We start from the raw sequence: 243,793 nt of genomic DNA, 5'->3' as shown, positions 1-243,793 counted from the left end.
GCAATTTTCTTAGCATGGAAGGGAATATGTGCACAATGTTCACTTCAGCTGCCTGAGTTAGCTCTAATCCTTCGTACACAGAGCAGCATAACCCCAACCTGCTGTCCCAGGCAGATTGGTTTGGGTTTCTGTGGCTCCTCTGCTGCCAGTCTCTGCCTGCTGTGGTGGTGGCTGGTGTCTCACAGTGTCATTTGCCTGTGCCTGTGTCCCTGCAGTGTTGGGTGGGCTCAAGCCAGGCCCGTGTCCCACAGGGTGGGGTGCCACCGAGCACGCACGCCGCTTCCTCGCTCCAGACGCTTCCTCGTGCCTGTGCTCCTCCACACGGCACGGCACGCAGTGCAGTGCTTTTAGCTCATGATTTGAATTCTCACGTGTAGGCTATGCGTTTCTGTGGGCAGAGTACTTGGCTGTAAGGCGTGCGGTGTTTTGACCGGACGATTGCAGAGAGGTGCCCCTGAAATCCCTTCCGTTCGTGCTGTGCGCTCCTTAGGCAGAACCAGACTTTTCCTGGTCATGCCATATAATCCGAGCCCAGCAAACCCCCAAGCAGCGTCCTTTCTTAACCGTGGGGACTTGCAAGAGACTTGCAGCACCAGTTTTTGTGGTGTTTTGTATGAAACTATATAAGAGCGACTTTAATCACAGCCTCGGGCAGTCAGTGATTTCCTTCTAGTGTTTTCCAAGAGAAATCTGCTTCTGGTCTTTGTTGTTGGGATCATAAGCAGGAGTGGGAGTGGGTTGATCCAGAGCTGGGGAGGTCAAGTAGCATCAAAGGAAGGGAATGTCTCTTTCCATGTCTTAATGGTAAACACATTGGCACTTGAGCACATTTGTCTGCAGATCACTCTTGCAGTAATTAAAGACACCCTGTCATGAAAACGGTTCTTAAAAGTTCAAAGGAATGAAGGAGGACAGTGTGTAAAAGAGCACCTTGTAGGGCTCATCAGTTATTAGCATTTTTTCCAAAGGTTCTGTCCTCTCACATTGACTGTCTCCTGTTAAGCAGAAATATTTTCGTGAATGTGGAAACTGAGATTTTTTTCTTAACCAAAAAAACCAACAACCCAAGTGAATCTGTATATTCTAGATTCTAGTCCCGTGCTGCTAGTGCTTCAGCAGTAAACAAGTCACATCATAGTTTCAATCCTGAGATGCCAATTAAGCCTTCCTTAAGAATATTAAACAAGAGAAATCTGAGATGAATAGTACTCCAGAATATCATGTGGACTCTAGCCCCTCAGAGAAAATATCTTTTAGGTTGTTGTTTTTGGGATGAAAAATAATTGTGCTTTTAAACTAACCTGTAACATTCATTTACATTTTTGTGCCATCGTGTCAAGGGTTGGAATAAGTCCATGGCAAATTAAGGGATAGGAAAAAAAAGACAAATCATTTGCTAAGAAGCAGTCATTTCTTCCAAAGTGTTTGTGACATCTGTGCTGTTGAGAATGGTTATTTGTAATTTTCCAGAAGCAAATTTGAACTCATCCAGAATGGGATTTAAGTGGGAAGAAATACATAGCATTATTTTGGGATGAACAAAGATGCAGGTCAGTACTCTGAAGGTTCATTTTATTTTTTAGGAGACTTTTGTCATGGGTAAAAACAGTGTGAGGAAACATTTTACTGTTCTGCTCATTGATTAATTTTTTCCCTGTAGATTTGAATTTAGGCAAAGTAATGCTGCACATAATTTATAAAATTCTTCTGAAGTATTTATAGTGTGCTTTAGGGAACAACACAAGATTGATGGCAACACAAGATGGGAAGAAGATGCTCAAGCTGACATAACACTTTCTGTATTCTTCAAACATGGGCTTCAGCTTTGTTTTATTTGTATGGAATTTGAGGGTCAGTTTTATGGGTACCATTGGTCCCTCAAACCTTTTAGTGAGATTTATAGCTGTTTGTGCATATATTCTTAATCTCTTGACAATGTGTATAAGATTTTTGTGGAAGCTTTACATAGATCATAATTTATTCTATTGTCCTAGTCTTTTCACTTCTTAAAATTACTGTTACTATTTTATATTTTGAAGGTCTGAAATATTGTTTTCTGTTTTTTCCCCTGCTGTATGGAGATTAAGTGGACTGTCATAGCTTCAGGTCAGATACCATGTCACTGGGACAGTAAAATGACTATAAGCATTTATCCCCCATGGATGAAATCCCAACCTGCAGCATTTCTGTCCCTCACCTTGGAAAGATGATTACTGAGATCTTTGTAGATGGGCTTTAAAGCTGGGCATAATCCAGTGGTGAGTGAAATGCAGAGCCATACAAATCAGTGACATTTAACCCCACCACACGTCAGTCCAGGTGGCAAGAGAAATTGGTAAGAATTGTTTCCAGCCCATTTTCCAGGTTAGCACTCCTAATCACACACCTCATGTGTGCTATCTGTGCAGGTGCACACAATTGTGCAAAGACTCCTTATTCTTATAAGGAGTCTTTGCTTGTGCAAAGATTCCTTATTCTGTATTCAAATTTTCTAGTTCAGGTAAACTTTTAAAGCACTTGAATTTCTTTTCACGCTTCTCTTAGAAACAGTTGTTATTTCTGGAGAGAGAGTAGTCACCTTTCCCTTTGCCTTTCATCCTTTCTCCTCTTATTTGTGTGAAGAAATTCTGTCACTCAGTTGTGACATTTCAGTAGTGGATGCTACACCCTTTTTAACCGAAAGCATATTCTTCTGAAATAAAACCTAGATATATTTACTTGTCAACAGATACGCTCTATAACTTCCATAAAGAGGACTGAATTATAAAAATAGTAAAATATGTGAAGCGTTTTAGGCCTTTCTGAAATCTACCCTTAAAAAGAGCAAGAGCCAGCAATCCCCTGTGCCAACCTCTTTTATCTCTTGCAAAGCTATTTCTCATTTACTGTTATGCTTAACAATTCTATTTCACAGTGTGCTTTAGATTCCCAACAACAGAAGAAAAAACAACTTGCAAATCCACGACCAGGCGTCTGTTTCTGCACAGTTCTAAACGAAGCCTTACCATTTCTTAACTAATGAGAATCTTTTCCATGTGGAATAAATCCTTCGTTCTTAGCAGCATTAGTAATGCTTTTTAAAAAAAAAAGTCTTTAAAATGGTTCAGTTGCTAACTGCCTTTGACTGTCTCAATGAGACATTGAAACAGACCTTCTGCTCTAAATTAATAAAGCCAGTCACAGCCACACAAAGCCCAGAATGACCGATCATTCTTCTGGTGTCCTCACTATCTTTACTGAGGTCAGATAAATCACTTTCGAGCTGTTAAATCAATGATCATAAATTAGGGCTCTGTTTTTACAGCACCTTGTGGGAAATTCTCATGGTTAAATTAATCTAACAGCTGCAGCAATGAGCACCTCCCACAAGATCATGTCAAAAGTTCTCCCCCCGTACACCACCTTTTTCTAAAAAGGGGAAAAAGGACTGAATTATTTGTTTTTACCTAGAACACAAAATGGAATCCCTCCATCTATCCCTGCTAATTCGTGTTTCAATTGTACCCAGCTGTTTAAATTGCACTGTGCAGAGATTGCCTTGATCCCCAGGTGCTGGTACTCCATCTGTGCTGTTCTGAGAGACTATTTACAGCCGAGGTTAGGCCAGTGATTGCTGGGATGGAAAACTCATTTCTCAGCCTGGCTTTTATTTACACTCTTATTAAAGATCCTTTCAGTCATGTTGGAATGGCAGCTAGTGGCTGCAGTAAGCGTTTGGCATTGAGCCAAGCAGCAAAATTACCATGTCGATGAAAGATAGCCTGCTTCCATTTTAACCTTTCTCTGTTCCCCCTTTCCATCTATATTTGCATGAAGAAGAATGATTATTGAAAGAGATAGGGGGACAAAGGGATGAGAGAATCCTTGTCAACTAAGCTTTTCAAAGGATAAACCAATGGTTTGTGACCAATTTTGAAAAATCTTTACTGCCTTATTAATTTCCTACTCCTTTCTCTTAATTGCTATTAGAGTTTATTTTCACATGAAGCAACAGAGCTGCTCATGCTCTGCTCATATCCTTCCCCCACTGCTACCCCTGTGAACATGACCCTGGGTATGTCTGCAATGTTGAGGTTTCTACTTCATCCACAATGCAGGTCACACAGAGCCACAGCAACACCCTCAAAGCATTTTTCTCCTACAAATATGCCTCCTGGAAATGAATCACCTCCTTGGGAGCAAGCAGCTCATTGCACACAGCATGTTATGTTACTGGGGAGGGCAAGGGGAGAGTGTCTTGGGAAAGCTGGCAGGCAGGCATCACACTATGGCCCTAGATGCATTTAAAAAAACCAAGAAAACAATAACTATTTCTCCAGATATCTCAGCACATTTGTTTTTAAGAGCAACACCGAATTGGTGAAAAGCAACACAATCCACCTCAGCTGTTGCAAGACAGCAAGCAATATTGTTAAGTGCCAACTATAGCCCAGTACAACAAGGAGGAGACCCCCAAAACCTTGAGTCTCTCTACCAAGCTCTATTTGTGAGGCAGCCCATGACCTGAAGTGCAGAAGCTGTGCTAGTTCTTGACTGCAGGTAAAACCAGGCTTTGTGTCTTTGCCTTTTTCCAGAGCAGAAAGAGAGACAAGTCCTTCTATTTTCAATTTTCCTGAATGGAAGAGCAGTGAATCTGCTGAGAGGTTTACAAGGATTGGTGTTCATGCTCTTGAGCCTTGTTTTGGGTGGTGTGCAAATAGAAGCATTCATCTCCTAGCAGAAAAGGAAAAGGAAAAGGAAAAGGAAAAGGAAAAGGAAAAGGAAAAGGAAAAGGAAAAGGAAAAGGAAAAGGAAAAGGAAAAGGAAAAGGAAAAGGAAAAGGAAAAGGAAAAGGAAAGAAAGGAGGCTATATCCTGAGGGATTTATCCCTTTACTTAGGTGTTCAAGTCATCTGTTGTTTAGCCGTTGCTTAAGCTTGTAGATCCTCATGAGCTGTAGGCTCAACTCATCACCAGGTTAGGCTCACTCTACCAGGATACATTAAGAAGACAAAATTTCATGCCTTGGTTTTACAAAAACTGTACAAAATACAATAAATTACCAGGAGCCTGCTGCTTGTCTGGTGCAGGTGCTTCACTGGCCCAAGCTGTCTGACTGCCATTGTCTGCTGCATTCCCAGTAGGTGTGAGGAGATGCAGCTTTTCAGTACAAGGTAGCTGTGGAATCCTCCAAAAAACGAACAAAATTGAGTTGTTCAATTTTTAAAGCTCAATTTTGTCTCCATTGAGTATGAGATGCCTGGAGAGATGGATGTCTCATTAGCTGCTGCTTAAAGTTAGTTATTAATTTTTCCTATATTTCCATATACATATATGTACATATGTGTGTGTGTGTATGTGTATAACTATATATATATAATTATGTATGTTCAATTTTTATATTCTAGAAAAGCTTATTTATTAGAACATAGTCTGTGGCATATAGCTCAGGACTCCAGGTTTGTTGGGTGTTTTTTTTCCCATTTTCTAATTGACTGAATCTAAGTCCCCAGCTACCAGCTTTCTTAATGAAGCCAGCACCAGGGAAACCTTGCAGGAGCAGTAGCAGAAAAGAATGACTGGGACATTTTATATAACATTAATTTTTTTTTTATCCTTCTTTTTTGTTTTTTTTTTTTTTTTTTTTGGCACTAAACAAACATTCCCTAAAACACCCTTCTTAAAAAATGTAACCACAGTAGGATTTACCGTCTCAGCATTGTGTTTTATATTTTTCACAGAATACTTATATGTCTGGACATGAAACTGAGTTTGAAAGTTGTGTTTTGATTCTTGTCTAGTTCATTTAAACTGCTTCTATGCCGGTGCTCAAGCAGAGAAGGAGTAAGAATGATGCTCCAGAGCTTTTAACATATTCTAAATTCCCAGATGTAAAATTCAATTGCATGAGTCCTGGCAAAAAACAAGCTCTAAAAGGGGGCGCAAAGATCAAAAAAGTAAATTTATTTCTTTAATTGGGAGCATAGTGAACACAATCCTCAGAAAATACAGCATAAGAATTTTGTATTAGGAGCTTGTTCGTGGAGTACCTTGATCTCAGCGAGATGAGATGCAGTTGACATTTGGCAGACAAAGCTCTAGGGAAAGCTGGCGGATGTTAAGAAATAAGACATTTGGTGCAATTAGCTGTGGTACCAACCCAGGAATTAAAGTAAACAGGCACAACATGGGGGCAAGAAGATATTTCCTAATTAAGGCCTAAACAGCTCATGGCTTCAGGAATCCCCTTCTCTTTGTACATTCCTTGGCAATTCCCACTTTAAATAACTGGTTTGTCTGCTTCCAGGTCCTGGATAACTGCAACTGGCTTTGGCTTCTCCCTGTCTCCTCTTGCCTGCCCCAGAATGTGCTGTGATACTGCACTGTGAGCAGCTGCCTCAGCCAACATCTGCCACAAAGGGCTGCAGGATTAAAAATTAAACTAATACACATTTAAGAGATCTAGATGGGCAGGGTCAGTCTAAATTCTAAACAGACTGAAATGACTGCAGGGCTGTCAGCTGCTTTTACATCCTTGAGCTTTATTGAATATTATACTGGGCAGAGAAATGGTCTGTGTTTAGGAACAATTTGTGCTGTTTCATAAGGTGACTGCCTAGTCATTTGTCTTCCACAGTAACTCTCATGGAAAAGCAGGATCTTTCCTTGTAGTTTTACTCATGGATATCTTGCAGACTTTCCACATTCTTAAGTCTTACCCTTTTAAAGCAAAAATAGCAGAATTTCAGGTTTCTTTGCTTAGTCCCCAGAAAGTTGTAGCAATTACAGAAATGCACAATGACTATCATATGAGAAGCTAAATGCTCTATCTGAGCTTGTGTGACAGCCTTTGGATTTTCCAGACAGCCCTTAATTTGCCAAGGATGAGTAGTTTTGCTGGAGAATAACTGAGCCAAAGAACTGGGGTAACAAGGGTCAAAAAGTTGAGCCTTCTAAAACCAATTTAAAGACCATTAAAGTTTCCCCTTTCAAACTGGAGAATTAAAATGTTACAGGCATGTAAGTTTTATTTTGAAGGTAAAGAGCAATGTTAGAATAATGAAGAAACCATTTCCCCTTCTATGACTCTTCCCTTTAGGTACCAGCATTCCTGCATTGCTGGTGATGCTCTCGCTCTCAGCACCTGCAGGAAGCAAGGGGTGGGAGCAGGTGGATGGCCAGCCAGGGACTCAGTGGCTCATCTCAAACAGCAGTCAACTACTCCAAAATGTGTTAAATCTGAGAGGAGCACAGTAAGGAGAGGAAAGGAAGGAAAAATACCACCCTATAGCATGAACAAACCCAGAAGATGCTCTGTTGAAGTCCAGTCTGTTGGGAAAGTCCTTGAATTACCACAGACGAGCAGAACCAACAGACTTGTAAATCCAGGGATGACTGAGAAGCTCACAGAAAACACCAAACCATTACAGCTGGTTGTGTGCCATCTTGACAGAGGAACACTGTGAGGGATTGATTCCTGTTGCTTAAGGGAATAAATGCTTGTGGTCAAGATGAGGGATACTTTGACTCTTTAGAGGCTGAGAAATTATGCACTAAAACACATAAGAACTTAATTCTAGTATTGGGTGGCCTCAAATTCATGAATGTTCAGAGATCTATCTACACATCTAAATAATCAGTCTTAAATTAGCTACAGTAAAGATCTAATTATTTCTTCTGCTGCAGCTACCTCCCTCTCCCCTTAACATTTTGTGACAGAGTGTCGTGGACTATTGCTACAGCTTCAGATTTATGATTAACTATTCTTAAATTATTAAGAGTCTCCAACTAATATGTCTTTATCTACCTGAAGACACATTTTGTCTACCTTCATCAAACTCCTTTATAACAATCTCACCCTCAAAGCACCATTTCCCCTGAAATTATTTTAACATCCCAAAAAAGTTATGGCATCCTTTGTTTTGCAACCTTTTTAAAGCAACCTTCTTCCTTCCTCTTAACAAGAACAGGATGTGAAAAAACCTTGATTGATATAATCAAAGTTATAGGAAACCAGGAAAAGCATGAGAGAAACTTCCAGGAAAGCAGAAGAGAAACTCTGGAATCAGTAAAAGCCAGTGTAAAAGTATAAAGAAGTAAACTTTCTCTGAAAGTACATTGCTCTACCAGGATGCATTAAGAAGAAACTGGTTTTACAGAAACTGTACATAATACAATAAATTACTGGAATTGTTCCCTTATGTCACTTTAGTTACCTGGGCACATTCAATAGAATACGTGAATGGATTATTTGGCAAAGCACTGACTTATTGCCTACATGAATTACAGAAACTGATGTCCAAATTTTAAGAGTTGTGTGAATCACCTAAAAAAAAATTAAAATAAGAAGCCTTACTTAATCTACAAGCTTATAGAATTTATGGCATAGGAAATGCAAAGGGATGATGTGGAATAGGGTCCTTTAGGTTCAGTTGGTGTGCAACAGTTCCCTGTCACTGCATGCTACCAGCATTTATTATTCAGCTGACACCAGCAAGCCAGGCAAAGCTGTGCTGAAGTTTTATTTGCACAGCAATTTTAAACTTGACACTGAGGTCGGACTGCAGTAATAAACTGCAGGATTTAAGGGAAGAGTAGTGAAGCAAGAGTGAAAGAAAGTAACACATTGCCTCTCTCTGCACTCTCCACTGTGCTCAGTGGATACAACGGGCACCTGCAGCACTTTAAAAACCACAGTAGCACTAGAACAGATGTTTGCAGTGCTCTTCTACTGAGCACGAGGTGAAATAGGAAGCAGGAGAAACACTTGTGCTACAATGCAATATTTCAAAATATAACAGGTAGGTACATGCCCAGCTCCCATTCTCTTGCTGGCAACCCACTGCAAAGGCTGTGCTGGCACGGGCAAGGCCGGTGTCAGTTCCTGCATCTCCAGCACCTGCAAAAGCACCTTTGGTTACTAAATAACTGTGGGAGCTTGCTTCAGTGTAATCTATGAATTCACCCTTACTGGAACATAAACTCAGAGTCAAGTTTAAGACGGTGATTCCTAAGGAACTGAGGATGAGGGAAAACTTACTCCAACTATGTTGTCATTTCCAAAATTACATCCAATGCCTCAGAGAGCTGGTACTGGATCACTTTGCACAGCTCTTCACTGAGTCAGAACATGGCAACTGGCAGTCTGAGTGATGAATCGTGATCTGATGGCAGCACAAAGCTCTCACAGCGACCCTACAGCCGAACTCTTCCAGATCAACCCATCCACTAATCCACCTCAAAGGAATTTACTTCACTAACTCAAGAGTCAGACCTTTTGTCAGTGAGTCATCAACTCCCTTGTAAAGCAGTGTGCTACTTGTCCTCATTGCACAATTAGTAATACACACAGAGAGACTCAGGGAATGTTCATGACAAAGGCAGAATAAAAATGACTACACATCTAGGTGGATTATATAATATATAATTTAAAATTTTATTTTAAAACTTTGCACATACACTTCTTCAGTATCCTCCTCTTTTGTTCATTGCACTGAAAAGTTTCAAAAAACACAAAATATATCCCTTTACTAAACATTTTTTGTTCTTAGGTTACAAAAAGATTAACATTTCACAGTCACAAAGCAGAAGTACATTGGTCCAAAACATCTTCCTCCAGCAGGTATTCCTTTCTTCAGGACATATAAACCCTAGACAGTTGTACAGATCTCAAGATATTAAGATGAAGTGCCCATTGAAGGAAAGATAAATGTGGCAGGTATTAAAAAAAATCAAAATTAGACACCTATGAAAGAACATCAACAGCAATGGATTAAAAAAAAAGAAGAAAACAAAATGAGCATGGAGGTGGAGAAGGGCATCCTCCTTCAAGTACATCACAGGTAGAAATAAAGCAGCACAGTCAAAGAATCATTTAGTCACTCTCTCTATGACAGCCACATCACTGAGTCTTCATCCAGGACACATGGAGGAAAACTACTTACATACCTAAAATGTCTTAGAGGAATAACAGTTTTACACAGTTTGCCACTCATGTTTAATAGAAAAATGCTGAAAGTATTAGTACATAAAATGTAAAATGAAAGGAAAACACCAAGGCTGGAAAAAACACAGCAGATTTGCTCGAAGCATGTAGTGTTCTTTAAAAACCTAGCAGAAGCTCAGAGCCAAAATCTGCCCAAACATCAAGAGCAGTTCTTCAGAAACATCCTGGAGGGACAGAGATGACAGTACCTCACAAAACTTCTTGTCATATTTCTACACAGAAGTAACTGCAAATGGAAATCCACTATTAACAGCAGATTCTGACCACTTTTCATTTAGTCTCTTAGCCCTGTTGTTTCTTAGAATTTATAAAAAAAAATCTCCAGTGTGAGGCCACTAAACAACAGCCCTCTCGGACAATACGCTTTCATGTTCATGAAGGAAGAATTATTGTCTTAATGCACCAAAAGATGGTTGTGTGTTACATAATCTGGTGTAAATTAAATTTCTAACCACCTTCTTAATAAAATTAAAGAAAGAAAATTTTATCCTGTAGTGCAAGAGAAAAACATCTGAAATGGCTGTTCTACTTTCTGCAACAGTATTTCTGGGAGAATGGTAAAAGCTTCTTGGTTTTGAGTTTCTACAACTAGGACTGGACTCGGCAGCAGAAGACAGTGCTACACTGCAGCTAACTGGAACTCCTTTACTGGCACCTTTCCTTGCCATTATCCAAGGAAGGACAAGAATTTGCCCAACTTCCTAAGCAGTGCCTATGCACAGGCAAGGCAGAGCACTGTGTGCAATAGCAATATGAATGCAGAATAACTCAGACTGAGGTTCCTTGCTGCTGAGCAGTTTTGGATACTGAGGGAACTTGACTGGCAAAAAGCCAGAGCACTGCTGGCATCAGGTAGTAACTAAGGCGACATGTCAGGGGTCTAAAATTTGGACTTGGTGCCTAATTTGCTCCAGTTTGAGGACACAAGCTGTCTGCTCCTAGCTTAGGAGCTTCACTGAGCCCTAGAGCAGATGCAAGTCTGAACATGGCAGTACCCATCCTGCATCTGAAAAGTGGCATTGTGCACCAGGAATCCTCCCTGCCATCAGTCTTTTCTAATGCTATGTAATGCAAAGTAATTCAGCCTTTAAAAGGAATTGGAAGTGCTTTTAATTATTCTTGCTTCTCACATAATACCTCCCCAATAAGTGACTTCTGCCTGCTGTTTCTGTGAGCCTTAGGTGCTTATATGTATTAATACCATGCCTTGAAGCAGAGCACCAGACCCCAGCTCAGGTATGCAAGAACCTCCTATTGAAAGCAGGTAAAAGTGAAAGCCCAAGTACTAATGCACGGATCAGAGATGTGCCAGACACTCCAGGGAGGCAACACCTAAATGTATAACAGGTACTTTCCAAGAAAGCAAAACAAAAAGCGCCACAGCATTGTTTCAGTCATATACATCTGAGTATAAAACCTTTTACTAAAGTTCTCAGAATCATAATTGATACTAATTTTGATACTGTATTTTTGCCCTTTCTGGGAGAGGGGCTGACAATGAGTGTAACTCAACCTGGGCCCAGCTGCTGCAGAGAAGCTCCTGACTGATGGCAATGCGTGAGATGAACAACACTGCTCGGGCTGATTCCCCAGCCCAACAGATCATGCTCTGAGAAGTCACCTGCCAGTTTGCTCCCACCAAGACATGCAGTCTGTTAACCCATTTCTCCAGGGCTACGTTTAAAAACACCCCTGAATGAGAAGGTGCCTTTTCCATTGCCATTGAAATTTCACTTTCAAATTTTGGCAAATGCAACACTGGAAATCTATTTCCACCACACTAGTGGAACTCAGTGGTTTTATAGCAACTGGTATGTGTGTTGACACCATGTTACCAAACGAAGACCAACAGTGCATCAGCACTGAAATATTTCACCTGGGCTTGTAGCTGGTACCAGCAAGCACCAGTGTCTGCTGTTTGCTTTGTCAGCACTAATTTCTTTGTCAAAGAGGATCTGAATTGCTAGAGGACTACACAACTGCATTTGTGAGGAGAAAACAGGAGTTACACAGAGCATGAAAAGCACGTTTATAAGTTTATTAGGCCAAAAAAAAGGTGCAAGATCTCTTGCTTAAACTTTAAAACATATGAGGGGCCATATGAAAAATATTCTAGACTCCAAGCCTCTCTTTTCACTCAGATTCACACAGAAAAAGAGGTAAAGCGAAAAAAAATCAGAAAAAAAAGCATGAAAACACATAATCAGATATGCCATTGATTTGTACTGAAGCTCTAGAATGTAAAACATCCAAGTTCTGTACAGCTTTGTCACATGAGGCACTGGGGAACTCAGGTAACTCATAGAACAGTTTTCAGGCCAGAAGCATGCAGCTCGCAGCAATGTTTGAGCTGTTCCACTCTCCACATTGCCTGCTTTCATCCTGAAACTCTTCTGGGTCTAGAGATTTGGAGCAAGAGTAGTTTAAATCCACCAAACTGTACTTCCAGATGCAGTCAAATAGAGCATCTGGGCAGCCGCAGCGCACTCGGGCTGCGCCGTGTTTACACAGCACATCATAAACTGCAGGACTGGCGGCTCGGGGCCACGCCTGCTCAGGAGAAAGCCTGCCCAGGGCACAGCAGCTCTTTCTCTTTTGGAAAGGACACAACCTTTGTGAGCTCCCTAGTCAGTGCTCTACAATGATGTCAGCTCCCTGTCTTTTTTCTTATCAAAGAAGTACAAACCAGACAAACAGCTCCACACCAATGTGGCCTGGGCACAAATCAGGTGGAAGCTGGCTCCCCAGCCAATATACCTACCTGTATGCTAGAACTTTCTGATTTTGTTTTCTCTTAAATTCCTGCCAATGAAGTAAGAGAGCTGCCTGCGTGGACTAGGCAGCCAGGTTACACTGCAAACTTGCTCACTTGTTTCTCTCCCGGACTTCTGCTTTCATGTCAAAAATGTTTTACACGTATTTTCTTTATTTAAATTATCACTGCTAAGAAAAGAGCTGAGGCAAGCCAAGGGCTTGTATCAGTCACAGTCATCTTGTGATCCTTGAGTACAATTCTCAATGCCAAGAGAACAGAAAGTTTTAAGCTGTCCCTTTCTGATCACTGCAGTCAAGCAGGTGAAGGTATACTGAATAATAAATGAGGCAGGAAGAACTGAAACACCTTTGAAATAGATCACTATCTGTGTATCCAGACTGCTCATGAGAACAATACCACTACTTCAAGTACAAGTCCAACTGAAAACACCCTCAGGAGCCCAAACAAATTTACTAAATCTCAACTGATGGAAAAATTTTATGGTCAGGGATCCTTTCAACAGGATAAAGCAGGCAGAACCATTCAATGAATGTAAATCTCTGATCCCAAAGAAACCACAGCCTCCAGGTAAACATCACATAAAGCTGAGTTTGCATGCTCTGTATAATCATGGTGTACACACAACAATAAATCTTGACAAGTAACTCCTCACTCCAGAACAAATTCTGCCATACAGGACTGTGACCGATTTCTCCTGGAAAACTTTGCAGGTGACTGTTTTTAGCTGCAGTAAACAGGCATAGTTACACTGAAACCAATTTCAGTTTTCCTACTAAAATACAGGAGGTATAGTCTACTGAAGAAGAGACAGGAGAGGAAAATGGGGGCTCAAAAGATTACACAAGTTTGAAGTTGCCCATAGATAAGTCATGAATACAACTTTCTGAAAGAAAACTCTTGAGTCTCATATATGTATATCTATATTCTTAAATGAGATGTGACCCAAGCCCCCTTCTGAATATTTGGGGGTATATTTCAGGAGCCTCCTTGGCTTCTGATACCCACTTCTACTTTCACAACTGAAATGGCTCTTCCAAGCTACATCGTAAACTGAGAAAAAAAATTAATTCCCCACCCCACCTAGAGGGATGACAGAATTCATAATACGCTAGCAGCATTTAAATCCCATTCCTGTTAAGCACCAAAACCACTTCTGTAGGGAAATTGGAATCTTAAGGGTTATCTTTAATCATATACAGTATATGTGCAGAACCCTACCTTTTGGGCACAAAAATACCCCTCCAGCATTAGTTTTGACTAGATTACATCAACTGGAAGTGTCCTGGTCAGACCACCAAAAACCTATTGTCTCTTACAGGCCCTTCCCAAAAAGATCCCCATCCAATAACCACTCTTGGTGCTCCTTTCACGACTGCTTGTTGCCGTGGATCAAAGGGATGACGTAGACGGAGATGTCGTCTCCGGAGCCCAGCCTGTCGTTGGAGATCCGCCAGCCCCGGTCCTTCAGCACTCCCCGGGCTCGCATCACCAGGTCCTGCGCCGCCAGCGTGTACCTGTGGAAAAGGCACAGTGCAGCCAGGGAGGGTGGTCTCCATCAGCACAGCGGGTTTGCACTGCCTGCTCCCTGCCAGATTTAATGTTGTGACCTACCAAGACATGCTTCCCAGTGTTTTAGAAGCAGGCAGGAGAAGCACCAACCATGGCATATGCACAAAGCAACTCCTTCCAGTTCAGTGACAGTTCCTGAATAAGAATGTAAAGCTATTTGACAGGCACCACTTGATCAGAAGTCAGTGCCTGTTCTAAGTGCCTGGCTTCACCAATCTTCAGAAAAATATTAAACGTGCTTGCCTTAACAAATTGGCTTTCTAGTAGTAGTCTGAAAAATTGAAGGCCCCAATAACACTACTTGTTGAAAACTACACACTTGTTCACTCACACACCTGAAGGTAAACACGGCTCAACTATTTCAGAAATGAGCTATAACAAAGAAAGTAATTTGACAGCAAGTAAGAGAGCATAAAAATAAAAATCCAAATTTCACTTTAAGACTAACTTGTCTGTTTTCTTGACCATAGGTATAACTTTTAAATCTATTTTATTCTGAAACTGGAAAAGGAAACTTACAGTTAATATGATCAGATTAACAGAGTCCCACTGTTCTTTCACATTTATGAGTTCAGTGAAAACTGCATGAATGTGAGTGGTCAAGTGCTTAATTTAGTGAAATACTAAGTTTCACACTGCTTCAAAACTTCCAGCCTGTGCTGGGCTGAGTGGCATTGGAGTTATGGGAGTTATTTTTCTGTCCTGAAAAACTACCACATGCTGCTTGGGGGCAGAAGGGTGCCAGAGTCTAAAAGGTGCATAGACAGTGCTCTGTCATGTTCTCCCTTACTGCCTTCCTGCTGTTACTACATCAACACATCTGGGTACTCACTTAGAAGTTTCCTCTGAAAGAAATCTCATTATGGGTGAACAGCTACTGTCATGTGTTTTACTTCATCAGCCCAACACCTGGCCAAGAGGTTTTGAATTTGATTGGGTGGAGGCAAGCTTTTCTCTGATTTGATAATTAAAATTAACTGAATAGTTTAAAGAGTGACAAGATAAAAACCCCCAGTCTGTAGTGTTTTTATTAAATTGTAAGTATCAACCTCCAGGATGATGCAGGGCTCTATGAAGCCAGACACACAGCCCTCCAGAATGCAAGCACACCTCTGTGCTTCCAAAACCAGAAAGGACAAGAAGGGTTTGCATTTCAATCCTCTCTTTTCTAGGGAGGATCCTTGACCAGAAATTATCTGCCCAGATCTCACGTGTAGAAAGAACAATATCTCTGTTGATCAGAAGCACTGTGTGTGTATTTAGGTTTATCAATTACCCAGGACTCTTCTAACCTTAGAACGCTTCACCACAGAATTCCTTATTAAGTTGTAATTTCTATCATAGAGACTCTACTCAGTCTCTGGGGATAAAGAAGAAAAAAAAAACCCAGTTATGTTTTGTGCCTAGAGTTTTGATGCCTTGAACTCAGAGGACTCCTTTGAATCAAGAGTAGATCTATTTGCTCTACTAGAGAGATTTCTTCAATGCAAATGAACCAATGCTTGATTACTCAAAAGGTTTGATGCCAAGTTCAAGTAATGTTGTACAGCTGCAATGCACCCACTGTTCCTAATGGTGCTGAGGGATATAATTTCCAGGCTTCACTAGTTTTGACAAATTATTTACTTTAGCAGTAAAAGAAGGGCCCAAAGATATGAAATCTGACACACATGCTTGCATACACACATGCACTGCCCACATGTTCTGAGATCAGTCTGTGTCACAACCTCGAGCTAGAACATCAGGATGTAACAAGAAGCACTGCCCTTACTGTCCTAATGCAACATGAAATTGTGTTTTCTAAGGGAAAAAAACCAACCATACATACTTGCACTCCTCAGTTCTCAAATCAGATGCAGGGCTAAGGAACAAAAGGACTCCACGTGGCAAGCAAGAAACTGAAATATTTATTCACAGCGTGTCTGATGCTGAGTGAATTTTGGCAAGAACATATTTCCCAAAGATTTCTCTGCTATTGTCAGAATTTAAGAAACGCCCATCATTCTGCAAGAAAACTTTGCCTTCCTGCTTTTTCTAATTAACAAGGACTCTCCACATCTAAGGAGTACAAAGGAATGAGTATTGCTTTTGATTGTATTTGGCTTTTGCTGCTGAATGTTTGGAGAGTGGAAGACAGAAATAAGGAATTTTAATAAACACAAAATTCTCTTGTAGACAAACTGTGAAATACTCAAGAAAACCAGCACAATGAAGTAAAGAAAAAGGAATAGGTGAAGGCAGTAGTGAAGTATTCCTCTCCTGTGCAGAGCTGAATTGAAGCAAAGCTGTTCAACTTGGCACTAGAAGAGAAAGGGTGAGTCTCTTGTACCTGGAGATGAATAGAAGCTGCAGTCCATTACTGGATGTTTTATTCTCCAGTGCTATGAAATTGGGATTCAGCTGTCGAGACAGCATTAGAGAACTGCTGAAGTAGTTTTAAAGTATCCACTTCCTCCTAATGAATAGCCTTGCTGGAATACAACTTTTGTGTTTTAAGAATAAATATATGGTGGTTTTTTTTCCTTATGCCAAAGCTTTCTATATTGATCAGTGAAAGTACTGAAGGAGAAATGGTGACAGTGGGGGAATCGTGCTGCTGTCTGAGCAGCTTCTTATCTCCTCAAACCCAGCAGAGGTGGAGGAGCTCCTCAGCATCCTCATAAATCCCTAGTGAGTGTGAGAGGGAAAATGAGGGGACAAAAAATGACAAAAGGAAGGATGAGAACTAAAAGCTTCCCAAGGTCAGGGGTAAATGTGCATACATGCAGCTGAAGGACGTTGGCAAAGAGTCACAATTCTCCATCTTCAGACCTCTCTAGAGAACTGATGTATGGAGAGCAGCAGTGGCACTGCCACCTGTCCTTTGCTAGGAGCCCTGTAATGCTTATCTGCCACAAGACCCAGAAGAAATGAGCTGGCTAAGAAATCCAGCTCCACCCCAGCCTCTTCACTCCACCACAGCCCTTACACAGGAACTGTTCTTGAAACAAATGTGTGCCCAAATCCCCTGAGGCTGTGTCTGCATGGCTGGATGAAGAGAGACCTGAGGACTTTGCTCTTGCTGCACTTGGAGACGTCCAGGCACGTGCTATGTTTGACAGAATTCAGAAATGTTTTTTATGTGGGCAACAAATACTCACAGTAAGTACCACCAGGAGAGAGTCCCAAGAGCATTTCTGAGGGCTGTAAGCTCTTACCCATCAGGCTATAAAGTGACTTCTAATTCAAATGGGAGGGATATTGGTCCCACAAGGAGCTAATTATGTAACAGATAAGTACTCTGCAGCTCTAAAATCCTTTCTAGGCTTTTTTTTTTCTCTTTCCTTTTCTAATATGCTGCTGTCAGGAAATAAGTAGGCTATTGGGTCAGGTGGATCCAGAGGCTGCTCCACAGGCTGCTTCTCCTGAAGACTAGAGCATTGCCAAAACCAGGGTGCAAGTCTCTTACATTCTGACAAGTTGTCTACATCCCTAGAGATATTACATTTTTGGCTGATCACCTCACCACAGATTATGTCACCACACCCATGACAGAACCTGACATTTTCTGGGATAACATTTCCTTTAAACATAACGTTTGTAATAAGGCAAAGGAGATTTTTCTGTCACTGATTAGTGAGAGGAATGAATGCAGCTCCACAGCTTTAACTGGAATGCTACAGTAAATTCATTAGTTATACCTCATTTAGACCACTGTGAAATAATTACATAGAACCTCTCACACAGTACTTTAAAACCTTTAAATATTCTTTACAACCAAGCAGCCAGAGCAATTCCACAAAGGTAATTTTCATAAATATAATTGTAAACTATATGAGGGACTGCTCTAATTACCTTTTGCATGCTGCCATGAGAAATGTCTTGCCATCACTATCTGTAAGCCTCTAAACGATCTGGCACAAAGCTGCCTAAAAGAACAAATTTATTTACAATTCAGATGTCCATTCAAAGACCAGTAGGTCAAACACCAATAAATGTGTTTGTTCTAAGTTATAAACAGCAGGCTTAGCTCTGGAATGTGTGGTACGCTGGCACAAACAGTGACTAATCCCCCAAAATTACTAAACCAGTAGGAGAAAATCTAAATCAAAACAAAGAAAATACAATTTTCCTTTAGTGTCTCTCATTGTTCTGAGTGTTCTATAATAGATGAAATAACTCACCTAACAAGTCAAAAAGGTTGAAGAATCCTGCTTCCCACTGCAGCAATCATGATGGTCATCACCATCAGCTTAAAGACCAAAAAGTAAAGACCAAAAGGAACAAGAGAGACACAACACACCCTATATTCTCAACAGATGGGACTGGTGAGGATGGAGGGCAGGGCCAACCTTTCCCAAATACTAGATAAGAATGGAGACAGAGCAGGACAGAGGTATTGCATGTTACAGGTGCCTTTGCAAGAATCTCAAGGGTGCAGGAACGAGAACAAAAGCACTGCAGTATTTCTGAATGGTGTTAGGGAATAACTGAAAGGCGATTGGATAGGCCATCTCCTCCTACCTTAAATTAATGGCACATCTGCATAGCACTCTGCCAGATGTCCTAGAAGTGCCCTTAGCTGATCCTGTCTGATCTCCTCCCAGAGAGGGCAGACACAGCTCCATGTCTTGCTGAAGTGGAGATGGGCTGTTATTCATACCACACCTTATCTTTGGCATAAGGAGATGGGCAAAGTCAAATTATTGTAGTTGCAGCTTCATGATAATCATCAATCATCCATTCTCCTGATGATTGAAGCAAAACGTCTTTTTGCTTTCCATATTTTTAAGTGTTAGAGCAAGAAAATACTGCTGGTTGAGTTATTTTGAAGGTGTTGTCCGTTTAAAACCCAACTCACTGTCAAGGTGTCCATACCCAGTTATCTTGTTTGTTGATGAACAGGGGTGACCCTGTGAAGATGATCACATAGAAATCTGAGAGCATTTTGAGATGGGTCTTAGCTATTTCTGAAACTCCACTTTCCACAGACCAGCTGGGGATGTGTAAAATCCCCCTTCCCCGCTCTCACCCTCGGCTGACACTTTCCTTCCTGAACAGTCCCTAAGAACAAATAAAGCTCTTTCCACTTTCACAGTCCCATTTACAAGCAAGAGACTTCTGATCATCTGATTTCTGGCATAATGTTTTAATTCACAGTGACACTGAACTCAGTAGCAGACAAACCTATGGGCAAACTCAAGGCAGAAAGCTCTAGATGGTTGTTTGGGAACTTGTTTGTTTGCATGATGGTATGTTTTGAGGACAGAAACTGATAATCTGGGATGTGATAAAGATAGAAAAATGAAGAGCATGAGGTAGATTAAAATGACAAAATGAAGCAGGATCTAATGAAATGAAATATAAGTCAGACTTCCCACCTGTTTTATTACCACACCTGTCCTGCAAAATGTGGAAAGCTGGTAGCACTGAGTATCCTCTATGGAAGGTGGGTTTAAAGGTCACACCATGACTAGGAATGAGTGGGAACCACACTGTGCAGTATTTATATACATACACAGTGAGAGAGAGGGAGATGCTGAGGATGTCCTTCTGAGAAATAATCTTTAGTGTTAGGGGATTGTCAGATGAGAGACTTGTTGCCATGTTCTTCCAAGACCCCAGCCTCCTACAGTTTTCACAGGACCCCATACAGCAAACAGAATGGATCCCATGCCATGATACTGTGATCCCACACCTACTCCTTTGAAGGCAGGTATTTCTGAGTTATAATAGAGCCCCTGCTTCAACTGCTCACATTTGCTGTAGAGGCTTCGTCCAACCTATAAAAATGTCTTCTTATAAGTGTTGCATATTTCCCAAATGTTATTTATATCATACTTTCTACAAAAATATGTTACCAGAAAGTGCTCTTCTATGGAGAAGCTAGAAAATGGGGGATGAGCACGAACCTGTGGGGATCATCAGGGTCACAGTTTGGTAGAAAGTTAGTGACAGCTTCTGCCACTTCTTCATTTAACAGCACATCCCAGAGTCCATCAGTAGCTAGGATCAGGACATCATCTGGCCCATGCTCGTACTTCAGGAGGTCATAGACTCGCACCTAAAAGAAAAAAACCCAAGGCACATTCATGAAGGAGGCGACTGTCAGACCTGTTTGTGAAGCACTGCTGAGTTTGGCTGTGAGTTTATCAGGTTCAGCCAGGGCACTGACATAACCTCCCATGGCACTGGTGGAGTCTCCAATTCAGCCCTCCACACAGCAGCCCTTCCAGCTGCAGCTCAGCACGGCTCAGGTGCTAACCCCAGGTGGGATGGATGCAAGTGTTCCAAAACCAGGCTCTAAGGCACTCTGCTGCCTGATGCCAGAAGCACTTGAAGCCTCCCCCCCCCGGCAGCCTGGCTTCAGTACATGAGGCTCTTGCCTATCATTGGCAGGACTAGTCATATGGAAGCTGAATAATTTATTTGATGAATTTTTGATATTTTCTAATAAAATATTCACAAATAATTGTTTCCACTATTTGTCCAGATCCATTTAAGCCTGCCAGATTGCATGTTTGGAAATGCCTGTGTGACAGCCAGCATTGCATTCACTTTTCTAAACCTGTGGCAGCTGCTGCACTTGAGTTTTGCCTGAGCAAGTGAGCAGTTCCATGAAATGCAGAAAAACTGCCCAGTCACACGTATCTGAAAGGATTTCAGTAGCTACAGACCAATTCAGGATCTGCACAAAAGTGAAGCTTATTTGCACTATTAAAATACCCACTGACTTCAATTTGTCTGTCTGCAGCCCTAGTCAGGCTGATCACTGCTGGCACCTCCTCACAGCCTGCCTTTTAAAACAACTTCCACCATCCTCTTCCCAGAGAGGCTGAGAGTGGTGGAGGCAGTCACAATGGGGGTTGCTGTGGGGCCATCAGCTGAGCCAGAATGCAAGCAAAGGCCATGGAAAGTGTTTTAAAACAAGCCTTTAGCTTGGTGTAACTCCCCTTCCAGCACATGCTGTACTCCAGCTGAGAAATGCCTGCAATTCCCAGGTTGTGATGGGGAGCCATTAGGAAGCACCCACAGAGCACTTTAATTACCACAGCAACAACCACAATTTGAAAGAACTGTAACAACCACAGCAAGGCAGACAGGAGGGAAGGATCACCTATACTGAAATTCAGAAACTGCACCTCATCATGCACCCTGCTCCAGCCCTGGATTCCACTAACAGCAGTTAGTCAGGACAAGCACTGGGCATAACAAGAAAATATGAGCTGTTTTATTCTCCCTCGTGGTGCACTCTCCCCTTAGGATCCATGGAGCAGGCAATGCATATAAAATGCCTGGACCTTTTAATGTAATTACGCTTTTATGGGACTTCAACCAGTACCACAGGAAAAAAAAAAAAAATCACCTAGATCTGACTGCTAATCCTTACCAGTTCGCCTTTCACTCAAAAGCACAAGCAGGTCATTTGTAAAATGTAACCTTCACTTCATTATCTAAGGTAGCAGCTGAATAAGGACTTTGGAGAGGATTAAGTTCAAGGCAAGATACTCTCTTCATTAGAGCATATCTGCTTATTCAGACTTGAGTGGGAATACAGAAAAGACCCCTATATGCAGCACAGCTCTCATCTCAAGCTTACTGTACAGAAACCAGTAGCTGTCATAGTCCCTCTCTCCCAGAATTTATTTCAGCCTTAACAGCCCACAGTTGCAACTCAGAAATCACTGGGGTGTGGAGGCTGAGTTGGCCAACACAACCATCAATATACAGCACATGTTCTGGTCAGATCTCTTGGGGACCAGCAAATACTTGAGAAAGCATCACAGTTAATGCTCAGGGATGCACTCAGCACCAAGCCTCTGGTAGGGCTAACCAAGCTTCAAACATCTGTGCTGGGAAAAGCACATCCCAGCTGAGGCAAAAGACACATTACATCACAGGAGCCATTTCTGTGGCTTAGGTGGGGAAGAAGGTGGAAAGCAAAGCCATGCATCACTGATTGGAATCCTCCTGAAATCAACCATTTTGTCTGACTGAGGAGTGGCACTGGGATGGATGAGAAACTTTTCAAAGCTACCTGCAGCCAGTCCATGAGCAACATCAAGAAGAGATCATTTTACCAAGAATATGTTTTGGTTTACAGGAACAAGAAAAAAAAAAGCATTCACTGGTTTATTGTGTAATCTAGGAATAAGGTACCGTACTTCCTAAAAGGACAAGCTTTGTGAACTGGGCACCTCCAGCAGAAAGGCATATGTTGAGAAGAAACTAAATTTCAGAAGAGATGCAGAGGACAGGGAGGTGTTAGGCTCACCCCTCAACCCAGGCTAAGGAAAAGAGAGTGCCAAGGTTACAGGAGCCAAGCTTGGGGCAATTGATGTAAAATTGCTGCATATAAGGACCAGTCAGGCATGCAACAAAACATTCAATGAAATGCATTTTGTCTGCCTTCCAGTTACCTTAAGTCCTTTCTTTGTGTCTTGCCTTGGATTTCTTAAATTAGGTGCCCCTAATATGTGGCTGACAAAAGAGTTAGAGCTGTCCAGTCTATTGGAGGGTCAGGTTATGTTCACAGACTGCCTTGTCCAGGTGCAGAAAGTAACCAGCTCCCAACCCTTCATTCTTCTGCCAGCACCTTTGTTCTAGTTCTTTCTTGGGCCAATGAGGGTCTCTTGCAGCAGTGCCCAGCACCTTCAGCTGGCTTGGAGCAGTGTGACAGCAGAGCTCCTGGAGGGACACAGGCTGGGCAGCACCACCAGCACATGTGGAATGGAAGCTCAGCCCAGCAGGGCTCACTGAACACCCACTCCACACACATCCCACGCTGTGCAGCACCCACAGCACACTGCACAAAAAAGGTGAGAGTATGATATGCCACAGTTTTGAAGTATGAGGAGATATCCAGGGAACTACCTAAGTGCCTGAAACAGCAATGAACCCACAGTCCTTTAAATCTTACGTGAACAAAGGTGGTTCAATGATTGCAATGAAAATGACTATTTAATTTTTTAGATTCCAGAGTAAACATTCCCAATGACTGCCTCCTTCCTGTAGCTGTATTTCAGGGAAGTAAAGAGTGAGGTTTAAGGAAAGCTCTGTCTGTGACACAAGTTAGCGCAAAGCTGCTCACACTTTGCAGAAAGCAGCATTGCAGAACCCTGCTCCTTCAGGTCACAGCTGGCTGGACAATTGACTGGCAGTGCAGACATTTCCTTAACTGGTGCAGCACTCTTGACAAATTTCCTAACAATGCCATCTTGAATCTTCAGTCTCTTCCTTGTGAATCGCTGCTTCTGCAGCCAGACATCACTCCTGAAAGTGCCCCATAGAATTTGTGTCCTTGGCCTCCCATGATGTCCTGAGAGCCCTCTCAGCAACTCCCTCCAGCCTACCAATCCCTTCAGTGTGAAGAATGAGTTTCTCACTCATTTAAATTAATCTCTCTGGAATATCAGGGGAGCCCTGGAAGGAGACAAGTTTGGTCACCATACTTCTCCCACCTGCTGATGTCTTATTGATGTCAAGTAGCTGACCTGTTAACTAGCTGAACTTGACATCAGCAACCAGAAAATGTAAAAACTATAAGGAACAAGCAGAAGAACCTCAGCAGCACAGCCAGCCACAGCAATGAGTACTGGGTTACCCTTATATCCTACAGATAGAATAATACTACTTAACCTGAGTAGTACTTAAAGATCTGCTGACAGGTAACAACGGATACACACCACTAGAGCCCATAGTCATACACATCTTTCTGAACGTGCATCATGCAGTTTGTCAAATAACATCCTTCTTCAATCCAGGTATTTGTTTCTCATATTACATATTACCTACATGCAGTCAAGAGCACTGAGAAAACTGCTCTGGGCAAGCAATGAACAAACAGGTGGGCTGGTTTTTATTTACATTTCAAACAGATCTACCCAGCAGACAAACCCTGCCTTTGGCTGCTGCAAAGGAGCATGGCAGCCCTGTGAAGGCGCTGTGCCTCACTGGCCAGGTTTGTTTTTAAGAGGCAGCCAACGCGAGTCCCTGCGGCTGGAAAACCACTCACAATGGAGTGACATGTGAGCCTGCAGCCATCTGAGGTGCTCCTCAGCAGCCAGCCTCCAGGGAATTCCAGCTACACAGCAGCCTGCATTCACTCGCCTGCACTATTGATCAACCCAGCAACTTCAATAAATTAAGTCTTTTCTTAATTGTATTGTCCCTTTTATGCGCAGTGTTATCCAGTGCAGCTTTCCTGGCAAATGATGAGATCTTTCAATACCACTCTCCATGTAATTTATATGTAAATAATAAAAAGTGGGTCCCAACACTGTTCCCTGCAGCATTCACCAATTAATCTCCTTTTAGCTTTTTACTGCCACCCTTTGTTTCCTGCCTGTTAGCCAATTTCCAGTAGACTGTGCCAACTTTCCACTTTGTCTGTAGCTTCATATCTTTTATATTAATAACCTGTGATGCACAACAGTTTCTCAAATGTTCTGAGGAATCAAAGTGCTCATGCAAGAGCATCAACTGCATTTATTATTATTATTATTTTAATTCTCCTGTCAACATAACCTCAAGGACCTGAAGCCATTGAAGTGTGATGTGTGCTTCCGGAAGCCACTTTGACTCCCTTTGATCATACTGTGCTTCTCTGTGTATTTGCCTTACTTGTTCCTTTGGACAGCGTAATTCCTGAGGATTTCTCCAGAAGGTAGATATGAAACTAAAATGGTCTCCTTGGACATATTTGTGGAGTCGTCAGAAAGATTTTACGAACACTGGAATAACAAAAATTTTTCTTCATTACCTTCTTATTATTTACTCTGATGGCTGGCTTTGGGTTCCTCGCTGGCAAGGACCAAATGCTGCCATCAGAGCTATATCTTTCCCCACCAAATAGCTGAGCTGCCATTCAAAACATTTTGGGATGAAATTCTGCCTTTCAGCTGCAACAAGGTTGCTCTAAGTTTTGAAAAGCAGAATTTCCTGCTGAAAGCTTTCAAATTAATTGTTCCATTACGAAAAATAAATATTTAATTCCATGCCAGAGAGCCTCAGCCATGGCTTGCCTGCTTTGTGCTACTCTAGTTCATTATAAAAGGTTCAAATCTCTAGAGCTCACCAACCTGCAGAAGTCCTCCAAATCTGGTCTCATAACAGCTGAGCCAGTGAATACTGATTACATTTGTCAGTCTTGGCTGCATGACTTTTCCTCCCATAGCCTGGCACTCTGTCAAAGTACCATTTCACACCACCCTCAAATTACTATTATATGCCTATTTCTGGATATAGTCTCAGGGATGTTTACCTTTCCTTGAGCTAAATTTTGGTGGATACGGCATACCAGAACTTTGTTACACTGGAAGTAAAGTGTTCAGAAAACTCACCACACTGCCCCTTACTCAAGAAAGAACACTGCAATTATGGCACAGAAACAAAAGCCAGAGGACTTGGATCCTCCCTCTGTCACGACTCACTCTGTGTCCTAATTTCCTGTGCCTCCCCTTTTCCAGGTCTGGAAATCACACATTACTCTTCCCTACCTCTGTATAAACAATTTAAAATCCAGAGCTGCACAGGGACCAAATATGACTGCTGCCTGACACCACTGCCTTTGCTTCCAAGTGCCAAGCCTCCCAGATGGCAGAATAAAGATGTTGTTTCTTAATGCTGGTTTCTGTGCAAGGTGTGCTGCCCATGTTTGGACAGAACAAGTCAGGGAAAAACATGAGGAGTTAAAGCACTGTGGCTCTCTCCGGGAAGAGAGGCAAGAGATGATTAAGAGGAGGAGATGCAATAGAAAGCAAGTTGGAGCATATGCTACTTCCTAATAATACTCGGGGGTTTTTTTGCCAGTATCTCTAAATTAAGGTGGCTGGTGCTCTGTCTTTCCTCCTCCTGCTCTCATACATTTCTGCTGAATTTAGCTGTGAAGAGGATGTGGAAACAAAGCCAATTTTGCTTCCCTTTTGCAAAGCAGTTAAGAGATCCTGAAACGTGGCTAGCATACGAACTGGATGCCACATTCCAGAATTTGAACATGTATAGACACATTCCCCACAAATCAGAAAAGCCCATGAGAAGCTTTGGTTTACAGACACACACAAACACTGCGGCAGCAATTGGCAGAGATGACATTGCTGGGATGCTGTGCTGCAGCCATTACATACCCTAGAAACACTGGATCTCAGCAAGCCAGAAAGAGAAATAAATAGGTGGAATTGCATCATTTTTCTGGCATTAAATCCATCACAGTGATGAGGGCAGAGCTCCTGCCTGCCTGGCTGAGGAGAACAGGAGCAGGTCTCAAGTGAGAGACATCACACATTAAAAGGGGGAAAGTACACAATTGATAGCAAGGAAACATGAAGAAGGGGCTGTCTGTACGTCTCCCTCTTTTCTTCAGGGCTGGGTTCTCCAAGCACTTTTAAAATTTTTATTTTTATAATTGGAATTTTACTATATAATTTAGATATAATAAATTTAAATACATAAAAATTTTATATCGCTGTTTATAGGCACAGAGGCGAGAGGGGACCACACCACCACCCTGTGGAGTAAGCCAGATCGCCTTTAGTTGTGGGGTGGATTGTGGTGGTGCATCCTTCATCCCTGCCTCTCCTCAGGCCAGACTATGATCTCAGAAATGCTGTCAGGCCTTGGCCTTGATGAACAGCACCTGGGCTGAGTGTCTCTCAAGCTTATTAGAAACACTGTCTGCTACCAGGAACTTGTGCTGTCTAACGAGCTCCTGGTTTTTTCCAACAGCCTTGGAAACTTATTCTTCCCTGAATAACAACCCAAATGGAACCACATCATAACAAAGTTATCAAACTTTCAGAGAAAGTTACCAACCAAATAGCAGCCAGAATGGAAAATAATATCGCTAAAGCCAACTTTCATGCAAGCCTATAAACAGTGGGTAAGACCCTTTGAGCTCTCCTGGACCACAGCAGGCTGTGTACATACTCTTTTAGGTCTGTGTACCTATGAATGTGAATACGCTATAGCAAAGGTACTAGGAATGTTGCTCTGTTAGATTCTTAAATAGGTTAGATTTGTAAGTTAAGCCTATAAGTAATTTACTGTTGTGCTTACAGTAAATTCTATAGAATCTTCTGCTAAATTGTTTAAATTCAACTATTGATTAAGGGTTGTTAAAACCTTTAGGCCTAAATTGGTGGTCAAGTCCGGGGAAAAGTTTGGCAAGGGGGTCTACTCTGAACCTTGTGACTCAAAAGGAGGGTCTCCCTTATTCCTTTTTATCCTTAACCTTTTCTTTATCTTTCTTCCTTACCTTTAAGCTTTTTTGTCCACAGCTCCCACATAGATAATTTTTGGCTAACTTTAGTTTTAAATTCATTGATTTTAGATTTCAGTCCAATTTTTTCTCTGTGTGCTCCAACAATCTAGTAAGTAGTAGAGTGAACCCTGCCAACAAACTTTGTCATGCTTTCATTTTAATATTGAACCTGCTTTTGTTGATACTTTTGTTGGTGATTCTTTGAGCAGCCTGAAACATTCACGACAAATTTGCCTTGGAGATGTTATAAGCGAGGGTTATTTAATAATTTGGTTCCTTCCTACCAGTATGATGCTATTTGTGTGATTTCATTCTCTCATACAGATATAGGAAGCAACAAATTCAAGGTCAAATACTAGATGTGGTTAAAACTTTGGCGATCCAGTTGACAATGGACAGTTTTCAGCATGTGGGCCATGGAAGCAAAGCTGCCTCTTTTTGTGCTGTCATCAGATGGTTTGCCCTTGCTTAATATTTTAAGAAAAATATATGACATCTGTTCCTTGATGTAGGAACAGGAGGAATGCAGTAACAATGGCAGAAAAAAAAGCAAGGCTTGCATGTTCCGTGTTAACAAATACATTTAAATCCCTTTGGAAGGCTTGATATCCTTCACTGCCAAGGTCTCCCGTGGTCAAAAAGTGGGTGGAATTGCTTGTGATGAGGCCATTCAAAATGAAGGAGGCATTTAAAACTACCCCTAACCTAAATACCACATAGTCTCCTCCCAATGCCATCATTTGGGAATGCAGAGTATCATTATTTGATGTTAGCACAAAACTACCAAAAGAACTGAAGGTTAAGAGGCAGACGGATGGAAGCATAAAATACCCTTCCTATGACTCTTGGTATTTTCCTGCTTAAGAGTTGATCTGGTATCTGTGTAAACCAGGATACTACACTGCTGGTGTAGTATCCCTTCTGCAGTACACAGACTTACATCTTCTGTGAAGGCAGCATGATCTAGGGGTTTATGGGACCTGGAGCACATGAAGGTGGAAGGAGAGATGGGTGTCTGTCACACTGAATGGCAAGGCTTTGGGATAACCATAAGACAGGGAGTGAGAAGGAATCATCAGTGCTCTGCAGGGATGTGGAGCAATCAGCACACAGCTGGGGGACTTGAATTCTACTATGTGGATGTTACTATCATGCTGCATCTTCGGAAAGGGCAGCATGTTACCTGGACTGGATCACAGTCAGAATGGATGATTTGAGAAGAGCAAATAAACACACTAAGCAAATTTATTTCCCTCTCACAAATCAGACAGTTGAACTTTGGCTGTTTTACCTCAGGAGATGAGGACAGGAAAGGTTTGATGTATATGTTGGAGTCGTGCACTTTCAGGTCATGGTCTCCCAGTCCTCGGGTCACTCCAATTGTTGCCATAACCCGAGCCTGGAAATAAAGAAAAGCAGTAAGATATAATCTTGTTACATGGACTGTGTCAATAAGGAATAAGATAACATTCCTACTCTGAAACTGCTACAGTTAGGGATGAATTCCCTTTTCTCTCTCAGAAACTCTAAATTTAACACAGCCAATCAACATCAAAGCTTTTCACACTCATCCCATCTCAATTTTTCTTCTTATTCCAAGCTTTGTTTTCATCCACATCCCACTCACCATCTCTAAAGTACTGGGTCTATAGAAACCTAACCCAGTCACCTCACTGTCCACACCAGTCTATGAGAGCATTCCTTCAGCAAATTATACTGTTAGTATAGGTTTTATAAAGAGGACAAGGAGCTTAACTACTCGTATAACGAATCTGTGGTATCTTCCTATTGACATATTGTTGTATATTCCGTTTACCACGGAAAAGTGCCAAAGGCCACCCTAAATTGCTGAATACACACGTGACAGCAGCACTGACCACAGTACTCTCTTCTAGGGAGAGTCACTCTATAGCAGGTCTGCAGTTCCTGCACATCTACCATTTCCTTCTGCCAGCACCTTCCTCTGTGACATGAGTGGTGTCCCAAGAGGTTCTGGGCTCTCCTTCATTAAAGCTGCTCCAAAGACTGACCAGCCATTCAGCCTCCCAGGGAACTCTGCTCTCTGTGCTCTGCAGGTCACATCCCCCAAACTCAAGCTTAGCCACAGCAGCTTCTGAGCAAGGGAGCTCAGCATCACTAATAGGGAGCAACTGACTCAGAATCATTTCCCCTCAGTGACTCCTGGCTCCACAGGGCCATAAGAAAGTAAATTAAAAAGATGTGCATGAAACATTTTGCAAATAATTATAAACCTAACGAAATTCAGAGATAAGCTGCAGGTCTGAACCTTCAAAACACGAACAAATATTGAAGAGTGTCTATTTTTGCATTGAGATAAGAACCTAATGCAGCAGAGGAGCACTATTTAGAAATGCAGCAAGCATACCAATATCAGCAAACTGACACCACTGCATCCTTATATTGATCCTACTGCTGGATCCAGCTAAGCTTGCTGGGACCAACACTAGTGATCTCACTGCTCTTAATCACAGAGCTGAAAACAAAGCATAACAAACAGAACTGTGTTTCTCCCTTTCAACTATCAGCCTTCACACATCAGGAAAATTCAGCAGTGAGTTCACATAACCTTATCCTCTCCAGCTAGTGTCACAGGTGTTATACTTTACAAATCCTGCCCTGATCCCTCCTCTTCCTAAATTAGAGTTTTGCATCTCAGAGCACTATTAAATATCTTCCTGCTTTGTTCTAGTTATATTTTACAATGAAACAGGAACATTTAAAGTCAATTACTTACGACAGTCTCATTGTAGCCTATTTTCAATGAAAGAAAAACAAAAGCAAACTAAACAACAAATGACTGCTGTAAAATGCTTATTACTATGTTGAGCTCTCCCCACCACCCCCCAGACATGAGGTTGATTTATGACAGAACCAAGATATTCTTTCAAGCTGTCAAAACGATAAAATAAAGAGATACTGAGTGGAAAACACTGGGCTGCCATGGGCTAAACTGAATGGTAAACAGCACAGAATTCCTTCTTCCTTTGGTCTGAGGAAAGCAAATGTGCCCACCTTCTTGCCTTCTCCATATATAAGGGGAAACTTCAAGTCATCTTCCTCAATGGTTTTGTATGCCCTGTGGGGGGAGGACAAACAACATTTATGAAGCTTGTAGTCAATTAGTGACCCAGTGCCCTGAAACAAGCAGCTGTGATTTCAAAAATGGGGGGAGAAAAAAAATATTATTTTTCCTAGGGACTCTGAAGCAAGATGTAAAATTCTTTTTCTGCAGGAAGGTTATCTGTAAATAGTTATCCATTTCATCAAAAGGAAAAGTGAAGATGGGAATATATCTAACATGCTAGGCTTCTGCTATTGATTGCAGAGAAAGAGGTGAACTGGAATAACATCCTAATCAGGTAAGATATTGTCAGATGTGGTACCTGCTATACCATAATACAGTGTCATAAAAACCCCCAAATCCAACCAAATAAAAAACCCAAACAAGACAACTCCCAACCCAAGAAACTAACCAATGCTCGATTGACACTGTTAATGTGAAACGTGAGCAATGACAGGACATGTACACACAGCGTGAAACAGCTGTCTGATCCTGTTCTCACCCTCCAGGACCACAGAAACCAGACAAGCTTCACGTGCTGAAGTCTTAGGATATTTAGTGCTCATTTGACCTTGACTGCAACAGTCAAGGTTGTCAGAGGTTTCACATTTCACAGCAGCTTTCCCATGGACAAGAGACAAGAGAAGTAAACGCTCATGCTCTGATTCTCAGCCTTTCCCTGCATGTTGTGCTTCCCTCCTGGCCAATCCATGCCCAAAGCCCTGAGGGTGACACCAAAAGCACCCTGAGTGCACAAACCAGAGGGGGAAGGAAGGTGCTGGGCAGATCCCCTGCCAGCCTCTGCCAACTCCTGCTGTGCAGCTCTCCAGGATGGCTGCCTGAGCTCCAGGGAGTCACATGGCATCGCATTTATGCAATGCTCAGGCTGTCACGTAAACCAGCAGGAAATTAAAAATTAAGGGTGAAATCCTATATTGTAATCAAACTGCCCCCTGCTTCACCAAATATGGCACAGGCCTGGGATCAATAAATGGTGCTGTACATGCTGCATCACCCAGGCGAGACTCAGACTTACTGAGAATTGTATAGAGACTTAAGCCCCACCTTTAAATTTCCCAGTAGTCAGGAAGGGATCATATTAGAGTTCTGGAGGTGAGGAAGGACCAAGAAGAAAAATAAAAGCAATTAAATTTCATAGAAGAAACAGTAGTGGAGGGCTCCCCTCACATTCTAAAAAATATTACTATATGTAAAATCCCAAAATGAATCTAGGTGAGGTTTGCAAAATACAGTGGTGGTTCCTTCATGAAGTCAAGAAAATGTTAGAATATACAACCATAATATCTGGCCATCTCTCTAAGACACAATACAGTGAAGACATTCAAATGGAATTCTGCGCTGGGGAGGGCAAATAAATTATCTGTTAAACCAAACAAAGAGGCACAAATTATTACATGTAGCCAACATGATAATACTTCCCTGATGTTTAAAACCTGGAACAACATTTAGTTGGGAAGGAGAAGTTGGTCATGGATTTTGCTCTTGTTCCTTCCTTTATTCCCAACAAATATCTCTGCCTCACTCACTAAGTTGGATATCCTGGTTTGAATATAAAGCAAAAAATGTACTATTTCTGACTACTCATGAACATGTTTCGAAGCTTCCAACTAAACCTACAGTACTGGAAGACCAGGGAAAACATCACTGAGGAATCTGAACTATGCCTTGCATAGAGCCAGTAATGCTCTGCCACCAAGAAAATGGGTATCAGCTGAGTCCATTGCGGGCATCAGTCAAATGACTAATCAAGCCACAAGCCTGAGAAGACAACCATTCCTACTGGTGTTCACATTGTTGTACATATTTGTTAAAACAGCAAACAAAACTAAGATGATGTGGCTTAACTACTTGCAGCCCCCTTTTTTAAAAGAAAAAACAAGCTCATTCTTTACACACAGACTATATTATCTGCAAGGTAACCACAACTATTTAAGACCAAAGCCCTCACACTTCACACCGCCCTGTAAGTTGACAAAAGCAGAGACCAAGCTTTTTTCCCCCCCTCTCTCCTCTTTCTCCTTATATTCTCCTGCACAACACCTCCCACTGACTGTGCTTTAGGAAGAAGGGAAAAAAGTGTCATTTAGGCCAGTGTCCTCCAAAAGAATGCTCTCCACTGCTGAGTGCAGCTTCTTTCAGGGAACCATTAAAAAACCACTGTCCCTCAGGCCTTGCACTGTGACACCTTGGTGTAAGGATGCTGGGGGAGGCTGTGTTCCAAGGGCTGCAGCTAACTTGCTCCATCAGCAGATCAGGGAGAGCAGCTGGCTAGTCTGTGACCTCCTGAAGCTGTGCAACTAAGTGAGGGAGGCCCAGAGAGCTACAGTGATTTATTTTGTGGTTACTCATAGCCTGTCACCTCTTGGGCTTAGAACTTGGGTGTCAAACTCATCTCAAATGCACTTTTTCTGTTGATGTTGCTATTGCCTGAAAAATTACCATCACTTAAAAAACAATGCTCAGAACAGCAACCACAGCAGTGGAGGTAGCACAGACACACTGAAAAGCAACCCGGGACACTCTAGAGAAGTACCTATGTCCTGCTTTACCAGCGAAACAGAATTAATGATATACTAATGTGTGGTTTGCTGCAAGAGAAGCATGAAGCACAGCTTTTCAGCTAACAATTCAGCAACTGCACTGGGGAGACGGAAAGAAGATAAAAAGTTAATTTTCATTTATGCCCTGTGAAATCTCCTGTATTTTGTATGTGGGTTTATTTCACAGAGGCTACAGGCTACTATTTCTCTTGATTTTATGTAATAAAGTTGCATTTATACTGTTGTTTACTGTATTTGAAGACATAATATAGCAGTAGGTATATCAAACACAGACACACAGAGAACCTGAGGGGGAGGTTTGGCTCTTTTAGTGCCAGCACGGCCTAATTCAGCCCTCTGTGTAATTCAGCCCAGCACGCTGCTTTAACAACACAGTGTTGCAACCCTCCCCTCTCCTTCTCTCTGTCTTCCTTGTCCACATCCCAGGAGGTTTTGGTGGCCACCAGGGCACGACAAGAAAGGTTATAAAGACAAGGCAATGCTATTGCTTCCAGCTCTGAATGAGCCTAAAACTTGCTAAAGTGCTTCTGCCACGTAAGCCTCTATTTTTCCAAATGGAAAAACAGGAGGAGCAGTGGGGAGTAGAAAAGGCAAGCTTGTGCCCGGCTAGATCTAGCTGCATTTTTTTCAGTTAACTTTGTTTCTTCTTTTCATTTCAAAAGAATTATGAAATGCTACTGCTGTCCAAAAATACTGAACTAGGCCTTGACATATGTACCACCCACAAAGTTACATTTGGACTCAGGATCAACATTTTGGAAAACCGGGCCAAATCGCACCAGGAGCCAAAAGAGATGTCAGAACAAAAGAACTAGGACTGACATGATGTTACTCATATGCTAACTGGAATCTGCTCTAAATGCACGGTGAAAAAATAACCAGGAGCTACTAAATGCACAACACAATCTACAGAAGTTTCTTAGAGTGCTGGGGTCATTCGTGCTTTTACACTCTTGAAATAAAAGATTAGCAAAGTTACCTGCATATTTCTGGGTCAGAACTTGAAAAACCAGTCATCTGTCATATGCAAATTTCAGAGCCGGAATCCAAAATAACATCTTACATGTGTTATGAGTTCTCCTGCCATATAAGCTGTTCTTAAAATTTGCCTTCTTAAAGCACATACAAATTCATGTAAGAGTAGAAGTTGATGACTAAAACCAAAATCCACATTACATTTTCTTTCGTGGCAAACTGTGTAAGGTTAACTGGTCACAAAAAGTACTGCATTGGCATCCCCAGGCACAACAGATGGTGTTGAAAACACAACCCACCCTGACCTGGAAGGTTCAGTTCTGTGCACGACAGGGGAATCCAGACTCTGTGCTCTGCTTTTTCATGGCACTTGGCTTTAGAAAGTTAGTCTGTGTTTCACATCTCTGCTTGTGATACCTAACAGCAAACTGAGAATTAAACCTAAGGAAGAGCAAAGAAAATCACCATCAAAGGGCTTTAGCTTGAAGCATAGAATACACCTACTTGTGGCAAGCAACCAAGAGAAAGTACTACTGCTTCATAAAAGTCCTAGTTCACACTGAGTACACGTCAAAAGGCACCTCTGAGACAGGTCTGTAGATTTTGTGTATTTCTAGCACTGATTTGCTACCATTCTAAAAACCACCAAACCTAGGGCCATCCATACACCTTTCCACCTGCCCCAACTCTCCTCCTCACCCAAAATAACCCAACTCACAACAAAACTACTCCAGCTATCCAAACAACTTCCTTCTCAAGCTCAAATTTCTTTGGTCATACCAACAGAAAATCACGTTTAATCTTTAAGCAACACAAAACTTGATAGAAACTCTTTCTTTCTTTTCCCCTCCCACACAAGTAATCGGTGGAATGGAGCTCACCCTTTGGGCAACAGAGCTTAAACCACCAGTCCAAAAGGAACTGTTCCTCTAAACTGTTGAACTACAGGCATCTAACTGGTGTAAGTGCATGCTTACTATCAAGAAGAAAAGATGTGTAGTGCAGGTTAGGCACAGAGCCACAGAAAATTGTACCATTTATGTCTCAACTCAGCCATAATCTTAAAAAATGTCCTTACACTTGTGCTTCTGCAGAGTCAGGATCTCTAAGTCCAGACAGCACTGTCTGATACTAAGTACCCTCTAGATAGGTTAGCTCTAATGATCAGTATCTCAGTATTTTTCCCCTATTGCTTGCCTGACACATAGTTTAATGAAAAAAATTACAATAAACAAAGATAATTAAGGCACACAAACTATAGCAATATTTGTTAAGAGAGAAGATGATGGCAAAGCCAAATGAAAGACCAATGCACATGGGCACAAAACAGTTTTTAGGGGAAGATCTACTTTAACCAAGATACTCTCATAGGCCTTCTTTCAAGTAAAGAGGAAAACATACAAGTTTTAAAACACTCATTATTCACAGAAAATTCAGAAGCACCTTCTTATGAACATGAAAGTTTATAATGCTTCATTTTGCAAATCCCAGTTCTGTCTACCAATCTACAAATTTAAAAAAAAAAAAAGTCTCAGCATGACTTGTACACATCTATGATCTCTGGCTTGGTCAAATCAGACTAATTCATGAGCCTTGAATCTTGAGGGAGCCTTCACTGCTGTGTACAGTCCTAAGAGTCTGCACTTTGGAGAGCACCAGCACCACATATTCCTGTGGAAGTAATTCCTAAGCAAAACAAACTATCCATTTTGGCTAAGCCCAGTTTAAAGACATGCACCAGAAAATTTTCAGGCACTTCTTGGAATGTGGCTGACTTTTTAGTCCATTCACCTCTATTGGAGCATTAAAAGAAAATGGTAGAAGAAAAGTCAGGGACAGGACTGTTAAGCATCTCAAGCATTTAGAGAGGTCCTTGCCCAAAAAAAGATAAATCAGGAAAAAAATGTAATGCAGGTATTTAAAAGGAGAGGCTGGGAGGGACAGAGCAAGAGTGTTACAATCGCTTTCATTCACTACTTGTGACCTGTTGAGCTTTCACTACTGAGTGACAAAACCTGTGTGCAGATACTGCAGCTGCACATCAAGCAGGTTCACCTTCTGCAACAGCCTCAGCAGGCCAAGCCTTTCTTTTTTGCCCTCAGTGAACTTGCTGCCTTGAGCACTTATTAAAATTTATTTCATTTCTTCTACTCTTAAAAGACAAACAGGAAGGTTTGTCAGCAATTTACTCTGGAGACAGAGGGGTAAGGGAAGTGGTCTGTTAACACTCTATGGGCCAAGTGCACTGCAGCACACTGTGATGGACAGAAAAACTATTTGTAAAATAGTATTTTCCTGTATTTCTTGTTAAAAGGTTGTGAGGCAGATGGGAGAAAGGCTACATGTTAAACTCACAGTGCCTGCTCCACACTTGCTAGCTGGGATCCTCTGAAAGCAAAGGAGATTGAGGTTGAGGAAGAATCACAAAGTAAATTCCTCTGGGAAAGATCTCTGCAGTGCAGGATGGATGAGATAGTGAGACACAGCAAGCAGAGACCTCACCATTCCACAGCAGTGTTGGAAACTCCTCCAAGGAGCAAGGGGCTTCCTCTCAGCCAGAAGCAGAGCCATAAATCAATCTTTGGTTACAAGGGAAAGAAAGATAACTTCTATGGACCCAGCTGAGGTTACATCAAATTTGTGCAGATGGGGAAGCCAGAGAAAGCATGAGTGTGGAAAGAGACTTCACTTTATCAAGAAGAAGGGGTGCTTTTGCTTGGATTTTCAGATTAAAGATTATGTCATTCCAGTTTAGTTTCCTTCTGACAAAATAGACTGGGATTCTTTTGTTTGCCCTTGCATATGCAGCACCTGATTCCACAGCAAGGCAAAGGCCAAGTAGAGATGCACTGCCATGCCGGGACAGGTCTTAGGTGCACGGCTTCCAGAAGGAGGTGCTCTTGCAGGACATGACTCACACCAACCTCATTCTTATCACTCTCAATGGGCCCCAGAGAAGTCATTTACACAGAGCTTTACCCCAGATTTAAGCTTTCTCTCTTGTTGCAGCAGTATTACTTTCCTTTTTCTGCTTTCTTCTGCCCCAAAGACTCTGGCTCAGCTCCTGTGGCATGTGCACACTTGGGGGAAAGAGCCATTCATCACCGTCAGGAGACGTGCTGTACACAGCAGGTCAGCTCTCACCTCCTGCTGCTCCTGCAGTGAGGGCTGCAAATCCTGAAAAGATGCATAACATGCACATTGCAAACAGCCATTCATCATCACAGAGCTGTGCCCCAGACACCCAGGCACAACCCAGCAAGCTGCTCTAGCTGTGTGCACCAAGGAGACACATGCCCCTCCACTCTCCACCACCTTGCAGCGAGAGACAAAGCACAGAAAGCTAGGCAGGTGACTGCAGATGATGGTTTCTGCTGCAAAAATGATGTCCTCTCTCTCCCCTCCAGAATGGCCCAGTGCTGCAAAGTGCCCCATAATCATTAAATTATGAAAATGTAAGTTGCTGGAAGGAAATTAATACCAGGCATGACTGGGGAAAAGGTTCTTGTGAAGTAATTATGAAATTAAAATTTGATCTCTCCCTGGCGACTGTACAAAGGATACAGCTGAGGTCTCAAACACAACAATACAGCCAGGTTTTCAGCAGAAGAAACGTAGAATGTTTCACTAGACAAAAAAGCTAAATTAAAAAAAAATGGGGGAAAGGATGACTTTTTGTAAATTACATGATTTTGGCTAAAAGGCGCAATCAAGCAGGTTAGAGCAGGGGGTTTGCAGACATCCAATTACTTCTTACAAGTTGGAATCAAGCTGTTAGGAAATGCAGCTTATCTGAATAAGACTAATAATGCTAAGCTAATTAGACCCACAGGCATTAGCCAGCAGATAAATTCAGGCCAAAAAGAGGGACACTGTCACTTTAAATACTGCCTTGGGATCGGCAGAAAAGCTAATGAGCAGTGTCAGTTGGGGCTGTTTTATTAGGTGGTTCTCTAGAGACTATAGCCTGAGGTTTCTGTAGCAGGGCTTCTGTGCTTGATTCAATAAATCAATTTATATTAAAGGAGGGTGCAGCACAGGTGCCAACTCCATAAAGCATTTTTGTGGCATTTCTCAATCTGCTCAAGCACTCCTTGGGCAGGCTACCTGAATGTGCTGTCAAAGGACATTGAGCCCAGCAATAAAGAGTAAGATAGCGGCCACATTGGCAATATTTGTTCAAATCAGCTCACACATTACCAAGCAAAACATGTACATTGGCTCTCACCAGGGTATTCTGGATCCCCAATAAGTGATTAATGACAGCCTGCTTTTTGTGAGCTGGAGTCTGAACCGCAGACGGCAAGGCGGGCTGCACAATGAAAGCGAAAGGCATCCATCCCAAACAAAATAAAACGGCATGAAAAGTGAAGTTGCTTTTTTAATCATGCTTAGAGGCTGAAAGACATTCCCTGTTGGAAAGAAAAGGGCGAGCGCAGGCAGGGCAGGCTGGCAGCTTTCCAGGCAGTGGACAATATTGACTCTAGAATAAAATAGGTTTTGCTTAGTGCTTGCCTCAGGGCACCAGCCTCCCTGCTTTGGAATAAATCATGCGGGCAGGCGATTCCCCAGCACGGTCTGACCCTCGGGCACTGACCCCATGTGCCACTGCAGCCCCTCACCAGACACATGGACACGGAGCTGGCAAGGGCTCCACTGCTGCTGCAAAGATGGCGCGCTCAGAGACTGTGCCCAATTCCCCTGCTCGCTGTCACCTTGAGCTTCAGCCCATGGTGTGTGGTGGGCACTATACTGTCTCAAACCATTTCTGACAGGGTGCAGCTCAGCCCTGCTGCTCAGCTCTGCCTCTCCTGGAGGGCAAAGGAAGCAACCAACAAATAGGTCAAAAACCATACTTGCTACCTAGGTCTCTTTTGCCATGCTATAATCAAGTCAAAAAGCTGAAGTTGTGATCTGGATACAAGCCTTTAAAGAACTGCGCTTCAATGCAAGCAGCAGTAAAGCCACTGTTTTTGTTCCAAGGAGGAGCAAAAAATCAATTTTGAAACCACTGAAGTTGATGCCAACTGGTAGTGCTTTCTGGATGCCTTTGGTTAAGCACAGTGCTGTATGGGTCCTCCAGCCCCACAGAAGGCTGGGAGGGGAACTTTGGAAGGAGCCACAGCGAAGGACACAGCCATTCAGAAATCCAAGTTTCAGAAGGTTCTAGGATATAGTCAAAGCAAAATTCCTCAAAATTGTTCACACTGGATGTACACGTGAAGGAAATCTGACCAACTGTGTCTTAGCTTTAAACAAAAGCCAGAGACAAAGAGCATTTATTCTGTGCAGTCCTTTAAAGGAGCAGCTGTCACCAGGCCTGCTGTTTTCCCCTCCCCATATTTCCACTTCAGGTTATTCACCCCACTTTTTAGCACTGGCCAGTCTCTGCTTACATGGCCTCTGAGTTTTTCCTGATGCTTCTATTGTCAAGACTTGTGAAAGCCACCAGGACACCTCTCTTCAATAAAAGTCTAACCTCTGCAAGGCATGGGCTTGGAAATTCCAGCCCAGAGACCCAGCTGTGAAAGACTCTCAGTAACACAGATATCTGCCCACAAATTACAGCTCGAGACAGCTCAAAAGCTTGTTCAGCAGGACACACTGCTCTTAAGATGCCTTGCCAGCTACACTACACGTTTTGCAATCGTTGTTCAACCACAACGCACGTGGGGCAAGGGTGCAGGAAGGGCAGCTCATGGTCAGCTCCCAGCAGTGCAGGATTTATTTTAGGTATATTTAATACAGCATGATTTCTCATTGCAATTGCCACTGCAAAGAAAGGAGCAAGGGTAGGCAAGCTGGAGCAAGAAGGGAAGGGCTGGTCTCAAAGCAGTTAGAGGCAGCTTGGGCTAGTGATGCGGTACACATTGCTGGATCAGTGGTTGTCCTAATGCTGTGGGGAAACTTGGCAGCTGTGCTCCCACTGTGGGCTGTAGGGACAAAGCCAGTGTGGAAACTTCACATGAAAAAAAAAAAAAGAAAGAAAAAATAAAGGGCCAAATACATTATAACAGACCCAAAGACAATAATCTTTTGTAATCCAAACAAGCTGGGCAAGCCAAGCCATTGTTGAGAATCTGAAAAGCTCTGGAGCAAAGGAGGAGGATAAAAATGAAGAAAAAAAAGTCATACAGCTTCTAATAGAAAACACAAAAAGTATACTGAATTGTAAAATAAAACAGTTTAGTTTCCTGAGGAAACACCAAAGGAGAGGGTGTTCTACATTCTCTCACTAAAGGATTACGTAATTAAATGTAAGAGTGGCTGTTTCTTCCTTATATCACTTGCACCTCTCTACATGTATGTGCAAATGTCAGGACACAGTGAGGTTAGTGACCAAAAAAAATTCAGACAATTGATCATCTGCATTGTATGAGATAAAAGTTCAGCAGCATTTTAGTGTATCAAGCTCTGGCTGGCCAAAGCACCATCTGACATTTTCTAGAAAAGGAATATATATGCTAATTTATTCTCCATGATAGATAGTGTCCTTAGAAACAAATGCAAAACAGACATGTCCTCGGCCCCTGTGTCCTGATGCATCAGTTGAATCCAGGAATAAGAAAGGGAAGAAAATAGAAGCAAAATCGTTGAAGTGGAAAACAGCCGCTAAGAAACCTCTGCCACCTCAAACTGTCACCTCTGACGGTCCACCAAACTGGAAATCTAATGTCTTGTCCACAATCACAACCATTAAAATTGACCCAGACTTTTACATAAACAGAAAAGGATTGCTTCTCCTCTGCCTAGGGGATCACTGCACACAATCCAATGGATACCAAACACCTTGGGCGAAACCTTGCAAAAAGAAATGGATCCTTTTTTAGAAGGGCTCTGTTTTACACAAATGTATGGCAATAGAGCAATTTCCTCATCATTTTATTATCCCGAGGCAACCAAACAAAGAGGTAATTGATGCACTAGTTGTGCAATATGGAGCAGTTGAACGATTCCAATTCTTTTATTAGGACAAAAATGTAGGCCCCATTTTTCACTTCCATCCAGAAGTCAAAAGGAACAGCAGGGAGAGGTAGCCTCACCACAGTCTCCACATGCTTCTGCTTGGCACAGGCCACCTTTTTCTGGGACAATACTGTGGTGAATTCAGACTTGAATTTTCAAGTCACAGTTCAAGCATTTATTCCAGAATAACTGCTTACAGCTAAGCATATTTGTACTGAACTGGTGACAATTTTTGCATTGACCATATTAGAATCTCTAACTGGATCAACGTGTGTCCTAGATTTCAGGAAATTCAGAAAAATCAAACGGAAAATAACTTTCTTGTCCTCCCTGCTATATGCTAAAGCTAAGAGAGTTCACAAACCAGTACTGAAAAGCAACGCATTGGATCAAATCTGCCAGTTTGACTTACCAAAGCTCTTCTACCTTATTCATTATTCTACATTTAGAATTTCTGTTCCTTTTTCTAATGCCAAACAGTATTAACTATACAATGACCATTTTGGATAAGATAAAGTGCTATGCATACATTCACAAGCGAGGTAGCAATATACAGAATTATCTCTTCACTTAACTTTTAAACTGTCTATTGCTGTACAAATCTCAACATTCTGCTGGTGATTTGGACTGGAAAAACTACTGTAGTAAGCAAAGCTTGAACTGAGTTTTTTTGAATTTTCAACTTGGAACCTCTAGTGTGCATAAATAGCTATATTTTCCTCTTCATGCTTTACTTTGTATTTATCAATACCGAATTTGATCACTGTAATGCCCATCTGCGTTAATCACTTAATTCTTTGTAGTACCTCATGGTCATTCTTGTTTAATAGGAAAAGAGCTGTGGTGCCACCTGCCAGTGCTGCAACTTCAACCATTCCAACCTCATTTCCTTTCCAGACCACTAATCAATCAGGGAAATGCAAAACAACTCCCATGAACCTGAAGAAACCCTCTTTGCTTTCCAGCCATGATGACAGAAATCTGTTCTTGCCCTCTTCTCAGGAAGTTCCTGGCCTATGATACTTCTGTAGCTCTCCCCCACATGTTTTTCCTCCCAACTGGCATGTCACATCTTGAAAAAGAGCTTTTGGAAGTCTACATGAAACCATTCTTTATTGGTGTCTCCAGAGACATCTGGGAGCTTAACAAAAAACCCCCTCCTTCTGCAGAAATTGGGAGACTGTCTCATGATCTTCCAAATGTTTTGCTAAGTCCTCAGTTGATCCAATGTTCTCATTCTGTTCCTATTCTTTTGCTCATGCCTGTAGCCTTTTTAAAATGTGAAGTCATCATTCTCAGGGTGAAACTGCATATTCTGCTAGCAGCTGTTCAAGATGACAGACAATGATGGTTATTCTCGGATTTACATGTTCTGCACAAACACTTCAGATTATATTAAACTTAGATCATTATTCTGCCATTAAAACATAATTATATTCCATAACATATTATGGTCCATAAATCATGGAACAAAGCAAAAGTTATGTAGAGCTGTACTTGTATGTGAGCATCCAGGCTTCCAAACCTAAAACAGGCTTTCTTTTTAACCCCTCCGTCCTTTTTCTTCCTGAAAGGACATTTACTACAAACACTAAAACACAAATGTCACAGAAATGAAGACCATTTGCATATCTTGGGCTTTTACCTTTATAGGTCATGCACAGAACTCACAACAGCAAAGATTAGGGCTTCTCCAAGGAGCCTCTTGAACCAAGAAAAAACAATGAAGACATTTAGCCAGGAACAAAAAAACGCACATAATTCTTTCTGTCTTCATTTCTTTAAATCCATGCTGTTCATTCAAGCCTTTTCATTTTAGGCTGGTTGTATTCAGATAGGCCCATGTCTAAAACAAATCCTCAAGGGATATCCAAACCAAGGGCCAGCTGCAGCGGAGTAGGGGAGGCAGCTCCTCCCTTCTGCAAACTTTCCTCGGCATGTAAGGCATGATGGCCCAACGTCTTAGCTTAAAAGATGAATGTCTGACCCACTCATCCAGAATTTATAAAAATCTATGTCCAAGATAGGAAAATTGTTTTGCTTTCAGAAAGATTCCCCTAGCAGACCTTTGCCTTTATATGCTTTCTCTGCTTTGAGCGCTCCCGCACTACAATGAACTCTCTGGAGGGAGGTCCACTTATTTACAACATTATCTTCTGGAAGATACACCTGAAAGAAGGAAATGCCTTTTCTTTTAGTACACAGGCGTACACCTCCATGTTTGATGCAGTTTACACTAATCAAAGATAGGTACAAAGCAGGCATTGGCTGGGGGAGAAGGCTGACCCCATGCTGAGAGGGACACATTCTTACCAGCCAGTCATGTTGAAGTCACGGTACAGCATCCTCTTTCCAACTTCCTTGCGCTGCACCCTCCGTGGAAACTCTAGATGTGTGAATTCATTTCCCAGCAAGTGAGGCTGCATGTAAGCCTGTGGGCAGAAATCAAACCACAGATACCACATAAAACAAGACATCATCTATTTTTAATGAGCTAGTATTACAATCCCTTCCTGGTCCCTTCCTACACAAATTCCACCCACTCATCTACCCTTCTTTTAAAATCAGGATGATGATGTGGTCCATTTCAGCAAACAATGCACATACACAATTTCTGCCCTAGCCTGATATCCAGCAGCAAACTTATGCAGCCATAGAAGTTCTCTTGCCCTCAAAATCCTTTATTTCTTCTCCCTGCTTCTCAAGATTTGGGATTTCTAAACTAAACTTCATCCATTGACTCTGAAGGAGTCTGCAGAGCTTTGTAAAACAGAACACATGCCCTTTTGTAAGTCAGCGAGAGAGAAAGGAATGATCAAATACGAAGCCATGGAGAGACCTGACGGGGTGACTGTGCAGTGAAGCTCAAGCTTTTTGACTCCCAGTTCAGCTATGCCAACAACACAGAAAACCTAACATTGCTACCACATTTTAATTGTCACCACCTTGAGAAAAATGCACCCCATCATACGACACTGCAAATAAACACAAGCTACAAAGCAGTTTATTTTCTTGTTTTTGAAAAACTACATCCTTCATACAAAACAGACTTTAAGAAAAGCAGCAGCAGTTTTGTGTCACAACTGCAACTAAGGCCTTTGATGGTTTTAATGCTCAAATGCTGCTCATGTCCTTTGTGTTGCACTGCTCTGCAGATGTTGGGAGGCCTCTCTGCCAGAGTTGTGCCTTTGACTCATGCTCTCCAAAGCTGACCATAGCCGAGAGCATCACGAGGCTCTTTGTCCACAGTGTAAATTTTTTGATTGAATTTATACACAGATCACTTGACATGATAGGTTAATCCTAAACATACTCTATTTCTTCTTTCTGACATAAATCTCACCCCTTTTTCTTTAGTACTCAAATAAACAAGCCTTTCTCTCTTCCTCCGCAAAGCTGCATTGTGAGCAAGCTCTTATGAAAGACACAGTCAAATTGGCTAGGGAACTGAAAAAAAGTTGCATTTCTTAACCTTTTTGCAGATAACTCTTTCTCCTTATCCAGCCAGTTAAGGCAATAAAGCCTGTCTTATCTTCAGCAGCAGCTGCCATCAAGGGAGATGAAACGAGCTGGGGTTTAGTTTGTGTATATGTCATAAATCTAGTGCTCATCAAAGGTAAGCAGCAGGAAGCACTGGAAGCCCTTATTGATCTACCTGGCATCTGTCATGCAGATAGTTCACAATAAAATATTTCCTGCATTTAAGAGTTGAGCCTGCTCCCACTCAATTTAATAGGAGCTCTATCAGGCTCAGCACATCACAGCACTACCCTTCTATCAGCTTGTCCCTGTTCCCATCACCAGACATCCTTCCATCCTTGGCTGGAACAGGACTGAGAAAGGTTGCTGTGTGTAGCCAACAAGATTGGATTCTGCTTTCAAGAGGTGGCTTTCAAGCACACAAGCGATCTTGCCATCACAATCCCTTCCTGGAACAGGAACTCCAAATTCTCTCTGTGTACAGTTAAGGGAATGACATTTTTTTTCCTTCAGTCTACAGTCAGTCAAGGTCCCCTTCTCCACCCAAACACTGTTGTCAAGAGCCCTCTAATTGGATCCGTCTCCTCATTACAGAAATAGTTGAGAAGCACTAGTGACTTTTGAGAGGTTCAGCAGTATTAGTCCACATGAGACCTTTCATACTTCCAGAACTCTGGAAGTATGAAAATGAACTTTTTTATTTAAAAGTACATGTAAGCTTTTTATTTCATTTATTTTCATTCCAGTTGCAAAAAAATTGGAAAAATCCTAATGGTTTGATGCATCGCATATGAACAATATTTTTTCTTTGTATGATAACAAAGAGCTGGATTGGTTTTGGTATTTTTAAAGTTTCTTCTGGTCTATGACATTGTAAACAATGAAGTCAGTCTGCATTCAAAGTTAAATTAGGTTCACTTTTAAAAATGCACAGCCTATCTTGATTAAAACATTACAAACCACTACCAGCTAAATACTGTCACCTGCCTACAAAACAAGGTCATACTTAAAAAACCATCACACCTGATATCAAAATGAAGTTATCTAACCTTCAGAGTGTGAGATTACTAGTCTGAATAAGAGGTTCAAAAGAAAAACATTACAGGCTTTTAGCTTTTTTTTCACTTAAAACCAAGAATTTTCCTTAATGAAAAGGTAAAGCAACCAGGAGAGACTGCATTGCATAAAGATTTACTCAGATGGAAAGTCTGAGGTCATAACTGAAATAAGATTAATAAAGCTGGCACAGTTACCAGTGGACTGCTAATGTTCAAATAAGACTTCTCTTCTGCAGCCAAGCCTCAATGCTTGATTTACAATCCAGGGATCTTAACTTGATTCTAATATTTTTGGCATCAGTGAAACAGAGGGAAAAGAGCAATTTGGAAGCTTCTGGTGTCTGTGATCTGAATTCTTATGTGAAGAAATGGGGATTTTTGTTGTGCTTTGCTTTATTTATTTAATTTTCCATATTTTTTACCATTTTTAAACTGTTAATTTTGATGCTTCACTGCTAATTCTACAGAGAGAAGAATGTTCTACTACCAAACTCAGTTGCAACTTCTGGTTTGGTTTATTGAGAACTGTTCTCCATGAACAAGGCAGGACTCTTCTCCCCACCTCAACAAAACCATGCTGGGCAGCAGAACAAGAAAATAAACAAAAAGCAACACTTTAAAAATCTACAGATCTTTCAAACAGATATACAAGCAGAACCATTAAATCCCCTCAAGGATCAAACAACAAAAAGAAAAAGATAACTGAACAAACTACCAGAATTTCACCTGTGATGACACAACATACTATTTTTCAATTTGTTTAGTCTCAATTTGCAAGAACCTCAGATCAGAAACACCACTCAGAGAACCTGAAATTTAACAAACAGTGTGGCTATCAAACACTTCCTATATCCTTATGACGTATTTTCAGACAACATTGTTATTCTGTGTTATGGAACTGGAACATTTGTCATATTTTCTCTTTCAGAAGCTGTTAGAGCTTTTTGGCATAAATCTGGCATAGTCTGCATTGTGTGTTTTTGGTACTCTGCCATTTTATGGTGTGTTTTGTGGCTGGATGTATTGCATTCAAAATTAGTTGTTTAAAATGAAGTTCAGTCAAAGAAGTATTAGTCATGGTTGTTTAAAAAGAGCATTTATTTCCTGCTGTGTTTCCTGGTGATTAGAAAAGCAAACATGAAATTACGATAAACCTAGACTTACACACTAGCATGCCAGTTAATTAGGTGGCAGGAAACACTGCATGTATCTTATCTGCAACTCAGTAAGGCCTGCCACTGCCTTTTCCACTCCTTCAGCAGGCACTGCCCTGCAAAGTCATTGGCACTAGTGGTTTCACTGCATTCTGTGCTATTTTCAGATTTGCTGCTTTCCCCTACACCAGCTATTATCTTACAACTTTATACTTTTATTATATCATGCCCTTTTCTCCAAAGGAATATTCTATATATGGGACTACTGCTCACAACAGCATGCACAGCCCAATGCACCCAGAAGTTTTGCAAACAACTCAGCCATTGATTGGCCTCTCATCTTGTGAAAGGCCAGGAGCCCTCCCATGGGACACACCTCTTTCACCACAGCATCATCCACTGTGTCAGACAGCTGAAGTAATCCTATGCTGGGTGATACAGGGAGCCAAAAACTGTAAGAGAATTACATCTTGACTGACTTGCAATTGAAGTGCTGACTGGACATTTAGGAGATCTAGGTTCATTTCCTCTTCAGGCTCAGGTTCTGCAGGCATCCTTCAGGAGGTGAATATTAGTGTCACTTTTATCCTCACCTGAGCAACAAAATAAGAATAGATCCCCTCTGAGCCCATGACTACCTGGGCTCATGAACTTTTGCTTGAATGGCGGCAAACACGAAGAGCACCCATAGTCACTGTCACTGGTGGCCTCCCAGTCTCTACTAGCAGTGACACCTGCACTGGTAGAAGTGGTGTACCATTTCTGGTGAACTTCAGAGGGGCTGTTTGGCTGCACACATGAAGATGCTACAAACACCACACTGACCTCACATGACATACTGAAAGTGTAAACTTCAGTAACTAATAGAAATACACCCATCTGCAGTACACTCAATTCACCATTTATTTTAAACACATTTTCCAAGGGAATAAGTAACAAAATCTCTCCTATTTACTGCTGCAATTTAGACTATCATGACTGAAATTAATAGTCTCAGAAGATGAAAGAAAACTTGCTTCTGGCTGTCACTGCCTCCACAACTCCTGAATGTACCAGAGTAGTTCCCAGTAAATACTGGATTTTTTTTTCCTTCACGATACACTGATACAGGAAGTCAGGACATTTCCCAAGTAATGCGTGGAGGTCTCCTGCTACAGTGCTAAAAACAAAAAAGACACAAATTCAGAAGAAAAGGAGGCTTTTGAATGGCCATGAGTGGAAGGGAAGCAACATGGTGCACTGAACATCTACAGAAACAGAAGGATCAAGGGAATACTGGTGCAAAGCTTTCACACTTTACATTTTAAGAAGTGCTCTCTGACTGAACGATTGCCTTCTGCAATACTCTCACAAGCTGCCTGACAGAGAAGTCTGTCTCTGTCATATAGCCAGCCTGAAGTCTGCAGCTGGATGCTGCCCCACCACTGCCCTCCTATGGAGTGATGACCCGGCTCAGAGCTGCTTCAAAGTCAGAACGAATGGATAGTCAACTTGTTCTTTTCAGGTATCCATGGCAGAGGCCTACTGCCAAGGTAATTCTTGGATGCATGGCCATAAACTTGCCAGGACAGGGAAAACATTTGCTTCCCTCCCCTCTTAGTTACTCAATCAGTATTAGCTGAAGCACAGTTTGGTCTGAGACTCAATTGGAGGACTTCATAAAAGATACTCACATGACCCAAACAACTCATTCTCCCATGGAATATCTTTCCACACAGAAATTAAGGCTCAGAAAAGAGGGCCTAAAAGAACTTCCTGTGTGACTGAAGGAATCAACAGGCACTAAATTTAGGCAGATGGAAGCTCCTTCATTCTGACAGCACCAAAAGTGTCTGCTGCACAGGGAACAGCCTGCAGGCTGTAAATCTATACCCTCCCTTTGCTTGTACAGTAATTTCCTCATAATGAACAGGATCTCTGCATTTACCAAGTAAAATATTAATGCTAAAGTGATTAAGGGATTTTCTTCCTATCATGCAGGAAGAATATATTTGAAGCACAACATATTTGAAACAAAGAAACTCAGCTTTAACTGCAATAAGAAAATAGACTCAAAGTAAGTAACTTTCAGACAGAACAAGAGACGAGAGATGTTGATGGTAGAATAACAGAACCTGGGGACAGACAAGTGATAAGAGGAATTATTTGGGATCCAATTAGCAAGAGAGATGCAAACTTGGGAGTGTAATGCTTCTACCAACTTCGCAAGAAGTTTGGACTAATCTTTTTATTTTTCTTTTTTTTAAACACAAGAGTAAAAATCTTACTTAGGGAATGTTGTGTCTGAAATTCTCTGTAATTTTGTTTCACGCTCTTGCTGTCTTGCATGTATTCTCTTTGAACATGATACCCATAGACCTGGCATATTTGTTACATACAGAATTAAAATAGACAAACAAAGGTAAAGGAATTTTCCACAGGAAACAGCAGAAACGCTCTTCAGATCAGCTACTGGTTTCAAATTTAAGCCAGAAAGGACATCAAAAGAGAAAACAAAAACCCTTGTAGGCAATGTTTTATCTCATATTTCCTACAGAAGTAGCAGACTCCCTAGATGCTAAAGATACCTTTTATTTTAGAGGCAAACAAATTATTTGAAATGTAACTGAACTGTAAATATTTATTAGGCCTCTTTTCCATTTGGTTCTCTGAATATGAATAGTCCCAAAGCAGTATTTCCTCTGAAATTTTCAGCTTCAAGCCAATGAATCTGACTGAAAAAAAATTAAATGTGACAATTGAGGAAACATAATTTTTTCTTTAATACCACCTTTCAAACACTAGTGGCATTTCATCTAGTGACAAACCACAGTGAAAAATTAGGCTGAAAACAGAAAACACCTTAAGACCTGGGAACATCACTAACCTTGGCCTGTCCACTTGAGTCAGGCAAGGCTGAGAGTGACCCTGCCTTGGCTGAAGCTTAAATTTCTAAAAGAAACAGAAGAAGCACAAAGGAAATCTCTCAGCCACATTAGAAATTACATTCTGACAAACAACTAATTGACTTCAACCAACTGATCTGTCCATCGAAGAAAACCTTAAGAAGTAACAGGATGGTTTGTATGAAAAATAACACCATACATTTTGACTTATATTCCTCAGCCAACACAGCTTGGTCTATAAAGCATCCCATGTGTCCCCAACTAGTCACCCTGTCCCAACTTTATGGGTGCTGCTACAGTAAATAAAATTAGTCTTTGATCACCCATCCTATCCTGCAGCTACTAATGTTCACTGAGATCACCTCTAAGTTGGATATATTTCTCCTGATGGAGATACTACTGGCATACTGTTAGAGTAAATGTATCGAACTCTGCAATATCACTCACATACAAAGAGCAGTCTGTGCTATTTTATACTGACACAGCAAGCACTGGGATGGACTGAAATACATCTGTGGCTCATTAACTCTGTGTCTGAGCTCTCAAAATCCAACACCAGTGTGCTGTTGAAGGGTGTGCAGCTGAAATATGTACACAAGCACAGGCAACACTAATCGATGGCCTTTGCCAAAGAGGTAATACTCCTTTCAATGAGATTTGCACCACCAGGATTTTCTCCACATTTGCTGATGGCTTAAAGACATACATGATCAGTCACTGATGTTCAGTGGACACATCATCCATCACTGAGCCACAGCAACTGAGCACCATTTCTCTAAGCCTTTGATATTATTGGGCAATGCTTGTCATCAGCAGCACCTGATTTGGTCCTCAGGTCTCTTACCAGATACTGAAGTCGCTGGCGTTCAGTCTCTGGAGTGAATTCTGAAGACATTGGAATGACTTCACCATTTCGGATTATTATAGCTCTGTAAAAGTAATAAAACATTACATCAGGACAGAAAAAAATAAAAAAGCAAAAAACCCCCAGAAAACCACAGGGTACAGTCACACTTTTATTCTCTTCAGAATTAGTCATATGAAGCCATTTCTTTTCTACTGAGGTTGTCAGCAGAACAGGATAATTCCTGCCCTGCATCCTTTAGGCTGGGTAACAAAGTATACTTGTATAAGCTGAGTTCATTTTAGAGCTCACAAAAACATCCAAGCAACAAAGGCAAGAGTTATTTCAATTGATGTCTACAGGGTATCTTTATTAAGTGAAATGCAGACACCCAGAGGAGATGCTGCAGAATCACTGATTGTCTAACAACTCTTTGCAGGTTTTAATACCAGTTGTGGCTGACACTGTCTAAACTACTGGCTTCAAATGACTCATCCAAGCACTTTCCAATCATTAATTGGTCATATGTCATGTCAGAACATTTCTACTCCAACATTAAATGGAAATAGCAAAGCAAATCCTATTTAGCACAAATTTAACTAGTTAGCTGCTGAAAGATGGCAGGTAATGGTATGACTCTAGATTAGACAGGAGATTTCATACAGAGTTCTGCAAATCACAGAGAGAAACTTTTCTCAAAGACCTGCCTGTTGCCTCTTAACAATCTGATATGCTGCACACAAAATCTGGTCCAGTCTTTCCTTGGTTTAATGCCACTGGCTGGAAGACAAGTCACAGGAGGGAAGACTTTACCCATATTTTTACTACATTCTGCATTCATGTGTTCATTCACAAAACTATGTTCCTTTATCTTTCCATTATTTAGGCAGCTCTGTAATTAGAGCAATGCCTGGCACTTTTGATAAACTATATATCATCCCAAAGACTTTAATGCCTGTTGTGGAACTGTTCTCAGATTAATTCAGTGTTTGGATAACAGCTCTCCTCTTGAATTTAGACGGAATTTGGTGTAGTGAAAAGAAGTATTTGCCATTTGGATTCCAGTTTCTCTATGTTTTAAATGTTCCCATTTCTGTTATATTTTCACCCCACTGATGTCCTATATATGAGCTAGCTTACCTCCCTTGATCATCTGATTGATTTGCTGTCACTGCCTCTATGCCAGGTGTTCTGATGCCACTGGAGTGCAACCAACAAATATGGTAGGCACACAAAGACTGAAAACTTAAACTTCTAAATTCAAAACACAGGCATCTTGAGAAAACCAACTCAGGTACAAACCTGAATTTCTAAAATTAGTGGCACTGGACAGATTTCCAAGTCTTGTGGATTGGTCACTGGACTAAAATTGTCTCCAAATTGTCACCTACTACTGCTAATATGCAAAAGGCAGCAGCATTATCTATGAGTAAATGAACTGTTCACATTCCTGAGATTCATGTGAGAAAGAGCAGACAGGTTCAGGATGGTATGACAATGGCAGATGTGTGAAGAAGCTCTGGCAATGACAGGAAAACGGCTTTGCTTTGAAAGGTAACAAATTTACTGCTCTTGAACTTCACTTCTTACTGCTCTTCACTTCCCTGCAAATAATCCTGTGTAGAAATTAGAGGTGGGAAGAGTGCAGCCTACATACTGAAGGTTCCCACTGGCCCTTAATTAAAACCAATATTGTGTACTTGGGACAGACACAGTAGTTGCAACTCTTTAATTTCCTAAAAATATTTGTGCATAATTTTTGACAGATTTTTTTCCCCTCCTTTAGGGAATCTGACTACAGACTTACAAAAATGCCTATCCAATCAAAAATAATAAAAGTTTGCTGAAAATTTTTATTTTGCATTTCTGAGACAGTCATTTAAATATAAATTAAGAACTCTAACACCTCTCTCCTGCAACAACACTTTTGCTTTTATTTTTGCAGTTCCTAAGGTATTCAGCTTTGAACGAGATTAATTTACTCAGACAGTGAACATTTTATATAACTTTTTAATATGTTATTTGATTCACTTGAGTAGGCCTCCACTTAAGGGGTCTGTAGGTTTAGTACAGAGTATGTACTCTGGCAATAGTCTAGACTAGACTGATGAAAGAAGCTGATCAGACTCTAAACCAAATTTTACACACTGGTATAAGCAAGTCATAAGGGATTTTCTGATCTTTTGCTTGTCTGAAAGGGCTAATATAAAACCACACATTGATATAACTCCTAGTACATCAGGCTAATTTTCTAATTATTCTTTGCTTCCCCTTTAATCACCATTTCACAGGAAATCCATATTTTAAAGACCACTCAGACCAGTCTGGGGTTCACCTTTTTCTTTGTGCACATTGACATGCTTCGTATATATTTTGATAGCTGTCATTCTCACTTCTATGGGTAGAATTGGGCCCTGAGGGACTCACATCATATAAAAAGCAATTCAGAGGCGAGTGGGTCAACCTTTCATAGCTCAACTTATTTTCACCAGAATTGGCAGCCACCTGGGATGAAAAGCACAACCCAGCACACACACACAAAAAAAATCTTCAGAGGGGGAGGAATTAAAGCAATACTGTTGATACACTGTAAAAGAGAGTTTTATGATTTTCATTAATGTTTTCAGCAGTTGGACTTTATTCAACTTGCAAGTTACAGCTGTTCAAAAGAGTCAAATGATTTGATCTGAGGAACGAGACAGCTCTAGATATGAGTAAAGGGAGGGACACAGACATATACGTGCAAGGCACTGGTCCAAATTCAACTAAGGTGAGCTTATAAGCCCATACTGGGCTCTTCACCTTTCTGCACTAACTGCTTAGCTGTTTCATGACAGCAAAGTGTTTTTCTGATGGCTCAAGTGACAAAAAGGGACACATTTGTTGGCTGTCTCACTGAGGAGACTGGGTGCAAAAGCCTGGCCTGGGAGCCACCCTGCTCAGTGGGATTTTCCCCTGTGATTGAAAAGGTGCCAAATAAGGCCCTAATTGGGTTTGGAGACTGACATGCCCTTTCCATGACCTTGCAGTGACAGAGCTGCCAAGCAGCAACTGAAGGCTTTTTCCACCGAGCAACCTCCAGAGCCCTGAATTCAATAGCCCAGAGTCAATAACTGCTCACGAGGAAGGAGCCTGGCTGATGCAGCAGCTGCAAACAGCTCCAGCAACTGCTTTTAGAGACCCACTCTATATGGTCCTGCAGGACAATTAATTTTGACTTTACACTTCCTAATGGCCTAAGCAGCAACATAGTGTTACATGAGCATTACTGCTTCTGCCATGCATGAAACACTCATGTATGTAAGGAAATAGGGTTCTGAAAGCATTTAACTCCCCATGCATTGAGGATATATGAATGTATTGTTTTATGACAGAATACAGCTGTCCTATTAAACTGTCAGAAATAACTACATAGGAAGCAAGAACTCCTTGAATAGATGCCGTGCCCAGACAGCATCTGATTTTGCCATGTTTAACAGTGACATTTTAATTTCCACCACACTGGTGAAACACATTATAGCAGAGCCACAGGGCGAGCCTGCCACAGGCAGATGGATGATTCATGTTTGCAGAGAAACAAGTACGTATGTCAACACTAACTGAACATTCTCTGATGACAAGGTTGCTTCAGACCCACACCAATCATTAATTTATATCACCAATGAAATAGTAATTAAAAAAACAAAAGCTTTTTTTGGCAGGATTGGCAATCAGGAGTCACAGATCTGCAGCCTCCTCAGTGCATTGCCCGAAATGCTCTGATGCCCTCTCCACACAGCATCATCTACAGTAAGAAACTGCTCTGAAGTCTTGAGGCCACAGAGGCCAGAAAGTCACTTATTCTGATCTCTTCTAAAAACACACTAGATTTCCCTGAGTCCTTTCCTCTCTTTTGAACCCTAACTCCCCACCCTTAGGAACTATAGGATTGTACCTGCCATTGCATTTCACGTGCTCTGCATGACAATGAAAGTATGTTCACTACTCCAGAGCTGGGATATTCACAGTAAACAGGAATATTCTGGAGAAAAATCTCCCCCAAACACAGCTGAAGTAACCTAAAATGGAAGAAACAACAATCTGATTTTGCATCTCTTCTGGCCTCTTGAGTTCTTCTGCTCCAGAGAGAAGCCACACCGTGAATAGGTAAATGGAGAGCAAGAGATGTGCCAGTGGCTCAATGCACAAGGCAGGACCAGCAGTCATGGCAAATCCTACAGCTGTCTATGTCTGCTCAGTCACAGGCAAATGATAAGAAACACCGGGAGCTTAAAAGGCTGCATGTGCATCTGCAGAAAACAGTGTATTTATCTTTTGGATTAACATGACTCTGTAGTCCATAATGATCACCTAAATTCACATAGAACATTAAGTATATGGTTATTTTCTATATTCAGATTCAATACTTAGAAATCGTATTTGATGCCTTAGTACACATTTGATTTAAAATACATGGAGAATGAAGTAAGAACAGGATAAAAATTTGCCACTGTGCTGTACTGCTGCTGTGATGCTCAGGATGTAGTAACAACACTGGTGTAAGAAAAATATTGATATATCAATTGCTTTTGCATTTTTAATATGGCCAACAACCACCACCTCCCCTTGAATCAAGCAGGACTTTGGGTTTGCTTGTTTTTTCTTTTGTGGAAAACACAATCAGCTGAAAATTGCACAGCATCCTTTCTATGTTTCTTATGAGAAACAAATAGAGGAAACACAAACATTTTAGAGGAAGCTCTGTTGAGTTACTCTCATTTCATCATACAGAGAAAGCAACACTTTAGTGAACAAGGTCAAGAGTGTAATTCCACTGCTGTCACAGGTCTATTGGGATTCCGCTTTTCAAAACAAAAAGACATCTCCAACTGTTAGGAGTATTTAGGGGACACCCTGATTCCATTACACACTTTTCCAGGCAAAAATTATTTGAAACGCAACATTAAACTGCACATTTCTGCAACACAGGATAAAAATCTGGTAAAGGTGACAGACAAAGACCATTCAGAAAACCCTTTTTGACAGTGTATATCAATTCCCAGCCACAGGGAGGCCACATCCATTTTGTCAAAAGGTGTTAAGCATGTGGATTCAGTACAGATGAAGCAAAAGTGTCTGGCCTGTCTGCAAAGGTATTAGAAATGTGTCAGTGAAAAAGAAAGAGGGATTAAACTGAGTGAAAGAATAAGGCAGGGTTTTATTATATTCAAAGGGGAACTAAGCAGTAGATTTTAATTAGGTGTGTCACAAGATAGCTGTGGAAAAAAGAAAGTAAATCCTAGAACTGTGAAATCAGTCTATGTGGGTACTTGTTTATTTTGGTAACTAAATGCATATACTTAAATAATCCAGAGAAGATCAATGCTAATGGTTGCTAAGCTTCAAAGCAGCTGTGCTTTAAAAAATTTCTTTACCTTTTCTTATTTGCTAAGAAGTGAAAGACAATGGCTAAAAAACAATTGAGAAATGTTTTTTTTCTTCTTCAAATGAAGTACTGGAACTTACTGCCATTATGATTACTGATGACTTTTAATACATTCAGCACTGGCACCTTGGTTTTACTTCTTCAAACTGAATTACTCTCACTTAGTCCCACTGAGACCCATTTCTCAATGTTTCTTTGGAAACCAGGTGTACAAACACCTCACTGCACTGGCAATAAGTACGGAACTGATCTCATATTCCATCCCATGTATTCACTAACAGCGTGGAAGTATAGTGCAAAGCCTTTAAACTATTTCCTTAATTTTATGAATTAAGGCAGGCTGGGGATAGTGGAACAAACTATTATGTAACATTTAGCTGGCAATAGAAGAGGTTCCAATGATGACATATCCATCACTATAAAACTCAGGTGGAAGCAGCAACCCTCAGCAATACCAATGGAAAAAACACCCTCCCTGCCTCCCACCCGTAATACTTAAGATAATGCCCCAACTCTTACTTGGCACCACTATCAAGAAGAAAACAAGCAACAAACCAGGGAAGGAGTAGAGCCAGTGAACATAGTCTCTGTCCTCATTTTCTATTTACTGCCACTCAACAGTCGTGCCACCCTGATTTCTTCAAATTTTTCAGCACAAACATGAGCCTGTTCACAGAAAGGTTGTGACAGGATAGGAACCCTGGATCATTTTTCTTTCAGCCAAACAAAGCTGTTAAGCGGGAGTAGACTCTCCCTGCTTGTGGCTCTTCCCGTGACAATGTAGTTTCATGTTACACTGTGGGTTATAGCAGGCTGCTCAGACACTTTCATTCATCACTTGGGGGAACTTCAGCTCCCTCAAGCCAATAAAAGGTGTGAGAACTTGCCTTGGTGAAGTGTTGCAAAAGTAATTTCCTACAGGAGCGTGCTCTGGCATTTCCTGCTAGAACAATGAAGATCACTCCCAAACTTCTGCTAAGGCTTTTTGCAGACTGCCAGCCACCCCAGCTGCTCCAAGGATTAGTATCTCAGCAGCACAACTGCCAAGCACAGCCCTTGCTCCACCAGGACTCTCTCTAGTCATTCCCAAGAATTTCACTCAAGGTCCTTTCTTCACGTCTTTGCCACAGCATGGAGCCAAGCATGCCATACCTCTCCTGTGGCAAGATGAGAACCTCCTCCTGCCTTTGAAAACAAGCAGAAAAAGAAATTATGTAATCCAGTCCCTGCAAACACCCCCTGAAAGTAGGCTTTCAGAGGCACCTGCAAGCACATGAGCTGCTCCTGTGCACACACATCTAGAGCTTTACGCTGTTTCCAATTACTTGACTCATTCATATTCATATTTCTAGTGCTTACCTAATGATTCCTTTGGAGAAGGCCTCTGGGCACAATGAGGCTGCTGAAATACTCTAAAGCCACTGTTCTGGTGGTCTGATCTTACTGAATTATTCGTATTATTTTTAATACAGCACCACAAATAGTCAAATAGAAACTGCTTCTGTAAGCAGAATAACATAGATTTCCATGGAAGGGCTTACTTCTCATGTTCAATAGCACCTGAGCCAGTCAGGATTTTCCTTACTGCCACCAAAAATAACAGAAATTAGAATTTTTAGAACTGATCTGGTATTCCATCTCATGTACTCACAACAACTTAGTAAGCAGCAGTTAAAAGGATTTTTCTATTGCTGGCAATCTGTCCTATATATTGCATTTAACAATGAGAAGCACCTGGCTGTCACCAGCAATGGAACTAAATGACTTCAGTTGTTTCTGCATCACTACTCTACAGTTTAAAATGAAATGTAATGCTGAGCTTGCAGGCTGTCCACAGAGGAGACAGCTTGGAGAAGACACGTTGCCCCATCATTTTTGACCCCTGGAGTGGTATGCTTCTAGTTGTCAGTGCCTCTTCAGTGGGCTGCAGCTCCACTCCCATAAGACTCTACTGTGAGTGAATTCCCTGCTCTTGTTTAGGTTCTCAAGTGTGTTGCTTGGCTGATGAAATCTAAGCATGGAGCTATTATTAGCAGCCTGCTTTATTAACTGTGTTTTATTTTAGGGCTAAGTATATATTTTTTTGTTATCCCCACCCTCCCATTAATGCGATGGCACTGGCTGTCTGTATGCAATGTTCTTGTTTCATTAATCAGGAAAGTAAATTTTGCTATTGAACAACTAGTGACTTTGTAAGTTTACCTATACACTCCTAGTAATGTCTACTCCAGCTCCAGTAGTACTAACCCAAATGTGAATGAACTCAACTAAAATGCTGTGTAATTAATTACTTTCCTGATGGTTTAAATCTCAACACATCAATCTTTCAGAAAGGGCTTCAGCTGGCAGCTAGAAAGCTATTACAAACCAGTTTATAGTGACACTACTAGCACACCAAACCTGCCCACCGCTGGCTCCAATACCCTTAGGCTGGAGATTTACTGCTCTCTTAGGATTCATTTTGCCCCAATGATTACAGTGTATTCTTCATCTGAACACAGCTAAGTCCAAGGTTGCACTGATGACAGACCACCACATTTCTGTATCATGGCTGAACAACATGCCACCAATTACTCAGGCCATGCCAGGGAAATGAACAAAGAAATGCAGTCACAACTCTGTGGCCAGCTCTGAGCTGGGACCAGTATTTGTGGAATCAAAGTCTTTTTCCCTGCTGTCCAGGATATCACATTCATCTCCAAGACAAGTTACTATGGCAACTAAACCTGGGCTTAGTGGATGAAGGCATTGCTGTGCAAGTCAGTGTTTATTTTGCCAGTAATATGGCTGGGATATGGCTGTCCATGTAAGATGGAAGTAACAAGGATTTTTTATCTCTCTGCTCTTCACTGTCTTACCATTGTCAAAAAGAATGACTTTAGCACCTAAAGTCATATCTATTTTGATCTCAGTTCTTCTGCTTAACTCGGTACCAGTTGCAGGATATTAGAACAAGCTGGACTGAGATGTAAAAGCAAAAGATTGCAAATCACACTTTCTGCTCACTCTTCATGGGTGAATTTTTACCCAATTCACCCACACAGAAGTGACCAGAGCCATCACTAAAAGTCCCAGGAGCAGGGCTCAAGCATCACTGCATAGCTGCTGCTGAGACGGAACAGCCTGGGCTTCCTTCAGTTTGTTGAATTCAGGTGACTTGAAAAGCTTGTCAACATAGAAAAGACCACAGCAGACTTCAAAATGTACACCAAGCAAGCCTCGGGTGCTCCCTCTGCTCCTCCTCCCATAGTACAGATGGGAGCTAGAGTACCAAGGTACCCAGTCTGCTTTCCATGCCTTGGCCCTGGCCCTGCAACACTGCAGTGAAGAACTTGCATGTCTCTGTGGCCAGCTACAAAGTTGTTTGGAGTCTGTTGGAGATTTTTTATTTTTTTTTTTAAAGCTGAAAACCCATGAGAATTAAAGTTAATAAAATTCTTTATTCCTGGAAACCAATACCAATGAACTGTGGCTTTACAGTTTACTGGTATTACTCAAATAGCCAAAAATCTTCTCCTTCCTCATTATCTGAAACATAAGATAATGCCTGTGTGATAAGGACCAAAGACTTAACTGAATGTACCCCTCTCTGAAAATGTTTACAATGGCTTCAATACCTGCTAATTGCCATAGGTATTGCTAAGGCATACACTCTCCCAGTAAAAACAAAAGCTTGGAAAAGAAGTTGGACATTTGTTTTGTCTTCAAAGCCTGCAAACATTTACTACCAAATTAATAAATTTCTGCCAAGTCAGTGCTGGATATGACACACCAGTAACCTGGAACTTGCCATTCACTGGATAACTAGAAAATGCTCTTCCATAGCATTGCCCTTTGAGTGAAATGACTTCTTTCTGATCTAACACCTTCTCTTCACACCTCACCTTAAATGTTTCTTGAAGTGCCTTCAAAAGCTTTACCCAGCACAAAATCCTGCAGTATCTGAGGTTGCTGTTAATTCAATGAATCTTGTGCTCCCACTTCTCCCTGGAAGGAGACCAGGCAGGAAAAGGGGAGAAGGGCTTCCTGCAGGCCTGCAGATCATGCTTCTAATGAAAAGAGACAGGAGGAACAGAGGGAAAGGACATGGCCATGTCTTCTGAACATGGTTAATCTTTTCCAGCATTTTGGGATAGTCAGGATCAGACCTCTCCACCTATCAAACTACAGGGAAGGAGAATATACATGGCAGAGACTCACCTTGCTTTGAATTCAGTCTCTCCTCACTACACAGACCTAGGTTAGGGTCTAACCAGACTTAGGTTTTCTGTTGCCCTGAAATGATCAAACATTTTTCATTTTCAAGCGATTCTGTCAGAGAATTGATAATGACCTATAGGGGGGTGTACCACAGATTGGCCAAACTACAATCCATACGTGTTGCTCTTGCCTCTGGGAGGGCATCTTCTGAGAATTTGGAGGAATGAGAACTTCAGAGAATGAAGAGAAGGCCCTACCGATTGCATGGCCCCAGTGTGTTGTTCAGTTTTGCAACTTTCTTTGCCCCTTCTTTAGGAGAAGACAGGAAAAAGAATGCTTTTCCAAATATTGCAGACTGGAGAAGCTTAGTCACTAAGTCAGCCTTGCCTCTAGAGACCTCTAAGTCTCTAGTATGAAATACAGTTATCGTTAATGCAGACACAGATATAAGGAGACAGAGAAGGCTTAGGCCTGGGACTACTCACAGAAAACAGGGAAAATACACACCATTTAGATTAGAAGGTGAGTAGTTACGAAAAACAGAAAATTAAAGCTTCCTAGACAGCAAACCAAAGACTAAACTAATTTTACAATAGCAGTATATTAGAACACTTTTTAGTTTCCATCCTTACACAGTGTTAGCACTTCATTCAAAAATGACCCTGCTGGACTGCCTCAAAGAAGAGGTCAGATACCATGAACCACAAAAATGGCTCAGAATCATCAATTTTGACTTCTCAGAAATTCTATTTAAGCTACACTGCCAGTCAGCAGATACGTGGCTGTTTCCATGCCACTCTCATTTACTTCATAAAAGCAAATTAAACCCCAAATCTGACTTCCTATAATGAGAACTAACCATAAGAGAAGCAGCTGACAAACACCATGACAAAGAAGAGGAAGTATAAATGTAGTAAGCTTCAACACAATCAGCAAATCCAAAAAGAATTGAAATGGTAAACAAATTCAATTTTCAATTCACTATTTTATTACACTGGGAGAAGACTCTTATGAACACACTCTCCCACACCTGGTCTCTTGAAGTACCAATGAAGTTACTTCACCTGCGCCCACACTAAACCATCACAAAAATATTCACTCAATGAGCTCCTACCATTTAATAAGCCAAAATGCCTTAGCAGTAATTTTACACTAGCAAAAAAGAGGAGAAAATCTATTCTGGATGTGAGGAGGTATGTTCAAGTAGAGTCTGAATGTGCCCTGAAAACCTAAGTACTGGGGAGAAAAGGCAAGGAGGCAAAAAGATGATAAAAAAGAGCTGATGAAGCAAAGCAAAAAATTCAGTGACCCTGCAAGTCTGTGAAGCCTTTGAAACATCAGGCTCTTTGCTTTCACGCCATGTTCTGCCAATAAATCAGAAAAAGCCCAAGAACCCATTTGCAGATTTAGTGAGGGTTTCAGGGTATATGGAAAAGTCAAATCAACTTGCAATGTTCTGCTTCTTGTATAACGATAAAGGCACAGCTTCCCTACGTGGCTCCAAGCACAGCACAAAATGGAAGTGCCTGCAGTCTCCGAGCAGCTCCAGACAACACAAAAGCCAGAACAATGCCTGTGCCAAACATGGTTAATATGATCATATTGCATTACAGTCACTGTAGTGATATTGGACAAATGTTATGTTGCATGAGGCTATACAATAATTGGGCGGTAATCAGTAAAAACATTAAGTCCCTGTTTTACAACTGCTTCATCAGTAGCTATAAAACAATATCCTAATAAAGAGCATAAAACTAAAAAGAACTGAGATTAACAAGGTGTGTCATTGCAGTTTAGACGTAAAAGTCACTTTAGCAATATAGAATTGAACAACACTATTTAAAACAATGACCAGAGAAGATTTACTATTCCATATTTTAAAAAGAAAACAGATCAAAAGCAGCTATTCCATTGGCCTAGTTTTCATAGCAAAGATGTCATGCTGGTAAGCAAACCACAGCGCCTTGATGCTCACCAAAAAAAAGCACCATATACTGGATAGCTGACTATAGTACTATCAGTCCCTAATCAGATAACCCTGCATGGACAATGCTAATCACTGAAAAGATGAAAGAGAGAAAGAAACACTAGAGAAAGCTTTGGCCAATATTCAGATATGAATTTTGACTGTACAAGTAGGTATATTTATGGCAGAGTCCAAGAATGATCAGACAAGCCATTAGAGAATGAAAGCAGTTCCTTCCAAGTTGTTTTTATCAGGCTCTGAATATATCACCTCATTTTTAGCAGGGTTCTGGTATCATGTGCAGTTAACATATAATTATTACAGAACTGTGATTGCATCATTAGCAGAAGTTTAATTATATCATTGACATTAGTGATGCCATAACATCAAGCTCAATAATAGTTCATAACAAAACCTACAATTAGCACAATTTTTCCTCCCTTTTACACCAACCAAAAGTGTTCAGCTTGGAGAAGCCTAATAGTCCATACAGAAGTGAGCTAGGGCTGAACCTGAAAGGATTGCTGGCTGGTAATTTAGTAATATGGTAATTAAAGTCTTTTCATGATGTAATTACACATCAACTACAAAAGGACAGCTGCTATACAACACTGCCAGGGTACGTGGCATGAAATGATTAGATTTGAGAAGCTTTGGTGGATAAACTGAATACCACAGACATAAGTCTGAGGTATAGCTGGGACCACACAGTACATTATTATTCAAGTCTCACGCTTAACGTTTCCTTCGTCTCATTGTGATAGTAACAGTTTGTTGCACATACCTTGGTCCTCTGACAGCAGAAGCTGTTCAAAACCCCACTTTAATAGCTTCTGCTGTTTTGAAGTTCCCTAAAATTGTAAAGCCTAACCTTTGGTTAGGTTTGCATGAACTCAAAATGTTTATTTCCCACAAAAAACCTTTTCTCTCAGGGATTCCTATCTGTGGGAAACTTGATTTATTTGCAGGCTTTTTCCAGTGGGGTAGCAGAGAGGGAAGAAGGAGAATGAGGAGATGGGAAAGGCACAAATGAGTAGGTGAACTCAAAGAAACTAAGAACTAAGGGTTCCGTCATCTAGTTCCAACAGCAACAAGATGAAGTCCCCTGTTTGGAGAAAAAACAAACCCACCCTTCTTCTCGAGAGCAGATAACCATTTCTTGAAGTAGTTTCCTTATTGTGTTTCTCACTGCCCTCCCTTTTATTGGTAGAAACCACAAAGTTGACTACACAAGGCATGAGACATCAAAAAGCAGCTTATTTTTCCCAACTAACACAAGTAAAATTTCTTGACTGCATAACTGGGCTCTTCAAAATATAGGAATGCACTGTGCACTCTGGCAGGGGGCAGACAACCTCAGAGTGGCTTGTTTAATCCTAAAATGTCCTTTTTGTCATGACAACAACCCAGATGTTTTGCAACAGCTGGTTTTTTCCCTGTAAATGGGAAAGACGGAATTTGGTGGGAGAGAGACCCAAACCAGCTGATGTACACTTTAAAGCTTTAAAATTTATTTTGAGCTAGGAAAGTCTAGGAATGGACTTAGCTGAAAATGAAAGATTTTGGAACAATTCTCCTCAGCATATGAGAGACTTTCTGTGAGGTCCATTTGGGAAGTGCAAAACCAAACTATTTTGAATCTGGAGGGACTTTACTACCAACAAGATGTTAGGAATGAGAATTTGAATCCTGGTTCAAAAAACACCCAGTCTTGCTGATGGTTTCCATTTTATTTCCTGCCCTCCCTCTTTTTCTGAACAGATGTTCTGGGTGGACTTAATGAACATGCAAAACTTCTTGAAGACTTAGTATGTTTAACTACAGTTACACCAATACTCTGGCACCAGCTCCAGATCACTGCCAACAGCAGTGTCTTGCCTTGGGTATCAGAGGCTGCAGTGGAACTAAGGCTGCTCTCAGGGAGCACAGAAGGAATCCTGAGGGAACTGGAAGCAGCCAGTTCCAGTCATTTAAGGACAAAGATCTTGGCTACTGAGACGTAAGTTCTGCCTGCTCAGTTTTACAAAGTACACTTTTAAGAGACAATAAAGCAAATTAGCCAACTCAAAGAAAGAGGCTCAACTGTACTTCAATGCAACAAGAAAACATGATTATTGCTAATTTAATGGCAGAAGAGATAGAAGGTAGTTCAGCTAGTAGCTCTGTTGACCAAATAGGTGATCACCTCAAACATGTGTGCTACTACCATGTGAGGACTCACTTGATATTTGATACAAAAAGGAGATTCAAATATGTCACTTGTCAAGAGAAACTGGGTGAACAACTTGCAACACATACAGCAAATTTAGCATCTTAAAACCAATCACCAGCATGAAAAGAACAGGAATTTTATACACAAAAGATTTATCTGACTTCCTACACAGTGTAAAGCAGCAAGAGGCAATAAAAATCTTAGGTTTAAACTACAAAACCCTTGAGTGTTGTCTCTGTAAGTATGTGGGTGTACACACTACAAACATGAACTGTGTATGCACAAACCTTAAACACAAACATAGCAGTCTTCACCTAAAGACTGATGCCTTTAGTTTTAGCTTTCATATTTTTCAGATTCTGTACTGCATTAGTATGTAACTTTGAGTTTCCTATATAGTGTTAGCAAGTTCTCTTCACAGTTTAGTTAGACAAAACAATCCTTTTCCAGCCTGAGAACCAACTGGGAGCATGGGACTTCATAATCTGAAGTTGTAATTGGACAATTAACCCAAATATGTAAATGGACCAAAACTTATAAAAGTGTAAAAACTCATGACCGGTCATTCATCTTGGGTGGAGCCACAGCAGGGCTCTTGTACTGCCCAAGGTGTATCCTTTAAAGGCCTTTTAATAAATACCTACTTCACTCCTTTAACACTGTCTACCCTCTGTTCCAGGTAGTCTCTTTAGGCATCAAGACAACATGGTTCAATACCCTTGCAAATGTTCATTAGTCAGCTAATAATGAACAGAATACATGAGCAGTTAGTATTGCATGTGAAGTCTTCTCCCTGCCCTGTTTATGCAGTGCACTGCCAAAAGAAACATGCGAAGTCTGAAGTCTTGCAAGAAGAGTCTCACTATCTCTCTCCAATGGTGGTAAGGGCAGAGAGGGGAAAAGAATGCAAGTGAGAGATTTCCAGGATGCTCCTGTCTTTAGCAACATCAGAAGACAAAGAAAATGCTTCTAATCATGAGTCTTCAAGAATCCAACTCCAAAATAAAACAAAGCAACAGCTCCTAAGCAGCAGCATTCAGTTCTGAGAACTGGACAAGTACTTGAGCTAGAATAGGACAAGGGAAAAACCTATACTGTGATAGCCTGTCTCCCTCTCCTCCTCCTCCTCCGCCTCCAAGGCAAGAGTAGCAGCTATTTGCATACTGATCACTACCTTCAATTACATTAAAATCTGGAAGCCAAATGGCCAATCAAGACTTCCTAGCAACAGGAGCCACAGGACTTCCTATGGAACAAATGTAGCCTTACCAGCTGTTCCAGATACAGTCTTACCAGATACAGTCACCTTGCCAGTGTTCAACAGACAATTCTACTACACACCCAACACCTCTTCTGTTTCAATGGCTTTTTAGCACCTTTCCACTTCTCTGCAAACATCAAGTCATTCAGAAACTGCTATAAGACCAGAAGTGCTATCAGTTTCCCTGACTGCAAGCATTGCTCAAAATCCTGGAACGCTATCCCTGGCACTTGCACTCATTTCTGTGAGAAGTGCTAAGCATCCCGCCAAGAAACACATTCTTGAGATGCTGTCTGCTTTAAGGGACTCGGTAACACCAGGCCTGGGCAGTTTGGGGTTAAGGATTAGATGGGCAGACAACACACAACACACTTACCTGCTATCCCCAGCGTTTGCCACATAAAGCTTCCCCAATAAATACACCACCACCAGGGCTGTGCAGCCGCCAGAAATGTTATACACGGTCCTCTCTCGCTCTATCTGCAAATCCTGGGGGAGAAGAGAACAAGGTTTATAAAGATAGCATTGCAATTAATGCCTGAGAAAATGAAGTCTCCTGTAGAAACCAAAAATACAATAGAGTCTTTATTAAACTGTATGTCCCACTGTCTGCCTTCTCTTGCAGCTATGAGAACAGAAAGTTGAGGAGTACCTATTACTTATACAAAGATGTTTGGGAAAAATCAGGTCAGGAGACTATAAAACATCAGGTATTAAGGAATAAATAGCAACTCTCGTGGATGCAAGAGAATTTGCTATGGCAAAATCACAATGAAGGCAAAGATAAATGAAGCTTAACTACAGGTACCTGATGGCATAATTGGAGAGTGTTTTACATAGACAGCAGACAACTAATGAGACTCAGCTACAACATGAATAACTACCTACTTCCAAAGAGGACTGTGGGGTATACACCTTAAGAACAATAGCAAGATGCAGTAGTGCCACAAGGCTACCCTTCAGAAACACAGGGAATGAGTGGATGCTAAAGTGATTCTGAGTGCAAGAAACATTATATATTAAAAGAATCCTTCTGCTTAACAGAAGTGGAGAATGCAAATTATACTTTTCACCAACGGTCAATAAAGTCCTGGAAAGAAAAAAAACCAAACACATACACACAGACGTATGTTTAAAAATACAAATACAATGCCCCAAGAAAGCTTGCAGAACACACAGCAAGTAAGTAAATGAGCTATTTTCATTCATACATTTTAAACAAACAGATGTGTATGCAAACGAATTAATTATGCTGTCTGTAGTATAGCTTCAGGTAATAACACACTACAAATTAACCCTTCTCTCCTGTGTCCATTTCAAAATGATCTGTCCTTATAATATTGGATTCAAACAGGGAGCATAATTTAACATCACTATTGCAACTACTGGCAGATCTTTTCCAGCTAAACCCTGCCTACTCTTATGTGGTTTTTATTATGAATATATGTTGGCCTGATCTATACTTCAGCCATTTTCATATCTGCACCAAGAAACAAACAACTCAAATTGTTCATGGCTTGGAGTATGAAATTTGGAGCTTTATTTTAGAGCTAAATTTATCTGAAAAAAACCCACTACAATAAATACAAACCGTGACAAGTGCAATTTGATTGAAAATCTGCAGAGGTGGGAGGAGGTCCCTGTTCCACGCTTTATCTCATATAAATTTCAGGGGAGGGAGGAGACCTGGTGCAACAGCAGGGATAGCACTTGGGCACTGTCCAGAGCCAGTGGGCAGAGGTGTCTGTCAGAAACAACTTGCTGACTCCTCACTGGCCAATGCACATACATCCCATTTGTGCTGTGAACACAGTGCTGAAGTACTGTCCCAGCAGGCCATCCTCAGCTGTGTGTGCAAATTGCATGTGGCTGCCACAGGAACACGGGTTCTACTGCACTCACCAACTTTCTGGGGGGGATGGGTGGTGAGGACCAGGAGGAAAACACCTCCAAGCTATAAATCATATCTTGCAGAACCTTTGGTCACAGACATGGGCCTGTTATAAATGCCTCTTTATCTAATCTTGCCATAGAAAAGCTGATTTTCCTCCCCATGGCTTCTGTATATTTTTAAATTAAGCTGAAAAGAAAGTTCAAAGGAATCTGGCAATTCTAACCATCAAAATAATTTAAACTTACAAAAACTACAGATTTTCCAAGCACTGCAAGGAATTTTAAGAAACCTTCATTTCCACCATTCAGAATATCCTCCAAGACCTTCAAACAATGTGCAATTCCTCACCTGGTTTCAGCTCTGTCATACATATACTTTGCAAGAGCTGGAATGCCTACATTAAAATGTATTTCTTCCAATAAGCAGATTTCAGAAGCATCTTTTACAGGAGAGAACATGGATAATCCTTAGGGCCTCTTTTTCAGAACATCCTTGACTTAAACTACATCTGTGTACAGAGTTTTCTCAAATCATTGCTGTTGTTGGGCTCTTCCATCTAGAACTTCAGTTCCCTACCACGACTTGTCATAGTACATTGAGCATCATGTACATTTCCATATTACATACTTTGCTTGACATTTTCTTTTTCAACAGCAAGGAAAGAAGGCAAGGCTTTCCAACAGCTCAACAAGATTCGAGGGAGAAAAATAAAACAAAATAAAACTAAGCTCACCAATGCCACCAATTCCTTCCGATGCAGAAGCATTGGCTTTTAAAGGAATACTTTGTAACAGTGGTGCTGGGAAAGTAGTACAAACATGGGCACTAGCCCCAGAATGCCTCTAAAGCCTTTATGAGTGTAAAGGGGCTCATTCTAGACGGAGTGTATACAAAGCTTTCGTCATTTTCCAGCAGGAGAATGATTTCTGAGCTACCGTATTTTTTAGCTGTTGTTGTTGGTTTTGGTTTGGGTGGGGTTTGTTTGTTTGTTGGTTTTTCCCCCGCAGGAGTAGTTAATTTATCCGGAGCTCCGCAGTCTCTCTCGGCGGCACACGTGCTGCAGCGGGCGGCAGCTGCTCCCAAGGGCTGCCCCAGGCCTGGTCCCCTTTCCCTGATGCGGGATGCGGGAGGGCGGAGCGCAGCCTGCAGAGGCCACCGCGAAGTACCGAGCAGGTGAGGGCGAGCAGGGCGGCTTTCCACACGGAGCCCAGCAGCGGCGAGGCGGCGGGAGCGCCGCGGGCCGGGCCGGGGCGAGGCCGGGGCCGGGCTCCCCACAGGCAGGGACCGCCTCCGCGACCACCGGCGCGGGCCGCTCCTGCCACCTGGCGGAGGCTGCGCGCAGCGGCACCTCCGCCGATCGTCCGCCCGCCCGAGCCCCAGGCCAAGGCGGGGTCGGCTGCGGGAAGCAGGCGGGTTTGGAATGTCTGCAGAGACGGAGACCCCATGGCCTCCTGGGCAGCCTGTTCCAGTGCTCTGCCTCCCTCAGTGTGAAGAAGTGCTTCCTCAGGTTCAGTGAAACCGTGGTTTAGTTTATGGCCATTTCTTCTCATCCTGTAGCTGGGCAGCACTGAAAAGAGTCGGGCACCATCCTCTTGACACCCACCTTTCAGATATTTGTGCACATGAATGCGATCCTTTCTCAGTCTTCTCCAAACTAAGCAGCCCAGCTGCCTCCACCTCTCCTCATACGAGAGATGTCCCAGTCCCTCAATGATCTGTGCTGCCCTGTGCTGGACCCTCTCCAGTCTGAGGAGGCCAGAACTGGACACAGCACTTTAGGTGGGCCATGTAAAGGGGGAGGATCACCTTCCTCAATCTGCTGGCCACACTCTTCCCACCCTATCTTCACCTATATTTATCCTCAGAGCAGCAGCCCTTCCTCCAGGATCTCAACCTTGCTGTGACAGAAAGCAGCTTTACACATACAGTATGAGGTATCTGGTTAAAAAAAAATCAGAAGGCGCAAATATAAAATTAACTCCTTAGCATGCTTTACATCAAATGCCTGTAATTCTATTTAAACTCTCAATTCTACTGGCTGTATAATGAGAGGAAGCTTTCAAAAAAGTGACCTGTACAACACATGCCATTCTCTCAAGACTGTTCAATTAATTAAAATGGCACCAATCTAGAAAAAGCACCTGTCTAGATTTCATCTAAGTGAAAAAAAAACCAACCTCAATAAAGAAGAAAATCATGATACAATGGCTGCAGATGTTTACCTCCCAATAAATCATACAGACTAATTCTCTGCCATTTCTTCCCATCTAAAATTAAATGGGGTTTAGAGTAGAAAAGGCGTTCTCTCCTCTTAACCTTTCTTGCAAATGTGTACAAGATCACACATGTATACAAGGTTAAATACAGGGAAAGGACAATAATTTGATGTTTCTATCCAATATGGAACTGCATTTGGAAATATTCCTCCTTGCTCCTTTGAACTGAATCTATAAATATACATCTTAAAACTCAACAGTTGAAAATTAGAGGATTTGACTTATGACACCTTCAGAACTTGAGCTTATTAATTTCCTTTTTACTGGAACAATTGTGATACTGACAATTACTGACATTTGCTGTTTTTCAGATAGGGCATTAAATCACCTGAAAACACAGCACAAACTTCCTAATCCCAGTTTCAACACAGAAAACATCATTTAGATGTACTTCAATATGGAGACAATTTAATTGCTAAATGTCTAAGTTAGGCAATGATGATCTGTGTCAGCTTTCCACAGTGTTTTACTGCACGTAGCTGTTAGACAAGAGCTGTCCAAAAAATCCCACATCAAATAAAGGAAAAATAATTTTAAAAAGCCTTTTGAAAGCCATGAATTGCATTTAATTGAGACTTGAGGCAAAAACAGGGAGACCTTAACTAGAATTCAAAAGCAAGTTGGGGAAAAAAAATAATGGAAATGGGGGAAAAAATGCTCCCAGGAAAAGGGGACAAAGTCATCATTAGATAAACCTGTCAGGTCAGACTCTTTAAAAAATGGTATCTTTATCTACTCATTACTTTCACTCAAAGGTTCGCAAAAATCCTTTGCAGCAATTGGTGTTTCAGGAAAAACCACCAAGAAGTCTGCCAACGTGTCCAGAAACTTGAGCTTTCCCCAAGTGCCAGGTAAACTGATACACTCTGCTGGCACAAAACCCTTGTACACACTGCACATCTTGACTGCCCTGACCTAACTCAGCAACATCCGTGACGTTCCAGTACAAACAAGGGCTGATTAAACAATGTGCTGTGGAAGAGGTCCAAAGTCTTCATGCAAAGACTAAAAGGAATATAAGCTAGCAGGAAGTTAAACAGAGGCAGGGGGAAGATCAAGCACTGCAAGCACAGATGAGACACAGAAATGTTGATTTTATGAACTGCTCCCTTACACAGATGAAAGAAAACACTCTTTTGCCTAAACCAAGTATAAGTGCAAAATTCCCCTCAGAGCTTAAAGTAGATACAATTTAATTATCTACTGCTTTCCTTAAGCTGACCATTTTTATAAGATTTCCTGTAAAACTTAGTGCTGAAATTACATTGCATTGGAGTAGTCGTTTGTTTATCAAAGACAATGATGAACTTCAGCCCTCTAATACGAAGCACGTGGGAATTAAGATACTTGATATGTAGCATATGATCAAAGATGCAGTGAGGAAAATGTTCTGTTTAGAAACAGAGAGAACAGATTAGCATGAGCTATACAAGGAATATCTGAACACCATAACTGGAGTTATCCAGTGTGTCCATATCTGTCATACTCTACCCACAAAAGCCCTCACAACCAGACCTCTGAACATAAACTGAGATGGTCTTCTGTGTGAACACCTACCAGAGATGTGAAGTCAAAATAAAGCAGTGCAATAACAGCCCTGTTCACTCAGACACATTCAGGAAGGCAGCGATGGGCAATGCACAGGCTGCTCTCCTAAGAGAGGTAGAGAAACAGCCCTTCTACACTGTTACTTTCATTGCCCAGTCCCACAAAACTCCACTTCTCATCTTGCCTGCACTTTGAGACAGTTTCAACAGGAAAGAATCAGGTCATGCTCTCAGAGCCTGGCACTCTTCTGGCCTCAAAATTACACCAACTGAAGCATGAAACTGGTGCTCCTCTTAAGCATGCTCTGAACCTACTAGGATGCAGTGGATGGGCATGGTCATCTTCTCCCTCATTTCTCAACAAAGAAGGGAGCAATCTTGTCCTCCCTTTCTGAAAAGGTGTGCTAAACTGACAGATTTCCATGCATCCTCCACTTTCTTTTCATCTAGCAGAAACTGAGCCCACTACCACAAGTGCATAACCTGCCTGCACAACCCCCACTGAAGTATGTCTAAGCCATGGCTGTGAATGGTGCTCCTGGACAAACCCACCTGCAAGTCCAAACCCAGCTGGTGGGTCTGCTTGCCTGCACTTCCTTGGGAAGAAAAAACAATCCAGCAAAAGATAATTGTTAGTCAGAACTCAAAGTTAAGTACTACTTGTAACAGCAATTGTGGTCTCTAATTAAATGCATGTACTGGACAGAATTCACATACATCAAGAAAAACAATGATCAGATATTTCTTTTCAGACAACAAATAAAACCACTGGGAAACACTGAATAGGTCACAGTCCTTCTTTTCAAATAAGAGGCTTTTCTGAAAACTACAGCAACAAAATTAAAAAAAACCACAACAGTATCAGCCCTCCCAAAACCTGATCCACATGTACTTGCTAGCAGGCCAAACCTTTGCTCTGCCTGACAAGAATGACTTTCAGTAATGTGGAGAAATGAAGGGGGAATTTGTGGAGGAAGCACATCAACTACAGAAGAGGAAAAACCAGCTTCCATAGGGAAATAGATGGATATTCTGTTCCCATAGGGTCATGATTTCCTGTTGTTCAGGCTGTTCAGTTGTTCAGGCTGTACACAAGTCAGGAAGGTGGTAGGAATGAACTTCATGCCCCACACACCCACAAAATCTGCCTCAGTGAAGAGCTGCAGACACTCTACAGACGCTACTCCAACACCAATGTGAACTATGGGTCATTGGACCAAGCAGCCTTTGCTGATGCTCTGGTAGGGCAATGAGGCTTTATCAAGTGCATGCCCACATACTCAGCCTGGTAACAGCTGCCAGTGCTGAAATCTGCACTGAAAGGCAATATTGATCTTTATCTGACAAAAGGAGGGGTAGAAGAAAATTTAAAAGAAGCGTTTTATACATTGAAAATTCAAACTCATTGTCACAGTGCTACCTGGGAGTTAAGATGCAGCTCCAGCCTCACAGAGGTGTACCTGGTAAGCTGTTGAGGCTCTTAAACAGTTCTGTTCATGCTCAGATGTTGTTAAAGCAATGGAAAAAAATAAAAAATCTGTATCTTCATCATCTCCAGGTCATGTGACTCAATGTAAACAACAAGGACTTCAGAGCCTTGAGACATACATACCATTTCTTTGAATGCACTTTCTATGGCCCCAATAACCAGGCACTCATGTGGGATCTTCTTCTCCGTGAAGAAGCGTGTTGGAGGCGTGCTGGGCGAGCCAGGGGCTCCCACACCACCGCGCAGGGAGGCTGCCCGTGTCAGTGTCCTGCTGTTGGTGGATGGGTTGTCAGGCTCCTCTCCCAGGCAGGTGGGTGGGAGGACAGCTGTGTTCCTCAGGATGTCCACGATCTCCTGCAGCTGTTCCAGGATGTGGTGCTGCAGCAGTTTGGAAGCAACCACAGCTGCCCCTGACCCAGCGTGTCCATCAAACAGGGACCAGTAGTACAGGTTGATCCCATCTGTGTCCTGGAGAAGCAAGAGGGGGAGAAAGGAAAGGAAAAGGGATGGTCAGTGTTATGCAGTTGTGAGCGAGGTGACTGGTGGCACAGAGGCAGCAGGTGAAACACAGATAGAATGTTACCTCTGGGAAAGCTTCCTGAAATGGAAATACGTACAGTGTCAGAGATGCTTATTTTTACCACACATCCCCAGTATGTTTTTTCTTTTCCTTAACCTCTTAAAAAAAAAGCCCAAGAAAAAAATGGAATAAGAAAGGCTGAACTTACAATCTTTCTCACCTTACAGCCATCATAGGTTGTAGAAGAATAGCATTTGAATATATGATAGACCTACCACTGTGAAAGATCAAAATTCTACACAAAACAGCACCTGATACTTTGTAACAGACTTTTTTTTTTTTTTTTTTTTTTTTTTTTTTTTTTTTTGGCTAGGAATGAGACAAAGGACCTCAGTTTGACATCCAGTAACAAATGTGAACCCCACTTCCACAGCTGGTAGATAAGGTCCATCCATGCTGGCAGATGGGACAACTCAGGCTTTCCCTGCCTGTGCCAGCCCAGGAACCAGCACCAGCACAGAGGTCCTTGAGGATGACAGATGCAAGTGGGATCAGCTGTACTTCATCTGGTCTAGCCTCTATGTTCACTGCCTGGTTTTTCACAGTCCTCTAAAAAGTTTCCTGCATAGTACTGGAAATGGGGGGGGTACCCTATCACTTAAGGCATTCACCCAGGGCTGCAGGCAGACTAGCTCTGGGCATCACAAGCTCCAAAATGCCTGGAAAATACCAAGGAGCCATACTCTTGATAAGCTCAACTTTTTGTGTGGAGAGAAATTCACCTGGCAATCCTCAGGTAATCACTTAAGATTGCCTTAAATGATGCCTTAAATGACACCCACCTTTGCATGACAGCATATTTGGCAGCAGCATGGGGAAAGAGTCTTTCCTATCTTTCCCTCCCCTCCATTTATTTTAATCCTGCACCTTCTCCCAGCTATGCAGAAACAGCTGTTAGTGGGGCTGCCTTGCAAATTGGATGTGGGTGGACTAATACAGATTTAGAAAGAAACAATTTTGCAAGGGACAGGAATGAGGCTATACTGTTGTAAAATACCTCATAATAAGAAAGCATAACCAAGATCTCACTGCAATCAAAGAGCCTCAGAATTACATGTGGTCTAATTTAGGATGACAGATGTGATTTGTTTTGTTCACCTGAACACTGCTCCCTTACACTACAGATCAGCATTAAGTCTAGGCACCACCTGCATACCAGCACTTTGTGTGCAAAGCACTGCCTATTTCAAATTTATGGACAGGGCTATGAACTGAAGCTCCTTTTAGTTTCTGCTGTTTCAGCCGCTCCACTAAGGTGCCATGATAATAAAAATCACATAAAAGTCGAGGTGGGTTTTTTTTGTTTTTTTTTTTTTTGCATACAGTATTGCCGATGTGGTAAAGTTCAAATATATTCTTAACCAAAGCATCAACATCATAGTCATCTACACAGCAGAGAGCTCCTCCAAAAGTGGGAATTCATCAGTCCCTCATGCACACTTCATTACTGAAATGCTGTGATAAGGGGTATTGTCCTCAAGAACTGTTTACTTACCACAGTAAGGATAACACAGGATACTTCCTAGAAGGGTGGAAAAACCAACATGTGTTCACATTTCTGAACATGGTTCCTTAGCCAAACACCACTCCCCTCTCCCTCCACACTTACCCAGCCTGGTAAATCCATCAAAAAGGCAGTTGTGAAACTTCCCACCTGAAAGCAGGACTGGCAGTTGTACTGCCTTCCTCTGGGCTCAGAATCCTTCCAAGTTCACAACACTTGGCTGTAAAATTCTGCATAAGTAATTTTTAACGGCTAACAGGATTAGCAATTTAAAAAATGTGCTTGTAAAAATAGACTGCTGTTCATGTAAAATGTAAAGTAGTTTGCCAACAGAAACAAGTTTTCCAAAGTGAAAGTATTTCAGCTGAAAACTGAAACTATTTATTCAAAATGACAACACTGTGCCTCCTGGGATTTGTATATCAAACCACTTCTGCTTCCATTCTTCTCTTAAGAGTTTGTCTCCCTGGCCAAAGTCCATCTTATGATGCACCATGGATAATGCTTCCACAGTTTTTGTCCTCATGTCCTTTAAAGGTGCTACTCCTTTGGAAATGTGTTCTCTGGGGGCAGGGGGAGAAATATTCCAAAGGCATTTCAACTCCGATTGAAACTGAAATATTTTATCTTCCAACAAAAGGAAGCAGATATTTTGCCAATGTTCTCCCCCTGTCCCCAAACTGGAACAGAAACTTACCATTAAGTACAAGTTTGATCTGCACTCCATTTTCATGAGTTGTCCAAAGCAAACCCCCCAGCAAAGTCTGTGTTACAGCTTTTCAGAAGATAAAGAGAACAGTTATTAACACAATTTATTCTCATTACTATGATCTCAACTCTGGATATGTCCGACACCAATCAAGCCTCATATGAGTTTGGGAGTTAAAGATGAGACTGGGACGCTTTAAAACAGATTAAAATAGCCCCTGACAAAAAGGGAAAATGAAATGTTACCATTTATTTCCCTCTAAGCCAATGGGCAGCCCAAATTTGGACAGAGAAGCTCACATGGACTTGAGCTGTATTCTCAGATCCTCACTGGCACATGTCACCGTGGCATATCCACATCAACTATGGTGATCCACTGATCTTGTCCTTTTTGGAGTAGTAATTCTTGAACAAAGAGGATGTTGCTACCAGTTCAGCTAAGCTCAGACATCTACACTGCACACCCCCAAGACAGCTCTCTAATTGCCCTTATGTTGGGCAGACAGAAAAACCCCTACATTTTCAGACGATGCTCATCTCATTCCAAAGCAGATTTACTTCTCCCTAGCAACAGCAGAAGCACCCTAGATAACCATAAAGTCTGTATTCTAAGCACTCAGGGGAGATGACTAGCATAATGCTGCTCTCACACAGCTCTAGGGCCTTAACTTCAGCTGGGATCTGCAGGCATTACTGTAACCTAAATATTAGTCTTGAAAAACTTCTGTGTATTCCTACAAAGCTTCATTTACTTTTGAACTAGCAAAGAGGAAAACCACAGATAACAAATTAGCTGTCTAAAAAAGGAAGAAAAAACAAACTCTTTTTCCCCACTCTGAGAATAAAAACAGCTCCTCTATTTGAAAGAAATTAATTCCCCAAAACCACACCAATTCAATGAGAATTAAAAATATGATGCAATTAAGGCCGTGACTCAGTGAACAAACAAGGGCCACTAGTCAGGGCATGTAGACGAGGCAAAACGCACAGAAAGGTCCTTGCTTTTCCTCACACAGCTGAGCTGACCTTTGCAGCCACCAAGCAATTACCTGTTTTGGTGTGCATATGCACTGCTGTTTGCTCTCTTTTACATCTGGGAGCTTGCACTTCTTCCCCAAAAGAACTGACATTCTGCAGACTCAGAGAACAAGACATCTTTTTTTACTAGCACTGGCAATATTCTGCTAGAAGTAGTCTTTCAAACAGCAGTCTTCATTTCTTCTTTTATCTGGATAGAATCCTCAAATAAGAGTGTGGTCAGTCACCACAGTGATTTATTTTAGATTTTCATTCAAAAGATTCTGACCTAACAAACAGGCTGAATAACTACCAGAAACACGAAGAAAAACAAATCCTTCACTGCACCGACCTTACAATTAATTTCCTAGTACAGAATGTACTAGGAAATTTAATAAGCTTCAGGCTCCTCAACTGCTGACCTAGCTTTCAGGAAGGTTCAGCAGTCTCCTGGGTTTTGCAATTGTAAAATATAATTAAGACATGCAAAGTTTTGGGTCAAGTAATGGATGAGAAATCATGAGAGAAATTGCATATATATACATAGATAATTTGAGTTCAATGATATGAAGGAAAAAAAAAAAAAGGGAAAAACCTTAGCAATAGCTAGTGATCATTTTGGGACATGCTTTTCAGGTAAGCTAGACAGCAGTCTTACATTGCAAACCTTCAGATTGTTGTTATGGAGCTAATTCCAAACAGGCAAATAAATCATGTGGCCATTAAAGATTTATTCTGGGAACTAAAATCTACCCTGACTATTATTCCACATATGAACTACAGTCACAAAACACTTGAGAGAGCAACTTGAGTTCTCATAAAATCTGAACTGGGCCAGCAATTGCCACCCCAATCCTCAGAGAAAAGCCTCCTCATGTTACCAATATGTTCAGCTGCCTGTGGTAGGCTACAAGCCTTCTGCCACACAAAACATACAACATCCCAGATTTGTGGCAAAGACTACTACAGAATTAGTAATTATGTATCCTTACATTACAGTGACAATTAATAATGCATCACATTAAGTCCTGCAGCCTAATTGTCACTATGACAATATCCAGGCACATGATTTCCACTTTGCCTGCTGATGGTTTTCAGCATTCATCATGAAGGTACTCTGTAGTTCAAGGCATTTAAAATAGTACAAATGAAAAAGATGTGTAATTTAACAGGAATGTTCTTGAATGGGGACAGACAGGAGATACAATTAATCAAGCAGCAATGGAGTGGGATGGGGGGAAGGGGAGAGAATTAACTTAGGATTGAATTTAAAGAGTCTTTCCTTTCACTGCTCTGCTCATTTCATTACCCACCCTTTCAAGAAGAAAACCATGTTTATGCTATTTAATAGAGTTCCCAGAATTTGTTTGTATGTTTGGGTTAAAGAAATGTTTACTTCTCCACTTCTGCATTTCTGGCCTATCACCTCCTCCTTTCCACCCCTGGAAATCTGTGTGGAGAGTCAAGACCATGGTAGTGGCATTCAACTTGTGTGGACATCACGTGGATCTCCAATTCCCTTATGCTGCTTTGTCAAAGCACAGGGCTGGATCGATGGGGTCAGCATTAAACAACAATCACACAGTCTCAGATGTAGCTGATGTTTCACAAACTTCCCAAAAAGCAGAAAACAAAGATGGCATGTGCCATTCTCAGAGAGTCTGTGGAAAAAAAAACCTGAGGATGATGAAAAGCACTCTGTTACATAAAGTTTACATTTCAGTGCCTATTTGACTTGTGCTCCACACTTTAAAAAAATCCTTTCAATGAACTTCTTCCCTCATTCCTTTTTCCATCAGTATTTCTGCAAGGTGCTTCACAAGATAGAGACAATTTCAGATGGTGTGTTACAGCAGGATTTCCCTATGAGGCATTTATACTCTTTAGCCTCTGGCTTTCTCAAAAAGTATTTCCTGGGATGATATTCTAAAATTCACTATACTGTCTTAAGCCAGTATTTTTAAATCTTATTCATACAAATTAAGTTGTATGCTCCTCACATTTAACATCAACCTCATATACTCCTTAAAAAACATTTGGCAACAGTGCTATATGAGGGGTATTATACCTCACAGTATAAAAATATGAAAAAAAAAAAGACACAACATAGAAATGTGCTTTTTTCCTTCCCCTTTTTAGATATATTCAACCAACAAAAGATGTAGCAAGGAAAAAATCCTACCAAGTGCTAGTGTAAGACTGCCCTCTAGTAGAAAACTTTCTCCAGGAATATGCTGCCTGTTTTGGGAAGATATATTTCAAATTTAAATACATAAGCTGTGGTCTAATAACACGGTAGAATAGGTTTTCCACAACTAAAAAATGAGTGTGACAGCACCTATATCAGTGCCATGTAGTAAACAGAAGTAAATCCGTAGATAAGAAGAGAACATATAAAGAATAAGATAAGAAGTAACTAGAAAACAGTAAAATCTATTATATGGATCAGCTGGCTCCTGAATTTAGATGTTATGTTCCTTCCTTGTCAAAATATCTCAGAAACAGAATCAAGAACAGAAGATTTGAAATAAAAATGTTTCTCTCAAGAAACTTGAAAGGGAGTGGCTTTTTCTTCCAAAATCCAGATGAAAGATACAGAATCAAAGTAGGAAACAGCAAAAAGAGAAAGAAAAATCAGAACATTCTGTAAGATACTTCTCATAAACTCTGTGCAAGTAGATATTTACTGAGGAGATATTTACCGACGATCATGAAATATCAAATGGATAAAAAGAACAGCTTTTAAAAACATGAAGTTTATTGACCCTACCATTACGTTACCACAACAGTACGTCAACTGTAACAATGGATAACATCAAGGTTTGTTAAGGTGCCTTTCCAATAACAAAACTGTTTTAGATCCCTGTATTTTTAATGCAATCTTATCTTATTAACTATGTAATGTTTGGAAAAAAAGTTCCTTCTGAAGAAGGTGATTAGCCATGGCTTTTGCTCTTGAGAAGCTTTTGATACTGGAAGCTAAACGGGCTTTGTGAAACAATGCTACAAAGATTTTTATGTCCCATGCAAGCCCCTAAAATATGCAAAACCAGGCAAACTCAGCACAGTTCCATTCACCCAAATACCAGATGCAGAGGCCCCTGACCACATATCTCACATGGTAGGTCTGGAACTTTAATGTGGTATGACACCAAACCTCGTATCTCTGCACAGCATCAAGATGTGTGTACCCAGGCTGGTGTGCACCCAGGGCTCTTTGCAGTGTGCCTGTGTGCAGTGACACCCTCAGTGTCAAACAAACCCATCACCTGGACCAGGGACACTGGAGGCTGTCTTGTTGTGTCTTCTATACACAACAAGTACTGTGGTGAAATGCTTGCTTCATTAAACATAATTAATGCAAGCAGAAGTTAAATACACTCCTGAAACCAAGCACCTTCCTGAACCAACAGCAGGCAGTTGCATGGACTTTCTAGGAAAGACTTTTAAATACACAGCTAATTAAAACAAATTCTGTTTTGCTTTGCATTGACTGTATGTTGAACTCCAAGTCCTAGCAGGTTCTGGGCACAATTCTTTATCCAGAAGTTTGCAAAAATGTACTTGAAAAGAGAAATCATAACTGTCTGAATACAATGAGGAATATCAGCACACAGGAATTGAAACTCTGTTTAAAGAAAGATTTTTAAAGAGGAAAGAACAGGGCAATTTGCAAACCCTCAGGATCTGTCAGTTTGAAAATGTTGCAGCAATAATGAAGCATGAAACAGAACTGGAGAAGCAAGAGGTTGGGAGGGACACAGTACAAGAGGAATGCTTGTTTCTCAGGACCCCAATGAAACCTGCAGCCATCAGGCGTGCCAAGCCATGGAATACTGAGAGAGAGACTAAAGCAGACTGCTAATCACCCCCTGATTTAAAACAGACACACACACACACCAACTAACAAAAAACCCAAACCAAACAAAAACCAAAACATATAAACAAACCAAGCCCCAAAACCTAAACAAAAAACCTCCAAACTACCAAAAAAAAGGCTACTTACAGTGCATTGAAAAACTAATTATCACTTAGGGACAACGTATCCCTGCGTTCTCCAGCAGCAGGAATACAGCATATCCACATTGTCTGACTAAAACATTCATACAGGGCATTTAGTATTACACGGTGAAATGTTGGAATTGAACACACATTATCAATCTCTGCTGGAGGCTGAGCTCATGCTTAAAGAGCAGGTGAAGTAATTAGCCAGTCAGGAAACAAGACAGATGAAAAATAGTAGACAAATGCCAGTAGACAAGTGTATGACATACACCACACTTCACACAAATGAGGGAAGCTATAGTCTGCAAAAATCACTGAATTTCATGTGCTGGATGACCTTACCCCACCTGCATAAACCAGAAGAGTATCCTGTTTTAGTAGTTGATTAGAGAATGCAGTATCTTTGCAATATTGGCTGAAGATGTGGTTTAGTGGCTTAGATGTAAGACACATTTTAACAGCCCATATGGTTCATATAGTTCTTTACCTGACCCCTGTGTAGGCACAGTGAAAAAAGCTGCCAATGCAGTGTCTACAGAGCTCCATGTAGGGCAAATGTGCCTACACAACAGTACAGAAACTTAGAAAGAGCAGATGGAGTTTGACTTGTGTTTTTGTGGCACCATGGGCATCTGTGTAAATTACAGAACCATAGGTTTAGGATGAAAGAGACCTTAAAGATGATCTGGTTCCAACCCCTCTGCCATGGGCAGGAACACCTTCCACTAGACCAAACTGCTCAAAGTCTCATCCGACCTGGCCAAACGTCTCTGGGCAACCTGTTCCAGTGCCTCACCACCCCCACAGTGAAGAATTCTGCCTAATATCTAATCTAAACTCTCTATTAGTTTGAAGTCCTTACTCCTTCTCCTGTCACTACAGGTCCCTGTGAAACCCCCTCTCCCATTCCCCTTAGGTACTGGATGGCCAGTCTAAGGACTCCCTGGAGGCCTCCCTTCTCCAGGCTGAACAGCCCCAACTCACAGCCTGTCTTCATAGAAGGTGTGCTCCAGCCCTTTCCTTATCTTCAAATTTCTCAACGTTATATTTCAGAAATGAAACAAAAAGAAAAATCCAGGAGCATCCCCTTGCCCATCTTTAAACTAAAATACCTTAGATGGAAGGAGCATTTTTCAACACAAAAAATTAAGTAGTAGAGCTAAGAAAAATATAGTGAAATGTTCTGCATTTAAGCAGAGATAGTCAGTAGGAGGAAATTGAAAATATATGAACTATTCAGAAAGCACCTTTTAGTGCCAGATTCTTACACCCTTTTATATTATTTTGTATGTCTCTACTGACGAGATATAGAAGTTTGCTTACTGAATTGTCTTTCAGCTGGAGACCTTCTCCATTGGGCAGCGATGATCTCCGTTTTGTTGAAGAGTTCTTGTTTGGTGTAGAATTACTGCCTCCAGCTTTCTTCTTGACAAAGAGGACTTCACAGCTGGCTTGATCCTCATTGTGCGTGCTCTTCCCTGCATTTATTACCCTAAGAAAAAAAAAATAACAAAAAAAGAAAACAGTGACCAGATTAGCAAAGCACAGCAGCCCCCATCTGTATCTGGCAATGTGACTTGAGAGGCACGGAACCAGAGTCCAGCAGTGTTGCAATTACTGATTGAATTAATACCTGACTGCCTTCCAGAGGTACAAACATACACACAGGCATACTTTTTATTTCTGTACACATACACATGACACAACAAGCATTTTCAGCAGAGCTATGTGAATAAGAACCAATGGTGCCATGAGCATATTTCACCCCTAGGTATACCACACTTTTTTTAAAAAAGAGACTACTTTATGGATGAAGTTGATAATACATATGCCTCTCAGTTGAAACATGAGACCCCCATTTCCTTTTCTACCTGTCTGCATCTCTGCTGTAAATAATGACTCTGCTGGCTAAGAGTGTGCATCCTGTCAAGTTCCAAGTCTTTGCACAAACAAAATACCTGCTATAAATTTACAAAGCTGTTACTGCTAAAGGCAGTCTGTTCAAACAGCATATATTAGAAATGCTGTGACAGAAATACAAGGAAAAGACATTGCCTCTGATAGGCAAGTCAAGCTTGCTTGTACCACAGTGATGCAGTGATGCACACTAAATACATCTCTCTAGTACTTAACAACAAAACCCCCTGCCCCTAGAAGCCTAACTCAAACTATCTGTCCCACCTGCCCTGTAGGAAACAGAAGATTTGCACTAAGAGCTGCAGGCATGCAAAACCCAGCACTAAGAGCTCAGTGCAAGCTTTTAACAGCCAAAGGTATCCTGAGACTTGTACCACAGCTCCCTTCCTTTGATCAGTGATGAGGCTGAAATAAACAGCTATTCCACCAACAAGTTTTTAAAACCTTAATCAGAAGCCTGTGTCATCCAAAATACTGTGGTTACTATCATCGATCTCTGAACAGTCAAGCCCAAACACATTTTCCACTTTCTTCATGAGAATCTCATCACAAACTGACCAATTTTGCATCAGCTGACAGTCCTGAGTTCACACAGGGAAAACCCATGGGACAATGTCTTGTTCCAACCAAGCAAAGACACTGTGACTTTGATGGAAGCAGGTCTCCTCCCACAAACACTATCCACCCACTCCTCTCACTGCGAGGCTGGGGTCAGCAAGACCCATACTCAGAGACAGTATTTCCACTACTGGATAAGCGCCGAGCTTCACATCAGGCACACCATGTCTTTAGAAATAACTGCTGCCTCCCCAGAAACTCAAACAGCTTGAAGGCACATCATGATCCTGATGGCAAGTTCAAGACATTCCTGACTTCTTGATCTCTAACGTTTTCATTACAGTAAAGCTTTACACAATAGCAAAATACTTGCTAAAGGTTGTTGAAATGAAAAGAAAACAAAAACCAAAGGAAGGCTTGTAGGGAACCCCAGCTTGCTTGCTCGTGCTGAAATGTCAAGTCTGTATCAGCCTTGCTTAAAGGTAATACATTTTTTCCTCTTTCAAGGAGCAGTATGATGCTGTGACACACAAATGAGTATTCCTGCCTCTGAAAAGAAAAAAAGTCTTTTTTAAAAAGAAAATGTCCACTGCAGTTAACTGCTTTCAGAAATGGGAAATTTCCTGGCAGTGCTAAATGCTACACATTGCAGTCTCTCTGTATGCACAGCACCACCATTTGTTTGCGTGTCTTGTAAATAAACACTAATTGTGGATAAAATTATTTTGCAAAACACATAGAGAGTAGAGATGAAGGAGCAATTAGCTGCAAGGCACTTGTGAGCAGTTTAACCACTCATCCCCTGTAGTGTTTAACCTTTGGGCAATTACAGATCAAATATTGAGATGCAGTAAGCTTCCAGTCTGAAAACTCTCATTTTCTTGACATTAGGAAAAGTAGAAGCATATATTCAAAAATGGGGGAAAAGTGTCTGGGAGGGAGGATGGAACACACAACACACAGGACAAAATCATAATCCGAAAGCATTTAAATCAGCTGATCAACACCTGTTCAGTTTGAAATGCTACAAACTTGATTAAAATACTGCACCAGTAGAGAAAGTCTAGCTTTACCACATCAGGAACTAATCAATACTTAGTTTAGCTGACCAGTCTCCTTACTGATGCTGCTGTCTTTAATCCTATTTTAAAAAAAGTAGCAGGAGACAAGTAAGAGACAAAAGTTACTCCTTACAAACACCACTGCTTTCCTACTGCTTATGGTTCCTTATGAAAGTCATTGAACTCTTAGAGTTGCCCTGGTTTCTGAGCTTAGTGATGGACCTTAGGACTTGTAAGGTGGAAGATGTTCTGATGTTTAATGACATATCAAGTTATGCACAATATTATCATTTTTTAAGGCTTTTACAAAGAAAATTATTCAATGTACTGAATACATTAGAAAGGCTATGAGAACAAAGTGACCCAAGAGACTGGCTTGACAATCAGCTATCACAAAACACCTGGAGTTGAAACTGCGTACCAAGCAACTTGCTAGAAAAGGATATGATCAAAAGGAACCTGGCAAAACTGAATACTGAGTAAACATGGGAGTTGGGGTGTCAGCGTATTGAGGAGGGAGGAATGGGCTCTGAAAAATACATTTAATCCAAGAAGTCAACTATATCTCCCAGAATTCCAGTTTTTCTTTCTTCATCAGAGGATTAAGTGCATTTTATTCCTTGTGAATGCCTGAATTTATCATGTCAAAATGGTGCTTCTGGATCCTCTCAGATAATACAGGGTCTAGATACCAAAAGCTGCTCCTCCCCTGACACAGGTACTCTTCTACTCTCACATCCCACCTCACAGGCAAATCCTGGAAAACTGCTGCAGTGAAGCCCCATGATTTTTAATTTCAAATCTTGAGCTATGTGCCTGATGCCAAGCACAGAAGCTGGTAACATCTACTCAGCTTCCAACAGCTTCTACTTAACTTCAAACAGCTCTGTCTTTGCTGACTTTTGAAATCCTTTTCTTTCTGCAGTTTCCTAAATCCCTCCTTCAGGCGATTCTTTCAACCAGCTTTCCAATGCTGATTTCACTGTTGTCTTTCCTCCTTGCTCTCCCACACTGCAACTTATCAGAACAAAAATCACATTTAAGCTGCTTATACAAATAACAAAGCAGAACTAACAAGATATTCATATCACCAACGGTAACTCTTATTTAGACCTTGGAATTTCTTATGGAAAATCTGCCCCTCCTCCCACTGACGAAGTACCTCAGCTTCCAAAGACTGCCGCCGTGTATTTTTTTCTATCTAACTCAAAATATAAGTTTTTCACCAGTAAAGTGAACAAAATGAGACGAAACAGCTCCATTAATATTAAAAATAATGCAGAGAAAAAAAAAAGTTAAAAATTAATTAAAAGAAAAGTGAGACCTACATAACTCTCCAGCTTACTTAAACATACATTTCCAAGTGAATTCCTCTTTTTGTTCTCTCTCCAAATTTCTCAAGACACTGATTAAACCTATTGATGATTCCTTTCCATTCTTTCCCTCCTCCCCCCCAACACCCATGTATCTTCTATCCAATCTTTTGCAACATTCAACCCAAATAATGTATCTAGATCAGAAGCCCCTCCTTTTACAGAATTCGCTGCCTGTACTGTGTCAAACACATTTCTCAGTAATAAATAAATAACCCTCAAGTTTAGTTTGAGGTATAGTGGTGCTAGCAAAACCTATCCCGCTTTCCAAACAGGAGCATCCTGAAGCCTGCAGTCAGGTGGTGGGCTTCAGTCACAGTTGAAATACCTGCATCAAATCTTGATGGACACTTCAGTGTTTCATGAGTCTTAATCTTAAACATGTCCTCAGCTAAAAGCAAATCTACCAGACAGGGGCCAGCTAGTTTGTTTAGCTCACAATTAGGATTCTCTTGGTATCTCATGAGACCCCAAAGCCCATCTGACTAGATGGAAATGCAGGTCACACTGCGCTTCTATTCTTCTCTCAACAAGCAGAGCTCAAACTTCTGTGCCATGATCACTGCAAAATCTGAAGTTTATCTTAAGAGAACAAAAACAGGCTTGGATAGTTTCAAAAAACCCCTCAAAAACAATCCAAACCAAACCACAAACAAACACAAACCAAAAATAAAGCAAACACAAACTAAAAATAAAAGCTTCAGTCTTATGAAGTGTTTCTATTCACCCCTCTATTTTTTATTTTTTTATCAATACCAGTATATACTCTTTGGGTGTTTTATTCCTTTCTATAACATGCTCTTTGATATTATATTGTGATCAGCCAAAATTCCAAGCTGTGCTGTAGCAATAAAGTTTTACCCACCAAAAAAAAAAAAAATCCCTAATGCAGTTGCCTTACCCACTTGGAGCAAAATATATCCCACAACAGAAACTTCAAACAGTTCATGAGCTGCAGTGAAGGAACATTGCTTGTAACATGCCCTGAAAGATGTTTTTACTTGGGGAACGTGTGCTCATTTGCTCCACAAATATTAATCCCATAAAAATTGCAAAATCTCCTAAGGGTTAGCAAGAAAAAAAGAGCTAGAAATAAAAGGATATCCATAGGCAGCTTGTTGTACACTGCAACTTTCAATTCTACCCTCCTCTGGGGTTTCAGACTAGCAGTGGACACCTGTATTTGTTTTGACTCTGAATGAATCAATTCAGCAGGAAGCACAAAGCCCTTCTCTGCCCCCCTCACAAGAGCTACAGCCAGCTTCTCCTCTTTCCAGCTGTGGCACACACACACACACACCACTCCACAATTGCATGACACCAGCTTGCATCCAACCCAACTAATAACACAGAAGTAGCCCAGAGGAATGAATACTATACACACAGACCACAGACAATACATTCCTAACAGTTTTTGTTATAATTTCAACAGTCTTAGAGTGACAAAGATACCACAAAAAAACAATTTTCACAAAAGTGTTGCTGGCTTTACTTCCCCCTCCCACCTTTTTTTTTTTTTCTTCCCATTATTGGATAAGCATGTGAGTGGATACCACTGCTTTCTTCTGTGACATCTCACTTACAGTCTTAGATTTCCAGGTAGGTGTCTGTTTCCTCCCTTTCACCCACATGAGATTTATTTCTGCACTGGAAATCAACTTGAAAGAGATTTCCTTCTAGCTGTTCACCTCCTTGCTCAGATGAAAGGCAGCTCTTCAAGCAGCCTAAACAGTTCCATTAATTCCTTACTGGAACTGTCACACTGGGCATATCAAAACCAAAGCACTCACCAGTATTGTCCACTGCAAACAGAAACTGAAGCCAGACCTGAATCAGTTCTCTAAATCCATGGGGCTAAATAAAACTTTCATTTAATTAACCAAGGAAGAAGCGAATATTTAGCCATGAAATCTTGCAATGATATGCTGTGAAAATATGGTTTCTCCTAGCAGCAATTACACTGGTATACTAGGCCAAGTTAACTTGGAGGCCAGCTAGAAGCTATGACACCCATCAAGCTAATAAGAACTAAACATGGGATTAAAATAGTTTAAGTATAAAAGTAGAATAGCATTTATGCTGGAAATTTACCACAAGTTCAGTGTAAATGATCATAACCTGGTAACACAGCTTGTCTTTGGGCTGAAGTCAATGACATCTTGGAAGGGAAGTCCACTCTGATGTTAATTGTATGGACTTCCCAAAATGCTACAATGCAGCAACACCATCCAGCTACCCTTTCCAAAAAAAAAAAAAAAAAAAAAAGATTAAATACTAAGTGACTACAAGGAAGAAAACTGCTGTAGGTCACTGCAGGAATGTGCAAGCTCTATGACCACTACACAGGGGGAGGCAGCTCTCTTTGATAATTAGTACGCAGGTATTGCAGAAGAAAACCAAGGGACGGCGAGCCCCAAGCAGATGCTGAGCCAGACCAGTGGGATACAAAGGTGGTTAAGCATGATCTCACTTCAGAGCTGAGCAGTCTCAGCCATAGCTGGCAATACTGCTTGCCAAATTCTTCTTCCTCACTCCTTCTGTGCTCGCTATCACAATGGGGTAAGAAGAGGTTGCAAAAGATTAATTTGACACACAGAGAACCACCATTTATTTCCCACAAAGGACAGTGAAACTGAAAAGAATGCTAGGTCAGACTGCTCATCATCCATATTTTGAGCAACTTTGCCTGGCTGTTGAACGCTTGCTGAAATATAAGCAAGAGACCCAGAAGACAATGAAAATAAACAACTTGGTTTTCACCAGTGTCCTTATAGTCCAGTTCCCACTAACACACTTGGACCTTTTTCTTCTCTCCAACAGTTAAGTTCTCAAATCCTGCTACTCTGGGGAAAATGGGCCTGAACTTATTTCCATGATTTTCAGGAGGAAGTTGTCTTGAAAGTTCTACAAGTTATGCTTCTTATATGAATAGGGCACATTCAATCTAGCAAAGTCAGCATCCAGATGAGTATATTTGCACAAAAATTGAGATTTTTATGCATTATTAGATTTTTCTAGATTTTTGTTGCTGATAAAGCTTACCTTATGTTATTACGTTATAACATTATGTTACCATGTTATAACATTATTATGTTGTTGATAATGCTCAGCAGCTTTGGCTGGTGTGGTAAGTTTTCAGCTTCAAATTGAAGCAGAAAGCATTAAAAAAACCCTAAAGAGTAGTGAAAAGAAATGGACCCTTCCTATAGGAATATCCTTTATCATGTCTCATTAGCCATGTATGAATAGTACCTGTGAATTTACACATTAGGACTGACAACTCTTGAAATTGGGGCACCTGGTTCAATCTAAAGAAATCACACCCTGATAGTATCTTTTTTATTTTATTCACCATCATTTTATCGCATGTGATTTCACTGTCATGGCCTTTAGGGGTGATCCTGGAAGTTCACTGATGAGCAGTACTTCATTTTTGACTGCACACCAAGAAACACATCATTGGATACTGGTTACGAGCTGCTTTTAGATGAGAAACATCTTTGCATCTGTCCTAGAGCTCACATTCAAGATGAGAACCAAAGTTCTGCCATTGCTTTCCCTCTAATGCAAAGGAAAAGCAGCCACTTCCACATTAGTTCCCATGAGCTGTACACCACCTTCTGCACGTGAGGCTGAATAAAGTCCTGACCATGACATCCCCCATAAGGATGGCACCACAGCTGAGACACAGTCTGACAGAATGGCTGCATATGAGGTTCAGATGTCCCCACAGAGTTATGTGACAAATACAGAAATCATTTTAGTTAAAATGATGAAAAGGTAAGGAAAAGCAACCTGCCCCTAATTGCTACAGCAAGGGGCATCTGGGTTTCACAGTAGTATTGTCTACAAGCTCAGCACTACTGTTACTACTCCACCAAATCCCAACTGAAAGCTCAGATTGAATTGATGTCAGTTTTATTTTCTTTTAGATTTTTAAATGAGTGTATGCACATGACAAGGATGCATGAAGAAAACAAAAGACTACTTCCTCCTCCTCCTCCCCAGTTTCCTTCCCAAAGTTCTACTTTTGAAAGCACATCTAAAATAAATGCTCTCTTCCTTACAGAAATGCCAATAAAATGCAAGTAAAAGTTCTCCTTATGCTTACAGTGAAGCAAATTATGTGCTTAAAAGTAATGCAGTAAATCCCACATCTTTAGACTGATGCTGTAGACTGCAGTCCCAGCTTCAGGGTTAAGAGAAATCAAGATAAATGGCTTATGCAAAACTGGTCCAAGCTTTTAAAAAAAATTTATCTCTCATATTTAGCATGTGTGAAAGTTAACCCCAAGAGATGAGCGATGACAGTAATAATCCCTTTTATACAGCTGTCAACTGAATTTAGCCCCAAGATAATCTCTGCAAGTGTGACAGAGAAGGTACACATTTCCACAGATACACACTAATGCCTTTTTCACAATATCCCTCTACTGCAGCAGGAACTTGAAGCCCCCACAACCTGAAAGAAAACAGCCTGCTAATTTATTCTTAGAAGTCATCATAGAAATTTATATGTATGGAAGCACACGTATGCAAGTCAAGGGGGAGGAAAAAAAAGAGAGAAAACATTATGTAAAGCTTTATTATCACAAGCAGGAAATTAATTAAGAGCCACTCATATGCTGGTAATTTTTAATAATTAAAGAAAAAATACACTCTGCTGCTGGAGTTTTACATCCATCACTTTTCCTCTGGGAGAACCATTAGCTAGCAGATGTGCAGGAAGGGGCCATGTGCAAAAAACAGTCCAATGACTTTTTGTCATAGAAATGTGCCTCAAAACCCAGTCTTTTACTTCTGTTACTAAAATTGCATTACTAGACCTCATCTTTAAAGCTGTTAAAATAGAAGATAAATGCAAACCAATGAAACGTCAGCAATCCTGAGCCTGAAATAAAAGAATACAGAAGAATGGCAGCTCCCTTAATCTTGATAGACCATGATTCATCAAAACATTTGTAGTGATCATTCATTTATTCCTCTTGGGGCTAACAATCAATTCCAAAATTAGCTTTCCTAAATTTAAAGTATAAAAAAGTCACAGTAATTAAAGCAAAACAGGATTAAGAAAATTTTGCAGTACTTGAACATATATTTTATATATACATGCATACACATGAACACATCTAAAGAAAAACCTGTGGTGATTCTCATGCAACTTATACAAAATTCAGTTAAATAATATGTCATTGAAAACACTTATTTTTCATGTAATATAATTCAAAGTGCTTAATATCTTTGCCCAGTTGTTCAGCCACCACAGAAGAAAATTTCCAGGTGCAATGTTAATTTAGAGTGAAAGTCAACATAGAAACCCTGTTAAATCAGTGCCAGTAAAAGAAGAATGACAGTCAAATGCAGAATTTTTACACAAGAGGAGGCAAATAGCAGTGAGCAAATGAGTACCTGGCTCTGTGTGAGGGTGGGTGTGTGTGTAGACAGACAAGGGTGTCCTTTCCAGCCCCATCTGCTCCCTTTATCCAGAGGGAAGGTACTGAAGCTCTGGAGTCTGCACAGCACCTGTTAACATGGTACGCCACAACCTCAGGGTAAATGTTCCCCAAAGACTCCTTGCAGGGGGTGGGATGAAGAGATGCATTCCCACCCAGAAGCAGAAGAGGCTTAACAAGGTTAAGAAGTTTTGGAAGGTGCAAAATCAGAGAATCACAGAATAGCTAAGCTTGGAAGTGCCCTCTGGAAGTCATCTGGCCCAAACCCCCTGCTCAAGCAGGGTCACCTAGAACAGGTTGTCCAGGATCTTGTCCATATGAGAATGCAGAGGGAGCAAAGCACAAAGCAAGAGGACTGTCTTACTAATGTGTGCACAGCAACTGGCCCTGAGCAGGAACAGCTCACTGACACCCTGAGAAGTCTGCAAAGTCAAGCTTCTCCAGCACACCATTTCTTCTACTTGTGCTGCGCAATCTGCCTCCACTACAAACCTTACCCTTTCCAAAGTCAATAGCATAAGCACCTAAAAAGCCTCAATCCAAGTTTTCACTTGTACATGCAACAGGCACACTGGAAAGCCTACAGACTGGCAAGTACTTTGCACAAACACAGTAAGCAGGGCCAATATGGAATATTTTAGAAAGCTCTGTAACCAAGGAGAATCACTTGTGCCCAAAGAGGCCTAGAGGAGATGGCATAGCGTGGCACAAACTTAAGCAGCCCTGGTGGGGTAGATCTTGCACAGTGTGACCAAAGGCACATGCAGTTCCAGCGATGTCCCAACAAGAACAAAGTCAACGCCAGAACCAATTGACAACTGCAACTTCCATGTAAACTTCTCCATCCGTCTCAGATGACTGGGAACTTAAAATTGTGTCAAGATCTGTAAAAATATGTATCAGGAAATAATAAATATTAGAGCGTCCCCGCATCCTGCTACACCAAGGAACAACTCGCTTCCAGAAATTATAAGCTGCACAAGTGTGAAATATGCATGAAGGCAAACAGTGAAACTGGAAGTTTGAATTTATAGACCCCTAGACAAGATTCTAAATAAATATTAAACAATGTGTTCAGACTGAAAAGAAAACCCATAGAATTCAGCAACTGAATAACCTGCAAAATGAGCAATGGACAACTTCTCAGGCAAAGGGTGAAAGGCAAACTTCAAGTATCCCCTCTCTTGGCTTTCCCAGTATAAGCAATCTCCACCTTCATATGCCAGTGTGCTACTCCACAGGGAGACATGTGTAATGAAATTATTTTTTTTAAAAAAATCAAAATCAATATATTTCCACAATAAGACTGAAGGGAAAACATGAAGGTAGAAATAGCAGATAATAGGGAGAAGTCCTGACTAAAATTTCTGAAAAAGAAAGCTATGAAGCTATGAATCTTAGGAGACTCGGAAGCAAGTAATGTGAAAGAGATGATGCACCCCAGTTCAGCAGTATGTAACTGTGAACATCAAACACTGATACATCTCTTTTCTCAAAAATCCACTCAAGTTTGTCATTGCTTTCAAGAAGATGAGCCCAGAGCACCTTCACCTTGGCAATGGCTCTGCATCAAGAAGCCAAGTGCTTTTAATCTTCTTATGTGTCTACATGTGTCTAGTCACCCACATGCGACTGTTGTGACAAGTGTGGTCCCCAGAGATGAGATCTAGTCAGATGTCTACAGTGCAGACAGCTAAGTCTGCTTATTAAGTCTGGGTGATTAGCTAAAGAGAAAGAAGACATCTGGGGGCATGATTCATCTGACCTATTTTAGTTGTTTACATAGCATGAAACATGTCTTCCTCTTGGCGGGTGACAAAGCTCAGCCTAGACACTGACACAGCAGGTTGTCAGCACGCGGTCAGATGATTCCCACTTACATGCCTGAGCTTATGAGGGTAGAGGGAGCAAAGCAAACATACAAACAAACAAAAACCCCCAAACAAACAAAAAACCAAGCAGACCCCCCCCCACCAAAACCAAAAAAGGCCATCAACTTCTCTTTCAATAAGTTTTTTTTGCTATTTGAAATGCATTTTCCTCAAAATGCATCCTTTATATGTATGTCCTTTGGTATGGCTAATAATGTCATCCAAGGCAGAGAATTAGGGTTTAAAGCGGAGCAGAAGAAATAGAAATAAATGCAGCAAAAATTGCTTTCAAAATAAAGGCTGAGGACATATTGGCAATGTAGCTCCTGATGCAATATGTGAGTTTAGTGTGGCGTAACTATTTAAATGCATCTGAAACAGCTGGTGGGATTTTAGACTCAAAAGGAGATAATTGTCAATCTTATTCAGAGCAATTAAATCTGTATAGGCTAAAATAGGATCTATTGTTCCCCACAAATACGAGGACTGGAGCCAGAAGTAACTTCAGTGGAACAGAAAGTTGGCAGCTTGGAAAGGGGCTGAGAGCTGTGCATTCTCTAGCATAACAGGGAAAAAGCCCAACCCACAGCCGAAAACAAGCTCAGAGACTTTTTCATAAAAAGAATTTATCCTCTTCTGAAGGAAGGAGATGTCAGAAATTAATACTGAAAGGGACGTCAACATAGACTTATCTCAGTCCATACTCCCCACACATAGAAATGTATCCACCAATTTCTTCTGGGGACTGAAAAGAAGAAAGCTAGAGATGATTATTGCTATATTTAGACATTAAACCTACCTACATACCTACTGCACTACCTACATACCTTTGGAATCATTGAGCACAGGATATTTAGGGAGGCACAGAAAGCCGGATAGCTCTTAGAGGCCAACACTGCCAATAGAGAAACAATGATTAATCTGCTCTCAATTCAAAATGATCAAGAAGTGGCAGCAAAGGATTTGCAAATAATTTGCCAAGGACAAAACACCTCTAGCAGCATTAAGTGATGGCTGTTAAACTGCCACAAAAAAAAAAAAAACCCAAAAAAAAAAAAACCACCAAAAAAAGTAGAAAAGCCACAAAGAGCTGGTGCATGTCCCACACTTTTAACTGATATCAATATAATTTACCTTCCCTTTACCCATCAACCAGCTCAGAATACCAATCTTTTCTCATCAGTGTGTGTTTCAAGGGTAGGGGTAATTCTTCACTTAAGAAAAAGGAGATTCTTTACTCCAAAAACTCACATAGTCACAAAATACAATCACACCACCTACTGTACAAAATTAGTATTTCCTGAGCCAGTTAAAGTACCATACTTCCTTTATGCTTTGTAGAATTGCATACACACACACACACAAACATATAAATATATATATATATATATATAAAAAACATATATATATATCTCCCATATGTATATTTTAAATTTATTTGATTAGGACATGTTTTATTTACTATACAAAGATTAAGAAATGCAGTTCAGAGTGTTGAAATAAAATGCCCCACAGACTACAGGAATAAATCAGCACAGCAATTAGAAAAGAAAGACTTGAAACACAGAGGAGTCTTCCCCTACTGGGGAAAAAAAAAAAAAAAGCAAGCAAAAAATTTCTAATTCCTCTGAAATGTTGACTATATCACTGAGCACAAAATTCAGTCTTACAGAGAAGCAATTTGGAGTAATGTGTTTCTGAACAGAAGAAATAGGTTCTTCTACAGAATGGAGAGTGGCTACAGCTGGGGCCACTGGCACATTACCTGCTGTTACCTATCTCTCTGTGTTAACACATATATTAAAAATGGTGTGGCCTCCCAGGATGAAACAAGGGAAAGAAGGGCACCAGAGTGAAGGCACACTGACTGACCTCCTCCAGAGCAGCATTACACACTCAGGAGTGAGAGCAAGCTGTACATTTAGGTCTGCAAAGAAACCAGCCTGCAGTAGACAACAGCAGCAACTGTCCTGCTCTCCTACCCACTGGAGGATGGTGGTGCCAGCAGGAAAGAAGGATGCCAACCTTCCAACCTGCCAATTTGACAGCCCATAGTCCTTACGATCTGGTCCCATTCATAAACTGGAACAAAACAAAAATCATTTTCTGAAGCATCTTCAGAATGGCCTTAGCACAGCTGTTCTATCCCCGATGGGTCAGAACTCCAAGGTAGCATCTTGGAGCAGACAGCAGGCAGGAAGCAGAGCTATTTACATACTTCACTGAACATTTTTTACATTTTTTTACTCTCCTGCTGTAGTACTGGGACCAGACACCTCCAAGGAAATGCCAAAAGAATGGTCTACTTCCTGCTTCATGGTCTTCTAGTGTATGTGGTGGCTGCTCCAACCTCAATGGCTGCTCCAGTTCCAGTTCATCGCATTTTATCACTTGTGCTTAGATAAATATGAGGCTCTGTGTGTGATTCCTTCCCTTCTTGTGAAAATTATTCTGGTTGGAACTTCTCTTCCCTTTTATGAAGGGAAGAGGCTTTTCCAGGAGGCTAGATGCTGAAGGAAAATTGCCTGTTGCTTTTTTGTTGTTGTTCTTGTTTTGCAAGCAGTATTTCTGCTTAAGAAGGCATGGGTTTTTTTCAATTACAGCAAAAAAAAATTACTGAAATTGCTTAATCCTCTTATTTCCACATGCATGAAACTTTGCCCAGTTTTCTGCATTTACTGTACTTTTTAGACCATAACTAGCCATTGAATATAAAATGCATTTCTGCCATAATGACATCAATGGGAGGGCAGAGGCTTAAGCAATAACTATGCCATCTTTCCCATTTATATATGCACACAAAAACTTCACTGTACTCCATTTTCTTACCTCTATGACAACAGTACTTCCCCACTCCTGATTTATCTCCTGCCTGCCAGCACAAACTTAAGTACACAGAAAGGGAAAAAAAAAACCTAAATGCCTAATTATGATGGTTTTGATGGGGAAAGAGATCATTTTGGGGCTATGTTTTGGGTTTGTGCTGAATACAGTACTGATAATAGAGGTTTGTTTTTTGTTTTGTTTTTTGTTATTGCTGAGAGGTGTTTACATAGAGCCAAGTCCTTTCTGCTTTCTGTACTCTCATGCTGGGGAAGAGACTTGGGGTGCCTGGGAGGTTGGGAGGAGACACAGCCAGGACAGGTGACCCAAACTGGCCAAATAGATGTTCCAGACCATGTGACATCATGCTCAGGATATAAATTGAGGAAAAGAAGGTGGGGGATGTCTGATGTCATTTGTCTTCCCCAGTAACCATTACATGGGATGGGGCCCTGCTCTCCTGGAGATGGCTGAGCACCTGCCTGCCAATGGGAAGCAGTCCTTTAATTCTTGTTTTGCTTTGCTTACATGTGCAGCTTTTACTCTCCTTGCTAAACTGTCTTTGTCTCAGCCTATGGGTTTTCTCACTTTTACTCCTCTGATTTTCCAGCTGGTAGTTGGCATCACTGTACACCTTCTTTATTTTTTTTGGCTGTTTCCTTCATCAGCCAACAGATAATGGTACAATGTGCTGTGAAGTATACCCCAACTAATATTTTCTTAGGATATGGTATGTTTTGAAGACAACTCAAACATTCAGTAGAATTTTTTTCTCTAGCTATGAAACTTTGTGCCCAATTAGATTTTGAATAGCCTCAATAATTAGTGCAAAGAGCACTACAATTATTGTATCCATTATACTTCTGTGCCTTCAGCATTTTTATCTATGACTCCACAGTTGTCTTCAGCTGGACTTTAAATATCACAGTAAAAGAAATGGAACAAAAGCACTGTTATAGTTAGTCCTCAATAGTACACAGACTTTCAAAATTGTCTGGATTAAGGTAAGACTGATCAATTTTACTACATATTAACAAAGACATACATTGTTTGGACATGGGAACAATATTCCCCAAACTGTTTAAATCATCTCAGGCTTTTTCCTTAACAAAGTGTCTTCAAAACACTAAGAGAACTGGCTATCCTCTGTAACAAAGGCAGCATCACTTCATTAGGAGCCCAAGGAAGCAGGGAGAGAAGGGGATCACACCCAACTTGTTTGCTCTAAGATTATTCCCTGCATCACCACCACTCTATAGGCTTTTATAGGACTCAAGGGATAATACAGTCAAACTAACATTCAGTCTGTGGGGCTGTTTTGCACATCATTTGGGTGCATGCCACGAGGTGAACGTTCCTCAACCCCACCTATGTTAGGTCCCCAAAACACACTGCAACTCTACTAAGTTTATCTATCTGAAGAATTGCTCTTTCAAAAATAAGGAGACCACCTCTGCCTTTCAATATATTTGATAATGCCTGTTTAATGAGAGAAAGAACTATCTCTGTCACTATGTGAGGAAAGAGACTATCCATCTTGCCAAGTAGAGAGGTGGGCATGCTCTTAAGCACTATCACTTCGGTCAGAAGTTAATGGAAACAAGCAAGAGCTCAGAGATATGAACAGAGCTTGAGACATCTCTGGGTCAAGCTTATTACTCACCCTTCAGGCATTCTGATACTCACAGCTCTTTGTATCTTCAAAAGCAAGTCAAAAACTGCACAGAAGTCTGATACAACCTCAAGGAACAAACAGCTTTTCTTTCCAGCTTTGGCAGATTACAAGAATAGGGAAGTTTCCAAGCCTTTGGGAGCTGAATAAAAATAATAAAAATCCACAAACTAGCATAGGCAATTCTGTAAGTGAGCAGATGCATAGAATACTATGTAAACAAAACCAGAAATGAAATGTTGCCCTTTGCCTATTGCAGCTTATTTGTAGCTACTTCCCAGCCATGCAGGCCTGGAGCCTACAATATATTCCTGGTGTGTTGATGAGTGCAGGATGCAGTGAAACAGGCAGCACTGCTGCTCATTAGAATATGCCAATTTATTCCTGATTTCAGAATATATTTCAACTACCTCTCACATAAAAAAATCAGAGTGCAGCTTTTTCTATTTGCTGCTGAGAGAAGGTGGTGTTCACCAGAGGACACAGCCAGCAAGCACAGACAACTCCAAGACTATTTGTCACAGTGTGAGGCTCCTGTAGGAGCTCATGTCACATCTTGGGGTCAGTCCCCCACCAGCTTTGCTCCTGCACCTCAGATGAGCTTGACTGATGACACCCATCTAGAGGGATTTCCACTGGGAAGCAACGCTTCAGTGGGAACGTGCACGGCAACAAAATCTTCCCAGTCAGATAAAATGCAGCACAGCTTATGCAAACCCATTCTGCTGAGGTAAAATCACCCTCTAAATAGAGCTTTCTGACATAATCCTAGCACAGTAAGGAGGACAAACAGCATGAGGAATGCTAGTTTGGGGAGAGAAAAGCGACAGATGAATGGAGCTGATAACACATTATGTGTAAGGAGAGAAAGTTACATTATTTTTTCCCCCTCCATGTTCTACTGTTGCCTTGAAGTGGAAACTGAGTTATATAGACTGGAGCCATCTATCAGCACCCCAGCAATTAATAGTAATAGTCCTTCAAGTGTTTAATCACAGTTTTTGATTTAGAAGTATATCTCTAAATCTGAATGTGTTATTTGACAACAGGTATGCCTCCATTACTTTTCAAATACATATTATCAATCAGAATGTAGTCCCTTTTCTTCACATCTCTCAGATGAGACAGAACTGTAAAAAAAACCTTTTTTTTTTTTCAAACTAAGCAACAGCCTTTTTCACCTACACCAAGGCTGCACAGTCCAGGTCAAGAGACAGAAAAGTATGCCCTTATTCTAAATCCAAACACCCCACCTCTCCTCCCTTCTGACTTCACACTAAGCTAGCAAGGCTGCTTTATATCCATGGAGTTTCCTTCACCTGTGCTAACACCTCCAGATAGGCAGTTTAGCAAATATACTCTTCCATACAGATGTATCTTCTGGGCTGAATGGCCACTGGCTGCTCCTGTCCCCAGTAGGTTTGTTGGTGAAGTCAAGTCAGGAGAAGAGTTGGAAGGCAAAACAGGGTTTGCTCTCCAGTGGAGCAGAGCACCCACATCCTCTGGTATCCTAAGCTGGTGTCCCCAGTGACACTGCTCAGCCAGTGACAGGGTGCTGATCCTCAGTCAACAGCATTTTCCCAAATACCAAACACAGGGTTTGCTGCATTCAAAACCAGGAAAACCAGTTCCACAACTCAGCGTTAAAGGATGATTCTGCAGCTGAAACTGCTGAGAACTGTGGGTTAAACTTTCAGTAGTCTCAAAAGCAGCAAAGAAGGGGACATGGGATACTCAGGCCTACTTTTGAAGTATTTTTCCTACAAGTAACCAAGAAAAATAATTTTTGTTTCTTCATATACAGTTCTTAGCCACATACAAGTTTCCTTTCTCACAACTGTAACTAAAAATAATTACAAGTTCAACATTAACAGCAGGTTAAAACAATCCCATTTTATAGGGACAGTTCAGCACCTCAGAAAAGATCACCCCTAGGCAAAGGACTGACAGAATCAACACCTGCCCTCCCAAGTGACCCTAGTGCCCAACTGGACTTATGTCTGCAAGAAACCTAAAGACCAACTTAGAGTAAGCCTGGAAAAGCAACTGCTTTTCCTGCCTATAGTTCCACATCCCCAAGATGTTAACTGAGTTAATTGTTCTCCCATCTCTCCAAACAGGGAGTTTCTACTCTGCACCCCAGGAATGACACAGGGCTGGTTTTATGCAATCCTTCTTCTCACCCCCCTCACCTTCTTCAGCTCTGGCTAACAGCTGAAGTAGGTAAGCCAAGGGAAGAAAGAATTACAGCAAACTTTTTCATTATCCAGCCCTACCTGCAAACTCAGGACAGATCCTATTGGCAGTAGAAGCCAATATGAGCACTATTTTTAAAAAAGGAAAAGCTCCCACTCGGTATCACATTTATTAGGAGATGGCAGATGTTCTTAACAAACATTGGTAAAGAAGGACAAAATCAGCAAAATTAATATGTATTTTCAAGCAGCACTGCACTGAAAAAAGACAACACCATTTTCTATGTCATATCAGTCAAACCCACAGAGGTTTACCAATCACAACCTGCAATCACACTGAACATATTGGTTGCCTAAGGCAACTGCATTTTTTGCCTCAGCAGAAGAGATAACTCAGGTATTGAATCAGATAAACTGTAATTTTTTGGCCAATAAAAGCCCATATGTCAGTTCTTTTATCCCTCTAACAAATCAAGAAGAAGCTATGTTCAATCAAAGGCTCACAATTCAGCTCAGACAATAAACCCTCATAAAGAATCTTGTGAACCCAACTCATCAGCCAAGCAAACAGGCAGCTAAGGCTTGATCACCCTCCAGGTGTCTTTGCCACCTTCCCCAACAGGATTTACTGTGCCTGTTGACTCTCCTCCACAAGCTGCCTCCAGCCCCCCCCCACCCACTCACAGCCTCCAGTGACCAATGCCAAATAAATGCCAACAGGGCCGAGGCACAGACAACACTGTCCTGAGGCATGTTACAGAAGAGTTCTGGTGGAGAACACAGGCAGGCAGCTCAAAGCAGGCTGTCTCAACATAAGCTGAATAACACCAGTTTTTCCAGGGGAGTTTTGAAAATTTCTCCCTCTCTCGCCAAGGCACAAAGCATCAGTGCAAGTATGATGCTACGCTGGGCTTAGAAATCTGCACCTGTTCCCAAATTCCTCACACACAGGTTGTGAGGTTTTCAGAAAGTTGTTTCCACTTCAGACAAATTTCCAGTTTATAATCTTGGGAAAAAAGGGGAAAAACTGCATCAGGAGCCTCCAGATTAGCCAGTCACAAGAAGAGTCCTGCTCCCAGTAAGGGCTCTTAAGACCTTTAAGTACAAGTGTCAGCAAATACAAAAGCCTCCTTTTCATTGCCTGAGAATTCATGCTAGGATAACATAACAGCTTGCCAGTTTGTTGTCCTTCTCTTTTTGTAGAGTAATGTTTGCATGTACCGCAGGAAGAGGGAATTAAGGAAGAAGTGGTTTTAAACCGCTGTTCCTCCTTGGAGTACTGCCCTAACCTGGTTTCAGGAGGCGAAACTACAACTTCTGTGTATTGTCTATAAAGTTCCTTCTCTACAGCTGCATTCAGCAACAGAAAACACCTGGGCTGTTCCAGTGAGATCTCAGGATGTGAGAAGTGAACTAGACTATCAATAACATGAACACAGTACTGATCAAAGACTCCAAGAGCAGAGAGAAGTGCATGAAGAAACAGAAATTAAAGATTATACAAAAGAAAAGAAAAGAAAGCTCCAGATTTGGGTCTGGTTATTCTTATTTAATTTTTTTTTCTAGCTGAAACTTAAGGCTCAGATTTATTGCACCCTTGTCCTGAATGCTATCCCAGGTCCTAGCTTACAGTCCAGAAAAAATGCTAGTGGTGCACATGCTAGTACCTCAGCCCAGTGCAGATGGTTTGTGCAAGTAAACAGCTCTGTCCTGGCTTTGCAGGCAGGTTTTACAGCTTGCACTAGAGCTGCAGGCTGCCCTGGCCACAAAGCATTTACCAGGTTAGCATTCTGCCAGCCACATTCTGCACGTGATTGATGTGCACCTTGAAGTGGCTTCTCCACTCAGCAAAACACAGGTTGAAAGCTGAACTCTGCAGCAGCAGAGAAATCAGACATGGTTATAAGAGAGCTATCCTATGCCATACAAGATTGCTTGTGTGCAACTTTGATATTAATAAATTCTTAATTATTTTAAGGGAAAAATTCTTCAATACCTGTAGGAAAAAGCAAATTTGAGAGAGAAGACACTGAAATGATTAGAGAGCCTTTTTTGCTTCCTGGTCCTCACTTTAAGCAGCTGCTTATTTCAGAGGGGACTTTTCAATTTCCAGGAGAGGTGATTTAGGCAAGGGGACACGGCAGGTGGCAGGCTATTTAGCAAGCTAATGAATTTGAACAAGTCATGAAACTAAACCCACATCTGCCTTTCATCAACAGAGCCAAAACAACAATCTCTCCCCAAAAGGATGTACTGATGAAACCCCAAAACCTCAAGTGCCATAAAAATCCCAGAACTGAAAGACATGTGACATCTCCAGCATCTGATATCTGCAGAGTATTAGACCAATAAGCATTCCCTACAGTCAGTATCTCCACAAAAGAAGTAATAAATGTAAAACTTTGAAAACCATTGACTATTTTCAGCCAAGTAAGGAGGTGTACACAGAACACTTGCACAGATCTTGTTTGTGTAGAAAACAGAGTAAATAATTGACCAGAATAATGAAAAAGATGAAATAAAAAAAGAAGTACTGTTATTACAGAGCAGACTATAGAGATAACAGGAACAGCAAGCTGGTTTCTTTGTGGTGAGTTTTAGGGAGCTGTGTTTGTTTGCTTTTAGGAACCAGGGGAAACCATGATGCTTTACCCAGTAGATAGCTACCAAATGAAGAATCATATAAAACTGCACTGAAATTCCAACACAACATAATAGAGATAATGCCCAAAACACAAGGGTTCCATGCTTTACTTGCAACTTCACTGGAAGCTTACAAAGGTTTTAATCAGAATCATAGCTACAACCAGTACTACCACAAATTCAGCATGATGCGACATACTTCTGAACAAGTACAAACTCTGTCTTGTACCTCAATTAAATAGAAACATGGCCCAACTGAAAACACATTTGTACAACTCACTAAATAAAAACTGCATGAGAGTTCTACACTTTTTTCACACTATCAATTTTTAAAAATACTCTTAAGATTATCTAAGAATATCCTCTTCCTCTTTTCAAAACTACCACTGCACATGACAGGAAGATGAAATGTTACTCAATGCTAACACTCAAATTCAGCTCTACAGTAACACAAATGGTTTTATATGATACTCACAAAGAGCCATAGGCACTGAATTTCATACATTCATCTTAGATTAAATACATAATCTTTCTCCACCTCTACTATACTGTTTTTCATTCCACACTAAAATATAATAGGTGATGACAACATTAAATGTACAGTGTGCCCTGTAAGCGTCTGAGGGCCACAATGGGACATGTGCAAGGTGAGATACTCAACAGAAAATTTAATCAAAAGTCTAAGGACACCAAGAAATTACTTCATCTCCTACAAGATAACAGGCCAATGTCTAGTGAAAGAAATTAGGTTGGAAAAGTCAGGATATTCCTCATGTTTTAGGCAGGGAGAGGAAAATAACTCAGAGCAGCTGTACTGACCAGCTCCCATTGAAGTGCCTTCAGAAAGACACATTACCTGAAAGGACACAAAAGGAAGATGTAGCTTTAGTGACTCTTTGGGATATGTCAGCCCAACTATGGGGCTCATTAGCCACTAGCACAAGGTATTTAACACAACAAAGTAAGTAAGAAAGGATCTTAGAACTGAAAAACCCAAACAAACAATAAACAGAAAACCCAACTAAGCATAACTCTGAAAATACATTTTCATGTGTCACCTTTTTACAGCTTTGAAAACAAAACTTTTCCTGTAGTGAATCAAATAAATGTATTTTTAACCCTAAATCTTTACTTTGAACTAACCTGACCTCAGGACAGCTGGTACACAAAAGGCACTGCACCACCAAGGACATGAAGACTTCTTGTGATGCTCAACTCCCAGCTGAGTTCAAGGGATCTCAAACAATCCTTCACTAAACTGTGAGGCTCATGCAGGAATTGGGTGGGTCATTGCAGGCATCCAGGTGAAGGAGTTTGTGTGACAAACCTTGGGCAGGCTACCTCCTTGGTACTCATTTTATTCTAAGCATGTCCAAACCTTAAGAGTCCTCACGGAATTCTGCAGTGAACATGAAGATGGCATATGAGTCACCAAAACACAGGGCAGGAGAAGCTTCCGAATTCAGCTACAGACTGATTTGAACTGACAGAGATGCCATTTTACTTTAGTGACCATAGCAAGTCATACTGTATTTCTGACCAAGATTTACATCTGTTTTACCATGAAGAGCTTTATGTTTCCAGTGGGTTACTGCCACAGTCCAGGAATGACAGTCAGTTTAAAAAAACAATTAAAAGCAAAAAGGGAAACCATTTATTTCAACCATTTATTTTAACATTTGGCTTGTAGCAGAAAAATCATCCCAGGGCCTACTCAGAAACATGAATTTACATCAGTGTACACTGATGATATAAATACAGATATATCTTTCTCTAGTCATATTTAATCTTGTTTAACATTGCTTGCTAAGGGGAATGACACAGCAATTGCAACAGCAGAAAAAATCAAGGGAAGATTCCCCACCCCTGCCTCCAAGTAGTTTTTTTACTGATCATTTGGATCAATGTTTGTCTTCAGCACCAAGTTCCTCTCTGGGGTACCTGAACAAGGACATATAATTTTCCTCCCTATAATACCTAAAACACTTTCTAGAGGAATTTAACAGGTGTTGGCATCAAACGTTCAAGGACTCTGTGTAGACTGGTTGAACACTGTGTACTGCTTAACCAGCCAGAAGAGGAAAACATCCAGATTATTCTGTTCTTGGTATTCATATCACATGCCTGGCAAAGAGCAAACCCATTAACACACTCCCTACACGTGAGCAGTGCTTGGTTTCTGACAGCAGATTCACATTCCAGCTGGTGAGGAGTTACTACTCCTCCCCTAGATGATTCCCTCACTGCTAGTCAAAACTCTCCTCTTGATGAGGGAAAGATTTGTCCCAATGATCTTGAAAATTATTACGATTTGAAATTATAAAACCTGGAGTTAGAACAATATGTGTTGGATAAAGAGCAATTATCAAAAAAGAACACACTGCTCATCAAAAGAGATGGCTGAGAAATTAAGCATTTGCCGTTCCTTTGGAAAAAAAAAAAAATCTCACAACAAAAGCAAACAAAATCAATCGGGTCATCACTGAAGCAAGCCCAGGGCAAATATAAAAGCAGTTTTCAAGGTTTTTGCAGTGTGTAGCAGAATGGGAAGAACCCAGCCTAATATGCAGCACTAAGCAAAATCACTGAGACAACCAAAGTACCTGACTGCTATAAGTTCCCACACAGACAACACCACAAAGATGTAGTTTAATTCTTATCAAAGGCCTGGTCTACAGAGTCCCACAAGCAATACTAAGGCACCTGAGACAGGTCATTTTCCACTAAGGAAAATACTCATAAGAGAAGGCACAGAACACCCAAGGAAAGACAACAGATAAAACCTGGGATTGTTCTGGAGTATCTAATTCTTCTGCATTAGTGATTTTTTTTAAGTTCTGACTGGAAAGCGTTTTATGCAAGTGTCCAATCTTGCTTTCAGTTCTCCCTATTTCTTGGTTTTATTGCTCTATTCAACAGAATTACTAATACACAAATTAGGTAGAGTAACATACATAAATGGAGTAACATTTAAAACTAGAGAGCAATCACAGAGCAAGATATGATCTTTTAAATCAAGGTTTTGTTTGGACAGTGACAGAACTTGCCATAATGCTTCAGTCACCTATATCTGAAATCTGTCCTGTAAAATAGGATGCTTCAAATCACTATGACACTGCATGCTGTGGAATATAAACTAAAATTATTTTCACTCGCCATCTGAGAAGGGCTTGCTATTTATACTGCATTGTAATTCTAATGAATACTCTCCACCTTAAAACCATTTACATATATTTGGCACTGGAATAAAAGGAAAAAAAGGTTTCTGCATTCCAACTCCTTTAATAATAATACCAGTGAGATCACATTAAAACAAACAACCCCCTGCCAGACAGATAAGGGAAATTATTAACGCTGTTAAATGAAGTACTGATGGATTACCTCGTTGAGAGGCTAAAAACCTCAGGACTTTTGGAGGTGATACGTAATCATCCACCCACCAAACGTTCAGAACAGCATCCTCCCAGGCAAGAATTCACAGCATTGAACTAAGAGTGTTGAAACATGCTGTTATCCTGGATGCTATGTTTGCTTTTTCCTCATCTACAGTGAAGAATGCAAGAGGCAAAACTATCACTGTGATCCAAACATGAGAAAAACTTACTTTAAACATTAGCTAACATGAGCTCTTGGAAAGAGCTCACCCAAATCCACAAAGGTGCCAGTTTAATTTACAGCTGCTCCTTTGCCTTTCTCCTCACCCCATTCTCTATTTAAATCAAATAAAGCAAACAGCCAGGGTGGGAAAAAAACAAAGACATCAATTTGCACAAAACCATCTCACTGTTACCACCAAGTATAGCAGCCATCTCTCACTGCATCCCACCTCAGACCCAGCCCAGTAAGACTGGCAGCACATGCCAGCAGAGGATCATAAGAAACAGCATGGAGAGAAAGGCACCCTTGAACTTCTGATAAATCCAAATTTTAGGGCTTTGGTTTGCACCACCTCTGTTCTCCACTGCAAGCTGTTTTAAAATAAATGTACTTAATTTGTGAGATGGCAGACTCAGACTGGTACAGGGTTAATGTGGTCCACAGTGGGATAAACCCCTTCCTGAAAAAAAAAACACAGAAAAGCCGTCTCCGCTTCCCGAGTGAGAAGACAGCCTTTCACAGAGGGTGCAGATGAGACATACCCAAGCAGATTTATCATGAGTCACAGCCCAAATTTGGCATTTCAAGAAGTACAGTGCAGCTCCAAAATGTATAAGATTGGGGTATATATAAGCAAAGAGTAAATCAGATGTGAATTTATTGATAAGCGAAAGCACAAAATGACATTCTTGTTAGTAGGATACATGAACTTAAAAACAGTAAACAAATTGTATCAATATTCAATGCTCTCAGAAAGCAGGATCTGCTCCTACAACATGGAACAAAAGTAATTTGACCAGCTTCCATGAAACCCAATGTAAGACAACCTATGATGCTTCTGTCAGCAAAAAGGCTTTTTCATGGCAAAACATAGAGACAACCCAATACAAGCCCACTGACACTCCACTCTCTGGCCTGCAGATCACCAATACACAACACCTGAAGGCATGCAAGAAAACCTCTAAGTCTTGCAGTGAAATGGGAAGCCCTTTTCCCAGTTTTATCTGCCCTTCAATGTTTTGGGTTTTTTTTGTTAGAGGGTGAAGCATGTTTAGTGTGCATTGCTTGAAAATGCAATGAAAGAGAGCAGAGCAACAAGCAAACAGCTTCCCAAAATCATCTCAGAGGGTTTGGCTGCAAAACAAGAAAACTGACGTCAAGAGATTGGGGCTAGCTTGTTTACCATAGCAGAAAAGCAAAATGAAGAAATTCACCTTCTTTTTGAGGTCACTTTTCACACCTTTAGATAAGGTTTCTGTTTCAAACATTCAGCTGGGACCTATGCTGAATCAAAGAGAGCCAAATGCAAGCATTCTACACCTGAAACAGTGAGAAGCCTCCACTCCTGTTTACCAAACTTCAGCAGGTGAAGGAGCCCGCCCTGATCACCTAGATTAACTTTGTAAAGCTGTAAAATACTTAATGAGCATACTTCATGATTCAATGGTTGTCATTTTTGCTTTCTTTGTCCTAACTGCTGAGTTGTCTTATCTGATAACAGTTTGATTTTAAAGATTCAAAGTTATTGAAGCAAACATTTTAAAAGTTGTCAACCTATCTTGCTTTGCATCACTCAAATACATACCAACTCATAATTCCCATTTTCCTCCTCCCTTTACATTCAAAGAGTGAATAAAATTCAAGACAAAGCCCTCTGACATTAAATCCAGATTTGTTAAAATCACGAGAAAAATCCTAACAGTTACAGAAATTTAGAGAAGGCAAAAGGCTTCAACTTGAAGTTACAAACAAGAACAAAATTCAAACCATTCTTTGTTGGAACTAAGTGACCATGTAAGAAGTTAGGAAGGAATATAATTCCAACAAAATTGAATACTGGATTATGCAGCGTATGCTACTGATTAATTATTAGCTTAAGGATATGACAGAATATTAAACATTCAGTAGAGACTGACACATCCTGGCAGTTCAACTGGCAGTGCTCATGTCCAAGAACCAGCATCATTATCTTGCAGCTGGCTCTTTTTTCTTTGCACTGTCCCACACTACAACTACAGGGTTGTAGTACAATTCATAGTCCCAGGGTTACTTTTGGAAAAATATTAGAGGTCTAAAAAGCAGTATGAGGTTATACCACCAGACTCACCTATCAGTACAGTTATTTCACAAAGCCATTTGCTAATCAGACTAGCCAAAAATGAAAATAATTCTTTTCCTGAAAAATTATAGTTTTACAAAGATTTAAAGTACAGGTGCATCATTTTACCACTACTGCATTTTATCTGGTATGATATAAAGTCCCTTCCCCTTTGTAAACACATCTGATGATGACGTCCCAGGTTTATGCAGTTATGAGAGTGAAAACCAGGCCTTCTACCACTGATTTTTAAAAGTCATCAAACATCAGTAAATGTGCTCCTTTGCAAAGTCCCACAGGATTCTGCTGTTGTTTAAACGTGACAAATTTTTTCACACATGAATTACTGTTTTATGATTTTCCTAAAAAAAAAACCCAAACAAACAAACACCAAAAGCCTAGAAGCCATTTGGGCTGTTAAAAATTAATGATCAGAGGCCTTTTAGCTGTTACTTTATACCCAAATATCAATAGGACCTCCGTGAACGATTGATTAACCTGAGCAGAATTGATGGAAGGTGCCCACACAGCCCCTTCTCACCATGTCTAAGTGTACCTCAAGTAAAGTTGGACAAACACATGCTGCCTTCTACATGAAGCACAAGCAATGCTTCCAGCACAAGCCTCTGAGCTCAGGTGGAGATGTACCTGGAGGCACATCCTTGTCAGGGAAGCAGGCAAGGTTCTTCTTCCCTAATCCTCAACACACACACACACACGGCACACACTTACATGTAAATGCTTAGGTAATCAGTCATAAATAAGGACTTGAACTGGGAACTTTATCTTTCATATTATTCAAATAATGAAGCTAGGTAAGATATTCCAAGAATTAAATTACACGTGATAGGCTAAAAGCAATCAGGGTAGAAATACTACTCTGGGAAGAAAAGTAAAATCAATGTACACACATACCCATATCTGATCCCCAAACCAGGCAAATAATACATACCACTCCTAATTTAAAAAAAAGGGGATAATTTCTCAGCCCCTTGTTGCCATCTCTCCTAGCAACACCCACACAGTAGTTACATACAGCAAAGCAAAAAATTTTTAGGACTGATTTCACCTGCAAAGAGACCAGGCAAAGCACTAAAATAAATCAAACTTAATCAGAGCAGCACTCCTTCTTTCATTCCAATCCATGAACTTCAGTGCCAGGTTTTAGGAGCCCTTCTGGATCTGCTGGGGAAGAAGAACAGAGCAGCTGCAGGCTCCTGGGCCAGTCCATGAGCTGTGCCTGGGAAGGTGTGACACCACCACAGCACTGCCTCTCCATCCCAAGGAGAGGGCCTGGGAGCAATTCAAGTGCAGTTCTGCCAAAAGCTGCTTCATCATGATTGCTCCTTCCTGCTGGAATACATTCTAACTCTGAATGTGTAAAATAGGTTGGAAAATGGCCTTTGCAAATATATCAACTGCAGTGTAACAATTTTTGCTTGTGACACAAAGACACACTGGAGCAGCCAGCAGCTGACACTCAAGCACTTCACCTGTCACTACTGGCATTCCTGCTAAGAGGCACACAACAAAAACTGAACCCTAGGATAAAAACACCAAATCCTACAAATTCCCAGCTGCAGCTGAGCATGACCAGTAAGGGAGCCAACAGCATCAGCCACGTAAAAATGGAACTTACTCTTTCAAGTTTGGGCTTTACAGAATTTATCTGTCCTCTCCATGTCCAGCCAAACAACAGAATCAACTTATTTTATTCACTCACTGGAGATACCCAGTCACAAGATGTTAGTTCTGCCAACTGGGCTCAAATACAGACTCAGGAGGACACGGCTCCAGGGCTGACATGATCTGGATCTGTCACTATGCCTCCTAATTCCCTTTGAATTTTATTCCAGCTCAGGAAGCCTGAAGCTGGCTATAAGCAGGAGCTCATGCCAAACAGAAGAGGCAACCTTCATGCTTTGCATGGGATGGCTTCTACATCAGGGAAGAGCTGGCCTGGAGGATATCTACAAATTTTCTACAGAAAATGAAGGTTTCTGGTTTGGTGGGGTTTTTTTTGGTTTTTTTTTCTGGGGTTTTTTTTTGTGTTTTTTTTTTTGTTTTGTTTTTTTTTTTTTTTTTTTTTTTTTTTTTGTTGTTGTTGTTTTTTGTTTTTTTTTTTTTTTTCTTTTAAATAGCTTTGTCTGTTCCTAAAATGATAGTGTTAGGCTGGGAGAAGTGCTCAACTTCAAAGCTAAATTAGTACCATTGTTAGTAATCAACAAAGCAAACAAAAGCGATGAAGATTATTAGACATCAGTTAGTAAAGAAATGCACTAACTGTCCAACCAGCAGCAGCAAAATTCTGATTCCTTCAGAAAAGCTGGGCAACAACCCAGGGTACAAGTGGCCCATGTTTCAGCCTGGCTGGTCCCAGCTCAGCATACTCCATCAGCCAGAAACACTTACAACAAAGCTTTCAGGTTCCTCTGATAGGTCCCTTATCATGCAGTTAAACAGATTCAAGCCAGTTAAAGATGTAAGTGAAAAATGCATTTGTATTAAAAATCCCCAAACCTGACCTGCCCGTGCCACCCCATAAAAAAGCTACCATTTTAGCTACCTGCTAAAAAAGCAGGTTAAACTAAATCTCTACTGTTGCCCCATTTTTTTGAGCTGGTACCTGTCCATTATCACCAGAGTGGTGTGGCAGTACAAGGCAACTACGTCCAGGGCAAAGACTGCAAATTAACTTCAGCAGCATCAGTGACAGTCACAATGACAGTCACAACTGGAACTTACAGCCTACTTTTTTCCAGAGATCACTTATTTAGACTTCACAACAAATGAGAGCAAAAGAGGAATGTCATTAGTGAAGTCAGTAGATAGCTGGCAGGGATGCAACTTTGTAGAATTAAATGAAACACAATATTAAATAATCAGGTCAAACATCCAATGCTAAAGCTTGGTTACAGTGTATGTACTCAAACAGCTATTGTGAAAAATTTCTGAGATAAAAGTGTAAAGTTTCTTTTCATATTTCCTATTTTTAAATTGACTTTTAAAATAGGTATCTCAAATGCAGACATACAGTTGTTCGTAGCAATTCCTTCATTTTTTTTCTTAAATGACTTAGAGCATCTTGCTTAGGGCAACAGGATTCTCCCTAGAAATAATTTCTGAAATAATCTTATATGGTGGGGTATTCCCCAGAACACACAGAAAACAAAGATCTACAGTCAGAGTCCTATGGTCAGTATTAACATCTGCTAGCATAAAAATTCCACATAAAAATACATCTTTCTAAGAGTTTCAGAACCCTCAGACCAAGACTGCTATAATCAGCATCCAACACGAAATGAGCAGGGAGGCCCACAAATACTGCAGATGGAAAGAGCAGGTGGGAAAGAGAGACAGGAGCAGATAGGGAAGAGAGTGGCCCCAGTGTGAAAACAGCCTTAACTGGTACAACAGAAAGGTACTCAGGATGACTCATCCTTGACAGAGAAAGCATCACTTCAGTTTTTTGTTAACATAATAGCTTGTTAAAACATAACATAAGGCTTTACTAACTTCTTGGGCTGGAATGTAAATGTGTGTGTAGAAGCTATGGCCACCTGAAGCAGTTGAAACACTGTCGATGTAAGGAAGAATGGCTGCACAGGCAGCACACCCTGAGGGAAAGAAGGGAAGAAGAGACCCCAGCAGGATGGGTAAATAAAAAGAAAAATATTTTTAAACAAAACAAATTCCCAGTAAAGTCTTTAACAGGACTTAATTCTTGTCATTTCTGTGTATTTATCTGAGGCAATACATTACTATCCCATGCAGTGCCTCCCTCTACCTCATTGTGCATTCCATCAATAAAATTGAATTTTGACCATGCACCCACAATATATGTACATTTATGAATAGTTATCATTTTTAATTTAAAATTTATTTATAAATGATATACATTTTCTGCTATTTTCCCTCCTGAACCCCAAGGGATCATCTTGCACACCCCATTTTGGAGACCCTTGTTCTAGTAGAAGGAGCTTTACAAAAAAAAAATTACTGAAGAGATTCCAAAAGACATCACATATAAAGATGAAAATGCATCTAACAAGGCACCTGTTTCCTAGAGACATATCAGTTTTCCCACAATTTTGGCACAGAAACACTGATCCCACAAAGATTTCCCCAGGATGTACGCATAAGCAAAGACAATGTTCTCCAGATCACCCAAACCAGAGAACATTCATGTATCTCCTCTTCAATACTGTCTAAACATCCAGAAAACAGCGTTCCTGTAAGGCCCTATACCCAGGGCCTCAAAGCACAGGTTTCTGGGGTTTGACTCTCTGCAATGCTACATTTGCAAATTCAAATACTGGACCAACATTTGTCCTGCAAAGGGACAGCACCCACAAGCCAGCCACTGCTATTTAGGGGAAAAATCCCCACAACAACCAACAAAAAAACTAACAAAAAAACCCACTCACAAAGAAAACTTCAACATGTATGCAGAGACCATGTTTGAAGTGCTGCATCATGTTTTGCCAGAAAACCAAAATCCTCACTTAGCTCCTTTTTCTCTGGATTCACAGATGATGAATCTGTTCTAAAATTGTGTGTTCCTTTCACATTGGATTTCACTAGCTACAGCTGTATTACACAGTTCCTCACTGAACCATATGATTAAGTTACATTTTCAGCTGACTACATCAATTGATCTTCAGATGCAGTAACTGCATGTGCAGCCTGACATTCTGGACATGCACAGCTACTCTTGGCTGTACTCTGCTTCCACTGAAACAAATGGCAAAGCTCCCTTTAACTCCACAACTGAAAAACACTTCTTGGAGTAAAAACATAAAAAACCCTAGCCAGAAAAAAAAAACTAGCAGTACTAATTAAACACTTCCAGGAAACAGAAGTAAATTCAGTGAAAGCTGCTGGTGAACAGCAATTGATAAGTCCCTGACTGTTGCAGAGAGCTGTGCCTATATGGTCAATGCAAAGGGAAGAGCCCTGCCATGCAATAGACAGACCCAAGAACGGGGTTCATCGAAGATTTTGATGTCTTTATCAGTGTTTACAATTTATTTTCATAACTATTTTGCTTCATGAAACTAAAAGACCATTTTACTTCTTTGTTTCAGACTATTTACATTAACAACAATTTGAAGAAATAACCAAGAAGAAATTAACATTTTGAAGGCACAATGATGCCTTCTAAATTCTTCCCTTGGAGAACAGACAGAAATGACCCTTTTGGACAAACTGAACTGTCAGATAAGGATTCAGTCTAGACTATAAGAATGTTCAAGTTTAAGTAGCATGTTTTTCTTTTAAATAGTAATTACAGACATTTGCAAGTCAAATAATCTAATAGAAGCCTCTCCATAATTAGCAGCCCTAGCTCGAATTTACTTCCTGTGGCATACAGCAAGTCTATTCCTGCTTTCACAGACCAGGTACATTTTTGGGTTCTAGGAACAGCCAGAAAAGTGTTCCCGTCACTTTACTAAAATATTTATTAAACTTACACAAAAACCAATTAAGTCACATCTTGATAAATGTTTCTCTGTGGCATGTATTTTTCTTAGAAAGAATTTGTAAAGCTTATTCCCAGTATCTTGAATGAGTAGGGACATTTTAAAAATTATTTCTAAACCAGACTGAAATCAAGTGACTGTATACACTACATAAATCTGAAATTCCTGTCCCAGGTCTCTGCAATATCAAAGTGATAAATACTAATGGGTTCTGGACTTCTATGAAAGATACATTTCACCCCCTCTTCATGAGAGACCAGAAGAGACTTTTGAGTCTATTCACCAATTTCCCAGCACTACCCCAGTCATCTAGGAATGGTATTACAGCAGTTGTTCTGAGCTCAAAGCTTTCAGCATTTCTTGGGATCTCAAGGCAAGAACGAAGCATGATGTGAAGGCCTTTCTAAACTAAACCCAGAAAATGGCAAATCTCAGAGCATGGCAGGACCAGCAGCTCTTGCAGCGATGTCCTAGAACAGCCTCGAAGAACTGCACCCAAGCATTGCCTGAGAGCACCCAACAGCAAGGCTGAACCCCCAGTCAGCCTAAACAGCGCTGGCACTTGGCTGGGAGCCCGTGCAAGGCACCGCACAAGCTGCCTACAGCAAGAGCCCTGTGCCTGCAAGGCACCACTGCTGACTTCCTTCTGCCAGTCACCAGGCTGCCTCCCCGTTGGGGTGCATCACCTTAAAGTTATTTTAATGCATACCACATGGCCACTCATTCTTTCCCTGTTCTGCATCCATTTGCTTCCTCTTCTCTCCCCTGTTTCATGACAGCAACCCCAGTCTCCTCCTCCATCCAGCCTGCCTCGCAGGCTGGCAAGAGCATTAACAGAATTCAGTTTTTAGCACTTCATCTCAGTCAGCTCATTTCTAATTTTGCTCCTATAGGTCTGCATTGTACTGTTTCTCTGTGTCTTTCTGCTTTTGCTATCTCACCACACGTCTGTTGCCAGGCAAACAGGCATTAACTTGTGCATTGCAATCTGAAGGACAAGCCCTCCGCCCAAAGAAGAGAGGTGGGATAAACAGATGCAACTGCTTTGCAGCAAAACAATTCCTTTCAGCTGGTGCAGCACCTGCAAGGTACTGCAGAGGAAGCCTTAACCAGCTCATTTGCCTTTAAAAATGACAGGTTGGAACAGCTCTGGAAGAGTTTTCCAGCACAAACGGAACAAAACCAGCAATTAGCAAATCAACCCAGCAATCACCAGCCATCAGCCCAGCTTGTGGATCACCCCCTGCACAAGAGCTGCTCGCTACACTTGCACCCTTCTGTCAGCAGCCACGGCATTAGTCCCACCTACCAGCCTTTCCTGGTCGCTGGTGCGAACAGTTTTCTCCTCTCATGAGTTCTTCAATCAAACATAAGCAGGGCACAACACCTGGGCTGGCCAGGGCCTTCCACCTTCTCCAATCCCCAGGATAAACACTGACATCAGGGTAGTGTTTTTTCCAGCGTTAAGGACAAAGCACTGAGAGGGAAAACCTCCCTACACAACAGCACAGAAAACACATACAGTGACTGAGATGGTGACCAGCAGTCAAGTCTTCAGCCACCAATGTCACTCACCCCCTCCCAAACACTGCCCAGCACCACTTTTCTTACCACTTCTCTTTTCAAGTCACTTGTGGCTCTTTTGGTCACAACTCAAGACTTCCAATCACTTTTACTGAAATGAGATCCAACGACAAAACAAAACAAGAGTGGGCTTTTTGACTTTTTAAAGACAGTTGTGATTGGTCATCTAGCACTAGCTGTTCACACACCAAGTGGCAGACTGTGCTACCAGACTGTGAGAATGCACAGCCAACCAGCTGCACATACATCCTTTTCCAAGCTCATGATTAAACACTACATTAGGAAGAAAAAAACCCAACAAAACCCCCCCTGGGGTTTAATGTACAGTGCCTAGAACAGATAGTACTGCATGTGCAAAACGCTCCTTTTTCCTGAGCCAATTTTTCAGGTAATTCTGGTATAAAATACTTATTTCCCCATCTTTGTAAAATTTTTATTTGCACAGGTCAAAGTGATAAATATGTATCTGGAGAATTATTTTCTCCTATTTGAAAGTCAAACCACCTTTGTACCAGACTAATGATACATGCATAAAAGAGAATTATTTTTCAGAACCTGCACCTCCAAGTCATATATATTTCCAAAGACTCACATTCTCAAACAATTAAATCCAAAGTGAAGCCACTTAACTGACTTCAACAGATGTAAAATTAAACCCTAAAGTAATAATTCATATGAGCAATCAATATTCCATATGTATTGCAAGCTGAGATAACTCAATAGTTTATCAGAAAAAAAAGGCTAGCCCTCCAACCCCCATGAAGTCATATCCCAGTTCTTTTGTGTGAAGGCAAAGAATAGCAAGACAACATAGAAAAGTCCAGCAATATCTGAGTCTTAAATTGTGTACACCAACTTAATTACACTGCTGTAAGTGAATTTTTGAGAGGCAAGGTTAGACTTCTAGCTAAATTTTCTGAACTTCAGTGGTCCCATGAATGTCAAATCCTCCTGACAACGATCAGATTTAATTGAATACCCCTTATGTCCAGACTTCAAAAGAAGCTTGGCAGCATTAAACTTTCAGAGCGTCACTACCACATTGTATTAGATGATGGATGTCATCACCTTTGGTAAATTCTGATAAAAGGACTAGCACAGACAGTATGGATTTTACTGCATATTTTGTCAGCTTATTTTTAAAATCTGAAGGTTCTGAGTGTTCCATGGAACATTTGTTTTCAAAACCAACTGAAACATCAGTGTTCAAATTCTTCTCCAGGCTCCATAAGAAATGAGCACAACATCTCAAAAGAAAAAACTTTTAGCAAAATTGTTTAGGCTTCTAGTTAGCTGATGTCAGAGTTCAGAAGTAAATGGTCCAAATAGCATTTTGGAACATAAAGTATTTTAACAGATAATATTATAAAAAACTGTCCCTAACTTTTTACTTCTGTACATCAGGGTTTTTTTGGCTTTTCTTTCACTTTTATAACCCAATTTTTATTTTTTTTACCCTAAAGAGAAGGGAGACAGCAATCTCTGCACCTCCTTAACACCACAAACTAGGGCACAAACTTAAGTTCTCTTTCTCCCTTATGTTGTGGCATATAAAGCATCTTTTCACTTAAAACCACTCGTTCTATAATCAATATTTTTAAATACCCAGCCGGAGAAGTTATAAAAATATTTCCATTAACAATAGATTATACTTCAACATAATGCTAAAAAAAGCCCCACTTACTTGTGGTAAGTTTTATTTTTGCCCTGTGGTATCAACTGGCCCTTGCTTTAGTCCATTAATAATTAGGAACCAGGGCACTGATGCTCTCATGAAGGTCAATAGAGAGCTTCATTGTCTCCTCTGCATTTCAGAAGACTGGAATGACAGCAGCAGAGACAATGAACCTTGGTTTCTCTCATCCTTATGCCCCTTGAAACACCAAAACACCATGCCCGTCTCTGTCCCAGATATCACCACAGTCTCTGTGTTCTCCCCTTTTCCGATGGGTCAAATCTTCTGAGATTATTTCCCACTCCTTCTGCACGGCCATTCTTCCAGGGGAAGAGTCAGCTTGTGTAATGCCCAATCCCTGGCTAAACATCTGCTGACTCACTGACCTGTACTCCCACTCTGACAGACAACCTGGCCTGGCCAAAGAGAACAGGTAAGATATTTTCAAGAACTCTGAGAGCACTCAACTTGGAGCCCTACTCTTTGGATAAGTTTGTCTTGGAAGCTTTCCTCTGCAAACTTCCAGCTATGGATCTACCCCTGAGAGATGTGGTAAACAAGCGTACATTTGTCCTTCATTCTTGACTTCACTTTTTCCACAGAGTTGTGTGGGGGTTTTTGTTTGTTCTATGAAATCAGTTTAATAAATATTTTGAATCAGGTAAAGGATAAGACACTTCTTATCTTTTCATCTTAAATATGGTATTTTCAACTCCAGTAATCTAGAATAAGATAATGGAAACAAAGAGACTGGTAATGAAAATACTACTCTTTACAATTACAGCAGAAAGGTAAGACCAGGCAGAGCAGTCAAGTTAAAATTGTCAGCCCTGCCTTGAACCAGCTGTCCTGAAAGGCTTCTGCACATGTGGGGTCTCAAATAGCTGATTCACATGGTCTGTCATATCTTGATGGAAACTTATTCTAAAACATATACATATATATGAATATTTACAATTATATAAAAATATTCTAATACTTACACAGATATATTTAGAGAGGGAGACAGACACACAGAAATCCCTACAGTGTTTCTGACAAGGAGGCATTACTTTCTGTATACATGAAATTTAGCAGGCTTTTCTTTTCCCTGCTTGTGTTATGAAATGACATATAAACATTAAACTCATATAAGGAACAATAAATTCCATTAATACAGTCACCTCACAATTAAGTATTTATGTAGATACTACAGAAAGCTCATAGATATTTTATAACTCCTTGGGGCCTGAATAAAATTGAATCAAAGGGAAAAGGAAATGTGGTGACGCAAATGCTCCCCCCTTTAATTAATCAGAATTAATCAAAATAAAAATAAGTAATCTTCTAGCAGTCAAAGCAGCACTAGGCTGAATATGATGATATAGTAAATAACCCAGCAGAAATACAAATGCTCCAAGTACAGGCACCCCCTAATTAAAATGAGTTTTTTTCAAACTACCAAAGATGGGCTTTCACAGAATCCTTTTTTGGTATTTTGCAGAGCAACTGTGAGAAATGACCTTCAATATCCACTTTTAAATTTCAGCCTTGTTAGTTTGAAACCATGGGTTGCTGCTCCTCTGAAGTGAGAAGGCTCTGCAAAGGGCAGCACTCCAAAGTCCAAAGTCACTGTCACCACATCACTCCCCTGCTGCTTCCCTGGGGCTATGCCACAACACGGGCTGCCGCTGCTCTGTCATCAGGGACCAGCCCCACCCAGCACACCTATTTTGTGTGCACACACATGGCACTGGGGAGCTCAGCCACTGCTCAGCGAATTGGCTACCTGCTTCATTACAACCCGGCCAAGATAATGTTTTCTAAACGGGTGAAAGTGCAGAGCACCTCCACAGCTACTAACAAGGCTGTCACAATCTCTGATTAGAGTGGTGTAAGCACCATCAAGCAGTAACAGGTGAAAAGCTGCAGCCAAGTGCTATAACCAATGTAACTGCTAGGAAAGTACAAGTGCGCTAAAAAGGATACTTGTAAGCTCTGAAGTCAGAGAAGTTAATTATCTAGTCAGACCACTGATGTACCACAGATCTTATGTGTGATTGAAATATCCCAGTATCAGTCATTTGTGTTTCTACAAGTATTTTGGTGTCTCTGGTGTGTTCACATGAAAGTTCAGAGCACAAGATAGGAGCTTCACTCATTTCCCTGATGGAGCATTGAATTACCCAACATCTCATGGAAGATTTAAGCTTCATTTTTCATTTGAATTAACAGTTTTACCTTCCCGGCCTCAGCTCTTTTTCTGCTTTTCTTCACTAGAGAAAAGAGCTCCTTTTTTCCATGCATATTTTCATAAATCTATTAAGTTCATTTCTCAACCTTTTTTTTTTTTTTTTTAACCAGCTAGGTTACATCCAAGTCTCCTGCTCAAAGACGCTTTCTTAGTCTTTGGAATAACTTCCACAGCCTCCTTCTTCATCCTGCAGCTTTTCTAACTTTCTTTAAAGGATACTGACACCAAAACATTACCCAGTGCCCATGCAATGTGACATGCAGAGGTAAAACCTATTCACCCTGCAGTTCTGGGCCATGTTAGAGAGACATCAGAGAGATATGGCCAGGTTGCCTGTAAAGCACAGTGGGTCTTATCATCAACATCTCAGCTTAAAAGCAAGGCTCAAACTATCAAAACCCTAAAGCCTTCAGCTCTGCCCACTTATGCCAAGGAATGATAAATCTCTGAAACTTTCTGCATTGTCTCCTCTCCTGCTCTCTCCTCTTTCAAAGCACACCAGCTTGTTAACCTCATGCTGTGAGGGAGTGGAAAGTCTCCACTGGAAGTGACTTGCCCTGTCCTGTGTCTGCTCCCATTGGGTGTGTCCCTGCAGCTTTCCCTCCTGGTCCCAAGAAGTGAGATGGCCGCCTCAAATTTTGTCAAGGTGACTTCAAAATGCAGTATAAAGTTGTAAGCACTGTAAGTGTCTGTGCTCTGCAGCACGGAAATGGCAAAATTTGAGAGAAATCCTGTAAATCAAAAGTCTGTGTTATTTTAATAGACTTCCCGTGCTAGCTGCAGTCTCTGCAGATTTATAAAACCATTTGGCAGCATGCTACACACCAGTAATTACCAGAGCAGGAAACGCTCAATAATACAGAAATAACTCACAGTCATTACAGATACAAACTATGATGTGGAGACAGAGAGATTTCTTTTCACTTTTTTCTTTATCTACCAAATAGAAAAACAAGAACTGCCAACAAAAGAACTGCATGCAGCTCTCCCCACAGCACTCCTCACTGCTGACAATGCCACCAGGGTGTCAGGGAGTCTGCAAGGTACCCTTGGGGAGCAGCTATCAGACTTGTCCAAGCTTTCAGTCCTGGAATAATGGGCAATTCTGCAAAACAGATACCTTGCCTATGTGGACCAAAGAGATAAAAGGGCCAAATTCAGTCCTGTAACAAAGCAGCAGCAATGCTATTGCCTTCACAACACTGCAAGGGTTTATACTTAGTTTTTAAGCAAAGCAAACAAATTAGATATATTGCAACCTTCATATAAAAAGATCACTCAACCACTCAATTATCACAACCACTCAATTATCACGACCACTCAAGGGAATTCTGTAGTTTATGCAGCATTTTTAATTACTCAGTACAGAAAAGGCCCAATTTTGATCTAAGAAGTGACAGTTCTACAAGATCTCCTAAGAAACAAGACTTCTCAAGCACTGAATCTTTATCAAGGTTTTCCCATCTGCAAGAACAGTGAAGTGAAAATACATAAAAAGGAATTTTACCAGGCCCAAACCAGGGAGGCCGTGGAAGCTGATACACTGTTTGTAGCAAGAAAATCATAATGTATCTCTATTTAGCATATGCATGTGCGCCTATTTGCTCTAGATGCATGTATAATCAGCCCCAGTATAAATTAGAAATCATATGAAGGATTAAACATCAATTGCCTGTCCTCCTACACTTCCCATCCCTCTGCCAGGTCCTGATTAAAACAGAAGGCACAGTAGCAATGGTTAGAAACAGACTCTGAAATTGAAATAAGAGAAGAAAATAGCCATTTTCTTTTTGTAGCAAAACCTATAAAAGCCACATTAGTATTTGACTGTCAACAAATACCACCATATTCTGAAATTAGGAAATCCTGATGGTTTTAACAGGATCTAGAAGGTGCAGAAAAAATGAGAATTATTAAAACTTGAATATATGACAACTATATTTATGATGGAAGTCAGTGTTATGCAAATAATTGTTTTAATATTTCTCAGGCATCCCACATATTATAACTATTTCTTGGTGACTAGGAGGGTTTCGCACAATCTTTAAGTGTAATCTTTTGCTAGCTTCACCATCTGGGAGTTCACAGACAGCATTCAATCTTCCTGGCTTTTTTCCAAGAGACTTACTGTAGGTCTGTGGCATGTGTTCCTTTTAACAATCAAATTTGGGGGTGATTTTCTTCTTGACTGTAGCTTAAAATAGCCCACTATCAAAATAATATTAGGGAGATCAGGTCTTCAGAGAGCAACAGCATCTTCTATGATATAGCTGACAGAGCTCTAACTTTGCATGATGCTTTTCCCAAAGTATGCAGAAACTTCTTCAGAAATGAACAAATGCAGAAAACGTCTAACTACATGCAAATAAACCAAAAAAACCAAACTGGTGGTAGAACACAGGGCACCTTATCAGACAAGAAGAGCACTAGTTGGTGAGGTGATGCAAGAAAGGGCATACTAGGAAGGAAGGGGGGCAAAGAAGGAGAGCAGAGTACAATTACAAGTCAGGCCATAAAGCCATTCTACACATCTAGAGATATTCCTACCATTATGCATATATGTATCTCTAGCTTTTTCCATTATGCCCAACCAGAAGAGTTACAGTAAGCTTGATTTCTCTGGTCCATTTTTTTTTTTTTCTTCATTTTGTTCTGGATTTTTCAGGGATTTGTTTTGAAATATCTCAGAAAAATCATGGCCAGGAAGATGATGGGAAGATATGAAAGATGTTCCAAACCTTCACCAGCTGTCTGGAGCAAAGTTTCTGGGTGTAGAGTCACCCACACAATTCCTACTCCTCTGGACAGAGTCTACTGTATTCAAAGCACATGTAATTCAAATTTCAAAATTCCTACAGCTCTGCCCTCCAAAGCATTTATTAGAAACAATGATGTTTCCACCCAAGGTGGGGTTTGGAACTGGATGATCTTTAGGGTCTCTTCCAACATAAACCATTCCATGATTCTCTGAATCTGTTCTGGCACAGCTCAGTTTCTGATTTTTTTTTTGTTTTGTTTGGTTGTTGTTGTTGTGTGGGTGGGTTTTGTTGTTGTTTTTCTTTTGTTGGTTTTGGTTTTGTTTCAATGCATTGGGAGTTTGTTGCTTACAAGGATTTTGGTGAGACTGATATTTATTTGAAGGCTCAAGAGCTAAGGGCAGAAAAAGAATGTGAGCTTAAGGTAAGTGCAGCACATGAGTTGCATATAACACGCTGTTGTTTCAGATGCCTGCTACTTTTGGGGATAAGGATTTCTTGGTCTGTGGTCAAACCTCAGCAGGTTTGACAAGATCTAAGAAATCAAAGCATGATGACAACTTCCCTGTCCCCTAACACTCCACAGAACAAGTGGACAGCACAGCCACACTGGACATCACAGACTACAAGCTGGCTGAGGAAATAATATTGCCTCTCTTTAGACAGAACCGTTCTGTTTCATGTTGATTTGCCACACAACTAATTCAAAGGAAAAATGATCAACATAATTCACAAAACATATCTGTCACACTGCAAGATTGGACCAGCTGAAAAAGAGAGCAACATGGTTTTTTTATCTCATATAGTACTCAAGTCAAGTGGCAGCACTCTTAGATATAATTAGTTTTCCATTTTATTCAACTGTTACAAACGAACAGCGTGAGACTTCACAGGAGCAATTTCATGGGAAGGGCCAAAGGAAAGTAATAAGCAAAAGAAAACAAAACACTTGCACAAACACAACTACCCACAGTATGGCAACCTGCTGGGCACACTGAATAAGGAGAGGCTTTGCTTCAGATAAAGGTCATGGGTTTGTTTTCTTTAAAAGCCTGTCTAAAATGGCTTTTTTCAAAACATCATCTAGTAGGTCATTACCAATACATACAGATGAAATCTATACTCTCAGCTGTGGTGCACATTCCTCAGCTGCTAACACCAGCTAAGGCAGCTGCTCACACAGGAAGCCCCTATATGCAACAAGGCAACACTAGTAGTGGTCCTAGACTTCAATAAGTTGTCAAATTCTTGTGTTCAGATTTCTAAACCAAATTCCTATTCACAGCTAGTTGAGTTTCCTCAAAATGTTGAAGAAACATCTATTTTATTTTTTTTAGCTACACTGTCGGACTACTCTGCCATTCAATGGACATATTTCACTCTTTTGTAATAGAAACTGCATCCATGAAATATGGAGGACAAGAGGGATAGAAGTCAGGTTTGTAGTCACATCATCATTTCACCTCCTTCTTCAGAAGATCTGAAGACATCTTACACAGCACATGGAGAGACTGTGACAAGTCAAAGCTTTCTATGGCAAATCCTTTCCATCAGCTGCAGACCAGCACAGACAGATCTAGCCCCCCCTCCATAGCCATGCTACCACTGGCTTCCCTGTCTCCAAAAAGTAACACCATTGGTGCACATGAAAGTTTTTATAGCTCTGCATCTCTGGGCAGCAAAGCATAAGGTGAACAGATTCAGCCAACAGGAAGGAACCTTTCCTACAATCCATCCAAAGCTGATCAAGGGTACACACAATTTACACAGGTACATGGAAGTGTATTATTTCTAACACTTCAAGTTATTGTTCAGATTTCATGTTGTTTCCTAAAACAACAAGTTGGAACTCTTTCACCTTTGTTTTTAAGCCTCCAGTCACACTTCCTCCCATAGCCCCACAGATGTACATTTTACTTAGCTAAATTTGCACAGTGGACCAGGTTTACTTTGCTGACAAATACTGGATAAGCACTGATCTGCAGATATGCATAATGCATTCTTCCCTCTTTCAGACACAGGAGAATAATAGCTTATGGAGAAGTTCTAGCAGGAGCATTCCCAAACAAGCTTATTTTGTGCCTTATGTATGGAAACTCTCATCTCTTTCCACAAATTCCAAACATGCTTTTAACTGTGGATAAGATAAGCTCTCTGGGAAAATGCTACTACAGCTCCACGTGTGACTTTGGTCCCTCACTGCACTGTGACATGCTACTGTGAGCACCAAGTGCTTTTGTACTGCAAGTGCCTTCCTCTGCACACAAAACAAATCCCAACTGTTCTAATTCCTTGAGAGTAGAACTACTTCCTTGCCAATACTTTAGCTCCTCCAGGTCTTGTTAAAGATCCCACTAGGGAAAGAGTTTTCAGATTCCATTCTATTTTCAAAGTGAACACCACCTTGCTGCTCCCCCAGACTGAGCTATTTGTTCAATGATTCTTTATGACTAATCCATCCCCTAGTCACAGATCTTTGGTGCCTTCTAACCTGTAACAATGCTGGCTTGTTGACTGTAGTAGGATGTTCACTTGACTTTTCTGAAGTCTTTTTCAAACAGTAATCTTGCAGCACTGGGGAAAGCAGCATAGAGCCCCACAGGTCTGCAATGCTTCTGAGGAGCTGTGACTCTCAACAGAAGAGGTGGGGGGGGAAAGGGGTATCTGGATATATTTCTCTTGTCTTTTTTTTTTCTGAAATATGAGCTAAAATATTACACAAGAGCTGAAAGACAAAGAATAAGATGTTACATTATGCCAATGGCCAGCAGTAATTATTTTTCTTCTTGGTGAGGTAGCCTTCCTCAATTCTTTTCTGGAGAAAAGTTTTTACTGTGGAATACCACCAAATAAGCACATCCATCTTTAAACAAAAAACAAACAAACAAAAAAAAATTGCCTTCTCCAATGTTAAAATGTACACTCCTAAAATGAAAATGCTGCCCACCATTAAAAGAGCTTTTTTTTTTTTTTTTAAGGAAATTCTCCCCATGCAGAAAAACTACATACCAGTTTTCGGTAGTTTGTGCTGCCACTTTTGTTTTCTCTTGCAGTCTCCATGGAAGGGCCCTGTCCTACCTTTTGGTATTTCCTCTGTGCACTGTTTTTGGCTGGGATAGAGTCAAATTTCTTCCTAGTAGCTTGTGTGTGACTCTTTTGGATCGGTGCTGGAAATGGGGTCAGAAATATAGAGATGCTTTTATTATGGGAGAGTAAGGCTTACACAGCATCAAAGCAACCTTTTTGCTTTCTCACCCCATCCCACAAGTGATGGGTTGGGGGTGCACAAGGAATTGGGAGGGAGCAGAGCCAAGACAGCTGACTGCAACTGATCAAAGGGATATTCCATACCATATGCATCATGCTGGCAATAAAAGTTGGGCGTAAGAAGAAGGAAGGGAGGGACATTTGGAGTGATGGCATTTGTCTTCCCAAGTCACCATTATGTGTGCTAGGGCCCTGCTGCCCTGGAGATGGCTGAGCACCTGCCTGCCCATAGGAAGTGGTGAATGGATTCCTTATTTTGCTTTGCTTGCATGTGCAGCTTTTGCCCTACCTATTAAACTGTCTTTATCTTAACCCATGAGTTTTCTCACGACTACCCTAATGATTCTCTTCCCAGTCCCACTGTGGGGGAGTGACTAACATCTGCAGGTGCTTAATTGCTGACCAGAGTTAAGCCACAACATTCTGGATTATCATTCCAAACAACAACATAAACAACTGGAAAAATTTTCTCAGTGGCTCAGTTTGTGCCCGACTTATTGCACTGCTTTCTACTGCACAGGTGGGAGTGGGAGAAGTAAGAGGTTAATTCAGGAACAAACCCAACCATGGCACAGCAATCCCCTTAATGCCCAGTAGACACCTGTCATGCAGGAAACATGAAAAAGTTCTCTATTTCAAAGAAAAAGAGGAGTGGGGGAAGATTTTAGGTTTTTAAGACACCTGTCTTTAACTTCAAATACCTTTGAATTCAGGGTCCTGGGGATTCCTGAAACAGGAGACCCTGAACTACATCTTTAACAAACTTCTCTGGTATGTCCTCATGCAATGAATTCTGCCTATAACTCTAAGTTACACAGGGAAGCATTATCTTTATTGCTGTTTACAGCCTTTCCTTTTCTGTCACAGGGACTTCTACTCCAGTTAAACCTCTCCCAACACAAAAATATTTAGCCTGCCTTCAGGGTGCTCTCTCCTGGCTTTTTAGCCTTCCTTTTTGTTCTCCTCTTTCAACTCCTCCATGTTCTCTACTTGTTTTTTTCCAATCATTACTCCTCTTTAGCTCTGCCCATAATTAAGGGTAAACACAATCTTATTGTGCTTTAAATGTAGAGTTTCCAGAGGCACCCCATTTTCCACTATCACATCCTACTTTGATCATAGACATGCTTTCCAAAGCTATACTAGAGGGGTAACTGTATCTTCCAAACAGGTATCTGTGTAACACTACTTCAAATCATCCCTGCCAAAGACCACTACATTTCTCCAAGATGAAATTCATCTACTCTTCCAGTGGTTTTGTGTTCTCCAGGAAGTATGAAGCAATTTCAAAGGGAAAAGAACAGAAATTCCCCCTTTATTTGATAGTAGGAGGAGCTTTGAGGATTTTTTTTGTTGCTGTTGGGTGGAAGGTATTCTGTCATTTTCTGGCCTTAGAGAAAGCTGTGAGAGAGCACAGCAGTTAAGCCACATACCAAACCATCTGGATTGTAAGTAAGTGCAAGAGAGGCAGTGTACTGCACATCACATTCAAACACAGTGAGAGTTTTTACTTGTAAACAAGGCAGTTCCAAACAACCTCTCAAACACCAGCCTGATGGAGCCTATCAATTTATAGGATTAGTATTACAACGTTTTGTTGCTACACCATCATCTCTCCCAAGCATCTGAACTATTGTAACAGGATCAACACTTGAGGCAACTCAACACAGGAGACAGAAGTGACTAATGCTCCTTTTCAGTGAATTTGCTCCCACCTTGCAATCCTTGTTACAGCCTGGCCAGGCACCCTTCCAGCAGCGCCTGCACACTCCCTCTTTTCCCTGGGATTCTGTGGGCAGCTGCCACCAGGACCTCCCTAGCCCAGTGTCACTGCAGCCACATTGGCAAGAAAGGACACCAGAGGAGGGGGAACCTGACAGGAAGTCAAGGAAAAGCCTCAATTCACACAATTTCTCTAAATTGAAGAATCTTAAATTTGCTGCTTGAACAAAAAAACCAATAAGTTAAGTCCTTGCCAGAGTCCTCATCCTGGCCAGAGCTCTTCACTACAGAGGGTTCAGGCAGTATTTGACCCCAAGACTAGGCACACTTATTTTAAATTCTCCAACAAACAGACAAGACATGAACAAGGTATTTTCCTGCCTTCTCCCTCGTTTCCCATGGTAATAGAAAGCAGGGTGAGCTGGTGAGGGCAACACTTCCTTCTCCCCAAATGATGGCCGTAGGGAACGTGGAACCCTTGAAGACAGCTAACCTGCTCATGTTGCATTTTGCCTTTCACACAAGAGGCCGCTGCCCTCTGTCCCCAGAGCAGGGTGCTGTCCATGCCCACGCTGGCACAGGCTGTGGCACAGTGCTCCTCTTGTCCTGGCAGCTTCTGCCTCTCCCCTCTCCAGCACCCAACAGCATTTCCAACAGTTCACGCTGGTACTCCCACAGAAGTCCATCCTCTTGTTCCCTTAGCACTAAAAAGACGTGCCTCAAGGGAGAAAAGAGATCTCCAGATCATTCACGTCAGGTAGAAGCTGCAGCTTTTATTAGAGACAGCCCTATCCCTGGGCAGAGCTAAACCAGCCACGCTGCCAGTCCCAGCAGCAGCTGTCACATATCAGCTGGTAACACAGTCCCAACACAAACCCCTGGGCTGCAAAGCCCCAAAGAACCACGGGCAGCATGTGGTAAGTTGTTCCATGCCCATGTTTATACACACACACACCTGAAAGGATTATGCTCAGCTTCCATTGACATGCTCTTAGCTTCAGATTCCTAAATTATGCTGTGCAGCAAGAACTAGAAACTTACTGCTGGCTATGAGAGTTTCTTCCTCTCTTGATTCCAGTGCTTTTTCAAAGACAGATGAGCTGAGCTGTCAAAATAGCTCCTTCTCCCCTCTACGAAGGCACTTCACAGAACTAGCTTGTGATTCAGGAATCAGACACTTCTCTAAAACCAAGCAAGAATGGAATTACAGCTAATCACATTAGCCCGCAACTTTTTTCCCCTCTAAAAGCAGGATTAAAGGCAGAGATGGGGAACTTCCACATTCCCACACACCAGCTGCATTCTTCCAGACTCAGCTTGCTGAACAGCTAATAGAATTACCATCCATAGACCTAGGATTTTCAGGGATTACTTCGGAGAGGTTGCCAAAGGAACTAACCAGACTGTAATTCCCAGCTTTGCACCACCAGAAAGGGATAGAAAGACCTTAAAATGACATTGAGAAGTACCCCAGAGGGAACCACGGCCTGAGGAAGTTGCCATCTAGATTTTGTAAGGGCTGTGGAGACATTGATGTTAAAGTTTACTGAGAAAAACAACAAAATGAACTGAAAGCCCAGGTTTGGAGAGGTGACTGATGAGAGGAGTGACAAGGTAAGGGAGAGGGGATTGCCCTCCAAGACAGATGCCAATGTACATCTGTTTAAAGAGATCAGGGTACATTTTAATGCCTTATCAGTTCCTGCATTATGGTTGACAGCAGGTATGGCTAAGTTCTGATCTTCAGATTACTCATGAAAATAGCTGAAAAACAATTTTTTTTTTTTTGTTCAAAGGGAAAGATGAAGAAGGGGAGAAAATTTTCTATTTACGTTCTTCAAAATATAAGTCACTCATATCAAACCAAACATACATAAAACTTTGACCTTTGTCATGACATAAGCAGCAATAACCACTGAGGCTAGCTTTATGATTATTATTTTTCATTTCCAAATCCCAAAATCTGAAGTCATACTCCAGCCCCTCCATGGCACCACAAATACAATGCAGGTTTCACTGTACAACTTTTAAACTTCCTAAAGGATAAGTGTTGCAAGTTTGAACTTAGGAAATTAGAAGTTTTCGTTTTTCCCCATTTATCTTCAAGAATTTGATCTTTCTGAGTCGAGGCACCTACAAATAAGGTCAGGAAAGAAAAACAAAAACTAGTTCAGATAAATCTAGTTTCAATTTCAAACTTTAGCATTCATTAATGAAACAAAGATTCTTAATACAAATTCAGAAGAAAAAGCATGTTGTTCAAAATGAGGTTTCAAAAGCAGCAATTTAAGGACCCTAGCTTTACTGCACAGGCTTCTGCAAAGCATCATGTACTGCTGAGCAAATTAAAAACCCAAGACCCTCCCTCAGCCTGCCAAGGCAGTTGCACAGACTTGGAGCCATGGAATTAACAGTGGGAGGGATGCAATGGGACAGAGGAAAAGGCACTAACCTCCTCTCCCCATGGCCACTGGAGCCAAGGGAGGTGCAACCCTTTGCACTCCAGGGTAGGAGCAGAGCTGTCCAGCTGCTTCATGAGCCTGGGCAGCAAGGCAGGGACAGGAGGGCAACACAGGGCCCCTTGCCTTTGAAACTGATATCCAGTGCAACCATGAACCTGCTGAAGAGGATGCAGCTCTCATGTACCAAGGTTGGGCCTGAATCAATTTAAGGAATGCTCTTCCCAACCAGAAAGATAAAGGTTGCTGCCCATTATTAAGTTTCACAGCTTCTTGCCCTCTCCTCCTCCCCAGACAAGTAGCAGAGATAATGAATCAAAAAGAAAGAAGTCCACAACCAACAATAAAATAACAACTTCTCTCAAGAGAGAAGGGGAAAAGATAATAATAATTTTTTTTTTTTTAATATTAGTGGCACTTAGCTGGAAGGGTGGGAGGGGAAATGTTGCCCAAACCCACCTTTCACTCAAATTGTTTCAAAACCCAACAAAATCCATGAGCTCACATGGTGACCTGACACATCCGGAAAATACAGGCATCTCTGATGGACAGCAAGGTAACTTATTTTGTCTCTTCACAAGACATCTGCACAAAATGGAGCACTGCTCAAGTTTTATGAGCTGGAGATGTGTCCTCAGTCCCACCTCTAATGTAAAACTCCACCAAGGACCAGATTGTTAGTTATGACTGACAGGTATTTTACAGCATTACAAACATGCACTACGCATCATCTGTTTCTGAGGAGGTCTCTAACACATACCTAAAGATAGAAAAATCATACTTGGCCTAAATGAATCAATGTTGGCAGGGAAAAAAAAGTGATCTGCTGCAGAACTTGGCTGGAGATGGATCTTTTTTGTTCCTTGCAGGGAGTTTGGAAAGCAGAAATTATCATAACAGGACACAAAGGGCAGAGAAACAAATCAGGGAAATCCAGAAGGGCTCACAGTGGGGAGCAGAGAAGAGGAAAGAATTCACCTCTTGTCTGCACCTTTATGGAATGGAGTAGATACACAGACAGGACAGCACAAAAGGCACTTAGATAAGGACCAGCAGATGAAATAAAAGAAGAAATTAACTGCAAAGACTTTGGAAACAGAGCTATGCCTATAAAGGGGCAATCTTACTGACCTCTAATGCCAGTCCAAGGATATTTTGCCACAGGATTTCTGAGCCGTGGAATGCAGGACATCAGATGCAATCAAAGCTCAGTGTATTTGTCCCCTTATTGTAGCAGAATACTACCATGGAAAGCATAAAGACAATGGCACATGGTCTTCTACTCTTCCCTCCCCTCATTTTGAAACCTCATTTTGAACAACATGCTTTTTCTTCTGAATTTGTATTAAGAATCTTTCTCCCTGAGATCAGGCAAAAGCTGGCTGTCTCAAATCAGAGTTTCAATTGTTGCCTGCAAAAGAACCTGAACAGCATCAAAACAGTCACTCAAGATCAACTACGCCTTAGGGTAGCACTTCAGAAAGAAAAAAGAGGGAGGGGGAAAAAAAAAAATATATTAGAAATGGTTATTCACCTTTAAGGCACGGTCACCACCTGGACCTCAGCCTGCTCTCATAAGAGGGGAGGTGCAGAGCCTAGGGTCTGACATTGCTCACCGAGCTGAAAACAAGCTGGCATTATGACAAATGACAGCAGTGGACAGACAGATCTCCCCACACCAGAGGAGGGAGAAGCTGACATAATCTTGGGGGACCAGACCCATTCAACTCCTGCTTGTCCTGGAGATGGTGCACTGAGGTCCCCACTTGGGCCACACGAGATTTTCAGTTCTGTCAAGCCGGAGGTTCTCTGCGGACACAGCACTGCCCACACCCCTCTACCTCAAGCAGCTCAAGACTCCCTGAGCAGATTCTCTTCCCCCTTAAGCCTCACTGTGTTGAACACAGATCCCAAACAATGAGCAAAGCTCTCAATTTGCCGCCCTACTTCATACCAGAAAGTTGCCTGCTGGCCACAGCCCCCTAAAACCTCTTCTTATTTGAGTTTCTTTCTGAAATCAGTGTGATTGCTGAGTTATGCACAGGGTCCATATTTTGGCATTCCCCAATTATGCACTGATCACATACCCTCCTGCACTATCTACTGCACTTGCTAATGTTGAGTGCCTCAGCGTGGTGTTATTTTTGTCCTTCCCTCCCTCAGACTCCAGCAATTAAACCATGCTGTGATCAAGAACCACAGACATCCCTTTGGCTGGCTTTATGCTAGCACTGCCTCCCCCGACAAAGTACTGTGTGCAGTGTTTATTTGGAGAATCTTAAACTCTTCAGACAAACAGTTGCCTTACATACAGTATTGGGAGGAGGAATCACACCTGCCTGCAGCCATTTTATCAGCTTCACCTACTGAACAGTTCATGCAGCATCAACCACTTAGCAACCATGGCACTTATAACCCCAAGTACAGCTGGCAGCATCTACTAGGCAGCAAGTGTGCTGCTGGATGAGGGAGATAGCAGTGTAGAAGCCAAAAGGCTTCAATGGAGCTGCTGGCCATCTCCTGCTTGCTGGGCCCTCTAATTACCATTCCATAAAGCTTCCACCCTGTGTCAGTTGGATTTGAGGGGTGGAGCAGCTTGGCACAAGCTGGGAGCTCTGTCACCAGCTCTGCTCCCTGTTTAGTGCCCCAAGCACTTGAAACTGTGACCTACTCCTCCTGACCTCTGATCAGGAAACCACTCTGGATAATATGTGTATTATACCTGGATATCCCAAACATACCCTACCAAGTAAATGTGACTGGCCAAATGGGAACCAATTCTTAAAAGTCATCTTTGTCTTTCTGTTTAACAGGAAGCAAGAAAAAAAATCATTAGAGACAACAAAAGGCACAACTAATACGAAGGTGCTGCTGTCCAACAGGATCTCCTGCCTCTTACAGTTCAATCAGAACAGAAATCCAAGGGGAAGTGGTTAAAGAGCCAGGTTAGATGTAGTTCAGGAGCCTCTATCTTCCTTGCAAATGCTGCTCCATCACAGATGGAGCATCTACTCCAGCCTCATGCCACAGCAAAGCAGCTATGTCTGCTCTGCCTAAATTATCTCTCTGCACTCATTAACAGCACTCCCCCACTCCAAATCTTATTTGGGATTCAACTCACAAAGCTGCCTTAACCCATCCTTAAACCCACAAACCAAATTTCTTTCTCAAGTGGCACACAGCTCCCATCAGAGGAATGACCTGTGCTTTGCAGCACTGCCTCCTTTCAAGGTCAAACTGAGCATGGTTCATTTGATCACATCCACAGGCTCCAAGCAATTCACCCCGAGGGGCACAGCCCTGTCAGGTTACTTTATGCCTGGCTATAACTGTGCCAAGCCACTCCCACTTACACCTATCCCGAGTGATGCAGCTGCAACAGAGACAAATGAACCAAGCTGGAGTGTTTGCAGGTCCCACCTGCTGACTGCCACCTGGGCCAAGGCAGAAGGGTCCAAAGGAAGGCTACCTGGGAGGACACAGTCATGCTCTGCTGGCAGAAGCCAGGACCATGCTCAAGCAAGCCTTTCAGAAACATCTGAGACAACACCAGTCTTAAGCCTCTGAGGGACTAGCAATATGAGACAGCTTCGAGGGATGAATTTCATACTTGTCCCATTAGGAATCACATTTGTGCATCTTCGATAGTGTTAAAAATACCTGAGCATGATTTACATTTTTTCTGCTCTATTTTTCTCCTTTTACCCCTGTAATTTCTAAGAAATCAGAGGCCACATAGGAAAAAGCAAAGTACACGACAGCAGGAAAAATAACTGTGTTATCAAAACATAGAACCTAAAACCTGAGATTTATTATCCATATTCATGTCAAATCTCTTGCCAAAACTTATCCTCACGGCTGCATTTTTTTTCACGTGGAAGAAGCAGTACATTTACACATGTACATTTTTCTCCAAGGTTATTCTGAAATTATTACTTGCAATGCCCTTGGCAGATTAGAGGCATTACATAAATATTAGATGCTATAGCATACAGTCTTAAACAAGGAAAGGGACTTCTGAAGCTCTTAAAATTATCATGAGGTTTCTGTAGGCTGTTTTATATGAACCCAGGCTTAAACAAGAGCCAGGCAATGTACATTAAAGTTAACATTACAATATGCATAGAAGAATAATTCATACAGAGGAAAACCATTCAGTTATCTCTAGCTACATGTACAGGACTTGAGTTTTTAGTTCATTCATCAGATCCTGCTCAGTCTCATGTTCTGAACTACAAAAAGAATAAAAGAAAATATTTTCATCTAGAAAGATGAATTGCAAACAATTTTTTTAAAAGTTTAAAAAGGAAAGTAATTCATTATTTCTGTGTACATAACCTGACAACCAAACAGAACAAGATAAAAAAAAGTATTCCTTTCCCCATGAGTCTCATTCCTCCTGAAATTTGTACCAAACAGAACACACATAAGAAATGTGTATACAGATGGGGTATGAGTCATGCTCCCAGGTGAGGGTTAGAAAGACTATCACTTCCAATTCACAGGAGCAGGACTGTGGTGTTGTTATCTCCCATTAATAAGAAGCAATGGGGATTAGAATAAGCAATCAGTAGTTGCAAGCCCTATGCTATCCTCCAACATCAAAATATTCAACTCAGGACAAGTGTTTTCTGTGCTTTGCCTTGCCTCAGCTCACAGATGTGTTAAGCTTTCACCTGCTTCATAACATTATTAAAAGGCTTAGCATTTTAATAAATAGTTTGGTCTAGACAGAACATGAAAGGTAGATGAATACTTCTGTGTTATCTTAACTCACCAAAGTGTTTATGATCACTGAGAAATGCTGGAAAGCACTTTAACTAAAACCTCCAGTTAATTCTCTTGTACATTCATTTGCTACAAACTAAGTAACGGAGCATGAGAAAACATGATGCAATATTATCAGCCTTACAAAAAATCCAGTACTTTGAGAAGAAAAAAAAAAAAATCCATAAACTCCTCCCCCTCTTCATTTTGAACAATAACAACTTGCCACTGTAATAGTGCTGGAAGGACACAGTAATCATACCTCACCTACAACTCTCCATTCATTATGGGTCAGCAGCCACCAACACCAAGAGGAAATGCAATTTCTACAGCAGACCCACAGAGCAGAGAAACCACAGTATCACTGAAATGTAACATCACGGAAAAACAGCCCGGACTTTGTCTCATCAAACAAAAGGCACTGCAGGGATAATAAACTGAAGAAACACACATACCAGTAAAGTCAAGTTTCTGGAAACCTATTATAACTCAGAACTGCAAAGGTGTCTGAAGTGTCATTTAGAATTTTTCAAAACATAAATTTAAAAGGCAGGCGAAATTGTCTCTTGCACAAGGACACAGACAACGGACAATTGAATCTTCCCCCCATCCCTTAAGTGTATTTGATAGTACCTTTTGAAGTTCTCCAAAGAGATGGCAGAAAGGCAAGAGCAAAGAGAGGAACACGTGACACAGAAGCAACCAGCTATGGTCCCATCCCCAGGATTCATACAGTTTAGAAAAGCAATTATAGTACTGGATTCTGAACTGTAGGAATATACATTCAAAATGGATGGAAAATGACTAAGCTTGTTTTTCTACCACAAATGCTACTCAGTTGCAGTTTCTCTGCAACTCCACCAGCATGAGCAGCAGGCTAGTTGTTTGTCATTTTCAAATTTAGCATTTAATTTATCGTGCCATATGTAGTCAAGGAATTCAGCTAGGAGGGGTAGGCTCTGCTCCACCCTCTGCCTTCACAAAGGGAGGAAGATAAAGCAAAGAGGAAAAGGTGAAAAATAATGTTCTGGGTGGCGTTTAGGTGCAGTGAATATCATCTGGGTCATTTCACGTTACATACTCTCTGCTCCTGCCTTTACTTTGCCAGTCACTTTCAGAGTTGAACACTGGGGCTGCTCAGCAGCAGTGCTGCAGGGAAGCAGCATAACACACTGAAAACAGCTCAGGAAGGGACCAAAGGAGAAACTTCCCTGCCAGTAACAGGGCCATCCAAGAAGAAGCTCAAGAAACAGCTCGTGGCTCAGACGGGGAAAGCTCTAGAGGAGATCCCAGTGGCCTCAGCAGTGCAGCTGCTTGCAGAAGGGAGGGAGGGATGAGTAAATAAAGTGTGAGGCAGGATCCCTCCCACCCTCCCTTATTCAAATAAATCACTTAACTTTTCAGAGAGCAGCAAATCTCCTTACTCCTCTGGATTAAAGGCAGACTTAAAAGAACGTTTGTTAACAGACTACCCTCTCTCAGGGTCATTCCTGATGCATGCCAGCTAACCACATGCAGAAAACTTAAGTTAAGGGCCCCCTGGATTTAAATTGAAAAGTTTATTTCTAAATAAAACAATACCTTTAAAGACAATTAAAAAGCTTACTGGATGTGGGATACAATTTTAATTTTGCTTCTATGGAGCTTGACGAACATTAGTCAAGTGTCTGTGGTATAAGAATATCTCTTTGAAACATGGCCTTTTGCCATCCTGCATGAGGTGAAATGAAATTCAAGGTCCCAGGGCTCCCATGCAAGGAAGAGACAGCAGGACAGTCATTTCAGAAGACAACCTTTAGGCTGCTCACTAAGGAGAGCTGAGTCCCTATGGGATTCCCACTAAAATGTCAAGAATCAACGATATTTTATCCCAGTACCAAGTATGTTTCTGAAGATTTCATTTGCCTGCCTACATGTTTTTCGTAATGATCATTCCATTAAAAGAGGGAAAGTTAATAATAAAAAATAAAGGTTAATTTACATTTTACTACATAATATCACAGAGCTAAGTAGGAAATTTTAAAAATAAGTTAAAATATATTCCTTGAATGAACAGTATTGCAAAATACCAATTACAAAAAATGTTCAGTATAAGAGGAGGAAGAAAGTGGAGTGAAGGAGAAATGCTTGTTCCAGGGGAATAGGTCAGATGAACAGGCCCATACCACAGAGATTCTAGGGAAAAGAAATCATCAACAGGGTGAGCTGCTTTGTCAATATGTTGTTTAGTAAGAAATACTAATCCTCAGGAATCAAAGAAACAAGAGGAATCCCCTAAAAATCCCCCTATTTTGTAGATACAAACTGCTTCAGTCTGGCATGGGAAGCAGGTCTAACCCTGAAATGCCTTCTCCAGCTTGGATGAAACACCAACATGACATCAAGGAACTCCAGGATCATCTGTAAACTGACATGTTTTACAACTAAAGAACATGAATGCTACAAATGCTTTCCTGAAACTCAGCCTCCAGGTGACCTATTCTCAGAGCCAGAATTTCCTCCTAAAGATAGTGAGACAGACGCTGCTGCTGGGTGTGGAACATAAATCCACTGACTCAAACCCTGCTGTGCAATGGCTCTCAACATCAGGTCAGATACAGTACAGGTGGCACACACTCTCCTTACACCTTCTGGGCCAAATCCCCACCTTCTAAGTCTACAACAAACCTCTCATTAGCTTCAGGAAGTAAAAATCCCTGTTTCCATCGGCATCCCAACAAACAAAACACTGCAATTGCTTTTGCTGATTTGCTAAAGCATGAGAACACAGAAAAGGCAATAGCCCAGGGAAGCTGCACCTTGGCACACTGCAGGAATGGCATGTCTTCTCTCATGTCTTCACACCAAAGCAAACTAGCAAGATGTGAGTTAAACAGCTGACCTTTGTGTTACATCACGAGCTGCTTGTGAGGACACCAAACTTCCTCCTAACATTCTTTTAAGTGCTCACTTGTATTGTAACAAAAGGCAAACATTGTTCTGATAGTTTCCTTAATATAGACACTAACAAAATGCTAAATAATAGCATGAAAGTGCTTTATTCCCTGCTTTCCCCAAGCCAACAAACTTCAGAATGTGTATAATAGTAATTTCATCTTCCTGGCGCTTTCTTTTCTTTATGTAACTCAAACCTGTTTCAAAAGAAAAACATAGTTTCAACACATATCTCCCAGCAAGTCTTACAATTATTTTCAGAAAGCCTGGTAATAGCTCGGTATGAGTAAAACAAAATAAAAGTTCGTATTTGGCAAAATCTGAGTTTGTCCATATTTTCTTCTTTTTCTTTATTCTTTGGAAAACAATGCGATTTTGGTGGCACCGCTTTCCTCTCAGCTTCTCCACAGCAAGCATTTGAGATCTTCAGGCTACAATGAACCCCGATTTTGGAACACCATATACATTCTTCTGGGAAGGGGGCAGTAGCACATTCACTAGTTCTCTCTAACAAGTACCACCTAGCTGCTCCACCAGCACTAGAGCCAGTAAGTGCAAGGGGATAAGACAAAAAACTGAAACCAACCAACCAAAAACAAACAAATCAACAACAAAAAAAGCTACCAGATACAAAGCAAAAGGGCAACTTCTTTTCACATAGATTACAACAGGAACTGAAAAAGCTAGTGACTTTTTTATGCCTCCCAATTAACCAAGCTGCTCAAAGCTCAAGAGGGAAGAGCAACAAGCATACGAAAACAATCCTGGTATGTTCTGCTTTCATGACCACCAGAGCCATTTACTTTATCTCCAAATACTCTCTCACATCAGGTTTCATCGACAGGGTCAATGAAACCTTCACTTTCCACCAGCCACATTTCTCTGCCCCAGCAGTCTCAGGTGAAGCTCATGGGATGCACACATCTGGGAGCCAGAGAACCTCCCTCCCACTTTGTCACCAACTTGCAATTACATTTATTTGCTAAAAGCCACAGAACTTCACTGAAGCTGAAAATAGCAGCAAGTACTTATTTTGGTAAGGGCTTTTTAAAGGACCATTATAGTGGCAGAACAATTAGAGCTTACTTTTAAATATTTAACCTTACATATCATGGGGAATTTGCTCAGTATCCTATTCAATTCTTTATTAATCTGAGGAGAACAATCCAATTTAAAATTCTTTAAATCTTTCACTAAAATCACTCTTTAAATCTCCCATGTCAGCATCCCCAATAATGCAACAACCTTCTAAATAAAGCCAGTGATTGCTCATTAATGATGTGAAGCCTTCACTGTAGTTTTTGCAATAGCTTTTTAGGGAATTCATATATGTCTGAAGAGACTATACAGAACAGCTAGTGGTCTGAAAGGGCTAACTCAGTAACTTTAGTAATCTCTGAGTCGGTAGAAACAATGGATGGCCAGACATGCTCAAGACTTAGAAGGAGTAACAGAAAGAAACCAAATACTGAATCCTGCACCCAGAATCCTTAAGGAAAACAATGTGCCTACCGATAAAGGCATCAAGTGCAAGGACATGCCTTGCCTCTGCAGCTACTCCCACTGCCAGCTGGATGCATCCAAAGGAACACTGCCTTTCGCCTGGCTGGCAAGGCTACAACCAGGTCCTGATCAGACACCCTCTAAAGTAAATACCATTATATGAGTGAGTCAAGGCAACAAACCATTTGGAAAGCCCAGTTTGGGGGCTAGCCAATGGATTTTTTTTTTTCTTTCAGTTTGGAGCCTGTAGTCCTGAAGCGTCTCCCCAAACTGAAAATCATTTTGAGAGACATGTGACCAGTCCCCACCAGCAAGCACAACGGCTGGCAGGTCCACAGGAAGGGGCTCCAAACCCCACACATTTCACCATTCCTGGGCAGCGGGAATATTTACACACGCACAAACCAAACCGGGTTTCCTACCAAAAGCCCTGTTTATTCCAGGGTCAAGGACCGAGACGGCTGTTCAGTACCCGGAGGGTATCCCATCCTTGGCCCCTGCGCCCCCGTAGCCGTCACTACGGGTCGGTGGAGCCCGGTGCTGCCCCTGGCCATCCTTCGCCGACCCGGGTACCGGCCACTCCCGCCGGGACCTTCTAGGGCAGCTGACGGTCTGCATCCTCGGGCTCCCAGAAAGGAGCCACCCAGGTACAGAGCTGCGGCCGGGGCCGGACACACGGCGCCGGGGATGCCGCTCCCCTCCCCCGGCATCTTTGCCCCGCCGCTCCCGCTGCGCCGCGCAGGCCCGGGGCTGCGCTCCCCCCGCCTCCGGCAGCGCCGGCACCGCCGGGGCTCCCTCGGCATCGCCGCCTTTCGCCGCCGGTGCGCCCGGGAGCGCGGGCAGCGGCTCGGCCGCGCTCCACCTGCTCGCCGCGGCGTACTCACTCCGCGTAGCCCGTGGTCCAGGGCAGGCGCCGGGTGTCCTTGCTGAGGATGAGGATGGGGCGGGCGATGTGGTCCGCGGAGCACTCCACCTCGTCCGGAGACAGTCCCAGGAACTCGGGTCTCCCGTAGGGGAAGCGGAGGGGCAAGTCCGCGCCGCTGCCGTGGTCGGCGCCCGCGCTGCCAGCCATGATGCCGCCCATGAAATTGGCCACGGCGGACTTCACCCGTGTGAGCATAGTACCCCCGCCGGCGGCGGCGGCAGCGCCGGGGCCGCCGCGCAGGGCGGGGAGCGGGGCGCGCCGGCGGGCACCCTGCGGAGGCGGCTCCGGCAGCCCCCGCCGCCCTCCCGCAATGGGGGCGCCGGGCCGCGCGGAGCCGGGCGAGAGGACGGCGGGCTCAGGGGCAGCCGCGGGGCCGAGGCCTCATTGCAGGTTTCCCCCTCCCGGCGCGGCGCTGGGTGAACTCAGCCCGGCGGCAGCGGCTGCTGAGTCATGTGATAGCGCGGCTGGATTCGCCCGGGCGCTTCCTGCTCCTCCTGCGGCACCGGCGGGCTCCTGGCACACGCCGGGCACGGGCGCCGCCGCCCCCGCCCGCCTACCCGCGCCGGGGGCCGGCCCGCGGCAGGTGCACGGCGGGCGGAGCCCGGGCCCGGCGGGGCCGCCCCCGGCTGCCCGCAGCGATGCGGCCGGGACCCGCGGTCGTGCCCGCGGCCGCCTCCGCTATGAGCTGCCCGGGGGGCAGTGCTCTCGGAGTCGCTCGGGGTTCCACTACCGGGGGGCTGGGGATCGCCGCCCGCAGTGCGCTGTCCCTGCTGCCCTTGGGCTGAGCCAGCGCCGTCGCAGCCCCGACAGAGCCTGCTGATCCTGCGGGACAAGATTCCCCCTTGGAGGGTTTACTTGCCTTCTGCTCAAACACGCCAAGGATATTTCCCCCAGGAAGCCATTTGTTAGAAAAAAGAACCTGGGACGGTAGCCGAAAGCGAGCCGTTCTGCCCGCCTGCCGTGGGTTCCCCCTGGCTGCCCGGGGACGCCGGGGACATGCCCGTCCGCTGGTCAGCGCTGACGGCAGCCCCCGGGCTGCTCCGCGCACCGCCAGGCGTTCAGGATGCTGTCATGGACCAAAAGTGAAAGGACGGGACCAAAAATACTCATATTTGCCGACATAGATGTTTTAAACCCGTCTTCTCTTGCTGTGTTGTTTTGACCTCTTTCAAATTAAAAAATAAAATAAAATTGGGAGGTCTCTTCAATGTGGTCATCACCCAAATGTGTGGAGGGGTTGCAGATTTAGGTGTGCCAAGCTTTAAGTAAATGTAGGAATGGAGCAGGAGCATATAGGAAGTCTGTCCTCTGAAGCAAGGCTTTGTCTGAGCCCTGTGATTCTGCAGCCCTCCTGAGAGCTGTAAGTCTCACTGAAAGCCAATGACCTGCGAAATAAAGGAGGTAGGTACAGCAAACCTTGAGAGTAGTGAAGCACTGGAAATTAAACTTTGCAGTCTATTGGACCTAAACACGTTGAAAAATATCATTGACTAAAATTCAGAGAGAGAGAATGCATTGTTTGTTCTGACCCCATACTGCAGTCACTATTCCACACAACACAAGGGAGAAATGTGAAGTAATATGTTAGAGTTTAAATTATTATCCCTGCTAGATGACAAGGAAAATCCCAGATGAGACATATGGGGAGACAGCTTAGCAGCTCTCCACTTTCAACAGATCTGTGCAGTTTGAAATGTATGGATGCTTACCTCTGGTAAAAGAGTGTTGTAAGGATACAGCAGTACAACAGGAGGGATCCATATCCCTCATATCAACATTCTTTTACCAGAGGTAAGCCCCTTCATGCTTAGAAGTGGAAAGATACCTTGATTTCAGTTCTCTGGGAAAGAGGATCATGTTCACTTTTGAGTCAGAAGTGAAGCCTCACTTTTCAAAGGAAGTATTATTCAGTCCCTGCAGGGCTCAGCAAGTTCCCCATATCTCCCAGTGATCCACCTGGTCCAAGCCAAACATTTTTCTTGGTGGCAGATAGACCTTGAAAGGTTTGGATACTGAGTTCCAATAAAATTTTGAGCCTGAATTCTCCATGCAAATGTTTGAAAATCGACTCTCTGTCCTTCTGCAATCCCATGACTAATGCAAAAGAAAGATGTCAGGTTGGAGGTTTTTAAAAATGTTAACTTATATGTGACATTGGAGTAAATCTACTTTTCTCTCTGAATGGGTAACCATGCTGGGGAGTGAAGCTGTGTGTGGGCCAGAAACACATTCATGGGAGCTCTTTGAAGCATCCAAATTATGCCACCTTGCCATGCATCATATTCAGCATTCAACAAATTCAGTAATTTTAATCATAATGAAAACAGATTGGAGATGACTTCTGAAGATCATGTCCTCCAGCTCCTTTTCAAAACAGGGCCAACTTTAAAGTTATGTTATATTCTCCAGAAACTTGTCCAGTCAAGTTTTCAATATTTCCAAGGATAGATTTTCAAGGATGGAGATACCACAGCCTCTCTCGACACCAGTTCCAATATTCAACCACCCATTCATTAATTTTTTTCCCCTGCCATCTGTTTGGGATTTCTGTTGATGCAGTTTGTGTTTGTTGCCTCTTATCACCCTTCACCTTTGAGAATACCTCTGAGATTCTTTCCTCTCTATACTGTCTTATTAGGCAGTTGAAGGCAGAGCTAAGGTTTCCTCACCTTCGCCTTGCCTTCTAAAAGCTGAACAAATCCATTTATCTCAGCATCTTCTTGCAGAACCTTGTTGGCCCACTGCTGGACTCCCTCCATAGGTCAGCTGGGGAGCCCCAGACTGGACACAATTCTCTCACAAGTGCCATTCTGAGGGGTGTGATCACTTAATACACCCCAATATGTGCAAAGGCACATTGGTGACTGGTACTCTCTTTATTGCCTGCCAGGATCCTCAGGCTTTTCCCTGCAAAGATGCCTTCTTGACTGTCAGCCCTCTGCATGGGTTTCCCCCATCCCAGTTTCTGGACTTTGCACATGTTGTTGGTGAACTCCAGCAGGTTCCTGTTAGCTCATTTCTCCAGGCTGCTGAGATTCCTCTGAGCTGGATTCCTGCCCTCCAGCTATCAACTTATTCCACACAACCAGGAGGAAAGGAAGACAAATACTTATAGTCAGAAAAATATTCTTAGGTCTATCATAACATCTCTGTAGGTATTATTTTTATATAGAACCATAGAATATCTCAAATTGGAAAGGACCCATAAGGGTCATGGAGTCCAACACCCTGCTCCTTGCAGTACTACCTAAAGCTAAACCATGTGGATTAGAACATTGTCCAGATGCTCCTTGACCTCTGACAGCCTTGATGCCATGACCAGTTCCCGGGAGAGCCTGTTGCAGTGACCAAACACTGTGAGAACTTTTCCTAATGTCCAGTCTGACCTTACCTTGATGCAGCTTCGTTCCATTTCCTTGTGTCTTATTTTTACCTTTGTAGCTACTTTTTTAGAGAACTATAAGAAAATTCACTTTAAATAAAGAGAAAGTTTGCAAAATAAAATATCCACTTTGCTGTAAAGATTCTGGTTCTAGCTTGTGAGTACTTGAGCAGAAAGTGTGATGTGTGGAGTAGTTGGAAGTGTACCCAGTGAAAGTGCATTGATTCGATGTGTTTAAAATTTTTCTGATAATAAAAATATTTCTGATGCAAGCTCTTTTTTGTTTCTTTTGCATAATATGGCAATGCTTGGGGCTCTGCCTCACAAGGATGTGGAATTTATTTCAGCAGTGTAACTCTCACTAGCTTGTACCTTGTTTATACCTTATGTTGTTTGCTTACTTGAAGTATTTTTTTCCTGTGCTTTTCCTGCTCTGAAGAAAGGCAATAAGATCTCCCAAAGACTTCAGTGAGAGAAGTAGGTCCGATGTGAATGAATGCTCCATTTCTGCAGGTTTGAACTTCTGGGTCATGTTATCACAGATGTAGTCAATGTCCACAGGTGTGAACTGAGCTGCAGAACAAATTTGGAGAGCGTGTCAGAATAGCTGTCTGACATTACAGGATGAGCTGTATATATAGGGGGGAAAAGGCTTTGGCAAAAGAATTGGTTGCACTTCTCTGTTAATTCCCCATACAAAAAACACTGAAAGCCTTATTTTTGCATATGATTCTACTCAGGAAGATTACCACATCATGTGGTGATCAATGAAGTTATTCTTACCTTTTCAAAAGGACTGAGCAACCTTTAATTAGCATAAGGAAGCTCTTTATCTCTAGAGAAAGGCCCTTCAGAAGCACAGTGCCTGAAGCATCATAGTGATGTGGAGGACAAAATGCCTCTTATTAAGACATCAATCCTACTTCCCTCAATACCCGATCTCTGCCTGCAGCAACCCCCAGCATTTCTAGGCTTATCAGAGCTGATGAGATGGAAGCTGTTGGTGTTCTTGCCGGTTTGCATGCAGAAGCACCAATTAAGCTTAAAAATAAATAAGTGTTAGCAATACTTGAAGTAGTATATTTCCTCTGCTGTACCTATATACTGGACCATCCTCTAGTCAATATTAATTTCAAACATGGATTTCCTTCTGAGAGTCTTCTGCAACTGAAGCTCAGAGAGAACATCTCCATCAGAGCATGATTTGTGTGATGGTCCCAAAGCTTTGTGTCCAATCCAGTCCCCCACAGAGCATGAGCTGTGTAGTCCAAATGAAGGCTGCTATCCAAAGAGTCAAAATCCACAAAATGTTATCAGGGCCAAGCCCTCGTATATGAAATTTAGGGTAAGATGTTCTTTTTCTACTGCCATCCTAACCATAAAGTGACCAAAACCCAAAAGTTTTTTGCTTTGTCGGGCTACAGGGACTGTAGCTGGATTTAGCTCTTCACCTGCAGGTTGTCCTCTAAGTATTGCATGTATCAGAGACCTGCTGAAGCACTGTGTGACTTGGGGACATGGGAAGGGCAAGCAAATATACAAAGTTTCTTTTAGGCTAGTGTGTAACTAGTTGTACCCATGGGTTTGGTGCTAATATGCAACATCAGGAGACCTGGGATGGTAGGCAGGAACAGGAGCTGGAAGTTGTCTGCCCCACCCATATCTCCACACACGTGGAGAATTACTTTGTTCTTGGTCATGCTGAGTGGATAAAACCCTATACTTTTTGGGATTCAAAACCAGAAATTCTCTCACCATCAGGACTTAACTGAGAAGGAATTTTCCTAGCACAACTGTTGTACTGAATCAGGATGGATTTAACAAAGCAAGGGCTGGGGTCCTGGGTTCCCATTTCTCAACAGAGCCTCCCCCTCCTGCTTTTGCAGACTCATTCTTTCTGCACCTTCTCAGAAGTATTTTGGAGTTGATACGAAGAGAAGGCCTGTTGCAGCCCTGTCTTTACTCAAGAATATGTTGTCCAGCTGAGTGGGAAAGGTATTCATGCCAGAAATGGGCACTTCTCACAGTGGAGGTCTAAGTGCAACATTATGAGCTGCATGAAAGCAGTCTTCATTTACACACCTAGGCATAAAAAAGGCTCTGAGGAGGGATCTTAATTGACTAGCAATCACAGCAGAAGATGTCACAAAATCATAACACTTCTTGCAATCTATATAAATACTTCAACATAAGCTGCCCATAAGCCTGCAAGTGTCACATTTGCCAAAAGCTACAGAATTACTTTTTCTATAAGAATCTACCTGCAAATATCCTGAAAATAATTTTCCAATTTCACAATAGACATCATCATTATGATTTTTCTTCTACAGTCTCTTCTTACTTTCCATCATCTGTTCCTTTTGAATGCCTGTAGCTAAATCTGCTAATAATGGGATGGAATAGGGATTAGTTTGTTTATGTGCTTCTGTTGGCAGCTTTTCATAGGGGAGGTGGAGCAAGATGATTATATCCTCTGTGGGGCTCCCTTGCCCTGGCTCTTGTGAAAGTACATCTTGCCCTGGTGATGTTGTAAGCTGCTTCAAAATGTCAGCAGTAGCAACACTTTTGCTATCAGTCTCAGCAAAAAAAAGCTGAAAGTAATCAAATAGATTTCAATGCAGAGACAACAGGAAAATAAGTAGGTAAAAGGACATGTAGGTGTTTGTAGGGGTGGGGGACAGTACTAAAAGCTTGACTGAGTACAGACACATGTGCATCAACTACCTCAACACTTCAGATTGAGTGGGAGCATGTTTCAGAATACAAGAGAGTCTTGAGTGGTGCCTGGGTTAAACATGGGTTAAACACACAGGGAAGTGATTTGTATGTACCACATGGAGGGGAATTTTTGAGTAACCTGCCAGCTGCCTCCACTGCAGACACTCCTTACATGGGGATGTCTCAGGATTAAGCAGGATGGGCAGATGAGGGGCTTTTGTCTGCTGGTGGTGGCTTAGGAGCAGATGGTGAACAGGAATAAAGATGCTCTCCCTTCATTTGAGCTGTGGCTTCTGCTGCACAAGCTTTCCTGCAGTTCAGGCCAGCCAGGCACTGGCTTTCAAATGCATATCAGCCATGGTCTTGTTGGCAGCATGGTCAAGCCTTAACCATCATGCTTAGAGTTAGGCAGTTCTTTTTAAAATATTTTTTTATTAATTAAATAAACAGTTCTGGCAGAACTTGAAGGTTTGAGTATCAGCTTGGATATATGAAATCCTAGGTGCCTTATGTGGTACTCGTTCTCAGATAGTTTTGCTAAGGAAGGAAGCAAGATATTTGAGCAAGTTGTCAAAACTCCAGGGTCCCAGACTTCAGGCTGAGTTTACCAGATGTGTTATGTTTTCATAAATCACAGTTGCAGCTATAGTGAATTATGTCAGAGAAAGTTAAAGAAATTATATTACTTTTGCATTTAGCTCTTAGATTTCTGCACATCTTCTGTAAGCAGGAAAATGAAAACTGTTTTTCTCATTCCTTTTTTGTGTTCTTTCCAGCATTGTTCTGTGGCCATGTACAGTCAGTCTGATTATCTGCTTTCTCAAATACATGACATTCTGGTATTAATATACTGGTATTAAGACTGATACAACTAATATATATGGAACTTTGTCAACAGGCAACAACAACAACAACAACAACAGTGGGAATTTAGAATTTGTTGGCACTTTCAAAAGTTTGATGAAGAGGTAAAAGTGAGTATATAAATATTTATTGAAATGTATTAGATTAAGAAAAAAGCTCTTCTGGTTTAGTTGTGAAACAAGATACTAGAAATTTTATCCATTCTTCTACAGCATCCTTCAAAGGTCTCTTGTATCTGCTTCCTTTTCTGCAAAACCCTGTGTCAATAATGTGGGACATAAAGCATTTAAGCCTAGACAAGCCCATGGCTCTCTTTGTCCCTTGCTCTTGTTTTATAATTTGAGTGGTCTCTTTTGTTAATGCTCATGACAGTTTTATTTAAATTAATTCTTCCTCACCATGTTTTATTTATGGAGGGATTTTGGGACTGGTTTGCCTCTGGTTTTTGCTTATTTTTTACTGGATTAGAAGCTATGTATTTTGAAAATCTCCTGCAGAGTGAGTTTTAAGAAAAGTAGTAATAGTAGTAGTAGCAGCAGTAGTAGTAGTAGCAGTAGTAGTAGTAGTAGTAATAATAATAATAATGGAATAATTATCTTAATGCTTCTTCCTAAAGGCACAAAAATGTAACTGTTATATCTGCTTCACTTCTCCCAATTTGAACTGATTAAGTAACAAAAACCCAGGGCTTAATTCAGCACTACAGTGCTGCCAGTCAAGGGACAGACATGTGAGAGCATTAGCAATGTGCCAGTAATGGCCATCCTGAGTATAGCAGCACTCAGGAGTTCCATTGGCTGAGAACTGGTCCCATTTCAGATGTGCTGTAATGCAGCACTCAGGCTAATTGAAGCATCTTCCAAGTTCACAGAAACCAGGCTTCCTCAAACGCTCTCAAAAATGAAACAAAAACAAGCACTGAGCACTGAAAAGGTTGCATTGAGGGAAGTCAGTTCAGTTCTGGAATGAGCTGATGGGGAAAAAGTTCAAACAGGACTGTCTGAACATCTCTGCTTCCGTGGCCAAGGCAGCCACGGGAAATGTCCTAAGCAAACACAACGCCACAACAATAGGCAATCTGCATGACCTTCTGCTTACTCCAGCTGACATATCTGAAAATCAAATTAACCTCTGGCTTTTATGGGTCATGGTCTTTCAACCATTGTGTGTAATAACCTAAGAAACCCAATAGAAAAGATGTTTTTAAACAGATTTAAAGCAATAAAGCAAGAATCATGATCTTCCACCAAATAACTGACATAGAATAAACCTGCTGAACTTCTGCAAAAATAATTATTTGTGATTTCACATCTGTTTCTACAGTGTTTTGTTTTTTAAATTTAAAGTATTTTAAAAAAATCTTTAATTATTTCTATGGAGCTGGAGCCTCTTTTGAGAGCGATACAGGCACCTCAAATACATTCAAGTAATGAGAGTAAATAATCAGCATGCCATAACCTAATGCTGGTTGCTGCCAATTGTTTTTCAGCTTAGACACTGAAAGCAGTTCGCACTGTTCTACAGGGCAGTTCCTTTTGTCCTGTGTTTTCACACTCCTTTACCCTCCACTTGAGTTCTTTCCTAAAGCCCTGCCTGCAGCAGGGAGGTGCCAAGGGCTCACTGCCATGGCTTGCACAATGCCTCAGACTCCGAGGATGTGGTGCAGTCCTGGTACCCTATGGCTAGTCTAAAATTTGTCACTAACCTCAGGAAAACTGACTCTATTCTCCCTGAAGACAAGAGTAAAGTAATTCTGCTGTGGCTTGATGCCTTCTTCTGCCCAGCACAGTGTGGGACTGGCAGTGAATGTGATGGGGAAGTTTTGGGGGTTTGGGGGTTGCTCAGCCTGGATTTAGAAGCTCTAGCCCTCACAAATCCATCCTGAGTAAAATAATAGGAAGCATGGTCCCATCTGTGCTCTTGTCTTGTCTTGGTCATTTGTGCCTGTGCCTTACTATTGCCCACCAAAAATGTATTTCCTCCATGGATTTTGTTATGTCTCCATTTGCAATTTTACAAAAGGACTTAACTGAACTACAGGAATTTACAGTTCCAAAAAAAGACTCATGATGAAGAAAAATCTGCAAAAGTATAGTCTATATTTAGGCATTATTTATTTAACAATAAAGGGTTTATATTGGTGAGGAGCACTGTGAGATACTTCCCTTGACAGTGCTCAAAATAACCCTGCTGGGCAGACCTCTGTTTCAGCAGCAGTTAGGGGGAGATGTGGGCCTGAAAGTCAGGATGAAAGTCATGATGGAAGGGAGAGAGAGTCTGCAGCTCAAGAACAGAGCAAAGAAAAGTGTTGACACCACAAACACAGCCGCAATCTCCCATTAAATCTGATGAAGCCTGAAATTCAAAGCAGGTTGGAAAGGCTTGTATAAACTGCAAAGGAAGCATTTAAAAATGCTGGTAAGCAGGCATCTCTCTGACCCTGTTGGCAGCTACACTAATGTAGCAGGTTTTCAAGGGTGAAGTTCTTTGAGAGAAGTTTCTCAGCAAAGTTTGATCTCTTAGTGCTTTCAGTCAAACCCAGCCGTGCCCTGAGTGAAAACAAACACATTTAAGGAAAACAGTGGCAACACTGTTAAGTTTCCTGTGTTGTTCTCATATGCTCCTCACAAGGGATTTTGTGTCACAGGACTGTAGCTTACACATACAATTATTGTTTCATTCTATGCCCTAAAGCCATCCAGAGAGAGTCCACATCCAGGTATTTTTTTAACAAGGGACTGAAGCTGGTGTTTGGCACTGCAGTATGCTGAGCTTGCTGCCCCTCTCTATGAGTGCACAGGGGGCTCACCCAAGCAGAACAGTGACCATGCCTCAGCATTTTTATGTGATACCTCTGCCTAGAAGGGCTTGTCCCAAGGCAGGGTCTCTTCCCTGAACACACACTTGCAAATGACCAGAAATCCTCCCAAGAATGGAAATAGGAAACAAGTCTCTGCCTCTCCTGAGAAAGAAATTAGATACTCCAGACAGGGTGAAAAGTGGTTTGTGGGAGATAGCAGCTACCACACAGGGGAAAATGGCTGAGAATTTAAGATGGGGCAGCAGAATGTTGAAGTGGAAAAGGCATCCAGCAATTATAAAGACATTAATTCAGTAATATAGATCATTATAATTTTAGACTATTATCATAATGGCATAATGCCTTTACTTGTTTCATAATAAGGTTTCAGCAAAGAGTGTGGTTCTTGCTGAAAAAGAAGTTCGGGAACTACTGATTTCATGAATAAAAGGTGATTTGCTAGGTTTTAGTAAATCTTAATGATTTAAACAACATTGCCTGTAATTTTAGAGTTATGAAGATCTTGATTTTAGAGTTATGAAGATCTTGAAGGAAATTCATAGCCATTTAAGCCCCCTTGATGCTGTTATTCTGCAAAACACAGTCATAAGAAACTAGAGGGTTAGAACCTGCTTCCAACTGCTTCTGAAGCTGCCAAGGAAAGCAAATCTGATTTTTAGAAAGTTCTTCCACTTGGCTCCAGACACCTTTTAGCTTCAACAAAATTGTGTGCTTAGCAGCTCTTGAAAAGCAGTGTGTTTCCATCAGGTACCCATAGCTGTATTTTGGATCTGGATTTAAGCACTTATATATCTAACACTGATTCAAAAAAAGAAACTTACTGTATCATAATAGTATTACTGCAAGAATTCACACAGCTAAATTAATTTTTATATGATAACTTGCCAGAATTGCTCACCCATACAAAATTAGTGATGTGCCAGCATTGGCAGATAAGCACATAACCATATTGTACCAACATTGGCAGGATTAGCACATAACCATATTTTCTGTCCTTTTTTTTGGAAATAATCATTATACAAAAGATAGTAGTAAAGGGTACCTGCTGTGCATGTGGTTTTAGCTTTGATAGCTTGGGAAACAGTCATGCTCACAGTGAAATTAATTGATGCAGGTGTTAGCACAACAGAGTTTCTAGAGAAAAAATCCAGAATTAGTTTTGATAATCTCCTTACAACCTAAGCTGAAACCCATTTTTTCTCTCTAGGTAAATTGAAGTGCTCTCAGCCAGGGCTACTTCAATGAAGTCATAAAATCACAGAGTGGGCAATGTTGGAAGGGACCACAGTGGGTCATGTGGTCCAAACTCCCTGCTCAGGCAGGGCCATCCTAGAGCACATTGCACAGGCCTGCATCCAGACAATTCTTGAATATCTCCAGTGAGGAAGGCTCCACAACATCTCTGGCCAATCTGTTCCAGTAGGTGGTCACCCACACAGTAGAGAAGTTCTTGCTGATATTTAGATGGAACTCTATGTGCATCAGTTTCTGACTACTGCTCTTGTCCTCTTGCTTGGCCTCACCAAGAAGAGCCTGGTTTCATCCTTTTGACACCTCCCTTCAGATGCTGATAGACATTGACAAGATCCCCTCTCAGTCATCTCTTATTGAGGCTGAACAGCCCCAGTTCCCCCAGCTTGTCCCCATAAGAGAGATGGTCCTGTCCCTTAATCATCTTTGTAGCCCTTCACTTGACCCACACCAGGAGCTCCATGTCTCTCTTGTAATAGGAGCCCAAAACTGGACAGAATACTCCAGATGTGCCTCACTAGGCCTAGCACCTGCTGTTCAGCCAGTTCTCAGTCCACCTCACTGTCCACTCATCCTGCCCACACTTCCTGAGTTTGCCTATAAGGATACTTTGAGAGAGGCTGTCAAAGGCCTCGCTGAAGTCCAGGTGGACAGCACTCACTGCTCTCCCCTCATCCATCCATTAGCTGTTTCATTGTAGAAGGTCACCAGGCTGGTCAAACATGGTTTACCTGAGTGAATCTGTGCTGACAACTCCTGATACCTTTCTTTACATTCCTGTGGGTAGAGATGGCCTCAAGACTGAGGCCATCTGCTTTTTATCTCCATAACCTTTCAGGAATAGAGGTGAGGCTGACTGGCCAGTAGTTCCCTGGGTCCTCCTTCTTGCTCTTTTCGAAGACCAGGGTGACCTTTGCTTTCTTCCACACCACCCAGATGCAAAGCCAGAGTGGGGGCTCTGTGAAAGAGAACATGAGATCACAACAGCTTGTGCTTCTCAGGCTTGTAGACAGTTATCTTTTGTAGAAACACAATACTCAATACATTTTTGTATGAGTCATATGTGTTCTTCCTCTTTGGTCTCTTCCCAAACAATTTCTCAGTGTTTCTGCATATCACTTCAAGTCATTTTCACAGTAGTCGCATATCTTGTATAATAAAAAGTGCATGTAAGCTCGGAATACTCTCAGTAAAATAGAGATTAATTATTTATTCCATAACAACAACAACAAAATCTATGCAGAAAACTGTTTTCTTTATAATAAAGAGAAACTTTATGTGAGAATCTCCTCCAGGGTGGTGGATCTTTTGATTTTTTAAATATAAATCTCTTCAGACTGCTTTTTCTTTTCCTTTTGCAGAAATAAAATAAAAATTTGAAAAAATAGATAGAAGGTAACCTATTACCACATTTTAAATTTTGACAAGTTCTTTTGATTTCTTTCATAAATGTCATTAAAACCAAAAGGGAATTCTGCACTTGCATTCTGAAGCATCAACATGATCTTGTGATTCACACTAGAATTCAATCTGAATAGTGATGTTTAATGTAGTATGAGGGAAAACAAAGCTACCCCAAGGTTCCTGCCTATTCTGTACAGGAAATTATCTCTGTAGGAAAGGTAAAAAGCTGTATCATGTACATGCATATATGTGCCTGCATACATATTTAATAGAAAACATCTCATGTTTTTGTGGATGGTATATGACACTTTAAGACACCTGAATTCAAGTGGAAGAGGTTTCCAGTTTGGATGGGATGACTGAGTCTGTCCTGGTGAGCAGGGGTGATCCCTGTGAGCACCCACCCTGTCCCTGCATGTCCACCCTGCTCCCCAGGCTGCCTGCAGCCCCTGCTGCTCTGCACAGGGACAGGGCTGCACCCCTGGGCAGCCTCTTGCCAGATGGCACCGAGATGCCTGTTTGGTGTCCAAGTGGCTGAAGCAGCCCAGGCACTGTTGTGGTGTACACTTTGTCTGGGACAGAGCTTGCTCTTCCCTAAGCAGCCCAGTTCACTCTAACTGGATGGGGTTTATGTCCCGCAGTGCAAATGGGTTGCTGTGTGGGTGCACAAGCATAAGCAGGTCAGATTCAGGAACAGTTTTCTGTTTTCCCCTGGTGTTGTTGCCAGCAAGGCAGTGTGATTCACAGGGGAAATTACCATGAGTGTGGTAATTTTTGTGACAGAAATCAGAGCTGTTGCATTGTGGAAAAGGTTGGTTCCATTCCCAAGTCCTTGCAGCCCTTATCCATCTTCTTCCTTTGCAATTCAAAGTTACAGATACACTTGCATCCCCCCAGAGGGGAAAGGAGACAACTCAGCTGTAATTACAAAGAAGACTTTTGAGATCAAAAGGTGTCAACCGTTTCTTGCAACTGTGTTTAGACTTCAAGCTAAGTCAGCCAACTGAATGCTAAACCATGTCCTGCTGAGATGCAAATAACTTGAAAGGTGAAGAGCAGAGGTCAGAGTACTGCCTGGGGAGTTCTGGCCCAAATACAGTGAGCCGTATCTCTCCTTCCTTATCCCTGGTGGGACAGGAATGATAATCAGAAGAAGGTAAAATCCATTAGTTGAGATAAGAGCAGTTTAATAATTGAAGTAAAGTAAAATACAGTAACAATAATTCTAATAACAGCAGCAATGAAAAAGCAGATAAAAAAAGAGAATAATAAAAGCCAAGAGAAACAAGTGATGCATAATCCAATTGCTCAACACCCACTGATGCTCAGCCCATCTCTTTACAGCCCATCCCTTCCCAGCTGTTCCTCTCAGTTTATCTTGACATTCTGTGGTATGGAATAGCCCTTTGGCCAGTCCAGGTCCTCCATCCTGGCCATGCTCCCTCACAGCTTCATGTGTACCTCTTTGTTGGCAGAGCATGGAAAACGGAAAAGTCTTGGACTTAAGTAAGCACTACTTACCAAAAAGTGTATTATCAACATTGTTCTCATACTACATCCAAAACACAGCACTGTACCAGCTACTAGGAAAAAATTAACTCTATCCCAGGCAAAACCAAGACAGCAGGGCAAAGCAGCTTCTGTTTCTAGAAGGCTGAGCTGTAGACCCATTCCCTGCAGGGCTTGCTGAAGGCTCTCCCATGTGTGAGAACGCCAGCCCCCTCTGCTGAGTTTTTCAAGAGCATTGTTGACTCCATATGTGTCTTTTGGCTCTCTGCTTTTTATCACTGTGTTTTATCTGTTGGCATCCTTAAAGTGTTAAAAGCTGCATCTAACCTTGTCAAAGGAGGACTGCTTTTATTTTAAATTGAAGCATTTTTGTACACAAATCATATTTTTCTTGCAACATTTCCTTATGGTTAAATATTTGTGTTGGAGTTCCTAAATTATAGTACAAAAACAGTCAAATGAGCTGAGGAAGAGCAACTTCTGTTCTGGAAGGGAGCATAATGATATCCTCAATATCTTGTAAGTGAAACTACATTATTTCCAAGGCATTAGAAGGAATAGCAGCTATATATTTTGTGACAGATAAAGCCTTTCTCTTCCCCCCCCCCCCCCAAATTTTATGAGCATATCATGATTTCCTCAAATCTGTTCAGTGAAATGTCTTGGATTGTTTTATTTTGCAAATTGGCTCCTCCTAGATGTTGACTGATAAGAGTTCTCAGGTTGGAGCTTTATTTTCTCAGACATGTAGCTGATCTTGCTGGGGCAAATCACAGTCCTTTCTTGGACAAGTGTGTATTTAACCTGCTTGGGTTTATTTAAAACTCAATTTTCCTTGAATATGCCAGTGTGTGGCTTTAAGATTCACTTTCTTTTGGATATGATTAGGCATTTTCCCAGAAAAAGAGTTTTAACAATTAGTCCTACAAAATTACAAGACTTCACAAAAAAATATTAAATTTACAGACTTGTTGCACTACAGAAGGAAATTAGGTTGTCTTGGCTTTTCTTAACCTGACCTACAACCTCGTGCTTCAAATCCTTAGAATAACTTCCTTGTTACCTTGCCCCAGGGCATTCCTTCTCCAGAGTTCTGTAACAAATCCTGATTGTTACATGGCTGCACACCCAGCAAACATTTCTGCATTTCTCAACCAAATTTTTTTGTGTTTTATTCCCATAAAAATTGGTCCCAATCTGATTTGGTACAAATATGAAAATGTCAGAAATATGCCTAAATAAAGTGATAACAAAGGAAACTACAAATGTCTTTGATGCAAACTCTTTTTTTATCCCTTTGAAATAAATAACAAAATCTCCCTTTTGAATAAAGATACTGAATGCATTCTCATTTTCTATTTTTCAATATATATTCCAAGAGGCAAAATACATGACAGATAGTTAAAATACATGGGAGACAAATATTATTGTGTGGTTGCAATCCAGTACACTGAGGTCCTTACTCCAGCTGGGACTTGATAATGGAGATAAAATAAGTGATAAAGAACACTACCTTTTTCTTTAATATCTCCATGAAAATATAGTTTATATTGACACAGAGATAGCAATAGAGCTGCATTATTTTGTTCCTGCACAAAAAGCTCAAGATAAACAGCAGCCATTAATAAACTACATAATTTTTTCCAATACTGACAAAGATTATGAGACCAAGATTGTTCAGCTGATGAATCTGCTTCTGTAATGTGTTTTGGATAACAGCATTATAACAGCACAGAGAGTGTGCCTCTGTGAAAGATACTAATGATTTCTTCTGAAGCAAAAATACAAAGTAAAAAACAGCTGTCTGAAAATAATGTTGACCTTGTGTTACACAGGAACTAAAGGTGCTGATGGTGGTGTTAAAAACATTTTATTACATTAAAATGAAAACTTAATTTTATGGGAGGAGTGGGACTGAATTTTATAGTGAAAACAGCATGCATTTATCTGTGTATTTAAACTGTGCTCTTTGGGTGCCTTTATTAGGTAAGTCTAAACCTTTTTGATTACCTCACTTTCAAATCCTTTAAGAAACTTCAGTGATACTGTTGTTCTTTCTATCTGATCTGTACCTTAAACTGAATTTTAAGGTCAGAACTAATTTCAAAAAGTTTTGATGCGATTGAAAAAATTCTGGGAATAGGTGAGAGATATCTCAATACCTAATATTTTTTCCACCATAAAGTACTGGTAGCAACCCTTTAGTTCACAGGAAGGATATGAAATTTGGCAAGGGACGTGGTCCTAGATTCACTGAGCTTCTGCTATTTTTTCTGGGAAAATCTTCATGTATTAGAAAACCAAGAAAGTCTTGTGGTAATCACACATCCTCTGAACAGAGAGAGACATAATTCTCTCCCAGGATTTTCCTGGGAAGCTGTGAGAAAGCTCAGAGAAAACAATTCTTATCTCCACTTGCTGCACCTGTTGTTGTGCACATGTGGAATGTGTTATGGGGATTGTTTACCAAAGGGTGGTTTCTTAATTAGACCCTGGTGATGGTGTTTTGGATTCATTGACCAATTGGATCCACGTGTGTCGTGACAGTCTGGTAAGGGCGGTGGGATTTTCATAGTGTAGCGTAGTGTAGTAAGAAGAAAGCAATTGATCAGCCTTCTGCAATCATGGAGTCAATGCTAATTATTCCCCAGAAGGGACCACTGCTACGATAATTCTCAAGCTTTACTGGTTTTCCTGCACTTGTTTCAACACAGGTGAGAATTACAGCAGAGTTATGATGCTGACGGATTGGAGCTGCCTGCAGACATCCAGCATGAAAGAGCAAGGCTGAGGGTTCTTGTTTCGCATACGAATAGCTCTGAGTGGCATTCCCAGTGCTGCCTGTTTGCTTCATGCATTTAAGTGTGTACTTTGGAGCTATGCTGTGTACTGCTCTATCCCAGTCCCACTGCAAGCCAAACTGGCTCTTTGGCTGTTATGGTAATGGAGACCATTCACTTGCTTTTGTGTTAGATGACAGTGATCGTCTTTTGCTCCATATGCAAGTTGTTAAAAAAACAACTAGATAAGCATATTGATTAATAAACACTTGAAATTGTGTAGGTAAAGGCTTAACTCAAATTCATTGTAATTCTGATTGCTGTGTAGTGTGTGCATGCTATCATGATCCATGACTATAACTAATCTGTTAGAAACACTGAGCTTGAGAATTAGAACAATGAGCCAGCCAATGGGTGTCTGGATCACACTACACAGCACATCATGCCATGCTCACAATTTTTATCACACTAGTACCACTGAAATAATGATAATTGCAGGATCAAAATGGTGATCAAAAGCCTTTGATGAAGACATGCAGATTCTTTCAAACTTCAGTTTAGAAGAATCTGCATTTCCTATGTCACAACAAATGGCTGACTTTTGGAGTGTGCCATTTAGCTAGCTTGTCTCTATTCCCAGGTTTTAGTGAATTTCTAAACAGTTCTGCAAAAGTTTTGGATTGAACTCCCCCAAAAATCATGAATCTAAGATGTAAGTCCTGCAGGTAAAGTATATGAAAAGATCAAAATTAAGATTACTGGACTTTCTCTGCTATCTCAGTTATTAGTTTTTCTCAGTTGTGCCAAACAGTATCTTGGCTGAAAATCCAAGTTCCAAAGATGCCTGTTTAGGATAGCTGGAGAATATTCCCTGGAGATCTGTAAAGCTTCATGAAATTTGTTGTGTTTTCTCACTGGCCATCTGGTAGGAGCTCATAAGATTGTCCATGATGGTGACCAGTAGGTCAGCTGCAGAGTTGGACTTCTCAGCCTGCCCCTTCAGTGGAGGAAGCATTCACTACATAGAGCTAAGAAGCAGAGGTTCCTCTCAGATGACATCCAGATGTTCATTGCAGGCAAGGAAATACAGACTACATGCTGGTGGCTCTCCAGCTATCACTCTAGACCTCGCTCAAGTGTTGTATGAAATGTTTGGGAAGCAGTGGCCACAGCCTCTCCCAGGTCACTGAACGTGGGCTTTTCAGGAGACGTGACCCAGGCACTTCCATCCACTGGCAAACCAGCACAGACAGAGCTCTGAGCTGCCATGGTGGCTGTGTTTGCCTCACACACACATCACTTTGAAGCCTGCAATGTGCTCCTAGTCCAGGATGCCAGATGTGGCCTGGATCTCTGGATGAGGACAGGACTACGGCCTGAGGACTTGCAGCCTGCCTTGCACAAATAAGAAGGGACAGGGTCCTGGTTGGTGGAAGCATAGGTAAAGGAGGAGGAACGAAAAAAATAAAAAGTTTAGGTGGGGGCATTGAGGTGCCAAAAATTGGGAAGAGTGGGTGAAGTAGAATTGTGGGACTTAGTCCTGACAAGACCAAATTAAATGCCATGTAAGTAGTCAGGGAACTGACACTGACAAATTTAGTTTGGGAAGCTTTTGTAGGCACTTGCAGTAGAAGGGTGCCTTGCAGGGTGATGAGCATGCTTGGAAGATGTGCTGCAGAAAACTCAGGCTACTTAACTGTCCTGTCAGTGATGTATTTGAACAAAAATACATGCATATGACAGCATAAGGAAGTTGGAAATTTTGTTTGTTCCTTTTAAATTAGGTGATAACCAAGGTCAAGTTTCTCTGCCAATAGGAAGATTGTCACGAATAGAGTAAGAGGGAAAGGGAAAGAACCTGTTTTCCCACTGGCTCAAAGAACACTTTAGATGTGACTGGCTCTGAAAGATCAGTGTGACACTTTCAAGAAAATACTTGAGCTCTGGAAATAGGGATGCCTATTTCCAAACCAGGATGATCTGCTCTAGCATTGTGGGCATGACACGCAAACAGCTGTCCAGCAGAGCTTCCCAGTCTCATCAGGCCTTGCAGATAGAAGGTGACCTTCATGCAATGACCCCAGTACAGGTTATTTTTTGTAGGAAGGAAAGCTAAGAGAATGGACTGACTATTCCTATAGTCTCTGACATCCTTAATTACTGAACTCTTGTTGCTATCTTAGCACAAATAATGAGCATAACTTCGGGTGATGATACTTCCAGTTAGCCTGGAGTTCTGTACTTATATCCAAGCATTATTAGTAATGTGTCTGCTACATTTGGAATAAACCTAAATATTGCTATACTTCATTCTGTCAATGCCTTAAGGCCTCAAATCTGCTGAAGGCATGATGCTAAATGCCTCTCCAGGAGCCTGTACGTATTGGGGAGCCATGGATGGAGATAAGGCTCCCAGTGGCAATATGGAAAAAAGTATATGTGCCTTGGCATTCTCAGTGAGATCTGTTGGACATCTCTGTTGGATTGGTTCCCAGCATTAATTTGCAATAGTCACATTAATTTGCATTCAAATCCTAATTAATGAAGTTCTGGTGTTTATGGGATGGGGGATCTTCAAAGGATAGGGTGTACTTTCTGTTCTATTTCTGCCATTTTTCATTCCAGTGAAACTCTACTCATGACTCACTGCTCATTACCATCTCCTGGCAATGTATGAAGAGAGAAATGTACAGCAGAACAAAATGTTTCCTACCCTGGTTATTTGCTTCTTTTCAACAGGCCTATACCCCCTTTATCACAAACTGGTAAATGGCTTTCTTATAAATTCAAACCTGCAAAAATACTTTTGTCAGGAAACACTTGAATGTATGACTACCTCAAGGTTTTTTGTATTTAGCCTCTCTGTGCTAAATGATTGGGGTAAGTGAAGAATGGTAAACCCCCTTCAGTGAGATGTGCAGACAGGAAGCATTTAGGCTTGGAGTCTCCAGCAACCACATTGAACTGTCTCTGGGCCATGGAGACACCAACTATCTGCTGATGACAGATGCTGAGGGAAGCTGTGGTTGTGTTCACAGGGGTCCCAGGATGAGAGAGGGAAGAGATGAGAGTCTTGACTCCATGTTTCAGAAGGCTGATTTATTATTTTATGATATACATGATAGTAAAAGAAAATGATATATTAAAACTATACTAAAAGAATAGAAGAAAGGATTTCATCAGAAGGCTAGCAAGCAATAGAATGGAATGGAATGATAATAAAATCTTGTGACTGACCAGAGAGTCTGAGACAGCTGGACTGCGATTGGCCATTAATTAAAAACAACCACGAGACCAATCAAGGATGCACCTGTTGCATTCCACAGTAGCAGGTAATTACTGTTTTTCTTTTCCTCTGAGGCTTCTCAGCCTCTCAGGAGAAAAGGATCCTAACACAAGAATTTTTCATAAAATATGTCTGTGACAGGAAGCAACTAACAAGAATTCTATGAGGCAAAGATGAGTCCTTTATATAGACAGCCACAGAATCATGGAATCACAGAATGGTTTGGGTTGGAAGGGACATCCTTCATCTAGTTTCACCCTGTTGCCATGGGCAGGGACACCTTCCACTAGACCAGGTTGTTCAAAGCCCCATCAACCCTATCCAAACAGTTCCAGGTATGGGACCACCACAGCTTCTCTGGCCAACCCGTGCCAGTGTCTCACCATCCTTACAGTCAAGAGTTCCTTCCCCATATCAAATCTAAACCTACTCTTATGCAGTTTGAAGCCACTGCCCCTTGTCCCATCACTACAGGCCCTTGTAAGGAGTCCCTCTCCAGCTGTCTTTCATGGCCCCTTTAGGTACTGGAATTTCTGCCTGCAGCCTTCTCTTCTCCAGGCTGAAAACACCAACTCCCTCAGCCTTCATTCAGGTAATTAGTAATAGTAAGTTAATTAATTTATTAACCAGTACCCACATTAAAGCCCCTCTGGGTTTGTGGTATTTTCTTTGGTGCCCAAGCTGGTTGCTGGAGCTCTTTGAATCTCTGACTTGGTCACTTCTAAAGTACACCTTTATCTCTCCCTGCTTTCTTATGTGACTGCTGCTTACAGGTGAAGGACAGGTACATTGGCTTTGTCCCCTCTTGCTGTACAGGGTGATCCAGTAACTTGCTGAGCTGCACATAGGGACAGCACCAGGCCTGTATGGTGGCATCCTGCACTGGTGTGCACCACCCCTTAGTGCCCACTGGCTGCTTTTGAAAGAAGTCTGGTTGCACAAGCATGGAGACAGCCATGATGTGTGGCAGTAGATTCTCTGGTCCACATAGTGCAGACATGGCTATTAGGAATGAAGATCACCAAGATGGGACTTAAGTTTCTGTTCCCTGGAGGCATAACACTTGCACGCTCTTTTCCCTTGGAAGAATCAACCATGTATCTTACAACCATGCAAAATTTTATAAAATTATTAACTACTGATATTTGATAGGAAAAAAGCCAGGGATCATTCTTGAGTTTTCTGCATTTGATGGTGTTCTGGTGAAATTACTTTAGGTGAAATCTTATTAGTCAAGGGTAAAGTCCACTACAAAAATGATTTTTTTATGCTTTGGGAATGAAAAATAGATGTCAGTTTAATTTATTTAAAGATTTGAAAGCAGAACCAGAGTTCTAAGGACTTCTTCTAACTCTGTTTCGTGAGGTAGTCAAACAGCACAGAGCACTGATGATGTCTCAGCAAAACAGGCACAATGCAGGAATGGTGATCTGGGCATGGGCCAGGACATTTCCTAGGGGAGAAGGACTTCAAGCCTAAGGACAACAAACCTCACATGGAAGGTGAGCCAGATAGGGGGAGCAGCCTTTGAGAGATGAGTTTGATGCCACTGAAGAGACGAAAAGAATGGGGGCAGCAGCCACCTCAACCCCTCTCTACCCCATCCACCCCTCTCTAAGCAGCAGAAGACAGATGAGCTTTACAGAGATGTAGTTTCACAAGACAGCGAAGAGAGGACAAGGCTTTTGGCCAGCCCTAACGCTCTGATCCCCTCTGCCAATACCTGTATTTCTGATGCATAAGGCCAGTGCAGGGAGGAGAGCTAGGTGTGTCTGGAAACTGGAATCTGAGTTGTAGAAATGATGTAGAAATCTGAAAAATAGAAACACACTGAAATTATCCCAGGGCATATTCAGTTACTCATTAACAGATTGCACACATTTCATATCTGACAGTAGGACAAAGGATTGTAAAGATACCCTTAAAAATGTGAATCTCTGCTCTGATACTTTAAAGGCAACATTTGATTAGTGGCTGTGTTTTATTAACAAAAGACCAGGATGATGAAAGCTTCTCAGATATAACCTTTATTTTACCAGCTATTTTTTTGTGGCATATTGTGGAAGAAAACTCCACATTTCATTCAAGTCTATCATTCATACACAAGAAAGGATTTGGCAGCAGTTTATAAACTGCAATTGTTATGACAATTTTAAAGTTTGCCCGTTTTTCAGTCTCTGAAGGTTGTTGAAAAAAATGCCTTTGATGACCTCTGAATCAACTGGTGTTCACTGGTGTGTCTGGGGCTGTGAGCTGTTGTACACCAGCTGGGGGGCTGCCTTTGGTATAAGCAGCTCAGTTGTTGTGTCAGCAGTTTTCACACTGTTTAATTTTCATAGACTTGGTTACACAACAGAACTCTCAGACCTTCCAGCTGTGCCTAATGAAAATTCATACTGACACTCATTCAGGTCTCAGCATCCCTCTTGCTCTGGTGTTACCTTATTATTTTTTTATTATTCTACTTAGAAAGAACTGCAGCCCTCCCAGTACAGGAAATGTGATATATGTTGAAGGTAATCTCCTGTCACTGCAAGGTTTCTCCTCTGTTAGTTCTCTCTCTGTGCTTCATTTCACCTGTTTGTCACCCATTAGAAAAACTAGTGAAACATTTGGTTCTTAAAGGGTTGACTGCTTCATTTTATGTAGTGTAACTGCATCAGCAGAGCAGTAATTTACGATGAATAACTTGTTTGGCAGTCTTAGGCTTTTTTCATGGATTGTCTTTGAACAGATTGTAATTTTCTTGAATTTATTAATTATTCAAAATGTTAATGATGCTGGGAGAATGATTATGAGCAATTTCATGTGAGCATTTGGTATGCAATACTCCACTTCTACAGCCGGTACTCTCTTGTGTAGGTAGATGAAAGCATTTCATATTTTCTCTATTTTGTTGTCAGTCAGAAGATTGTAAAAATCATCCATAAAATTTTGCTCAGAGTATAAGAGTGGAGGGAGAGAAAAAAAAAAATTAGAACATTTTCCCTTGATGTCCTGTCTAGATAAAAGAGTCTTTCTAAGACTAACTTATGAAATAGAGAAGATCATTGTCAGATTCCTTTATTTACTTACCAAATTTTAATCTGTTATAGTAACTTGAACAAAAAGGTAATAGGGTATGTGCTCATAGTCTCAGTCCTACATCTTAGGTTGTGATTGCCTTGTGCTTTGGTGAAAGGTCTATTTCTCTGTATAGAATATTCTGAAAATACAGTTACCATCAGCTTGAAAACTTTTCTCAAGGTTATTGTGAAGGTGAAAGTGACTGCAGGCAGTTTTGAGCCCAGAAGAATGGTGTCAGAAGTTTGTGAGTTTTGCTGGTCTCCTAACACTTGTTTTCTATTTCAACTGAAGCATGTAAAGTTTCAATTTGCCTTAAATTAGCATTTTGTGGGAAAAAACCCTCAGTTCTTGAACAGCAAGTGGTTTACAAGAGGTGTTAAGTTAACTTTTAAAGTAATTTGAATGCTTGAGGACTTGAATAGGAAATATTTTGTAATGCTTCCCTCAGTCTACTTTTACTTTAAAAGGGAAAGGAGAGAGGAAAGTTGCTGTGAGGAGGAGGTACAATTTGGGTCAAATTGTGAGTATGACAAACTTGAAAAGCCACATTTTAGTTACAATACTCTTGTGATTTTTTACAAATATGAGAAATGCTTTGTGACTGGCTGCTGCTGTCTGACTGAAGCTTTCTGCTGTGTCTGAATTGAACCTCTGTGGGTACTGTACCTCCACAATGCACCTTGTTCATGGCTTTGAAGAGGAGGCCTATTTATGGAGTTCTTTAAAAAACTAACTTCTACCCAGACTTTAGAGTAACATGCTGCATGCTGAGTGCCTCTCTAGCTGTTCAGGTGAATAAAGAGCACTTTCCTCCTACGGCTCTGTACGTGTTGAGCTGTAAGCAATGAACATTGCAGACACTGCAGAGGACTGTCAGCCCAGGACAGGAATGGTTTCACTTCAGCCTTCATAAGCTTGTGAGAGCTCCTTTCTGTAGCTCTGCAGTTACTTTCATTATTGTTTTCCATGAAAGGTCCAGCTTTTGCATTACTTCTTTTTTGACAACATTCCATCTTCTGGTTTGTGTTTAAAAGACAGATAGTTCTGTACACTGGATTGCAACAATGCAGGCTGCAGCTAGATTCTGCTCTCCAGGAACTGGTAGCACATTGTGTCAGCTTTTAGACAAAGATAAGGATTTGTTGGGTAGAAAATTAAGCAAAAGCTATACCTCTTAAGGTTCCCATAACCAATGAAAATTAATCTTTTTTAAACTCCTTTTATCAATTAAGCTTCTTGGGGTGGGGATTTGTCTCCAAGTCACTGTAAAATATCATGTCATATCCATTCTACTCCCTTAAATGAGTAAAAAACATTATCCACAAAGCTCAGCAGTAATGCCAGAAATTTGTGTGGCACCTGGTTTGCATTGAAACCTCAGTAGCTAGCTCTGCACAGTAGGCACTGAAATGAAAACTCCTCCATTAACAGTGCTCCAGCATTTCCCTGGCCACAACTGAGGCAGAGTTGGGTAAGGTCTCTTCCAACCAATCAATCTAATTTTCTTCGAACTTCCAAGTGTAAGAATCTGAATGTGAGTTAAGGGCATGATACAGTCACTTGACTACATTTCTGGAGCAACCAGAGCTGCTCATCTGCCTGGCTGTGGTTATGCAGGCTGGGCAACTGTGACCAGTGGGAGCCTCATGCTTACCTGGAGCAGCAGGGTGGGATAAGCTAGTACATCTTACATGAGTTGCATTGTGTGCCTCTGTTTATCAACTGAATCAATCTGTGGGTATGTAAATTCCCATTGAAGTCAGTGGATATTTACTAGTGCTGAGTAGAGAGGGCACAGAGCAATTTGCTCACCCTAAAGTGAACACCTATGTGCTTGAATCATGTTTTCTCATTTTGTCAGACTCTTTAAAAGTTGTCTAGAACCTCTCTCTCAAATGTCAGAGCTAGGCTGCCTCTGGCCAGAGGGTAAGAAGTGAGCATGGGTGCTGCAGAGCCCATGTCCCATCTCCCTAAAGTCTTCTGGATTCACCAAGACTGCTAACTCACAGCTTTCCAGCCACATGCCACAGTGTGGTTTCTAGTTCACAGATTTTATTCCTTCACACTCTGCTATTGCAGTGCCCAGTTATTCTGTGCATTGTTCTCTTTCCACATAAAGAACAAGGTAAGCAAGGAACACGCTGAAGTATAGAAATGCAAGCATATACTTGTGATTGTGCCATACAAAGATTGCTGTCAATAAAGTGGTCTAATAATATTCACTTCCTCTCTACAAATGCCACTAGAACTGAAGTTTTTATGAGTTAAATCTTTGTTTGCTAATTATGAAACAGAGTTTCTATTGTTTTAACTTTCTGCACTGGGAAACCCTGCTTCTTCTGAGCACATGTGCCTGGGTCTGCTGGAGGTCGACAGGTATTTACTAAGAAAGAACTAGATGGATTTTCTTCCCTTGAAATACATGGAGGAGTTATTGCTCTGAACCTTACAGAAAAGTAGAGTGACAGGAAAGCCACAGGGAGAATAGACTTATAAATTTAAAGCTAAAATTCAAGAACAGTGTCTGATTTTGGTACTGGCAAAACATAACTGGTCAACAGGGTGAGTTTATGGAATGCACTGAAGTATCAGCAGAGGCTTATTCTTTGTCAACCACTTTTAATTTGACAAGATCCTCAAATGTATTTTTATAGCTTCCTTCCTGGTATGCTCCCAGAGATAAGTGCTTGAAGTGAATGTCAGGCCAGAACTAGCTGGAACAAAGCTTCTACTTACTTTGTGTGAAAGAAGCCACTGAATTTGTTCCTAATTCCTTTGTTGAGCTACCACAGCTCATAAACAGTAAAAGGATAACATATTTTTAGCTTATTCACTCTTGGTTGTTTTGAAAATAGTATGAAGAAATGTAAAAGCTGATGCACACAGGCATACTCAGTCCTGCACTTGATCAGGGACTTCAGTAAAAAGAGGATTATAAACTCTGAAAGAATTATTCTTTGTCTTATATGGGAAGATATTTCCTGTTTCACTCATTATGCTGGGCTTTCCATCATGAATATTCCCAGTACAAGTCTGCTTTGCTCCTGAGTTCTCATTCATATGCACATCATTAAAAATATTGACTCTTTTATCTGTTCTGACATTTCTAATAAATTTTAAAAATTATTCTTGCAAGAGCAATACTTAGTGCAAATACTTTTTTGAAGTGGTTTGGTGTTTTATTTAACTTTGGTAATTGGGACTAATACACAACAAGTAGTGTTTGAGAAATACCAGAAAAGAGTAGATCCTTCACCTCTGCGGTTGCATTTGATGCTCAGACACTTCTGGGTGCAGTCCTGCTTCTCTTTCCACTGAACACACACTATACAGTGTGTGAGTGACATCAAAGACTGATAGCAAAATCTGTGGCTTTGATGGGGCAAATGTACCTCAGGAAAGTAAGTCCTGCTGGAGCTGATGAGGGAGCAGTGGCAGGGGAGCAGGGACTGCTCCTGTTGCAAAGCAGGCAGATGCTTCTGCATCACCCCTGCTCTCTGAGTCTTTGATGCTGTAACAAGCAAATAATAGGGATATCATGCTGACACAAACTCAATTATTTCACAGCTTTTTAAGTACTAAATGACTGAATCATTAGCCACTGACCAAAGACCACTGACATTGATGGGAAGACTCATTGATTTTAGCATTTTGGATAGTGCTCCAAGAGATGTGGTATTACCTATAATTGAGAAAGGTAAGATAGAAACTGCTCTAAAGGAAACCTCATTCTGTAGCTTACATCTCTACTAGCTACATCTTTACTGAAGAAAGTTATCCAAAGCATCAGCAGCATAAAGTTAGCATTAAGTCAATTTCCTATGGAGTCATGTTTACTTTGGAAAATAAGAGATAGGCTGGAAAAAACACCCCACTTGGAATTAGAGAAAGGTAATTGGAGTGAATCCCTGCAAACAAAAAAGTTTAGAACATTCTGGTTACAGGGAAAGCGAACACCAGACAGCTTCCCACTTCTCTGGAGAGGCACTCCATAAGTCTTTAAAAACATCCTGTAGCACAATCCATTCATTAGAAACAACTGAATTGAATCAATACAGAACAATTTTCCCTTTCCTAATGTCACCTTCAATGTCACCTAGTACAGCGTAATGAAGTGCAAATGAAATTGGTGTTAGAGAGAAGAACCTGTTATTTCTGGTAATGACCAGTTAGAAGCTGTGCTTGCATGGAGAAGCCAGAAGGTGGTTAATTACATCTCTGTATGAATGAAATGCACCTTTTAAGAGTAGAGGGAGCTTGAAGATGAGCAGATTCCTGCTGCTTCCCTTGTCAAGACTGCAGCTGTGGAATCTATAATTAGGGAGAAAGTAATCAGAAATCAATTTGAAAAAATGCTAACAAGATATTAAGAACCTTCTAAAATCTGTAGAAGTGCCTTAAAAAAAGATCTGAAAACCTTCTATAGAAGATGTTGAACAGTTTCAGCACAGGAAGTGAGTATCTTAGGGTATAAGGACACCTAAGGTCTTGGGGTTGAGGAACTGAGAGGAACTGGCTTCTATTCTTAGACTTTCTTTGTATTTTGCAATGACCTTAAAATTTCTTATGTTGATCCTAAATTAGCCAGTGAAAGTCAAAAAGCCAGATCAGGAGCTTTGCACATTTGAAGTGCTCCTTAAATATTATATAACAAGCAAGAGTGGAAATTAAGCCTCATGTAGACCTTACATTACACCCTTCACAATAATTTCACCCTGTAAAGAACTTTGCTATTGTCAGGCAGAAATCACTGTTTACCTGCCAGGGGAGCCCATTCATTACACTGGTTGAGTTATAATTTTAACTACCATCTCCCCCTCCAAAAAAGGCCGTTAGGTTTGTTACAGTGCATATGGCACAGTGATGAAAATGAGGCTTTTGGAAAAGCTGTGGATTGAAGGAGATCCCAGCCAGCTCCTCCAAAGAGAAGTGCTTGCTACAGAAATAACTTACTAGAAGCTCTGCAGATTGTGTTTTATCTGCATGTGGCTGTTTGCTTGGAGACATTCACAGTCAGGGAAATGAAGAAAATTTTAAGTAGGATCCAAGCCCTGCCATGGCAGGGTTTTGAGCTCCACACAGATTCTATCAAGATAAATCTGCCAGAGAAAATCAAGGAGTGCAAATTAACTGTATGCCATCTTGGGAGCAATGTGCTTATTTCAAATATGTTAAACAATAGCTCGTTTCAGCAACTGCATGGGGAGATCCTCTAAAGCTACCACTTCTGTAGAGGAACATCATCATAGCAGGAAGAGTTAAATCCAGCTCTCCTGACTTCAGTCATCTAAAAGCCAGACACTGGGTAGAAAAGAAGTAGACAAGCATTCTCTAAAACCAAAGCAGAGAGACATAAGCCCTCCCATGGCAGAGGGATTCATTGTTGTCTAAAGAAGGCATCTGAGACAAATCAAATGACTTTCCCCTGGGAGAGGACTCTCTGCTGATAATGGATGGAACCCAGGCACGAGGCAAGGTACTGAAATCCATGACTCTAAAGTTAAGTCACAGGAATCCTGGCTTTTATGAACAAAGGTTGTGTTTTAGTGGGAATCATTTAATACTTAACATAGATATACAGGAAAAATTAAAGACAGAATATAAATCAGGAGAAATAAAGGGTCTTTCCCCTGAGAAAGAAGCATAACGAACTAATATATTTCAAAGTCTGTTTAAAAAATCTTGAGCATACAACTCTCTAAATAAATAAAGAGTGAAGCATGCAAATAAGAAGTAAAGAGTATATATACATAGATTACTCATATACAGTTGTTTAGTATAGAAAACCATCTTACTTCCAGAGGGTTATGCTTTCTTGGTTTGCTTAGTCACTGGCTGGAAGCTGCCATCCAAGGAATCATGGTGGAGGAGATGTGGTGTTCCTTCTGTGCAGCACCTCTCTGTGCTCCCAGTGCTCACAGCTCATGGCAGCACCTCAGCCAGAATCTTATGTCCCCTCTGCCAGAGCCTCAGCCCTCACACTGGATGGTTAATTTGTGATATGGCTACTTTTAGCCAGGCTATGTGGAGGAAAGTTCCTTCATACCTATTGTCTCTGACAGTACTTGCTTCTCAGAGTTTCCATTTATTCAATTAGCATGACTTACATCGGTCTGGGCAGTTAAGTCACGTAACCTTAATGTAACTGTCTCTATGGAGACCTATACCGTTCAATCTAGAGGCTACCAGCTATCCACCAACTAAACAGATGGTTATTATGTTTATATCAACTATGTGTAGCTCTCTTGAATAATTAATTCAAAAGATAGTGTGCAAAATTGCAAATAAAGCTACAGGTACTATATTAGAATTTTGTTACAATTCCTTTTTTCTCTTGAGTAGGAAAACTCATTAGAAAAAAAGAGGTGAGACATTCAAATGCACATTCAGAGGAAGACTTTCAGATGATACATAGGTGATTAGCTGTTGAACACTTGATGTTGTTAATGTGAATGGCTGGTTTAATTCCCTCGCTATCACACCACAGAATTACCCTTGACATGATCTTCTGTAATGTGATAAGCATTATTGCATAGACTGAATTTCTAATATTCTAATTAATTTTGTTTAGTGAGACAGACCGTGAAAAGGAAAAAAGTAAGAGCACCTCTTTGCCATGCCTGATTTCTTCTGTGTTTGCTTCTTGAGGTAATGTCTGGATTGTGATTTCGTTGTTGGTAGTTCAGTACATTAAAAATAAGCTAATGCAGCATTAACTGAGCACTAATAGGCCATTAAAGACAAATTTTTATACTGGAGAAAAGAAAAACATTTCAAATGTAAATATAAGTCAATTTTATATGCATGAATTTTTGCCATCTGATGCCATTTGTATTAATAATTAATACTTGTGTTTCATCAAGATTTTATCAGGATTAAAAGATAGCCAAACTTTCTTGGCTGAGTATTACTCCTTTTCTTTGCAAATGGTTCAAGAGGCCAAGACAACAATGTGCATTTCTCTATCCTCTCCTGCTGACTACCTGGCAAGAGGATGGACCCCACGGAGCAGTGATGTTGGCTTCACCACAAGTAGTCCAACAGCAAACAATCGTTGAAATGTGTCCTGCTGTCCAAAGGCCTTAGAATCTGCATGACAATCAGCAAATCTTTTCTCCTAGTTAGGGCCATAGGTTCCCAGGGCAGATACATGCACAGTCATTCTGGGAAGTTCATAACCTTGTTAAGAGCCCCTACACACAAACCTTTAGCAAGTATAAAGGCAGTCTTTTGTGGATCTGATTAAAACTAACTTTCTTGCTCCAGTATTCATCACAAAATGACAGAAAGGTATGCTGCAAAGGCCCTGGGTGTCACAGAGCTGCCTGCCCCTCGAGGCAGGACCCCCAACACCAAGGTGACCAGGTCACCCCAGCTTTGCTAGGGAACATCTGGGGTAGATTGTCTCAGCCCCTTGAGCAGCTGGCCCCATATGACATATTACACATCTTCCTATTCTGAGAAGTGAAGGTGACCTTCTAGCCAAGCATCAAGGTGAGAGTCTTTTTTATAAGGAAATACATCCTTTTTTTGTATGAAGAGCTATTTGATGGAAGTAATTTCCTAACCACAGTTTCAGTAAAAAACAGCGAGTCTCCTCCTAGTATGGGGGGTGTTTCTTGTTAGGTTACTCAAACTGTACCTCCTTAGAATCTGCATGACAATCAGCAAATCTTTTCTCCTAGTTAGGGCCATAGGTTCCCAGGGCAGATACATGCACAGTCATTCTGGGAAGTTCATAACCTTGTTAAGAGCCCCTACACACAAACCTTTAGCAAGTATAAAGGCAGTCTTTTGTGGATCTGATTAAAACTAACTTTCTTGCTCCAGTATTCATCACAAAATGACAGAAAGGTATGCTGCAAAGGCCCTGGGTGTCACAGAGCTGCCTGCCCCTCGAGGCAGGACCCCCAACACCAAGGTGACCAGGTCACCCCAACTTTGCTAGGGAACATCTGGGGTAGATTGTCTCAGCCCCTTGAGCAGCTGGCCCCATATGACATATTACACATCTTCCTATTCTGAGAAGTGAAGGTGACCTTCTAGCCAAGCATCAAGGTGAGAGTCTTTTTTATAAGGAAATACATCCTTTTTTTGTATGAAGAGCTATTTGATGGAAGTAATTTCCTAACCACAGTTTCAGTAAAAAACAGCGAGTCTCCTCCTAGTATGGGGGGTGTTTCTTGTTAGGTTACTCAAACTGTACCTTACAAATGATGTACATGGCTACAGCTAGTGATCCTGGCCCTCTGCTAGCCTTTGATCATCTCTTTTGCCAGGGAACACACAAGGTAATAAAAGGCTGGCTTGTTGTTTATGATCAGTGATAAATCTTTTGGGAAGAAAAGGCTTTATTCTCCATTCTAGTAAAGATCAGAACATAACTGCACAAGGATTTGTGTTATCGTTATATAGCAGACAGTCTACTGAAATCAAAGGGAGTGCTTGCTGTGCCCAAACTTACAAATGCACCATGCTTTTATCAGATCTGGGCTCGTAGCAGATATAGTTTAAGAGATTATCTTTGAATTTATCCATCTACACAGCTGACAAGAGGAAAAGAGATTGTGAACAGGTGGTGAATACAATGGTTTTCATTTCCTAAACCAACTCTCCAGATAATTTCCTAATGAGGGAATCTGTCTGTGTTGTTGCAATTACATAAGTTATTGCATTTGGTTTTGGTATATGACAATATATCATGATAATAATATTTCCCTGTATCAAAATGCCATAGTAAGGCAGGAATATGATTTCCATCTGTCTTTCTCAGCTTGGGTTGTTTTTGTTTGTTGTTTAAATCCATTCTTTCAGATGGGAGTTGCTCACATAATCAAAGTCCAAGACATATTTTCAGCTTCAGTCTACTGATTTGTTGATTCAGTTGCCTGCCTTCTCCACACTCAGGGGGATCTTTATTGTAGAGAGTTACCAGAATGCTTTGTGTTAGCATTTAAGTGCCACTATGTGCATGTGTACCACACAAGTGCAAAGAGGCAGAGAGGATATTTTTCTCACACAGAGAGTAAATAGGACATCAGAACAAATTTCTTGCTTCAGTCAATTTTCATTTGAGACTCAAACAAGATTTTGGTCAAAATCAAAGCACAAAACCAAATAGCTCCTTATTGGTACTTGCCTACCACAATTCCACCTAGTCTTAAATGGGAGACAGGCCTGTCTCAGAACTTGGAGGCAGCACTGCTTGGAGGTGGGTTTGATGCAGCAGAAGCAGGATCCCCACTTTTAGACCACTACAGATCTAAAAGCCACAAACAGATGCTTTAATTATAATATTTTCTAATTATTACCTATATTTAATTGGAATTATCTCTGATGAGCCAATACTTTTAATTCAGAATGACGTTCTGATAAATATTTTCTCATCTTTGAAATATCAGGGTAGCAGAAATATTGTTTGGGTCTGAAATGCGCCATTTTAACATGTGGCACACTTGGAAATTAAATCTTCTCCTGTGTCCCCTCAAGACTGAAGCAGATGATGTTAAGTGCTCTCATTTTTCAGCTCCTTATGATATTTTTGTCTGGATGAGTCATTAGGTATTCTGGTCACTCCTGTCACCAATGCAGTTATGAATTTCACAGGGAAAATGTCAATTGTGAAATTTCTCTGTGACAACCATTTTCAGTGCAGGGAATGTTTAAGTCATTGTAGAAATATGGAAACCAGCCCTGGCATGGTATTTGAGGGGTCACATAGTACACACCGTTCCCCAGGGCAGGCTCAGTTCTGCCAAGTTATTCCTGGCAGGGGTTGGTCTAATCTGCCTCTGAGATACTCCCCTGTCCATGCCCACCATCCCCACAACTCACAGCTTCCCTGGAAGACAGACTGACATGTTGTAAAATCTGTTGTTTAACAAACACTCCATGTGGTGCTTTTCAAGACCATTCCTTCTCATCCTGTGATCCATGGTCTGCAGAACACTTCTGCAAACGATGAAGTTTTATCACACTTCTCCTCAGCTTTCTCTTGCCTGTATCAGAAGAACCAGCTTTTAACCAGGGAAGAATAATTTTCTGTTGGGGAAATGTTTCAGAAATGTAATCACCATGCTATCCATTTACCCTGATAAAGGCTTCCCAAGCAACAAGATACAACCTGGCAAGACAATCTCATTTTGCCCTGAGCTTATGTCATTGTGTAAGGCCTGTTGGAGAGAATCCAGAGGGCCACAAAGATGATCAGAGGACTGGAATCCCTCTGCTATAAACTGAGAAAGCTCAGTTTGTTCAACCTGGAGAAGAGAAGGCTCTCGGGAAGACCTTAGAGAACGTTCCGGTACCTGAAAGGAGTTACAGTAGAGCTGGAGAGAGACTTTTTACAAGGGTATGGAGTGACAGAACAAGGGGTAATGACTTCAGACTAAAAAAAGGCATGTTTAGGTAATACACAGCAAAGCAGGTTTTCGCTATAAGGGTGGTGAGGCACTGGAATAGGCTGGCCAGAGGAGTTGTGGGTGCCCCATTCCTGCAAGTGTTCAAGGCCAGATTGGATGGGGCTTTGAGTAACCAAATCTAGTGCAAGGTAGCCCTACCAATGGAAGGGAATTAGAACTAGTCTTTATCTTACTGTGTCTGCTCTAGTCATGCCTTTCTTAAAGCACAGCTGAGACTTTACCAGTTACAACAAAGGCTGAACGTGTCTTCTTCCATACAACCCCTTTGTGCATCCCACTGGGAAGCTACATTGCCATGGCAGTGCAACATCATTGACCCAGGTCATCCACACTCACAGCCTTTAAAAAAAGCAGTCGTTTGGTCCATAATTTCCCATCTTGTATTTTTGATATCTAAATTATCTATTTCAGACTACTTCCGTTTTTCAAAATAACTCAGAATTCCTGTTGCATACTTAGCATGTGTCCTGTACAAGAGAGCTCCATTGTCTAGTGTCCAAACCATTAAATATTGAATAATCCAGACCCAGGAGAAACTCTAGTACAGATTTACTCATCCTTTTCTCTAGAAGTATAGTTTTCTAGTCTCTTGTACAACAATTTCATAGTGTTTTCAATAAAACTGTGTCCTTAATGTGCTTATGAGACTCCCTTGGGAAGCAAAGTCAAAAGCAGTGCTACAGCCTACATACAGAAAGCTACTACTCTTGCACTCAGCAGTGCACTGTGCTTCTCATCCTCATGTTCTAGCAAATGTTCTTTCCAAATATTTTTTCTGTTCTTTTCTTGTTACCTCCTGTGTTAATTCTATTGCATTCTATGCCTTGGCCTTTTTGATTTTGTCCTTGTATGTTTGTGCTAGTCTTACATACATCTTCCTAGTTACTTGACCTACATTAAATGCCAATAATTTTCAGGGCACTGAAAAACTCCTAAATTAGCAGAAGTGGCTTCTTACTATACCTCCTGTATCTCCTTTGCAGGAAATAATCTGTGCTTGTCTTTTTGAAGTTACCTTTTTACGAGCTTCCTTTAAACTTCCTTTTTCCTCCTGTGTTTCTTCTCTCTCAATTTTCAAAGTTGACTGAGGCTCTATTTTCTCAAATCCCCTATTTTTAATTTACTGCTTTCCAATTATTCTCTTGCTAGATGTCAGGAGTAGCTTTCTTTATGATCCCTGTCACAGGGCTTGCCTTCACCCTCTGGATGAACCCCTCTTCTCTCAGTAGAGACAAGATCCAAAGGAGCCTTTCCTTATCTGAGAAACAGATAATAATCTCCATTGCAGCAGGGCTGCTTCTCTCCTTTTTATCCTCAAAGACTACTGGTGCTCCTAGCAGACAGACACAACCACATGCACACCTCAGAAACATGACCCTCTCTCTCCACTTATCCAAAATAAAACATAAATGTATCATGTCCCTTCACTTATCAAAGAAGTGATAAGAACTGATTTCTTATCAGTTAAGAAATAATTGTGATTGTGAATGAAATTTTTCTTCAATTAGCTTTTCATGTTTCTTATATTAGCATACAGACCTCCGAGGTAGTCATCCCACTCTTTTCTTTCTTGTCCCTTTTCATTCCCAGGGGGGTTTGGTGCTCTGTTTTCAGAACATGCAGTATCTGCCTCTTTACTAGCTGGCTCAGGCTGTGCCTGATAATGTTCTCACTTCTCTGTGTGAGATGTACTCTTTTGCTTCAAGTATTACTGTCTCCTCAGTGGGAAGCTGCAGTCCTTGCCAAGTCCTGTCTCCTGGCCATCCCATTCTGTCCACATGCCGATTTCTGTCCCAGCATTTGCCCCCAGCTGGAGGTGCTGGGAAGAGCAATCCCTACCCCTCCTTCCCAAGACCCAAGCAAAGGGCTCCCTCTCAGCTTTTCAGGGGCTCATTTAATGGGAGAGGTTTTCTAATGGGTTTGATCCAGGCTCTCAACATTCCCTGTCCCTTCTGGGATGTCAGGTTAGATCTATAAGCAGACATCTCTGTGACCTTCATCCTCCTTCCTTGGCCGGCTCCCAGTTTTGCACATCTTAGACTAACAAAGGAGACTCCCCTTAAATCTTGCTAGTGGTGATTATTCATTTGGTAGCAAGGCTGAGCCTGGATAACTAAGTGCATGGTGCAGAAGAATCTTACGAAAATACAATGAAATAATACCATAACTGCCCTGTACCCTCCCACCTTTCATCAACACAAGAGTGGTTTCTTGCCAATGGTCATGTCACTTTACTGTTTTTATAACAGGGTACACTTGTATGTCCCTGACTCAGCAAAATGTCTAAACATAAATTATCTAAACTCAAAAATGCATGCTGAAAGGATGAACTTATATCTTCTTCTTGCCTGAGTCTAGACAAATGTCAATGTGTAGAATTACTTTTACGAAAAATAATCTGTGCTAGTAAATACCCTGAAAATCATAGGTGAGAACAAAACTGTTCTTATTATCAAGTCTGAATTTCAGTCCAACTTGCAAAGTATTGAACACTTTTTCTCTTTGACCCTGTTTCTGAAAATCTCAAATTATTTGAGTTTCCAACATTTTATTAAAACACAAGCAATTATTTCAGCAACAAAACAGCAAACTGAAAGAGCTTTGATTTGTCTTTCTTTTTTTTATCTTGTTATTTGAAAGTGAATTTTGTGACTAACGATTTTGAACTGTTTGAACTTGCCATAGTGCCAAGTAAGTGTGGCAAATGCTTGCAGGATTGAGGCCATTAGCTCAAACAGCACTGGGAAATAGATAAAATCAACTCAGATTTGGAATCTTGTTTCTAAGGATTGTTAAAGTACAACATTTAGAAACAAGGAATCATTTCATACAGTAACTAGCAAATTCCTAGCGGGTTAGAATTTCATATTTAACCTTCTAACCAGTTCCACTTAGTAGAGAAAAGCAGCTGGAGAGATTTTCTTACACAGGGGAAGATGCTTCTTCCATATTTTAATGGGAAAATAGGATTCTCACTAAGATATTGCTATTGCCTCAACATGCCATAGTTAAACTCTCATGCTCAAGGCTACAAGAATTAATTTCTTTGGTCCACTGAAGTTAAAGCTAAAACAGGAGCACCCTTCTCCATCCTCATTTACAGCAACAGCAGGGATATCAGGGTGACCATGGAAGGGAGCAGAAGGCAGAACAGCACTTGCTGTAGGCACCACTGCCATCCTCATCTTACCTCCCAACAGCACCTGCGGGGGCAGAGAGGTAAAGCTGCTCCATCCAGACACAAACAAGCACAAAAATCTGTGGGGGAAAAAGTACAAACCCCTTCTGGACCTCAAAATCAGTATTTCTAGATGAAAAGTATTTATACTGCAGTGTTTTTTCTTCTCTAAGATGTAGCTCTTAACAGATGGGAATGAACAGTTTGAAATTAAACTGTATCCTGCTGAGTTTCTAGATGCCTTTTTACAGCACTGTGCTCTGGGCCACATTGCCACCATTTCACACTTTTTGGGAAGTAGTTCTTAGCTGCTCAAATAAATTTTGCTAAAATGTGATTTCTGCTATTGATGCTGTTTTTCCAAGCTGTCAGATGTTAGCATTTCCACAAACTGCCCACTGGTGAGAAGTGACTAGAGCTCAGAGGAGTTGTGCCATGCTCAAGTTTGTGATTAGCCTATGGGGAATGAAAATGTGTTTCAAGAGTGGCAAGTCTGTCAAACATTTCATTATCAGAATGGATAAAACACTTGAGAAGTAATTGCAGTGAGTAAAATGCCTACAACAGGTAAACTGCTCCTCAGGCCTACTGCGAGCTTATGTCATGAGATAGGAGGCCAAAACCTTTCTTCCCATGAGTGGTGGCTGTCATCAGAAGAACACAGATGTCACTCAAAGAGGAATCATTTAGGAACATCTTGCATTTGCTCTTTGTGCCATCTGATTAGTTTAAGTAAGCAGGCTAATAGGATCCTTCCTTCTGATTGAGAAAATGAGAAATACTGCTTGGTTGCTCCTTAAATAGCACCTTTCATTCTTGGCACATTAACTCAGAGGTCATGCTCAGGTGTGAGCGTGCTTTCTGTACATTTAGGATGATATGACTTTTCTATCCACTTGGTGGTTCCTGATAATTTTCTGTAGTGTTTTAGGAAGCCATTTTGTCATGGGAATTTGCTGATGGGTGTCAGAGGTGAGTGGTACCATGCAGAGAGAAAGCATTCCCTTCATTAGGCTGCAAAGGCAAGTGCTTGTGGGGACAGAGCGTACACACTCCTGCTTTCTATTGCTGTGAGCCATGTGGCAACCAGTTTGCAGCCTGGGACCAAAGATTTGTTCATTAGACAGCTTTCAAATAGCTCTCATTGACCATAATTCCCCGAAGTAGCTCAAGACCTGACAGGGCACCAGCAACGGGCTGGCTCTAAGGCACAGCCATGCCCACCTAATCTTCAGCTCCCACGAGGCCGAGGCTGACCCGCTCCTCACTCACATCCTGTGTGTGCATCCATGTGCTCAAGGGAGAGCTGCAGCTGGGCTGGGGACATTCTTCATGGAGTTGGTACTGCTGAACAGAGCCATGTCTGCCTGGAGCCCTCTGTTCCCTCTGGAGCTGGGAGCAGATGTTTGACATCTGGCAGACAGTGCCAAATCAGGTCTCCTGGAGCATGGACATGAGCACTGGCCCCAGCCTTCAGCTGTAGCACTGGATGCTGCAACAGTCACCTAAGAGATTTTCATGCATATGGCCTTGCTTTCAAACGTGCCCTGATTTTACAGATAAGTTTTGTTCCCTGGCCTTGCCTGTTCCTGCACAGTGCAGCTAGGCCCTCACCACGCCTTGAGTGAGCTGAAAAGCTCAAAATTCACCTTTGATGCTTTACACTGAAGTGAGCTGTGTTTTCTGTGATAGTCCTCAAAAAACTGAGGAGAAAGGACTTGGGGGCTTTTTCTAGCAAAAACTGCTTGTGGTAAATGATAGATTTTGCTTAATAGCCAAAGGAGAAATGATAATGATTCTGTATGTCAAGCGAAGTGTAAAAAATCAGGGAGGTTTGGGCAAGATTGCAATTCTTCTACGGAAGAAAAGGCAACCAAAAGTACCCAATTTAGGGGAGAAAAGAGATAGAATGCAGAAAAGCAAATTCAATCTGTCTCCTTCATAAGAAAGCCCTGGAGTTAGAGAAGAAATTTCTGCTTGATATATATAACAGGATCTGTGCAGCACTGTCATTTTCAGGTTCTTTACACAAAATATTTCCCTCTTGTGTCTTTCTAACTCGATTGAGATACATCAAACAACACTAAAGATATATTGCCTTTGGTTTTTATTCTTCTCTACATTGCCTGATGATAGGGATGGATGAATACTGAGGAAGCTTTTTGTGGACTAGCAATTAAACAAATACAAACTGCATCTTCAAGAGGAAAGAAGATGGGGGATAAAAGGTGAATCAGATGAAGCACTCCAGAAAAAACAAAAAAACCCCAAAACAAAAAAAAAACCAAACCAAAACAAAAAAAAATAACCACAAAAAACCACAAAACTAAAAAACTCCAAAAAACAACCAACCAAGAACCAGAGCAAATGAGTGATAGCCACTGTAACTACAGAGAGAGATACGTCAAGCAAAAACTAAAGACCAAAAGAAATACCATTCATAAGGAAAATATGTATCTTATCAGGATGGATCAGCAGCTTTTAAATGATCAGTTAGTATCTGAAATTTCAGATTATAAAATGTTGACAATTAAAGCTATGTTTTGCCTGCCAGGATTGGCTCCTTCTCCTTGGAGGCCTGACTCATTAGGCAATTATTTGAGCTGCTCCATTTCAGAGAAATTGCAAGCACAAAATAGGCTTGGAGCTCAGCAGAGACATTAGCTATTATTGGAGTAGGACTTTCAGTGTAATTTGTCTGTGACTGAATGCAATAAGAAATTGGAGGCCTCCTTCCTTGCATCTTTTATTATGCTCCCAGTTGGCACAAAGAAAAAAGTGATTATGAATATGCCTTCTGATATCTTACAACTCCCTTTATTGGTTATAAATGTGCCAGGAGCCTGTCTGTGAGTGACCCACTGATAGCAAGAAGTCAAGTGGTGACAGGCTACCAGCTCTAGCATGCTCTCATTACTAATAGTATTTTCAGGTAATTACCCTTTGGGTGCATAAAATAAAAAATAATCATAGAACCACAGATTCATTTAGGTTGGAAAAGAGCTTTAAGGACATCGAGTCAAACCATTAACTCTGCGCAGCCAAGTCCACTAAACCATGTCCCCAAGTGTCATATTTACACAGCCTTTAAATACCTGCAGGGATGGTGATTCAACCACTGCCCTGGGCAGCCTGTTCCAATGGTTTATAATCCTTTCAGTGAAGAAACTTTTCCAAATACCCAAACTGAACTTCCTCTGGTGCAACTTGAGCCCGTTTCCTCTCATCTGATCTCTTGTTACCTGGGAGAAGAGAACAACATGCACCTTGCTAGTGGAATTTACATATTAAGGGGCTACAAAAGAGAAATCTTTTTTTATGACAAAATGGAAGAAGAGCTGACCATCTTAAATGTCTTGCCAACTCTTTATTTTGGTGGTGCTGGTTTATTAGTTACCTTCTACACCAGGCCTTGGTGTAGCATTTGTGATGCTGTGTGTAGACATTGCAACATCACTGGGGACCTGCACTTTTACACAGGTGTAGTGACACTCTAAAAAAATCTCCAACAAATACACCAAATCCACCAATTCAAAAGATATAGACTTCACCACTGGGCATTTCTATAAAACTGTTTCCTTAGTTTCTGAAGATTTGTATTTTCTATGCGTATGTTTAGGGATGGGTAAGGGTAAGGATTTAGCTCAGATATCACCTGACCTTTGAACTACATGCAAATGCCTAATGGCACACACAACTTCCATTTGAGCAGTTCAGGTACCTACAAACACAATAATTGTAGAGACCAAGGATATAAACTGGTTAGAAGTTTCAGGCTATTTACAAAAATAACTTGCAAAGGTTTCTCTGTCTCAGCCTTGTAGGTTGCATATTATTCTCTCATAAAACTGTTGGCCAACTCTGCTGTCCAATGGCTCAGTTCACAGATCACCCCATCCCACCTGGAAGACATGCTGGCTGCATCAGTCTGCTCTCATTTTCTTCTGGATCCACTTAGTATATGTGGATGGGCTAAATGTACCACTGTCCCACAAACACATGACCTCTGAATTGTCTGGACAGCCTGTAATGTTCGGAAAACACAGCAGACACCCTTCCTCTTCTACCCACCCTGCAGGAATGTACTGAACTGCTCTGAAAACAAGACCCAGCTATGGATGTTTATTCAGTTCCCTCTTCCCTCCCTTCCTGGAAAGCACACTGAAAGAGGGACATTCAAAAATAAGAGTCAAAGGAACTTTTAAAAAGCTAAACTGAATTAAACAGCTCTGTGTAATATTTAAGAAACTGGCAATAGCAAAAAGATAGTGGCTAACCACAGAGAGACATACGCACACATATATATGTAAATTATTTTAAAATTCATTAAGGCCCTTTCCCAGTGTTATCCTACAGTGTGTTGAAAACATTGCAATGTTGTTGATGCTTAGAAGCTGAAGAGCAGGCAGATTGTCTTCCTCTCAGTGCCAGTTGCACCAGCTGTGTAAGTGGACTTTCTGTAATCCTGCATCAAGATAATGCACTTCTAATCTTACCCTTTAAATGTGACTCCTGAAAAAGGATGCTGCATCCCCTCCCGTTCACTGCATTGTCACAAAGAACCATATTCTTCATTTCATGCTTCAAAATTACTGTGTTGTCCTGAAAGAGCTTTGCATTCAGGTATTCTTAATTTTCTAATAAAAACTATCATTACTTAACAACAGGAGACACAAAGACTCAATTGCTCCTCATGTATCCTAAACATGAAAATATCCCTCAAAACAAATTAATTATGATTTCTTCTTCCACATGCTTTAAATATCAGCTCTCATAGACTGGTCCTGGGATCATTTTACTCCTGTTAAATTGGGATTTTCTCAGAAGAGATTAGGCCCCAAACCTGATGTGCAGTCCTTAATCACAGGATTAGTCACACTGATTCAATGAATTTCTTACCTATAGTAATGAAAGCAAGATCAAGTTACTAATTTGTTTTTTTTATTCTGGACAGATAGCAGCAATATCTTGGACATTCCAAAACCCCGTTTACCATCCTATCTTTGCAGTTACCCATACATGTAGGCCTTGAATGTGTGTGTTGGAGGTACTCATGCCCTTGCTGAACTCTACTCATGGGGAACAGCTTACAGGCAAATCAAGTTACTGTCATGAGCCTCGGGAGCATTACCAACCTAGCCCCCCTGATAGCCTGGGTTACACCTATCCAGCCTGACCCCTGTTAAAAAACAGTGCCCTCAGCATCTCTGATGGTTGAAGCCTCCAAGCAATATGTAAGAGGGAAAGGGGACTGAAGAGTGGGAAATTATTTTCAGCCTGAAAAGCCATTTGAGACTCGTGAGGTGAACAGCCAAACAACCTTGCTTCAGTTTTAGAAAGAAAGCGTGAAAAGAGATTTTGACTAAAATTTATAGAAGTCCAGTTAGGCTTGGAAAGGAAAGCTCTTCATCCCACTCTTGTGACAGATTGTATCTAAAATGTTATTTTCCTCTGCCAAAATTTGAAGTTCAGTTAAATTAAGAAAAAGTGTGTGATATGAAAACGTGATGTATAGAACACCAGAGGTAAACACCAGTCCAACCAAACAGGCTCAGGGTTGTTTCCTCAACATTTTTACTGTCAAAGTAGGCAAACAAGGCAGCTGTTTGAACAGCCTGGGGTACTGGGCCCAATATAAGGGCACCATTGCTATGTTCAGCTGCATTCCCATGCTGGGGACTTCCCAAAGCACCTTTTAAAATGTAAGGTAATAGTGATTCTACCCACAATAGAAGCCCAGGTACCAGGGCCATCACCCGCAGTGCCAGCAGAAAATGCTATTAAAGCATATAAATATTCACCTACAGAGGCTTAAAATTAGTCCCAACCTTTTTGAGGGCTGCAAATTCTTTACATACAACTAAGCATAGAAAGATCCTGTATGCCCAAGGTGCAGATGTTCCCCAGTAAATATGTATGAATGATTGGAGCCCTGGCCCTAGCGGCACTTTTTCTTGGGCAGCAGAGGTTTGCCCAGGCCAGGGCAGCACAGGGAGCACAGCAGTCTGATGCAGCCAGCTGCTGCCTTGCCGTGGGTCCAGGGAGAAGAAGCTGCAGCTCCTACACTCATAAAACTCAGTTAATTTCCTTGAACCGATTTATTTACACAACCTCCAGATGAGTACACATAACATTGCCTTTGGAAATGATCCAGCTCCTTGCCCGGAGCTGAAGGAGAAGCACAAGTCTCCTTTTAGAGACCATCGCCGCCTGTTAATTTGCTGCCAGGTCTGCAGGGAGCGATGGGGGCGAGGAGCTCGTCACAGGCTCCTGCCCGAGCCGGCTCGGCAGAGTTTTCTCGGCGTTTTCTGGGTGGTTTCTGAGTGTACCAGGGCGTGAATGGGTCATTCACTAAGTGCTATTCTGCCCCCCGAACTGGTGAGGAAACGTGGAGGCATGCCGGAGGAGACTTTAGCGAGTTCCAGGCGGATGTGCAGGAGCCAGAGGCCCCTTCAGGGTAGCAGGGAAATGGCAATTTAGCGAAGGACGTGGGAGCCTGCACAAGGAGCTGGGGCTGCCGCCGGGTAGGGATGGACGCGTGCTCACAGACACGCAGGCACACTGCGCCTCCAGTCCCCCGGCTTTCCTCTGGAGGATCCTGAAATCCAGCCGGAGCAACCAGAACAAGCATGGCCAGTGAGCCCACGGGCTGGGCTGGGCTGGCTGGAGGCCAACAGAAATAAACACAAGCCAGCGGGGTCCCCACTGAACAGACCGGGGACACTGAGGCTTTTTGCGGGCTCTTCGCTGGGGACATAACAATAGCCACTGTCTTCCCAGGTCTTGAGTATATTTAGAATAACTGCAGAAGCCAAAGGGATAAAAGTGCCAGCAATGCGAGTGTTTGTATGCTTGTGTGAGAAAGAAAGTGCTAAAGGAGAGAGCAGGAGAGAAGAGGCATATGGGGACTGAAACAGATCAAAGCAGAGACATATTGACTGAGCAGAGGTCAAGCATGATAAAGAAGACAGAAAAGACTGTAAAGGCCTCAAAGAAAGGAGATAATGAGAAATAAGAGATAAATACAGAATCCTAATCAAAGCAAGCTCTGGCTGCTTCCCTGTGTTTTACAGTGCAGTGAGTCCAGGGCCATCTGTAAAGTTTTAGAAGAGGGGTAGCAGAGGAAAATGCATTCTTCCTTCATCACAATGAATTGTTCTAGAGAAGACCACAGAAACTACAGGCCTGTCAGTCTCACTTTAGTGCCTGGTAAAACCATGGAAAACACCACTCTAGTAAGTATTGAAAAACACCTGGAGAACAACACAGTCATTGGTCACAGCCAGCACAGCTTCGTGAGGAGACAATCCTGCTTGTGGAACCTGATTTCCTAGTTCATCTAGGACAGCCAGTAGATGTAATCTTTTTGGATTCCAGTAAAGCTTTTGCTGCTATCTGTCACAGCATCTATCTGGACAACATCTCCAGCATTCAGCTAAATAACCATGTTATGCCATGTGTTGAGCAACTGGCTCCCAGGTTAGGCACAAAGAGATATAATGGATGGGGTGACATCAGGCTGGTGACCTGTCACTAGTGGGACTCTGCAGGGCTCCATCCTCTGCCCGGTGCTCTTCCACATCTTCATAAATGACTTGGATGCAGGACTGGAAGGAACAGTTAGTAACTTTGCTGATGCCACTAAACTGGGAGGAGCTGTTGACTCCCTTGGGGGCAGAGAAGCCCTGCAGGAAATCCTGAACAAGCCAAAGGGCTAGGCAAGCACCAACCGCACAAAGTTGAACAAGGGCAAGAGATGGATTCTGCACCTGGGACAGGGCACCATGATTGTGTGCAGAGACTGGGAAATGAGATACTGGAGAGCAGCAGGAAAGGGACCTGGGGGTGCTGTTGATGGCAGGTTGAACATGAGTTAGCAGTGCCCTGGCAGCCAGGAGGGCCACCCTGGCCTGGGGTGCATCAGGCACAGCAGCACCAGCCAGGGTGAGGGAAGGGATTGTCCCACTCTGCTCTGCATTGGTGAGGCCCCACCTTGAGTGCTGTGTGCAGTTTTGGGAGCCACAAAATACAAGACATTAAGATATTGGAGAGTGTCCAAAGGAGGGCCACAAGGATGATGAAGGGTCTGAAGGAGAAGTTGTATGAGAAGGAGCTCAGGTTACTTGGTCTGTTCATCCTGGAGGAGAGGAGACTGAGGGGAGATCTCATTGTGGTCTTCAACATCCTCACAAGGAAAAGCAGAGGGGCAGGTACCAATCTCTTTGCTGTTGTGACCAGTGATAGGACTCAAGGAAATGTCATGAAGCTGAGTCAGGAGAGGTTTAAGTTGGATCAGGAAAACTTTTTCACACAGAAGGTGGTTCAGTACTGGAACAGGCTTCTCAGAGAAGTGGTCACAGCATCAAGCCTGACAGAGTTAAATAAGTGTTTGGACAATGCTCTGAGTACATGTGTGATTCTTGGGATGTTCTGCAAAGGGCAAGGAGTTGGACTTGATGATCCTGATGGGTCCCTTCCAACTTTGCATAGTCTATGATTCTAGTCTATGATTCTAAGAGGTCAAAAAAGAAAAATAAAATGAGAGAACAGCTGTATCAACAGAATAAACAGATGTGATAAAGGCTGGTATTTTGAATGTTGTTTGAATTTGTTTGCAAGACTTTCAGGATAGAAAAACTGTGGGAATGCAAAAGGGAATTCTCTAAATCAATGTGGGGAGGACATGACACAAAGGCAAGTATTTTAAATTCAAGACATTGTATTACTTATATATATAAGCAAGGGTTATTCCCAAATCTTGTGGTATTTTCAAGTCAGAATGGGACAGAGCAGCTGTAGGCCTGGAGGAGCAGGAACACTTGTGAGTCAGCTGTAACACATGTCAGGAGAAAGTGCATAATTTTTTCCATCCCAGTATGAATCTCAGTGGAAGGATAAGAGAGAAGTAAATGTCATACACCTTAATGTCTATAAAAAGAAGACAAATCAAGTGATTAAGTGCATGATGAAGACTTGCAATATGTCAGCAGATTCTAGGTACGAGGGCCTCATAAATAAGTATGATGGGCATCAGAGATCAGAAACTTTGACTTTCTCAGCCAGCCATACCAGTGAACTTCTTTAGGCCTCCTGCATGGGATTTTCAACATCCTAAATGCAAAAAAACCATAAGGAAATGGCTATCTACAGCTGTTCCTTCAGAAAGACAGCCATGATCCATGGTGAGGCTTTCTGAAGCCCTGCACGTGTGAGCTCCCCTCTGGCAGTAAGGCTCAGGTCCATTGCAGCAGCTCCCCCTCAACTGCCACTTCCATGAAAGAATAGTGAGACTGGTCTATCACTTGCCTCTCAGGGGATCTGGGCGGTCACTGGTATATGACAGTGGCTGCAAAATCACTGTCACGCAGAAGAAATTGCACTGCATTGGTAGAATTTATAAAATGATCAGGCAAGTACACTGTGGCTACTTTGGCTAAAAGTCTTTCCAGTGCTTGGAGGGAGAACATTTGGGTTTGTGAAATTTCTTCCAGAGTGGAGTGAGAGAGCACAGATCACTGCTGTGAAACCTGTTAAAATAATGTTGCAATGAAATTAGTTTAGACTTCTAAATTTCTCTTTTGGGAAAACAAATCTAAATTTACAATGGAAGGTTGGAGAATCTTTATTTATGGAGATTTTTATGGACAGATGAGACAGCTGACAGAGTGGCAGCAGCTGCCTAACAGACCTGATTTTGCTTTAGGTTGGTCTCTCTAGAAGATCACTCAAAGTCCCTTCCTAAACAAAAAGAACATATTGCATACTTCAGTTTCACTTAATACTAGGAATTGCATTTCTTTTTTCCCCAGCATTGCAATTTGATTGTCACTCAAATTGATTTTGTCATTATTTCTCTGCTATTCTGCTATGGTCAAGGCAATTTTTTTCTGTCCTCTTTCAATAAAAATCAGCAACTCCATTTCAACATCTGGAAAACAAGGTGCTGAAGGACCACATGACCTTGTCTTTCAGCGTATCATCTAAGATGCTGATCTTACAAAATTTTCCATCATGCTCTTTTTGAACCAATGAACTCTAAAAAAAAATGGCAAAGCTCAAGCATATGCATTCTTCATATTTCAGTATTAGTTAGGTGATAAACAGTAGCTGGGAAAACTCTGAACACTTTCATTACTAAGTGAACATACTCAAAGGTTAACTCATACTTTAAAGGTTAATGGTACTCAATACACCAAAGTATGTGAAAGATAAGAGAAACATGGCAACAGGAGAACGAGTCTTCATGATTTCAGCATATGGACCTGCACCCCTGAAAAGAGAGAGGAAAAAAGCAAATCAGGTCATGCTTAACTCATGCCATCTGCAAGCTCTTGCAGAGGATTTGTGTACAGACAGCCACAAATTCTTAAGATTCAGGATAGGTTATTTAATGTGTGTGAAGCAAAAGACTGATTTTGGTGATCCACTTGAGGACAAAATACACACAAAGATAATATTTATCTCTATTTATAGGTGGCCTAATATCTGTAACACCTCTATTACAAAGGATTTGTCATCACCATTCAAGTCTCTAAGGTAATATAACTAACATAACACAAGTGATGCTCAGTAGTTATATGACCTTTGTAGTTTCAATTTCAAATATCAGAGAATGCCCTGAACTGGGTTCTACCACTGTACTATTATATATAAAGAAGAGTGCAAAGAGTAAATGGCTGACCAAAAGTTATGTACTAAACCAGAACCTGAATAGAATTAAATTTTGCCTACATAATCTTAGTCCACTGATTTGCTCAACCTCTCTACAGCTGTAAATGTTTAGGAATTATATGCTGGAAATTGGTTCTCAAGACTTTACCTTCTAGATTAAAGATTCCTTTTTGCTTGTAACAAAATGTTTACTGTTGCTCTTTCCACTCTGTGGACTATAAGGGATGGACAGACTGATGGTCAGTTACAGTCCAGATACAGCACAGTCAGGTTAAAATGTGCCCAAAGCTGAGCAGGATGCAATTTGGATGTCTGTTTGACAAGGCTGCTGTGGTTACAGCCAGTTCTTGGGCTGCCTCCTTAGCCATCTCTCTCTCTGTTTATCAAAGCTGATGGCATCTCCTCCACCTCTACCTTCAGGCAGTCCTAGTACATGGTGCAGCCTGTACAGCCCAGAAATGGGGAGTCTTCTCAGCTCATTATGCTCTTCTAGAACTCTGGAAAAGGACTGGTTCATCTTCAGGAAACAGCAGCCAAGCTGGACACGGACCCCTCCTCTTACCAGCCCCTCACATGTCCAAGCTAGATTTCTGAAACCATGTCAAGGGCTAGCTAGTAGCAAAGGACCTTGGCAGGGCTATTTACTTCAGGACCTTCTAGAAAGATTGCCAAACTCAGTCACATCCCAAATCTTTCTAAAAGACACCGAGAAATCAATTTGGTGGCTACATACAGTAACTCTAAAGCAGGAGGGCAGAGAAGACTTGGGTAAATTCTCAGGACTGTAAGAACTGTGAAAATAAAGCACAGGACTCACAACACACATATCTGGGACTGATAGGAGCTTTCGGAAGTCTCTGGACATGACTTTGTAAACCCATTCTCAGTTAAGCAGGCCTTTCTCAGGCAGATAATTGCTTTCAAATCAATAGAAAGTCTGGTATGAATAGTAGCTTTCAGCTCTTGCTGCTATGACCTGCTCACATAACTTTACACTATACTGTGGAACTTATGCCTCAGCACAGTGAGACATAAGCAGTGTCCAGGGAACACATTTGCTGCACACCCCTGGAAGAAAGTTTCTTCCAGCAGGACCCCCAGCTTACCTCACACCCCAGCACTGGGAGGAGGACTGGGCAGTTTGCAGAGGGATGTCAGGAATGGTTTGCCTTGGGCTCAGACACGCGCAGCCTCAGTGCATGGCGACGGGACCAAATCGTTACTCTGCATCTACCATGTTTCTCTTGCACAGGCTCAGATCAATAGGCATTGTTTCCAATATGACCTTCATGGTGAATACTGCAGCATGGAGAACACATGATCGCTCTTACATCAATAAAAACTGTTTAAATAGCAGCTTTTAGCTGTAGTCATCAGTTTATATCATGGGACTTTTCCTGAGGCTATTTGCGTAGTTATTTTGTCCAATCTTCCTTATTAGCCCCATAGCAACTTCCTACTTAGTTGATGAAGTTTCTCAAAATATCTCCTCTAAGTGATGAAAACAGAGCTGATGATGTGTTATCATCTAGTCTTTTAATGTGATGTGTTCTCCTCTTCTAAACTGAAACAGATTAAATTTTTGCTTCTGTCTCTGGTTATTTTTTGTCTTTTTCACCCTAGTCTCCACTCCTTTTTTTTATCCACAGTTTGACCCATATAGCACATTGTTTAAAAGTGACATCTGACTTGAGTTCTGAAACTGTATTATTCAAGTAACTTTGCTGCTCCCATTAAGTAAAATGATTTAGTTCCAGAGCTCTTGATTAAAGAAAAGATGAAATCATTTATCAGTGAGTTAGGATGATGATAAAAGGCCATGATACTTAAGGAGAATTATTAAAATGTCACACACGCAGAGCTGTTTATTATTTTGACAGTCTTGCAGCACTCTTCTCTACTAACACAGAATGATGCGTTCTTTACAAAAATACCTAAACCAGTGACATTAATGAGAATTATTGAACACACAAGATGTGCATAAATCAGACTGTTCCTGAACCTGGACAGAAGAACATGAAGTTCATCTTCTACCTATGCAGAACAAAATGAGCTATCGTGTTGTCTTTGACAGACAGAGGCTTTGCAGTGACCCTGTGATATCAGTAACCTCACCCTCAAATCTTCACAATACTTACTATTGCAGCATTTTGGAAGGCCCTACCTGCTTTTGGCTTCTCTGGGAGTGATGGCAAAGTCTTTCCTTGTCCCACCAGTGCTGCAGTGGCCAATGCAGTGCAGTGGCCTTGCTTCTTCTCAGAAGGAAGAACCTGTTGCTGACACACATTTCATTTTGAAGCAGAAAACTATTTCTGGATATCACATGGCTGAGTCACCAGCCTGAGTTCAAATCCTCAACCACAGCATTCAGTTCCTTTTGTTTTATTGCTTCAGTTTTATTTCTTCAGAATAAAAGAAGAAGCTTCTGATCACATGCTGAAACATATTCTCAATGTCTTTCCCTTCTGTGCTGAGCACAGGCTCAGCAAAAACCTTGTTCTGTGCCTATCTGCTTTCTGAGTTTAGAGAAGATGTTTCTTTTATTCCTTCATCCCAGGACCATTTTTCAACACAAATATCCAGTAGTCATAAATAAGGGGGGTTCTTCACCCATCCAGATTCGGTGTTCCTTACTGACAGAGCTCGCATCACCTATAGACTGTCACCTCATGCTGTTTTGCATGCGGGCCTTGGCAATTGTTTGTTAATCAGCAGCTGGAAGCTTTAATTTCATCACTGTGAGGGAGTCTCTTAGCAGAACTGGGCTCTATGGAGCCATTATTTGAGACCCATTTGTAAAGGACTTCTAAAGAGGTCTAGCTAGCAAACAAACCTACAGGTCTGCTGGATCACCAATTCCAGTCCCTTACTGTCATGGGCAGTCATGTCTCATAAATTTTTTTAATTATCAAAGATCTAAATTTAAATTAATCTTTGTTTCACAAGAGAAATAGAGGCGTTTGAGAGATCTGAAATTCTTTTCTTGAGTTCTGACCAAAATTTTATTTACAGGCGATTTATACCCGTCTATTTCTTAGCCAAGAATGTTCTTCATCCTGAATAGCTTGTCTCCCTCCCAACACTCACCCCTCAGTGTAATTATAGTCAACTGTCACAACTATCCCCAGTCTTATTTTGCTGGGCTAGGCAAGTGTGCTGTTTTAGCCTCTTTGTTTTTCTTTTGATCATCACTGCTGCTTTATGCCTATTCATCATTTTGGGGGCCTACCTCCTGTGGACATCAGACTCTGACACAGGATTGCAGGCAACTCTAGAGAAGTTTCACCTTGGCCTTAATACTGTGTTTAAAACACATTTTCACCAAGAATATTCTATTCAGGTTGGCTTTTGTCTTTTTGACAGGAACATCACATTGGTGGCCTGATAGTTTTCCTAGAAGTGATTAAAAGACCTGTGTCTGCCTCCTGTCCTGGCATGTGCCCACAACGAGAGTGAATGTACATCAGTAGAGGCGTTGCATCAGACTGGTTCTTGCATTCCCTCTCTTTAAAATACATGGGGAGTTAGGCATCAAGGTTCATACCAGGTAACATCTGTCATGGCAAGACCTGTGGCCCAGAGGGACGTGCTTGCCTGGAGCAGGGAGATGCCTCCGAACTGCAGGTTAGCACCTGGGCACCCAGGAACATTCAAATGTGAAGAGTTGTTTACCAAATCTGAGGAATCATCAGAGGTAGCATACATCAAGTTAGCTTCAGACAGGCTAACAGAAAATCAGGTAGCAAAACTAGTTTCAGGTTAGAAATTAACCCAAGTTTTTCTCTAGTGGGGGATCAGAAAGCAAACTTAGTTTTAGCTGGTCAATAGATAGATTATTTAAGTTGCATTGATTATGATCAGACTTTATTAAATAATATACAGTTACTTTACTTAGATTAGGACAATTTCCTGTTAGTGGCAGTAATATTAGAAGAATAGTGTAACTTTCCTGTTGATCAGTATGTGTGCAGAAGTAATTTTTTCCTTGCACCTTTCTCACTGCAGCCAAGCTGCTGCATAGCAGGATGGACAATTCCCTGAGCTGAGAGGGCAGCAGCATAGGAGAATGTAACTGCAGCACAGTGTTACATGTCCATGTATGAGAAAAGTGTTTTCTGTCCTCTACTCCCTCGATTGATTCTGCACCTTATATTGGACAGGCATCTGTTTTAATCTTTGTTTAAGTTATTGAAATAAGGCTTACAAAGAGAACACCAACAAATTCTGAAAGATAAGAGCCATTTTTCTTCTGTGCTCATATTCAGATGAAAACTACAATTTTACTCTAAAAACTTTTATTCTTAGACTCTATTTAAACCAGCATTCCTCCCAACTGTCCAGAGATGTCATAATTATTCCTATCTTGTTTCTATATTTTTTTTTTTTTTTTTTTTTTTTTTTAGTAAAACAAATAGATGAATAACCTGGGATTGACTGACCTCTAATGGTTACATTGAGATCTTCCAACCTTGTTTTAATTTGTTTAAATGCCACTGAAATGAGAAAGTATACTCTGGATCTGCAGGTTTTTGGAGCCAAAACACTCCATCCTCAAAAACATGTCTCCTGCTTTTAATGGTTGAGAATAATTTACTATTCTTACTGGGAAAAGTAATATTTTTTTGCTTATGTGAGTATATTATCAGTCACTTTCCCATTCCATGTAATTAGAATAGTGAGGGGAACACAAGAAGCTGGGATGCCTGGTTAGGGGTTTTTAAACAGCTCTGCATGCTCTGCTAATGAAAAGGAATCAGTCGCCTCAGCAATTTTAAACTGTTTACCTATGGACAAATTAGGTTTGCTAATAAGCACATTGCCTGGATCATTTCACAACAACATGTGGAAAAAAATATGGGAAATCGGGACTGAAAGATGTGAGTATTGCATCATGAGCAAGATTTCTGAGGACTCTGGCTTATTCTGACCTCTGGTGAACAAATATGTAAAACTAAACCCTAGGAGTTCAGTACTGCGCCTTGTCATGCCCTGAGTCCTGCCAGCCCCTTGCTTCAGGCACAGCAGGAGTCTAGAGGGAGAATGGAGGCATTTAAACCTGCTTGGATTAAAAAAGATTTAAAAAAAGGTCTTGATAACACTATAGTATCTACCTAGCTGTGAGCTTTTCCCCACCAAGGACAAGCAAAGGGCAATTCTGCCCCTGTATACCACTTCCACCCTCTGCTAAAAAGCAGCCCAATGGGACCACCACTCCTCTGCTGTCCAGTGCCCCTTAGCCCAAAGAATCAGAAGTTATCATTTCTGTTTATGGTCATGGCCCATAAGATATTATGCTGTTGCCAAGCAAGCAGGCAGAAAAGAGAACAAAATAGATGGACAAATATTATTGAAAGTGGCATAACAAACTATGCACCATAGCTCAATGCTGTCTGATGTGCATCATAATTCTTCAAAGAAAGCATTGTGTTTTCTCTTGAGAGGTTAACTGCATAGTCAGAATGAGCCAATCAATCACAGATTATCCCCAACTACCAATGTAGTTGGGAATAATCTGTGATTGATCATTAATCAATGCTTCTACTGCTTTTATGACAAAGTCCTTCAAAGTATTAACAATTTTCTCTTTTTCCATGTTTTCTACTTAATATATGGGTGCATCCTTTCTATGTGATATACTGAGCATGATGCCATATGGTATGGAATATCCCTTTGGTCAGTGTCCACTACCAACTCCTTGCACAACCCCAGACTCCTCTCTGGTGGGATGGGTTAGAGATGGAGTGGCAAAAACTGTGATCATATATATTAAAATCCCTGCTTTTATCAAACGATCATTTATTGTACTTCCAAGTTATTAGCTATTTTATTTATGACTGCTCTCTTGAACCAGCAATATGTTGTTTCCTTGTAGTTCTGGAGATCTTTTGTAACCTCATGGAAATGGGGGGAGTCAAACATCACAGGTTTTGAATTTTGCTTTTGTCTGAGCATCAGATTTTCACAGAAGAGTGATTTCACACATCTCTGTTTACTCACGTCGCATCCCACAGGTAAACTAATACTTGTTCATTAGCAAGGGGCCTCCAGGCTGTTCACTGAACTATAATTTCCTTGGAAAATGGACATATGGTGATGGTCCTACCGAAGAAATATACGGCACAGACTCCTGCAACTAAGCATTTCCTTAGAATTTTTTGTAGTCATCAAAAGGTGTTTTTAGGATGTGGGTTTCGTATTTGTTTGAGATACCTTCTTCAGGATACACGGTCTACATGAGCTGCTCCTCTGAGAAGGGCAGTTCTGCTCTGTAAATGTCTGCTTTTAGCCTGCAAAATTTGGAGGGCATGGGGGACCAGCCATACATGCTGTGAGCACTGAACTTTTACTGCATCCACAATGGTGTGTGATATTGGCAGCAGTGAAATAGGCATCTCCATGTTCACATGCCAGGTGGGGAAAAACTGACTGTAATTTTGATGTTTGTGATGGCTGGGGTATAGAGTTAACTTTATTTACAGCAGCTAGTATAGGGCTATGTTTTGGATTTGTGCTGAAAAGCAGGTTGATAATGTGGAAATGTTTTTTTTACTGCTGAGAAGTACTTGCATCGCATCAAGGCTTTTTATGCTTCTCATACCACCCCACCAGTGAGGACACCTACCACGGGGAGTGGCATCAGCTCAGCCAACAGCCAAGATCTCTGAATACCAAGGGGAGAGTGGTTGCCTTTTCTGGCAAGACAGTGGAGCTGATTTTCTTATTTTAATTACTTGTCACCAGCAGGGTGGAAGTTCGTCTGTGATTTTTAAAAGTGCTCTTTGAAATGCCAAACAGAAAGAGCTTCTCCTGGAGTTGCCCGTTTCAGTGCTTCATGGTTTTAGTATCAACAATTCTCTTTGTATGCTATTGTCAATGGGATATGACCAGAGTCACAGAAGTAGGACTTATGGAGGCATCAGCTGCCACCTATGCTCTGTTTCTCTCTTCTTTTAGTTACCATTTTGGGAATGCAGTCCTGGATGGTGCTAAATGATAAGCTGATCATAAATTGTGCAGCAGCATGAGTTTTCAAGAACAGCAAAACCCACTGCACTTATTCACTCTGCTCTTTCCTTCTCACTTTGGTCTCAGTGTTCTTCATGAGGAAAAGCAAAAGAAGTTCAGCACCTGAAGAACAGCACTGGTACCAAAATACATTACCAATGTTTTTCCAGAGCTCTTTGTACAGTTTTAATACTTCTAAACAGTGACCAGCTCTGGTTACCTGTAATCATGGTATCTTAACTAAGCCCCTGCACATTAGATGCTACCTATTGCAGACTATCTGCGGTTACTGATTTAAAAGCAAAATCTGAAGAATTCACCTCATGTTCCAGTGAGAATTCACTTTGTGCTCCTTGCTTTCCAACAAATATATACCTCAAGTGATGCTGGTTAAAGCTGAAGAGTAGATTCATTACATCAGTCAAACAAACAAAAAAATTCGGGTGTTTTGCTTATGATTTTCAGATTTTTGATGCATAGGTTCATTTCTAAAACGTGCCTTCTTTTACTGCCTACAAAACCGCATAGTGCTGAGCTAATTTCCCAAGAAAGAGCAGTAACCTAAAAAGAACTCCTTCAGGGTTTTTCGAATGTAGCTGGAATGCTTATTTATCATATTTCTGCTTTGTAATGTGTCTTAGATGCATCTTCAGTCAAAATACAACAGCTTGTCTATGACCAGATTTGTACCATTAGTCCTGCTGTTTTTTCACTGGTTTGCCATCAGATTACATACTGATTTCACAGTTTGCTTCATTCACATTTAGTCTTGAGCCATGTCTGCAGAGCCGTCTCCACTAACCTGCTCTTTGGTTGTGTTCCTGAGGGCAGTGCATTAAGGTCGGAAACAGCGGGGTGCTGTGTTTGCTTTGCCTCAGTTATTAACTCAGGTCAATTGGAGACAGGGGCATGTGGCAACCCTGTGCTGTGAATTAAGTTATGAAATTCACTCCTCAGTCTGTATCTTGGCACTTAAGAGAAAAGTAAAGAGATACTGATTCTCTGAAGAATAAGCACTGATAATTTCATTTTGTAGCTATTGGTTCAGCACTCTAAGACCAGACTGTGAAGGATACTACACTATGAAATAGCTGGAGTACCTCCCTTTAAGTATTGTCTGGTCTTATTTAAAATATTTCAAATTATAAAATTTGCACTGCTTCCTTTGGGACGCTGCATCACAGTCAAATATATCTCTGTGCCAGGAGTTTCTGAGGTAGTCAGGCACATTTTTACATGTGAACTTTGCCCTGTAGCTCCAGCAGTTTGTCACTAACCTTGCAGTTTAAGACCTACAAATATTATATATTTCAGAGATGCAACACAAAACAAGGGAAAAAAAAAAGAAAAAGTTGATGAAAAACTGATGGGAGCACTACGTAGAGATTACAGATGATGGCAAGAGAAGTGGCTTTCCCTGGGTCACACTACAGTGGGGATGGTGATGTCGAGCACATCCACAGAGGATGAAATCAAGTCTGTGAAGTGCAGTGCTTTAAAAATAGTTCTTTGTAAATTAATCCCTGCAGTCCCTTAATCCCTGTTGCTCTTTCCATTCCTTTCAGGGTACTTACATCTTTCTTCTACTTAAGTGGTTAGGACTATAAGCAGCTTTTAAGGGCAATCTCAAGAGGGGAGAGAGGAAGGAATCTATTCCCTGCTGACTGACGCAATTATTCCAGACCGCAGCCTTAGACTCTGTTTGCTCTTCTTTAGGCAGCAAAACATTTTTGGCTTGAGAATTGGCTGTGTAAAAAAGAAAGGAGAATTTACAAACAAAAACACAAAATAATTTTATTCCAAATATTGCTAAATCAGGGTCACATAGTTATTAAGAAACAGAGGGGAATGTCTGTTTTTTCCTTTTGTCAAGTAGGATATGGGCTTTTCCCTATTTAACCATGAGGTCCTTACTATGTCCTGCCAAAACTGCAATGTAACTGCAATAGTCATTGTTATTGACAATAACTGTTTCATGCTCTTTTAAAAACTCAGTGAAAAGTAATACATGTAAGCAGAAAAGAACTGGTATTTCAGCCAGTTCCTTGTTGGGACTGCTCTTGGATTTTGGTGTAGCATCTCCAAATCAACCGTGAGCCTTGTCTCAGTGTGTGTCGTGGACAAATAAAGCTGTTTATAGATTAACAAAGAAGTATCACCTAAAATGTCATTCCTTTGCTTGTGTTTATATAATTAATTTATAAACAGATAGCAATAAAAGATTATTACTAATCAGTGTGAAAGAAACTATGTATTTAGTTGGAAAGAAACGTTTCAGTAAGTAGTCTGGAGACAGGCAAACTATAACTCTTTAAATAAGTACCACTATTTCTTTCTATTTATCATAGTTTTCTTATAATTCTTCTCTGTAGCCACCTCCAACATGTTTTTAGCATTATGCTTCAGTAATAATAATTACTTTGATGATTTGGAAGCAGAACAAGAACATGAAGATGAATCAGTGCATTTTCTCTGTAATTCACCACAAAACTCCTTTGGGAGCAGGATTTTGGTGGAACAGCTTTCTATCAAAATCACTGTAATGAGCTTTAATACTTAAATCCCGTTACAGGCCTGTGCTGAACAGTTATGAGTTGAGAGCTTCTCCTCATTATTTTATACAGCCTTTTCCTCCTTCCCCTTCCTCCTTGTCCTCTTCCTGCTACTGTTTGTTTATTAGGCTGTGTGAGCGTTGCCTGGCAGGGGTAGCAAGCTGAAATGAGACAGGTGCATTGATGAACATGATCACATTAGCAAGAAACAAAAGGTGTGGACAAGAAATTAAATCAGTGTAATGAGACCAAGTGAAGAGGCCTGTGAGCTACAGATCAGTGGAAGCAATGTGGGATCACACTGGGAAGAGATCAATACATGTTTGCCTGCTCTTCTGCTTATTCTAATCACCTACCTTTGCTACTAGCCAGAGCAGGAAGCTGGAGTAGCTGGGACCTGTACATGTCTCATGTTCTGCTGCTGTGACATGACTGAGCTAGGGAGTGCTCAAGGGGGCAGCAAGTACCGCTTGGTGTGGTTTAACCCACTTTCTAAACCCATTTATTTCAACATCATTAGCTTTTGGTTTTAAAGCAGCCCAGACACTTTCACTGTCCATGTAAAAAAAATCTTCAGCTGTTGAAAAAGTGTCTGTGACTCACCCAAATCTGCAAAGTCAACCTCTTTCTTAAGGAATCATCAAGAAGGGAAAACAGCACCCTAGGAAATTTCTTCATGTTATCTTTGAACTTGATCAGTAATTGCTCAAATATCAGGAATTTATTCTTCAGTTTATGCTTTGTAAATGGATAAAATACTTAGTTATTTGGCAATGTTCACACATTTATCAGCATACCCTGAGATGTCCTTTTGCATTAGCTGTTTTTCCATCTCCCGAGCTGTAAAATGCAGAGATATCTAATTGATTGGTGAATCAGATGTTCCCAACCTGGGGGCTACTGTTCTACAGTGTATTATTTAAATCAATATTTGGATAATATAAAGAGTAAATGGGAACTATGGGAAATAAGATTTTAGACGTATAGAACATATATCCATCAATAAAATATCTATTCCACCAGAAAGCAGGGTATGAACATTATATGTTTGACATACCTGCAGTTCCAGAGAAAGGCTGGTGCAGCATTTGGCAAGACCAGTCACTGGAAAATGGGTAAAAAAGTCTTCATGAATCAGTAAGTTACAATATGTGTTCTGAAACAGTTACCATTTTTCTAAATTCCAAGCAGCCAGCTGGTGTTTAATTGCAATAGATTGATAATTCTTAAACTGTCAAGAGCTTTCAGTGATCAATAACTAATTTTGATAAAGTTTGGTAAAATAATAAAGTACTTTGATCTTAAAGGATCAGGCTTTTGCGTTAGGGAGCCTAAAAGAACAGTAACAGAAATCCAAGGAAGACAAGACTTAGACAGAAAGGTAATTCATAAACAGATTTTTTTGTTGGGTGGTAGTATGCAGGATGAGATCAGTATGTAATTTACACGTGCTATTTGTGACATTCAAAACGACTACAGGGAGTGGAGAGTTATTGCATGGATGTCCAAAGTTGTGGTCCCATGCACCTCTCAATGTGGTAGAGAGTGAGCACATGCCATGTGACATTACACATTAGGGATCATCGTGACTTCTGCTGTGCCTGGAAAATGCTATGGATGAAGAGTAGCTCTCTTAGTTTGTTGGGAAGATCTTCATTTGGAAAGCCAGGCCCCGACAGTGTTTTTGAATAACACCCCTGGAAACTCCTGGCTCTGGTTTTGCTCCAGTGCGTGATGGCAGCCGCGGCCTCTGCCGAGGCCTGTCGTAGTGTGAGGCCTCGCTCTCAGGAGAATGCTGGCCCAAGCTCCACCACCAGGGAGAGAAGGAGATGCTTAATTTTCCTTGGAGCCTTCCCTACCCTCAGCATGCCTCCTTCTCGGTCAGCTATGGGGAAGGCAGCTCATGGCAGGCGCTACCCCTCACAGGCTCCATGCCTGAAGAGACACCAACCCGCTGCCCGTCACACGCAAGTCAGGTGGCACCTGGCATTTCCAAAACCCTGATTATTTTATCCCACCGGATAAATATGGTTTTAAAAAATAGTTTGCCTCAGAGCGTAAGATATATTTCAGAAGCACAAGAGTTTTGCAGTAGTAGCACATGTCCACAGTGTGGTGCCAGTGTAATGGTGAGCTGGGCCTTCTAGAGGCAACGGAGGTGGTTTCTGAGGAAACACAGTACTTCTTGTTTTCTGGTGGGATTTGTTTGGTTTGGGTTTGGTGGTTCTTCATGGTTTTGGTTTTTTTTTTCGTTGTTGTTGGTTTTGGTATTTTTTTCTTTTAATCACTGAGACAAACACAAGTCCTCTTTATATTGTCCAAATACTGGCACAGATCAAGGTATTCTTTCAGGGCCACTTGTGTCTGTTCTCCCAGCGTTATTTAGGTGCTAAGTACCCTAGTCCTACCAAACCAATGGGACTCAACCATGTCAGCTGGATAGCAGGCCTTTAGCAGGGTCAGCATCCATGCAAAGGTTGAGTCAAGGAGACATCCATGATGATGGATACATGGGCCTCCCCCAGCACCACCACAGCTTCTCGAGACTCCCGCTCCTACCAGGGACTGCAGGAGACCCAGAGAGAATGTGGAGTGAGTTTTCAGACTCTTCCTGGTGGCAAAATGGGGTTTAAAATACCTTCACCACAAGATTCATCTTTCTGTGGAAAACCACAGTTTTGACTGGAAACAAACTCTATTTGTTTTCATTTATATGGACCCTGTGGGGTAGACAGGTGCGTTGTCTAAACTCAGATAAAACTTAGCTTGATTTCTAAACTCATGTTTGAGGAACATCCTACCTGTTACGTAAGGACACTTCAGCTTCAGGTCTAAAGGAGAAAGCAGGTGCTGAGGTGCCTGTGTGTTCCAGAATCTGTTAATTTTTAAAGAAAATTTTCTTTTTGAAGAAAATTGTCCTACTGGTACAGAAAACCCTCTGCAGAGCCAAAATCATGACAATGGATGCTGGATGGACTGACATATCCAGCTGAAGTATTTTGCAATAAATTGGCTGCTGTTTTGAGGACTAGAACAAACAACAAATAAATGAATTGCTGGTATTTCTAGTTTAGTATGTCTTCAAATCTGAATAAGTGTTTCTGGAGTCTCCTTGACAGTGAGTGACACAGACAAAGGGAGTTAAACCCTTGGCAGTGAGTTTAATAGACATAGAAGACAGTGTGTCAGGTTGTTTTTCCAGAGCTAATATATTGCTGTGTAGGCAGAATCTTAATGATAATGAATGTTATTTGTCTTTAGGAGCTTATTGCCTTTGTCACCAGCAAGGCTGACTTACACTTGTCTCCCAGACATTCACTGTTAATCATTGCCTACACGAGAGACTGTAACAGTTGTGGCCAGGGGCGTTCCTACCCTTCCTGCCCAAGGGTTACATAGCTTTGGGTCGGCACCAGTACAAACCATAATGGTCCTCCCTCACACACAAATGAACACTTGAAAAGTTCACTTGTTATTACTGCAGTTGGCAGTTGCACTATACTCTGTTTGCTTGGCCCCAAAACATCTAGCGCATGGCATTTCTTTAATAAATATAATGTAAGAGTCTATGAAATTCTCATGATTTTTAACGTGCGTAACCCAGAAGGCTGATAAACACTCAGTACAGTGCATAGAATTAATGCTTTGTGACATAGATGAAAGCACATTTCTGAAACAAAGACCCATTTATAAAAATTAAAAATTGGAAGGTAAAGAGGAATTAATGCAAGCTGTAATGTAATAGGGAATGTCCACCTCTTTACTTGGGAACATCTACTGTGTGGCTATTTATATTTTTGTTACTGGGGGTAGCTACATGAAGGTTTTCTGTAGGTTTAATAAATATCTGAGTATTTGAAGTCTGACAGAAATTATTCTGTATAATTCACAACTCAGTTCTGACACTACATTTTAGATCAAGGCCCTTAAATATGTGAAGAATAAAGGTAGAATGTTGCAACATGGTGAAAGTTCTTAAGGCACATGGCGAGCACCAAAACATGCAGGCGGCCTTAATAAAAGATGTGGATGGATGTTGAAAAGGAATAATTTACCCATAAAGTGCATAACATGGAGGAATTTCAGTGCAGAAAGGACTTTTCAGAAGTAAGATCTGAAAGGTTTGTAGGAGAACTCTGACAGAAATTGAAATTCTGTTTGGAAAGAAAAGCCAAAATCTGTAAGCATATCAGACACAGGGGACTCAATGCTTGTAACAACTTAAAGAGATCTCATTAATAGCCAATCTAAATTGTAATTTTTCTTCATCTGAAAACACTTTGAATCCTCTTCCAGGGCTGATGGGGAAGTGCCTTGTAGCATTATGGAAAACAAGCAGGGATATTTTTGTCTTCTGCTTGTTGGAAATGTGAAGCCAGTTCTCAGAGCCACTCTCAGAGCATGTTAAGATGCTCACGTGAGCTTTGTTGTGTGGTACCAAAGCACACAGCAATCCCTCAAGGTAACTAGCAGGGATTAGGAAACAGCTGCAGTGCTGCCAGCTGCACCACTTCACCACTATGTCTTTAACATGGAGTGCATTGTTGCCATCAAATGGCTGATTTTCTTCACCAGATGTTCAGGACACCTGTGATTTCAAGCACCTCCATTTTCCTTTCTTAAATAAAGAGTCAAGCTCTTATGATGAAAAGCCTGTCTCACCATTGAATAGTTCACACAGCTGAATAGAACATGAGGCTTATTTCCAAAACTGGAATTTTCATGTTTTCTCTTAGAAGGTGTAGGAAAGGAAACATATGGTTAGAAAGAAAAGGAAAAAAAAATTAGTTGAATGCTAGTGCAAGAGTGTTTTTAGGGGAAGGTTCATCTCATTATCATACTGCAAAGTGATTTTTTCAAGTTGCATATGCTGGAAGGATGTGCTCTCTAAAGCTAAGGTTTAATTTCATTTCAATGAAAGAAAAATATAAAAATACTCTAATTAAACTATTTTTTTTAATCTAAAAAGCCCTCGCTTCCTGGAGTGGGTGGCAATTACAAATATGAGGTAGATAAAGATTATTTTATACCTGTGAATTAGCATATCCACATGTTTCTTTTTTGCCATATGCCTTTTAATAACTAGAATTTGTGTTTTGCCTATAGAATTGTCTGCATAATGGTGAAACCAGTGGTCTTTTGTAAATCAGGCAGGACAGATAAGTTTTCCCATAATAGTCTTCACAGGAAACACCACTTTGCTATTATGTTTTTAAACTATCAAGCATTTTTGTGCTACTTGAAAAAATAAATAGAATCAGTATGGGTAATATTTAATCCATTTATTAATTGATGGTCCATTTAGTTCAAAAGTTTTACATTCCCATTTTTGTTATAGACTGGGTGATGAATGAGGAGTAGAGAATATTTTCTCTTCTTGGAAGGCTTATAATATTCTATTTCATATTTTTTGTTATTTGCTGTTCACTTCCACAAAGTGAGAAAATCACTGCAGTTCTGCCCACGCTGGAGTCCATTGAGCTTTACTATATTGATATGCTCCACATGTCTCTGTATACACACCTACATCCTGCACTCACACCACACACATGTGCCCAAGAACATACCTGAGAAGGAAAATCACTGCTACACCTTTTAATTCTGCTGCTAAACAATATCTGGAAGTTCTGCTGAAAACGTTCAGACACTCCAGTCCACAGTCACATCAACAGGCAAGGGGATCAGGAAGACAGCAGTCAGCTAAGACAGCATCCACAGCCTGATTCCAGAGGCCATGAATAAAATCAGAGTCACAATGACTCATAAGCTGTAGGAAAGGACATTATATACTGCATGCTAGAAGGTGCAGAGATGCCTTGCTCTTACTTTTGCAAAACATGTAAACTGTCCTCCAGCGTTGCCAGATGCTGTCCTAAATGTGTCAGCACTCCTGCACCTCACAAGAAACTTTTTACACTAGTCAAAAGAAATGCACATGGAAATGGAGAATGTTTTTCTTCTTCACCAGGGAAAACATCTGAAGTAGACTTGCTTGCTTGACAGGTGGGATATGTAAATAATTTGGGGTTTAAAAGAGAGCAACTTTTGCAAAGAAAATGGGAAGTTTTCTGAGAACACTAAGTAAAAGTTGTTTACTGAGAGTCTTAGAAAGCAAATGATTTGTAGGTTAGAAAGACAAAAGCACAGAATTGGCTGCTGATGGCAATGACTCTGATCTGTGATGTGAGACTATTGTCCAGATCCCAGGTGTGGGTACTTAACCTGGCCGTGTCCTAATGGCTCCCTGGGGAAATTAGCATCACCCTTTCTCACTCCCTCCCATTTCTTTTAGAAACTGATGAAAATCTGGTTGCATAAGAAATTGGAATTATCAGACCAAGAGAAGATGCTGTGGGTTTCTTGTACCAGTATTTACAGGTAGATCTGAAAACATTGTATATCCCAAACTTTTTAAATAGTCTGCACAGTGAACAGCATTATGTAGTTCTGCACCAAAAAAAATGTTCCTTGGCGAGAGGATTTTGAATTTATCCAGATATGATAGAGCAGTAATCTGTCTACAAATTCAAGTCCTATTTCTGTTTGAATGCCAGATGGACTAACTTGAACAGCTGCAGGAATGTCCTACTCATAGACTAGATTGTTGATCCACAGGTATATAAGTGCAGCTCAGACAACTGATGAATAGGTTAAAGTGGAGTTTAAAAATCCTTTCACAGTCAAAATAGAATTTAGAAGTCCTTGTAGCTAGTGAGAACTTCAGGGCAGAAGACTGGTTACTATAATAAATGATAAAACAATTTTTCTACTGTCAGTCATTCAGTGGGATTAAATAATATGAAAAATGCTACTCATGCTCTTTTTCTTGCTCCTTTCTAACATTCCCACTGATTAGAATAGATGTAAATGCAGTCCTAAGCTGTAACTCTCCTGGAGTCAAACAGCAAATTTAACTCTTTTGTTCTCCTTCCTAGGAAAGAGGAAAGGTTCATGGCTTTTCCTTGAAACAGATGATGATTTGCAGAGGTGTCTTCAAGAGAGCATGAAAGAAAACCAACCCAGATGCCAAATGTTGTCTGTTTGCTTCTGCTTGGGATTGGAAAACTGATTTAATAGACTATAAATTTATTTGTTGGGTTTTTTTTCCCAAGGGAATAGAAATCAGTTTGTTTACAGAGCAGATTAGCTGTCTGCTGAGAACCATGCCTATAGGTCAGAGATGAACTGTCCCTAGGGTGAAGAGTAGAGGGAGAGCTAATGGTAAGAGTTTTCAAAGCTCATGTTTGCACTGCATCTTCTTCCTATTACCAGTCATGACCCAAGAAATCAGGGATAGCCAGCTAATCTAATACTTATCATAAAAGACAAATTCAGCTAAAAAAAACCCAGCCAAAACCAATAAACACAGTAGTGAGCTAAAAAGAGTAGGGCTTTTAGGTTTGCTTAGATCTTCAGCTTCAAAAGCAGATGAATTCCTCTTGAAGTCTCATACTGATTTGGATGGTTTCCCTCAAGGCTCTTCACTCATGTAAGGGCCTTGAAAAGAATACTGTCTCATAGCCCAAAGGCTGCTTCTCTTAACCAGGGCACATGTAAGCTTCACTTACTTCTGCAGTGAGCTACCAGCCACATAACCTGCTGTTGCAAAGCACTGGCATGTGAGAGAACATTTGATTAGTCACAGCTGGCGGGCCAATTCCTGTTCAACAGAACAGTTAATTCTTAGATCTTCACGACTCCCCAGTGACTTGCTTCATGACACCTGTATCCTGATTCATTTGCTGGCAAGCGTCACCCCTGTTTTGCAGAAAAGACCCAGTTTTACCAAGGAGAACCCCAAGAGAACACACCCATCTTGCTCCCACTAGCCCCTGCCTCAAATGCTTTGGTACTGCACCAGGACCCAGCATTACAGCTGGCAGTAAAAGGAGAAGATAGTCTCAGACTGGGACTAGGACTGGCAGGTGCGTCCCCAGACTGAGATCCCCCAGAGGGAGCAGATCAGCCCCTACCAATTCATTGCACAGCACTGCCCACAGGGAGTCCTCAGTCATGTTACAGAAATCAGTGCAATTTCTTGCTGCAGCACTGAGCACCAAGAAACTGCACTGTTTTCTGTAACATGACTTTGAAACACACATAGCAGACTATTCATGTCTACCTCACCCCAACATTTGGCACACCTGGCACAGGGGAAGTCAGTGCCCTTTCAAGGCTGCATCTTCCTGCTGCTGCTCTTCCCTTTGTCTGTACTGCTGTGGCGACAAGTGTCCCTCCTTCCCTTTCTTCTGCTTTCCATTTCCATTTTCCAATTGCAGAAGATGGGACACAACCTGACCATTGAGGTTTCCTTTCCTCCTGCACTGCCTCTCTTACAGAAGGGGGTGGATGATCTCTACATCAAGCACTTAGCTATTAAACATTTAAATCTTTGTAAGTCTGAAGGTTGTATGTACACTAAGTATTGCAGTTTTCCAATGTGCACAAATGTCTATGTCTGAGCCTTCCCAGGGTGTCTGAGACTTGCCAGATCCTGCAAGACCGATGGGTCCTGGTTTGTATTGCCACACTACAATGTAAACAACACAAGGAGTGTTTATTTTTTCTTGTTAACAAAAGCAGCATGAGAGCATAGCTGTCTCCCCAAATTCAAGGTTTTACAGTGGTTTTGTATCAGCAGTGAAGTAACCTGCAGCCTGTTTCCCACTTAGATCCCTCCCAGGCAGATATCTGTAGGCTGTAAATTTCTACTGTACCCCATGACCCCATGATATATTTTAACTAAGAGATATTAGTTCTTAATTGAAAAACTCCCTAAAAGTTCACACACATTCCTTTCCCAGTTTTTGACATATGCCATAAAAGTGCTTACCTCATTCTTTATTTTGTCTTACCTTGGTCAAATCATAAAATAGACAGAGTGTTCTTTTAAAAAAATGGGAAATCATCCGGGGTCATCTAGAAATTTCTACTGGCTTTCAACTCTTGAGCACTTGTTTATCATTTGCCATTTATATCTTCTTTTTGTTGGTGCATTTTTTATTTCTAGCCATAAATATCCTTACAGCAGGGAGTAGAGGGGAGTTCTGTAGTGGATTATGACTTGCTTTCAAGGCATTTGCAATTTGTCAAACAGTGCTGGTCCAACTGGGACTACTGGATTGCTATTTCCAAAGGAAACTCACTTTTGAAAAATGTAAGGTAAGAAAATCTACCCTAAGATTTATGCATACAAAACCTGATTAAATTCAGTGATTTCTATCCCAGTTTCTACATCTTAAACTAAAGAGAAAAATGAAAGATACCACTGACTTTAATGATATTGCAAAGATATAGTATGTATGGGAGCCATATTTTGGCCTAGAGGCAGTAGGACTGAAAAGTTTTAGAAAAGCTATATTAAATACTCTTTTCTTTCTAATTGATCCACACTGGAAAGGTTATAAAGGAGCCCCATTCAGAGGGTAACAGCCCCTGTCCCTTCCACTGGCAGATCCTTAAAATATTCTTTGAGATTAGAGGAACACACAGGAACTGAAAAACTCCTAAAATTTGAGGTGTGATGTTTATTGCATTATTTGCTAACAATGAAAAATTACATCATTCAGAATCTGAAAGGTTCACAAGCCTCTTCTATAGTCCTTGAAGAGGAAAATATGTTATTTGAATCTCTCTTGTTTTGAAAAGTTCAGGATCAGGCTTTCAAAGCTCTGTCTCTTCACCAAAGGCATACTGCAGTGAACTACATGCAATGAGCTATGCTAAGGCTGCTATCAAAGTGATGCAGCATTCCATCTCTCTTGTCAATTTAAAACAAATACCTAGATTCAGGGTTTGACAGTAATCCAGCAGACTTAACAGAATTGCCTTTAGTGTACTCATTGGAGGGAATTTTCAAAGCAACCAAGAAAATTTATGAAGTAGGAATCTCCAAATACACAGTCCCAGGTTTTCCCAGGATCTGAAACATTAAATGCCATCAATTTGAAAAGAGAGGCTCGAAATATTTTGCTGTAGTATAATAATAGTAATACTAATACTACAACTAATAACAAGTATTGTTGTTGTTGTTATACTGCAAATAAATATTACAATGGAAGAAAAATCCACTCAGAAGTCCTATCATATGCATTATGATTGATGATTTCTCAAACCTGGTCTGCGCACAGAAGTTATTGAGAAAAAGGAGGGTGCAGGACTAGAGTTCATAGAAGACTTACTGCAGCTTCAGCAAGGTAATACTGTTTCTTCTCACTTTCTCAGAGATCAGCAGCATCCTCAGGGCAACCCAGTGCTGAAAGAAGATGGGAATAGCCTGTCAGAGTCCAATACTCCCTGACTGGATTCTTTTAGATATTCCACACATGGAAGGTGAAATGTTTAATGGAAATCTATTTATTTAAAGATAGTTAATGTTATGGGGGTTTCTGATTTAGCAGAGTAAAAGAAAATATATTGAAAACAGAAAACTGCTCTGAGTTGGACTTAGCAAAACATCCATTGCAACTGCAGTAAACAGTTTAATTGTGTGATTTCCACTATCCATCTCTACAATACACTCATTGTCATGACTCTTGGGCATCCCCAGTTGTTGGAAAGGAATTTATGGGCTGAAAGCAGCTCAAGCCTGTTCTCTACAGAACACTTTTGCAAGTTGACTAGTTTTTATATCCCCTGTCAGGCTGAGCTCCATAATCACTCCCCCATGCTCTTCTGGCTAACTCAGGGAGACATTTACACTCTTTCAATGCATTTGGTGAGAAACATTTACACTACCATTTGAGCCAATCAACTTTTCATTGCTGTTTATGTAAAACAAAGGTCATCCTCCTTTGCCAAGGAGTCCTGTTGCAAAGAAGTTTTCTTTGCAACAGCTGTGGTCAGTCACATCCTACATTATTCCTTGAGCTCCATGATTACATCAACCTTGACCATTTCCTCTGAGGCTTCTTCCAGTGGAGGGATTTACTGGTCAGTCACATGGCTTAAAATTTTCCTGTGTCATCTCTTCCTCAGCCCCAGATTCTTCCTTTTCAGTAATTATAATTCTGCAGTTGATATAATTTAATACACTGCTTGCTAACATTCCCAGTTTGATTATACAACAAAGGAAGACTAAATTTTGGAGCTATAAGACCAAAATGGTTCCAACTTTCAGTAAATTAGAACATATATAGCCAAAATCAAAATTTGGCTTGTGTCTCAGCTGTATTGAACTAAATTTGACACAGAACAGCTGCAGGTTATTAGAAAGGCTGATGACAATGCATCTTTGTTACTTCTGAAGTCTAAAGTGGTTTTAATCCTATTTTTGTGTAAGATTGGGTATGGAGCATCTGTTGTTGTTTTGACATTATTTATGCTTTCATTATCCTTAATATTCAGTGGGCCAGCACAAAGTTCAGATGTTGTTCAAAAGCCTTCTACACTTCATTTCAATTATTTCAGATTCCAGGTACCCAGCTCAGTGGGATATGAGGAGACACCTGTCAGCTTGCTGATGTGAGAAGCGAATGCCTTATGCCCAGAGAGAGATCCTCCTGAAAGCAGAATTGCTACACCATTGAATACTCTCTTGTGCTTTTTCCTCCTGCATCTCCACAAGGCCAGTTTGTAGTAAATTACTATAATGCTAATTCACTGTGAGGTCTTATGGAAGGGAAAGGTGATTTTTATTTACAAAATCTCTACACTGATTTTTACTCATTCACATGTTCACACACAAATGCTCAGCAGCACTAAGACATGTATGTCAGGGCTTGCAGTGAAGAATTGATGCTGATTTGCTGTCGTGCCCTTTGGAAGTGGGTGTTGTTTGAGATCTTTTGCCTCAGTATGTCAAGTGAGCCCTCATAATTCTTGCTTAACTTATCTGGTTATTTTATGGTTCCAGTCATGTTCTTCATCTTCTTGTTACCTTGTCTCTAGGTCAGCTTGTTCCTCCTCTTGCTTTGAATGAAATCACACACATAGTATATTAATCTGACCTGTCCTTTAAAACTTTGTTCTGCTGTTCCATCTGCAACTTTCACACAAATATTTCAATCCATAATCAACTAAAAAATCTTCATATTTCTGTAACAAATCTCTACAAATTGCACTAATGCTGTGTTCTGTCCAGGACTGTGGCGAGCTGCCAGGTGCAGTGTGTCACCACATCACCTCATGCCAATGTGACCTGGTAGATCCTAGCTGGAACAGGGACCATTCAATGCAGCTCTGCATGGCCAAAAATTTCACTCCAGAAGTGACATCCTCAGCAAACTTCCAGACACTCATCAGTAGGAAGCAGGGAGAATTTCCATGATCCTTGAATGACTCCTATAATCTTTCTTCTTTAATCCTCAATTGATTTAATATAGAAGACTGCATGAGTTGATTAGTTAGGGAATCGAACCCCCCCACTAAGTACAAGGTAAACAAAATGCCATATAAAATCCCACCTGGATTCAGATGGATGAGAAAAGCACTGAAATTCAGTGGTTAATTCCCAGCTGCAACTGAGCAAAGGCTCATAAAAGTGAATCATGTTGAAACCAGTAAGTGAAATGCTGCATTTGGACATACACATGAACTCATTCAGCTGTTAGGCCAGGCCTGGCTAAAAGAATAACAATAAAAAGTAGCAGAGCAAATAGTATTCTTTAAAAGATTTTTTAAAGCATCTTTAAAAGATTGCCATGAGGCAATCTCGTTGGAAATGGAGGAGAAGTCCCTAAAGGGAAGACTGCGCTTTGTACCAATGCCACAGTTTTATCATGAGTGTCAGGGTTCAGTGGGTGAGAATCAATTTTCCTGCTGTCCTCTCAGTAGCTGCACAAGAGACTGGCCTGCAGGTTATATATTTACCTACTGCATCCCTTCAGATAACACTCATTCAAGCCCAGTTCCAAGAACAACTGAAAATAGCACATGTATCACATCCCTTTAATTCTTTGTCAGGTTGTCAAAACTGAAGTTTTACTTTTGCCTGAGAGTGCACACCACAGAGGAAAGATAGTTTTGTCCTTGAAGTGCCAGTATTTTATAAAAAATAAACTTAGCAACCTCTAGGGAAAAACACTTTGAACAGAGAGAAGCCAGGAATGCTAGGGCTGCCTCCTCAGATACAGCCTGCTGTGGGGAGAAACAGTGTGCTGGCCTTCTCTAGTCCTTGGGGTCATGCAGAAGTTTCAGAGCTGGTGTTATTTCTGTCTCACACATTTCTTCTCCCACCATTAAAGTGACAGAGTTGTGGCCATTTCCTTTTGTGACAAAAAATGTAATTTCTTATCTCATCTCTACTTTTACCTCACTATACATAACAGGGCTGCCAGTCTTATGAGCAAGCTTTCTTCTTTGTACAAATACTTTCACTGAAAAATTAAGAAATGAGTCCTTTCTGATGGCAAACCCAATTACACTAAAGATCAAAGGTAAATTAATTGAAGGTATGTTTGCATGGCTTTATTCTTAAAATCAGTATCTCCAATATGTATAGTATTCTGTAATTTACAAGTTAGATAAGCATAATAATCCTTGTATTATGCTTGGAAAATATTTCTGTAGCATGGGAGAATTCTCTCATGCTTTGTACATGATTGCAAGACAGAAAAGAACTTCAAGTTAAGAAGATTAATAAAAAGACTAAGAATGAACAGTTTCAAACACTCTTCATTTCAAATTAATTCAATTTTGAAAACTGAGTACCCTCTTTCTGTGATGTAATACCTGTAAATCACAGAGTCTCACAAAACTGCATTTTTAAATATTTATGCTTTATAACTGATTAATCCAAATGTTTGGAATATGTTATGAATGTGTCTGCTAATTAGTAATATGTTGGCTTGCTCTGTGTTTTTCACTGAAATGAAAGCTTGAGGATTTGCATCTTTTTTTCCAGCTCTTGCTAACAAGCTCACAGAGAAGAATCTCAGCTACTGCATGTGCTACTCAAACAAACAAATAAACAAAACAAAACAAAAAAGAACCCAGAAAAACTCCTATTTAGTTCTCATCTCATCTACAAGACACTTTTATAGACCTATATATCCTATCCCTCCATCATCTGGTTTTTAATTGTTGAAGAAGTTCAGCCTCTATTTTTGGAAATGTTCCCATCCCAGCTAGCAGCATGTGAAAAAGGATTTTAACCACTTGGCTAATATAAGAGACCCAGTTTCTCTCCAGGCTCACACAGAGGCAAGGGCAAATGAGTACTCACACTGCTAGTCTGGAAGACCTCATTTGAGGGTACTCCATAGTACTCCAAAGGTGGGAGTTGTTTCCCAGTTTTCTGAGCCTGGTTAATTTCCCAGAGTTTGCTAATCTGGGGCAGGAGTTGAGGAGTGTGGGTTCTCTGCCCTGCTGCCAGCCCAGCAGCAGTTCAGGTAAGCCCTCCCTATACCCTCCTCCTGGGCTGAGGAGGAAGGACACAAGTGCAAGTGTCCCACTGAGCTCTTTCACTCCCTTGTGTCCTTGCCTTCAGTAGGATTTAAAAACTGTAATGGAAAGATACACACAGGAACTCAATCGTGTTTGTAAATGCAGAGTCACACTTGCCAAACCAGAGTGCCTTTCCAGTAGGAGCTGGAGTGTGCTGAGGTGGCTTCTGGCGTGTCTGGTCCATGCTCCCTGTTTTCCCTACACTCAAGGAAAACCTGGCCTCCCCATACAGGCCAAACAGTAGATGGACTTTGAGGCACACAGAGTTTGTTACTGTTTTTTGCATGAACCTGACATCTCTGGTGGGAAAAGACCGTTTTTCATCAAAGGTCAAATCTGGGGTTTTTCCACTAAACCATTATGTTGCTTTAACTTTCCATTTAAACATTTGTGAAGAAAATATGACCAGAGCCAATGAGTCATTTTTTGTGCTCATGCTGAAAACCGTCATTGATGGCATCTGGTGCAAACCATTTTACACTGATTATATTCTCCAAATTGTTATAATTGAGTAGTTTCTTATGGAAACAGGACTTCACATGCAGTATGTGGCAGACATACCTAACATGCCACACTCTTTTTCCTTATTTTTCCTTTTTACTCCACACATTACCAAGAATTTTAGGTATTACCCTGACTTTCCCGCCTCCAACTCTTTGTGTAAATATCTTTCTATGTTGTACATTGACCTTAGGATTGAATTATCTTGAGTGTCTTGAGAGTTCTGCCTAATTAGGGATTTTCTCACAAATCTACCTTTAAGAACAAAGGAGATGGAAAGGTTCAGCACGCACAGATGGGACACACAGAGAGATTAGATCAGAGATTTTTCCCTCTTTCCCTCTTTGTAAGGCCAGAGATGTCATCTGGGTGTGAGGAAGTAAATTGATCTCTAGGCTCATTTTGGTTTTGGTCTTCCTTGTGACACAACTAACAAAGGCACTCAGCTGGCAGAAGCTTAGCAATATGGGCCCCCTTGGTTAGTGACAGCATCATCTACTCCATCCAAAATAATATTATGCTATTAGATGGCAATATTTTGTAGTTGCCCTTAAAGAGAGTAAAATCCTGAACTAGTAACATGGAGGTGTCTGCAGAGACCTCTCAGAAAAACCTTTAGTACTTTTAGACAGCTGTCTGCAGTACATGTATACCAATTTGAGCTAGCTGTCTACCTGCCATTAAAAAAAAAGAATAAATCATTTTATCAATATATCAATGGAGATAAGGGCAGTGTTCTTGATATCCTCTATATGATGACTCCCTGGTCTCCAGAAATTAGTTTTGCATTGGCCACAAAAATAATCAGTCTTGCTCAGATGGACACACATGCTTTGTAAGTACATTCGTGCAGATGAATTCCATCTTTGTGTCCTCTAGCTTAAAATGTCTATATTGAGGCACTCAGGTCATAAATTTGGAAAGAAATGAGATTTTGTTGTTTAATTATACTATGCCTGACACTGTTATCTGTGAGGCAGAAGAGCAAGCACTAATATCTTAGATATATCTTAGGTTGAAAAAGAGAGTCAAAATGGGATTCTTCATGGTTCTTTGGATCATCTCATCTCAGGACAGAATATTTAAAATACAGTTCTGCAGGGGAATTGCCATAATGGATGAAACAAAACCCAACCCCTAAACAAACAGCAAAACAACACGAAGATAGAGCTCTCTCCTCATTTTCCATATTCTATTCAATTTAATAACTGATAAGCACCAAACCTATCCCTTTAATAAAGAACTTTTGTAACCATATATCACAGTTTAGGATTCTTGATTCTCTGATCATCAGCTTCATGGTGAACTAGGTTATCAGAGATACATAACTCAATCCCTGCTCTTTTCTGTTGAAAAAGACAAATACAATTTGGTTTGAGGAATGAGGTTATATATAGTTGCACAAATTTATCTTTTGCTTTTTTTTATTATTTACTGCATATAATTCCTTGTACTGCAAATAATTCCTGACTGCCCTCACAGTGTTTGGAGTATTGGAGATAGTGGGACCACATAAGGAATGAAATCCACCTGAATGCCAAAGTGTCTTACTGAACTCAATCCTTAGCTCTGTGTCCCTACGTGTAACAATTGGAAGCCACTCCTCTGCTCCCATGGAAACCCCGAAATGTTTCACATTTAGAAAACATAATGGTGGCTATTTAATAATGTTTGCTTCTTCTCTGGAAGAGGATTATTCAGATTAATTGTGTAGAAAATTAGTCAGATGATTTGATTTCCTTTTTTTTTTTTCGCATCTCAGCCAACAATAAAGTGAATTGTTTTTTGTGGTTTCCTCTGAGGTGGCTGGCACATACAGTATTACAGAGGGTGCATTTGTCTATGCCTACCCCAGTCTGCAGATTTCTTGCTCTGCATAGCTCTGCCTGCTTTACACAGAGCCAGGACAGAGCATTGGCTATCCTAATCTTTGGTTTTGCTACACTATTTTGTACAGTCATTACTCTTATTTAGAAAAATATTTGAGCAGCACCTAAGCAAGTTCTCAAGTTTCTCCTTTGATAATTATGCTACAAAGTTACATGCCTCCTAGTCCTCTGGGTTCTTTATCTACTGCTTCTCACTTCCACATAATCTTCAACCAAGATCTTTCTAAAACACTAGGAAGATTGTTGCCTTTTAACTTGAAGATTTAGTCAACTATTACGGTATTTACCTTGCTATCACCTCCTCCCAAAAAGGGGAATGATATTTAGGCTTTTTCCTTTCTCCTCCCTGAAAGCTCTGTGTCTGTTCATATTTCCCACAGGACATGTTTGTTTTGGGGCAGCCAGTGCCCTACAAGTCACATGTTGAATGCTTAACCTGGAGAGATCATTTTCCTTTTTTTGGACATAGATTTGTAGCCATCTCAGCATAAATACTTAGATTGGTAAGAAGCTTCATGCAGTTACAGTTCCAGGAGACAAGGGGTTCTTTTTCTAAATACATAAAACATATTTTAAAATTGAAAAATGGAAAGCATTTTGATACTTTCAAATAACCTTTGAGATCAGATGTTCTATTTGCTCTCTGAGTCACCAGCTCATCTCTCCCAATATTCACTGTGGGTTTTTTATCACATTCCTCCCTCCAAAAGCACTTTGAAATTAATGTGCTTTAATGGCAATCCTGTCTGCTGCTGCCCCTGTGATCTCTGTCCCCATTCCTGCTGCTGTCATTACCATGGTCAGGAGGGACTATGGCAGGGGCAATCACAGCAGTAACAGTGGAAGAGGCTAAGGCAGTCACTGCCGGTCTCTGATTACCTGTTCCACATCTTCCAGGATGGGCTTTGTGCCCTGGAGAGCCAATGACAATTCTGCCATCTTTTGTTACAAAGGTGCAAAAGCTGATGGGACACCAACAGACTGCATTGCCAATGCTTTGCTTGAAAAGGAATATTGAACTTGTACACAGTACTTCTTAGCCACATGTCCTGTAAGAATTTGTGGGGAAAGATAATCATCATTACCCCGAACTGAGGATGGATAACTCAGGAACCTTTTGCTTGCAGAGCACTGAGAAAGGGCTCTATCCCAAAGCCTCCTCTTCCACACATCCCTCTGGAAAAACAAATATTGGAAATAGGAAAAAATATTGGGATTGTGCAAAAGATTCTTCTATTATTGGAATAAATTTCACCCATATCCAACAACATCTTGATCAAACTACAACTAGAGAGGCTTGCCAGTCTTCTCACCACAGAGCTGAACAGAGAGCTTTGCACTCCTGATGATGCCTCACAGCCTTGCTTTTCAGAAATTAAGTAACCCAATGGACTGTATCAAGAATTCAACTGAAAATATCCTTATGGAGAACTAAGACTAATTTGCATGCAAACTGTTACTCTAGGCTAGTTTATACTAAGGCATGGCAAATTACTGATCAGTTGTACCAAAATAGTGATACAGTGTTAATTAACACTGAACTGGATCAGAGCCTTCTGCAGGACCAGTCCTGGGAGAGGCAGACCCGTGCTGGCTGGCTCTAACAAAGCTCAGCAGGAACTAGTTGTGGTTGCTGTTTGCTTGCTTTTTGCATAGCTGCACAAACCATTGTGCATGACTTACCAGCTGGACCTGCTCTCGTGTGAGGGACTGTTACGAGAGCCAGTCAGGACCACTCCTCGTGGAGCAGCTGTGATCTAGTCCTGGACCTTGAAACGTGTCCATTTACTTATCCCATAATTCCTTTACCCAAGTAGCAAGTGCTACATTTTCCAGTAAATCCCATTCCTAAAGAAAATTATAGAAAACTAGCTTGCAAGAGTAACTACAGCTCCAGCTAGTGTCTTTCTGCCCCCCCCCCCCCCCCAGTCTTCCACATACACAAGGGACTGAAACTTGTGCAGACACTTTTCTAGAAGAGGACGCTGTATTTAATTAGTCCTTTTTGTCAGTGGGGAACTCAGCCTGGGAGAACTCTGTAAGAGTTTTTTTCTTTATGTAACAAGTAACTTATTTCAGCAGTAGCTCTATTCTAAGGCCTGTGTTCATTTCCCAAAGCTGAGTCACCAGTATCTGCCCTAGGACAACATCCAGCTCTTCAGGACCTTTCCTTCTTCTGCCCTGTTTTCCATATGCATGAGCTGGAAAGGAGCATGCATGAACTTTAGCAAGGTACTTCAATCTGGACGATTTGGAATTGGCTATAAGATTTTGTGCAGACAAAACCTTTGTCTTTGAAGTACTGAGTGCACATGAATTTGTGTCTTCTTGTAGATTTTGGTCTTGATAATACAGGGGAGGGAAACCCAACCTTTTTTGGTTTTTGGTTTGTTTATTGTGGTTTTTTTTCTGAGCCAACAATATGTTTGCCTGCAAACTTAGAAAGAAATTAATGAAAAGAAGCTTTTTGGCAACTCAGTTTCTTATATGAATGAACAAAATCCTTTCTGTCTTCTGTATCATCTCCACTTTTGCCATCTAATTGAATTTAAAATGCATGAATTCTAGTAGCACCAGTACAAACAGAGTACAGGCTCTTCAATCATGTTTAAAACATTCCATCATGTTTTATGTTTGAAGATAAGTATTTAAAATAAAAATATCAAAATAACTCCTCTAGAACATGAATCAGTGCTCACTTACATGTTTTAACAATACTAGCAGCATATAGTGGAAAGCTGACTGCACATTCCTTCTTTGCTTGTGTCCTTCATTCACTACATATAATAGAAAAACATTTTAGTTTTATTCACTCCTTAAAACTTCTCATAGACACAACTTATTAAATGAAAACATTTTGAATTCTGTAAAATATATTTAGTAATAACAAATACATTTCTTGCCCTCCAAAATCTAGACAAGCAAAAAACCCAAAATGCTTCTGATCAAATAAATATGCAGGTTTATTAGAGCAAGTTTCCATATTTTACATTTGCAATGGTTTCACAATTTTTTGTTTCCTTCTGTTTCTATTAGGACATCCTCATGATAACCCAAAGAACCTTTTTAAAAAATATATCCACAGATGAGCAATTAAAAATATTGGCTGTATCTTCCAACATTACAATTATGTGAAAAAGTCAGTATTTACAAAAAAAGTCTGGAAATCAAATATTGACAAATTTTGTTGTCAGTTTAATTACAGAAGCTATAGGACACTCACCGGGGAAATGTATGTTGACAAGCCCCAAGTGTAAGCCTAGATTTTGTAATGTATTTGAAAAAAACCTAAATTTATACTTTGGGTCTGTTTGGTTTAATACATATACTGGTCATTACCCAGTTCATTTTTATTTTCAACAATATTCTACACACATTTTTTTCATTATATTTTCTGTTTGAATGTAAAGTGTAATAGAAAAACCATTCAATTATGCAAACGTAAAAATTCTGTTAGTACAGCTAATTGGTTTTTAATGCATATTTCATGTACAAAGAAAGCAGTAGCACAAACAGAAAACTAGCCAAAGGATAGTGAACTTAATTTGAAACACTTGCAGTTTCAGTAACTGTGAATTACCTACTTGCAAAATATACACAGTACACGTAATGTGCACAAACACACACACAACATCACTGCATGCTGTTTTTTTTGACTAAAATATAGCTTCAGGTTCACAAACCTTCGTCCGGAGTTGGTGAGAGCTGTAGTCACATTTGTATATTAAAAGTGGTCAAAACACTGTCCCTCTGGCTTCTAGTGCTCTGAACAACAGCAAACACAAGGAAACAAGAGAATGGAGCCAGGATTTTCTTTAGTGACAAAAAAAAAAAATTATTTTAGGTATAATATTCCCTATTCTTTGCCCAAAAGAATCAATGGGGAGCTTCTGGGGTGGTTTAAGATGATCTTATTCTGCATCTAACTCTACTAATTTCTGCTACCATTACTGAGGCAGGCATGGGCACCATCCGCCAGTGAAAGCCACATGCAATCTCCTCTAGCAAATAGAAGAGCAATCTTTTTTGTTAGGTTTTGGTGAGAAAGAAAGAAACTTGCTGCTGAGCTTCCTCCTTGCATGCACGTTATGCAGCGCTCCAGCAGCCGGCTGGGACTGTGCCAGCAGTCCTGTAGGGGGCCAGGGGAGCACCTGGATTTCGGGATTCGGCAAGCTCAGGAACACAGAGCAGACAGGTAGCTGTACTTATCTAAGAGATTCTCAAGACCTAGAAACTCAGCAAAACTTATTCAAGGAGCTTCAAAACCCAACCTCAATATAAAAGACAGGCTCCAAGGAAATATGTAATAGGATTGTTTACCATATAAATGAACTACAGTCAATTTAGCAGGCATTGTATTGAAAACAAGCACACCTTGAATGCTTTGTAATTAGCAAATGTGTTATGATGACTTTTTATTGCAGTTTACTGACAATTTTTAAGACTATATTTTCATGAGCTGGCAACAAAAAATAATAATAGAAAAATACAAGCCAACAACATTGGCAATTTTTATGTGTTCCCAGAAGAGTTGTTAAGTTTGATTCTCAGATCTGTGTCTTGAAATGCACTGTTTCTACAGCTCTTACCAAATGACTACACTCTTCTGAGCTCATGAGGCTATTTGTTTGACAACCTAGCAATGTAGCTTGATCCTAGATGTCCTAGTGAATTAAAAAAGAAAAGATGGCATTCCTACCAATAAAGCAAATGGTTCTGGTATTCATTATGAGTTTTCTTGGTGTGACTGTAACGGTGCTGAGCTAGTCATAGTGTGTCATACTTATTTATCAATATATTTTTAAAGTTAGTTTAAAAAAATGAAAGTAGGTGCAACAACACACACGGGCACAAAAATATGCTGTATAATTTCCATCAACATCAAGGAAAGAGGAAATGTCACCCTAAAAATGAAACCCCACAATACACATACAGACATCGATAGCACTAAAAGATTTGCCTTCTCAAGGGCTGTTAAATTTCAGTGTCTGAGAACTGCTAGACCTTTACAAGATGAAGCATCACAAGCAATTGAATTCCAGCAACTCAGAGTCTGTCTAACCCCAATCCTTATCTGGACAGCCAAAACTTTTTCCCAACTCCTTTCTGGTATTGTTTAAGACTAAACTGTTATCTTGCTCATATTGTCTTCTTTCCCCGTGACTTCACCAGACAATCACGAGTAGTTTTATGCACTAACACTAGAGAGTGGAGTTAGCCCAATACATGACCACTCCATTGTTTTGACTGTTTTAAACAGCAAGCAACAATGCACTTAGTATTTTAGGTACAGACAAAAATTAAAATAAATCCTATTTAAAAAAATAACTGCTTTATTGTTGCCACACCTTCCTGATCAGTTGCCCAAATCCTAAAAAACTTTCAGAAAATAATTTACATACTGCAGCATAGCTTATCAAGCAAGGGGGCACTTTTTGTCTCATGGCCATCTTAGTCATTCCTTGGTACCATGATGGTGCCCTGGACTGGCGTAAAGTGCCATGCCACCACCTTCCCAAGCACTGTGACAGGACTGCAAGCCCTGCCTGCCCTGAGGCCTGTCTCACGTTGGGATGGGGATGAAGCTGGTCGATTTGGAGTGGTGCATCTCTCTCCATGTGTTTAGGCTGTGGGTTGGGCTTCTGTTGTTGGTGAAAGAAGTCTGTCGCCTGCTATTGCTGTTTGAATCTTCTTTACTCAGCGTTTGCTTTATTTTTTGGCAGCAAGGGAAGCTCTGTAGGCAGTCTTGGAGGAGGTGCCCACTGAAGAACATGTAGATCCACGGGTTACAGCAACTGTTCAGGCTGGCCAGCAGAGCCGTAACAGTAGTTGCAGTGTTTTCAGAATCTGGGGAAGGGGGAGAAAACTGTTTAATCATCAAAAAAACATTTGCACCATTCAGTCAATTGCTTCATTAACCATTGGATTTATTTTCCTGAATATTTGAGTTCTAAATGTTGAGCTACAGCATTTTAAACAGATAATGAGAACATAATCAGTAAAGGTCTTATTTATGTAAGGCTGCCATTGAAGTCAATGAGGATTTCTCTGAACAGACTTCAAAAAGCCGTGACAGAATAAGTTATGGGGTAATCCATCCAAAATAATGATTTAGTAACATTTCCACTGATGTGTATCCATGTGTTGATAAGCTCCTGCTTTAAATACTGAAAGGTTTTTTTAAATACTGAAAGGATTTTTCCCTGGGAGACAATGGTAAAATTTCCACTGCTTTCAATAAGACTGAATTTTGCTGTATATATTTGCATGCTGAAAAGTATTGAATGCTCAACTAACTACTGGATTGTCCATTAAATCTGGATTTTAGAGGTTGAACGAATTTTACTTAAGGGAAAAACGGAACTTAGCACTATGGCATGAGAAAACGATGGTGTTCTACCCTCAATAACTAGTTAATAGTTAGATCAAATACTCTAAATATGTATTTATTCTAATCAATTATTAGTGACTTTTCTTTGTAAATACTGAATCTTCAAAAAAGTATAATTACTGTGTTATGCAGTTCCACAGATTTAAATAATCTCTTCAAACACACCTATCAAATACTCATCTGTTCAATTAGATTTAATTCCCTTTGAAGTAAAAAAAAAATCTGTTTATTGCAAGCCTTTATTTCTCTATAGAGATCTGCATTATAGGCTTGACTTTAGTCCCATATTAGAGGCAATCAACACTCTCACTACAGTAAGTGATCATCTGGGGATATTTAAAAAAAAATCAAGAAATTATGGATTCCAATATTTTGATTTGCTGCTCTCTCATTATGAGCAAACAAAATATATATGTCACTATGCTGCCTGTCATTACCTACATAATAGCTTTTAAACTCACCGATTTTTTTCAGCCATATTTAACAGCGGGACAGATATCTCCAAAGTCTAACTTGCCACTGATTCATGAAAATCGGTGACTTGACTAATGGAGCACTCAGAGGTGCTCCAGCACTGCTTTGCTTAGAGGAGGGGTTCAGGGTGAGCTCAACCCTATTATTGAACAGCAGCTACAGGAAAGAAGACGTAATAAGTTCTCTCTTCATGTAATTGCTCCGACATGTGTGTGTGCATACTTCTCAACAATACTAAACATTTCTAAAGTTTTCTTATCCGCAGCTTCAAACGGACGAAAATGTTGCTGGTTCAGATTACGGCAGCAAATACTCTGGTTTCCATCCGCTCCTTTTGCGGCTGCCGCCAGCAGCTCCTCCGGCTGCTCTCGGGACGGGCTGAGCCGAGCGCCGCGGCCGCCGCCGCTCCCGGGGCCGCCAGGTCCGGGACTACGAGCGGTGCCGGCGGGGCGGCCCCGAGGGCGGCGGCTGCCTAGGGCCGTCTCTTCTCCCACACAGGGCCGCTCGGCTGCTACTCCCCGGCGGGAGAGGGACCCGTGCGGGGCCGGGAGGGCTCGCCCCGGTCCCGCTCTCCGCTTCCGTGCCCCGTTTCCCCACGCTCGGCTCAGCGCTGCGCAGCGCCCCGGGACAGCCGGCTGCGCCTCCAACGCGTGCGGGGCTGCCGCTGGGGACATGCGGCGGCGTCACCTACCGACCCAGGGGAAGCGCTGGTCCCAGACGGACCACATCTGGATGGTGAAGAAGGGCGCCCAGCAAACGACGTACACCGAGACGATGACGAAGGTCATCTTGACGGTGCGGATCTTGGCGCGGGAGATGGTTTTGACGTTGCTGACACAAGGGGCGAGCAGCAGCCCCCGTCGCGGGCCACCATCATCACCTGCCCGCCGCCCGCCACCCGCAGCTGCCGCCTCCCCCGGGCGCGTCTTGCCCCGGACGTTGCGCCAGATGCGGTAGCAGATGAAGCCGTAGCAGATGCTGAGGATGAGGACGGGCGCGATGAAGATGCCGCCGGTGATCCAAGTGATGTAGGCGCGGGGCCCCCAGGGCATGATGAAGTGCGCCCAGCAGTCGTAGACCTGCGAGCCGCGCTCCACTTCGCTGAGGGAGAAGATGAAGTACTGCGGGGTGCTGAGCAGCAGGCTGAGCGCCCAGGCCGCCGCGATCATCCCGTACGAGCGCTTGGTGGGCTGCTGCAGCGTCTTCAGCGGGTGGCAGACGGCGATGTAGCGGTCGGCGGTCATGGCCACCAGCATGTACGCCGAGGCGAACATGCCGAAGACCTGCAGGTGCTTGACGACGCGGCAGAGCCCGTCGGAGCCGTGGAAGCGGTGGGTCACCTCCCAGCAGAGCTGGGGCAGCACCTGGAAGAAGGCCACCACCAGGTCGGCCAGGCTGAGGTGGCGGATGAAGAGGTGCATGCGGGACGCCTTGCGCGGCGTGCGCCGCAGGGCCAGCAGCACGCTGCCGTTCCCCACCACGGCCACCGCGAAGGTGACGGCCAGCACCGCGATCTCCAGCTTCGCCAGCTCCTCGTCCCGCCCGAAGGGATCCCAGCCGCCCAGGCTGCCGTTCGGCGACCCCGACCACGCCTCGGGACTGGGGCTGCTGCCGCCGCCGGGCTCCGCCGCCCGCCACCGGCTGCCATTCCCGGGTGAGGGCACAGCCCCGCGGGAGCCGGCGCCGCCGGCGAGGCGCATGGAGGGGCTGCGCGGTGGGGCTCGGCCCGGCCCGGCCCCCGCACCTCCGCTCGCCCGCCTTTCCCCCTCCGGCGGCCCGGAGCGCCCGGCCAGGTGCCTTTATCCCCCCGGCCGCGGGAGGCGAGGGGAGGGGGAGCTCCCGTGCCAGTGGCTGCCCAGCGCCTGACGCCAGCCCCCTCCTTCCCCCGGCAGCCGCCGCCCGCTCGCCCCGCCACGGGAGCGGGGCCGCTCCGCCCCAAAGCGCTGCGCCGAGGGGACCGGCAGCAGGGAGGGCTGCTCGGGCCGGAACGGTGTCACGGAGAGCACCCTCACGGTCAGGTAAAGCAGCACTTATAATTGCGAGTAAAATTGCCGTAATCATGCAGAGCAAATGGAGGTCTGTCAGCATCAGCCTGCACCCCCATCTGCCTTCTAGCCAAGGCAAAGTGACTTGTCGCTAAGAGGTGCTGGTCCTGAGAGTGTCTGCCTGGGCCCTTGGCATTTCACTGAGATGTAAATTATTAGAAAACCCCAGAGATGTAAATTATTAGAAAAAATAGCTACCTAATGTCTCTGAATGTTTCAGGACTTCATCTCGGACAATAAGTGTCATCCAAGCCTTAGCACAGGTCTAAACCACACGTTTCTGCAAATACAGGAAAAACTTCCACGTTTATTGGAGACTTTCTGGCTCTGAGCCATTAAAATTCTTGTTTAGAAACGAAACACGGTTTAGATGAAGAGTGTTCTTGCTCTTGATAGAATGAACGGACTTAGTGAAAATTTTGGTCCCATTGTCACAGGTGTGGATTATATCCTGATTTCACTGGTACCTGAATTTGACCCTTCATTTAGAAACTCCTTCCTTCAGCCACACAAAAATGCATAAGATCACAACAAAGAAATACTGTGTTAGATACCAACCCTACTGTGTTTTTAATAAAACTCCCTATGTGTCCTCATAGGTGGTCACAATTAAATTCAGTTACAAAAAATATGTGATTTTACAGGGAGAAGAAAAAATGGGAAAGAATGAAAGGGTAAATGTTACCTCTTTAATTAAAAAGATATTGTCAAAATTTTTGACCCCAGAAGAGTTTTAAAGTTTAAAATACAAGATGATAGGCTTCTGAACATGTTAGCATTGTGCAATGCTTTATCCCAGGGTTTTTGCCACTTTCTGGGCTTTTTAGCCCCTGAGAGGGTATGTGCACCCACCCCAGTCTGTCACTACCCTTCCTTTGCTTGGGGATTAGTTACAGGAGTTTAGGAGAACACCTGCTCCTACAGTGCAAATAGTTGTCATGAGTTTTCCAATTAAAACTGTAAACCCTTCCAAAACCTAGAAATACACACAATAAAGGTGGATATCCTAAGTTTCTAGCAAACTTGTTTCTTTAAATATGCTTTTGTTCCAAAACCTGATTTTTACAAACAGTTCAGTGCATTATTCACAGCTTTGTGCCTGTATATTGTGTTAGACCTGGGAAATTGGTGAGTGTGACTACAGGTTTCATGTCAAATAGGGGAAATCAAAGCTGCATATCCCAAATCTCACACCACTGCACCACTACCAAGGCTTCTTCCACATTCCTTGCCTGTCTCTCTGACAGGCTTTACAGGAGGTGAATGTTACGTAAATGAACAGTGTTACTCAGGAAACTCTGCTAGCAGATTTTCTGCTGTGCAAACTATGCGAGGATCATAAACCTCTATTCACTGCTGGATAGGTCATCCATTAACAGAAGAGATGATACTCCGGTTGGACAGAGACATATTTTTAGTAGCCAGACAATAAGATAAATGTGGTTGTATTAGTTCAGGATACTGAGAATTTGTCGAGCCCACATCAACTCAGAAATTCTCCTTTTCCAACCTATTCTTTGTTCCTCCGAATGGCCTTTATAATAATGTTTCCAGAGCAAAGGGCTGGAAAGTTGCCTGGATATCATTGCACAAGGCTGTACCTAGTGATTACATGCAGTGTTAAGCATGATACTGATAATAATTTTTATTCGATTTTATTCCATCAGACAGAAATAATCTAGGGCTAATCTTGATGTATTTGTTTGTTTCATTTCCCAAATTGATCAAAATTGATGTTTTTAGATAACATACCTAAAGAGGCTGTTATAAATTCCTTTGTTTCAACAAACCTAGATAAGTCAGTAGAGAATTTTATTTATATCTAGTAGTTAAAAAATACCCTCCGGACAAATTCATGACTCCTAAGGTTTCTTTACTAGATTAATCAGCATCTAGTCTGATCTGGGTTGCTAAATCCTAAAAGTATTGGTGTTCTTCAAATTAATCAGTACTTGTAGAATACCCTTCCAAAGAGAAAAATTGCCGCTGGGAAGGCTGATGGAGGAAATTAACGTCTTTGCCCTGTGATTCACCTGGAGTTGGAGCTGAACTCTTGGTAAAGAAAATCGACACTGCTGTTACAAGAAACCTTTATGTGTTCTCACTAAGAACAGAGAGTTCTATAGACCTAAGAATGATAAGGATTTCTAGCATGTTCTCTGCTGCCATACAGGTTTCTGTAAAAGTGCTTGAAGGTTGACAGATATCTTTCTGAATACTGAACTCATTGAAGACTGAATGGCTTCTGCAAAGTACTCAAAAACCTAACTGGAACATGATCCAGTGTGTTGCCAAATGCAGCTTTACCTCCAGACTTAACCTCTTCCTCCAGGCAAAAGAAATGCTCTGAGTAAGTCAAAGACTCAATATTGCAATCCTGGGAAATTGATGATGATTTGTATTCTGCAAGATAACTTTTAAACAAAAAAATGGGGGGGGGGGGGAGTTTTCAGCATAATCTTTAGGAAAACTGGTTGTTTGGAATTTTAGTCAAACTATGGTTGTCTGCCAGATTTTGTGAAGAGTTGCTCTAGCACTGGGAGTTACAAAAAATCAATATAAGCAAAAAAAAAAGTCAAGCTTTTAAAATAAATTCCTCATGCAGGATAAGGGTTAAAGCACTGCTAAAAAAAGAAGTTTGTTTATTTGTAGAGAATTCAGCTCCCTTGTTAAAAAGCACATAAAATATCTACATAGATATGAACAGCTGTCTCCTGCAATTTGTCTCCAAGTTCAAAGTATCTGTAATGTTCCCTTTTACTGACACAATTTAGTAAATAAGGATGAGTTTGATAGGCCTTCCCAGAGAGCCACAAGGCTTAGATGCTCTAGATCCCAACCTTTAAATTCGCAGCTATGGGAAGCAAGCATGGGAAAAAGCCCATGTGCTGAGTGAGGGACTACTAAAAGCTGGGGTCACCAGGGAGGCAAGCAGACATACCATTCACTTGCCATCCCTGTGAAGGAAATGCCACCTGAAGGCAGAAAGGAGCACACAAAGCCCACGAAGCTGAAAAAATGCCTCGTTGGCCCTCTATTTGCCTAGCTTTTGGGCTACCAGAGCAAAATCAAGTGAAGAATTGACCCAAACTGCCTTCAAAATAGATGACAAGTCTGAATTTAGGATTCTGAAAAGCCTGTAGTACAACATCAAAAAACAAGTGAGACTAAGGGCCAACTCCTACTCTGGGAAACACAAAATTAAGAAAGCATCAGTTAGAGACAGAAACTCAAGATTAGCCCTCAATATTCAGTTTGCCAAACCCAGTTCAGTGTTTGGAAAAGTAGATAAGTGGCCAGGAAAAAAAGAGCTTTAAGGTTATGTCCCAAGTGTTCCTTTGCTTGTTAACTGAAAGCATAATTAGATTCTTGTATTTATATACACAGGAAGTCACGTCTGGCCATCCCTGTCATACTGCATTTCTTTTCATGGTGGCGTGTCATGATTTAACCACAGTCAACAACTGAGCACCAACAGCTGCTCTCTCAGTCCTCCACAGTGGGATGGGAGAGAGAATCAGAAGGGAAAACACATGGGTTGAGATAAAGACAGTTTAATAGGTAAAGCAAAAGCTTTGCACACAAGCAAAGCAAAACAAGGAATACAGTTACCACTTCTCATGGGCAGGCAGATGTTCAGCCATCTCCAGGAGAGCAGAGCTCTGTCACGCACAGCAGTGACTTGGGAAGACAAATGCCATCGCTCTTAACATCTCGCCCTTCCTCCTTCATTCCCCAGCCTGATATGCTGAGCATGAAATCACACGGTGTGGGGTATATCCCTGGGGTCAACTGTCCCAGCTGGATCCCCACCCAGCTCCTTGTGCAGCCCGTCTGCTCACTGGTGGGGTGGGTGTCCTGGGAAGCAGAAAAGGCCTCAACTCTGCCTAAGCACTGCTCAGCAGAAACAAAAAGATCCCTGTTATCAACAGTGTTTCCACACAAACCCAAAACATAGCTGCATACAACCTACTGCAGAGAAAATTAACTCTATCCCAGCCAAACCAGCCCGTGGAGGTTGACTGAGGTATTCAGGCAGCATTGCACAGGGACCTGTGCAGTGACATGTCACCAGAAGAAGCAGCATGTCACCCTTTTCCTTTTGCCTCTTGCATACTTTATTGACCTGGTTGACAGTAATAAGTGCCTTTAGGATACAGAGTCCAACCATCTCCCTGAAGAAATATTAACACTGCAGCTTGTCTGGATTTCAAGGCAGTGAAGGAAATGGGCATTTGAAGGCTTAAATAGCCTTCGTGTGCTTATAATCTTGTGAGAAAATTTGAAAATTTAAGAAGATTTATTAAACCTTGACAAAAATACAACAAAAGGACTACATAAGGAAAAGTTGCAGTGCTGGGAACTGCCCTCGTGGATACCATGTGGCTGGTTCATCTTCAAGATGGATGTTCAGTCTTTTATACCCCTGGGGGTTGCATCAGCTAACCCTGGCCCCTCCCAAAGTCTGTCAGTCAGCTCTTCTTTGCTATTTATCAGTGGAAACTGCTTTCTTGTAACTTGATTGGAGGTCAGGTATTGCCATGCTGCATCCCCCAAGCACCAAGCTTTTCCATTCCCCACTGCCTCAGGTAAGGGACACATGTCCAGCCTTCTTTTTATCAATCCTAGACAACCCATGCTGTCTAGTGGCAACAATACAGAGGGGGGAAAGGGAACCATGGGGAGAACAGAGGACATCTAAACTATAATAACATAATTATACATCACTAAAGCTTTTCTTAATATTCACACAATAGTCATCCCTTAATTGCAAGAGCCAATCATCTCATTATCCATCTATAACAACCTTGTTGAAGGAACATAGCAAAACAACATGGTGAAAGCTCCTGCCTTTCCCCATTGAATCACGTTGATCAGATTTTCCACATGTCCAAGGCACAATACAAATCTGCATGAGACAGTTTAACTAGAGCCTCAGCCAGCAGATCTCTCATTAAATCTGAAGAAATAAAGTCATTAATCCTTAAATTCACAGAATCATTCAATTTTGCCATTAGCAGAATAAGAAAAATTTTAAACTGAGCTTCCTCACATTCCTACCTGGTGAAATTGTGTAATCTCAGAGTTTCCAGACCTGAAAGAGACTTCATATGCATTTTGCACTTCTATGGATATTGCTTCAGTGTTTTTGCTTTAAGCACATAATCAGTAGATTTACCTCTCAGTTCCCTTATTTCAGAGATGTAAAAGGTTCTTATTTCTTTGAACCAGTTTCTAAATTACTCCTATCTAGAATTTTATTCCATATGTAACCTACTGTGGTGGGCTGATGCTGGCTGGATGTCAGGTGTCCACCAGAGCCATTCTATCACTCCCCTCCTCAGCTGGACAACAGCTTCTCCCAGAGGCTCTGCCCCTTGTCCCCACTTACCAAAACTTTGTCACACAAACCCCATACATCTGCTGTTTCTATCACTGTGTTAACTCCTACCTTCCTTATGCCTTTTATAAGTCTTGATTTATCTAAGGGCAATGTTTTGATTTATCTAAGGGCAATTTATTGATGTTTTGATTTATCTAAGGGCAATGTTTTGATTTATCTAAGGGCAATTTATTGATGCATTTCTCTTGCATTTTCTCTTACTTAACATACACTAAGCCAAGCCAAAGGAAAATGCTTCATAAAGTTTGGTGGCAAATTAATCAATATAAACAAACTGAAGTTTCAGGGTTATTTCTGTGATATCCTCTCAGAAAGTATTTGGCACAGTGAGATGCAACTCTCTTTAAAAAATTGTAGTAATAAAGATTCTGTTCAGGGATTTAAAATAGTAGGAAGGTATACAGGAAATTTACACTTAACAATTTTTCTGAGTTATTTAACTGCAACCTAAAATGGCACTATCAACTGATTCTAGAAATGGTGAATTTGTGTAATAGCTAGTCATTGTACAAAACTGCTTTATTTATCCCAGAACTGTGTATAGAACTGAAAGCATATTGTTTTCAAGAATACACTGGCAGAGCATTACTGCTTCATAATTCTAATTGAAAGATAAAGCCACTTAACTTTTATGGAATAAAAGGAATAGAGCTTCTGTTAATGACAAAATTTATTTTAGTAGTTGTCATTTGGAAACAGGTTCTAAAGCTGTTTAAAATTAATAAGTTTTGAAACTTTGTCTATGTAATTTTTCTCATAGTGATAATTTTGAAGAGCCTGCTGATATGCCATATTGGTTGTTGATGCAGAATACTAATGGAACCATTGTGTAAAGAAAACACCTCTCCAATAATTTGTACTGAAAATATTGTGGCAGCTGCATTCTCACCAGCTTGGTAGTTTAGGGTGCTGTCATACAGTTATTTTCCCACTGCATTCCTGAGAAATAGAATCCAGTTTTTATCAGTCTGGAGAAGGTTCAAGTGCCAGCTAATCCTATGGATTCTTATAAACATTCATTTTTCCAGTCTCTACAGGACTCTCCTTTGTGAGACTGTTCTCTCCATATAAAGCCCAAGCCTCTTTGGAAGAAAACTGGCTAAAAATATTTTAACCAAACGCTTTTTCATTAGAATGCCAATTTAAGGACATTGAAGGCTGCAGATATATTGCTATTTTTTACCTGAGCTGTGGCCTGCAACGTGTTCAACATGAAGAGGAAACAAAGAGCATATTCCCTACCTATTTCCAGTGTGTCTTCTGTTTCCATGTTTCCTGTCCCTGTCTGAGCCAGCAACAAGCTGACAGTGCTGACAGCACTGACGGCACAGGCTCTTACTGTTCAGGCGTCTCCAGAGAGAAAACAAAATAAATAGTGGTATTGAGGAAGGCAGAGAAGAATCAGATGTTGACAGTCAAGAGAGAAGAAAGCTAAAACACGGGTCAGGGAGGTAGGCTGGTTTTGGAGCTGCCTGTTGGGTAATGTGTGAGCATGTCAAAGTGAGTCCAAACAGTGTGATGAGCAGCAGCTCTGTGGCTGAGGCAAGGCCAAAAGATGCCCTGGTACCTCAACCTCAGTTTCACACACTGATGAGGTAGATTTGAGGGTTGAAGAAGACCAACAGAAGAAAGGAGAAAAAGAAGGGATAATCAATTATGTTTAGATGGTGCACTGAGTATCTTGGCTGCTGATTTCATTGTGGGTTTGTTTGGTTTTTAAACACATGTGGGTGCAGACTGATAGTTGGCAGTCCTAGATCAAACACGACCTGACTTTTATTTAGGTATTCACATTGCTGTTGCATAAATTGTATCGTGGCAAGTACTAAGACAGGGAGAACATAGTGATAATAATTACTGCAGCTTCGTGGCCCCTTGGGGTATTCTTGCTTTATACTTTAGTCTACCACGGTTTATAATTTTCACTCCAAACAAGTTGTCTACCTGGCAGTTTTAAGCAGACTCTCTTTGCACTTCCCTTATCATCATATTTAGTAGCTTTATATCATATCACATTTTACTTGTTCCTTTTATGACCAGAGAAAAATTTGTTTGCTTCTAAGATAAAGAAGGATAATAAAGGAATAAATTTTAGGGGATAGGAGGTACTAACAAACTGGCTAGCATGACACGAGAGGAAAAGCATTTCCATGAGATATAGCCAAGCTGTAAGCCAAAGTATACAATTTTATGTCTAGTGAATAAACATTTTTAATGGTTTCTGGGTAAGTTTTGCCATTGCACTGCTTATGCTTGATTTGCCAATAGCAGGATTAGTAGACCTTGTGAAATGCCTTTTTTGGACTAGAGAAAATAGATTTTATATTTTAATTTTTGTCAGCTTTATATGGAAGAACAGAGGTGATGGCTGTAGAGTTACAGATCCAGATCACAGAGCAGAGAAGGAAAGAAAATTTGGAACATAATTCTACAGCTGGAATCCAGTACACAGAGCTTTTCTGAAACTTTCTTAGACTTCTAAGAGCACTTATATATTAACCTTTTTAAAAGAAAAGTAGACAAAGCTTTTTCTTGCATTTTTCTTGCAAAACTAAAAGTGAGTCTTCATAAAGCAGATTGCTATGGAAGGGTTCCATTAGTGTTTGCTTCCAGTGGTCTTTCCAAATGCCTAGATCATTTTTTGAAAAGTAAATGGCACAATTTCATATTGGTTGTGGTTTTCTTTGAATCGTTTCTAACTGGTATGGAAAACAGTGTGTTGCATATTTCATCCAGGGAAGCCATAGGAATTACCAGGAGAGCACATATAAGGAAGAATGTAGTACATGTACAAATACAGCAGCAACATCCAGAACAAGCCTTCAAACATTGCACTAGTTAATTTAATGACATTACAGCAACAGGAATGGCAGTAAAATACATGATCTCAAGTCACATTTGTGCTTAAATTCTTAGGTAGTTCAGACCTTGAATAAATTGGATACGCTGTATGAAAGAAAGTTCATCAACATTACGGACTTTGAGTTTAAATTGGCTGCTATTGATGTATTTCAGTCCTTCTGGTCCCCTGTCTACAATATAGCAAGAAAGTCTTACAATTTGTAACACCTATGTCCCTAGTTGTAAGGATCCTCTAAATTCTTTCACCTTCAATAGTGTGGATCATCATTATCTTATTATCTCAAGTGAGTTCTAGGAAATGCTTGTCCCTGTTTTGAACAAGGCAACGTCCTTCTTCTGCTTCTGTCACTGTCATTGTCACCAGCACCACCACCAGTATGAGAGAAGATCCAGTTAAAAAGAGATGACCTGATCTTCCCCAGGAGGCTGAGTCTGTTTTTGGGGGGACAAGTGTATCCCTGTTGTGCAGGGAGCACAACAACTACTGCTGGAAAACTAATTAAACTCTCTGCTAAATAAAGTAGTATTTTTGATTAATATTTCAATGAATTTCTGAGTAATATTCATGTTGATTTGTACTAATGTTATTTATTAATTCCTTGAAGTTAATAAGATCAGTAGATGAGATTAACTACCATTTTCAGTTTCAGCCTTTGGCCCTTGTAGGGATACAGCTGCTGCTGGAGCATGACTTAGTGTAGACCCCTATTGATGCAGCCTCCCTTTCAGCTACTTCATTATCACCCAGTGCATTACAAATATTTCCAAGTTATGGAACTTGGAAAGTACCTTACCTAAGGAATTAGAAAATACCTTACCAACAGGAATCAGAAGATTGTACAGAAGTCTTCTCTGGCCCACTCACTAGAAGAAGGATCAATATAGGATTTCCAATCCCAAAATATTGGGAGAAGAAAAATTACAGAGTCTCCAGAGCTAACAGCTTCTCTTTATTCAACAGGCTTTTACAAGGAAGGCAGGAAAAGATGACAGGACAACTATGGAGCATCAAGATGAGCCAGACACCTAAGATGGCACTATTTCTTCAGTTCAGAGGCATCATTTAGACTGCAGCTTCACAGATGAGTTTGCCAAAACACAGTACAGCTTTCAGGTTAAAGAGCTCCCTTTAGTAGCTGCTGTGTGATGCAAAAATGCCATTTGATAATTTAAATATGAGTGGCAATTCCCATTAAAAAATTTATATCTTGAAAGCTGACATGAACTAGCCTCAGTAGAAATTCTTAGAAACTATTAGTTGGCTGAAGAATATGTTTTTTTTAATGTGTCCTTTGGAGGGACTGCTTCACACAGTTCCATAGATGCTTTGGAGAATACTGATTATGACTAACAAATTGACAAATGTGCCTGAACAGGTATTCAGAAGGGTCATTATGATTTGGTCTGTTCTTTCTTGCTTCTCTGGATGACGATGATGCATGTGCTAGAATAGAATGACTCTGCACTGCATTAAAACACCCTTACCTGCCTGACAACCTTAATGAAGTTCCTACTTAAGTCAGCAGGGAAGAACTCTAGATAAATTCAGAAAGTGCAGTAAGGACTGGTTTCTTAAATTTTGGCTTCTGTGGTGGTACTGTAGACGTACTGTAGACAGAGACCCAATTTAGTATTGGCTTGTAGATTAATTAAGCAATACAGGCTTCCACAGCATCATTATGCACTTTTATGTTCACAGCTTTTAGTTCATCAATATGCAAGAACTTTGATCTTAAAGTGCATGATGCAAAAATGTTGCCTGATTGCTCTGCACGAAGAGAAAAATTTTCTCTCTCATTACCAGGTTCACTTAACAGCAAAGGCTTTTTTCTGAAAGGTTTTATTTATTTGCAAAATGAGATATTTCTTCTGTAGTAGGAGCAAACCAGGACAAAAATTATATTGTACTATACAGACCTCTTTAGACTTTCTGGAACCAAATAATAAGACAATTGCCAAGGAGCTATTGTGCACATTACACAGTCCTATTCAACAACCAGGGATACAGGGCAATTGGAAGAAACAGAATGGGATTTAATACAAGCTAAAGTTTTAGTGGCTTTGTTTCACTTTCAAGAATGTGAATTGGACTTTTTCTGAAATGCATTGGGATCTATGGATACACAAAGAACTTTGGCATAACAGGTGATTGCACAAGATACAAAGCTAGGCAGACTCAGCTGTCCCATGTATGTGCTGTCTAATCTATTGTCTGCTAAGGATCATTGCAGATTTCCTTATGATACTGTGATCATACCAAATGTTTTTTATGACAACTCAAGGAAAGTAATTTCCTCAAACAAAATTAGTAAATGTTTACAACCATTAAAAGAAACACATGCAGCATTTTTCCTTTTCTTCTTTTTCATAGATTTCTTGTCTTTCTGGATTTTTAACAAAAAACAAACCAAAAAAACCCCACTATACAAATACTTGGAGAAACTTGTATATGCATTGTAGATGCCACAGAAGAGGCTTCCTGCACTTTGCAGAAGAATATGTAGAGTAGACCAAGAGTTTTGAATTGTTATCTCTTGCTTATCATTTGTGCACTGAATCAAGACATCAGTGGGGCAGGTGTATAAATGCTCTTTATTTTCTAAGTCAACATCCTGCAGTAGCTGAAAAGCACTGTAGAGATTAAGCACTTTTTTAGAGATTAAATCTCTTAGAGATGTGAACTCTTTTCCAGAATGACACATAGCTAACATTCTGGAGACTGAGACAAATTTACTAGTATAGCATCCCAATTCTTTTTTGTGTCTAATACATTAGCTCAAATGTCACTAATATAAGTAAGTGAAATCTTTCCTGCTTGTACTGTTTATTTTGCAGAATTCAAGCTTTTATTTTTAATTTAAAAATAAAAACCACATAGATTTTATAGGTAAGAGAATGTTCAGTCACGGGACTTGCTTTATAAACTAAATCTGGAGACAGTGTATAACAGTGGATCTGAGAAAAGAGTTTCTCTTTAAAGACTCCAAGTCTGGAACCCATTTATGACTTCAAGGGGCAATAAAATTGCATATAACTCTTCCACTGAGGGGTAACAAGCTGTTTCTGTTGATATCCATTTTAGGGAGGGAATAAACTGTGCTGCAGCAGAGGAAATGCAGAGGTAACAGGAGAAGAGACAAGAAACAGGAAAGAGGGATGCAAAGAGAACAGAAGAAATGAGAAAAGATCTAACTCCATTTAGACAACGTTGGCCATAATGAAGAAATACCTGAGGTTTTGGCTGCAATGATCAAAGGATAGAGGAGTGTTCCATATAGGTAAAACCTTACCAAAGGAAGGCCTTGTAAAACCATGGCTCAGACCTGTTACTTCAGCTAAGTAGAAAAGGACTGTGGGAAAGTGGCTCAGCTGAATTAGAGGTAGAAAAACAAGTTATATAACCATAGCACGTTCACGTGGTGGTGTATGATGGTTGGTTGAATTGCATTTGTTATGATTTAAGACTGTGTAGCTGATAACCAGCTAACTGCTTAAAAAGGCCTGGTTTTTGCAATAAAGTGGCTCCTCTGCACTGCCTGGGGACTCTGCCTCGCTTTTATTCACACAAAGGTAAGATTTGTAGGTGTTATCACTACTAATGACTTGTATCAGTTGTTTTAACAAATCTTTTTACATTTGCCTACCAATATGGCCTCTGGTAGTGACAACCACCAAGGTTTTATGTCAGAAAGTTTGGTTGTCTTGGGTTTTTGCTTATTTGCTTTCATTTGTTGAAAGTACATTAAGGAAATATTCACTTCTAATTTTTCAGGATTTCATGGAAAATCCTTAAATCTAAGCCCCTCAAAGTTTTCATTTTCCTGTGAAAAACTTAACATTGCTTGCAGGAGAAAACATAATTGAAAATTAACATTCTTTTTGATGAATGATTTTAAAGTGCATAATATTATGTTGAACATGATAGTATTTTTCAAGCAAAAATATTAAAACATGAACCACTAACTTCACTGAATCGAATTATTTTCTACCTTAAAGAACTGCCCTGGAACACAACAACTTCTCTTCTTATTGCCTAACTGCTGAACTAATTTGTAATGATTTCCTGCCACTACCTCAGAAGAGAAAAATTTATTGAGTAAGGGGAATCACACTAAATATACCCTGAGTCCTGCAATAGGGATCCTGCTGGCAGGAGCTGCACTGCAGCTTTATGAAGTCTCCTACAGTAAGTACAGCAGATGAAGTAACACCTGCTGAAGAGTATTTCAAAGAATGACCAGATATGCCTCCAAGATGCTGCCCCCACTGAGCACAGGGAACAAACTCAGATGGATGCATTGATCTCCCAAAAAGACTGAATCCATCACGCACTTCCTGCTTTGCTCAGGGTTACTCCAAAAGGTTACTTAGCACCACTTCTCCAGTAGAGGCAGGTGCTATTCTAAGGCCCAGCCATCCTCCAAAGCTACTGAGGGTCAGAGCCAGCTTTATCTGGACTTTGTGGAACTTCTGAAGCCCTGGCATTCCTGAGAGGGAATGTCTACGTACCATTCATCATCCAGAAGCAAGGTGTGGTACCCTCTGAATGATGTGGGAGGTTCATAGTCTAGGGAAGACAAGACTCAGAAGTGGGTTTCCCTGAACAATTCAAGTTGAAACTTTTATGCAGAGGCCACACAAAATTATTGGTTACTGTGGCAGAGCCTTTGAGGCAGGACAAGCTGCAGAGGAGGCTGCAATAGTAATCAGGGGGTACAATGAAGCAATGTCAGAGATGCAGAACTCAAAGGATCCTGGGGTCCATCTAGGTACAAAGTAACTCAGCAAGCTGACAAAAGCCCAAGCAAATCTTGTCTTGCACAGAGGGAAATATTTTGTGAATTTGCTTTTGTTATGTAGTTCGGAGAGGACTTGCAGAAAATGTGTGAAGACAACAAATAGTAGTGGGGATGAATTCCTGGAAGCAGGTGGGAGTGAAAAGTGAAGAATCTATTAGAAAAAGAGGGATGGAGGTGGGCAGCAAGAAAATGCTTGTCAAAAATACAGCAGAAGTAAGAGACAGCAATGTAAGGAGGGGTTGAGGTTACATGTGTCAGGAACACAGACAAAGGGAGAGAAACCAGATCTGTTTCCTCACTCTTCTTAGGGTAAGGCATAAGGCTATTGTGGGTTCTGTTGTAGTGTTTGCTAGGGCTGTGATGGCAACAGATGGCTTAGTGTACTACTTGATGGTGTCTGTTGCTGAGAGAATCGGGGAAAGTGAGGTCAGAGTAGGTGCACACGGCCTGGAAGACATTAATGATGCTCCTGCTATGAGGTGCTTCCACAGATTGTTAAGGCATTAGCAGCAACCACGACATGTCTGTCTCCCAGTGTCTATGTCCAGCTGCCCAAAACTCTATTCCACTGAGACCTTGAAGGATGCAGGATCAATTTTAATGTGTGAGTGGCCTGGGTTCAGAACTGTTTAGGACTCTTGCCAGGGTTGCTTCAAGTAGACACATAATTTGGATGCAGCTACTTCAGTTTGCAGGCAGCAATTTTCAGTATACAGACACAGATTAAGCTTGTATTTTGGCCATATGGTCAGAAATCACTGTAAGGCTCCCTTTGGTTACTAATATGGTTATAGACCTGGTTCTTTTGCAGGCAACTGAGTTTATCTGGGACAGAATTAACCTCTACTCCATCACCTGGCTGGTTTGATCTCCTCTCTGTAGTTCCCTGCATTGATCACCTGCATCTGGGCCTCCACATTCATTCTGCTGGCTCTAGCTGACTTATGTCATCTCCTATGAAAAAGTGTTACCTTGAATTTATCATCACCTTTGTCCCTTTAGAAGTTGCAAAAGGCTTAAAACATCTTAGTGACTGTGAGCTCTGCTCTGTAACTCATTGGTATCCTCGGCAGAGCTTGGAGAGAAAGTGACAGCAATGTGTTTACATACAGTGTGGGTACTACAGCAGCAGTGGCAGTGGAAAGCATTGCTTTACTGGAGAACACCCTTTTCAGACCCTATGGAAATGCAAGGAAGAAGGGAAAGGAGGAACACTTTGTGACCAACAGGTGAAGGTCAAGGGCACAAGCCTACAACACACACTCACTTTCTCTTCTCTTCTGCTTGACACATTGATCATGGAAATGTGTGCAGGACTCGGCTCACAGGGAGAAAATCTGCCAGATGAGAGGGGAGATACTTATTCCAAGAACATAACATCTCATGTTCTTCCCTTGCTTTTTAAGTAGGATTATGATAGCCTCTCAGCATTAAAATAAACTGAAATACTTCAAGCCAGTGCTATTTAAATTAATTTTATCCTTCTGTACTGTGGAATAAAGGAGTATTTGTTGGTACTTTAGGTAGAGAAGAACTGAGATGAAATATGTTTTTTGTTTGTAGAAGCCTCTTTCTGAATCAGTAAATATAGGAAAGCCAATGCTTGCCATGTCCTAAATTCTTGCACAGGTTTCTGCTTTCCATCAATTCCAACAGATTCACTGACATCCAAGTGCCATGTTATAAGGGTTGGTAACTGCCACAGTAATGGAAGGCAGAACCATCCATTATCCAGATAACTTTGCAGACAAGCACCAACTAATATTTTAATTCCCCTCCCTGTATTCCTGGTCATCTTCCAGTTCTGCATGAGCACCTCCAATCCAGGTTCCTGGAGTTGGACATGCACCTGGAGGTTCTACACTATTCTAGACTATTAACAGTTATGACTTAGGAGATTTTAATTGAAATTTCAGATTAATAATACCAAACACATAATGGTTTGTTACTTAAGAGAATTTCACACAAGTGCAGATAGTTTTGCATGCAAATGCTTACATTTCCTTGCACTGAAATAGTCTTCACTTCTCCTCCACCACCAGAAATGAAGTAACCTTCAGTTTCATGCTACACAGTACATACTGGAAACACAAATGTCTCCCTCCTTGTCATTCCTTAGCCTACAGCTCCTGACTAAATCACCCATTTCCCTCTTCCACTCAGGCAGTGTAAAAGATTTCTTGGTGCTGTTAGCTGGGATCCAAGAAACAAATGATAAACAGGATCACTAACATATTTGGAGATAGAATGCATGAGGTCTGGCCCTCATACTTGTCCCAAAGGAAAATGGGGCTTAAGTTGTGACTAGCACCATTCACAGAAGAAGACATTTCCCACTTTCAAATCTTAGGTATGGAACATGTTTAAATCACAAAATACAGAGAATTTACTGGAGGACTCAGTAGATAGCATCTCACAAAACATCAGGGCTCCTGTGCACCTGGAGATGGAAACTTTCACCCAAAAGTCCATCCAAAGGCAGAAGGATTGCATTGTGCTGAGGGGGAAGAGCTGGGTGATCCTCCTCCCCAGACAGCATCCCCCATCCGAGAAACTATCCTTCCATGGGGTGGAAGGACAATGGTGAAAGGAGCAATAAACCCACACATCCTTTCAGATGTTCCTGAATTGTCTTGCAGAAGCACTTGGGACTTGGATGCAATGACACTTCTTTTTGTGACTGGGGGTTCTGCCTCTGTCCAGCCAAGAATGCAGCAAATGTTACCCATTTGCCATCAGGGCTGGCATGCAAGTCATCTTTTCAGCTGATTTGGTTGAAGCTGTGGATTTGGCTCTTCCTGATGCCTCTCATGTTTACTTCCTTTGATGAAATTAGGGCTTCACATGCTGAGTACATCACCTGTAGCTCTAGAATCAACCTAATCTAGTGAACAGGACTGTGCTCTCTGCTTCCCCCTTGCACACCTCCTCAACTGCTTTGGGGGGATCCTGCTCTAAAGTTTGTGATCAGAGATGACAGAATTAAATTGCACAAGAAACTTTGGAAATGATGGACCATTCCTGTCCTCATTTATCCATGACTGTGTTAAAATATTCAGTTCACACAGTGTTCAGCATTGGTGCCTGTCAGACCTGATGGTTCTGCTTGCTTCTCCAATGTCAAAAGCAAAAAGTAGAATGCCCTGGGCACTTGTACTATACTGCTGCCTTGAGGTATATCTAGTTCTCTTTTACTGATGTAGGAAACCTCTTTGATGCACCCTTTCCATTTTGTGACACCACAAACAAGCAAAGAGCTCTCATATCCTTCCTGGAATCTGCACCACCCTTTCAAACCATGCAGTAGACTGCAATTCATTTTCATATTTGCATCAGAATATTTGAGAACAGGGTACTTGCAGCTTTTGAGAAATATGTGAGGCACTAAGTCCACTGTGCTTCCACATGACCTTCAAACCAAAGGTCAATCAATATTGTCAACACTCTCAGCACAGATGGTAAATTTGATACCACACTTCTGGCATGAAGGACCATTTTGGTGTCTAAAATAAAATACAGCTAAATGCTCTAAATTTTGCCAGTATAGAATGACTCAAGAAAAAAGTGTGTTGTTGTTCTTAGACTGATGGTGCTGATGGGGGAGTTCAGTAAATTCACTAAGAAAATTATGAGACCTAGTCTTTTGAAAAAATAATAATTACCTTACTTCCTGCTTGAATTTGACCTGGCTTTTCAAAAGAATGGAGCTCCCTGGTTACCTGCTTGTACTGAGCTGACAGTGTCAGAAACAAAACAAGCACACCACAGCTGAATTTCTCAAGCCAACACAGAAAACCAAGCAAGCATGATAAGCACTTTTATCACTACTCAATTCTGACACAGCCATCACTTCTCTGTACATTATTTTCAAAAGGGAGGGAAAGCAAAACTAAGCACGATTAACTAACTTGAAACTTTATGGGGGGAAAGAAACGTGGAATTGGGATCATATATACATACATACATATATATATATATATACACACACACACATATCTATACATACACACACACACACACATATACATACATATATACAGACAGACATATATATATATACACACACACACACACACACACACACACACACACACACACACACATACCAATCTCCCGGCGAATGAATGATAGAAGAGAAGTTTGGAAATGAGGTGGTAAGTTACCTACTGTGCACAAAACCTCAGAGAGCCTTTTCTCCTGCTATCTGTTCCCTGTCCTATCTGCTAGTGGAACAGTTACCTCATGACTTACAACAGGAGGACACATGCCAAAGCTAAATATAGCTCAGTCATAACTGTTTTGATTTGAAACATCTATGCAGCTGGATACAAAACAAAGGCACGGCAGCAAAACACACACAAAACACAGAGAAACCCGTGACATGACACCAGGATCTGCGATCTGTGTATGTTCTGAAAAAAGAAAACACTTTTTACTGTAAGAGTGATCAAACAGGTTACTCAAAGAGGTTGTGGCGTTGTCATCCTTGAAGATGTTCAGTCTGTGACTGGGCACAGTCTCTGGCAACTTGCTCTAGGTGACCCTCCCTGACCAGGTGAGTTGGATCAGATATCTCCAGATCTCTCTTTCTGCCTAAAGATTTCTAATAAATTTGTGTAAGTACTAACACATACAGTTCATTGAGAAGTAGTAGGTTCACATGTCATGTCAAGTTACACATGTGCCACTTCCACCCTCCTCTCTGAAAGCACAACAGGAGTTCATGCAGATCAACAGTCTGGGACCACTTATGCAGATCATAAGGTATATTGTGAAAATAGACTAAAAGAGCTTATCCTTCTGCTTTGGTCTGCCCATTTGTCTTAGTAATTTTTGTCCCAGTTGCTTTCATTGACTGCAAAAATCCCAGTTATTAAAGACAACACAATATTGTTATTTCCTTACTGCCAGTAGCTCATCTGGAGAGTGTGTGTGCAGCTGCTGTACTGTGCAGGATAGGAGGGAGCTTTCTTATGTATGCTCTGAGCCCTTTTCACATCACTTGTAGTGACAAATGGCCTAGTATTCACTAAAACACTTTGTCCTTTGCACAAGCACATGTGAAGAAGATGCTTTTATTTTCCTGCCCTACCAGAGTCCTTTTCTTTTCTTTTCTATACTCTCATAAAGAGAATGAGGAGTCTAGTTAAAGGAGATATTTTGTGGCAGCTTGCTTTATTTTACTTTCATTTGTTAATGTATCATTATTGTGTGAAAAAATTTGATCTATCTTGCCATTTTCATTCCAAATTAATCTTTCCTACACTGGATGTCCAAAAGACCTCTGGTGATTCCTCAAGGAGGACATTTCTCCAAGCCAGGAGGTCAGTTTTCATTTTGGTGGCTTGTCCAGCACCCTGATGGACCAGGTCCTCTCTGTCCTCCTTTCACAAGCCCATATTTTCAGAAAACTTTTATCAGGATGGCCCTATTGGTCAGAACAAGGGGCTATCTGAATCCCTACCTTATCACTGCCAGTTGTCAACACCCAAAGAGAAAATCATTTATCATTGTAGTTTACAAATATTTTCCCTCCGACAGTTTGAAGAATAAGGATTTTACTGACCCAGAGGGGATGAATGTCTTTAATGACTGTCATGGATTTTTCTGGGAGTTTTGTTCAGTTGCTATTTGAACTCCCTGAAGTTCTAAGGTGGTCATGTGTCTGCCATCTGTCTATGTGGGAAAAACCAGACCAAGGACTTTCTTTTACATTGAGCATACCACCATTTAGTTTTTTTCAGTACCTTTCACTTTTGTATGAAACAGATGCCAAAGGACTGCTTCTTCAATGCTAGTCATGACTTCAGAGACTTTTGTAGTAACTCATCCCTCTCAATAGTTTTTTTCCAGTCAGTCTGGGCATTCCTTGTACAGAATATATTCCATACTTTCGTCACTCTTGTGGTCTACCTGTATAACTTCTCCACTGGTACCACCCATTCTGAAAGGAAAGAAAGGGAATGCAACATAGCATTTCAGATAAGAGCTAATTATCAATTTACACAGTGGCATAAGTGCTTTGCTATGTTCCTTTCTAATCCCCTCTAATATACAAGAGGGTTTTTGACTGTTCCTGACTGTTAACCCAATCGTTTCCTAGGAACATTTATAAGACCAAAACCTTGTTTGAGAGACAGGGCATTTTCCTCCCTGGATCTGGGATGTGTGAACTGTAGTATCCTCTTTTCTTAAGTTCCTGTCACAAATTCCAGTTAGTAGGCATATTTGTTGAAGGCTGGGCTTCGATGGACAAAGATGAACTCGTGTTTCTTTGCATTTACTACAGTGGGCAAAAGTCCTTTGATGATTTCAACAATGTTTAAGCCATTAAGCATTTTAGTCTCCCACACTCTCCTTTATGATCATGGATTCCTCTACACCTCTCTTCTGATATAAATTTAAACCAAGGTCCAGGAAAAGGAGGGAGTTTTAAAGGAAATTCTTGAGCCATGCTGTATCACATGAACTCTTATTTACATGTTCTGGTCAGAGATGGTCAGGATACAGCACAGCTCTATAAAAGATGGAACTTTGAGCTTCCCCTGCATTAGTGGACCCCACTGTGAACAGGAAGCTGGCCACAGCAGAGTAGACACATCCCCTTCCCAGCCCATTTGGTATCTCATGCACAAGTCAGTTCTCAGAGAGCTGTGTCTCCTGCTTGACACAAGCCAGAGCCACATCAGATATCATTGAGGCCTCTGTGGAAAGATGACAAGCACAGTACATGCATGAGTGTTAAGCATAAAATCAACAAGCACCTTTCACTTTTAATGATAGCTAAAGCCCCAAAGCACTAACTACCCTTTCCGTTTAGTTTTCCCTTTTATCTATATGCAGTTGCTATGTTCAACTTCACAACAGATTTACTCCTGAATGCCACAGCTTCTGAAGAGTCAGTAAAGGGTTATCATAAAAAGTAATTTATATCAAACCACAGTCCCCTAATAGTGCACAAGAAAAAACAGTCAGTTCTATGGCCCATCTTTAAAAACATTTCTGATGCTTTTCTCAGCCATTCTTGGAATTGCGGTGTCTGTCTGCTGAGTTTTTCCTGTTTGGAGTTTGACTTTCACCAGTATTTCCTGTATTAGATTTGACATTCCCTTGCTTTTGTACTCTGGAATAACTTTGCCTTTAAGGGTAAGCATGTATTTCTTCCTCACCAAGTTTAAAGTAGTTAAAATGTCCATAGTAATCCTCCAGTGTTCAGGTAATTCAGTCACTGCATCTTCACCCAGGTGGTCTTGACTTAAGTTCAACTCCAGGCTCAGTCATTTGCCTCCAGATCTGAGATCCAAATAAATCCTAGTCCATGTGGGTTGCTCCAGAGCCTATGTTTCTCAGACTTCAATATGCCATCAGAAAGGATTACCAAGACTAAGTATATGAATGATAAAAGAGCAACTATTCAGGAGGGAACCAACCAACCTGAAAGAGAAAAGTCAAGTTCTTAAAAAAACTCCAAATGTACAAGAATTTTCCTAGGTGTTCAAGTGACATGTCCAAGACATTCTTTGGCCTCATCTGACAATGAAGGAATGTGAACCTCTTAGCCTGTCCATGCATTTCTCTGCCTGTTTTGGGGAAAAAAAATGCTGCAGGGACAAAGTAGGTTACAATGATAGTGACTGCAGGTGTAGTCTGACTGCTGAAGGTGAATACTCCTGAAAATCTGTCAGCTGGTTCATAGAGAGAGGAGAAGGCTGGGACACAGTCCAAGGGATGCTACACCAGGAGGAAGAGTCCTACAAGGATGAGCCAGTGCTATTACAGAAGAGTGGTGTGAGTACAAGGTATTTTCCCTTTCCCATCTTGCTGGAAGCAACTGTTCAAGACTGGCTTAGGGTGAATTCAGGATGTGCTTAGGGAGAGTGAACTAGGAGCATTCAGAGGAAAATGCCCCAAGTTCTCTGGAGACAGTTAACTGTGGCTGGTGCAGGAACCTCTCAAAACTGGAATAGCAACAGAAAATGAAAAATACAATAAAGTCACAAAAAGCACAGACCAGGTTTTGCTGGTGTGTTGCCTTCCTTCTAGGAGCTGTTCCAAGAAGATGCTGTGATGCACTGATTTTACGAAGTAAAAAGGATACTCCTAGCTCATTCTTCTGTGTCAAAGGGTCAGATTCTGGGTTATAGAAAGAAAATTTAATGGTAAGTAAAAAAGTGGCCGTAATCATGTGCAAGCATAAGCATTCTAAGGATTTTTTCCCTCTCGGTTAGAATTTGGCAGGACACATTTAAAAGCAATAAAATATACTGTTTTGGTTTAGGGTAAATTTGGGAGAGAATTTTTAAAGGGATTTTTTGGGAAATTGGATTTTATTACATTTTTTAAATTGGTTTGGGAGAAAATTTTTTTTGGAGAAAAGTGGAAAAAACTGTTTATTAAACAAGAAAATTTAAATAATATTAAATAATAAATTTTTTTGTTGTTTTAAAAGAGATGCAAATTTAGAAAGTTTTTATTTTGGTAGTGATATTTTTATTTATTGGCAGTTTAAATTTTTTTTTTACCTTGTTAGTTAGTTGTTTTTTTTTTTTTTTAGTTATTTTTACAGAGTATTGGTTACTATTTATGAATTAGTGTAAAGGTTGAGTTTTCGTTACTTTTTTTTTAGTAATGTTTAGGGTTAGTTGAATGGTTTTGAGTTTTGTAAGTCTTTCTTGAAATAATTGGGTCAGAAAGTCTAAATAACAAACAAGAAAATTGCTACATTTCTGTGACCCCAAGGTTAGGGGTTCTGTACATCATCAGCTTTAATATAGGGACCTGCAGCTCAGGCATAACAAGTTGAGCAAAGCATGGTCATGAGGAGCAGGTAGAAGTCTACTGTAAAGAGCATGGCCAAAGTCCTCTGTAGCAAGAGATGAGATCTAATACC

At 41.2% G+C, this 243,793-nt stretch overlaps 2 protein-coding genes and 1 long non-coding RNA gene across 3 annotated transcripts; all 3 read right to left on the bottom strand.

The window, feature by feature from the left end:
* Positions 1-9,390: 9,390 nt before the first annotated feature.
* PPM1H (protein phosphatase, Mg2+/Mn2+ dependent 1H) lies at positions 9,391-139,751 on the bottom strand. Its single transcript, XM_059847001.1, has 10 exons — positions 139,205-139,751; positions 82,000-82,168; positions 72,986-73,330; positions 66,033-66,145; positions 50,593-50,677; positions 43,485-43,603; positions 30,600-30,663; positions 28,858-28,965; positions 20,221-20,372; positions 9,391-14,274 (listed from the first exon to the last, which is right to left on the bottom strand). The coding sequence occupies exons 1-10, from the start codon at positions 139,438-139,440 to the stop codon at positions 14,127-14,129; spliced, it is 1,539 nt and encodes a 512-aa protein (XP_059702984.1). The 5' UTR covers positions 139,441-139,751; the 3' UTR covers positions 9,391-14,126.
* A 45,780-nt stretch (positions 139,752-185,531) lies between these two features.
* LOC132328114 (uncharacterized) lies at positions 185,532-188,847 on the bottom strand. Its single transcript, XR_009486691.1, has 3 exons — positions 188,761-188,847; positions 187,703-187,895; positions 185,532-186,195 (listed from the first exon to the last, which is right to left on the bottom strand). It is a non-coding gene; the product is annotated as an uncharacterized LOC132328114 (long non-coding RNA).
* Positions 188,848-215,873: 27,026 nt separating this feature from the next.
* On the bottom strand, positions 215,874-221,493 carry AVPR1A (arginine vasopressin receptor 1A). Its single transcript, XM_059847000.1, has 2 exons — positions 220,485-221,493; positions 215,874-218,775 (listed from the first exon to the last, which is right to left on the bottom strand). The coding sequence occupies exons 1-2, from the start codon at positions 221,491-221,493 to the stop codon at positions 218,492-218,494; spliced, it is 1,293 nt and encodes a 430-aa protein (XP_059702983.1). The 3' UTR covers positions 215,874-218,491.
* Positions 221,494-243,793: the final 22,300 nt, after the last annotated feature.

This window comes from Haemorhous mexicanus, chromosome 5 (genome assembly GCF_027477595.1).
Source record: "Haemorhous mexicanus isolate bHaeMex1 chromosome 5, bHaeMex1.pri, whole genome shotgun sequence".
Lineage (NCBI taxonomy): Eukaryota > Metazoa > Chordata > Aves > Passeriformes > Fringillidae > Haemorhous > Haemorhous mexicanus.
The sequence above is the reverse complement of the archived record's forward strand: the minus strand, read 5'-3'. Positions and strand labels throughout refer to the sequence as shown.

Bases quoted from the DNA above. Each gene is read 5' to 3' on its own strand.
- PPM1H (XM_059847001.1), bottom strand. From the start codon at position 139,440: ATGCTCACACGGGTGAAGTCCGCCGTGGCCAATTTCATGGGCGGCATC. The intron at 82,169-139,204 runs GTGAGTACGCCG...TTTTTTTCTTAG, and splicing joins TGGACCACGGGCTACGCGGA to GGTAATAAATGCAGGGAAGA. The intron at 28,966-30,599 runs GTGGGCACATTT...CTTTATTTCCAG, and splicing joins TATATGGAGAAGGCAAGAAG to GCTCGGGTTATGGCAACAAT.
- AVPR1A (XM_059847000.1), bottom strand. From the start codon at position 221,493: ATGCGCCTCGCCGGCGGCGCCGGCTCCCGCGGGGCTGTGCCCTCACCC. The intron at 218,776-220,484 runs GTAGGTGACGCC...CCCCTTCCCCAG, and splicing joins CCAGCGCTTCCCCTGGGTCG to ATTCTGAAAACACTGCAACT.